Genomic DNA, 232,163 nt, shown 5'->3' with positions numbered 1-232,163 from the left:
ATAGAGGAGTTTGAAAGAGAATGTGGACAGTGCTGCTAGCCACCTATAGCTAGTTGCGTCAAGTTTTGCGGAAGTCAGAATGTAAGTCAGCGGATTACTATCCGTTACAACAGTGAAGTGGTTGCCGTAGAGATAGTCGCTGAACTTTTCTGTAACTGACCACTTGAGCGCCAGAAACTCCAACTTGTGCGCTGGATAGCGATTTTCGCTCCGTGACAGCCCTCTACTTGCATAGCCTATGACTCTAAGTTGTCCCTCTTGCTCCTGATACAATACAGCACCAAGCCCGGTGGTACTGGCGTCGGTGTGCAGTATATAGGGTTTCTGGGGGTCAGCGAAGGCAAGTACAGGGGCAGTGGTGAGACTTTGGATGACTGACTCGAAGGCTTCCTGGCAAGCTGGCGTCCAGCGACCTCCGAAAGGGTCTTTTGGGTCATGGTACTGATGTGCACTTTGTCTTGCGTTTACTTTTGATTTCTTGTGGCTAGGTGGGTACCCTGAAGTTAAGTTGTGGAGAGGTTTCACAATGCTGGAATACCCCTTAACGAACCTTCTATAATACCCAGCAAAACCAAGGAACGACTTTAACTCTCGCAGGGTCTGTGGGACAGGCCATGTTTTAAGGGCCGAAATCTTCTCAGGGTCAGTCCGAACTCCATTTCTGGAGACCACATGTCCCAGATAACGGACTGAAGTCTGGAAGAAGACACATTTCTCTGGTGACAGCTTTAACCCAAACTCTTTTAGACGAGTGAGCACTTTCATGAGTCTTTCTTCGTGTTCCTCAAGGGTTCGGGAGAATACTATCACGTCATCAAGAAAGACCAATGCATCCTTCAAATGCATATCCCCCATGCACCGCTCCATTAACCGCTGGAACGTGCTGGGGGCGTTCGTTACACCCTGAGGCATTCTGTTGAACTCCCAGAAGCCGAGAGGGCACACAAAGGCCGTCTTCGGTTTGTCTGCTTCTTCGACCTCGATCTGGTAGTACCCTGATTTTAGATCAAGAACAGAGAACCACTGTGAACCATTGAGGGCCGAGAATGTGTCCTCTAGCTTCGGAAGGCTGTACGCATCTTTTATAGTCTGAAGGTTTAGACGCCTATAATCGATGCACAACCGGACTTGGCCGTTCTTTTTCCGGACTACCACTATGGGTGACGCAAATGGGGACTCTGACTCTCTAATAACTCCTGCATCAAGGAGTTCCTGAATGTGCTTCCGGACAGCCTCAATGTCCCGTGGGTGGATTGGCCGGGCACGTAGTTTGAAAGGCGTGCCATCCGAAAGTTTTATATGATGTCGCACCTGGTCCGTCCGGCCAAAATCCAGGTCATGCTGTGCAAACACCTCAGGCATGCCGCTGAGCTGCTGAGTGATGCGCTGTTTCCATTCCAATGGAACTGGGGAGTCACCAAAATTGAAGGTTATGGTGGGCTCTTGGAAAGACGGAGTCTCTGGAGTTCTCTGGGATAGTTCTGACCGTTTGGTCTTGTTGTGTTCCTTTAATAGGATGGTCTGATAAGCACTAACCTCTGCAATAGTACACTTGGCAGGGATGACAATGTCGTGGTCAGACTCGTTGCTTATAACAACTGGCAACTTGTGGGGCCGCCGCTGGGGAAAGTCCACCAGACCGGCTTTAAGTAGCAGGCCACCGGGCAAGGGGGACGATGATGGGTACTCAATTACAACTGATTTTTCATCCTGAAGGCCCTCGCCAAGGGCGACTCCCTCCACCACTACAGTTGAACCAGCTGGAATGACTTGAGGCATCTTGCCAAGTAGCTTCACTACCCCCTGATGGGTGTCACTTGTCTGCTTCCGTCTCAACGCAATGATTTTGAAGACTACTTTGTAGCCATGTGAGAGGGGTTGACGATTGGCTAAGTCAGTCTCTGAGTAGATGTCGAACAGTACATCTAGGGTGTTTGTGCCTATGAGCATGAGGGATTGTGAAGTGTCAGGGACGATTAAAGCAAGTGTGTTTACATCTACTGGAACACCTATAAAGTCCTTTGGAAAAGTTATGGTCATTTCTATATAGCCAAAGTAAGGCACTAGCTGGCCATTAGCACCTTCCACTTCTAAGAGGTCATGTAGTGGCTTGATCTTTTGCTCTGAAAGGTGCTGCTGGTAAAATGACTCAGGAACAGTGGTAACTTGGGAGCCTGAGTCAAGAAGACAGTTGACTTCTTCACCTCTCACAGTCACTTGAGCTGTACTTCTGGTACCAATCAACTGTTTAGGGAGTTGGAAAGATTGGTTCTGCTCTGAATGGTTTAAGCCAGAACATGTTTGTGCTTTGACAGTCTTTGCTGGGGTACTTACTTTGTTAACCTCAGCTGTGATTTTGTCACCATTGTTTACGTCTGAGGGACGTTGTTGACTCTCCTCAGCTCCTGTTTGTCCCACAACAGGAACTGTTAGATGTTTAAAGGTGAATCTGTACAATCTCGCGCTTCCCACTGGCGTTGTTTCTCCTCCAACTGCTTCTTTTTTTCTGCTACTAGGTTGGGGTTAGCGGGGTCAACACAGCATGGAGCGATATGTCCATCTTCACCGCAGTTGAAACAATACCAGGGCTTGGGTCTGCCCCTTTGCCTCTTTGAAGTCTGTCTTTGCATACGTCCATCTACACCATGTGGCTTTGACATCTTACTCTGCGGCTTCCCTGCAGGGTCCTTGCTGTTTGCAAACTTTGTTTTTTTCTGTGACATGAATGTAGTTAGTTGACTTTGCAGACTCGCCACCTGCTTTCGCAGATCCTCAATAGCAGCAATGCTACTCCCATGTTTCTCCTCTGGTTCACAAACATGTGCACCCTGGAACTGTAACTGAGTTCTCTGCTTTGTGGTGCCAATGTGTTTTCTCATACGGTTAGTTTTTGCTTGCTGTCGATCTTCCTCAGAGCGAATCATTAACAACAGGTCTGAGAATTGGGGTGGGCTGCTCTTCTTTTGCTCAAGTTGCAGGGCGCTGAGTAGGTCGTTGTCCCAACATCCCCTGCAGAACTGTTTAAGTAGATGTTTGTCCACTTCTTCACATGCGACTCCCCCCCTCCTCGTGGCTCTGTTTAATGCTAGCTGTAGCCGGTGAAGGTAAGTGGATGACTTCTCACCTGGATCTTGAAGGGTGTTCAGGAATTGAGCGAAAAGTTCCTCACCATCTTCTACAGTGCCAAAGGCTGAATCTAGAAGCTGCAAATAAGTCACAGGTGGTGACTCAGGCCGCAAACTCTTAACTATATCAGCTGCTGGTGGGAGCAGGCTCTCATGGATCTTTCTGGATATTTGCAGGGGGGACATGCTGGGATCATTTTGGAGCAGTTCAATTTGTGTGCGCCATGTGTCATAATCAGTTTCATTGTTAGGTCTGGGAACCTTACCGGAGAAGGAACGGAGTCTCACCTGGGACTGGATGTGTGGGACAACATCTTGCCTTCGTACGATATGCTCTACCACAACCTTCTGAATGTCAGGTGGGTTCAAGTCACTTACTGAGAGGGACGCTGCTCTCCTTCCATTAGTGAGGGGAACATCATCAGTGGCACCAGTATCACTTGGTGTAACATCTGAATGTGAGGTGTGACACTGTCGCTCTTTAGAAGCGGGCGGAGATACAACAGTGGTCTCGACATACGTGGGAGAAGGTTCTTCAGTGGTAGGTCGCATGGCTTCAACATCCTCCCCAATCTGACACATCATCTCCTTCAGCACCTCGCCGTAGTCTTTGCCACTCAGCTTGGCTAGTTCCTTGAGTTCCGCCAAGTAGGTTTTTGTAACATTACTCCCAACCGTGGTAGTGTACATGCTACTGAGTGTTTTAATTTCATAGACAACGCTGGGATCAGCTTGTGCTGTGTATGTGTATGGTAAACGAGGTTCTAAACCTTCTAAGGCTGAACTGCTAGAGTATTCTACGATCAGGTTTTGGTAGAAGTTGGACAGTGAATCATCAACAAAAAGGACTCTTGTGATTTTACCATACTGTTTCAGAAAGTCAATGACCTGTTCATCTTTCTCAGATACCTGTGTTATCCCAGCGACAACAACCGCATTAGGTATTTTGACACCAGACTTTTGTATGAAATCCATGCTGGTCATTGCCTCAATATTGATGCTCAAATCAATTGGCTCCTGGCTGGCTCGCCACTTCTGTAACCAACTTTAAGGTATAAAGGTGAATTACAGCGCAATAATTACTTGGGCTCGTAATAAGACCCTGGCCAGAATCAGAAGACACCAAATTCGTATGGAGCCAAAGTATTGAGCAGCAATAATGACCTGGACACAATGTTAACTTTTGAGTAGCCACTCTTGTATTGTTACAAAGTATAACAGGTATTTGTCCAATTTGTACAGATAAAGTATAAAATAAAATAAATAGTGTGCACACTCAACAAAATAAAAGTACTCGTTGGGGCCCTTTAAGAATTTAGAGTTAAGCTGGCGATAGCCAACTTCAAAGGTCCTTGTGAATGTAACTGGAATGTATGAGTGTGTGGTGTGTATCTTCTTTGGGGTAGATCGTCCTCAAAGTGGTTGGCTCGCCATCTATCACAACCAGAATATCGTCCTGGTCCTTGGACTTTTCCGTCCTCTCCAAAAAACCTGACCTATAATCCAGGTCATAAAATGTACATTCTAATCAGTCTGTTTCAGATGCATTGTTTAAGGTTAAAATACAAAATCAAAATATTGCATCACCTCATATTCATTGCATCAACATCTTAAATCTTATCAAATCTCACAGTTCTGTTGTACAACATTCAATTTTCAAGCATATCAAATATGAGAACTAAACATCTAAGTTGCTCAAATATTTCTCTATTCATGTAAACATTAATTAAACAATACTTATGGTAAGTAACCATCGACACTCAAAATACAATACACCATAACAAATTCAGAACTATGTGCAAATAAGCAACAAAATATACATATGAGTTCAGTTCAGAGGCATTAAAGCAGTGTGCTTAATTTCTCCACGCTATAGGCCTATTCGTGAGAGAGAAATGCACTAAAAATTACCCTCTAGATTACTTTAAACTCACAGTGAACTGACAAAAATTAGCTTTAGAGCAGCTAAGAACATGTTGCTCACCGTTGCTCTGTTTCACAAAAGCCCAACACACACTGGCGTTGGAATTGCAGCAGCTCTCCGGATGAAAGGTGAGTGGTTAGCCTGTGAGACACCGAGCTAGCATTAGCATGATCGCGACGGTAAGTCTCTACAAGGTTTTTCCATCAGAACAACACTCGTCTTACCGACGTTGCCTCTCTCCTTCATCCAGCCACTCGACTCCGGACTTCCAGCAGGTAAGTAGGCTGGCTTCCCTTCCTCTCAATCCTGAGTTTTCCTCTCTTTTGTCCGTGGATTTCTCGGTTTGAGTAGCAGATGCCTCCACTCCTCTTGCTGAGATGAGAAAAACCCGGGAGCACCATGCACCTCCACTTCACTTCCTGGCTGACAGGGTCAATGCGGCCTGGGTAGGCTCTGATTGGTTGCTGAGCTAGGTGCCCTCACGTGGGGTGAACTGAGAGGTGCATTCAATGGTCATAGGAAATACGACGCTTGTTGATGTGGACAGTTAATATAAAGAGAATAAGTATGATATTTTTCATCTGGGCTACATACACGCTTGTGAAGGATGCGGTTTAACTGTACTGTAAGGAATCCCATCTTAAACTGGAAACTTTTAATTTTTTAATCTATCATTAAACCTCCCAAAGTCAGCAATGATATGGAGTTTGGGATTGTTTGGAATGATTCTATGGTTGTGTTTGAAACGGATCACCAGTCAATTCAGTTTTTTATATAGTGCCACTTCACAACAACAATCAACTCAAGAATCTCCATATTGTAAAGTAAAGACCCCACAATATTTGAAAGAAATCCCACCAATCACACAACCCCAAGCATTTGGCGACAGTGGGAAGGAAAAACTCGCCTTTAAAAAGAAGAAGCCTTTGGCAGAACCAGGATACAGACATCCAAACACTCTCAGCCAATGTGGAATCACCAGTTAACTGAACACGCATGTCTTTGGATTCTCACTGATCAGCTTTGCCTAAAATAATAGATATCAACATGCATATTTGTGAGAACCACATGTTTCACCCAGCAAGGATTCTCAAATATAAAATAAAAAGGACTTATTTGGCTGTTTTCAGGTTGTTTTACAAAATAAAATTAGTGGTTTAAAAGTAGTGTTTGCAGAGATTATTCAGCTTTTTAAAAACATGTAAACAAGTATCAAAAACGTTTATTATCAAAATTAAGAATCTAAATTTTGTATGTTGTCTGTGAAACAATCTAACTTTTTGTTAGAGGACTAAGGTCCGGCTAACTTCAGAGCTGCCTTACAACAACAGCATCAACCACAGCTACAGAAAGTCGCCCCTGCAGCACTCTGCTTTTGTCACTGGCCTAAAGATCCCTGAGCAAACTCTTCTATGCAAAAGTAGGTGAGGTAGTGGAGTTATAACCTACTGTAGTTTGATCCACAAGTCTGCAGGATGAGTTTTCCACTTAGTTTCGTATGAGTAAAACTACTCAGGCACGCTTAGAAAAAGATCAAGGTTGTGTTCAAAATATACTCTTTTGCACCAATAACCACAATAAAGGGTTCTTCTAAAAAAGCAGGCTACCTGGCAAGAAGCAAAACTAGGAAAGCATGAAATGTCAAAACTTAGGTTAGTCACCCATGTATGTATCACAAATCTGGGAGAAAATCTATTTCTCTTGAAATATAAATGCAAAAAAATTTTTTAGAGGATGGGGCAAGAGTGTGCCCGCCATTCATAGGATATAAGATATGAGTTTGTTAAAGAAGAGCTGCTGCGAGTGTTTCCCACAGCAGTAGACTCGCTTGTTCTCTTCAGGTAGAAGATCAGGCATAGAAGTTCAGATCAGCTCTCTCATCCCCGATACCCTCCACCTCTCCCCCAGGCACGACTCAGGCTCTGAGGCTGGGTGGGTCAGAGGTCTGGCATGCTGGGTAAGGGGAAGCAGGTGTGTGCAGGGCAGTGCAGCCTCAGGCCGTCCCCAGGTATCAGCCTTCATCTCAGCTGCCACTCATGCTTCCTGACAGAGAATATGAAACAACTACTAAAATGAGGCAGTGATGGGAACAGTAAAGTGGACATAGTGAGCTGTTGAGTTACTTGTTGAATTTAATTCAAAAAGGTAAATTTTGTGTATTCTGTATTCATGTGAAATGAAAAAACTCAAGCCAAAGTCCTCTTTTCAAAGAAAGAAAATGTTGCATTTCATTTAGAAATCAGCATCCAAGAAGCAAAAAGGACGGAGGAAGTTTCCACAGTCTGATTTAGGATGCCATGTCATCAGCTGCTTCTGCTGCTTTTGGTCCAAAGTCACCAGGATCTGACGACAAGCTTCATGGAGATGTCCATTTCTTGGTCCAGCAGGATTTAGCACCTGCCCACAGCGCCTGAACTACTACTAAATGGTTTGCTAACCATGGTATTACTGTGCTTGATTGGCCAGCAAATTCACCTGGCCTGAACTCCACAAAGGTTCTGTGGGGTAATGTCATGAGGAAGATGAGAAACACCAGACCCAAAAACACAGATGAGCTGCAGGTCGCTATCAACACAACCTAAGCCTGAGTAACGCCTCAGCAGTGACACAAGCTCATCACCTTCATGGAGCCAATGCAGTAATTCTGAGTGCATAAAAGAATATACTTTTCATAAGCTGGGTATATCTAAATCCTTTTTTTAATCACTCTTTAGAAATATTCTAATAATATGAGATACTGGATTTATGACTTTTATGAGCCATGGTTATCAAAAATTAGTTTAAAAGGGAGCTTTAAATATTTGCCTTTATGTGTAATCACCTTAGTCTTTTGACTATATTAAATTTTTTAAAGATACTCCAGCACATAAAATATATATGTCAGTGATTACATGTATAGATGAATGTATTTATTTATATTTCCAGGCCTGGCAGATATATTATATCTTCACACTGTTATCTGTAGCTTCTCACCTATCAAACCCAATTCAGTCAGCACTGATCACTAATCGCAGTCACATGCTCGTTTTTATTGCAGTCTGGTTATTGCACAAAGATGCACTGTTGCAGGCAGATGATTCATCACCAGTGTTTTTATGGGAGTTTTTAGCTGAAGGAAAGCTGATTCTGGACAAGTTCAACACTTTTAGAACCTTCATCAGCTTTTGGCTCTCGGAGCTCTTTCCTTTTCCCCAGTTGTGGCCAAAGCAGCTGAAGGCCAACATTTTCCTGGGGTTTCCATGATCTTCTGTCTTCCCATTAAAGTTGAAATTTCTTCTGGTAAAGGCTGCTCCAGTTACTATTATTTCATTCCTTCATTAGCGTAAACTTCTCTTGGGAAGCAAACTTTATGCATTTAACTAAAGAGCTTTGACATGTTCATGCAGGCATCCCCAGCAGTTTCAGGTGGTTTCTCATTTGCAGATCTCTTGCCTCAGAAGCTGTTCAATCTCAAACAAAGTGTAACCTCAGCCTCCAGGACTGAAAATTAGGGAAGCTTTGATTTGCCCCCCAGAAAAACTTGCAGTAGCACAAACAGCTACTTGAGGCTGGCTCAAAAAGGGATTATTCCCACAGAGTCCAAACCTAAAATGGCCGAATACAAATAAAAGGAAGTAGTTACTTTTTTTACACAGGCTCACATGGGTTTGGTTTTTTCTCTTAATAAATGAAATCCTAAATTTAAAACTGTTTTACCTACTCAAGTTATATTAAAAACATGTAACACATATGAAGAAAGGGGGTGAATACTATACTAATATATAGATACAGTGGCTTGTCTATGGAATATAATGGTGAGTGCCACTGTAGTTACCTGTCAGTGCATATCTCCTTTACTCATGTCAACAACAAAGCTAATGGGTTACAGAAACAATGAATACATTCAAACTAAATTTTCCCGTGATCATTTTGAGCACAGATAGCAGCACTGGAAGCTCGAGTTCCCTTCAGTAGCTGGTGTGGTCATTTCATTTAACTGAAGTTAACAATTAACTCAGAGTTAGCTAACTTCACATGCAGCTGTTTTACTGGGCTGAAATGACACAGCATGAATGGATGTGACATGAATAAAGTGAGTCTGAGTCACACTATGCAAAATATGGGTGAAGACAACAACTCCCCAAATTTCACACTATTTTACAGGCCTCAACAACTACACACACATCAGGTAACACTCATACAACTTAATGCTATAATTATATTTAGAGGTTCTTTGATTGTATTAGTTTGGATAATAGCCGGTCTACTAACACAGAGGGAAGGAGGTGATGACCTGTGCTGCGTTCAGCCTCCAGGGGGTGATTAATATATTTAGGATATATCGTGTCATCCAACAGCACTCAAAGCTCTTTATACAACATGCCTCATTCATTCATACAAACACTATTTCTATGCAGAAGTGCTTCCTATGCTGCTCTACCTTCTCACCTGCGGCCACCCAATGTCTCCTAAAACACTGTGAGTTGCATCATGCTGTCAGTTAGTAACTATTCTTTTTATCATTTGCAAATGTTAGTGGTGAATTCTCATTAGGCATTAACTGTATCAGTCGTCTATTGAGTAGTATGTCCTGCTTGAATGGACACTGTCACTTATTCTCTCTGTTTGTTTTATCTTAATACACCCAAACGAACATTCTGTAGATTGGAGGAACATTCGCTCCCTCCATGTTTGCTTTCCATCTATTCAATCAGAACAAAAATAGGATGATTTAAATATTTACTGTTGTTAACATAAATAATAAGTCTGGGTCTATAAATTAAAATCAGGATCAGCATGTGACTTGCACAAATTTTCCTTCCTGAATTATCACATATTTTAGAAACGCAGACACTAACATGGGAACACAGTGTATTCAATATTCATCACCACAAGCTGGGCTCCAGCTGAAATAGTTACACAGCTGACAGAGCAGTGCTGTAGTTAATGCACACACAGAAACAAACAACACATGGATGCACTGGATTTCTCTGCAATGTGCTATAATAAAATGAGAGGACAGAAGTGAAGAGAAGTGCATATAGCAATAAAGCATTACATGGATCCACTGCCATACTGGCAGCTGGTAGCACGCTAATCTTCACTGATTAACAGAAATGGCGAAGCACAGCTGGGGTTGATGGATTTGCAGATATTATTTTTGTGGGATGTTAATTTGTGGAAAATTTTCACACTTTGACTGTGAAGGTGCTGGGTTAAAAAGTCAGTGGATCAACGAATTATAGAACGAAATGTGTCTATCCCTCCATCTTGGTCGAGGAGCAGCAATCGAAGCACACATGCCCACATCTCCCACTTCCCGCCACCACCTCATGTTCTTCATGAAGGTAGATGTGTGAAATGTAAGTGCTGCTGAAAGAATTCAACCAACAACTGCTGATACGTCGTACTCAGAATCTCAAGGCTTGACCTTGAATACCAAACAAAAATCAATTAGACTGTACACCATACAGTATTAGTTTCAGTGACTAAGAGCAAATCTAGCACTCCTTCAGTATACTCCAAACCAGAGAAAAGTATACAACTAAGTAAATTAAATACATAATATATAAATAGCGTGGATAATGAACCAAACTTATTGAATTTTGGTTCAGACAGAACCAAACAACTGCAGGAAACAACTTGAGGAAAACAAACAAACAATACTTGATGAGAGATATTGACTGTCCAAACTCGGATGGATAAAAACATGGTATACCTCATAGAGACTCTCCCCCGTCTATTTGCTCTTTCATTGACCCACTTGCTATAAAAATAAGGAAAAGCAATAAAATCAAAGGAATTTGTGTCACAGACATTGAACATAAAGTCAGTTTGTATGCAGATGATATTTTGTCATCCTTAAAAGATCCACATAATTCCCTTCAGGAAACTGTCAATATCAATAACAACTTTTCCAAAATCTCAGACTACACCATGAACTGGAAAAATGGACTATCCCTGCACTCTCTGACAGGGATTCGGATTCTGCATCTCAAAATACTCCACACTCTCTTACAACTGGAAATATAATATATTTAGGAATAAATATTTCACCCAAGCTGTCAGAATGATTTATTCTTAACTACACCCCACTACTTTAAAAGGTTAAAGATGACCTTAAGCCCTGTACAAACCTTCCACTTTCCTTATCAGCCGTATATCCACAGTTAAAATGAAGATACTTCCATAACGTAATTACCTGTTTTCAGTGTTTCCAATTGCCCGCACAGACAACTGGTTTAAATCTATTGACACATGCATTTCCCACTTCTGTTGGAAAAATAAAAAACCTAAAATATCCCCATCAACCCTGCAAGAGAAAAAATCTTTTGCCTGCCTGGGCGAAAGTGATCAGAATCATCAAAACATCACTAGAACCTTGTTAACAAACTCTAATCTGGCACAAAACTGATTTTAAGGCACTTAATAACAAGGTCCACTATTCATCCTGGGAATCAAAGGGAATCACTCATCTCCAACACCTATTTCAAATTTATATATATTTATATACATATTCAATTTATATCATTCTGTGCACTGACCCAGAGGTATAGAGTTGGGAGAGATGAGTTCCTCTGCTACTAACAACTGAAATCCATCATTGAATCTAAAACTAACTCAGCTAATAACTCATGGGAACAACTTAAATTAAAAACTCCTTGGAAATGACAACAGCAACTTCACAGTGGGAAAAAGATCTGGCCTTCTCTCCCAGCTCTTACTTCTGGGTTAAAACCTGCAATATGTATTTTCCCCTACAAGTAACACAAACCTACAATTTATACAGTAAAGTCATTCACAGATTACCCATTACTCAAAGTAAAAAATGTAATCAGTACCTGATTTTCATATTTATTTATCTTCTATTGGTCTTTTAATTTTATTCATTATTAATTAAATAATCATATTTAATGAATTTAATTATTTTATATGTCCTTCTAAATCAGTGTCTGGATACTAACTACAAATAATAGACAACTGCCTAACTAAGCATACAAACAAGAAGGTACACACACACACACACACACACACACACACACACACACACACACACACACACACACAGACAAACTTCTAGCAGTTGCACTTACATGGTATTTATCATTGTTGTTGTTGTTATTATTGAGGATAATAACAACATTGTCTTTTAATGCACACATTAGGAAACAAAGAATAAAACAAAGGATTAAAGAAGAAAAAAATAATAATATAAAAAACTGTAATACACATAAAAGGATAGTATGAGCATGATTTATGAAGTCCTTTTAATGCATCACTAAGGTTAGGGCCACCAGAAGTATAACAAGCTTTTAATATAACAACAAGGCAGACATGTCAGTGTTGGCTGGTATGGGTTGAATAGGTGCCTCTGGACTGGGGGGTGAATGGGGCGTGCCCTGGGGTATCCTCACCCTCCGCACCTGTGGTGGCTTGCTCTAAGGGCGACACTTACAAGTGGTTAAAAGAGAAATTATAATTTTAAAAAATCGCCCATCCCCTTTCCTAACCATTTACTTATTTGTTTACTTAATCGATTGATTTATTCTTTCATCTATTTTTGCTACTTATACATTGTAATGACACTACTATAACTGTTATTTTATATCATCATTATTATTGCTATTATTAATATTATAGGGCATTATTGCATTTCAGAGCATTTTATTTTGTATTATTTTCTTACATAGTTTATTCATGACTATCAAATTATTTTATTTGCCATTTCAATCAACACACATACTGCACTGTGCATAGCTGATGGACTACACTGGACTAATATTTTTGAACAACCAAACTCAGAATGTTGGGTATGAGAATGCTGAGATTCAAGATTTTAAAAAGCGAAGAACCATAAATACATTGAAGAAGAGATTTTACAGGCTACAGAGTTTTCCTGCATCTTCAGACGGGGAAATGCTCAATTATAAGGTCTGAACTGCAAAGGCTCAGTCACCTTTAGTGTCATGATGCATGCTTTGGAAATCCCCAAAAGTTTATTCTGTTCATCTGGATGTAGCGTTTTCAGTTGGAGAAGCATTTCATCACTCGTTTAAAGTGACTCTTTCAGTCTTAGCTACAAGTTTCCCCAACCTTATAAACAGTACCTTTGCACAATGACTAAAGCACCACTGAATGAACAATTGGCTGTGAGGTCAGTTTCTTGATCATTAGTATCCAAATTCTCATGACCATTGATCAAAGCCCACCGATCAATGGTTCCATTCACAGAGAGTTGGGGAATGGCTGCAATCACAGCATTGTAAGATGCATTGGCTCCGCTTTGAGAGTCACCACCAGCTCTAAGCAGCATATTAAAAACATTACATTCATGCAAATGAATTACATGCACATTGGTTTTTCCCCTGTTTGTTGTGGTCACTGTTGGGGTCATTACTCAAAAAAATAATTATTGCTCCTATTACACAGAACACCTTTCTTACTGCCTAACGGAAGAACGTATAATGTAAACAGAATTTGTCCTGTGGAACTTCAAAACATTTGAGGAACACAAAAAGCAAAAATATTCATTGAGACTAACAAGTTGACGTTTCAGTCAGTAATGAGTGAAAAGTTAAAGGCAATCGAAATCCTGATTAAAAAAAGCCACTGAACTTTTTAAATGGAAAGCGTTACACTTAACTATACGTAATAACTATGTTTGCACCCTAAAACGGTAACTGCTACATCTGTTGACACGATGCTCTATCCAAATCCAGAACCAATCAGTCGGTACTAAAAATACAACCTGAGACTTTCTGACCTGCAACTTATGTCTAGTCCAGTTTGTATCCTGCCAGCTCTTTCCATTTTCTCTACCATAAGAAATTTGGCTTTGTGTACGTGTTGCATCTCAGGTCTCAAATCTGCGTAACAGAGGTGTATTAGCTCACCTGCTCGGGAACAATACCAGCCATCTCTGCTGACACGCTAAATTAGGCTTCACTGGACACGTGTACACATAAACGTGCATCCACACACTGGCGATATCAGTGATTGGGTGATGGCAGTGGCGATATGACTGCACCCCTGTCTGCTATAGGTAACGATGCCTGTCTGTTGATGCCAGCATAGATAACATTCACAGCTCTGCTCAGAAGTCTTTCATCCACTCCCATCTGGAGCAGGACACATACAAACACACACATGCAATCCACAGATTTCCTCTCACGTTGTTTATGTGTTTGACACTGTTAACATGTAGCTCATTTTACTGGAATGGCTGTCCCAGAAATAAAACCAGAAGAAACATACCAGTGCAGTTTCACAGAGAGGATCGAGAATCTTCCAAAGGCCACATGCGTTTACCAAAGTGTGAATGAGAATGAGCCATTATGTCACACATCAGACTTGCTCTAGAGTGCAGCTCTACTTGTCTGGATCTGGAAAAGACTGCAGACTGGAAGGCCAGATGATATCATGGGCTGGAGTGATGTGTTATGACTGCTGGAACTTGGCCATATGTGACATTTAGTATAAGCTAAAAGGTGAGGATGGAAGGCAAAGAAAGGGAAAACATTTTATTATTTTCATGGTTCATTGTATGGTGATGATGCAGTTTTACTGTACAAATACACAGTTTATTATCCTGCTGATAATTTATTTATTAATCTGTCCAATTTCCTGAACAGTGCGCAGTCTTGGATGTATTAGGAGAATTGCATATCACCACATCTCATTATTGTTTCCTTGCTGGTCCCACCTGCAGGTTCCAGCATGGCCCTTAGATTTCACATTGTGCTGCTATCATAATAATTTGAATTCAGGGTACGTTTTACAAATATTAAACCTCTGTTTAAACCTCAACACTTTTATAGATGCCTCTGTTTCCATGAGGAAAATCTGTTTTGGCTAGGAAAAGGTTTGCATTGTGCCACATCAATGGTCTTAATACTCCTTGAAGCATTCAAGGCTGAGTAAACCAACCAAGCATGTCCCAGCTACACATCCACTCTTATTTCTGTTTTCCTTTTTTTTTTTCTCTCGGGGTACACCCACTATGTTTTATCTTATCTTCCTCCTCACCCGTTCGCTCTTTTACTCTCCTCCCTTAGTCTTCCTGCATTTCTCCTTCTCTTACTCCTCCCTCCCACTCTTTCCTTTAACTGGGCTGTGCCAGTCAGTGGGATCAGGCCCGGGCCTCCTAGCCTTACCTCCCAGACAACTGCAAACAATTAGGGAAATTAGTGGCTCCAGCATCACCATCAGGAGGCCTGCTTGTTTATAATTTAATCGGGGCGCATGTCAAAACAGTCAGGGTTTGAGAGAAACAAGATGCGTCGGCAAGATGAAATTCAAACTGCCAGCCAGCTCAAAATATTAGGACTGTTTGTTTAATAGCGTGCAACCAACTGGGTAAGAGCAAAAAGTAGAGGGAACCCAGGGGAGGAAGGAGAGAGGGAGAGGCAGAGCACTAATGAAGAAATGTGGAAAGAAAACAGCATGGGAAAAAATTTAAAATTGTTTTAATTCCACTGAACATTTTCAGTTAATGCACACAATGTTTTTGGCCTCCCTCGTTCGCTCTCTGCCCCCACTGCAGCCACCCTCCGTATTTCACTTAGCAGTGCTCTGGGAATTTCAAATGCTTGGATCTGTGCCGCCTTTCAAATTCATTATAAAAGCTTTTTGCTAACTAAATAGAGAGCAAGGGGGAGAGCAAAAAAAAAAAACCTGCCACATTCATCTCTTAGCCCCCATGCTCCCTCCCCCCTGCCCCTTGACAATATATAAATAAACTAGAGTGACCTGATTGAGATGTAAAAGGCAGGGAGTTAGCACTGGGACCCATATATTACTTCCCAACATTAACAGTAGTCTACTCAGCTGACACATGGTGGTGGGACTGCAGCCCCTGGGCAAATGCTGAGGTTAGAACTGATGCCCCCCTCTTTTAACCACTCTTCTGTTCACACACCCTTGGAAAGCGTGGTTGGCAGCATGATGATACCACTACAGGGCTCACATTTTTCATATCCATGCTCCCGGATTGTGGTATCCGTTAATGTAAAGAGTTATCATACTCAGACCGCTTGCCCATTTTTCCTGCTGCCTTTACCCCCAAAAAGCACTCAAGTAGCAGTTTGGCACATGAGGGAAATCCAAAAATTAGAAATTTAAAGACCTCTAGAATCAGAAACCATCCCCTGTGCTCTGTGCTGTATTGTGTAGTGAAGTAAACATACACCAAAGGGAAACCGGAGCCTTCATATTTTAATGGCAATGGAAAACTAAAAAGCTCCACCACCCAAACAATAAAGAGTGTTTAAAATTGCCAGGCCACATTTATGATAAGCAAAAGAAGAGCAGTAAGAACTATATATGCTATTAGGCCCTTCTCTGCTATAATTTAAATTTATAGCTTTGGCCATTGCATCTTTTTATATGCAGATGACACTCAGCTTTTTAAGACTTCTTTAGTTTTTTTTAATCTGTTTTAATTTTTTAAAATTTATTTTAGATGAAGACATAACATTTTACTCAATTACTGTCACGGAGTGTGATGAGGAGAGGACCCAAACACATGATCCTAAAAAAGAATGAGCAAAGACAAGATCACCAGCACAGGGAACACAAAGGGCATTAACACAGAAACAGGATGGACAGAGGCAAACAGACGACTCACTCCAGGTGGGTGCAGCCGAGTGCATGGCTGCCAGAGCTGATCGCACACAGTCAGAACACTGAAAGAACTAACTCTTTTACTTCATATCACTTGAAACAGTGTTGGGTTCACTTTTGATGGGAGCTTCACCAAGCTGCACAAAGCAGATGAGGATAGCAAGAAGACACAAACCAGAAACACGAATGGTCAATTTCCAGTCTGTGTTGACTAATTGCTCTGCATCTGAAGTCATCCCAAGAACATAACAAGACTACATTAAAGAATAATTTAAAAAAAAGATCACAAAATCTCAAATTCATCACTAGAATAATAAAGACAAGACAGAACTAAAAATTCGAAATGACAACAAAAGCAGAAATCAAAACAAGAACATCAAAAACCAGAACCATGATAACGGCTTTACTGAAACACTTTAATTTTTTATTAAATTTTAATTTATTGCTTATTTTCACTTACTTATTATTAACTTATGAATCATCTATTACATTGTGGATTGTGTTAGAAACAGCTCCCCAGTGGCATATAGGAAATTCAAACCATCTTTAGCTTCAACATTAAACTCCACTATATAAGATTCTCAGAAATATGAATTTCAAAGCATCTAAATATTTGTTTTGCGACTTTGTAAAGCAGCTATTTGACACAAAACCATTACCAAAAATATTTTCAGGCTCATGTACAGTGTAACCGCTGTAAACTGTAAAAGCACTTTTACATTTTTACATTGTATTTATTTCTGTTTGAATATTACAGTTTCCTGTAAGGGCCCTGATTCGCTTTAAACACCCCCACCACCCCACCCCCCCTTAAAAATCCCGGAAAAGCCCTTTCTTTAAGAGAATCCTGAGCTGACAGTCGAATATAGTTGTAGAGCGAGGGGTGAGGCCGATAGAGCCCCGCTGATGATGGTCTCTGTGGAGCATCATTAAGCTGATGAGAATCACAACAAGACAGTAATTGGTGATAAGCTGATGCATGGTGAAAGTGATCCAGAGCCAGAGATGGTGATAGCAGAAATACAGACCAACACACACACACAGAGCACACCTCAGTGACAGACAGCGCAGCGAGCAGACTGCAAGGCTGGCAGACATGCAGGGTCCTGGTCAAAGAGCATTATTTAGAGTACATGACTGCATACAGCACGGCACCAAACAGCTTTCATTACGCTAGTCAGCTAGCTCGCTAATGCACGCTCCCCCAGCTACCTTGGTCGGCCAGTCAGACAGGCACACAGGCCCTGACCATCAGCCGCCAGTCCGCGCAATCAGCCGCCTACTATCAGCTCTCTAATTGGATCAGTGGCACGAATGTGATTACAGCAGGCGTATTTATTTACATAATAATTATTACTGCCCTCCCCAGAGGAGCCAGGGGAGAACGCCAGGGTCTGGGGAGAGATGAAGGTTGGGATAGAAGGGGGTAGGAAGTGAGGGAGGAGGTGGACAGTGAAAACAGCAGGAAGGGTGAAGAGTTTTCCTGTTGAGGGAGAGAGCGAGAAAGACAGATGGGCCAAAAGACAAACATTTAAAGAATGAAAGCGATTCAGAAGAGATACAAAACCATGAAAGGTAAGACAGTGCGCTTTTTTGGTAAGACCATGTTCAAAAGATAATGTACGTCATAATGGTGCAGCGTTTAAGGAACCGACGCAAGGAGATAAAATGACTGTCATTTCCTTATGACATGAATGGGCATTATGATGCAAGGTTTTTGTACTTTTACTTCAAAGTAAAACTGTTAGAAATAAAGACCTCACAATAATTACTTACCACCATGTAGTCATACAAAATCACCTGTAAATTTGCCTCTGGAAGGCACTACATCAGGGTGCAAGGTCACATTAGCAGCTCAGTTTTTTTTAATTGGATTTTGAGACTCCCACAACCTGAGCCAAGCCTGCCTCATCATCATATCTGTTTATCAGTAAAAGTCAAGTGTTATGGTTAAATAGTCATGTCACTCTTGATAGTTAGCTTTACAGCATCATATCATAGATTTTGATGTGTTTTATCGTTGTTCCCTTTGACTCTGATGAAAGTACAGTAGTGTGAAAACTGTAGTTTATTTGCACAGTTAAAAGTTGTTATTTTATCAGCCATCCATCGTCTTAATTGTTTGAAACCTCGAAACCTAATTACTGAAACCTGGCTCATATTCAGCCACCCAGGGTCGTGGAAGTCCAGAAACGAGAAACTTGTTTTGTTTTTTTCTGTCTAAAAACATAAAGAACAAATTATTTCCAACATTACTCGGGATTTGGGAAGCTAATCTCTCCCTGTTACTGTTTTGCAGTTCAGTTAGTATTAATACAGTATTACTAGTATGTTATTGTTATTATTCTTGTTGGTGTTACTATCATAATGATTTTTTGTTATTATTATTTTTGGCACTTTCAATAAAATTTCAACACTTTCTGTAGGCAGCTGATTCACTGTCAACATCAACATCCTAGTCTAAATAAATATATTCAATTCCTCAACCTTGATGTGTTTTTGCACATTTTTAATCTTTTTAAGGTTGTTTTCTAAGTTAGTCATTTCCAAAAAATAAATTCTAGTATATTTTTCAGTTAACTTAAATATATTTTTGGTAGTTTTTAGTTTAATTTAGCTCATTTTTACATATTACCTATACATATTAGAATAACTCTCAGGGCGCTTTATATTACCAAGTAACAAAGTAATAATACTCTATGAGCAAGCACTTGGTGACAGCGGGGAGAAAGAACTTCCTTTTAAAAGGAGCCATAATTGGTCAAGAAAGCTGATTCTGATTATGAAATGGTAGCATATGAGGATGGAAAAGTGGGGAGAGAAGAGAAGAAGTGTTAAGTACACCATTAAAATTCCACCAGGAGCCTAGTGTAATCTTAAAAGAAGAGAAGGTGTTGATCTTGTCAACTGAGAGGAAAGTATTTTATTGCATGAATTTGGTGTGCCAGGGTGGGGTTGGTGGCGTTCTAGTAGATGAGTGGAGCAGTGGGTTCAGGGCGTGGTGGTAGGGAAGGCAAAGCTTCGCAGCTGGTGAGCATCTTCTAATCATGCCTTCATTATTTCAGAAGCGGCTGGGCCGAAGAGGAGGAGAGCTGCTGGAGCAGAGGGGCTGCCTGAGCAGTGAGCACGGTAAAATGGAAGATGGACCCTTTGCGTACACCAGCAGGTTGCACATCGCCACGGACAGGTGGCTACAGCCTGCACCTATGCCACGGGAGACGCAACTGTTCAACACAGTGGTGCTGGAGCAATTCGTGGAGGGGCTCCCGGTCGGGATGGTGGAGTAGGTCCACTGCCTCGAGGCTGCGGTGACGGTGGCTGACGATTACCTGGCGATGCGAATGGAACGCCTGTGGGAACACCTGAGGCCAGAAATGATGGGCTGACTGGTCCCGGTCCTGTGAAAGAGCCCTGGGGCCACCTCCAACAGCCTGCCCCATATGCCGTGGAGCAGAGGCCATTTCCACCAACTAACCCCTTCTCATCTGTGTTTTCTCCGCAGGTCCTGGAAGTTACGGACGCCACGTCCAGCTCGCTTCGGGGCAGGAGTGCTGGAGGTGTGGGCAACCGGGATATCTCCACCGGGACTGGCTATTAATAATAATAATAATAATAATAATAATAATAATAATGGATTGGATTTATATAGCGCTTTTCTAGGCACCCAAAGCGCTTTACAATGCCACTATTCATTCACTCTCACATTCATACACTGGTGGAGGCAAGCTACAGTTGTAGCCACAGCTGCCCTGGGGCAGACTGACAGAAGCGAGGCTGCCATATCGCGCCATCGGCCCCTCTGGCCAACACCAGTAGGCAAGTAGGGTAAAGTGTCTTGCCCAAGGACACAACGACCAGGACAGAGAGCCCAGGGATTGAACCGGCGACCTTCCGGTTACAGATACGCTTCCCAACCCCCTGAGCCACGGTCGCCTGGAGCTGTGGCTCCAGTTTAAGAGAGACATACTGGTGAGGTGCCAAGGGGGTACACACCAGGCTCTGGTGGATTTGGGATGTTCGCAGACCCTGGTCCACTAAACCCTGGTTGGACCTGGGGCATTGCTGGAGGCAGAGTGGGTGGAGGTGAAGTGTGTGCATGGGGACATTCATAAATATCTCTTTGTGCCGGTGGAAATCAGATATCGGCAAAAACCGCATAGACTGCGGCTGCGGTTAGTTCGTACCAGGGAACAAATTGGCCCTGATTCAGTAGATTAATGGGGCAATGTGTCGTGGCCTGTAGGGACAAGCGGGGCCAGTTCTGCGCACAGCGGGGATGCAGGGTCATCTGATACCGGCTCTGGGGAGGAGGAGGAGCTGGCGGAGCCTTCCCAGGCGGTCCACCGCTCCAGTAATTCACTCTATGGAAGATTTTTCACTGGAGCAGTTTCGTGATGACACCCTATGCTCAGCCTTTGACCAGGTGATAAGAATTGATGGTCAGACAGTGCGCCCTGAAGCAGCACTGTTATTTCTGCATTTTGTATTGATAAGGGACAGATTGTATCGAGTGAGTCATGACATTCACACACTGGAGGAGCACACCCAGTAGTTGGTGCCAAGAAGCCACCGGGAAATGATTTTCCAGGCGGCTCATTACAACCCAATGGCCAATCACATGGTGTATGACAAAACTCTGGATTGAATAATGGCTCAATTTTATTGGCCAGGCATCCAGGCAGGTGTGTGCCAGTGGTGCATGTACTGCCCAGAGTGTCAGCTGGTTAACCAGCCGGCCATCCCAAAAGCACCTTTGCGCCCTTTACCATTAATGGAGGTCCTGTTTGAGCGCATTGGCATGGACCTCATCAGGGGTGTTGTACGTGATTAAAGAAAACTGGGAGAAAGGTCCGAGCCCGGCGAAAAATTAGATTCAATAAGTCCTGGACCTGAGAGCAAAGCTGCACATGCTGGGGAGGATAGAATTTGCTCCAGGCCCAGGAACGTCAGCAGCACGTGTGCAACAGAGGGAGTAGACTCAGGCACGAGGAGATAAAGTACTTTAAAGCACTTCTTCTAGCTCAAAGTTACTCGCCAAGTGGCAAGGACCCACACGGTGAGTGGGGGACGTAGACTGTAAGGTGGTACGGTCAGACAGGAGCCACACAGATATATCACCTTAACCTCCTAAAAGCATGGATAAACCACTTCTCTGGTGAGGATGCTTAAGGAGAGAGATGAGTTGGGGCCGGAGGTGCCAAATTCCACCATTCCCACCTCCTTCCTTTGTAATGACCATCTCACACAGGCCCAGAGAGCGGATGTTGCTGCATTGCAACGGCATTTTGCTGATGTGTTGTCCCCCCTGCTCGGCCGTATGAATCGCATGGAGCATGACAGTGGTACCACTTGGGAGGCTGGCAGCTGCGTCCACAGATAGATAAAACAGCAGCTATTGCATCCTGCCCACATGCCAAGATGAAAATAGAGGTGAGGCGGTTCTTGGGTTGGCCGGTTACTACCATTGGTTCCTGCCCGGCTTCACAGATCTGACCCGCCCCTGGACCGACCTCACCCGAAAGTGTGTCCCAGCATCTGGTCCAGTGGACGGTGGTATCTGGCTTTACAGCCTTTTAAGTTTATAGTGGTCCATAGCCGGGGGCGCAGATGGTTGTGGCCGATTTCATCTTCCCACGAGCAGGAGAGGAAAATGTAGCAAACGGGCCAGAGAGGAGAGCTGCTGGAGCAGTGAGCATGGCAAAGTGAGTATGGCAAAGTGCTGAAGTGACATTGTGAATAAAATAAAATGCCAAACACTAGTTGCTGAGTTGTGTTGGGTCCTTTGGGGTTACCATTGTTACTATAAGATCTTTAAAAAACGATGAGTCTGATATTCATGACTTTAGAAGCCAGAATTTTAAATTCAGTTCAAAATTTGACAGGTTGTCAATGAAGATAGTTAATATGGGAGGAATATGGCCTGTCTTGGGCCAACTAATAATATCAGTTAATAATTATAATATAATAACATAATATAATTCCAGTAATAATGGATTGTAGTAGTCCAACCTTGAAGTAACAAATGCATAAGGTAGTTTTTCAGCATCTGAGTTACTGGTTGTTAGGATGTTACTGGTTTTGACTGACCAAATGAAAGGTGACAGACTTAAATATTTATTGACAGAACTGAATATCCTGGTCAAAAATAGCTCTATAGTAGTGTTGAAAGCCAAGACAACGTCTCCCAGGTAAAGCATCTATGTTTTTCAGACCAAATACAAGTCGACTATAATAACTCTGGTGTTGTGCAATAACAGAAGGCTAACTAACTTAACAAACATTAAACTGAACTTTTATTAAGAAAGAGGCTTTCTGTTGGAGTTTACTGTATTCGTGGCTGACTGTGTGGTCTTTGGCTAAACAGCTCAGCATGTAGATTCAGACAACACAGCAGCAGGTAAGGATTTAGTGTGCTGATTGCACGGACTTTAGTTATTGCAGTCTCTGTCTGGGGATACTGTTTTGCCCAGCAGCAAATTATTAACTCATTCTAAACCTTCATGCTAACATATAGCATACATAATAGCATACAGTAAACGTCACAAACTCACAAATGCATGAACAGATTTATTCAGCCTCAATAAATTTACAGAGTGGGAACCGAGTTCCTCTACAACATGGGCTTCTCATTTTACCAGTGGCCAGCGACATAATATGTCTTTACTGTTTGGACAAATTTTAGATAAATTTTGGCCCCTTGAGGATCCTTCTCTAAACTAAATATAAATGCAGCTCTCTATTTCAATAACAGACGGAGAAAGACAGACAGACAGACGGGGTGAGACAGGCAGAGAGGGTTGGAGGGGCTCTGGGGACACAGTTGCGTTTACGTTTGCTGCCATTGAAGTTGTCCAAAGCCAGGCTTTGCTTACCGCTTAATGGTGCTTAATCACGGAGCTCCTAAAATAGGCCATTATATCAGCACTGAGTTCTAGAATTACACAGAGCCCTCAGGGCCTGAACAACAGAGCTTTTGTTAATAAGCTGCCATTAATCAGATCCATTACGGAAGCCATTGGTCCAACGGGCAGCACCGCGGTTGATAAATACCTCAAGAATAAAAAACAATTTACTCACCTAGTCTAAACCGCACTTGATATATGTAAACGTGTGTGCGGTGCTGTCTGTGTGTGTTAACATAGAGGCTGGGTGGGACAGGAAGCACGCAGACTGACTAAAGACACCCAGAGGACTGGTAGCAGAGCTGTTCATTGGCGAGCTGAAGATAGAGATTAATACTGTTCTCATTATTACAGAGCTGGAGCAGCAAATATCTGCTAACCTCTTGAAGCAACTGTGCAGGGCTGAAGCCTGTACTATGTAAGTGATGGACACCCATCAGGCGATCACTGTCATCACAAGAGCTCCTCTGGGGGCAAACACAAGTTCACGCTAATGGGGGTTAATCAAATATCTGGCAACCCTGCACATACTAACAGCCAAAATCGCTTTTGCACTGTAAGTGGTTCATCTGTTCTTTTCAATAATTAACTCACTGCTCAGAAAAACCACACAAAACCATAAAGCAGTATTTTGTGTTTTAACATTGATGGACACGCAAACTTTCCTCCAACCCTTCTCTCCATGCTTCAGTTGTCACATTGCGCACTCTTTTAGCTCACAGCTCTCTCTACTCATTACTGCCACTCCTGTTAATCACTTGTGTCTTTCTCATCAATCTCTCCCTCCTTGCCCTCCGCTTTGTGCCCTCCTCCCTAGACATCTCCCTACCCTATCTGTCTCCCTCCAGTTATCCAGAGACAGACGTGGGGCTCTTCATAGTAGTTAAAGCCACTAATTTCATTAATTATGAACCGATGTGTGTGTGTGTGTGTGTGTGTGTGTGTGTGTGTGTGTGTGTGTGTGTGTGTGTGTGTGTGTGTGTGTGTGTGTGTGTGGAGCTATGGTGGGGGGATATGCGGGTCCCTTGAATTGGCATCTGGTCCATTCTGGCATCCTGGGAACAAGAAAATAGAAAAGAAATAGGGAGAAAAGAGAGCAGAAGGGTGGTGAGGAAGACAAGTGAGTATAAACTCACATCCAAGTGGATGATTTCTCTCACCATTAGAAAACACACTGGTGCTTATAGGCCTGTCTTGGAAGAAAACCTTTGAGATCTTTATTTAGGTTAGAGGTTAGATAAAAGGCAAATAAATTTAGCTAAGAAAAGCAGGAAAGTAAGAAGCATATATCGAACAGCAAATAATCTGTTAAACTTACGTAGACTATGAAAATTTCCTCTACATACTCATGTTATTTTACGTAGTTCTATCTAATGTTTAATCTCTTTAATTCAATTGACTAAAATGTATTTTCTCAAAGATCTTAATACTATTATATATAGATTATGAATATACTCCAACGATCATATAATCCCCTGTGAGCAGTAGCCTGAAGAGTGATGTCCAGAACAAAGCTCAGGAATAGACGCCTTCTAGGTTAATGTTGAAGGACACCAGATCCTTAGTCATACCTCAGTGGGATAACCCTTTTCCACATACAGATATGTGAAAAGAAAGATTTCACAAATGCATCTGATTAACAGATCATCAGCAAGTGTGAGCACTCCTGAAACAAGTTTTGTCACTTTGTTAACATGGAATATTTAGCTGTGACAAATTCATCTCAGACTCTGTCCGGTCTTTAAGTCTGATGCCATTAGCTGTGCCTGGGCCCAAACACTGCAGGTCCCTAAGTCACCCGATCAGTGCGGCATCACTGAGAGTTAAAAAATGTCTAAATTCTTTCATCTTTAATAAAATGATCAGCGTTGCTGCTCTACCAGGTGTAACCATTAAGTTTAACATCCAGACATCCATGTCTGTGAAGGTTCTCAGTCATCCAGGTCATCGTAGTCAAAGGAGCTTGCAAAGAAAAGCGTCTGGACTTCTTTAAGTTGCTTGAAGACGTTTCACCTCTCATCCGAGAAGCTTCTTCGAAGCTGAAGAAGCTTCTCGGATGAGAGGTGAAACGTCTTCAAGCAACTTAAAGAAGTCCAGACGCTTTTCTTTGCAAGCTCCTTTGATCCAGACATCCATGAAAACAGAATTTATTAAGTTAGCAGGAAGTCTAGACATGATATACCATGCTCTGAGTGAGAGATTTCAGAAACCAATTAAGACGTACAGCTCTGCTATCACTTCCAACATAAATGAAGACAGGAAACTAAACAGCAGTGACGTTTGCAGGGTTACTGAAGTTGGGCTAGCTGGTATATAATGATGTGCTATGTGATCGCTAGCTACACAGCTATGTTAGCATAACATAAAAGCAGTGAAGTTGGAGGATGAACGCTAACTTTTTTCCACTTGATAACAGTTAACGCGAGGGTTCCCGATGATTAGGGACAAATGCAATTGCATGGCAGGATGCTGTAAATGGACCAAATTTCAGTCAGGAGAACAACTGAGATAATCCATCCAAAATACGAGGTTAGTCATTAATATACTGCTGCATGGACTGGGCTGTAGTTACATCTAAGGTTTTGAAAACTGAGCTTTAAAAATGATTAGTGGTAATAAAAACCAAGAGCAGCCGACAGTGATCACTGACTGTTTTTAAGGGCTTGTTGAGATTAAATAGAACAAGATATAAAACATTAAAACATGTTAAAAACACAACAGCCTTATTAAACGCAGAGTAGTTTGGGCCCGGAAGCAGGATTCAGACTGGTCAACTCTCAGTTACTATATTAAGTGTTAAAGTTCAATTACAATTAGAAAATAACTGAACAAATATGGCTTATTTAGAAGAAATATGTATCCATTTTCATCCGTGTTCTTTAACTTGATGATAGTGCATCCCACCAAACTGCACCTTTTACATATTTTTCCGTTTTCAGCTAAGAGACAGCGTTAACAAGAGGCACCTTCACGCAGTTGAAAACAACCAGAGAGCTGTGAATTGTTTTCCCCTCCAGTGTGAGCAGGACTTAATATTGCTATGCCTCTATAGAACATTGACATTTATTTATTTTGTTTCCACACAGAGACTAAACCAAAGCAAGACCGAACCTTTACTTCTCCCTGTCATTACCTCACGCTCATCTTGGAGGGTCACTAAATGCTTGCTAGTGAGACTGTTGGTGCTAGCGCTTGTTCATGTCTATGCTTACTCCTGTGTGTCCCTAACAGGTGTGCCCCTCACGCTACACTGCCTCCTGCCTCTTAGCGCCGTCTTTCGCTCTCCAATGTACTTGCACACATACTCACACGCACACAAACACTCATGCATACACAGAGCGGCCTAATCAGTCACGCTTCAGATCCAAAAGATGGCACAATGCAAGCAGAGGCGCATGTGTCTTTGGTATTAATAGTAATTGTGTGTGTAAACTGTTTCACATCAACCCGCTCTATTACAACAGCTGCCCCGCAAATCAGCACAGGCTGTGGCAGCTGATCACTTTGTGTGTGTGTGTGTGTGTGTGTGTGTGTGTGTGTGTGTGTGTGTGTGTGTGTGTGTGTGTGTGTGTGTGTATCAGGGAAAAGAAGCCTCCATATGCATGTTCCTGATTTTACTAAGGTTCAAGGATTCATGTGAGACATGAGTTTTATTTGACAAGGGTGACCAAGTACACTTATATCTGAGGATTATTACCATTTCATTGGTTGATAAATAGTGGTTTAACAGTCCGGATATTGGAGGGAAGCAACGGTAGTGGATGGGTGTGTTGTGTGACTTACACCCAAGAGGACAGCCCAGGTCGTTAAATTGTACTCATAAGCCAGCAGTTAAATGTTGGTTAATGATGCTCCCAGAAACCGGGAGAGACAGACAGCAAAGCAACCTTTGGACTCAACCTAGTGTCCTCAGGATAATGCCTGGTCATAAATATCACCCTATTCATTCTGCACGTACACACATTCATGCTCTAGCACACTATAAAGTAACTGAACACACTCACACACCCACAAAGCCTTTGGGTTTTTTTGCCCTATCGTGAAAGGTCCTTTGGTCCATAAGGGTCAGTAGTGGTTGTTACAGTTGTTGCAGCACACAAACACACACGCACACCATCTCCGCTGCCATGGCCGCAGACGCCTAGCCATGCCTCATGATTAACATTGCCTTCTCCATGCTTTTGTTTTTCCCTTTGTTTGTTTGCCACTGTGCAGAAATATTTCAGTGGAATCTAGCGTGATTGCACCATAGGTTAGCGACACCCATCTATTACAGCAAATAAGAGCCTTGTATTTAGACTGCCTCAGCGGCAACTATATTTATCAGCGCATGCATAGTCGGGGCCAGACGCAGGCCTGGTGGACTGGTTTTACTGCTGAGCTTTCCCCGCACATTCCAACGGCCATCACGATACACATCTAAAACTGGCTCGAAGATGAACACTGAATCAACAAATCAGTGTGAGTCATAGTTTTATTCTAATAATTTTATCTTGAAACAAACTAGTAAAGCATTTACATTTTGTGCAAATCCTTTCTACTACCTTCCAACAGCAGCATTTACTGGTAGCTTTGCAGATTTTATGAGTTTATAGGTTACTTTTGTGTGGATTTAAATTTGTATTGATATTGACGCTGTACTTTCGCAATGCTTGACCCCAATACAATACATCTATATACATCAAAAACTGAACTAGGGTTGCCACGGTATCCCATTTTCACCTCACAATTATCTTGGCATCTTGTATAATATTGCCCATATCGCTTTATCAAGAGTATTTTTAATGCTATTAGTAAAAGTTTTTATTTCCACGTTTGGTAAATCAAGATTTCTTTCATATAAGGGGAATTTTTACCAGTTGGATGCAGGGTTGTGGTTTAAAGCACAATAATACTTTCAATAGGTTTCAACAAGCATTCAACAAACAATATAAACAACCTTTATTTTAGGTGGAGTATTGAAATCCATCAAAATCCAGAATAAAAGAGGAAATTCAAAAGTCTGCATGAAAGAACCCAGGTGGATGACAACAAAAAGAATTACACTAACCAAACGCAGGGAGCAGGAGAGTCCAGAGAAAATTTTGCAGAAGTTCTGCAGATTTTAGGCAGAGGAGTAGTTATGAAGATCAGCCCATTTGCAGGGCAGGGCAGAGTACAGAGGAGAAGCTAGTCTGAGAGACCCTTCACAGGCTGTCTTGGAGGCTTAGCAGACCTCGCCAGAGGTAATGCAGACAGTGAAAATCCTCCAAAAAGCAGCCAGGAGACCAGCAGAAAGTAAGGAGCCTCTCTGGAGGCCAGCGAGCATGGAGGTGGCTCTGGATCCACAGGCTCAGGCTCAGGCAGCACAGGGCACACGGCTTCTGGATCTGGCAGGATCAGCTTAAGATGCACAGGATATGCAGGATGCACAATGTTAGCAGGTCACCCAACACAGTATTTGGGTTCACCTGATTAGGTTGCTCAGGCCTGGGGTACAATCCCTAAGACAGCTTCCACTAGCTCAAACTGCACTGCCGAAGTCTCTGGGGAGGCTCCAGGCTGACCAGTCTTTGGCTGAGGCCCAGCATTGACAGGCATGGCTGAGATACAGGAGGGAACCTGCCAATCTTCATCCTTGGCACAGGAACTGGCCTGGACCTAACCAACCTCATCCTGGGACCAGATGGGAGCTGAGGGAGAACCATGCGTCTTCCTGTACGAAGGTGGCTGCAGCATTGGCAAGATTGCTGCCAAATGCATTGAGAATGTGGACAAAACAAAGTCTCCTAGAAAATCAGGCAAGTAGTCAACAAAACATGGATTGGAGCAAATTACCCACTTAATCTGACAGACTCTGAAAGAAATCTTAAACTTCATACTGTGTGAGGAATACAGGAACTACACAGGAACAAGCAGGACACAAACGAAGACACTACACAGAACAACACAACAAACTGAGGATTTAAATACACAAGAGGGAAGAGGACAGAAGAGTGAAACTGAACACAGTTGAAGATGACAAGAAAAGGGAAGTAAAACCAGGAACAAGACACAGAAGACAACAGCATTCAAAATAAAACAGGAACTAATTCAATTCAATTTTATTTATGCAGTACTAAATCACAACAACAGTCACCTCAAGGCTCTTTATATTGTAAGGTAGACCCTACAATAATACATATAGAGAAAAACCCAACAATTATACGACCCTCTGAGCAAGAACTTTGGTGACAGTGGGAAGGAAAAACTGTCATGGTCCTGCGACCATGACTCAGTGACTTTGTGTTTATGTTCTTTATTGTTATTACTTTCATTATTATTCGTGGCTGTTTTGGGATGGTTTGTGTCTGGGATTTTAGACACTGGGTTCTGGGTTTGTGCTCCCTCTATTGGTCCCTGTGTTAGTGTTCCCCTGTCTCGTCAGGTTAATCAGGTCCAGCTGTTTCCCCCACCTGTGTGTGATTTCCCAGTGTCTCTTTGTGTACTTATAGTGTGTGTTTTCCTCTGCTCCTCGTCGCGTCGTCTGTGTTCTCACCTTGTGAAATCCCCTGCGTGCTCTCCCTGCTGTTCTCTCTTCATGTTCAGGTTTGCCACTCCTTTGTGTAGTTTCTTCCAGTTTAGTTCGTCCTTAGTTCAGTTTTGCCATCTCCACTTTATGTTGGTATTATCAATAAATCACCCTCACATCTGAATAAGTGCTGCATTTTGAGTCCTCCTTCCACTCTTCACACGGCCGCTGCCCCGAACCGTGACAGTACGACGCGACCACAACATGGACCCAGCAGCACTTAATCCGTCCAGGGAGCTACGAGAGACTCTCATCGATGCCACACAGGAGCTCATCGACCTGTGGCTGGAAAACCCGGGTGGCACGTCTCAGCACACTATAGAGAGGCGGCTACAGCGTCTGGTGACCGGTCTCCCATGGCTTCTGGGCTCGCTTTGTTCATGGGAGCGGGAGTTTCTTCTTTTGGACCTCGGGCTTCACCCCCCGTCTGCTTTTACTTTCGAGCAGCCCGAGGCGGTGAGCGAGCGAGATGCTCCGGCTTCCCCAGTTTCCGGGACTGTGTTTTCTGGGGCTATTCAGAGCGGGATGGGAGACTGTACGGGTCGCTTACCCACCTTCGTGGTAACAGATCCTTCGCAAGTGGGCGTGTACAAACCCTCTGTAAAACCGAGAGACTGTTTCTCTGCCGCCCCTTCTGAGCCAGGACTTTATCGCCATTCTCCGACTCAGTTCTGTGTCCAGCCACAAGCCTCCCAGTCAGTAGCTCAGCCGTTAGCCTCCCTACGGACACAATTACCTGTTCCACCGCCGCTCCAGTTAGCCACTCAGTCACCACCACCGCTAGCATCGCCGCAACCCATAGTTCAGTTAATGGCTGAGTCACAATTTTCACACTGCTTTTCTACCGCTGTTTCTGAGCAGGGAGACAAACTGTTTCACTACGGACCTGTTCCTCAAAAGCTGGCAACATTAGAGACTATTGCTCACTCCGGGGCTTCCCCAGAGGCTGGGTTACTGCCCTCAGCTTACTCTGGACCCCTGGAGGCCAAGATGCCAGCTGTGAACTGCACCGGGCTGTCACTGCCTGAGCAGGGTCAGTGCTCTGCGCAGCTGCAGCCCTCCTTATGTGTGCCAGAGGCCCATGTGCCTACTGGTTTTGTTTCATGTGTGCCAGAGGCCCACGTGCCTACTGGTTTTGTTTCATGTGTGCCGGGGGCCCCAGTGCCCACTGGTTCTGCGGCTGTTTTCGCTGGGGGGCCCGAGGAGCCCGTCCAGCCTCCTGTTTCGCCTGCTGGGGGGCCCGAGGAGCCCGTCCAGCCTCCTGCTTCGCCCGCTGGGGGGCCCGAGGAGCCCGTCCAGCCTCCTGTTTCGCCTGCTGGGGGGCCCGAGGAGCCCGTCCAGCCTCCTGTTTCGCCTGCTGGGGGGCCCGAGGAGCCCGTCCAGCCTCATGCCACACTGGCTGCCACGTCGGCTGGGGGGCCCGAGGAGCCCGTCCAGCCTCCTGTTTCGCTAGCTGGGGGGCCCAAGGAGCCCGTCCAGCCTCCTGTTTCTTCAGCTGGGGGGCCCGAGGAGCCCGTCCAGCCTCATGCCACACCGGCTGCCACGTCAGCTGGGGAGCCCGAGGATCCCGTCCGGCCACCTGTGGCTGCTTCTCCACCTGTGGCTGCTTCTCCACCTGTGGCTGCTTCACCACCTGTGGCTGCAGCGCCGCCTCCTGCAGTACCATCACCTGCAGCGCTACCACCTGCTACTGCCATGCCTCAGCCTGAAGCTTCATCCTCGCCTGGCCCGGCTTCATCCTCGCCAGGCCCGGCTTCAGCCTCGCCTGGCCCAGTTCCATCCACGCCTGGCCCGGCTTCATCCACGCCTGGCCCGGTTCCATCCACGCCTGGCCCGGCTTCATCCACGCCTGGCCCGGTTTCATCCACGCCTGGCCCGGCTTCATCCTCAGCTTCAACCTCGCCTGGTCCAGCTTCAGCTTCAGCTTCGCCTGGTCCAGCCTTCGTGTCTGCATTCTCGTCTGGTCCAGCCTTCGTGTCTGCATCCTCGTCTGGTCCAGCCTTCGTGTCAGCACCCGCATCTTCGTCTGGTCCAGCCTTTGTGTCAGCACCCGCATCTTCATCTGGTCCAGCCTTCGTGTCAGCACCCGCATCTTCGTCTGGTCCAGCCTTCGTGTCAGCATCCGCATCATCGCCTGCAGCGGCGTCTTCAGCATCTTCGCCCGCTGCGGCCCCGGCTTCCGTGCCTTCCGCCTCGCCTGGCCCAGCCTCGTTTGGGTCTGGAGCTAAACGGCCGTTTTCTGGACCGCTGGCTAGGCTACTGGCCGGGCGCCGTCGCCTGACTGGCCGCCGTTGCCTTCCGCACGGCCGGCCCCCGGACCGCCATTGCCTGAGCGGCCGCCGTTGCCTTCCGCACGGCCGGCCCCCGGACCCTCTTCGCCTGTGTGGCCGCCGTTGCCTTCCGCACGGCCGGCCTCCTGAACTGTTCCGTCCGGGCCTCCTGTGTTATCGGGCCCCAGGCCGGCCACCTGAACTGTGTTTCGGACTCTGCTCCCCTGTGAGTTTTTTGTGAACGTTTGTTTGGGACTCTGGGGCCTCCATCTTTGGTCATGGCCCGGTCCCTCCGTCCTGGGCCCCCTGCCGCCCACCCGAATCTGGTGGTGTGTTTCTGTGGCTGTCCGGGGCCAGCCCTTGAGGGGGGGGTACTGTCATGGTCCTGCGACCATGACTCAGTGACTTTGTGTTTATGTTCTTTATTGTTATTACTTTCATTATTATTCATGGCTGTTTTGGGATGGTTTGTGTTTGGGATTTTAGACACTGGGTTCTGGGTTTGTGCTCCCTCTATTGGTCCCTGGTGTTAGTGTTCCCCTGTCTCGTCAGGTTAATCAGGTCCAGCTGTTTCCCCCACCTGTGTGTGATTTCCCAGTGTCTCTTTGTGTACTTATAGTGTGTGTTTTCCTCTGCTCCTCGTCGCGTCGTCTGTGTTCTCACCTTGTGAAATCCCCTGCGTGCTCTCCCTGCTGTTCTCTCTTCATGTTCAGGTTTGCCACTCCTTTGTGTAGTTTCTTCCAGTTTAGTTCGTCCTTAGTTCAGTTTTGCCATCTCCCCTTTATGTTGGTATTATCAATAAATCACCCTCACATCTGAATAAGTGCTGCATTTTGAGTCCTCCTTCCACTCTTCACACGGCCGCTGCCCCAAACCGTGACAAAAACTCCCTTTTAACAGGAAGAAACCTCCAGCAGAACCAGGCTCAGGGAGGGGCGGGGCCATCTGCTGCAACCATGCCAAGGCAACACCTAGCATCGAGACAGAGACAACAAGATACAAAGGGATACAGTGGAGGCACACGAACTTAGGGAGTTGAATATATACTAGAATTATAACAAAAAAACAGAAACGAGATTGCAAGAGGTAGCTAAACTAAAACTGACAAACCTAAAGAAAACCTAAACTGAGAAACTAATCATAAAAAACAACCAGGAAATATCTGCAATGAAGAGAATACAAACTTCAAGGATGTCAAAACACCATAAAAACAGTAATCCAAATATTTATATGAAAACTCAGGCAAAAACCCAGGCACATGACATAAACAGACTGCATCTAATTATCATCGCAAATGAGGTTAATAGTTTAAAAAAAAAATCACTTACATTGTTTAAAGTACTCCAAGCTACCCAGTCGTACCAGTCACAAACTATAGGCCCAAAGGGTTCAGTTTTAATGAAGCAGCTAGTGTTAGCTTAGCGAGAAAAGGCAAAGCTGCAGGAAGAGCATGCAATTCTGTTACTTAATCAAGAATTAACTTTTCACCCATCTGCACTGATTCATTCAGCACAGTGACAAAGACTAACTGCATCTGTGTAATTTTATCTAATTTGCAGGTTTGTTGTGGGAAGTGAGTCTCTGCTGGCGCATGACAGAGTTTGCTGCAGCAATAGAAAAGTGTATGCCATTAGCGATAGTTAATTTGGTCAGCTATAATGACAGGCTGAGGCTGCACTACAGTAGAGAGTCAGTTACAGAAACAGAACACAGAAACAGAGTTTAACCTTGACTATACTGGCACTGTATTTTTTATTGCATTACCATATGTGCGTTTTTGATGTGATATCATCAGTCTTAGTAGTTTGATGTTAATTGCAAATGCATTCCAATCAAATAAAGTTTCCATCAGCCCAATAAAGGTTTATCTTAAATATTCACCTGTGAGTCCACGTATGCCTCAAATAATTACAGTGCTGTGAAAAAGTGTTGTTCCTGATTTCCTCATATTTGTTACATATAACTGCTTCAAATCATCATGTTTAACTGTTGTTTTTATGTAATGCAGTGTTAGTTTTATTTATACACCATATAGTATTGTGAAAAAGAAGGTTTTCACAGGATTCTGTGCAGTCCTGTATATAAATTACACACTGATTCAATAGTTTGTAGAACCTGTAGCAGCAATGACTCAAAGTAACGGTTTTCTGTATTTATCAGTCTCTCACATCATTATGGAGAAATTGTTTCATTTAATTTCATTGAGATTTGTTTATGCATGACTGTCTTAATGTCCTGGCCCAACATTTCAGGGACTGGACCATTTCAGTTAGATTTTTTTTCCTCTGTCAGCCTTTCTGTTGTAGATTGATTGGTGTGTTTGTGCTCACTGTCCTGTTGCATGACCCCATTTTGGCCAAGCTTTAGCCGTCAGATAGATGGCCTCACATTTGACTCTAGTATGCTCTTGTATACAGAGGAACTCTATATCAACTCAGTGACTTCACGGTGACCAGGTTCTGTGACTACAAGGCAGGTCCAAGTCAGTACACCACCACATGTTTGGTTCTTGTCAAATGTGGTGGCCAACCATCTCTACTTTGGTCTCATGTTAGCAAAGGACATTGTTCCAGAGGTCTTGTTTCTTCAGATGCAATTTTGCAAACCTACACAGTGGTGACATCTTCTTTTTAGAAAGGAGGAGCTTTTTCATGCCAAACCTTCCAAACAAGCCTTACATGTTCATGTTTTTCTGATTGTACTGTCATGAACATTTAGGATGCTAACTGATACCCTTTGAGTCTCTGGGATTTTTAGTTTCTCTGAACATTGGAAAGTCTGACCCTGGGTACTCGGACTACTCTTGGAGCACTGTGGCACACCTGAATGCTTAAAACTAAAAAACTTTCTGTTTTCATTTCATTAAGATTTGTTGTCTGGCTGTCTTAATGTCCAATTAAGCACAGTTCCTGAGAGTCCCACCCATCCTCTAACCTATCAAGCGGTATATTACGATCAACCGTATCAAATGCAACACTGAGATCAAGCAATACTAAGACTGTAACTTCTGATGCATCATTATTAAGCTAAATATTAATTAAGACTTTGATAAGAGCGGTCTCAGTACTATGATATGGAGGAAATCCAGATTGAAAGGCACTGAATGAGAAACAAATTAAGTTTCTGATACACAAATCAAAAATGTTAAATTAGATATGAGTCGATAATTACTGAAGTATCAGAGTTGGAGTTTTTAAAAAGAGGTTTAATAACTGCAGTTTTCAGGGCCCTAGGAAAATGCCCTGATTGAAGAGATGTAACTATCTGCAGTATTTCTGAAGCTACACAATTAAAAATGTTTTTTCTTTTAAAGAAATAGTGGGAAACATATTTTGTTGTAGGATTCATCTGTTGAACTATTTCTGTCAAAGGTCTAAAGGTTTAAAATTTCTTAAATTCTTAATAGAATAAAAAGGCACAGGTTGTTGGTATTGTTATTGATGACCTTTGACTGTCTTACCCATTTTGACTTTTGATTAAAGACTTATTATATAAATATTGTAAGGACCCTTATGTTCAGCCTGTCTACACTCCGTTTCTGAGTTCTAACCATCAAATTATTCCTCCAAGGTCATTTTTTGGTCTTAATTGGAGCAATAGAATTCATAACAGTCAATACACTGAGATTAAAACCATTTACAAGATCATCAACAGAATCCGAAAGTAGAGATGATTGTGGTTTATAAGCCTGAATAAACTGTTGACAGGTCTAATCAATGATTTTTTGATCATTTTAACTTTACCTGTACTAATGGAGATGGTGATTTTAATTATATACAAAGGCTGCATCGTTGACCACAACATCAATTACTTTTAAACCGTTACAGATAGATACATCCATCCAGACCTTTATTATGTGTTTCATCTGTCAAATATTGAGAACATTATCAAATTATCAAAATATCTTCATTAGCATATCTATCTTTTGCATTATTTACATGAATATTAAAATCTGCAACTAAAACAACACAATCAAAATTAATACAGATAATATACAGAAGTTTATAGAACTCATCAAAAAACTTTTTTATTATATTTAGGCTTCTATAAATACTTAATATTATCACTTGACAGGAGAAACTGAACTGTAGACCAAGATTTTTGAAGGAAAAATCTATATTATCTTCATATTCTGAAAAGCTTCATTAAATAAAACAGCTATTCCACCTCCTTTCTCATGCATGCTTGTTTCACTTATAAAACTATAATCAGGAGGAGCCGCTCTACTGGGTCCTGGCTGCCGAACATGCAGTCACATGGTCAGATATGGCATCGAAGCCAGGACCGAGAACACATCAGTTATTGATCAAAGCAGCACAAGTTACTGTCCTTTTATGAGTTTGGACAAGATGATGATTACTCTGATTTCTATACAAAGGAGATAGGTTCAGGAATTTCCTAGATTCCAAATGCAATGGTGAGGATCGCTCTTTAGGTCGCAATGGGATAATAGGAGAGAGAGCTGAAGTAGGACGAGGGGTAAATGAGACCCAAGTTGTCAACTTCAGATGAGAAGGAATTCATTAGGAAGTCCAGGAACAAACCTGGAACCATCAAGGCTCAAGCAACAGTTTCCAGTATCACTATCAACCATGAAGTGAGTTTCACATAGCCACGGGCAGAGAAGGAACTTAACAAGAACAAAGCTACTGCTTTAAAATTGAAACTTTCAGGCTTGACTGAAATTTGCAGCTGCCCACATGGACAAGCTAAATGAGACAAAGACTGAACTGTTTGGCCACAATGACGAGAAATTATATATATATATATATATATGTATATATGTATATATGTATATGTATAGATAGATAGATAGATAGATAGATAGATAGATAGATAGATAGATAGATAGATAGATAGATAGATAGATAGATAGATAGATAGATAGATAGATAGATAGATAGATAGATAGATAGATAGATAGATAGATAGATAGATAGATAGATAGATGGAAAAGTAAAGATGAAGTTTTCAACTGTAAGAACACTGTACTAACTCAGGCATGATGGTGGTAGCATCATGCTCTACCTCGGTACTGCACAAAGTGGAGTAATGAAGGAGGAGGACTGCAGGTCAAACTGGATGTTCAGGGTAGTGGAACAAAGCAACAGGGCAATCATCCCAAACACACATCACTACAGGTTTTGGAATGGATAAAGCAGAGTAACATTAGGTCCATGAAAGGGCTTCCCAAAGCCCCGACTCTAACCCTACTGAAGTTTTGTGAATTATGGTTAAAAGTTGGGTCCGTGGGTCAATCCATTTAAATGAACAAAGAAAACATCAGTAAAGATGTTCATGCTGCAAAAAAGAGATAAATGTCACTGAAAATGTCAGTTTTAGAATCTTTTAGCACCATATCAGTCCTTCGATCTGCCACCAAGTGAAACCACACCTGGTTTTGAAATCCATTCATAGCAACACAGACAGCCCGCTGCGGTGTTAGGTACTATAATTCTGCTTTCACTTTTGTTGTGTCTTTGCTGTGTATTCAAATTCTTCCTTTTTGTGTGTTTATTACCAGCATGTAAATGTTGAACCTACAGTAGCAGTAACATGTGTGTAAATTGGATAAGTTGTCAAGGTAATGAATAAAAAAGAACATCGACTCCAGAGCAGTTTGTAACACCGTTCCTGTGTTCCAGCGTGAATCAAGTGGCCTGCCCTTTATCGCCTCACACACCCCACCACATTTCTTGTTTTCCAGGTTTGCAGGCGCTGATTCCCTGAATAATGCAGGGTAAGAGGGGGGTTAGGGAATGACTGTGTGGGTTTGTTTATGAATGCATTTTTCTGCATTTGTGTTAAGGTGCAGGTGTTCCATGTGCATGTGTGTGTGTTTCTAAAGCCAGGTTTTCCTGTGTGAGCACATGGCAACATGTCCATAAAAAAGAAGTACAGAAAGAGGATGGGTAGAAAAAGAGAGAGGGAGCAGAAGACGCAGAGGTGAATCAAGCAAATCATCACTTTGACTTAAAACGGACTCATTATGTGCAGTCATGAATAATTTTGCACAAAAACACTAATTTTGCATTAGACGTACAGTATGATGATTCTGCAGCTCAGGAATATTCATACACTCGTGGGGATTTTTAATCCACCAGACTGGGTTTTTTCCTACCATTTAATGGCGCTTCTTTGGCACAGAGAGAACCACGGTAAATATAGGTCATATTCACACTGGGCTCACTGGTGGCACTAAGGATGGTGCTGCAGGTCTCTAAGCGACAGCACCAGTGTCGAGGGAGTTCCCTCCCTGCCACAGCTTGGCTGGTGTTTACACACATACACACACATGCATGCACTGTGGCTAGCACGCCGTGTTGCTATTAATACAGCCACAGTCATTTTAATATTTAATTGCGTTGATGGACTGCATCTGTGCTGCTCTGTGATGCAAACATTATTATACATACTAAGTGGCTTAATTGTAATTAGAGCTGAAAATTTAATTAAACTCAACAATAAAGGAGATCACAGGATTTTTTTTTTTTCCAGAGCAGACCTTTTCTTTCCCCTCACTGAGTTTTAACTCCTTCTGTGCTGCATGCCTCAGCTCAGTCTGCTACTGTCGTCACAGTCAAACAGAGAGATTCAGTGTTTCTCCTGTAATATTCTGAATGAATTTTAAAAGTATAGCCTAATTGGAGCTGGATGGTTTGTCCTCAAAAAGATAAGGAACACTTCATATGTCTCGGTTCCTTATCTACATCAGAGTGCCTTTACTTTTCAGACTGATGATTTTGAAAAATTTTTACAAAAATAACATTTAGATAGTCATATATCAGTCACTGGTTTATTATATGTTCCCATATAAACTTTTTTAAAGATAAGCAAGGTGTGTGTCCATCACAGAGACACAGATACCTGTTATTTAGTAGGCTACAGTATCTATTAGAGAAACTGAAGTTTTCTGCATTGGATTTTTTCATCCCCTAAAGAGCTGCCACTTGGATATCATGAGAACTGAATGTGAAACCATCACGTGTGAATATACTGAATGTCTGAGTCAACGATGAGGGAGAAGTTATTATTCAAATGCCAGCATATGCATCTCAAAGTGAGGAAACAAAGAGGAAACATCTGAAAGTGTTCAAAAAGAATACTGAAAATAAATTGCAGCCATGGAAACAAAAATGTATCAAATACATTCATAAATATTAGGGTGGCTCATATTTCTCATCAAAACGGCCATTATGAGCAAACACACATGCACACAGAGATGCATGCAGCAGTGCCCGTCTGGTGGTGCGTGTATTATTCATCAGGCGGGAGGTGAGTCGGTGCGGAGTGTTTGCGGCCTGGTGTGTAAACATCTGTGTGTTCCTTGACATGCTTTTGCACTCTCGGCTCAGCACTAAACGGGTCTGTTTGGTGCTGATCAGACCAGAGCCGAGGCGACAGGACCGCTGCCAAACACCAAGTACTGGGCCGGCCTGTCCTGCCCCACCTCCTTCTAAACACACACGCACACACAAGGCTACAGGCACTTAAATTGTCACATAAATTGACAGACTCTCATATGGACACACACACACACAAGCTAAGCCCCAGTAACAAATCAACACAGCTTTGCACTAATACATGAATAAATGAACAGACCTGCAATGTGTCTTGGTTTTTCTTTCAAGTTACACTGCCTTCTTCAGCTGCTGGCTCCATGTCTGCAGATAATAGTTGGGTGGAGACCAGAGGATACTTTCTTCAATAAACCAAGAACAAAGACATGGCAAGGAGCAAATAATGTGTAGTGTATAAACAAGGTGTGAATGAATGAATTAGAAGGCACAGTGCTGTTGTGTCCTTTTGGTGAAAACTTCTTCTCTTCTTTTTACATGTATTTTCCCTTTTTTGTCATATGAAGAAGACAGAGTCAACAGATTGTCATTAGACCTTTAAATGCTGTATTGGCACTTCCATTTTGGTGAATGTGTGTGTGCTTATGTGAATATTCAGCCCATTTGCACTGCTGCTACAAAGATTACTGCAATTAGGCCAAGCAGGCAATCAGCATGGACACCGCCAAACAACTAGGACCCCCAAGTAGGAGTGCCTTCTTACATGAAGGTCAGCTCATCACACCCACCTTCTTTTAGATTATATTTACAGGAATCTGCCTCCAATGAACTGTACTTAAAATCATGCGGTGAGCACTGTTGCATCATCATCTGAAGTATTTCAGAGCAAGGAAAAAAAGAATAAGGGATGATCGACACTGAGAGACAAAGAAGAGAAGATTAAAGAGTGAAAGGGAAGTTAAATTGAGAAACAGAGTAAAGGCGGGAGGCGGCGTTTGGAGGGAAAGGTTCAAATCAATGTAGGGCCTAATGTATTCAGTGCCCGCTCTGTTTACGGAGCATGTGGCTGGCCTGATGATATCCAGACTTTTGGCCACAATCGAATGAAAACCTTCCACCAACTGCTGTTTGTGTCTCAGCCCCACATGAACAAGCTGCTATACTAACCCTGCCACACTAAAGTGGATCCGTCTTTACTGTTAATAAACAGGTAGGTAGTCTAATTAACTCTCAAAGATCCAAGTCATTTGTGATAATTCTACTCTAACCCGACATTTTTAGAGAAAGGCAAAATAGACTTTTGTGAAAACATAATGAAGATGATTTTCTTTGTTACTTGATTGCCAACACTTAGGAGAACAAGTTAGAGTTGGGGTTACCACAGATAATGACTTCAGACTTCAGAGAGTTAAAGAGGGGAAAACATGCAGTAGCTCTGACACTGTTTTAAAACCAGTTATTGAGAATTCTAATCATCTAGAAGGTGTGGATGAACTTTGACAATGATGCAGGTATTTAACACTCTGAGGTCAAAGTAAAAAACTCTACTGTAACCCTATATTTTAAACACAAGTGTAATCAACTTTTTTGTGGGGAAAATGACTAAAAAAATCATCTTCTTGTTGCCTAGTAGTTGGGGTTGGGGTCATCACTGATGATGACTTTATTTAAATTCCAGGTAAGGACAGCAGCAGAATGTCAAAGATGGTAAATGGACTGGTTCTTCCATAGTGTTTTTGTACTTGAGCTCTCAAGTTGCTTTATAAAAACATGTCTAACTCACCCAGTCACACTTTTATTCTAAATATAAGTGCTTTCTCTTAAACATTCACACTCGGGAGCAGCCAGGACTCAAACCACCAAACTTCCCATTAGTAGACAACCTGAGTCATAGCCAACCGAAAACTGTGGACGTTATAATCCAGTCATAAATTTTTACGGGTTATTTGTGAGAGTGAATGGTTCTTTGTCACTTTGTATTAGGTCTTAGGACAGGAGTTCCTGTCCAGGATGTGGGTAAACTTCACCTTTGCCAGCATTTAAATATTTCTGAGAGCTTGAGGAAAAATATTTGTCCGTCTGTACTACAAGTCTTCTATCTGGTAACATGGACCAGCTCAAATACAGAGAGGTCCTTGAAGACAATCTGCTGGAGGCTGCAGGGACCAGAGACTGGTCCCAGGGTGGTTTCAGGACAAGTTCCTGACTGCCCTCCGGTGACCCAACCAAGGTCCAGACTCAAACCCAAACATCTGTGGAGAGACATGAAGACGGCGCTAAACCAACCAGTCGTAAACTTCAGACTGCCACACATTTCAAAATCTGAAAATCATTTGCTGCCCACCCAAATCTTTAATCACATGAGCAAAAGATTAGGTATTTCCTTTTTTGTGTTTTCTCTGACTCTGTTTGATCTTCTGACGATTTGCTTGTTGAGGCTGATTCCCAGCTTTACATGTGGTTCCTGACAGCCACTGCTCCATTTGCGGCTCTTTCCTGCTAATGACTAAAGAGGACAAATGACAAGAGGAGTTCATGATTAAAAATAGTTCCAACAATGTAGAATAAAGTTTCATTTATAAATCCCATGACGGTTTAATTACTCCCGCTTCTTTTTCCATCTAGACATTAAACTTTAAAATAGAAAACATTAGCAAAATAGAACATTTTGTTTATTGTAAATCACTTCTCACAGCCCACCTGCAGACAACAGGCATATACAGTAGGATATCAAATACGTGGTGATTTTAGTTTTAATTTTCTTTACAGGTAGACAAGAGAAAAATGCTGTCTGGACAGTAGTTTTGTGCAGTAGCATGAGTAAAACAAATAACAAGAGAAAAAAGTAAATGACATTCAAAAGGAAAATACTCAAAACAACATTCAATCAAAGGTGAGTCCACGAACAAAGCCCCATAATCCGAATGGATCCAGGAAGTACCTTTCAGCATCATTAGCTAATTGAATCCGGTATTGATTCCATATCAGTAATAAGTGATATATGGAGCTCATATTAGTTATATTAGGTTAAATAGGCAGACATAAGGTCATGTGCACAAGACATTTCGGATTCAGTCATAAATTGATCTGCCATGTTTTATTAGATTGGTGTGTTGCAGTGGCCATGTGGGGTACTTATTAAAAGTATAGTGCGGTTGATGCGGTTCTGCACGAATAAATGCATTTGGAGATATGTTCTCACTCTGTCACACTTTGGCATTTTTAAAAACGCAGGAGATTTTTAGAGGTACAGTGAAACTGAAATCCAGGCATTCAATTACTGGCCAATTAGAGCTGCTGGAAATAACTGACATGTCAATAAACAGAAAATTAATCGATAACTAAACAAATTAGCCATGACATTAAAACCGCTGGCCTAATATTGTGTGTGGCAACCTCATGCCAAAAACAAACAAAACACTGGCCTGTCAGTGTCATGTTCCTGGGTCTGTTGACCCAGCGTTTTAAGTTTTAGTTTATTTGGATGTTGTTTATGTTTAAGTTCATTAGATTAGCAAAGTTCGTTTGGTTATTAGACTCCTTGTGTTTTCTTCCCCTGTATATAGTTTCCCTCACCCTTTGTGTTTCATGCTGCGTGTCTTATGTTATCAAGTTTGTATTATTATGTCTGTCTCATGTTTCCTGTTTTATTTTGAAGGAGTCGTGTGTTCTTTGTTCATTGTGTTTAGTTTCACTTCCCTTGTCCTGTCATCAGGCTCATGTCAGTCAGCTGTTCCTCCATGTGTTCCCACTTCCCCTAATCACCTCCTGTGTATTTAAGGCCTCTGTTTTCAGTGTGTTGTTGTCAGGTCGTCTGTTGTCCTTTGTGTCATGTTTCCAGGTTCTGTGTGCTATGTTTTTTTGTGTCCATGTTAGGGTTCATGTTTTGGGTTTCTATGTTATCTTAGCTCTCCCAGTTTAGGTTATTGTTTAGCTTCTCCTCTGCCTTTTGTTTTGTAATGTTTTCACCAGCCTTAATAAAAGGCTCGCTTTCTGTTAACATTTAAGCTTTGTTTCATGGTGTCTGCATTTTGGGTCCTTTTCATAATACATACAGTCTGCCTCTGCCAGACTGTGACAGTCAGAGCACTGGAAACAACCTAGAGCCACCTAGACCCAGACAGCCGGACACCTCAGGATGCCCACAGATGATAAATTAAGAGACACCATAATGAAAGAATCCTGGATAGAAATCTACAGATAAGATGTTGTTTGAAATTCAGTTGCTCCCCCCACCTCACCCCTAAAGATCATACCTAATGGTGTTATTTTGTTGACACAATTGATGAGGCATCTTAAGCCCTGACAGCTGAAATTATAGTGCTCTCAACATTTATTTACAGTAAATGGGAACTTCAGAATAAGGACCTGGATGAGAGATGGCTGACTAATCACAGCTTCTTTTCCTTGTAGGACTTTGGTTGTGGGGTCAGTGGATTGTACTTTTTTCATTGCATGCTACAAGTGCTTGATACTCCTGGGATCTGGGAACCCTGGAGGTCAGGTCGGGTGTACTGCTGGGGGAGACTGCAGCCAAAAGGGAGTGCCACTGTCAAGAGACGTGCTTGGCGTATGGCCCTGTGAGTTGTACCGTATGCATCAGTAATGGATGCCATGTTCCAAGGTTGCTCAACAGAGCATTGCATTATAACAAGAAGAAGAATATTATTAACTTCATCTGTCAGTGGACTGAAAGCTGTGACTGGTGTGTGCTGCGTTAGGAGAGTGAAAAATAATATGTAACCACATACAATTTCCAGTGTATTCCTTTCTTATTTTGATAATGTGCCGAGGATTTTTTTTTTTTAATACTATGAGTCAAATTAAATCCAAGATCAACCCAAGATCTTTAGTTGCTTATCTACTATCTATTTGTTAAATCTTTACAGTGAATCAGCAAGATCTGCAGCTTTGATCGAGTTGTTTTGAAGGCTCCCTGGTCAGGAGAGAATAAGTTGCCCATTTTAATAGTTAAGGCTAGCAAAAAATCTCATAAAAAATTACTGGGCTGATACTCTTCTTGTAATTTCATCCAATTTTTATAGGCTGGTCAAGGTTTAAAGTGCATAACAACCACTGCGGCAATGTGTTTTCCATGTTTTTATGATGGTCGAGTGTGATGTATTGGCAAACGATGCTGCAGTTAATGACAGTGCTGTTTTATGAGTGGTGTCACTTGTCAATGCAGTGTGTAACCAAACCTACACTTTGACCCTTGATGTTGTGACACAAATGGTGGGCGAAAGTGTGTGTGTGTGTGTGTGTGTGTGTATGTGAGTATGTGAGTATGCATGAATAAGCATGCATCGCTGTGCACATGTGCCTGTAATGTTCAACACTGCACCTTAATCAGCCTTGCTCAATGTAATTTGACCATTTGTAAGCATTACCGGATTAGTGCGTCCAATTATCTGCCATCCTCAACGCTGATATGAACAAATGCCATATCCATAACCTGGACTTAATAGACGTATGTTAGGTTGATGTATCGCATAGCTAATTTCGTGATTACATTTTCAGTGACCAGACCTTTTCCTGTCTGCTAATTGCTGCAGGTTAAGTAGCAAGCAAGGCAATACGAAATCTATTGGGTCATGTTCCCAACACAGGTCTGTTCTCTGTGTCTACTGGCTGCCATCAATCAGGGATGTGTACGTATATCTTGTGTGTGTGTGTCTGGGAGTGGGTGTGTATTTGTACATCCATTCCCTGTGAACTCTCGCCTCGTCCTATTGATGGCTCTCATATGATCACCCTCAATAAAGCAGCATCTCCATTAAAATGAAATACATGTTCAGCAGGTACTTTTTTACAACTCCAGTAAAAATAGAAGTGTTTTACAGCGTTATTGTTTTCAGGCAGTGGGTAATGATAGTGATGAGGAGGTATTTTATGGAGATTTTATGGGGGTCTTCTTTATGGAGAATCTGGTGATTATAGATATAATAAAGGGACCGATTCTCACGCTATGTAACAACGTGACCCAGGGCACCGCAAACTTTGTTCGAAACTTGATCGAATTCAGGTAGAAACATTTTCCCTATGCAATCTTTCTTTCAGCATCCACCAGGTTGCCACAGATTAGGTGTATGCCTAGGTGGTGCCACGGTAAAGCCATGTCACAGCCTGCCCTAAGCATGAGGTTCCTGCCTCCTGGGTTAGGGTGAAGTTAACGGCCATTAATCTCCTGTTTTCAGCTAAGTGAATTTATATATATGAATATATCATAGCAGAAGAAGTATAATAGCAAAAGAAGAAACGTAACTTGAAAGGTAACATCATCTAGTTTCCACAACCCTAAGCTTCAGGGATTGGCTGGTTGATGTTGATCCACTCTGGCTTTGACAGAAATTCATTTACTTCGCCTTGTTCAAACTTTATTTTCACAAGTTGAGGTTTTGAAGAGACTCTGTGATCTCCTTTTTCCAAACATTCTTTCACTAGATTTCCAGGTAGCTATCTGATGTTTTCTATTGTTCCAGGGGGAGATGAAATATCAATAAGTCCAATGCCTGAGCAAGTGATTTTCAAAAGGAATGAATGAACCCCCTGCTTCTATTAATGCCTTTATGTATATTTTAGAAGAACATACAGTATTTAAATAACTGTGGTAAATAAGTGGCTCGGCATCTGCATAAATTAAAGACAAGCATCAGTGATCAAAAACCAAATTCAAAGAGAATGCATTAATCGCTATTATTTAATTTATATTCATTTAAAATGTAGAACACCAATAGCATATTATGAATGTCTTTCATTAGCTGATTTTTCTTAAATGTGATCGACAGTTATTCATTAGAAATGAGAGATGGATGAAAATCAGTTTAAAATTCTGAAAAGATTCCAAACATCACTCACTGGCTTCAACTTTAAAGATAAAGCATTTTTATGCATTCAGGTTCTTATGTCAGTGAAAGTCAATTTAACACCTAAAGTTATCTGTAAAACAATCTTACTTGAGCAAGCTGAACAATATTATTAAGATGAATATCAGACAAAGTCTAAGATTCAGTGTTTGATGCAACCTTTTAATATCCACCTATTTAGTGTTAGCAATAGGTAAGCTTTAGTTCACACGTGCATCCTTATATATATCCAAAATTTGTCAGATGAGAATTGCAAGTACAAAACAACAACAAGCTCAATCCAATTATCGATAGTATCGATACCTGGTATCACTGGTATCGGTGTCGATCGATAATAGCGCGATGGGATCGATACTTTGTCTCTATCCTCTAAGTTCAGCATGTAGCCTACTGGACTGTGTTAAATAAATGATTCTTTGAAAATGGAAAAAAAAAAAACCTGAAAAGTGTTTTTTGTGTTGATTGTCACGTCTATTTAATTTATAGTCTATAGCACATTTAAACAACAGGAGCCGAACCAAAGTGCTTTACAGACGGGCATGTTTACGTTCCAGGTCAGGTGACTGGTCAGTCATGGGGTTTAAAATAACATCCATGTATGTCCTGATAGCAAGAAGGTTCCAGATTCAAATCTGCTGGCCGTCTCAGGAGACTGCTAATTAAAAAACTGCTCAAACAGTTTTACACATCAACTGACTTTTTTTTGCTACACAGCTACACAAGTGCTCAACTCCACCTTGTTTAATTATTAGAATGTAGAAGATGTCAGAATAAAAAGTTTTAGCTTTAGCTTCTTCTAAGTCTTGGAAATCAGGGAAATAAAAGAAGATTATTTTTTTTCCTAAAATAAATAAATAAAATAAAAAAGTCTGATTTGTCTTTCTCCAAAATATATGGTTGGGTTATAAGCTACTGTAACTTTTCAATAAGTTTTTGCTGGTTGGGTTGATTCAGTTGCCTCAAAGGTGCTTAAAGGTTAAGACGACAGATCTTTCAGAGGATTATTCCAGACATTTAAAGTTTTTATCCCATGTGGGTTTTTTAACACTGAAGAAGTCTGGAAGGTTAATAACACTAAACCAAACCAGAGAATCGTCATTTTAAACTCATTCAGTGACATAGCAGCGGCCAGCAGTGATCTCAGAACTGGAACAATGTGCTCCACTTACTTGCATAAATCATTTTGATTCTCATAACATTTTAATACAGCTGTAGTCCACATGAAAAATATGTGTTGGATTATTTGGAGTCATCTGACAAGTAATTATGTTATAGTAATAGATATTGTGTGAATTTGACATTCCAATGAAAATCTGTGTATTGTTCAAGCATGAAGTCTGTAGGAAGTAAAAATAAAACAGTTTTCAGGGTGACCACTCTGTGTTTTTCCAGCTGAAATCCGAGTGGTTGGGGATTTTTTTCCCCCTCTGCTTACAGACAAGTATATAATGCTAAAGCTGAAAATGATCACGGCTGGTGTTGGTGTGAGGTTTTCACAGGGCATCGGTGATTTGTGTGTTCTTGTGAAGTGGTGGACTCTCCGCTCGCAGCTCATTTCTCTCTGGGTGTGAGCAGATGCCAAGCAGCTCTGTGGTCAGCCCTGCTCACTCTCTCTGTGTTGTTGTCCAGTGTGTTTACAGTCCATGGGCTGCTGCTGGCCAGAAAAGGCCTTCCTTTGGCCCGGACTAAAGGCGCCTTTGTGGGTCAATAATAGTTCCTGCCCCCCCTTCATCATCTTGACCACAGCTTCAAGCCCTGCCCAGGCCAGCCTCAGCCACAGGACAAAGTGACCAGAGCCTGAGAAAAAAACCTTTGCTGGTCACTCCCTTGACAGAAAGCTGACACAAGTCAATATAGCAGGTAAAGGTATAGGTCTCTGGATGTGCCAGCTCAGAACTACTTTGTTAAATTTAATTTTTATCCTATTACATCCTAACTTGTATGTACGTTTTTACGTATGTATGTATGTATGTATGTATGTATGGATGGATGGATGGATGGATGGATGGATGGATGGATGGATGGATGGATGGATGGATGGATGGATGGATGGATGGATGGATGGATGGATGGATAGATAGATAGATAGATAGATAGATAGATAGATAGATAGATAGATAGATAGATAGATAGATAGATAGATAGATAGATAGATAGATAGATAGAGAGTGATTACTGGGGTAATCGCTACTATCATTACCCTGGACATCTCAACCTTGTCTCTCAGCCCAGATGTCTCCAGATGTTGCTATCATTCAGCAGTCCTCGGCTTCTTTTTGCTTAGTATACAGTCTCGGGGTGGTGGATTTGGCTCTCAGTGGCTTCTATCTCCTCCTTTGGCCGGCTCATTATCCCAGCAGGGTACCCGATCACGGGCAGGGTGTAGATGTTGATAGCCCGGATCTTGTGCTTCCCATTCAACTGACTCCTCAGGACTTGCCTTACTCTCTGCAGCTGTTTGGTGGTTGCAGCTTTCCTAGCTGTCTCCTCATGATTCCCACTTGCCTCTGGGATTCCCAAATACTTACAGCTATCCTCTATGTCTGCAGTGTTGCCAGAACTGAGTGCAATTCCCTCAGTTCTGACTAATGTCTTTGTCCTCGTTACCATCTGACTACACTTGTCTAGTCCATTTCAATATGGTTGCTGCAGATCCTAGTAGTGTGGATCAATGAATCGGTGTCTCGTTCACTCTTGGCACACAGCTTGATCCCATCCGTGTACATGATTGCTCCACTTGGTGTCCATAGTCAGTCTTGTCAATGACCCCCCTGAGGGGGCCTCTGCTATTCTGCAGAGGCCTAATCCCGCATTCGATGGTAACTTTTGCTACTGGCTTGAAGTTGTCCTCTAGTGTTGTTCACCACACCACCATTGAGTTCTTGATGAGTCCATGTGTGAGGCCATGAAGGGGGGTGGCAGGTAGATATTTGGAGAAATATGGATTATTTTAATCTTTGAATCATAAAAAACTACACTAGTTGAGTCCAAGAGTTAAAATATCAGGCTGAAATGAGTAAGATAAATATAGACAATGGGTTAAAATGAGTATTGTGGCTTGTGAATATTTTCATTTATTATTTTAATTTTATGATTTAAATGTGATATTTTTTTGTTTTCTCTTCAGTAGAAAAAACATACATAACAGTGACATTTCATGTAATATCACACCCTCGAATCTACTACTACATTCCACTACATCAGGCAAAACTTTTTCATTTTTAACATGTTTACTTGGGCATATCAATGACAATAATTGATTTTTGTAAAGCGAAAATTAAACATGAGGTCCTGAAACAATAAGTCTTTCCATATTGGCATTTATTGGAATAATCAATTTGGAATTTACTCTGTAAGTTTTCTAAATATGGTCTGATCCTACGAACATGTACAAGCAGCAAAGTCATTGACTGAAAACCTTGAAGGAGAAAATGTTTGACATTGAATGTTCTGCCAGGTCGATTAATGACTAACTATCTGAAAAAATGGCAATGAATTATCAGCCTACCTGGGCCCATAATACATAATATATCACGATTCATCACGTAGAAAGGAGCCATTCTGAGTGACGACTGCAAACTTTAAAAACTTTAATTCCTTCTGTTGTGCTAGGAGCCAAAATGACCCCTTTGGCCTGTTTGCGAAATGGGTCATTGTGCCATAGAACAACTTATGAAGTGAAACCAGCCACTTTCACAAGAAAATAGTGTCCCATAAATGTGAACATTCTGATCAGGGCACCGTGACATCTCCTGGCACTCAGCCCCGACAGATAAATTCCCTCAGGACACAAATTATAACACACAGCGGTTATCATAGAACATATGGCCAAGCAAAGCAGCAATCCTATACTTAGTGGAGCAACGACTGGTGCCTTTTTACACGGACGTGTATTCTGATTAGGCTGTCATTTGGAGGGATGTCTGCGGCAGCCTCAAGGCCACTGGTTACAGTTCACATGGAAAAAACAACAGAAAAACAACGAGCCTGCCCCCATGCAGTCATGCTCACTGTCACTCACTTTCTCCTGCGTCCACAGACACATGCACACACCCCTACGTCCATCAGTCACATTTGTTTCAGACGGACTGTATATGCAGTGTTGCTGAGAGACATTTTACAGTCCCGTTTTCTCCCTCTTGACACACACACATACACAAACACACACTAGGGAGGCAGAGTGAGACTCAGAGGTGAGGAGAGCGATTCATGTAGAGTGCAGGGTCAGTAATAAAAGAGAACTGCTGGTAGATTTTTAGTCTTTACCAGGCCTCTACTGCTCCCTTTTGGCCACAGGGGAAACTTCCACCTTCTCACACACTTTTCACTCATGTCACCACTACATACACTCCATACACTCTTTTTTTAAAGAATGAACACTACACATGGGGTGCAACTGTGCACAAAGAGCCACAGTTCCTCGATTCTAGGGTTCGCTTGGTTTTGGCACAAAATAAAAAATAAGAGAAATGCACTTTTTATTTATTGTGGCAAAATGTAGGCTTTCAAAAGTGTCTCATTCTTAGCTTAATTCTTCAGCATTCAATCTCACACCAAGCTGAACGCACCAAACGTGACAGTGTGGGGTGAATGAACATGCCGTAAGAGCTGTACTGTCTAAAGCACTCTCGTGTTCATTTATATCCCCACTAAAGTACCTTCAAATTCAAAACCTGCGGCTCTTTGGCATCAAAGGCCCCCCCAAGAACCCGAGACAGAGTTTATTTGATTGCTGGTCAAAATATGTGGTGTCGCTATGGGACAACAAAGCTGTGCATTGCAAAAAGCTGCATAACACTCCATATGCATCCACACAAGCAGCTAGAGTTACAGCCGCTGACCGCCACAACCTGTTATTCAAGCTCCTCTCCTGTAAACACGCCATGTCTCTATGGCTTTGCTTGCTTTCATCTCATCTTCGTTCTGATTGTTGTGGAGAGGTGCTCTTGAGAGAATATACCCCCCTGCCCCATCATCCCCCAAACACACTCGCAGCAAGTCACTTATTCCTCTCTGTGTAAAGCAGTACAGAAATATATACAGTACACTTGCAGGCATGCAAACTTAGTCCAGTTTAAATATAAGCAGCAGACAAAAAACTGCACCGTGCAGAAGTTTTAAGCACTTTAGATGTTTAGATTGTTATCTATCAAGCAATCAGAGGTGTTTGATTGCAACTGGACAACAAGCCTAAACATAAACTCCAGCCAGAGTCGTAAAAAGCTACGTTCAGCCACAAGGAGATCAAGCAGTCCTGCAGCAGACCGTTTATGGCCCCCCTGATCTCCTCGAGTCAGTGTGGGATTACACGATCTCAGAAGAACTGTGGCGAATTCTCTGCGCTGTTTGGAGTGTTTACATAAACTGCGTCCTGAGACGGAGTTTATGGATTTAGGGTTTAGTATTTTTCATTTTTGGTTGTTTTTTAGCATCATGTTTTAAAAACAATGTATGCCTAAAACCTTCCACAGCACTGCAGAGGTGCATGAACTATATCCCAACAATGATTAGTTGCAGACCTTTAACAAGTAATTGATAATGACAGCCAATTTTCAAGCAATACACATGAAATATTTCATTATACATTAATGTGTAATTATAATTTTGAAAGCTTTGGTACAGTTATTGTAACACTGATTATCAAATAAGACAAAAAACACAAAGAAAGTTATCAATGAATTTGACTGATTCATGATCAACATGCTTGAGCTATCATAGTAACTATTCTTTCAGTAAACTAGATCAGGAAAGGCGCATAAATTGATAATAATTACAAAAATGTGTAAATAAAACCCTTTAAAATCAGTTTGCTGCCCACAAAAGGTGAATAACTTTTGTTAAATTTAGATTTTTATTTTTAGATTTCAGGTTCGTTTCTCAGTCTTCAACTTGAAATTACTCTCATCGCAGATTTTCACATTTTGACTCATGAAACTGAAATTATTAGTCACACTTTCATCATCATTTTTTTTTCTTTCATGTCTGATTTTTGAATGCTGAGTTGTATTTCCAAATCCATTATCAGGCTTTGAATGTGTTTTTCACAGCTGGCGAGTGTCAGCGTCTCATTGGACCCGACTCCTCGTAAGAAGTCCCAATCTTATCTGAGGAGGCTCCCCGAGCACCGCGTGCCCACGAGAAGAGGCGCAGAGGTGGTGGGAGGGGGCGATCATGGACAGTATGACAAACTGCCTGGTCTGCCCAAGCACAATAGAGGTGGCAGGAGGGAGCGTGGGAGTACGAGCTGTGTGTAAACTTTTTTGTAGATTTGTGGATGCGTTCAAGACTGATTACCTCCTGCACAGTTAACAGCCATCTCTCTTTCGCTTGGCTTTCTCTTTCACTCCTTTGGAGAGTTAGCCTGTTTTTCTTTTTGGTTTGCGGCTGACACTGAAGGCGGCTGTTTGCATGCATCGTATGTGGATATACATACATACATAGCGTGTAATGTGTGTCGCTAGATCTTGCTGTCATGATTGACATACTACAGCCTCTGGGTGTCCAAGAAGGCATGCCCCTCATTTGTATGTCACTTGCTTTCTATGTCTCCTCTTACAAATTGCTCCAACTGCGCTAAAAATCTGCATTTGAACTCAAAGCCACTTTAAGTTGTAAGAAAACCATCAAAGGGCGGCGAAGCAGTTGGAAAGCAGTGACAGTTAAAAGAAAGAGAAGAGAGGGGAGGGAGAGAACAAGGGAGCAAGACGCTGAGAAAGAAGGCTGAGCTGGAGGAGAAAGAAGATGTTGAATCAGAGCTGCTCGGCGACATGTGTTATTTATTTCCCTCATGTAAACAGAGAGAGAAGGCAGACATAATCAATAGGAAACTCCAGATTGTAAATAGACGGCTCTAATAGCCTAAACACTGGCCGCTATAGTTACACTCACACACATATCAGCAGCACTTAGACTCCACACACAGACGGGGAGGGGGGATGAGTATACGGAGTAAAGAGGAGATGTAAGGACGTAAGGAGCGAGAGAAAAAGGAGAAAAAGAAAGGGCCCAGCTCGGCTGGGCAGGCCACCCTTATTTACCAATAAAGAGCCCTGATGAGAAGATAAACACACAGGAGACAGTCTGGGCAGGAGGAGGGGGCAGCGAGAGAGGGAGGTGGGAAGGAGAGGGGGGATCTGAGCCTTTATCCTCCACTTTGGTTCAACAATAAATAAGCAGCAGTGACGAGCTGAGAGAGACGAGGTGTGAAGGTATAGACGGCTAAACGTAGTTTTCGGCTTCCATTTCCCAAAAGTGTGCACTGCCAAACCAAGTTGCACTAATCAATGTTCTTAGAATAATCAAAACGTGTGTGTGTGTGTGTGTGTGTGTGTGTGTGTGTGTGTGTGTGTGTGTGTGTGTGTGTGTGTGTGTGTGTGTCTGAAAACGCAAAAGTAGCTGACACGTAGTTGCGTCCTTAAAATGCTGCAGCAGTGAGCATCTCCCATTTGTGTTTGTGTGATAGCAAGCGTGGCGTGCTCCACCACCTCAACCACCCAAATATAATCACACACACCTGATGTACTCTACACAACCACGAAAACGCACAAACCTCCTGCCTCCTACAGGTTTTCTCTGCAGAGAGTCTGTCACATGAAAACTATAATATCCCTTGAAAGCCATAAGAATTATCAGCAGCCCCTCACTGCTCTACGTTTGTGAATAATGACAATTTTTTCATGTCAGTGAGACAAACTTGTACGTAATACATTTTATTAGGAAATACAAACAGAATGCAGTGATTTGCACTTCTCATAAACCCATATTTTATTTACAATAGAACACAAAAATATTAGCCGAGTTTGAATTTGATGGCAGCGACACATCTGAAAAAAGTTGAGACGGGGTCAATAAAAGCCTGGAAAAGTAAGTGGTACTAAAAAGAAACAGCTGGAGAAGCATTTTGTAACTAATTAGATCAACTGGGAACTGGTCAGGGATGGGACTAGTTACAAAAAAGAGTTTCAAAATAACATTTCACACAAAACTGCAACAATTCTAGGATAATGTTCCTCACAGTGAAACTGTGATGAATATCTGTTCATCCAAAGTACATCATATGAAAGATTCTGACACTCTGTAGTTTGTGTGTTAGGGACACAATCAGTATTGTGCATACCAAATATCTCCTGACCCCCAGGCAGATCTGTATTACAAACAAAAAACAACTGTGTGAATTTTGTGTTGAGGATCATAAAATAAATAGATGAAAGGTTGTGACTTTATTGCAAACTGCCATTCGATGAGGTTGTCTTTAAAGCAGCAGGCAGGTGATTTCAGGCTCTAATAAAGCGCCAGCTGTACACCACAAGCCCAGAACCAAAGTTGCTTTGCAGCTAGCTTCTGAACATTGAGGATCCTTCAGTGGCCAATGAGGTTGTTGCTGGGTTTTACGCATTTTGCTTTGTTTTTTTAATGAGTTTTGGTTATCATCAAGTAACCAGAAGTCATGAAGCTGATTACTTAAAGTTTAAATCAACATAAAGCCAGGCTCCAGCCCACTCACGACCGTGAACTGGATAAGCAGAAAAGGAGGGATGGATGGTCCCACTATTGTCAAAAAGATGGTCAAATATCTACCATGTAAATGTGCAGTGTCAGCCAAAATGCTCAAGTTTTCCTAAAAGGAATTTACTTTCATCAGATGATTTAAACATGGCTCTGTCCATCTTTGTGATGTCACTAAAGTGGGGTTCAGTGTTCCTGTCCTTCTGTTCAAGTCATTCAGCTAGCAAACTCCCCTCAGCAAGTCCAGGTACTTTGGAAGCTGCTATAAAAATAAAAGTTTGCGCTCCTCAGAAGGGCCATGGTTGACTCATTAGAACTGATTCTGTCCTATTGGGTAAAATGTTCATGGACATCTGGAATGCTCTGTTCTAATAAGTGAAAGAAACCAGACAGATTGAAGATTATGACAGAACTGAATACATTTAATTAAAGGCAGTCTTTCACAACTAAAGCAAATGTAACGCCGACATTTGTGAAGATATTTAGGATATGGTGCATGAGACACTCAGATTTTAACTTGATGGACCACTGAAGACATACAATCTGAGAGTTGTATATGTTCCTAAAGGCAAATTTCATGTCTAGTTGTATGAACAACATGGAATATACAAAATACCACAAGTGAGGATCAACTTTCCAAAGCCTGAAGTTATGAAGAGAAAAATAAAAAGGGGAGACCTGGATTTTAAGTTGAGTAGTCACATTTTCCCACAAATGCAGCATTGTGTGGATCAGCATTGTATTTGAGTAGCTAATCGTTCTAATGTTTCCTCCTTTCAGTTATCAGTTGACAGGTACGTGCAGCAAATGTTGCCCAGTCATTTTAATATCTCCTGAGGATGGAAAGCAACTTTAAGCACTCCCCCTTATTTTGTTTGTGGCTCTGTTTTTCCACCAAGAATCAGACAGTGGAAAAGTCTGGAGTACTGTTAAAAACATGTATTATATGTGATTACATTTCATTTTTAATTACAACATGTCTGAGACTGGTACGTTTAGACATAACTAGTGAGTAAAATGAGACGAGTCTCACTCAGAACCCCAAATTACAGCTAATTTGGTGATGTGATTAAAGGCGAAACTTCCCGTAAACATCGGCCACAAGTCTGATGTGGACCCATTAATTGTTTGCAACAGCTGCTTAAAAATAGCTTATCAGTCCATATTTTCTAAAAACATGTGTAGGAATAAACTGTAGTGGGTTTGAGTGTTTTGTTTTGAGGTTGCCGTTTTAATGTGAATAAATTCTGGAAGGATATTTAGTATACTTGATTTAATTGTATCAGTGCTTCACCAATCCCTAAGGATGTGGCTTTGTGTGTTCATGAAATTGTGTGTGTGTGTGGTTTTGGTTGCTCATGCAGTGTCAGAAGTCATCAGGGTGAGGCTGAGCGGCGACCCCATGACCCCCATCAGAGATCTGAAGTGAGGCACTTAGCGGGCGTCCCCCCCACCCCACCCCGTGCCTTCCTCCATGATCCACACAGACAGGCTTCTCTGATTCCACCGCTGCTGCTAATAAAGGCAGCAGAAGGCTAATTCAACTGAGCAGTTGAAGGGAAGTCCTTGAGAGGGGAAGAAAAGTTAAGGGCTTGGCTGTCACTCAGCTAGTGGCTCTGCCTTCTTTAAACGACTGATATTATACTCAAACTGAAACAGGAAATTCACTCCAACTGCGCAAATGTGAAATAGAAGCCACAGAATAGTGTTGGGCATGATTTTTATATTTCTGCCATGGTGTTAGTTTCTGAATTCTGAAAGCCAGAGTTAAAGATTTTGATGCGGTTTTTCTTCTTTTTATTCTTCTTTTTTGGAGTTTGCTTATTGTTATCTTTTAGCTTTAGCATGTTAGCAGGGTAGGCTTACAGGCAATGTTCCCTCTAACCTGAACTGAAATTAAAATTAAAACTTTAACAATTCTGTTTTGCAGTGTTAGTCAGTAAGTGACTGGCGGCTCCGGCATAGGATTAGAACGATGCCACCTTATCCCATAGTCCAGCCAATGATGGATTCACATTCGTATACGCAGCTAATCAAGGTCGTTGACAGGCTATGACAGCGTCCTTATGTGTCGACACCGATTTTTTAGCTAGCAAAGCGGCGTGGCTGATGCAGTGTTGCCAACTTAGCGACTTTGTTGCTATATTTAGCGAGTTTTCAGACCCCCTTAGCGACTTTTTTTCTAAAAAGCGACTAGCGACAAATCTGGCGACTTTTTCTGGTGTTATTGGAGACTTATTTATGACAACTTTTTGACGTGAAAGCAGGTATCACTTTTACTCTCAACAAGCAGCGGGTGCTACCGGGGGCACCTCACCCATGCTAAAGCGCTCATGGGCAGAGGATAGTCCTCCCCCAGCTACTATCAGGGCAGAAGATGTTCACACCTGTGCGTCCGAACTGCAAATGAATCGCGCATGAGCTGCGCACTGACAGTAACGCAGTCAGTTCTTCTTTTACTGTTATGCTGTTTTGTGGATCAGGTTTAAAACTACTTATAAACACACACACACACACAAAGTAACTCCACCAGAGTGCCTATTTCGGGTCACTTTTGCCGGTCCAAGCCCGGGTAAAGGAGCAGGGTTGGAACTGTGACATTAAAAAACAATAATTGCTAAAATAAATTTAATTTGTAGTTCTAAATAAATTCTAAATGCATTTAGGACGTTTTTTACTCACTTTATGTCTCTTCCACGATGTTATTTCTCTCTCCAACAACGTAGGTTACAATTATATTAGCATGACCAATTATGCAAATTAGGCGGTGACGTCATTTAGAAACTTCTTTTTTTTTTCTTTTTTCTTTTTTTCCTTTTTCTTTCTTCTCTATAATGATGCACAGAGGAGAGAATAGCTGCGCTTCTTGTTAGCAGAAAGACACCCTCCACTTATTCAAGATATTGGTTGGATTAAGGCCTTTAGCCCAGTCTGGTATTATCAACACTGGAATGTGCTAGAACAATACCATATTGTAAGCTTCTCGCTGCTGCTGGGAAACCCCGTTTTTGTTTGCTTGTCATCACACTGATATTACCAACATTTTAACTGGATACCTCCTGAATGAATTTTGTTGTTAGTGCTAGCATGTCTTAATCAAACCCACACAATCACGCTGTTCTTCTTTTTTATAGGTGTGGAATGGCGGCACAGAGTACTGTATTTATTGGTTTGTGTGAGTATAAAAGCTGGGATCTATGGGAAGTGTCACGCCGGGGTGCGCCGATGTGAATGGAAACAGGACCCAAAGGCAGATGAAGACGAGGAGTTGTAAGTTTAAACAGAAAGCGATCCTTTATTTGGATGATTGCAGGGCTAAAACCAGGAACCTAAAGCAAACTGACAAAAAAAACCCACTAAGAAACAAAGACTATGACATACTATGACAAAGACTGTAACTATGACTATGGTGGAAAAACAGGCGAAGACTGTAACTGTAACTCTGGTAAGATAAACAGACGACCCGACAATGACATGCAGAAAACAGAAGGCTTAAATACACACATGAGGTGATCAGGGGAAGTGGAGACACATGAGGAAACAGCTGACTGACATGAATCTAATGACAGGACCAGGAGGAGTGAAACTAAATACAATGACCAAAGAACACATGACACTGTCAGAATAAAACAGGAAACACTAAAACTAGACATGACAACACAAACTTAACATACAAAATACGTGATGAATAATGCAAGAACTCAAACATAGAAAACCCAGGAACAATAACTGCCTAAACTAAAGGCAAATAGGAAATAACACAAAACTAACAACATATCAAAAAATAAGAACAATACAAAGAAAACTCAAAGTGCTGGGTCAGAGACCCAGCCTGTGACAGAGCCCCCCCCGTAAGGGCGGATTCCAGACGCCCGAAAACACCCAGAAAACAAACACAAAACCACAACAACCCACCCAGGGCGGGCGGAGGGGGACCAGGAAAGGAGGGCCAGAAACAAAACCACAAAAAACAAAGCATCAGAAGCACACAGGCCAAAAACAACAAGGGTACAAAAGTCCGAGACCCAGCTTCAGGAGGGCGACCACGAACCCGGCAGAGCAGGAGCGAATGGCGAAGCGAGTCAGGTGGCAAAACAAAAGGAAGTTCAAACGTTCAGGAGGCCGACCAGGAGGCCAACGGTCCAGCAGTCCAAATTCCATGAGCTCAGGAGGCCGACCCGGAGGTCGAGAGCACAGCAGGTCACAGTTCATCAGTTCAGGGGGCCGACCCCGATGGCAACGAAGTCCAGCTGACGGCCCGGAAAACGGCCGGCGATTCCGAGGGGCAAAACGTGGCTTGGGCTGCGGCAACACAGCCGCGGGACCAAGCGAGGCCGACACAGAAACAGAGGCCGAAGCCGGACCAGGCGAAGATGAAGACACGGAAGCCGGACCAGGCGAAGATGAAGACACGAAAGCCGGACCAGGCGAAGCACAGGCTGGAGCTGCAGCAGGCGAAGCACAGGCTGAGGCTGGACCAGGCGAGGCTGAAGACTCAGAGGCTGGACCAGGCGAGGCTGAAGACTCAGAGGCTGGACCAGGCGAGGATGATGATGGAGCTGCGGCAGGCGAGGATGATGATGGAGCTGCGGCAGGCGAGGATGATGATGGAGCTGCGGCAGGCGGCTGAACGGGCCCCTCGGACCCTCCAGCGGAGACGGGAGGCTGAACGGGCCCCTCGGACCCTCCAGCTGACGAGGCATGAGGCTGGTGTGGTTCTCCGGAACCACCAGCCAACGAGGAAGGCTGCTGGACGGGCTCCTCGGGCCCTCCAGCTGACGTGGCATGAGGCTGTGTAAGTTGCCGCAACACACAGTCTATATTGGGTGAAATGAGTTTATATGTGTTCTCAGACTGAGGTGTGGCAGAACCAGGCGAGGCGTCGTCCTCAGGCTGAGGCGTAGAAGCAGCAAGCAGTTGTGCAGCAGGTGGTGGTCCTGCAGGTGGCGGCACGGGAGCCGCAGGAGGTGGCGCTGCAGCCACAGGTGGTGAAGCAGAAGGTGGCTGAACGGGCTCCTCGGGCCCTCCAGCTGACGTGGCGTGTGGCTGAACGGGCTCCTCGGGCCCTCCAGCTGACGTGGCGTGTGGCTGAACGGGCTCCTCGGGCCCTCCAGCTGACGTGGCGTGTGGCTGAACGGGTTCTCCCGAACCTCCAGCAGACGAAGCATGAAGCTGGCTGGGTTCTCCCGAACCTCCAGCAGACGAGACATGAAGCTGACTGGGTTCTCCCGAACCTCCAGCAGACGAAGCATGAAGCTGGCTGGGTTCTCCTGAACCTCCAGCAGACGAAGCATGAAGCTGGCTGGGTTCTCCTGAACCTCCAGCAGACGAAGCATGAGGCTGGACGGGCTCCCCGGGCCCTCCGGCTGACACTGAAAAAGGCTGCACAAGCTGCTCCTCCGTCCCCGGCTCCAAAACGACCTGGATAGCAGTCCCACAACAGCTTAGCTGAGCCTGATGGCTAGCATTTCCTGTGCAAACAGTCTCTTTACAGCCTGGCTCATGAACCGGAAAAGCAGTGTCAGCTTCTCTAACCTCCGGAGAAAAAACATGAGGAGCCAAAACATAGTCACTCCCTTGCGTTTGTGGTGCAGAGCGTCGGTGGCGCGCACGCCGCTTTTTCTTGAGAGTGGGAGACGGCGGAGCAACGGGTGGAAGTCCCTGGTAACTCCGGGGACCCCCGAGAGCCAGTCGAGTTCCCCGGAAAGGGTGCTCATGCTCTGGAATGAGCCATGGCTTCCACCGGAGCTCCTCCTCCAATAGAGCGCTGAATATTGCCTGACGTTCGTCGTAGTCCAAATCTATGGCGTCCAGCGTTTCCTCGCACTTCCTCGTCTCAGCGAACCGACACGAACCGTCTCAGGCTCGCAAGGCAGCGGCAGTGATTCCTGTTCGTGGTTTTGATGCTGCTGCGGTGGCAAAACTGTGCGAATGAAATCCTGCACATCCTCCGACAACTCCGCCGTGTAAACAGGGTAAGCAAACAAGATCTGTCGTAGCTGAACTTTAACTGACTCCTTCTCACTCTCCTGTCTGCATACTGAATAGATTCTCCACTGTCCCTGGAGGATGGTCACACGAGTGCTGAACTCAAAAAAATCCTCGCAGACATCCGCTGGGTCCATACTGGTCGGGTCGTTCTGTCACGGCGGGGTGCGCCGATGTGAATGGAAACAGGACCCAAAGGCAGATGAAGACGAGGAGTTGTAAGTTTAAACAGAAAGCGATCCTTTATTTGGATGATTGCAGGGCTAAAACCAGGAACCTAAAGCAAACTGACAAAAAAACCCCACTAAGAAACAAAGACTATGACATACTATGACAAAGACTGTAACTATGACTATGGTGGAAAAACAGGCGAAGGCGAAGGCGAAGACTATGACTATGACTATGACTATGACTGTGACTGTAACTCTGGTAAGATAAACAGACGACCCGACAATGACATGCAGAAAACAGAAGGCTTAAATACACACATGAGGTGATCAGGGGAAGTGGAGACACATGAGGAAACAGCTGACTGACATGAATCTAATGACAGGACCAGGAGGAGTGAAACTAAATACAATGACCAAAGAACACATGACACTGTCAGAATAAAACAGGAAACACTAAAACTAGACATGACAACACAAACTTAACATACAAAATACGTGATGAATAATGCAAGAACTCAAACATAGAAAACCCAGGAACAATAACTGCCTAAACTAAAGGCAAATAGGAAATAACACAAAACTAACAACATATCAAAAAATAAGAACAATACAAAGAAAACTCAAAGTGCTGGGTCGGAGACCCAGCCTGTGACAGGAAGGTCATAAAAATGACACTTTTTGTGAAACACTTGGCATTGAAGGGTTATCCATCTGTACATATGTATGAGGCTACAGCCTGTTAGCTTAGCCTGTTTCAGTCCAAAGGTCACTAAATCCTTGACTGGGTTCAACAGCTCCTGGAGAGCTTCACTGTTTGCCTGCCAACTGGCTGAACCAGTGAAGGAGGCAGGCAGATAAACCATAGTGTATTGTTTTTGTGATTCATTCTGTTATTGATTAAACAAAGATGCAGAATTGTGTCTTCATGCTAAACTAAGCTGACTGGCTAGAACCCTACTTCATAAAGACAAAGGAATAGTGTCAATCTTCGGGGGTTAGGGGGGTTATGACCCCCCCAATAATCAGACCCTACCAATATAACCCCCATAATAAAATTATGAATTATTTTGCATAAATAGGCTGTTAATGTCTTTACTCGTTTCAAGTATTACCAGCAAAATAGTTGCACTTTTAGCATTTAGCAACTTCTAGCGACTTTTAGGACAGCCAATAGCGATTTTCCTTACTGAGGAGTTGGCAACACTGGGCTGATGTGGAGTGAAGCCACGTTAATGACAACGAGTACAACCATTGGAGATGTGAGCAGGACAGACGGAACAATTGACGGAAAAAGTGTGGACTTTATACCAGTTTTTAAATTGTGTTGATAGGCCACGTAAAACCAGAGTTATGATAAAAATATATGCAATGTTTGGTTTTCTTGCTGAATGCTATCATTGTTTATATTTACTGCAGGAGGAAACGGTAAAAACTGTGTTTTATAAGGAAAACCTCTCAAAACCAATAAAAAAAAAAAAACACCCTTTCCTATTGGTCGAAAAAAAAGTACCATGTGGACCAATCAAAAAATAATATGGCAACATGGCATTTAGTTGTTTAGGAAGGGAGGAGGTTTTAGGAGTGACGGCAGTGTTTTGAGATGTGAGAAATTTGCCACGTTTAGCACAAATCCTGTGTAGTTAGTGTGTAGTGTAGTCAATAGTTTTGTTGTGTGTGTCAGAACAATGAGGCGACTGCTGAATGTTACAGGTGTTACAGGAGTGATACATCTCCTGTTGTCAGCCCAGATAGCAAGGAGACATTGAAATAATGTTTAGTCAATATCAGGTGATTCTATTGAATCAGCGTTTAAATCTGACGTTGACCTAACATCACTCTTGCACCCTTTTTTAATATTGAAACAACGTCAGGTTTTGATACTGAATCAATGTTGAATGCTGACATTGATTGGACGTCAAATTTTCAAACACTGTTAATGTTGAAACAATGTCAGATTCTGATATTGAATCACTGTGTATCATTGTGAATCATTGTGTATGATCCACAAATAGGAAACCCATTATATGCTGGACATAGTCTTACAATTTGTCATGTTCATAATAATATCCCAATAATATGAAGCATCTGGCATTAAATAATAAAAAAAAAAGACAAGACATCTCTGTATCACTAACAAAGTAATTTATTATATTAAAAAACGTTTCTTTGTTACATGTATTGGTTACAGGTCACTTGTTTTTTTTTTATTTACTCGGGGATCGAGCTGGATATCGGGCATCCTGCACCAACCATGTGATCTGGAGTGTAGCGGAGACATTTCTGCACTGCTTGGGCGAAAACTCAGAAACAGCGTTTACCCCCACCTGCTGAGTCAGGCCATCTAGGACACAAACAAACAAAAAAAGAAGAAAGGAGAAAAAAAAGGCCAAATTAGAGCTTAAATATGAATAACCTCTTGTCAATTGTCTTCAGCAGGGAGAAATTATGGGATTAATATGAAAGTCACAAGGCAGAAATCAGCAAACTGCTGCCTCACTTTGATTCTCAAAGAGACTAATTTTCTAGAGATAAAATGAATAAACCAGGTATCAGGCTGTTGTTCTCCTTTATCTCATAGTGGACAGAAATTATTTTTTGGAGTGGCACAAATAATTTGTGTGGCATCAAATTTGAAGCAGAACAGCTGATTGTTCTGTAAATAGTTTGAAATGTTTATTTAAAAAAACGCCTTAGCTGCATTTTCAGGTAAATAGCTGCAAAAAACTTTGTTTTTTGCATAACTCAGTTACTTTTTTTGAAGAAGTAACTATATAATTAATTGCCCAACATTGGGCATTATATACTGTATTTTGCAGACAAAGAGTTACAGGACTCTCTCCCAGACCACAGACTCATACTCATAATACAAGTCAGAGCTTTACTAAAAAAAAAAGAAGAAGAAGAAGAAGAAAGTTTTGTTTTCAAAATTGGAGTTAAAGTTATTTTTTACTTCCAATAGTGTTAACACACTACACAGGTCATGAACAAGATTTTTTTAAATTTTCATTGTAAGTGGGCTAAAACAGTTAATTAAAAGTAGTCTAACATAAATGCTGTAATTTGATTATTTTAATAAACCATGTAACTTGGATGGATTCGATGCTGGCGTGACCACCGTGCACACGTCTGCTGTTGCTCACAGTGGTCCAAGGGAGTTTGTGCGTTCACTCAGACACATGAAAAATAAGAGGGAACATTGCTTATGTATAACTTGCATATTATAAGCTGTACATGTTAACCTCCTATCATGTGGCCAATCTGAAAGTAAGCATCAGCTCCTCACCTATTCAATTTTGAAAGGAGAGGTCCACAAGTGTTAGAGGGAAAGTATTAGTCATTAATGAAACACAAACGATGGATGTATCCTTTGGGTCAGTTCAGCTGTATTGTATTTATATAACACCAAATCACAGCAGTCACCTCAAGGCACAATATATAGAGAAAAAATAGAGAAAACCCCAACAATCAGACAGTCCCAATGAGGAAGCACTTGGCAACAGCTGGAAAAAAACTCCCTTTAAACAGGAAGAGACCTCTGGGCAGGCTCAGGGAGGTGGCTGATGGCCATTTGTTTTGCAAGTTCTGGTTACAAAACAAAGTTAGAATGTATAGAAGTCTATAAAAGGACTTCAATGCTCTTTATTTATTACCTTGTAAACATTTTCCTGGTAAAGTCTCTCTGTAAAGTTTCAATGGTTTCTCTTGGGTGGAGGCATGGGCAGATTATCTGTGCTGCCGACCAAAGGCGGGGCTGCCCTTTCCTGGGCTTGCTTTCACACATTTGCGAATCACTGCCTTCATCAGTGCTGTGTATTTGAAGACCGTTAATGGTAGTGCAACTCTGCAAGATCACTGCGTTCACTATGGAAATCAGTCGGCCTAATTTAAACTCTGACTTTTGCAAGTTCCAATCTTCCTGGTTACGTTGATGATATTCTGATTTTTTGTCCCATGTGACCATATCAGGCAAGTATTGCAGAGTCTCCTGCAGAAAAAGTTGATTGTGAAACCTGAAATATGTGAAGTCCAAGCTGAGTGACCTTTGTTCCTTAGCCGTATCTTAGAAAGTGGACAAGTGAACACAGGCCAGAGAAAGTGAAATCCATAACAGACTGGCCCATCCCAGAAACAACAATAGTTTCTTGGTTTGGCATATTTCTATCATCGAATCTTTAGAAATTACAGTTAGATTGCTTTGCTTCTAATCCAACTCACCTCGTCTTCCAGGCCCGTTATACAGTCATCAGAAGCAAACAATTGTAAATGAGCTAGGTTTGCTATTTTTCAGTCACTTCAGCATCATCATTACTTACTGCCCAGGCTCCCACAAACCAGCTCTGTTGAACGTGTCTATGTCATCTTTTTTTAGCAGACTCCGACCCGGATGAACCGGAACCCATCCTGCCGCATTCCTACGTCATCAAGCCATTACCTGGGAGACTGAAAATCAGATCCACCAAGCTCTACAATGGATCCTGGCTCCCCTAACTGATTGTATGTCTCATTTTCCATGTTTCCATGTTCCATGCTAGAAATAAGAGCACCTGATCACCGGCTAGTCAATTGTAAGCATCCTCAAGAGCTAGAAGTAGCTCTTTGTGGTGGCTTCCCTTCCTAGGACCCATTTAATATGAGTGGAATATACTTGTAACACACACACACACACACACACACACACACACACACACACACACTAACCTCCTCCTCAGCAAAAAGGAGAACCCCAGCCCAACAATATTCTCCAGGTCAGAAAGTCTGTCTGAGATATTCGCTTAAAATTCTTGTCTAAGAAGCTAGCTCCCAAGTGCTTTGGACCCTTTGAGGTGGAGAGAAGTATCAATCCATCTGCTGTATGTCTGAAGATACCTGCTTCTATGAAGAGCCATCCCACCTTTCATGTTTCTCAGTTGAAGCCAAAGTTGTCCAGTCCTCTTGGAGCCCAAGGCCCACAGCTGAGTTGGTACAGGAACAGCATTCGGGTTCTGTGATTCTCTGCAATTCAATGGCAATATTAACAGTCACTTTGTAACTTTGCATTTGTACCCTCCTAGGACCTGGCGTCCACATATGTGGACATCACATTTGGGTTATTTAGACCAAAATACTAAATTTTGCTCTATAAGGGCCTGATATCCACTTACGAGGACATTATACTGCTACTGTTCTATCAACATTTTAAACGAATATCCTCATATGTGGCTTTTATTTTTCTTAAAAACACAAATAAGGTAAAAAATAATAATAATCAGGTAATTCCTTGTATTTACATTCATCGGGCCGCAATCAGCCCAAATATCAAAGAGAAATTAAAAATGCATGCTGTGGAAGAGTTCGGGTCTTAGGAGGTTATAGTATTATAACCAGAATACACTCAAAGGGCAGCCAAGTTAAGCCCGATGTTGCAAAGAGAGGATGATACATTTATAAATTAGACACCAGTTACATGCAAACCTTTGCCAATCTATCTGAGAGTGATTGCAGTCAGTCCGAGTTGGATCTTGATGTTAAAACCCAGCAGTCACTTCAACTACTTGCAAATGGATGCCATCCCAGTTTTACTCTAGTGTGAATGAGCTATTATGTAGCTTGTGATGTCAGGTTAAAAAGTCCAAGATGACAATGTTCAAAATACTGAAACACCACTGGGTAATGTTGTGACTTCAGAGCTATTGTTACTTTGTAGTAGAATTAAATACTTCTCGACATTAATACAAATATTTGTCAGAAATTGCACAATAAGCTTACCTGTTATATTACTTTTTTCTTTAAAATAAGGACAAACCTATTTGCTGGAAGAAAAGCCCTCTCTCTGTCCCAGAGGTTGTTGTCTTGAACCATTAATTGCTGGTGCAGCATGGGACTGTGGGAGCTGTTGCTCATTTCCCTTTGTTGGAATGCCTGGTTCATTAAATTGACTGAGCAGGATGGTTTTGAGGAGAAAAAGATGATAGTTTCTCAGGGTAATAACAGGCCTCAGGATAAGCTATGTTTAAAAGGCTACCGCAATGGCTACCCAGCGCTCCCATGACCCTAGCTGCTGGGGACGGCACTGGCCAGACACAATTAGTGGTCACAGATACCTAGGTGCTTGTGTGTTTGTATGTGTGGGTGGGTGGATGCTTGCATGCTTGGATGGATGGGCGTGTATGAAAATGTGTGTGCACATATACTGTGTGTGTGTGTGTTTATTTGTAAGCCCATAAAACCCACATTCCAGATTCAGTGTCAGTGGGTGTGTTCACCCTGTCTGTCTGTTGATGATGGCTGTGCTTACTGTCAACGTGTCCCTGAAAAACAACTGGCTAGTCTGTGGGTCAGTGGGAATCCATCTGCCACCTAAAGCTAAAACACAAGGAGATGTGTGAACAATTTAATGCATTACATTTTCTTTGCTACGCGCCTTACTTCAAGGAATATACAGTCCAGAGGAAAACAGGGCTCTTTCCTTATGATTGTACACCAGTACCCCAAAGAATATTTGTCCACTGGACTAGTTTTCGGACACTGTCTGACTGTGTGTGGGTCTTTAAGAGCTTATTCTCTGGTTCATTTCTCTCAGATTAACAAAAGAAGAACATTTCACTTTATCGCAGTGGAACAAAAGCAGATATGGAGCCAAGTGTGCGCAGTGAATGCGGGGTTGATCTAACCAATTTGGCCTCATGGGAGATGGGAAAACTGTGTTTGTGCATAGATGAGTTAGTCTATTTATTTATTTTTTACAAGTTAACTTAAACTAAAGAATCAGGATTTAAAAAACAGAAACATATGGAAGTTTGTCTCGTAGTTTGTCCACTCTGCTCGCCGAGGGTTATTTAAGAAGTTATACTTACTACATGTTGAGTTCAAGTTAAACATGAACAGAGAAAGCATGAGTTCTTACATTTTTGATTATTGAGTGTCAATGTAATCATAATCATCATTTGTCCTTTTCTTTCACAGGAACAGAGAGGTGGAGGGACAAACATATTTATACGATTATGATTAAGCAGTCAGAAAGCTGCATTGCATTCCTAACTGACACACATTAGGCAGAACCATTGCTGCAGGAATCACAGGCTGTAGTGACGGCCCTTGTTTCAAACCAAATTAAATAGTAACATTTTTAGTGTGTTTAGCTTGTTTTGTTTAAACTGTAGTTTCTTTTGTAAATGCTTTCTATGCTTAACAATTTACCCTCCCAGCTGCAAATCATTTTTAGTTTAACTGATAGATGTCCTAAAATATCCACAGACTTCAGGACTTGACTGGATTTGCATTTGTGTGGGTTTTTTTCTTGTTTTTACAAAATGTGATGTTCACTTCAGTTGCTCAGCGAACCGTGTCGAGGCTCACGAAAGCCTCTGGTTAGCTTCACTGTACCTGCTCGGGACCGACAGGCTTTCCGAGACTTCGTACACACAAACAGCCCAGCCCGACCGCTCGCTCCCTCTCACACACACAAACAGTTCTGTATGGCAGTTCTATTGGGGCTCTTCACATTGTCCAGACGGCCCAGTGTCAGGCAGTGAAATGAATGGCTGTTTATATTAGAAGGCTGGTTTAATGAATTAGACCCACAGCTCCTCTGTGTCAGCACCAGGAACACAGAGACCAGACCCTCTCCCTTCCTTACCCCTTATACACGGCAGGGGGCGGGGACACCCTGATTGCATCCTGTGGGACGGGTGACTCAGGGCGCCCGACGGCGCCCCTCTAAGGGCTCCCTGCTTATTTACAAAAGGCATCTGGCAGAAGCTGTGCATGGACCCTTCTCTTGTTCCACATCCCCCTTTTTGTTAAGCTCACCTATCACATCTCCCCCATAGTAGCTGAGATGGGCAGAGGCTTGCATGTTTATATACACGTGTGGGAGGGTGAACCAAGTGGAGAGGATTACTGAGCAGCTCGCACATGTTTGAACAAATATGTATACAACATGAGGTTTGCCACCCAGCCGTACATATATACAGGCCTCCAATGAGACCCACCTCTGTTTCTACTCACTCTGCCGAAAAAAGAGAGAAAGGTGGATGTCACCCCACATCCTCATCAGCCCACTGAGGAGAGGAGTTCCTGACTCTGTGCCTCGGGATAGACAAAGACTAACAGATGGAGAGGAGAGGAAGAAAAGAACACAGGAGAGGAGGCAGGAGGCAAGTGAAAAGAAGAGGAGGAAGAGACTATAAGAAGGGAGCTGGATGGGAAATGGGGAGATGAGGAAAGGGGGAAAAGGGAAATGACCAGAGAATACAAGGGCCAAGGGTGTGAGGGAAGGAAACTAGGAACAAATGTGAAAGGAAAGCAAATCAGGAAAAGAAAAGAAAGGGCTATGAATGAAAAATGGAAAAAGACAACTGAGGAGAGGAGGAAAAAAGTAAAGGAAGCAAAAAAAAGGAACAGCAGAAAATAAAAGAGTTGACAATAAAAGAAAAAATAATAACAAAAGACAACAAAGGGAAACAAGTAAAAGAGGAGTATGAACAAGGACACCCGAGGAGATAAGAAAGCAAGAGGGGGGAAAAAACTTTTAGAAAACAAATGATGGGCAAAGAAAAGAGGAGAAACTCAGAGACAGGAAGGTAGGATGAGAAAGAACAAAAACAGAGAGCAGGATAGATGCAGACAGAGGGAACAAATGAAGGAAAGGAAAAATGCAGTGCAAATTTGTAGAAAAAACACACAAGGATCAAACACAATCACAACATGGAGTCAGAGACACACATTTTATAATCAGCAAAGCTTTTTCTCCCCACACACTCCAGCCTGCACAGTAGTAACATGCTTACTGGTCATACACGTGAGCTCTGAAATGATTCCACCTCTTCTTGGCTTAAAAAAAACAGTAATTATTTTTTTGGGAGGGGGGGTCTCATCTCCTCTCATTTTCTTTTGTGTTCACCCTCGTCTGGTCCCTCTCTCCTTCTCATCCCCGTCTTTAAATTGCCCAGCATCCTGCAGAGCTGAGGAGCCTCTCAAATTGCCTTTGTCCATTTGCTTACGACAAGACCCAGGGACCGTGTGTGTGTGTGTGTGTGTGTGTGTGTGTGTAGGTTTGCATGTATGTATGTGTGAAGGGAGTCTGTAGCAGCGGGGTGGTGGGTTGAGATTACTGTAATCATGGGGTGCTACCTGTTCATTAAACACACAGTGGGAACTCTGCTTACAGCGTTTAGGAACCAATTAAAGCAGAACAAGCTATTAACATTAGCAGCATTAGCCAGAGGAGTGTATGCATGTGTGTGAGTGAGAAAGAGGAAGAAAAAAAGAGTCACTACAATTCAGTATGCAAGTGTTTCAATCACTTGTAAAGGACTATGTGACTAACAGTGACTGATGAGCCCGAAAACGTGCAATCAAGAGAGAAAATAAATGAAAAGAGTAGAGGAGGAGGGATGATTCAGGAGGATAATGGGAAGTGGTAAATTCAAACTTTAGCAAGTTGTGAATGGCCGTGATTATAATACAATATCTGTGAAGATGGTGTGTGATTGCTCAGGTAGGGGAGGAGGAACTTGTCCTCCTTGAGAAAGGGAGGGTATAGAGAGGTGCGACATGGACTCTGGTGAGCGTAATTATCCGTATCTCCAAGCTCCTCTCCAGCTGGCACAATGGAGAGTGATTTGATAGAGACGAAATGCCTTGATGGGGCCTCGATCTTCATCTCCTCAGTTCATGAAACTCATTTCTGGGATTCATCCAATTAGAGACAGTTTCTGTCTGTGACTTTGGAACTTGGGCAAAAGCAAAGGATTCATTTGTAATGCTTATCAGGCTGCAGTCAAGAGCATCGGGGATGATATTAAAAGTAAGTATTTGGCTGACAAAGTTGTAACAGTGTTTACTTCTGTTGTGCGCTTTGTTTGGCTTTTAGGTCGTAATGATGCTTATGACTTCTTACAGGGTTATTTTGTATTTGGTATGTCTCTTCCTCATTCAGTTTACTTCCTGTTTTATTTTAGAAGTTAGTTCCTCGTGTGGCTTTCTGTGTTTTTACTTTCTTTCTTTGTTCTTTTTCTGAACTCTTTAGTGTCCCCTGAGTACAGGGGCCTGTACTCAGGAGTGACACTGAGGCTATTTTCACCTTGATAAGTCAAACCAGGGGTTCCCAGCCTGGCTGTACGTGAGCTCACATGATAAGGGAGGGGCTGTCAGCATCTGACCAATCACAAACATGAACAGGTTAATGAGAGCAAGAGAACATAAAACTGTTATGTTTAAATAATATAAAGAGGTAAAAAAAAAAAAATAGTAGTCTGAAAGCAACAACTGTGTTAGGTACACCTGTTCAACTGCTTGTTGATGCATATATCTAATCAGCCACATGGCAGGAACTTAATGGTCCAAACAGCTCGCTGAACTTCAAACCGATCAGATCAGAACAGTGAATAAACCTTATGTGATTTGAATATGTCACTGTTGTTGGTGCCAAAGGGGTTTGTGTGAGTATTTCCTGGAATTTTCCCACACAGCCACCTCTGAAGTTTACAGAGAAAGTTCAGAAAAAGAGAAAATATTCAGTGAGCAGCAGGTCTCTGGGCAAAAATACCTTACGGATGCTAGAGGGCTGAGAAGAGTGGTTCGACGATGATAGGAAGAAAACAGTAACTCAAATAACCATTTATTACAACCAAAGTATGCGGACGAGCATCCCTGAACTCAAAACATATCAAATCTTGAAGCAGATGAGCTACATCAGCAGAAGACCACATCGACTCCTGTTAGATAACGAGTTGAACTTGAGGCTACATTAGTGCGGAGAATATCTTTTTGACACATTTTGATCCCTTAGTACCATCTGAGTGTTGTTGCCGTTTGTCCATTTATGAATCTTCTTCCTGCTTCCTGATGCTTTATCAATAAAATTGACTCAGTAGCTCCTAAAAATAAAGTAAGCATTCTCTGTGGATTGACCTCTCCCAATCCTTTTCCTCATTGTTTAGCTTCTCTTTGTATTGTGTTGTGTCACGGGTCATTTGGATGCTTTTTTCATGCATTCATTATTCTGTTTTCCTCCCTATCACCTGCTAGGGTCTGACTTTGTTTTGGTTCTGGTTTTGTATGAAAAACAACACAGCGGTGACAACCCAGAATGCATAGCAATTCCTGAGCTGACATATGTTTATGTACATACAAGTCGGCCAGTTTGACTGGTGCAACTTTGTTTGTTTTTTTAAATGAAAAGGAGCAGTTGGTAGCATTGAGTTTAGTTAGCAAGAAAAATTCAGAGAATACCGTGATCCCCAGATGGCTGCCCCTCCCTGAGCCTGACTTTGCTGAAGATTTCTTCCTGTTAAAAGGGAGTTCTTTCTTCTCACTGTCACCAAGTGCTGCTTAAATGGGGATGTTTGATTGTTGGGGTTTCTCTGTATTATTGCTGGATCTTTACCTTAGAATGATAAAGTGCCTTGAAGTGACTGCTGTTGTGATCTATCACAGTATAAATAAAATACAATTGAACTGAGCTGACAGAAATGTCATTTTTAGTTAGCAAAAATAATAGCCTAAATTATATTATAACCTATTCTGTCAGTGCGCTGCTATTTGCACTTTCATAACTCTGACAGTCCATCCATAGACTCAAAGTGGGTCCAGAAGTCTCGTCGTCCTACATTTCAGTAAAAGCTGCAGTTGTTAAAGATTTATTAGTTCCAAGTCCAACAGGAACAGATCAGTCAGATTCCAGAGCAATGCACACCTGCACTCAAGTATCAATGCAAACAATGACAGTGCCCACTGTAACATTTTTGTACTACTAAACAAATTGCACCCAAGCAGTCACTTAAAATGGCCAGGCCATTGATTATGCATGACATTAAGCCATAAAACATTTTAAAGGTCTACCTAAAAATCATGCATACAGTTGCCACATACCAGGACCAAAGGTTTTACAATTTTTTACATTTTGGCAAGGGGACTGAGTTGGTTTTGGAGCCAGCAATTTGAATAGCTTACCAGTATTTAGGCCAAAGCTATGTGTTGAGTCATGCTACGTCACATGGGCTAAAAATAAATGAATAAATGATAAACCTGACACGGGATAAAGGTTACACAAAAAATAAACAATTAAAAAATACACTACACTAAAAATTGAAACCAGAGCTCGTGTTTAGATCAGGCAGATTGAATTTGATCTGAGGAAAGAAAGAAAAAACACTCAAAACTAATAAATTCAAGTTGTTGTTTTTTCATCTAATTTCTCTCATCTTAACTTTTCCATCAAAGCTTTACTCTGTCATATCTCCTGGGTGCCATATTTAATACCCATCTAACAATGGACCAGATAATGTCTCAAGTATAATTGTTCACCAGGAGAGGTAGAAACATGCAGTGCCATTGTCTGTCTTCCTTTTGTAGTTAGTTAAAAGGTGGATAAATAAGATGCAATTTAGAGACTTTTAAGACATAATTTTTTTTCCTCTTGCCTTAATCACTGTGAAATTACCTCTGGGTGAGGGCTGTCATTAAAATAGAAGAGGCACTTGCTTCTTGGATGCTCGAGGCAAGCATGAAGCGCTAATAGCATAGTGCCTCGATGGCACTGACGATTTTAACGGGCTCTGTATTATCCTGCTGTGCCTATAGCCGTGGCTACACCACCCGCTCGCCGAGGATGTCTTATGATGGTCTATTTGTAGATTGTGCCAGCTGTTTCCTGTGATAAATACACTGTAAAAGCTGCTTCATGATATATGCAGAGCCATGTAGTTTCATACTAAATGTATTTTTCTGAGAACCTTTACTTTGATGGCCCACTTATACTAACTGAGCTCCAGTACAGTGTGACGGAGCAGTAACTAGTTTTACCCCCTAGTACAATCTAAATATTAATCTCTCACTTTCCTTATGAAGTCAAAGGCAAGCTGACTCCCATCGTCGACAGTTCCTTGTCAAAAGAGCCCAGCTCTGGCCCTGGGTTTATGTCCCACAGGGTGGCTTCTCGCCCTGGGCTAGAGGACCCCGAAGTGACATGGACAACAACCTCCAGATGTTAGCCTGCATTAGGACCTGACAGCTTGCCATGTCACTGCCTACAGTACCACGCAGTTCCATCACTTCCCATCTGCTGCCCAACACCTCTCGAGGGAGAGAAAGTGGGTGGGGATGGGAAAAGACTGAGACTTTGCTGCCCTTCATTCTAGATTAGGAGACTAAACATCACAACACTGACAGATCGTGCTGGGAGGGAGGCAGGCATCTGATTTGTCCCAGCATCCAGCCAGAGTTATGAAGAACCATCTTCGGCCCAGAAGACCAAGTCCCTGCAACACGTACGGGCTCAGCACCATGGAGCTGAATCAGGCTGAGGCAGGCTGACTCCAAGTTATTTAAGAAACTTCCATTTACATGGGTCAATATGAATCTGACCCCAATATTACATGAGTCACTAGAGTCCTGTTGGATATTTGGAGACCAAGAAGATGGAAGCATGGACATTTCTAATTACTTTTATTTTATGTTTGTTTTTACAATTTTTAAAAATATTTATCACTTTTGACTAATGATAGAACTAATCAGCAGATTAAATAAACAAATGTAATAACTGTTTGTTGTGTCCCTAATATGAACCTTTGATATATAAGTCATAATAAATGGTAAATGGCCTGTATTTATATAGCGCTTTACTAGTCCCTAAGGACCCCAAAGCGCTTTACATATCCAGTCATCCACCCATTCACGCACACATTCACACACTGGTGATGGCAGCTACATTGTAGCCACAGCCACCCTGGGGCACACTGACAGAGGCGAGGCTGCCGGACACTGGCGCCACCGGGCCCTCTGACCACCACCAGTAGGCAATGGGTGAAGTGTCTTGCCCAAGGACACAACAACCGAGACTGTCCAAGCCGGGGCTCGAACCGGCAACCTTCCGATTACAAGGTGAACTCCCAACTCTTGAGCCACGATCGCCCGTAATAATAATAAACAGAACATCTGTGTGTGTTTGGATTCTATGCAGTGTTGCACCATGAAATTAGAAAGGCTCAACAACATATATGCACAAAAATCAAAGATGTGAAAAAAAAAAACCCTAAAGTCATAAAGTGGACATTAAAATAAACCATTGAATGGTGGGATAAGTTTTGCCCAATGAGAAAATAGCCTGATGTTTGGCTCCCCCTCCTGGAAACATGGACTAACATCATGCACAGGACATGAACCTCTCAGTATCTCAGGCCTGCTACTGAAAAGCAGTTACTGAGGACTCACCACAGCCATGCTGGCACAGCTACACCTGCTACTGTACTAACATCTGATTTGGAAAACAAACGGTGCATTCATGTGTTCAACATGTATTTTAAAATGGCATCATACGTTGTATAAGTTATACATTTACTGTTTTTCCTGTGTTTCTTTATCTGTGTCTCTATTTGTCCTTAAGTTAATGTCTCCTTTGGTCATTTCCTGTTGTACTTTGTTAGTCACTTTTATGTGTCTCCCCCCCCTTCCTCCAAACACACACACACACCAATCACCTGCCACATCCTCACTGATTTTACTAATTCAATAAGACTTTGCTGTCAGTAAGCTCTAGTGTTTTTGCTGCTAACTTGTCTTTAAATCTGTCAGAAACTACACTTCCATCTTACAGCCATGGTGTTTGTCTGTGTGCATACCAGCAAGCAAGTATAATCCAAGGAGAAACCTCTGGAGCCGTCCTGACTTTACAGCATTAGAAAAGACTTGCATGACACCATGCCAAGCCCTATGACAGTTATATGTTAGAGGTGCATATATTGTAAACATACCTGCAGCAGGACGAGATCAAGTATGCACGACCAGAAGATTTGGTCAGGAAGAGAAGTCTTTATTTAGCTGGGATACATACTGTTATATTTGATTATTAGTCAGATAGAAAACACAGTAGCTTTTCAAAATAAAAGCAAGGTCCATTTAATTAATTATATATATTTATAGCTTTAAAACACACTTCAATAAATATTTTTCTTCTTTTGGTCTTTATTTCTCCTGTCAGCTTTACAAAAACACACAATGGACTATGAGAACAGTTGAGGGAACTGCACTGGTTTAAAAGGTCAGTGGTGCAGATACAGGCCAATACACACATTGTAGATGCCACAGATATTAGCCTACGAAACCTAAAACACCTTTACACATTTCCAAGTGTTTCACATGTTTGTCCACGTCACTACGGCAGGTATAAACAACTCTCCGATTATTCACATGAACGTTAAGCACTATTTGACCACTGGTAGCATCACACACGCTGAAGAGTACAGGGAGGGTTAGCTCTAAGTTAAGACACATGGATTAACAGGTACATTGCAGTACAATTGTAGCACCCATCTTTTACATGGCTAGTCTACCACTCCCACACCTCAAACTCACACCTTATGGGTGAATGGTGGCTTATTTTAACCTTGCATATTTCCCATTATTGTGTTTCAATCAGACAGACTCAAGTAAGAACACTTTTTGTTGATATTGTTTTGTACTGAATCATTACAGTGGAGGGGAGGGCAGAGTAAGCACGATTCATGGAGCAGCAATTGGCACAATAATGGGAAATATCTGAAACAAACCAGAATTCTGCTTAAATATTGAATCACAGTGAGAGAGAAATCTTTCCGTGGATGTGTTCCCACTTTTGAAGTCATAAAGGGAAATAGCTTCAAGGATCCGGGAGCAGCAGTGGGTTACCAATGGGATGCAATGCACTGAATGTAAAGCATTGTACTGAATGGTGACTGCAGTACCTTTGGCAGAGGTAAACACTGAAGGTTTAATACTGCAAAACATCTGACATTGGCCATCATCACACGAGGTGACGTGAAGACAAAACGTACGAGTGCTGGATTAGCTGAACCCTGCTTTTCTTCCCAGGATAATGCCACTCTTTCTGCGAGCTGAATTCAGTGACTACAGATCTTCATGACTGACCTCACCCTTGCTTGAAACAAACTACAGTGAACGACATGCTCAGCTTTATTAACTTGTGCGCAACAAAAGCACAATTTAGTTTTTTTTAATTAGCCCCTTCTAAATGTACTTCAAGCTTTCACCAGCAGGTGGGAGCATTTTACCAGCGGGTAAACACAACAGTAATAGATGGTTAAAGACTGAAAGGTTGTTTCTTTAAAATCTGCTCAAACCTTTGGTTATTTTTTGAAAAAAAAAATGTAAATAACAAAGTACTTGTTAAGTACCTTTAACAAAAAAGAAAATGTTTTTGTGAGAAAACCGTGTGCTACTGAGAAGTCCCAAGATGGTTTTGATTGTTGCACAGTGTTGCACTGATCACATTAATCACAATGCACGTAGTGATGTCGGTTTGGTAGCTTCTTGAACAAAAAGGGTTTTGAGAAAGGGAACTTTCTCTGTTGTGTTGATGAAAATATTGCTTGTTTTCTGTCTGCTTGCATCTGTAGAATAATATCACTGATAAAATAAACCTGAGCAGGATGTTCACTGAACTGGTTTAACCTGGAAGCTGACTTTCATACCATACAGATACCAAATGAAAGCAATAGCTGCCTGGAAGGTATAAAAGGACACTCATTGGAAAATTTCTCATATGTTTTGCTATTATAGAAGTAAATGGGTTCGATCAAGCGACAAAAAGAAACAAAGATGTGGTTCATTTGATTCATCCAGCTACACATTTGGGTTCAGGTGCAGATTCCTGACACGCCACAGAGGTCGAATTCCAAAAAAGAGATCAAGCAGCCATTTTTCTTGGCTTACATACTGCCTTTGTTCAATGCATCAGCTCAGTGATCACGAGCTTTATAAATAGAGCATAAAACTCATTACGTCAAAGAGAAGTTTATGATCTTCATAAAAGTTTCTTGATATATTTGGACAAGCAAACATTTGAAGGTGAAACAGTAAAAATAATAATACAGGGCCTATTTTAAAAGAAGTAAAACTTAAAATTATTATTTTCTTTTTGGTTTTTGTCAGTTCCATCATAGAAAACGTAATGTCCATAACATTAGGGGCTCCCATTTTTATCGTTCTGCTGTTCTCTGTGCTCCTGAAGACTTTGCCATCATACTCACAGCTGTGAATGTCTACAAATCTGGTAATTGATTTCATATGTTTTCCAACTTATATGATATGATATTATGATATTATATACACCATTTGATGCAAAGACAAACCAGGATTTTAAGTCTTGCAACTAACGGTGCCACAAAAAGGGTTTACTGTTTGAAAAAGAAGCTCAGAACAAAACTGGCTGAGTTGCTCAGTCATTATATCAGGAATGACCAAAGGCAGCTTCGGAAGAAGACCCTCATGAGAACTATGGAGGTGGAAATAATCGGTTTGGGGTTGCTTCACTACCTTAGGGACTGTCGATTCCAGACACTGATTCAGCTATTAATTATGTGTGAGATCAGAGACTGATTGGAATGTATGCAAGGCCCTTTTGATGAGGTGATGATGTAAAGACTAGAAAATCAACAGGGGGTGGTTAAAAAAGAAGGAATGGAGGATTATGGAATGAGCTAGCAGACAAGAGTGTTTTGTGCACAGAGTAGCGAAGTACCACCCCATTTATCATTTATCAATACTAACTTCAGATGTCAAAGTTTACATACTTTATGTTGAATAAAAAGCGTTAATTTTCACCGTGGAGTCCTCTAAGACAGAAACATCATCCGTGCACAAACTCATCAGCAAACAGCCTAATAAGTTTTTAAACCCTGTGTTTTTCTCACACCCTGCCTTTAGGCACTGTTTCAAAGCTCATCTAGTGTTTACTTGTCCAAATATATTTTTTAAAAAAATTTCCGTGGGATGCTAATACTTTTTCACATGATGAGTTATTCCAAGGATAAGCTTAACTTAACACAGAAAAGCTAGTACTGTGGTTTGTTTACCTGCAGCTCACAGACCATTAATGCAGAGAGATCCTCCCTGCAGTCCTGGAGAGCTAGGCAGTCAACACCTCCTATGACCCGATGAAAGCATTCACAAACTTGCCTCTTGGGGGCAGTAATCCTCCACAGAGGACCCGAAACACCAGCGACCGAAAGCCAGCATCATCGGGTGAGGAATTAGGGCACCGTTGTATGGTGACAAACATAAGCGCTCCAGCACAAACTCACATCTTGAAGCCTCCAGTGAGTCAGAGTGTTATTAATAGACCCAAACAGCAGGCGCTGTCACCACGTCTACTGCTCCCGGCCAATTACGAAGCTCTGCAGGTGTGCCCACCGACCCACACATGCAGCCAATATCAGACACTTCTTCTATTCTGCAACCTTTGCTCTCTCGCCATTATTTGTTTTCTACTTTGTGAAGCCCTTTCACAGACACGCACACACTCACACACACCCAAAGAAACCATGGAAATGTTATTAGGTCAGCTTCCTCCTGTGGCTATGACTCAGTACACCAGCTCTGTCACTGCCCACCTGGAGTCTCGGGAAGAGCAGCAGGAACAAGAGGATGGAGAGAAGTAGGGGGTAAGAAGGAGGTTATTACAAAACACGGCAGACTCATTCAGAAGATACAGTAGCTTTGCACATACACGTCTGCACAGGACTAAGTCAGTTAGTAAACCCTGTGCTTCTCATTATATCTTGTCTACTCTAAAAATGCCACTGGCTGTTAAGCTCCAATATTTAGCCGTGGCCCACGTACCTGCTCTCCTGAAACGGCAAAAGAAACATTCAAAATGTCTTTTAGTCTTAAGTTAGGTTAAGATGCCTCCTCCTTCAAACACGGAGGTGGAACTTAAGTTGGTCGGCACTGGATTACAATCACAAGTCAATCCAGCAGAACTAAGATGCGATTTTTATTGTATCTCAAACAAAATTAAGAAAACAGTGTTGTTTGCAAAGGTACCTATTTTCTGTCATTATGGTCCCAGCGGTGGCTGCTCTTATTAAACGTGGCCAAATATTCAAATGAGTGAGTAAGCGTTTGCTTCTAACTGCTCTGTTTCACACAGTTTTTCTACTCTTGGCTCTGTATGACAGGCTATCAGACAGGCCAGGATTTACCTAATATGGTCATTTGAGGCACACAGCTCTTTGAGCAGAGAAGCCCCAAATCTGCAAAGGGCAGCTGGTCAGAAGAAGTAAAACAACTTTATAAGACAAATAAGGAATATTTTTATTTACCATAAATCACGAAAGCCACTCTACTAGAGTTCTGGAGTGGAACAGGCCCACTTTAAGACATGTCACCCTTAAAAAGCTTGAGCTGAGAGTTTCTGGAGTCATGCTAGATTGGCCCCAATCAGCAGAGTTTAAGAACAGGTTTCCCCGTGTTAAAAAGAAGCACACGTTAATGCTCAGACACAGAAGAACACCATCACTGACACAACCATGAACAGCCCCTGCCACACATCATATCACATGTGTTTTAGTTGATTTCTTTTATAACTGAGTTGCACAGTTCATTCTATTGTTGAGTTATACAGTCTTTGTGTATTACTTTAGTTGAAATTATTGCTACACCAGTGTAGTCAACTTCATCCAAACTGCAGGAAGCCGCTCTTCCTCCACAGACTCTGAGCTTTCATTACACCGCATGTCAGCATAGTGAGGTGGTAACAAGATCCACACAGCAGACATGCAGTACTACATACACATCCTCTCCAATTACCACACTAACAAACAACAAATGCCAACAGCCCCACAGGCCATTGCGTGGAGATAATAAGAACCTGCGTGTGTGTGTGTGTGTGTGTGTGTGTGTGTGTGTGTGTGTGTGTGTGTGTGTGTGTGTGTGTGTGTGTGTGTGTGTGTGCAAGCTTCTGGTGCTTTCTTTGCACAAACACACAAACCAGAAGGAGAAATGTGTGAGTGTACTCGGAGATACAAGGGCATCTAGTAAGTGCATTAATCCTCAAACAGGGCAGATAAGGCCTACAGAGGTTAAGAGATTGCAGTCTGGAAAGAAGCGATACATTACACAAACGGCTGGATTGATTTGACCTGCAACCTTTCCAAACTCTCAAACCTCATTAATAAGCCTTCATATTTGAGATACAATCCTTTTTCTCCATCTGAAGCTCATTTTGTTTGAAAGCTGTGAAGAAATTAGGCAGACACTGCTATGCTTTAAGGAGAACGAGTCAGAAAAAGGATACTTCCACTATTCAGGTGAAAGGACAGAGGTTAGTGATCATAACACTAACTGTCAGTCATGTTAGTATATACTCTACTTGATCGGTGGTCATCCTAACTGGATTAAACCTCAGTTTTCCTTTTAAATATTAAGCAACTGCAAACGTTTCTGCAGCTACGTCTAAAATACTAAAATTCTAGGCTAACGTAATCAGCAACTCTCCACCTGTGAGGTTTTCTCAATCTGTTATTGCACCTTTCCACCATTTCCAACACACACAGGCAATTTTGCTGCCTTCCCAAGGGACAGGCCAAACTAACAGCTCTACATTCGCTCCTTTCCAAAACTTCACCTCTGAAACGAAACACCAGTAATATGACGGTCATCATCTGGGGCTCCAGTGTCACAAACTACTAAGTTGTCTCTGATTTCCTCATTAATGAGGAAGAAACTATTGACTTTTAAATGCTGATTTAAGCTCTCAGAAAATTAAGTTCCTGTGTTTAACGTCTTTCTTCCACCGGCAGACATTCATGAGGAGCCTCTCTGCAGGCTGGACTCACCGTAAGGCTTTAGTCTACACATTTACTGCACTGTATACAGGAATACACTCTAGCATAGAGAAATCTATGTCTAATCTGTTGCTTTACACACCCAGGTCCAGGTTTTTCTTTTCTTTTTCTGTCTGCTATCCTCTGTAATTACTCTTTTCAATCCCTTTTCATCTTTGGCAGTGTGTTGGACCCGGGGGGTGGGGGGGGTGGGCAGGTGGGTCTCAGATGCGTCCGTTGCCGTGTGTGCTGCTTCGGCGGCCGGACAGGGGGTGGGAGGAGTAGTGCAGCTCAACTGTGGAGAAATTGGAGGATGAGGAATTGGAGGAAGAAGAGGAGGAGGTGAGTCCACAGGCTTCACAGGCCAGAGCCAGCTGCCTCAGGGCATCCAGAGAATCCATCTTAGCCCCACGTAACAGATCGCTCTGTCCCTGCAGCACAAAGGAAGACGCGTGAGTCTGACTCATACCTGCAAAGTCATGAACTTCAATGAAAGCAAAAGGTAACATTTAAATAGTTTTATAGTCTTTTGTTATTAGGGACGGGTGTATGCAGGAGGTGTTGGGGGGAATTCTCCTCGTATGTAAAAAGCTGAAATTCTGCTCATTTCAGGCTCCATATGTTTATTCTTGTTCTCCCCTGTAGCAGCTCTGCACGATCCCAGCTCCAAACAAGATTAGAGCTGCCACGATTAGTCAACTAGTCACGATTACGTCGACTATCAAAATCGTCGACGACATCGTTTGAAGCTTTGTTAGAGCACAAAAGACGCAAGAATAAGTAGTAGGATTTAAGAGTGTAATAACGGACTGAAACAGAAGATGGCAGCACTGCATGTACAAGGATGCCAGCTGCCGTTAAACCCCGAAGAAGAAGAAGCAGCTCTGTCCCAGAATTCATAGCGCGGCCCAGCTCAGTTTCCAACAATGGCGGCAGCTAGTTAGTTTTAATATTACTCTTATTATTCTTTCTGGGTCACAAAATAAACGTTTAACATATTTTCAGAGGAGAATGTAGCTGTGTAAACCTCAAATATCTGCTCAGTTTATCAAGACACCACATATTTTCAAAAGCGCTCCGACGTTTTCGGAGACGTCTGTTACCCACTAGCTCGATAGCGAGCCGGGGGCAAGGCTCATTAGAGCCGTGAGAACACCGGACTCCCGGCAAATCGTTTTCAAACCCACCGCTGTCTTTCGCTACTCAGGTTAAACATACATAAGTCACTTAGATAACTTAAAAATGTTATTGTATTGTTTTTACACAGCTGAATAAACGTCAAGCAGACAACTGATTATCAGAAGTGTGAGATCCTCGAGAATATACTGCAGTGTCCCGTTATATTTTAGATAGCAAGGAGCAGACGGCTGAGTTTATTAAACTCCAACAAAACAATCTGCAAATTTCATTAAAATTTAAGAAACTATCATCTTGTCTTTATTTTTAGTTAGCACATACCTTAAACACTTCTAGCTGTAAGCTAATGATAGTTATATAAGAGCAGACACATGCTGGTGCAATAAGCTGTACGTTTTACATCCAATGGATGCATGATCTGATTAGTCGACTAATCGCAAAAATAATCGGTGACTAGTCGACTATCAAAATAATCGTTTGTGGCAGCCCTAAACAAGATGAATCCTTATTTATCTCGTTCTTGGCGTTGGTTCGGCTCTGTCTAAAACAAGCTGCCTTATGGCTCAGCAAGAGTGAAAATAGGACAGAAGCCTCCTTGCAACAAGGAAAATGTGGAGTTTGCCCAATGATTGCATTACTTTTTTTAATTCAATGATTGATTGCTCATAGTCATGCTAAGACATGCCCTCAACCGCATGCTCAACCTCTTGGACTGCTTCAGATTGCAAGGCGATTGCACACAGGTCTCAAAGTGGGAGCCAACCTGTCTACAGTTACAGTCCGACTCAAACCGACTGCAGCCAATTCTTAAACGCAGAGAGATTGTCGACACATTTGTAATCGAGGACTCGACTCAGTTTGTTCTATTCTGGTTCTATTGCTTTATGAAAAGTGTCATGAAACTGATGTCCTGCAGCAACTACATCAGGGGTGGGCAACTCCAGGCCTTGAGGGCCGGTGTCCTGCAGGTTTTAGATCTCACCCTGGGTCAAAACACCTCAATCAAATGATTAGTTCATTACCAGGCCTCTGGAGAACTTAAAGGCATGCTGAGGAGGTCATTTAACCATTTGAATCAGCTGTGTTGGATCAAGGACACATCTGAAACCTGCAGGACACCAGCAATCGAGGCCTGGAGTTCCCCACCCCTGAATTACATCATTAATTGTGGAGGAATTGGTGTTTCGAATCTATGAGGTTGTGGCTCAACTTTGAATGTAAATAATGAAAGAGAATTTCTGCTTAACCCTTTATAGACCAACCACTGCCTGACCGAGTGTGACTGTAAAATTAACTCCCTTCCTCTTTCTTTACGTCAACTTTCTTCTGATTGGCTGCCTCTGATTGACATCATGCAGAAACAAACTGAGCCAAGAGTCTTTGAGGATCTAAGGCCGAGACCGAGCGCGCTGTGAAAAAGCAACAGCAAATTATGAATTTTTGGTAACATATATACATACGTGTTCAGTGTATATACGCACACTGAACTAATTGCATTGTTACAGGAAATATGTCCTTAAAAAATTTAAAAAAAGAAGTCGACATCTAGCCACGATGACCTGGCCCTGATGTTTTTAAACAAGAAAAGTACGGCACAGATATTCTGCATTTATCCAATCCTCATGAGAAGAAGCTGATCCAGGAGCTGAAGCTGCATCTATCTGTGTGCCTGAGCTAAAATAGTATAATTATAGTATAAATAAATAATAATAATAATAATAATAATAATAATAATACTATAAAACAGTATTATTTCCACATCATTGTACATGTTATGTTATTGTTATTTAGTACCAATGTTTGTTCTGAGCTACAAGCGTACTTTCACCAAATGCCGAGGTCTGATCGGTCAGATCCGTTTATTCGTATCCAAAAAAATCGTCAAAAATTATGTTAAAAGTTTAAAAGTTTATTATGATTGGTCTTTTGTTTGCTTCGGGTTGACGATTTTTGTCCAATGACTGACAACTTTTACAATGAGTAACATTAAAATTATAACTCTCAATGTCAAGGGAATTAATCACTTTTTTAAGAGACACAAAATACTTTCCTCACTCAAAAAAGATAGAGTGCAGATTGCATTACTGCAAGAGACTCACCTCACAGATTCTGAACACTTAAAACTCAAGCGTGATTGGGTGGGACAAATTTACTATTCCTCTTTTAACTCTAAAAGTAGGCGTTGCAATATTGATCCATAAAAATCTACCATTCACTCTAAATACTATTGTAAGGGATACGGACAGACGATTTATTCTGATTACTGGGCTTTTATATGGGGAGCAAATTCTATTAGGAAGTGTTTATGCACCAAATACTTTTGATAGATTGTTTTATTCAAACCTTCTGGCAAAAACCTCCTCTGTGTGTCCGAATCACGTAATAATTGGTGGGGATTTTAACTGTGGTTTGAGTCCTGAAACTGATTATAATCCACCAAAATCTCAACCACCTTCAAAAATGGCAAATGCTGCAATGGACTTCTGCTCAGATCTTGGTCTTTTTGATGCCTGGAGAGTTTGTAATCCACATGTGAAAGACTTTACATTTTTCTCACGCCCCCATTTTTCTTTTTCCAGAATTGATTACATGTTTGTTTCTAGATCTGTCCTTGACAGAACTCGGGGTTGTTTGATCAACACATGCGCTCTCTCAGACCACTCATCAGTCTCAATGGAGTTATTACCACCTTATTATGATCCCTTGTCTAGACACTGGCCCGGCTAAACCCAGCTCTCCTTAGTGACCCTGAATTTGTAAAATATTTAGAAGATCAGTGGGAACTTTTTCTTTCTACAAATGACTTACCGGGGGTTAGTGCTTCTACTCTATGGGAGGCGGGTAAGGCATTTCTCAGGGGCTCTATTATCTCTTTCACCTCAGCGAAAAAGAAGAGCACCTTAGCCAAACAATTAGTACTTGAACGCAACATTACTAACTTGGAGAGGGAGTTTAAGAAATCCTCGTCTGTTTCTGTGCTTAAAAAACTGGATGCAGCCAGATCAGCCCTGGACCAACTACTAACTCAGAAAGCGGAAACTGCAATATTCTATGCAAAGCATAGATTATTTGAATCGGGCAACAAACCTGGACGCTTACTTGCCCGACTTGCCCAGGGGAAAAAGGGCTCTTATGCAATATCCTCTCTAAAAGATAAGAAAGGTGTTTTACAATTCGAGGCTAAACTTATCAGCAAAATAATGAAAGAGTTCTATCAGGACTTATATTCCCCTGAGTGTATGGGGCCCCAGCTGCAAGGGTGTTGGTTAACGGCTCGGTCTCAGATGTTTTTCCACTGGGTAGAGGAACGCGTCAGGGATGCCCCCTTTCTCCCATACTGTTTGCACTTGCATTGGAGCCACTGGCAGAGGCTGTAAGAACTGACCCTGAGATCTGTGGGGTAACCTTGTTGAATACTGAATACAGAATTTCCCTTTACGCAGATGACGTGTTGCTCTTTCTCACTAAGCCAGAAACTAAGAAACTAAGCCACTAAGAATCTATTCCTGCACTGACACATATCATTAATCAATTTGGCCTTTTTTCAGGGTATAAAATAAATTATGATAAATCTGAAGCTTTGCCACTGGGTGATGGGGGGAGGTGGGACACTCCTCCTAATTTTCCTTTCAGGTGGTCAACCACTGGTTTTACATATTTAGGTATTAGGCTGTCCGCAGACACAACAGAGTTGTACAAGTTGAACTTTAAACCAATTGTGGGCTCAATCAAGAATGACCTCAATAGATGGTTTGACCTCCTCCTGTCTTGGATGGGTAGAATAAGTTTAATCAAAATGAATGTTTTACCCAGAATATTATATCCCATACAAATGTTGCCTGTCAGGATCAACAGAAAAACATTCTCAGAGATTGAGGGATATCTTTCTAAATTTATATGGCATGGGAAGAAATCTAGACTAAAGATACAGATTTTACAACTGCCTACAGATGAGGGGGGGCAGGCACTTCCTAACCTTTTATATTATTACTGGGATTGCCATGCACAAATAATCTCAGGGTGGTTACATTCCTTTCTGTACCAAGGCGAGCCACCGGTAGATACTTGGTGCTGTGACCCTCTTTCGCTTCTTAGTCTTTTATCTATTGATCTGGCTGACCTTCCTCTTGGTGTCAGAAATAATTTCATTTTGATGCCTACACTTAAGGTTTGGCATAATATTGTTGTCCACGTCGGAAGAAGAGGTTTTTCTAGTGCACTACAACCTCTAATTAGGAATAAAGCTTTCCTCCCAGGTATTGACCTGGGAGGAAAGTATAGTATATTTGATGATTGGTGTTCTAAAAATATAAGATTTATTTGCGATCTGCTTGAAAGGGGTGGTTTTATGGCCTTTAATCAAGTTCAAATTAAATATAATTTACCACAGAAACACTTCTTTGGGTTCCTACAAGTAAGGCACTTTGTAAATTCCCTTAAATTTCCAGCCAATTAACCAGTTTTGAATCCTGTTGAAAGCTTTCTTCTTAAATTTAATGAGGAAATAATCACAAAAAAGAAATTTATCTCTCTTTGTTATGGGAAGTTATTGTCTTTGAATTTTGTAACCACTGATAAGGCCAGGGTTCGGTGGGAAACCGACCTGGAAGTTCAGCTTAGTGCAGAAGCATGGTCCAAAACTTTTAGATCTGCCAAGAAATTGTTTTCCTGTAACAGACTCCAGGAAAGCCATTACAGAATCTTACATAGACTGCAGCGTACGCCAGAGTTTCTAAATAAAATTCATCCTCAGATTTCTCCTCTTTGTGTAAAGTGCAATACGGATGTGGGGACATACTACCATTGCATATGGCAATGTCCTTTAATTACTAGATTTTGGAAAAATATTGCTATAGAGCTTCGCTCAATCCTTCTCCAGTCGATCCCACTGAACCCTGGGCTGTTTGTTCTGGGTCTATCTATAGAAGGGCTCTCTCTGTCTTCTGTACAGATGCTTTTGTTAGGTAAACTTTTACATTTAGCGAGGCGATGTGTACTGTTTCAATGGATTCAGAGACAGCCCCCCACTGTTACACAATGGTACAGAGAAATGTTCAAGGTGTGACAATGGAGCGCCTTAGTGCCATCATAAAGGGCAATTGTAATGCATTCTGTAGGACATGTAGCCTTTGCCTGATCACCTACCTCGTGACCTTGCTGTGCTATTACATAAAGGGGGATCACATTTTGTTTTTAAACACAATAATTAATGTCTGTATTCCCTTTTTTTTCTCTCCCCTTTTTTTCTTTTCTTTTTTCTTTCCCTTGACTTCAAATGTGAAACGCTGTACATATTTTGACCCAGACATGTATATCTGTAACTCATGTACCTGTATTTGTTTTTTCTTCTCTTTTTCTTATTTGTATTTGGCTGTGCTGATTTGTTGCTGTTTGTGTTGTTCCAAAAATCAATAAATCATTGTTTTTAAAAAAAATCAAGCTGAAATAATGCTGAAAATTCTTCCTGTGAAATTACATGCTCGGTGTCAATGGCTGCATTAGGAAGTGAGCCCAGAAATATTTTCAACAAACAAAATATCTGCACGAATTTGACGCGTCCGGTCTGTAAAGGCCTCGTCCAGCCTGAAGCTATTGTCTCTGTTTGTCTTCTGAAATTACAGATACATTTTTCAAAGTTCGTCCTACAAAATGTTTATATTTATTTATGTTCTGCCTTCCTTTACCTTAAGTACAGTAATGTTCCAGGTGAAACTCTCCACGGCTTTGTTAAGCTTGCGACCCTTTAGTCCTTCCTTCTCTCCAAGCCGAGAGAGATCCTCGTGGAAGTCCATTCCTGTGAAGCACGAAAGCAGGAGCATTATTGAGGCAGAGCAGCTTGGGAATCGGCAAATCAAATTCAGGTGAAATATAGCTGTCAAGCGTATGGATGATTTCCCTCAGCTATCCCAGTTGCAGTTACATGTGTGTTGTCGTATAAAGCAGACTGACATGTTTACGTAAAAGCAAAAGCACTGACACATAAAGGTCAATCATCCAAAGGCAAAAACACGCTGGAAAATAAGCTGTTCAGAAAATCCAGTACAAATGTGACAGAGAACAGCTGACTTATTGTAAACAACATTTCAAACAGAGATACTTTTGTAAATATGTGCCTCATGGGAACCCAATTTAGAGAGTGCTACAGCCACCACATGCAAAGCTGTTTACTCGCAGAGCCATTCTCTGAGGAGTCACCCTAATTAAGCTCTACTGTTAGATGTTTCAGTCAGACTTGCTTATTTGATGATTTGTTAGAATTTGGGAATATCCCATGCTGCAGATCTTTTATTCATGAGACATGATCAAAACGACACTCACACCAGCCACGCAGCCTTTCATCCATCTCTGCATACTTTACCTTCCCTCTGCACCTGAGCGATCCTCTCCTGTACTGCATCAGCATTCTCGATCAGCTGTTTCTGGGCAGCAATCATCTGAACAAACAGGAAGACAATTTCTATGTTCACTTTTTGGTCCTTTTATATGTTCAAGGTTTATGAAAAATACTATGTCAAGTATTCAGAAGGCAGTACAATATATGGACAAAAGTAATGAATGTTATTGCTACTGCATCTACTGCAGTGATATGCAGAGGCACCACTGTGTTGAGACTCAAGTACAGACTTTCAGCTTAAATGCAAGAGGTTTTACAAACTGTGCCCCGTCTTCCATTTTCAGAGGTTCAAATTAATTGGACAATTGACTGACAAGTAGTTTTGCGGCCATGTGGCCATGTGAGGCCCTTTGCCTCGTATTTCATGTCAAATGAAGTGGACATAATATCTGAAGTTGATTCACAATGTTCAATTTGTATTTTAAAGATTGTCACAGTAACATTAATGTCATTTTAAAGGTGATGCCCAAAGAGATGTGAGGGCAGGTGAAGGAGGCCATCATTAGAGACAAAACAAATCTTTCAGAGAGAGAGATTAGGCTAAATCATCAGTGTGGTGCACCAAAAGGTCTGAAGCTGCTTGTAGACAGAATTATTTCCATGGTTGAGAAAAAGAACTTCACAACATCGAAGCATTTCACGGGAGGAAACAGAATATTTGACTTCAGGTGGACATCGGCTTTTTCTCCAAGTATTAAAACCTTTTTATATTGAAATTCATGTTAGATTCTCTCATTAATTTTGAACATCTGAAACTGGGGGACTGGGGATAAAATTGGCTGTAATCTTGAAACTGTGCATGTAAAACCCCTTAAATTAACACCCAAAGTCTGAACTTATCACATACTGATTGTTTGATTTACAATCCAATGTGATGATGTACAGAGAAAAAACAAAAATGATCTTTGTCCCAAACTTTATGGATGGCACAAGTTATTTAAGATGAGACACTGATTGTACCAACCGAATGGTAAAAGGACGTTTGTGCAACAGCGTTGGGGATAAAAGACTAAATGCATGCTGCCGGGTGTAGCAAAATACACTGTTCCAAAAAATAGTAATGTCAAAGTATCTTACTGTATATTTTACAGTTTTGTACTGTCTTTCTAGAATATCATTAAATTTACATAAGTAGACTGTGATCTTACATGTCAAAAGTAAAATAACATAACATCACTGTACATATAGTAAAACACAATTTACTTGTTTTTTAAATATATTTTTTTGTACATATGCATATTTAGATTGTAAAAATATATTCAGAAATGTATCATGATTTCACAAATATCTGTCCGTTATTGGAAAGATCGAACTGTTGAATTCAAATGTAATGCTATGGATGTTATTTTACGGTAGTATTTTGGCGCCCCAGCTGCCGGAATATTACCATTTTTTTAAGATGTTTTTTTAACAGTGTAGCAGTACGATTACCCTGTCTGCACTCAACAAAGTGTCATGAATAACTCTAAGTAACACTTTTTCTCAAATGTGTTTGGATTTTTCTAAAGCCAGACTGAAATTTAGTTCCCGTCCATTACCTCTAGGAGTCTGTGGAAGTCTTTAAGCGAACCCTTTGCAAGTACATTGGAAGTAAATGAGGGAAAAGTATCATGCTGGATATCTGGACTCATATGGACTGAATAATATGTTAGGCCACATCGCTTCATGGAAATGAAAATTATCAACTTGCAGAGGGCTGAATTCAAAGACACCCCGAAAAGTGAAAAAAATTATGCAGCAGACTAGTTGATTTTGTCAAAATCTCACTATTTTCACCATTTTCGCTTAAAATGGTAATTTGTATGGCCAACATGTGGTTGTATGCATGCCTGAAAATATCAGGGCATGCTCCAAACGAGACAACAGATGGTGTCCAGGGGTCTCCTCCCAGATCTGCACCAGGCTGGCCAGTCAATGGAGGAACTGCCTGTATACTCTCACCACATGAGGCCGAGCATTGTTGGAGGAACCCATGCGTCAGCACGGGTTCTGACAATGAGTCCAAGGATTATATCTGGATATCAAAACTCAGTCAAGGTGCTGTTGCCTAGTGTGTAGAGAACTAAGCAATCCCTCCATGGATATGCCTGCCAAGACCATCACTGACGCACCACCAAACCAGTCATGCTGAACGACATCACAGGCAGGATAATGTTCGAAGCTCCCCCAGACCCTTCCACGTTTGTCACATGTGCTCAGGATGAACCTGCTGTCTGTGAAAGACACAGGGACCCAGTGGTGGACCTGCCAATTCTTGCATTCTATGGCAAATACCAACTGGGCTCCACGGTGCCAGGCGTCGAGTTCAGCGCTCACTTAAGAGTGCCTGGGCCCCAGGCCAACCTCTTCAAGTCTGTTTCTGATTGTCATAGCAGGTTTGGCAAACATTGTTCTGCCTGTGACCAAACACTCATACCTGTGGCCAGCTCAAGGTCATTTTGTAGCTCTGGGAGTGCTCTTACTTGTACAAACTAGCAGAATGCTCCAGTTGATGCAATAATACCACTGATCATGGACTATTTACGGAAGAAATTTCACAAACTGACTTTTTGCAACGGTAGCATCCCAGACTCTTTACAACAATCCATTTATTCATAAATGTTTATAAAGGAAGATTGCATTGCTCAGTGTTTGACTTTGTGCAGATATAAGGATATAAGGGCCTAAAAACACCTGAATTCAAAGATTAAGAGGTGTGGCCCAATATTTTAGTGTAGTGTATTTGAAAATGTGACATATCACATAGTCTGGGCCATACAAGATCTAACCTTTACCTGATTTAAATGTGACCATTTTCTTCTTCCAGATACTCTCCTGGGAATCTCAGGGCTACAGATTAAGGTTTTGAATCTCAAGGTTTCCTGGAAGTCCCATTATGACTATTAGGAAACGATGTAAAATAGCACTGTGCACTCTGAACCAGACAGAGAGCAAAAATCATCGTGAAGGATCATCGTTGGCGTTGAGAGGCGTGCCTCCAGCTGTTTTCCCCCAAAGGTGGCACGTAAAGTCAAGAGCGTGTCCACGGCCATGCTAATATTATTTGAGACATTCACGAGGTTGTTCTTCCCTCAGAGTCACAATGTCCAGGCATCAGTTCTACTGTAATGTCATGAGGGTTCTGAGGGATAGCTTTCAATGTAAATGACCAGAACCTTTCTGGTACTTTGTTCTTGTTCCTTAAGTTTAAAATCAAGTCAAAGTGCAGCTGTTTTTACACACTGGAGGAGATTAAAAATGTAACGGAAAAGAATGGGACTTCCAGAGAGCAATCTAAATATAGTAGAACAAGTCCAGAGATGGAGAGATCAGCTAAATGGGCAACTTATTATCAAGTATTAAAAGCCCCGGTCATCTGGGCCTTTCTGTGTGGAATTTGGATATTCGTGCTACACCTCTCTGAGTGGGCATACTCCAGATTCCTCCCACACTCTAAAGACATGCATATAAAATTAACGATAGGTAATAAGTTAATAGGCTCTCTTTATACATGGCTAAATCACCTGGTCGGGTACAGATTATGCCCAGAGATTTTGTTTACAAAATGTCTTTCTTTGTTTACAAAATGTAGTATGGATACTCTTTAGGGGGTATATCGTTTATATGTGCAGGGTGTTACGCAGTACGTTAAAAAAAACACTGAATGAAGCAAAAAAGTGTGTTGATGTAACTGCTGATGTAACATTGGTTGCCTGTCACTTCCAAGTCAACTCTCTCACCATTACACTGATACTCAGGCGTACAGTACATACTCTAATCTCTCAGTTACTTATATACATGATACAAAACTGAGAGCAAAATGACATACAGGCATGTACTGTAGCTTAAATACAAGCAAAATAACTTTTTAACAGTGTACTTAATCTCTTGATATTAAGAATCTCTTTTGTCAGTGTGTCCTGGGCTGAGACAATATACAACTTTCTGATCACAGCTTGTGCAGATATGAAATACAACAGAGCTGAAAATATTAGACTATGGTAATGAACTGATCACTCTTAAGTAGGTTTTGAGCAGGTTCCATCTTCCTTGATGTAAACAGGTACTGTTTTTCTTTGTTTTAAAATAACCTAACCTAAATCATTGGGTGAAACAAATGATGACATTTTACATTAAACTTATATAAAATCAAGTAACTGATCCTCGATTTTCTTCTAATTACATCAGTGTTCTGCTGGAACACTCTGGGTCCTGGTATCCCTGTGGATGACACGTACCACCCACTTAAACAGCACTGCAGACCAAGCAGCTTGGGTTAGTACGGCAAAGTTCTGCAACATGGGAACATACTGATGTCATTGCTATCTCTAAATAATGAAGAATTTGCTAAACTAACTATAGCAAGAGTTGTAACTATATTTTCTCATTTAAATCAGTCAGGTTGCCTCAAATCACTGAAAGAAATAAAAAGGGAAAAAAGGGCTGAATACAGGAAGAGAGAGGGAGCTTTTTGTGTGGTGACTGAGCGCTGTGTGTTTGTGCTCAGAAAGGCTGAAGAGGTGTGATGTTTGATTGGAGATCACACCAACTATGGCATCATGACACTGACCTGCTGGGCTGCATTTGCTGGGTTTTGCCGCAAACATCATCAGCTGCACTCACATACGTAAATAACCACATTGTTCTGAGGTATGTGTAGGAGTAAATAGCTGAGCACTAAAAGAGGTGGGAGAGTCTCGTCCTGATCTAATGCAAGAGGAGATTGAGTAGGAGGTGTGTGTGTGTGTGTGTGTGTGTGTGTGTGTGTGTGTGTGTGTGTGTGTGTGTGTGTGTGTGTGTGCGTGCTCGTGGGTGACGGTTTCATGCATGTCACCACAGAGCTGCTGTATAATTAATTCCTATAGACGATGCAAATGTACGTAAGCAAAGGTCTGCACACTCAGTGATGCAGTGTTAGATGCCAAAAAAAAACTTCACAAACTGTGGAAAAGTTTCTGATGCTAAAGGTTTCAGCCAAAGGAGCAAAATTAGCAAGAGCAGCATAATGAGGAGCTCGTAAGTGACACAGAGCTCAGGAAGATACATATCATGGTCTAACTACATATACGTAGGTCTCACAAAGCACAGTTAAAATTAGCACTGCAAACACCTAGCATGTCAAGTCTCATAATCATTATATTTATGATTTCATTGGCTAAATTCACTCTTTCTGATTGGTGCAGATGGTTGTTTTGAAAAAAAAAAACAACTACTGAAAATTAGGTTGACATTTGACCTCAAAGAAAGCTATGTCTGAGACTGGGTGTGGTTTAACTGACATTCTAGGTCCTGGTGACTGAGAAACCACCAGGTGGAAGCTAACCAGGAGCATTATTCAAACCTAAACTTCAGTCCCCAGCTTATGGTTTGATCCAGACCTGGAGATTACTAATGATTATTAGTCTAACCCCCTCCGTGAATCGCTACCTTATCGTGGTGGTGGGGTTTGTGTGTCCCAGGGATCCCAGGGGCTATGTTGTCCGGGGGCTTCTGTCCCCTGGTAGGGTCTTCCATGTCAAGACCCTACGGAAGACCCTACTATCCTGAAGGTTCGGGATGTTGTAGGGCTTTCCTGGTTGACAAGCCTTTACAATGTTTTGTGGAGATCAGGGGGGCACCTCTGGATTGGCAAACCGGGGTGGTGGTTCCCATCTTTAAGAAGGCGGACCGGAGGGTGTGTTCCAACTACAGTGGCATCACACTCCTCAGCCTCCCTGGGAAAGTCTATGCCAGGGTGCTAGAGAGGAGAGTCCGTCTGTTAGTCGAACCTCGGATACAGGAGGAACAATGTGGTTTTCATCCTGGTCGTGGAACACTGGACCAGCTCTTGATCCTCTCAAGGATACTTGAGGGAGCATGGGAGTTTGCCCAACCAGACTACATGTGTTTTGTGGACTTGGAGAAGGCATTCGTGGCAAGAGCTTGGTCCGCATAGCCGGCAACAAGTCAGACTCACACCCGGTGGGTGATGGGCTCTGCCAGGGCTGCCCTTTGTCACCGATTCTGTTCATACTTTTTATGGAAAGAATTTCTAGGCGTAGCCAAGTGGCAGAAGGCTTTCACTTGGGTGGTCTCAGGAGCTCATCTCTGCTTTTTGCAGATGATGTGGCTCTGTTGGCTTCATCGGGTGATGGCCTCCAGCTCGCACTGCAACGTTTCACAGCCAAGTGTGAAGCAGCGAAAATGAGAATCAGCACCTCCAAATCTGAGGCCATGGTCCTCAGCCGGAAAAGGGTGGAGTGCCCACTCCGGGTCAGGGACGAGTTCTTGCCCCAAGTGGAGGAGTTTAAGTATCTCAGGGTCTTGTTCACGAGTGACGGGAGAAGGGAGATGGATTGGTGCTGCGGCTGCAGTGATGTGGACGCTGCACCGGTCCGTCATAGTGAAGAGAGAGTAAAGCCCTATAAGCCCCCAACTGAGTTCATATTTTTTGGCATATTTATCACACTTCCATGCTTCAGCTCATTAAACTAATTTTAATATTGGACCACGATAATCCAAGAAAATGCAAAATCCAAGTTTTAAATAATGATTGCCTTTGTTAAAAGACCACGTGAAAAAGTAATGTCCCCTAAACCTAATAACTAGTTGTGGTGGAATTTTGGCCCACTCTTTTGCAGAGGATTGTCTTAATTCGTCTGTTTAAGCGCCTTAAGATCAGAATAAACGGTGAGTCTGGACTTGTTTTGTTTTGGGGGGGTTTAGAGCCATCGAGAGGTGGACTTGCTGGTTTGTTTCAGACCTTTCTCCTGCTGCATAACATAAACATGCATGAGCGTCAGGGCATGAAATGACTGGGAATTATCCTTGCAGATTTTCTAGCAGAGAGCAGAATGGTTCATGGTTGGGCAAAGTGTGACAAATATGCAAAAATCTAAGAAATCAGGAAAAAGGGCAAATACTTTTTGACTCATGACCTCCAGCTTGCAGCAAAAACGTAGGTTACACCACTATGACGAGTGCAAGCTGATGGTCTAAAAAGTGTTGCATCATAAACAGGATTGGCCAGTTACAATCATTTTCCTAGAGCAACTACGATGCAGTTCACAGCGATATTTGTCTGTGCAGTTCGTCAGAAATTTTTCTTCATGTTTGCACAAGACAGGAATTAATGCAACTTTCTTTTTTAAGGAAGCAGTTAGCTCAATAAATGTGTCTTACTGACCGTTTCATAAGCAGCGAGCAGTTTGCGAGTTGGTTCCGAGAGGCCGACCAGGGGCTCCAGACATGGATAGCCATCCTTCAGAACCATGGTGGCCCCCATAGTGCCCTCAGGACTCTGTAGCCTCGTGCCCAAGGTCTGGATGCACTGCTTCAGTTTGGCCACAGTGGGGAGCCCACACTGCTCTTTGAAACTGGCTGTGGTGCTCTGGAAATGGTGTGAAGGTAAACAGACAGAGAAGAGAGGGAAAATAGTGTTAGATCTGATGTACAGTTCCGGCTGTAAGATTAAGCTGGGAAAAGCCAAAAATCATGACACGGCCCGCTCACTTCCCCTCCGTTCCCCTGTCATCTGCTGTCTCCCTTGTGAATTAAATCAATATGGCACTCACTGCTGCCTTTAATCCAGTGAAATCAGTCTAAGCTTAAGCGCATTTAGCAAAAAAAGGAGACAATATGGCATAAATCTGGAACAGGAAATCAAAGCAATTAGAGTGTGTGTTGGATGGGGGGATGCAAGATCGGGATGGTTCACAGATTTGAGTGTGACAGATTAAAGGACTCATTTGCTGAACTGCCATTCAGGGTCACTTCATAACAAAGGTAAAAGGTTTATTTCTGCATGTATGAGCACTAGAATATAAAGCCTCTGCTGTTGCACTGAATGCCATTTGCCACTTGCCACATCCCCAACTGGACTAGCAATTATCATGCTCCACCTGTGTGTAAGTGCATCTGTGTCTGTGAATGTGACAGACACAGAGAAGCATGATGAATAATATCTGTGGCAGATGAGCCCACAGCTGGACTCATGGCAGAGAGACAGAGAGAAGCAGGGTGTACAATGAGACTGAAGCAGGAGGATTAAAAGCAGTTTCTGAGTGAGTAGAAAGTGTTTCTGCGTAGCACTCGGTGTGTGTGCGTGGGTTTGTGTGGGAGTGTGTCTGACAGACTGACTGGGTGGGATTGGATGATCAATGAGATGGCAGGAAATTTGCTCTCTGCTTTCCACTGAAAAGGATTGACATTTTTCAACCAGAGATTCATTCCAGTTTTTAAATTCACAGACCTACACTACATGGATGAAACCGTGCAGTCACCCAAACATTACACACAAGCAGACATTTCTGTCGCATCATAGCAGGAAAATCATGTGTGTGTTCATAATAGCCGCATTTATCGTGGGCACTCTGATTCCTCCATCACTAATGTGGCTGATTGTCCTCCTGGACATTTTTTAAAAACTGTGGTTGTTCTATTAGGAAGCTGAAGATATTAGAGGATAGTTTGAACCAACAGAAACACGTTGGGACTCTGACATCTGAGAAGATTTTAAATTGATATTGTGAACTTAACAGCAGTTACAAACAGACTGTATATAAAGGATACAGCTGCCATGAAGTCACCAACTGGTTAGTGAAGTGGTTTTGCCATCTCCATCTTGGTATTTTGAAACCAGGTCTAAGCCAATAAACATATCATAGACTGGGCCCCATCTTAAGAAGCTCATAGTATCATATCACCCCAACAGGGCACTTCATTATCAGCCTGCTGGTTTACTTGTGGTTCCTATGATATTTAAAAGTGGAATGGGAGGCAGAGCCTTCAGCTTTCAGACTCCTCTTGTGTGAAACCAGCCTTCAGTTTGGATTCAGGAAACAGACATGCTCTCTAGTTTTAAATCTCTCTAAGTCTTTGGCAACTGGAGGCTTTCAATGATGCACTGAGTGTTTTTTAACTCTGCTTTTAATCATTAGTTGTTACTAATCTCTGGCTGTCTTCCACAGTGTATCTTTTGTCTCGTCGTCCACAGCTCACCAAAAACCGGTCATGGCTGATGGCTGCCCCTCCCTGAGCCTGATTCTGACAGAGGTTTCTTCACGTTCAAAGGGATTTTTTCGTTCCCACTGTCGCCATTTCCATGCTCACAGGGGGTTGTCTAATTTTGTGGGTTTTCTCTGTATTATTGTAGGGTCTTTCCCTTACACTATAAAGCTCACTGAGGCAGCTATTGTTGTGATTTGATGCAATGTAAATAAAATTGAACTGAATTGCTGTAACTAGTGATTAAGACTATAACATCACCTGCTAAGTTTATACTGTAGGTCACACAGCAAAGTAGGCGAGGGCTGTTTGTCCTTAAACTTCTACACAATTGGAAGTCTTTTTGTTTGGCTTCAGACCAAGAAGTTACATCGTTTAGGTCTTTTAAGTCCAATACTGACTCTTTTAACTGCATGGGTGGTCTCCACGAACTCCTGGCTGTATCTTATCTTATACAGTAATGCCTAAATACTGACTTATCTGTCTTATCCTGCTTTGTGCTTTTAAACATTCCCAGTTAATTTCTTTCTATTTTACATTGTAAAATTATATTTAGCAAGTATTTCATATCAAAACTTTTTAGTGAATGAAAGAAGAAAAGCACAAGTATTTCTGTCCCCTGCCTTCTGCTATACTTTAAAGTTGCTATTCCAGGTCATCTGAATCACGTAGTCAGGTGAATTGATTAAGGCCTGGTGTGGCCACACTTCACTGTGGCTCACTAACAGTGTTCAGAGGGACTGTGTATTATGTGTGTGAGTATCAGTTTGGACACTACATACGCCTCATTCGTTTTCAGCACCTGGGCTTTGGCCAGTGTAACTGGGCTGATTCTGGATTATCGTTCACATAAGGTCACGTCATGCCTTCTGGGATTTAGCCTATCATTGGGTCAAACCAGTTTTGGTAAATGGTATAGAGGCATTGGATTGTATTGGAGTACCTAAACAACTGGTTTTATGCACAGAGCCGCTACCTCCAGGAACAAGAAAGTCCTAGTTTCAACACATATATGGGTATAAGGTATATATTAACATCACAATATACCTCTCTAAAAACAGATCCAGTGCAAAAAAGGATTCTTTTCACATTGCCCACCCATACATGTTGGTGTTCAGTGATAAGATGGTGGGAGCTGAGCGACCAGGTTCTATTTTCGCTGGTATTTATAATCCTCCTCCACTCTTCTCACTGACTCCTTTGTCGCTGCCTCGTCCTCCTCCTCCTCCTCCCCCACTCTCTTATTCACTCTACAGACAAGTCTAATTCTACCTGAGAGCTGAGCTCCAAAAAACTGGACTTCTTACTGCTCACTGAAACCTGGCAGCACGACTCAGATTATGCATCCCTCATTGAGCTGTGCCCGGAGGGTTATTCTTTAATCAGCCAGCCACGGACGTCGGGCTGAGGAGAAGGCCTTGCTGCGGTGTTTCCCAGCCATTCATCCAAAGTCAGTCACTTCTCTTCGTTTGAGCTGCTGCTCTTTAAAGTTCGAGAATTTTATTTCATGCGCTATAGTGTACCAACGACGCGGTCAAATCAAAGTATTTTCAAATTACTTTTTGTCTTTCACCCTGAATCTGTCCAGACTAGTTATTTCTGGTGATTTTAATATTCATATCGATGACGACTCTTTCTGCGAGGAGTTTCATCAACCTTATGAACTCTTTTCATTTTACCCAGCATGTATCTGGCCTCTTTTACACAAAAGGACACCCTCTTGTTTTAACCTTGGGCTTTAACATGGATCTTATCTGCCCCTGTTGTTATTTCTAATCATTACTGTGTTGCTTTTAATTTACTGTTATCTCCTGTTAGTGATGTAAATGTCTTGACTAACCACTATTGCCTTTCTATTTTAGACAGTGTCTGTCCTTTTTACAAAGAGATCAGCATCTGTTTTAAAATCCTCACCGTGGATTAATGGCCTTATCCACTCTTTAAAGCGTTCTTGCCGGAAACCTGAACACTTGTGGAGGAAAAGTCGTTTGCAAGTTCATTTAATTTATGTCAAAGATATTTTGGTGTCTTTTACTAATTCTGTTAGAGAAACGAGGGCTGCCTGTTCTCCAGTCTGGTTTCTAAAAGCACAGGCAATCCTAAGGTTCTGTTTAACACTATTAATAACATTGTTACCCCTGCTTCACCTGCTGTTCCCATGTCATCTGACATCGACTGTGAAAATTAAAAAAAAAATCACTCATATTAGAAATAACCTTTCTCTGTCAGCTGTCCATTTCTGCCCCAGCTCAGCTTGTAAATTTAGATCATTTTATACTTGTTTCTCTTCCTGAACCAACCCAGTTGGCTCTGTGAAAGTCTGTTGTTGTTTAGACATTTTACCTGCTTCCCTGTTTAAAGATGTTTTTCGCTCCATCAGCCCTCATATTGTTAATTCCTCTCTGGCCTCGAGTCAAGTCCCGATTTACTTTAAGAATGCGGTTAGTCACCCTATCCTAAAAAAGCCACACTAGACCCTTCTCTCTTGGGCAGCTATAGACCAATTATTATTGAGAAAAATGTTGCTAAGCAGCTAACTGCTGTTTTAAAGAACATTAACAGAGATAGCTCTTCTCTTATCTTTAATGGTGTTTTGGTGCAAAGTGACACAGGAAACTGTCCTGTCCTCCTTATGTTGGACCTAACCTCAGTCTTTGATACAGTTGATCCCCAGGTCTTGCTTGACAGGTTGAGGTATTGGGCCAGTATAATGGGATCTGCCTTACAGTGGTTTACTTCATATCTTTCTGATCATTCTTTTTGTGTAGCTACTTCAAATTATAGGTCTTCTTTAAGCCATCTTCGTTTTGGTGTACCTCAGGGTTCGGTTTTGGGGCCCTTATTATTTCTGTTTTTTAGCACACTTTGAGCACTTTTAAAGATATCTCATATCACTGCTGATGATATTCAGTTATACATCCTTTTAAGCTGCACAAGGTATCAAAACTGCATCTCTTACACAAGGATAAAAATTTTCTCCAACTTAATGAGGAAAAAAAATGAAATTCTAGTTTTTGCTCCAGAAAAGCATACAACTCTAATAATGGAAACTCTTGATCTATTAGCCTCTTATGCCAAGCCTTTTATCGGGAACCTTGGGGTAAATTATGACTCTGGTTTTACTTTAGATGGTCACATTCAGACTCTGGTTTGTTCATGTTTTTATCACTTAAAAAGTATTGCCTAGCTAAATAGTATTATCTCAAAAACAGAATTGGAAACTGTTATTCATGCTTTTGTTTTTCAAGACTAGATTACTGTAACTCATTATTCAGCTGCCTAAACAAAGCATCACTGGACCATCTGCAGACTGTACAAACGCTGCTGCCAAAACACCAACGTTTTCTCACCTCACACCGCTACTCGCCCGACTCTGTTGGCATTCAATCCAGAATACATTTCAAGATCTTGGTTCTCACTTACAGGACTCTGAATGGTCAAGCACCAGCTTACGTCAAAGAACTTTTACATCTCTATGTTCCTAGCAGGTCCCTAAGGTGACCAAAGCCTGCTATTTGTGCCATGTACGAAGCTGAAAACCAAAGGTGACTAAAGGTGACTGAGCCCTCTCAGTAGTAGCACCAGGACTCTGGAACTCTTTCCTCTTTAGTTTGTGTCTGCAGACATCACAAACCTCTTGAGCTTTTTAAAAATCAATTAAAAACACACCTTTTTACAACTGACTGATTTGATGTACTGATGTCTAATGTTTTTGTTTTCCTTTGCACAGCACTTTGTGATCAATAGCTTGAAAGGCGCTAAATAAATAAAGTTTTACTATTTACTAATTTCAGAACATTCATAAAATCCTACACCATTCACCCTTTTTAAGCATCCTATCAACATTGGGTCAGTTCACAAGCCTATTTCACCTCTGAGGCCATCCAGTGAACATAATTTTACCAAAGTTTGGATGTCATTTATATATATTTATATAAAAATAAATATTTATATTATTTACATTATATATTTATATATTCATAAATAAATATTTATATTTGCTTATTTTTCATTTATGAAATGTAAATGAACCTTGGGTCTGTCACAAGCCTGTCGCACATATTATCAAAAGTCAGTCCACATCCAGTCTCACCTGAGCATCCTCCCGCAGGTCCGTCGCTTCTTTGAGAGGGCCACTGGCTGACTTAAAAGTCTCATCCACTACCTTGATACCAGTGTGCCTCACTGTGACGTACTCTCTCCCCCGTCTCCCCACCCTTCGCACCGAAAGACCTCGCCGCTGGGCCTTCCCGCCTCCTCGTCGGTTGGTGATTGCCACGTGGACAAACAGGCTGGTGTGAGGTAAGGGGTCTCCTGCCAGGCCCAGCAGGGGCACATTACGGTAGCCAGGCTGAAGGCACTCGAAGGCCACGCTGTACTGGCCGATGAAATCATCTCCGATGTAGTCATCGTCTAATACCACAAAACGCAGCAAGGCCAGCTCGGGCATATTTACCTGGGGACAGGAAATGAACAAAAGAGATGAAATCCATTCTGCTGTGCACCAGAGCAAAAATAAAACCACGGCCAGTGAACACTTTGCAGAGTACTGACCTACATTAATGCAACACACCTCGTCTGCCTCAAAAGACTTTCTGGGGGAAAATCTCGGATAATTTAAATGTTATTATTCCAAGTCTAATTCTGGTTATTGATCCATGCTCTTACTGAAACACAGTTTTATTCATACTTGAGGGAGAGAAGAAGAAAAAAATTTACCCTGGTTTTCAGAGCAGATATCTGCTATGAATCTTTGGTTGAAATGAGATCTGAGATCTGTTTAGGGTCAGGGGTATAGGGTTAATGTTAGATTTAAACCCTTTACATGGAATTTCTACCTATATTGGCATTCTGAATTGGAAACCTTATGACAGAAGATTTCCAAGGCCAAAATGCATGTAACAGATTTTCATTTTCTTGTAATATCTGAAAAACGGCTTGTTTAGCATGTGGCTTCAATGTAACATATGCTAACATTATCCCCTGTGAGGTCTAAGGTCAAAATTGAACTTTGGGAAATAATGGGAAGTTTTTCATGTGTGCCATCTTCTTTGTTTCCTGGTTGCCAGGACTTGAGAGAACCATTTAATATAAACAAAAACCCTTTTTGAATAGTTTTAGTGGTAGGGCTTGGGTTGGGATTAGAGTCATCATAACTAAGAAGCTACTCTCAGAATATTAAAATGTTAATAATGAACGGAGACAGGACTCACATATTCCCATATCATGCCTGATCCTTCTCACATCATAGCAGCAAATGTCACTTTAACACCCCACTCACACAATATTCATTCCCAAATTTTGACCTGTAAATTTCCAGATTGTTTTATTCTATTTAACTTAATGTATATAATTCACTCATTTATTGCACATAATGTCCTCTTTGTATATATGTACTTACTTACTGTATATAATGTTTTTCCCTCACTATTTTGCACAGTCGAGGAGCGTATCAGGTCACATTTCACTGCGTGTTATACTTGTATAACTGTGTATGTGACAAATAAAAAGATCTTGAATCTTGAATCTAATGTGTTTATTCAATAATGGCATTCCACCAAGACAAGCAAGGCAAGCAGTGTTTGCCTAGTTAAATCTAAAAACATGATCTGTATCCTTTTATCTCAAACACTAGAAAGTATTTCACCTATACGCATACATCCTTTACATTACTGCGATCTTATTGCTGTAATAGTAATAAGCTCCACTTTGGCGAGTAGAACAGATGCAGCCATCAATTTCACATTAGAAATCAGTAATTATGTGAGTGACCAAATGTGCAATGATCAAACAGCCGTTTTGCAAATACACACCCTCATTTTTAAATAATATTTTTAACTCACTGTAGATATTGACAGTTAGGCATGTCCCACAGTGCTCAAGCCTTTGAATAATAACAGTGGCAAAGTGATTTCTTTGTTAATAATATACTATTACAGTATACATGTTCTGAAAGTCAAGATTTAGAACATGATGTATTGCTGTAGATTAAGCAAAGTATGAGCCCTTTGAAATAATTACATTCCATATGTCTGTGAAGGTTCTCAGTCATCCAGGTCATCGTAGTCAAAGGAGCTCAGACCTCTACATTGGAGAGACCAAACAGCCACTTCACAAGCGCATGGCACAACACAGAAGAGCCACCTCCACAGGACAAGACTCAGCAGTCCATCTGCATCTTAAGGATAAAGGACACTCTTTCGAGGATGCCAATGTTCACATTTTGGACAGAGAGGACAGATGGTTTGAAAGAGGAGTGAAAGAAGCATCTATGTCCACTGTGAGCGACCATCTTTGAACAGAGGCGGGGGTTTACGACACCAACTCTCTGCCATCTATAATCCAGTTTTGAGATCCCTTCCCAGACGCCTTAATGCCCACTCACATCCTGGGCCATCTGACCTCAGGAATTCGCATGATAAGGTGGGGCCAGGTTTCACAATGAACACACCCGAAACTCTGGCTGATTGGGACCCACGCCCAGTTTCCCACCTTGGCTCAGGCGATTAGAGGATCATCAGGGGGTCCTTTTGTCCCTCTGTGGGGGGTCACTCCCACTAGGTTTATATCTGGGACTCTCCACCATTTGACCTTAGAACTGAAGAAGCTTCTCGGATGAGAGGTGAAACGTCTTCAAGCAACTTAAAGAAGTCCAGACGCTTTTCTTTGCAAGCTCCTTTGACTACAGTCCATATTTTTCAGACCATAAGGCTCACAGCATTTTAAGGCGCACTGTCGATGAACGGGTCAGTTTTCATACATAAGGCACATTAAGCGAAACAAAACAGTCAGATAAGTCAAACTTTACCCAACTCATTCTTCTTGCTTCCTCCACTTCCTTAACATTGATTCATTAATGTTGAATTCTCTCCAGCTGCTCGATTCCCATGTTGTTGCAGTATATTAATGACTAACCTCGTATTGTAGATGGATTATCTCAGTTGTTGTCCTGACTGAAGTTTGGTCCGTTTACAGCTGCCTGCCATGTGATTGCATTTGTCCCTAACCATCGGGAACCCTCACAGCAGGCACGTGCAGAGGGGGGGGCTAGAGGGGCTTGAGCACCCGCCCCTTTCCTGATGGGTGCCCAAAGTGCCCCTTTGTTGAGGCAACTTTTAAAAAAAAATTATTATTATCATTTTTTTTTATGTGTGTGTGCGTGCGGAGTCCTGTCTGTGCCCCTCAACAATAATATTTAACTATTAATCACAGTTTTGCTAAATAAAAGGATCTGGCTTGCATCAGTCACATGATCACATTTAACCAATGGTCGCCCTTGACGGCAGAACGCGCTGGTTACGAGCCGGGAACGAGCTCACAAAGAGCACGCGCATTTTTTGCGGTCCGGAGCTGTAGGAGAAACACAAGTTAACTCAGAGACACAGACTGATGCGACAAACCAGTAAGTAGGTGTACAGCGTACACTGTAGTGTGTAGCACACAGGAGTATTAGCTTATTACGTACACGTTGGTAAGCTGTCTTGTTGCAACTGACGAACTGAAACAAACGAGCGTGCTGTGTGTGCAACAGCGTGACAAACATCACCTGTCCTTTTATTAACTGCACAAGTAGTGCTGGTCATAGCTGCTGGCTTCCTGTGTAAGGCTGTCATGGGTCTGTAGCTCTGTCACCGTTTTAGGGAACATATTTAGTTTTAAAGTATTTAGAACATATTTAGTTTTAAAGTAAGTTTCCGGGCTTTTCCTGCCTTTCTGGAGGGATTATATTTCACTAAAAAACGATCTAATATGCATGTCCACATAATAATGATTATAATTATAATATTTAAAAAAACACGCTGTATTTTAAAGAACATACATTAAGAAGCAGATTATATTAGATTTATATTTTAAATAAGACAAAATTTGGATTTTACAGCAGTAAAATTATTGTATCTCTACAGTTTAAAAATGTAATAAGCTTTGCCCCTGCACAGAGTGGATAGTGAAACAAATGGAATCATCATAATGACATTATCCATCCATCCTCATCCGCTTTGTCCGGGGCCGGGTCGCGGGGGCAGCAGCCTAAGCAAAGAGGCCCAGACCTCCCTCTCCCCAGCCACCTCCTCCAGCTTATCCGGGGGAATACCAAGCCGTTCCCAGGCCAGCCGAGAGATATAATCTCTCCAGCGTGTCCTGGGTCTGCCCCGGGGCCTCCTCCCGGTGGGACATGCCTGGAACACCTCACCCAGGAGGCGCCCAGGGGGCATCCTTGTCAGATGCCTGAACCACCTCAGCTGGCTCCTTTCGATGTGGAGCAGCAGCTGCTCTACTCTGAGCCCCTCCCGGATGGCCGAACTTCTCACCCTATCTCTAAGGGAGAGGCCAGCCACCCTTCGGAGGAAGCTCATTTCTGCCGTTTGTATCCGCGATCTCGTTCTTTCGGTCACTACCCACAGCTCGTGGCCATAGGTGAGGGTAGGGACGTAGACCGACCGGTAAATTGAGAGCTTCGCTTTTACACTCAGCTCCCTCTTCACCACGACGGACCGGTGCAGCGTCCGCATTACTGCAGCTGCAGCCCCAATCCGTCTGTCGATCTCCGGCTCCCTTCTCCCATCACTCGCGAACAAGACCCCGAGATACTTGAACTCCTCCACTTGGGGCAGGAACTCATCCCCGACCCGGAGTGGGCACTCCACCCTTTTCCGGCTGAGAACCATGGCCTCAGATTTGGAGGTGCTGATCCTCATTCCCGCTGCTTCACACTCGGCTGCGAACCGTTCCAGTGCGAGCTGGAGGCCCTCACCCGATGAAGCCAACAGAACCACATCATCTGCAAAAATCAGAGATGAGATTCTGAGGCCACCAAAGTGAAAGCCCTCCGCCACTTGGCTGCGCCTAGAAATCCTGTCCATAAAAATTATGAACAGAACCGGTGACAAAGGGCAGCCCTGGCGGAGCCCATCACCCACCGGGAATGAGTCCGACTTATTGCCGGCAATGCGAACCAAGCTCTTGCAACGGTTGTATAGGGATCGAATGGCCCGTAGCAATGGGCCAGACACCCCATATTCCCGCAACACCTCCCACAGGACACCCCGAGGGACACGGTCGAATGCCTTCTCCAAGTCCACAAAACACATGTAGACTGGTTGGGCAAACTCCCATGCACCCTCAAGTATCCTGGAGAGGATAAAGAGCTGGTCCAGTGTTCCGCGACCAGGACGGAAACCGCATTGTTCCTCCTGTATCCGAGGTTCGACTAACAGACGAACTCTCCTTTCCAGCACCCTGGCATAGACTTTCCCAGGGAGGCATAATGACATTATTTCATATTTATTACTTCCCCCTTCTCATTGCTTTATTATTGTAGCTGTAGTAATAAATAATAATGTAAGGATTCTGGATCAGCACCATGATGCCCATAGTATATACAGTATTCTGAAGAAGGTCTAAAATGTCCCTGTGTGTGCGTGCATGTGTGTGTTTTATTTAGATGGATTTTTAAAAAAAATATTACTCATGATATAACATTGTCCAGACATGCCTGGTAAGGACATGAGGAGGAAACAGCAGGAGCTGTGTGAGGCTACTAAAGGCAGTGCTATAACATTTTTCTGTCATCATTTTATTATAGATTAAGTGCAAGAGTTGTTAGGTGTGGATAATTAGATTATAGTTTATTGCAATAGCAAGTTGTGCCTTGTTCTCAGATGGACAGCAAGTGGAGAGTGATATATGAAAAGATGGGATGGAAGGAAGAAGAGAAGCAAAGAGTGATTCACAGGCAGAGCCTAGAGCTGGGCGATATAAGATTTTTTCATATCACGATATGTTTTTTTCATTTCAGGCGATAACGATATCTATCACGATATAAGCCAAATAACTATATTTGTAAGATTTAAATGTGCCGTTGCTCACAAGTAAAATGTGAAATAATCAGCAGCTTGTTTTTATTTAAATATTTATTTCCCATAATAAGTTCAACAGGGTAGATGTACTTAAGGAACATGAGACTTTTTCAGATAAATAAAGGCAAATATTGCAAACTACACAAAAGGCAGCCGCTAAAGCGTTTAAGTTTCAAAATAGAACAAACGAAACAGACTAAATTGTCAATTCCACTTAGAAACAAAATATTAATTCTAAAAATAAATCTTAGTTTGTTTTACAGAAGAACAGACAAAATTGACTAACTTTTGTCAATATCAAATAAACTGAGAACTAAAAGGAAATTCTCAATCTCTCCTTGTTGTATAGCTGAGCTTTTCAAACAGTTTTAACAGTTACTTTAGTCTGACAAAAGCCGAATGACGAATTAGCGCTTCCAGTCAGAGACTGAGGCTACGTCCACACGTACACGGGTGTTTTTGAAAACGGAGATTTTCCGTTTCCGTTTTAAAAAATAATCCCGTCCACTAATAAAGGAAAACGCTGCCATGAACATGCCAAAGCAGCAGGTGGAGCTAGATTCCTAATCGTGCAGAAATGTTGGCCAATCAGAAGTCTAGAAGCCTCGGTGGGAAAAACTAAACAAAGCTGGGGCATAGAAGCAGAACCGAGTCGTATGTGTGGAGGGACAGTAACTGTGTATATGTAAGCATTTAAACACTGCAGAGTAGAATTAACAGTAACAGTATTGTAGAAATTCATTTCACCGAAACAATAACGTGGCGCACAGTGTGACGTCAAAAAATGCGCACATCTTTGACGATGCGTTTTCTCCTGTTTTCTAGTCCACACGTAAATGCAAAAACTGAGTTTTTAAAAATCTTCGTTTTCAGTGACCAAAAACGCAGTTTACATGTGGACGAAAGGTGCAAACGCATAGAAAAATCTGCGTTTTCAAAAATACCCGGGTACGTGTGGACGTAGCGCATGCACCAGTTTATTGTATTTCCAGACTTGCTTTCGGCACAATTTACAGTGCACGCTACTCTGTTTTTTGTCAGACTTGAAATAGCCGAAATACCTTCACACTACGGAACTTCTATGGCTCTTCCGTTCGACAATCTCTCCGGCATTGGAACCATCATCTGTTTTCTCTTCGGTCACGCTCGGTTGATTTTTCTAGTCGGCACACTCATTTCCTCCATTACCCGGGCGGTACGGTGGCTGGCTGCTTCCCAAACAAATACACATGTGCGGCTTGGCACTTGTGCTGTACGTAACAAGTCACGTGATGTGACGCTGCGGCTGTGATTGGTTCGGCTCTGCGCTACTTAATTTGGATTGGCTGTTCTTTTTTTTTCTTTTTCTTTTTTTAAAAGAGGACAAGAGCGGCGAGGTCTATCGCGATAGTTGAATTTTTCTATCGCGATACATATCGTTATCGTTCTATCGCCCAGCTCTAGCAGAGCCTAAATTATTTCTCACAGTTTTTTGTTGCCTTATGGTTCCAAGTGCTGTCACCAATCTTTGCATTTTGTTATTATCTCATGACACTTGTTTAATCAGCTACCATCTCTCCTATGGACTTTTTAATGTTTACAGTCTCAGATCAACACAGCCCCGCCCTCCAGCACTATCAGCAGCAGGAGCAGCAGCAACCCCTCAACAGCAACATTGTACCCATCAGGTAAAACATCGGCTACGTTTGCTTTGCCTTGTTGCCCATATTAGATTCTTGATGAATGTGTGTTGTTGTTATTCAGCCTGGTTCAATGTGCCCCTTTTTAACTTTGAGCACCCGCCCCTTTAAACCTCTCTGCACGGCCCTGCCTCACAGTGGGAAAAAGTTAGCGTTCATCCTCCAGCTTCACTGTGTTTATGTTATTCTAACATAGCTGTGTCAAAAAAAAACAAACAAACAAAAAAACATAGCTGTGTCGCTACCATGTAGCACATCATTATATACCAGCTAGCCCAACTTCAGTAACCCTACCAACGTCACTGCTGTTTAGTTTTCTGTCTTCATTTATGTTGGAAGTGATAGCAGAGCTGTACGTTTTAATTTTTTCAGAAATCTCTCAGTGAGAACATGCTATATCATGTTTAGGTGGAAACTAGCGAGCTAACTTCCTGCTAACTTCTAACTCTGTTAAAGTTAATAAATCCTGTTTTCATGGACGTCTGGATGTTAAACTTAATTGTTGCACCTGGTAAAGCAGCAACGCTGATCATTTTATTAAAGATGAAAGAATTTAGACAGTTTTTAACTCTCAGTGGTGCCACAGTGTTCGTTTGACTTTGGGACCTGAAGCAGATGGAGTTTTGGACCCAGATTACTCCGAGAGGCTCCTGACGACAATCCATCAAGCAGTGCGGCTTCATAGCTTATCAAAGTCTGACTAAAACATTTTTGACAGATTTTTGAGCGCCGTGTACCACATAAAATCGGTTCGAGGTCAGTAAGAACAACCAGAATTCATACATAAGGCGCACTCTCGATTTTTGAGAAATTTAAAGGATTTTAAGTGTGTCTTATAGTGCCTCCAATCCCAAATCACTTGACAAAATATTTTTGCAATGAAAATGAGACAAAACGTAAATAAAAAATAAAAATAAAAAAAAGTTTGGTCACTCTTGAATCACACATTTTTGGTTTACACATTTAGTAAGATTTCTAAAATTATATTATGAATTTAGTGTGAACTAAATACACTTTCAATAATGTTTACTGGTTTTTATATCAATAATTCAGCACACCTTTACATTTTCTCACCTCAGTTATTTGTACAGAAATACAGCATCATCTGTACAATATGTATTTGCTCCCAATTTAGAATCCTTAATTCATCTCTTATTAGGTGTAAAAGATGGGCATCATAAAATGTTTACAACAGATAAAAACAATCACTTAGTCAAAGTATTCATCCAATATCATTTCCCATTATAAAGCATCACTCAAAAAGCTACGGAAGCACTACATCAGCATTAATTACACAACACAATAGCAGAAGCATCACAGCAATGCTGCAGAGGGGAACTGTTTGAAATATTGCACTTCAGATCACACCTTCAGGGGACTTTCGTTCCCCCTCAGTTAATAAGGATATAAGCACACACACACAAACACAAATGAACAAATGAAGCTGGAAGCGAGTCTCTGAATATTCATTCAATGTGCAGGGTAAACACGCTTCACAATAAAACATTATCAGCTTTATCTTGACAAGGCCGGGTACACTGAAACACAAACGAATGCATGCCCCTCTATCTTTGATTGAGAAGGAAACAGAATAAATACCTGCAAGTGCTTTTCCACCAAAGCTTTTTTTTTCATATCTGCCTTCCATTTTCATGTTTTACACTTGCCTTGTTACCATTTTACTACTTTTCTACCTCCACTTGGAGAAAAAAAGGAAATCGGTTGACTTCTAGAGAACGAAAACTGTTCTATGGTAGCTGCAATTTTGACTATCCTGGTGTATATCATCATTATATGACTGTTTAAAAAAAGAAATTGAAAAACATTGTAAGACTAGTGTGAATAACCCCAGACCAGTTTCCATTGCATTTATAAAACATAGTTAAAGAAGCCGTGCCTAAATGAAGGACGCAAACTGTGCCTGACTATAGTCATGTGCCTCAAACTGAAAAAGATTCACTTATTATCAAATTTCCCTCTAAGATGCGTGCGTGCGCAGAAAAAAATCTGCGTTGCGCACAAAAAAAATTCTAACCTGTATTGAAATTAAAGTAAATACGTTAACAATTCTGTTTTGCAGTGTTAGTCAGTGAGTGACTGGCTGCTCCAGTATGGGATTAGAACGATGCCACCTTATCCCATAGTCCAGCCAATCACGCGATTCACATTCGTATACGCAGCTAATCAACATCGTTGACAGGCTATGACAGCGTCCTTATGTGCCGACACCGATGTTTTAGCTAGCAAAGCTGCGTGGCTGATGTGGAGTGAAGCCACATTAATGACAACGTGTACAGCCATTGGAGATGTGAGCAGGACAGACGGAACAATTGAAAAAGTGTGGACTTTATACCAGTTTTTAAATTGTGTTGATAGGCCACGTAAAACCAGAGTTATGATAAAAATATCTGCAATGTTTAGTTTTCTTCCTGAATACTATCGTTGTTTACATTTACTGCGGGAAGAAACGGTAAAAACGGCGTTTTATAAGGAAAACGCTCGAAAGCACTCTCCGCCTGTGAGCAAAGATGAAACCAAAACACCCCCCACCCTTTCCCATTGGTCGAAAAATGTACCATGTGGACCAATCAAAACATGGCATTTAGTTGTTAAGAAACGGGAAGAAATTTTAGGAGTGACTGCGGTTTTGAGATGAGAGATTTGCAACACAACAAAACTATTCACTATTCATGCTAGTGAATAGTTTTGTTGTGTGTGTCAGAACAATGAGGCGACTGCTGAATGTTACAGGTGTTACAGGAGTGACACATCTCCTGTTGTCAGGCCTGCAGGTATCAGGCTGTTGTTCTCCTTTATCTCATAGTGGACAGAAATAATTTTTTGGAGTGGCACAAATAATTTGTGTGGCATCAAATTTGATGCAGAACAGCTGATTGTTCTGTAAATAGTTTGAAATGTTTATTTAAAAAAACGCCTTGGCTGCATTTTTAGTTAAACAGCTGCAAAAAACTTTGTTGTTTGCATTACTTAGTTACTTTTTTAAAATAAGTAACTATATAAATAATTGTCCAACATTGGTCATTATATACTGTATTTTGCAGACAGAGAGTTACAGGACTCTCTCCCAGACCACAGACTCAAACTCATAATACAAGTCAGAGCTTTACTAAAAAAAATAAAAGATAAAGTTGTGTTTTCAAAATCGTCGGAGTTCAAGTTATTTTTACTTCCAATAGTGTTAACACACTACACAGGTCATGAACAAGATTTTTTTTTCATCTTCATTGTAAGTGGGCTAAAGCAGTTAATTAAAAGTAGTCTAACATAAATGCTGTAATTTGATTATTTTAATAAACCATGTAAGTTGGATGGATTCGATGCGGGCGTGACCGCAGTGCACACGTCTGCTGTTGCTCACAGTGGTCCAAGGGACCGCTCAGGGAGTTTGTGCGTTCACTCAGACACATGAAAAATTAGAGGGAACATTGCTTATTATGTAGTTAAAGGTGCTAATAGGGGCTCATCGCTGATGATGTGGTACTTGTATTTTTATCGTATTGTAGTTCTGGTATGTGTGTCATATTTATTATTCAGTGGAGTGTGTTATGTCAGAATGAAGTCGCAGCTATGGCAAAGCAAAACAGAGTTGACCTCTATCAATACATTCCCAGGCCCTTGAGCCTTTCTAATATTAACCCCAAGTTTCAAACATCAAACAGGCCTTTAAAAGTTCAATGACTGTCCAAAATGCAGTTTCCAAAATTGTCTCTGTTAGGCTGGTTTTAAAGCCAACATTTCACAAAAAGATAGACATATGCAGTATGTGTGTAGCTTAACACCATCATTAGAGGCTAGTAAACATTGTTCAGAAAGAAAATTAGTTTGCATCAATAAGAAGCAGGCACTTTATCTAAAGACATAACTGAGACAAACATCACAGTGCAGGAAAAAGTCTCTAAGGAAGAAACGAGCAAAGAGCCTCTTTAGGATGTGACGCTGCAACCGAGGTAGCAAGAGACAGCTCGAGTTATTTGTCACCCGGCTCATGGTAAAAGTAATGAATAAATGTCACGCTATCCAGATTCGTAGCCAGGAAGAAGGGGTTGTTCACATGGCTGGTCACCCACATGATGGAAAGACTTGCTGTCCCTGGAAACTTGTGCCCAGACATAATAGACACCAAAAAGTTTTGCAAAGCTATACTGAAGTTCAGGAGTTGACGATTTTATAACAAGAACTACTTGCAGGACACAGTCATCATCCACTCTTGGAAAGGTCACTTCTAAGAGGGTTTCCACCTCATCTTATGGAAGAAATGTCCTAAATATCTTACATTTCTGTACCTTTCTTTTATGTCATAAGTTTATTTCAAATGAATCCTTTTTGATTTCTGTATGTTTTCAATATGCTTTTTTTGTTGACCGAGAGTCCCTAAATGCTGATTTACCAGATTGTTAGGTTCTATGATTCTCAAATATCATAGGGTTTCCAGTACAGTCTGTGTTTTACAGTTCTGAAATTTGTGTACTGTGTTTAAAAAACAGGTCTATGCCATTTAAATAAACTCTACCAATTCTGCCAAGAGGAGCGGTCACATAGCTGCCAGAATTGTCCCAGAAACGTGTTGATGGCTAGCTAAAGTGTGTGATCGATATGCACCTTGGTCAGGGCCATTTAACCAAATCTTAATGGGGGTGTATGTATTCTTTTTCCCAGTAGGTATACTTTTGTCCCTGTGTGTATTAGAGAAAAACCTAAAAAAAACATCTAATTTGTTCATTCAAGTCTTGTTTTTGAAAGTCATTAAAGCATGCATGCATCATGTACAGTCATTCAACCTTGGAACTTTTGACCACAGCATCAAGACTAATTGGTTCCCAATTCATTCTTCTGCCCAACAGCAACCCTGAACAAAACATTTTGAGTCATCCTTATCTGCCTACGTCTCTAAAAGTATCTACTTAATTGGGTCACAGACAGGAGGGCTGGATGGGTATGATGATGCTGAGGTAGAAAAGTTGCATTTCATGAAAACAACAGAACTGGTCGGCAACACAATGTGGGAGCAATAATGTGATATTTGCTCTTAAATGTATATGTGTATATGTATATAAAGGAGCAGTGAAAAAGTCACTAGGTCTTGGCTGCTCTTAAGCTTTGACTGCACTGTTATAAAGAATATACAGTTTTGCTTGTGTGCGTACTTGCAGATCTATCTTTGTGGGGACAAATATAGTTTGTACTCTTTAAGATGATTCTGATTTTAAGAAAAGTTTCTTTGGGAGCTTGCAAAGAAAAGCGTCTGGACTTCTTTAAGTTACTTGAAGATGTTTCACCTCTCATCCGAGAAGCTTCTTCAGTTCTACGGTCAAATGGTGGAGAGTAGGGCTGGGCGATATGACCCAAAATTCATATCTCGATATTTTTTAGCTGGATGGCGATATAAGATATATATCTCGATTTTTTTTTTTTAAAGCCATAAGTTAAGAACAAAAAGAGAGTTCTTAGTCACACTGTGTCCCAGATGTCACACGGGCACTTTTATTTACATACAGCATAGATGTACATGAAGAAATTACTCAAAAATAAATTATCAGCATTTATTAAATAATCATGGTCCATAAATAAAAGAAAATGTTGTTTTTGTGCATAACAAAAAGCTCACAATTGTGCAGTCAAAATGTAAACTAATAGACGCTGAGCATAATAACAAAGAGACAGATTTCACAGCTGCACCACGTCTCTGAACAGGTGCCATTTGTGGTCCTTATACACACACAGTACGTATCACTCCGCGAGGCTCCTCCCCGGTAGCCGTAATCCTCCGACATCAAGCCGTGCAGCTCCGTAGCTTAGCAAAGTCATATTAAAACATTTTTTGACAGATTGCTGAGCGCTGTGTACCACATAAAATCGGTTCGTGGTCAGTAAGCACAACCAGAATTCATACATAAGGCGCACTGTCGAGTTTTGAGAAAATGAAAGGATTTTAGGCCGTGCAGCCCCTCCGGGCTGCATGTCGTTAGCACGGTTAGCACGGTTAGCTCGTTAGCGCGGTTAGCTCGCTAACACGTTGACGCCGTCCAGCCCCACGCACGGGGCCATCCGCGGTAACTCGCTAACGGAGATTTTCCGCTTTCATCTTGTCATTGCCTTGTCATTGTCAGGTGAAGCTATGGGGGAGGCGGAGTTGTGTTCAGTGAAGGAGAGGCGAGGCAGAGTAACGTTGCGTGGAGACAAAAGTGGACGAAAGAGAGGCAAATCTGCGGCTCCACAAGTATAATTATAACGTAACATAGACTATATCGATATAAACGATATTGTCACATCTTATATCTCGTATGAAAATATATCGATATTTTTAAAAAACTCGATATATCGCCCAGCCCTAGTGGAGAGTCCCAGATATAAACCTAGTGGGAGAAACCCCCCACAGAGGGACAAAAGGACCCCCTGATGATCCTCTAATCGCCTGAGCCAAGGTGTGAAACTGGGCGTGGGTCCCAATCAGCCAGAGTTTCGGGTGTGTTCATTGTGAAACCTGGCCCCACCTTATCATGCGAATTCCTGAGGTCAGATGGCCCAGGATGTGAGTGGGCGTTAAGGCGTCTGGGAAGGGATCTCAAAACTGGATTATAGATGGCAGAGAGTTGGTGTCGTAAACCCCCGCCTCTGTTCAAAGATGGTCGCTCACAGTGGACATAGATGCTTCTTTCACTCCTCTTTCAAACCATCTGTCCTCTCTGTCCCAAATGTGAACATTGGCATCCTCGAAAGAGTGTCCTTTATCCTTAAGATGCAGATGGACTGCTGAGTCTTGTCCTGTGGAGGTGGCTCTTCTATGTAGCATAGCATAGAAGAGCCACCTCCACAGGACAAGACTCAGCATCAGGGGGTCCTTTTGTCCCTCTGTGGGGGGATACTCCCACTAGGTTTAAATCTGGGACTCCCCACCATTTGACCGTAGAACTGAAGAAGCTTCTCGGATGAGAGGTGAAACGTCTTCAAGCAACTTAAAGAAGTCCAGACGCTTTTCTTTAGCGTCTTTAGAAAAAGCTAAAACTAAGAGGCTTTAGGATCACCTATGTCAGAATGGAAACTGTGTGTTAAGAACTCTTTAATAAGATACCAAATAGCAACTATTAGATAATGAAATAACTTGTCTACTGACATCAAGACAACATTCTGAATTAAATCACTAAAGACAACGAAAAACCATAAAACAGTATAGAGCACTTTTAATGCATTCACTCTCCTTGCTGTGAATAGAACTGCCTAAAAATGTTTTCTTTGCAACATTTAGAATAATTTAGAATCATTTAGGATGAAGGAACTCAACTACACAATGACCAAACTGTTTATGAATGTGTCTCTTTTGCTTTGATCTGGGAGTTACTATGTCTCAGTGGTGTAAATAAAAGCACTAGTTTTATGCATAGACAAGCAGCACAGTGTTTGCATGTCTGTGTGCACGTGTGTGCACGTGTGTGCGCATGCACGTGTGCATGAAACGATGACTCTAATCCCGTTCGCTCTGATTTCAACTTTCTCAATTTTTCAGCAGCATGCCTGTGGCTGAGCAGAGCTTTGACAGTTAATTCAATCAGTTTCAAACCAAATGCTCTTCTTCAAAGCCAGACAATAAGACACAGGACAGTATCTCAACGCAAGACTCAGTGTCCATGCTTACATTATGCTCGCAATAATGCATTCATATTTCTTTTAGTTAGATTTTTTTATACCATATAAGTCATATTTCAGGCCTGGAAATAGTTTTTAAATGAAATGAACAAATCTTTTCTAATTTTCTGCTGAAATAATGTTACAATGTTTTCATAACAATCATGGGAAAAAATTAGGCATTGAGTTGAGGTGAGGGTAAGGTGTGTGCTTTGCAGTGTTGGTTTGTAAGGTATGCCCCTCAGCAAGCTTCTGGAAGCTGGCCAATCAGAAAAAAGTTTAAGTTTAAGAGTGCAGGGTCTTAAAGGGCAGGAGCATAGATCAGTGTTTCCCAACCTTTTTCAGCCACAGCACATATTTCACATTAGAAAAATCACACGGCACAACACCAAACAAAAATGTCACAAAAGCATATTGATTATTTTCCCCCAAACACCAGGTAAAGTAGAATTGGCTCGGTTTGTCCCCAGTATACCTTTTTTGCTTTCTTCTGATCACCACTCATGCTAGGGCCTTCATCTGGGTCGGAGTTTTCTCCAGGATCCAGGTCAGACTGACTACTTTTTCTTTTAAAATATTTATCTATTGCTATTATGCGCTGCGTTGTCTCACTCGCAGCATGACTATTATGTAATTTCTTCTTCGTCTTCTTCTATTTTACTGGCAGTTGGCAACCAATTTAATTAGAGCAGGTAGTTGTACTGCCCTCTAGTGGAAGAGAATGTAATTGTTCTGCCCGTTACTCACCCCGATCGCTTAGATTACTAGTCAGGAGGAACCAGAGCACACCTATGTGCCGCTGCACAGTGGTTGGGAAACACCACCCGGCTCCCTCCCACAGTCCAAAGACATGCACCTAGTGAGTATAGGTTAACTGGAGACTCTAAATTGCCCATAGGTGAATGTGAGTGCAAATAGTTGTCTGTGTCTATATGTTAGCCTGCGACAGACTGGCGACCTGACCAGGGTGTACCCCGGGATAGGCTCCAGCGCCCCCACGACCATGAAAAGCATAAGTGGAAGAAAATGGGTGGATGAAGTATGGGTAACTGATGACCTAAGCCTCACAGGGTTAACAGAAAGCTACTGATACAACAGCCCCCACAGGAGGTTCTTCCAGCCCTGCAGATGACGTCTACAGCTTTGTTAGAGCCTCTTCACATGGAGTTACTCACTTTGCCTGCATTGGCCATCCTATGAGAATAAATTTCAGTGGGTTGATTTTATAGAAATTGTCTAGTTTCTCAAATAATGCATGCTTATCTTGTGGCTAAAATGCAGACACCAAGGACAAATGGTTACTTATGTTATACTTCTTTGAATTCCACTTTACTGAAGGGTGCGCGTGTAGCTGGTGCATTATAGAGTAGTAACACAAAAACAGGGCACGCTGAGAGCCTTGTGCTCATCATCTGATAATTAAATTTACATCACTTATACACAGTTAGGCACTAGCTAGCTATAAACAGCTACAACAATGTACTGTACATTACTACTTTTTAAAATGAGAGGGTTCAAGTTTTGAATTTTTTTTTTTAAAAAGCTTCTACCAACATGTTTTCACTTGTTGGATTTCTGACAAATGAAACGCACCCCAGTACTCACGACTGGTGAATGTCAGCCTGAAATTTTCTATTAAGACATACGAGAGCAAAGGGCTGACACCACACTTAACCACACACCATGAAATCAACTGTGTCTGATTGTGAGCAGCTGCTCTTGAAGGCCAGCTTGCATGTTAGTAGGGTCCTGAATTTCTTATGTGTGTTACATGGCGCACTGCCCTTCAGTTCCTTGCTTAGTTTTGGGTTACAGTCTCTAATGCTAATGAGACTAAAGACTCTGGCAGTGTACACTGTAAGCATAGAGCCCCTGGTCAGTTTTGTCCAGTGACAAATCCAATAAAGTCTTTAGCAGTGATGACAAAAAGGGAAAAGCCACTACTGCTGTGAGTAATTTCATCGTGGACAGAAAGCAAGAAAAATCAAGAAAGAATGTAATCTCAAGAACAGCTTTATTTCATTGCCCAGCTCTGGTTTTACAGACAGCTACGGTGTAACATGTCAAATGCTATTCCAACATTATTCAAACCAGCTGACCTCAGTTTTTAGCAAACCTTTTGACAGTTGCTACATGGACAAATCAGACAAATAAAAGAACTGCTCAAAACAGAGTCAAACAACTATGTGGACATTTCAGAATCCAGCACCAGATCAACATTCCCCAACACATTTTGCAAACATACAGCTTGTTTCTATGGTCAGGCGTGATCCATGTGGGCATCAGATAAGATGATTTTCGACACTGTTTGCCTTGCGTGACTCTCTAACAGGCTCCTTTTCCTAGTTTTGTTCCCCTTAGGTGGTTTAAACCACCTTATCTGTCATTCACTGTCAAAATCAGCTGGCAACAATAGGCTTATCATGGCAATACTGGCCCAGATAAGTATGGCATCTCCTCTATTTATTTCAGTTTGTTCATGTTTTTGTGAACACTGTCATTTCATGAAGAAAACCGTGAGAAAAGGAATATATAAGAAATCAATCCAAACAAGCCGACTCACATGATTTCAGCCAAGATCAGGTTAGTGTGTGGTAAGACACTGATACTGGCGTTGTAGGTATGTCGTAGTACACATGCAGCACTTACTAAAATGTAGTAACAAAACTGAGTTAAGACTGGAGTCAGACTTTTGTCTCACCTGGCCATGAAATGCAGATATGAGTATGCAGAAGATCCAAAAATAGCTCAATTCAGGCTTAAGAACACTAAGGCTTCATAATGCTGCATTTTCTATTATAGATATGACATATAACAATTTTAGATGGCAAAATTAAAGGCAAATTGCAGTTGAGCTAAGAGTAGTCGCTGCTTTATTGTTCTTGGCAGCACATGGGGACATGGGGAAGTGGTTTTCTCTAACAATTCTGGTTAACCTTTTGCTTCATTTAGCAACCATAGCAACATATTTTGTTTGCAAAAGCAAAGCAACACTTACACTCTCACCAATGTCGGTGCAGGAGGGGGCTTCATTTGATTCCTGAAGACCTGAATCTAAGCTCATTTTAACTTGACACCGATGTGTAGCCATGTCGGCATGGTGATTTCCCTTAATTAAAGACTTGTTACTGAATCATAAATCGTCTGTCGATATTTATGATAAATAAAGTCCAGCTGAAGACCTGATATATAGATATATAGATGTTGATATACTCACCATTTATCTGTCAGCTCACTGTGAGCAGCAAAGAAAGAAACTGAAGCTGTTCGTAGCCTCGTTGTGAAGAATGATCTCTTGTCGATCACCAGAATGAACTTTGGTCTAAGCGTTAAACTAACAGGATAATAACATTGTGTACGGCTGGCCCACCACCAAAGTTGCCTAATGTAGCACTCAGATGAAGGTATCATTTTAAATGGGACACAGCTACATCTCATGCATATGCGTTCTCAAATCTCATTTTATGTCATCTCCTGCCAAAGAGAGTGCAATTGCTGTCTCTTGATTACAGGTATTATGGCCTTCTTTTTCAGTCCTTAAGGACGTACATTATGTCTGCAGGGAGCTACATACACATGTGAATATCGTGTGATTGCAGAGCACATATCCGTGGCGACAGCTTATGATTATAGCTCAGACACAGTAATGCAAGCCGCTGTCAGCAAAAGGTACCAAAAAAGCGCCATCAGCCAGTCATCAAGTACCATCTCCCATGATAAATTCACTGCATGCATAAGTGCATAATACATAATATTATCTCATTTATATCTTGATCTTGACTCTCCTCCAATTAAGCACTCTGGACTTTAGTTTTAAGCAGGTGCAGTCCAAATAAGAACAGACATAAACCTCTCTGAAATCATATGAGACTCCTTTATGTGTTGACATTTTCCTCTTCATATCAATGCATAATCTAGGACACACCACATCGCACATTAAAATGCAACTTTATGCAATAAAATCGGAGTCTGGACAGGACCAGATTAGTGGATGATTCTTGATCATGTCATGCTTCAAACTCCTTTTCTTTCTCACTGTAATCTCACTGAATTGAAACCTCTGAAGCATCCTGCGCTCCATTAAACGTCTCCAGGCTTACTTTCTTTTTTTAGGAAAAACCAACCCAAACAATCTTCTCTACAAAATCAAAATAATATTATGCAGTCTATAAGCAGGATTATTATAAGGCGCTGAAGCGGTTATGTAAATGGCTTAAACTATGGCTTTCTCAGTGTTTGCTGTATAGTCAATGGTGTGCAACTCTCAATATACTCAAATAATGTGACCTGGGAGAAGGTCTGTTATCCTAATGGTGCACCAAAATCTTTTTAAAATATCAGTGAAAAGGTCACTCCAACTGTATGATTTTGATTCCACCCAGCAAAAACTAACTGAAAAGACAACTTTACCAACATCATTAGAGGGATATCAGGATTTTGTCGCTGTTTTGCATCGGCTTCATTTTTTTAGGCACAGAGGTCACAGAGGTCATGCTGCTTCATCATGGTGAAAAAAAATTGCCTGGTTGAAAGTGTAAGCCATATGACGAAGTGAATAACATCCATTTCCAAACAGCAGGTAATCGTTTTAAGCACTAAACTGCCAGTCATGGATGCAATGCCAGCCTGGAAATGCTGACTTTTTGCTTTAAGTATGGCTCTGTAGATGTGTTTAGATGTCAATTAAATTAAAGAATCCCAATTTTAGCCTACATACCTGCTATCGAGACATTGTTTGGACAACAGAAAGTTACCCAGAGGAAACATGAAGTTTAGGTTAAAATGCAGCTGATTCACATCAAGAGGTAAATGCAGTTCAATAAAAATGGGAACTATCTATTAATGATCTTAATTACATGAATTATATATAATATTGTTGACTGTTATTAATGAAGCCGCTCACTCCTATTATATTCCCAAAAAATGTAATAAATAGAGAGCAGCAGCAAACATTTCAGCCAGTTTCATAATGTAGTAACATAACTTACTTGAAACTCGAACGTCTCATCAAACAGTGGGTCATCCTGGTTCTGAGCAGCAGTGCGAGTCCGCTGCTCAGCACAGTCAGCTGGTACTCCATGCAGCTCCAGAACCACATATGGGTCAATAACCTCTCCTTTAGCCCCTGAACCCTGGGGCTTGGGTAGGTTATGGGCACTGATAATCTGCAGAGTAAAACACAAGCAGCTTATGTTAAATTTGTTTTACACTTTTGCGTTTTAGTGTATTTAGAGCAGGGGTCTCAAACTCACGGCCCAGGGGCCACGTCACCCCTGCTTGTATATTGACCTGAAGAAATATAATGCAATTTGGCCCTTGAAGTGACTTTTTCTGTGAGGGAGGATTTGTTTGTTGTTGAGTCCAATGTTAAAATAAGTTCTTTAAAAAGCAAAAAATGATTTAATGTGAAGGCAACATGAGGACAAACTTGTTGTTAGTTATTTGTAGAGAAAACAGTTTTCACTGGCAGTCACAAACTAATGTGTACACTTATGTCTGCATTTTTATTTTGTTAAATACAAACAAAATTATAATTATATAATTATAGTGCTGCCACGTGTCCGGCCAGAAAGAGGGTACCAATTTGTTTATCTGGTAGTTCAATGAAAGGCTTCAGTTGAGAGTGAGAAGAAAAAATGCTTTCACGTTTGCAGTTTTGTCTTGTTATAGAATATCTGAAACTTACAAAAAAACAAACAAAACACTGCATTTTCAGAAATATTTGTGGATGTCTTCTTTGTTTGCTTGTTTTTTTGTACTACTTGAACACTAAAGTGGCTCTCACATGAGGATGACAGTGCCAGCAGTGTCCCACAGCTCTTTGACGTTTGAGACCCCTGATTTAGAGGGTTGAACAATGTAATGTAATCTAGTTTATTTTAATTTAATCTCTGTTACAATGCTCATAAAAAAGGGTTTTGCTTGTGGCAAACATTGCTCCTATGGGCAATTTAGGATCATCAACAAACTTAACCCCACTAACTGCCTGCATTCCAGCTACCATAGGGCGAGAGGCAGGGTACACACTAATGCAGGGCTAACACAGGATACTGAATCGAATAGAGAGCAAAAGTACATATCCCGATTGCCACAGGTTAGAGTCATCTCAGAGGGTTAGTGCGACAGAATGAAAAATGTAATGTTGGGGAAAAACAGAGTAACATCTAGACCTTAATACGAAGGGTCTGAGGTGGGACACCTGGCACGCAGCCCTGCGTGTGGGCACTGAAATACGACACTTCATCCCGCATCACGGCAGGTCGGAGAACATAACCACAGCCTCCGTTCTGTGTGAAGCGGCCTCGGTGAAGGTCCAACATTGCGCCAGGGGTCTGTTGATTTAAGGCCACAAGTTGGACTCCTCCTTTCCAGTACCCTTGTGGGTTAGGGTTGCTGGAGTCCAGACGCACGGAGCTGGGTCGTACTCTGGTTAGGGTGCGCTTGGTAAACATAACAAGGTCCTCTGGGCTTTCACTGGTCAGCCGTCCAGCTTCTCCTTCGCCTAGAGAGCACAGTGTCCAGTAAGGCAGCTCGGGAGCCACCGGTGTGCTGGGAGAGGATGGACTACTGGGGGGAGTCTGCTGCTGAGCCTGCTTGTGACTGGCTCGCTGGGCATAGAAGCTACGACTTCCAGTTCGAGCAATAGCCACCAGGTCTGACAGCTCTTTGTGGAGACGGAGCTTCCTAGGTTGAGAGGGTGGAGGCACCACCAAGACCACACCCAGTTCCTCCTCACCGGGTATTGTCATTCTTCTTCCTGCCAGAGGTCCACCTCCGCCTATCTCCTCATCTTCCTCAGACACTTCCCCATCACAGCCTTCATGGTCTGGAGGGAGTTTCTTCCCCACTATAACAATGCGTCCCTTAAGTTGTTCAGGCGAGGGTAAGGTTGTAGCTCGTCCTCCCAGGCTGACCGGCAGGGCTTCTGGAGTGTAAAGGCGTGATCCAAACACCTTCCTCAAGCTCTGTGCCATGGTGTGCTGCTGGTCTGGGGAGCAACGGTGACACAGGTACAACAAAAGAGGGTACTGAGAGGTCAGGAAGGCGTATTTATTGACCACCTCCAGAGCAGAGCGGATAGTGACTGGTGCATGGTGGTGGTGATGATGATGGTGATGATGATGGTGTCGTGGGATATCAGGCCCACAGTCAACCCCGAGCAAAGGCTCCCCCTCTGGGCCATCAGTTACTCCCAACTCCAGGCATCTGCAACCAGACTGCAAGGCTTTGATCAGTCCTCCAAGATCTGCTCTTCCATGGACCTGGTCATCCAACAGGTAGGAGCGGTATGAGGTGCTGAGGGTGAAAAACAAATCAACAATAAATCATTCAGCAACACAAATCATGTGTCATTTTAATATTACTAACATTTAATTCAATGTTCAATGATCTTTTTCTTGAAAAATATAGGCAAGAGGGAAAAATATACAGAAATCAATAAACTTTCTAAAGGCTTAACAGGCAGTCATGATTTCGGAGCGTTAACGCTACTCCATTACTGGGACGCTTAGCAAGTGCAGTGTTTCCACCAGCACCAGGTCCTTGCCAATAGAGCCATAGACCAGGGATTTAAAACCTGTCAGACCAACCTGAGCACCACCTAGGAAAGTCTATAATTTAATGTCCCACACACGGATGCTGGAGTGCTCATCAGGAACTCAAAAGGAGACAACGCTGGAGGCCAACTCCAAGGCAGTCTCACAAGTTACCATCAAGTGTTAAATATACCAAGGTGATGGACTGTCCCACTGCTGTTGTGCATTTGCCTCTGTGGCAGGGTGTGTGGCTCATCTGCATGGGAGGGGTGGAGCAGTCGAGGCTGAACCACACAGCTGTTCTTCATCACCTGGTCATGCCTTTCCTATTATTTGCCAAGACCTGTGGTGTGGAGGGAAGAAGGCAACTGGAAAGCTGCTCTGATAAAAGCATGAAGGACACTGAAAATAAAGACTTGCAACGCAGTGTGCTTCGGGTCCTTATGTTGTAATCCCCTCAATCAGCTCTTTTCAAAAAGTTGATAGGGATATAAATTAAGAAGTTTAGTGTCCATTAGACACTTCTGGGACATGGATGGCATCAAGCTGCATGCCAGGAGTGACTGATCCACCTCACCAGGATCTACAGTGAGGACATTTGGATGTCATTTGGACTGGATAAGTGTAGCTGAATGGCTGCAAATAGAGGGAAGGTAAAGGGTTGGAGCTGTCCATAAGAAGACTTATGGAGCTACAAGTACCTGGGTGTCTCACAGACCCACGGGAAGCATGATGAAGGTGCAAGGTCAGCACAGCCAAATACCTCCAGAAGGAAAGACAGGTACTGGAAAGCTAGCTGAATGGTAGAAATAAGAGCCAAGGAGGCAGAGGAGGAGATGGATGCCATCAGTGGCATCTATTTCCTCAAAAGAACTCCTTACAATGCGTGGAGCTCCACACGAAGTCCAAGACCTCAAGAGCAAGGATTAGAGCCAAAACATGAAACATCCACAAATACATCACCCCCAAGGTGAGCCATTCCAAGAGTGCCTCAGGCAACTGAAAACAGCGGGTGATGAGAAAGAGGAAGAGGAATGACCAATCCCCTGCATGGGATGTACCATCGACAGACAAAGGAAGTGCCTGACATTCTACCAGTGGCTAGAAAAGGCAGAGCACCTGATCCACAGAAGCAGGAGTCTACCACAGCCAACAGGACCCAAGTTGCAGGTTGTGCAAAGGTGCCCAGAGAATATCCAGCACATGGTAGCAGGATGTAGGATGCAAGCTGGGATAGTGTCTCCACTCAACAGCAGCAACCGGGCCTTGCTGAAGAGTGTGTTTATTGAAGGACAAGCACTGTGGAATTCCCAGTACCAGTGTCATTGTGAGTTTTTGACTGTCCTGCTGAGTTTTCTGCCTCCTCCTCTCAGCCACTGAATACAACCCACATTACAGCAGCCAGCCTTGAAAAAGCAACCAGTCCCTGAATTAATTCAGAGTGGCATACAGACATGATGTAATAGTGTAACAATGTGGCTTTAACTGGTTTTAAATGAAAATTTAAAGTAGTATACATGATAATGTGTTAAAATATGCAGTCTACAACATTTTTACAACGCACATTTTGCTCTATGGTGTTATTAAAGGCCATTTCTAGATCTTCAAACTGGCTGCTCATTTTATACACTCTGACTAGTTCTGACTAGCTTCACCTCAGAGGTGGGGACACTTGTTTCATTCGTCTAAAAACATAACAAATATGTAATTCCACAAAAACATATAGCATGTAAGCCCCTTGGCCTTAAAGTAATGTTTACTTGCTTTCTCACCAGGTGTTTTGACCTGTAATGGCAATGTACATTTCCAGTAGAAAATCACCTGCAATCCCACTGAAATTGTGACAACATGCTAATTTGCGTCAAATCGCCTTTGCTAACCTTTTAGCAAAATACGAGTCTTCATCGCCTGTGACATCCAGAACACAAAAACTAATTACAATCAAGAAAGCACTGGAACACACTAGGAGCATGACACAACTGACCTTAAAGCTGAACACAATTCAAACTGAGCACACTGCAAGTAAGACTTTGTAAAACAGGAAACAGACAGAATTACATCACCTCTAATAAAAACAGAAGCTGGAACTAAGCACTAAAGACTCACAATACTAAAGAAGCACATGAAGTAAAAGTAAATCAAACAGAATACTTCGATGTAAAAGACCCAGAACCATGACAGCTGCGAGTTTTACACTGGACAGAGTAATGTTGAAATGTTTTGCGCACCTGTAACTAAAACGTGTTCCTTGTGGTATTTGTTTGGTGTTGAGATGTACTCTTAAGCCCATCAGATTTGCAGGGGGTTTGCATAACTATACTTATATATACAGTACATTTAACAGCTCACCTCATTTTCTGGTGTAGAAATCATTTCTGGTTTGTTTGTTTGTTTGTTTGTTTGTTTGTTTGTTTGTTTGTTTGTTTGTTTGTTTGTTTGTTTGTTTGTTTGTTTGTTTGTTTGTTTGTTTGTGCACTCCTAGTTTTTTCTTTAACTGGTTCAGAAAAAGAACCCTTTTAATTTTGTTTGTTTTTTTAAAAGATGTCATGTTGATCTGTTTGACTCACCTGATGTAGTAGTGGGACAGAGGCATGTTCATATCCTGGCAAACCCCTAGTTGCTCTGGGTCAAGCAGCTGGCATTCTGGAGACTGCAGGTAGCGGGCAAATCCATCCAGACCCAGCAGCCCTCTCTCCTTGCCTTGAGCAGAGGGCTCATAACGCCTCAATAGTTCCCAGCAGCCCTCAGTGGTAGCCAGAGACAAACCCTGCTCTGTCTCCAAGAAGAGCCGGAGGTCCTGAGGGTCCAGACACTCGCGGTCTTTGGACAGTTGCACCATTAGGAAGTAGACATCTGGCCGTGTGCAAAGCTCGCAGAAGGCTTCCTCAAATTCCTCACGTGTCACGTGGGAGGTCAGCTTTTCCTTGCTGCGCTGGATCTCCTTGAAACGGAGACGCACCTGAGGAAAAACAAAGCGGAAGTGGATGAAAATAGGAAAGTGTGGACAGTTAATTAAGCAAGAACTTCAGTTATTATGTCTCATTCATTCAGTGAAGTTGGCAAAGAGGATTACATTTTACTTGTCTTTTTTCATTAAGGATATTAAAGCGAGCCACATTCAATTAAATAACACAATGTAGCCATCGTTTCTGTCTACTCTGAATTCTCCTTTCTGTATCTTCTGTGTTCTCGCCCATGTGTGCCAGTGCAGACATTTATATTCTCTAAGTTTCCTAGCTTAGTCTGTGTGTAAGCAAATAAGGCACGAGGCAGGGAAAGGGAGAAGGAGCGGTCCTGCGTGAGGCAACAGCAATCCAAAAGAGAAAAGCAGAACAGCCACAAATCCGTCATCAAGAGGGATTAAATGTCCTATTGCTCCAATCAATGTTATTTGGAAACACATCACTTAGCTGTGATTGTAGCTGAACATGTCGTTCTGAAATGCAGTCCTGATTGCAAAGAGCTTAAATGATGATGCTGTTTTTTACAATGTGTAAGTTCTGTTAATGCACAATATCTCAGCAGCTCTGGGGGTTAGCATTATGGGTATAAAACCTAGAGCAAATCGTTATGACAGAACTCAAATGTTCCAGTTATTTCTGAGTCAGTAAGCTTTGTATGACAGCCTCCTTCTCAACTTTCTCTGTTCAAAGATTTAAAGATCATCAGGCTCCATATTTTCTGTTTAATTCTGCAGATTTAATGTGCAACACAAACACACTAGAGTTTCAGTTTTAGTGAACAGCAGCTGTGGTTTTTCTACAGTTTTGACCCTCACTTTCCTAATAGTATAGCCAACAGTTATGGAGCAATATTAGCAGTCATCTGATATCATATCCTTGATTATAGAACCAAAATAATTCTCTTTTTGCTAGGTTTTTGGTCTCCACCAACTTCCAAAGGAAATCTGGCTTGTGCTGCTCTGATAATGTCTGAAGGCAGTCTCTAACTCTGTCTGTGTAGCTGGAGCTTACTGTTACTCTTAAGTCAAAGAAAATACAGCTTCAGATAAGAATACATTTATGCACTGGTGGTGCTTCATAGCTAATACTGCAAGTCAAGTTTCTGTGGTATTACATATTTGTCACCTTGGCCTCCTTGATACCAGGGCACAGTTTGCAGATGGTGGCGACTGCTACGTCCTCTGACACGATCCCGTAGCCATCTTCATCGACCTGGGCAAACTCTGCTGTCAGCCACTCGCTCCTCATCTTGCTTCCCAGGCTTCCTTCAACGGCCACCCCCCCTCCTTCACCTGGTCCTCCTCCTGCTACACCTCCCCCAGCCCCTCCTACGATGGAAGGATGAGCCAGCAGGTAACGAAGGCCTGTTACCCAGATGTTGGCCACATCAGCTGACAATGCCACCAAGTCTAGAGACTGTAGGGAAACATGGATAACTGGTTTAATGGCTGGGTGTACACTAGTGATTTTCTTCGTTTATATGTTTATACACAGATGTTTTGACACTATTCTTCTGCTGACACACATTTCTTTTTCCATTCTTACCTGGTAGTCATCTCCATGTATGATAGAGAAGGCTGCTTCTTCAGCCAGATGTTCGGAGAGAGGGCCATTGTGGAGGAAGGTCTCGGTGCTCTTCCCAGTGCGGACCTCACGAATGCTGGAAACGTCAAGCCGAGCCCGGTCTCCATCTTTCTTGGATGGCTCCCAGCGTAAGCAGCTCAAGTCTGGATCCAGTGTGTAAAAACGACAGTAAACCCTAGAATTGGGCCGGATCTTCTTCAGTTCACACCCTCCCTGCATGAACGCCAAACAGTCAGCTGCACTGCTGACCTGGAAATTAAAATCACCAAAAACACGTTACTGTCCACACGTGAATTTTCTTTATTCCAGACAAAATATACTTTCAATTTATTGGAATATGTCCTATTAATGTCTCTGTGTCGGATATTAATCTGGTAAGGAAAAGGAAGAAATTGTTAAACAGGAATGGTTTTACAGGTGGAGACAGCTGACATTTATTCCCCCTCGACTTTTATGTTTCTTCACTGGTTTTGCATTTAGCTGGGTTAGTTTCGCTATTGGTAGAATGAGGCCATACCTCGACCCTACAGAGGTTGCAGCTCCTTTCTCCTTTGGCAGGTTTGCTGTGTCTCCTAGCACAGTCAAAAGAGCATGGAGGCTATAGTAGGAGGCAGCCAGTTACTCTAGGAGAGCTGGACAGATAGGAGACTGGTCCTGCTCAAGGGTTATGGACGTATCAGCAGCACCAGTATCAGCTGCTTTGTGCAAGGAGGAACAGGAAGAGCACCGCCTGAGCTAAGTTCAATAAGGTCTCACATCTGTCCGCTCCCAGGTGCTGCCAGCTAAATCTAAGCCTTATCACTCCCACTTTCCCACGCTGTAAAGTTGTTTGTGTCCAATCACCTTCTCCCGGCCTTGCTCTCCCTGCTCTAATCCCTTTCACAGCTGGGATTCTGTTCCCCTGAGATGGGCCAAACACCTATCTATACTCTGTCTCTTAATAAATCATGTTCATTCTTTGTAATGATCTCTCCTTACTGAAATGACCTCCAGCAGGGCACTGGTGTGAAAGTCTGTGACCAGACAATCAAAAAAAGACTTCATGATGTCCTCTACTGGGCCGTGTGTCTCATCTATGAACTTTGTCTGTTGTCTTCCTTTTTCATCCTGCCTCCCAGCTCCATCGAGGGAGCCTCGACCCTCACATACATCCCTGCCTCCTGGATTTATTCAGCAGTACTACAGTTGGTACCGTATCATATGCTTTCTGCAAAAAGACAGTGCAACACCTTCTGAACTTCTTTCCTTCTTGATCAAAAGTTGGATATGTAATGCTCTTTCTTGGCATAACCTTCATGATTTAACATGAAATCATTTCTAAATGTAATACTAATACAGTACAGTAGCCTAACACATTTTTCTGCTTCCCTACAGAGCAGCAGCATACCCCCCCCCCCTTTTTTTTTTTTCAAATGGTACCCACATCTGTAAGTCTCTTTACAGGGAGGGACACATCTTTTTTCATTTTCATTCATCTACAGTAACATCTTCTAACTGTGGGTGATGCAGTTGATGACAGCCAGGTTAGTTTTGATGTTTTCACAGAGGAGTGTCGCTGCTTCCTTCTATCGGCTCATCATAACAGCTACAACATCAGTTGCAACACCAGCAAATTTATGGCCCAGTGTGTGGCTGAGAGTCACTAGTGGCAACACGCCCTTGGTTCTGGTACAGCACCATGTGTCTCATGTAGACGGCAATAGATTTGATATTTATCACCATTATTGCAAACAGGTGGCATATAAGTGCCTACTTGAGCCAGTTCAAGGGAAAACTAATAGCCATCTGACTGTCTGATTGCTGTATAATCCCTGTTTTATCGTGGTCTTGGCACACCAAAGTAAATGTGAAGACAGTGACTGGACTGAGTGGTCAGGCAAGGAGATCACAAGTTGACTGCAGTCTACAGGCATTGTTTTCCCTAATGTAACTGTAATGTAACTTCCCTTGAGATAATCAGAATTCCCTTTAAGATTCTGCTTAATCTATGTGAAACTGATTTTGATCATTTATTTCCAGTTTACCTTCTTTTCAGAGGGCATACTACTGAAGGACACCGTCTTCTTCCTGCCTCCGCCCACCTTTTGCACTGAGGGGTCCTGAAGAAAGACAAAGACAGATGGGCTGAAGGTCAAAATGAGAAGCATCAACATGCAGGATGTACACAGTCATAACAGTCATAAGTCAACCTGGAAAATTAGGATTGGGAGAGAAGTCCCTCCTGGTACTCCTGATATTCCAGGGAAAGGTGGAAAATCTGTTTTCCTTTCAACAAATCTGAGGCATGGCTTAAGAAAGACCTGGGACATGAAAAATATTCACTGGTAGGAAAATATTCAACGTTTTGAGCATTTTGAGCAGTGGAGAGGCCGAGGGCAGCAGAACTAACATAGAAATACTGTTATTTCCCTTTTGTTACAACACACACACACACACACACACACACACACACACACACTTTCTGGACATTGTTTTTGCACAACACTGGTCACTATATTCTTCATTTCCAGTTAATACTTGTACAGCTGCTGTTATTGTGTATATATTTATTTATATTTAGATTTCTTCATACATTCTTATATAGTTCTATATTGTGTATTGTGTATTTTGTTGTACAGTTATTTTATTTTCAACTTTAATTTATATATTTTATCTTATTCTTCCCAGTTAAATTTACCCTTCATTCTAATTTGTGTTGTACAGTTATTTCATTTTTAACCTTAATTTATATTTTATTCCTTCCTAGTTAAATTTACCCGTTTTAATTTTTCATATTTATTTCCTATCTTATTCATAGCCTTTCCTTTTTTTGTTTTCTTTAGGTCACGAGCAGTTGTCCAAGCATTTCACTACATATCGTACTGTGTATGACTGTGTATGTCATGGTCCTGGGCCATGTGGGCCCAGTATTCTTAGTTTTCATGTATTTTTGTATTTTGTTCTTTATTTAGGCCATGCTTCCTGGGTTGATCTGTTACGTTGTTCCTTATGTGTTTTCCCTTCGTGACTCTTACCCCCTGTGTGCCCCTCTGTGTATTTATGAGCCCTCGTCTCTCTTTGTGTTTTATTCTATGTTTTCCCCAGCCTGTTATGTCTGCGTTCTCCCCGTGCTCTCTCTCCTCCTGTTTGAACCTCTGTGTACTTCCTGTTTTACTTTGCCCATCTCCCATCAGTGTTACGTTCACTCCTGCCGTGTCTTGTTATGATTATCAGTGTCACCTGTGTTCCCCGTGTGCATCCACTTCCCCTGATCATCCCTCATGTGTATTTAGTCTCTGTGTTTCATACAGTCTGTGTCGCGTCGTCTGTGTTCCCACCCTCCATGTTTCCATGCCCGGTCTGTTGTATTCATAGCCTTACCTTAGTTCATTCCCAGTTTATGTTTCTGTTTAGTTATTGCTTTTGAGCTGCCCTTATTCTTGTTTGTTTCTCTTGCGTTACCAGCCACAATAAAAGGCTCGCTTTTGTTTAAAGTTTACTCCCGTGTCACTCGTGTCCGCACCTGAGTCCTCCACGCACTCTCCACACGGTCTGTCACAGCGGACCGTGACAGTACGACGCGACCATGTCGGACTCAGCGGACATTTCAGAGGAGGTAGGGGAGGAGCTGAACCGGCTCTGCCGCATTATGGATCGCATCATCGGATGCGCGGATCCAAGTGTGGTTTCCACGGGATTGGCGGCCGTGGACGCCGTTTTGTTGCGGGAGCCACGGTTGCGACAGCTCCCCCACCTTGTCGAGGCGTTTGACTCCCTGGGCCCCCTTAAGGAGGAGCTTCGTGCCCGTGCGCTGGCCCAGAGGGTCCTGAATGCCGCCTCAGCACCCACACCTCCGTCCCGTGGACGGGTGTCATCGCCGCTGCCTCATGAGCCAGAGGCTGTGAGAGGTGGAACGCTGAGGTCCACTTCCACTCAGCCATCGCCTCACCGTGGATCGGCTTCCTCGTTTCCGCCACAGTCAAGCTGCACTGACCAGCACACGGAGGCGATGGAGGCCATAGATTTTGGTGACGATGAGCGTCAGCAGGTGTTGCGGGCTTATCGGGAGGAGGAGCTCCGTTGGAAGCCTTGGCTCATTCCCGAGGAGGAGCTCCCACCTATCGCCCTGCTTCAGACCGGCCGCTCACCGTCACCCCCTCGCGAGGACTTCACGTCTCCGGCCGCTTGTCTGGCGAGGATGTGGGCAGAGGAGGAAGACTCGATCCCAACAGTTAACGCTGCCGCGCTCGCGGCCGCTCCGAGGAGGAAGCGGCGTCGGCGTCGCTCTACACGGCACTCAGAGGTTAGTGATAACGTTCTGTTGCCACTGAAACGCCCTGGATGTAGTGAGGGCGAGGGCCTTGGAAAGACAATTAAGGTCTCGGAGATGGAGACACAATTTACCTGTACTGTTAACTCTGTCACCCCCCCATGCACCTCGTCACGGTCTGTTTTCTCGGGGGCCAGTGAAGAAGCTGCCTTTTCCATGCCTCTGACTGCTAATGTTGAAGGTGTTACTCCTGTGCCCACGTTGTGGTTTGACAACAAAGCTAAACTTTCTGGTGTTGGGCACGCTATTCTTGGGGAAGACACACTGCCATCACCGAACTGTGAAACTGACACTGCCAAACCGACCATAGACTCTTCAGTCCTGAGAATTAAACCAAGTGATGTACTGTTAAACCCTGGTATTACGTATGAGCAGGATGAGGGGGACATTAGCGAAAAAGGATGTACTAATGATTCTGCACACCCAGAACCTCCATCTTCCACTGAGAGGGCTTCTTTTAAGACCGCTAGGGCATTTGGGGCCTTATTTAAGACCGTGTCTCAGCCCCTGCTGTCTGTTAACCGCAAATCAAGTGAGAAAGCTTCTGATCTGACCAGTAGTAAGACTGTATTGCCCTTGGCTAGCACCCCCATTTCCGAGTCAGTTTACTTTGTTCCCGAGTCAAATAACAAATGTTCTGTTTATATAACTAGACCAGCGAAAGAAGAAATGTCCAGTGTTGATCATGAAAATGTCTGTTATGATCCTGTGCTGATCGGTCCCCATGTTCCTCACTCTGCTGATGGTTTGACCAGAGTGAGTGCTTTGGAGCCCGACATCAGCGACTGCTTTTCTACACCAGTCCATCGGGCCGGGACGATTATTATGGGTCTGCCAGGTTTCCCTATGTCTGTGAATGACATTGCAATTTCCGTTAATACAACACTGAAGGACTGTTTAAGTTATGCTCCCGCATTATCCAATGACAAGGCTGAATTTCATGTTTCAAAGGCTGTCGGGGGGGAGCGCCATGCTAGCCATTACAACCCAGCTAGCCCTTTAACTGCACCCCTGGGCCAGGACCTTTTGACAGCAGTTAATGAACTGGCCGATCTAAAGACAATTCAGCCGGATGGCTCAGAGCCAGCCCACTATGTTTTCTGTGCAAAGCCAGGTCCATGTGCATTCCACTCACTAGCCTTCCACAGCCGATTAGTGTGTGTGGCTGAACCCCCCCTTAACTCAGTCTCGCCTACGGGGGGCTTAGACTCCAATAAGCGTAGTTATTTCCTATGTGACTGCCAAATTATTATGTTAAAATCATCTGCACATAGTCCTGGTTGTTTTATGTGGGTTCATGAATCATGTCTTGGCCTTAAGAATCATGCTTCCTGGGACAGTATAACTATCACTTGTGTCACTGAGCCAACTTATTTCAGGTCTGAAATGTTGTTTGAATCATGCTCCAAGACAGAAGATGTGTTTAGCTCCCCAAGAAGGGCAACTAAGGACAATTTGGACTATGTTAAGGGCTTAGAGACTTTAAGGTCCTTGTCTGTTGTTGCTCCTCTGCTTGCACCTGACAAAGTCAATATCTGGAACTTTGTGCTCACTCCCAGGGTGGCTGTGGCGTTGCCTGACCTCTCACCTGCGTCTGATCTCCAGGTAGAGGCAGGGGTCACCCAGCCAGCACCTGAGCTAGTTCTCACCACTGGGGTCAGGGCAGCCGTAGGTCAGCCATATCCTGCACCTGCATCTGCACCTCAGGGGGGAATGGCTGCCGTCCGGTTTGTTCCTACACCCAGGTTGGTTCCCAAGGTTATGCCAGTCAGTGCACAGCTGAGCTCCGCACCCAGCCTAGGCACTCGGGTGGGAGCGGTTGACGCTCTGCAGGCGCCTGCACCAACTGATGCTTCCATTATAGGCCCCAGGGTCTCATCACCGCCACAATGGCCTCATGCCTCGTCCGCTGGAGGGCCCGAGGAGCCCGTTCAGCCTCATGCCACGTCAGCTGGAGGGCCCGAGGAGCCCGTTCAGCCTCATGCCACGTCAGCTGGAGGGTCCGAGGGGCCCGTTCAGCCTCCTGTCTCCGCTGGAGGGTCCGAGGGGCCCGTTCAGCCTCCTGTCTCCGCTGGAGGGTCCGAGGGGCCCGTTCAGCCTCCTGTCTCCGCTGGAGGGTCCGAGGGGCCCGTTCAGCCTCCTGTCTCCGCTGGAGGGTCCGAGGGGCCCGTTCAGCCTCCTGTCTCAACTGGAGGGTCCGAGGGGCCCGTCCAGCACCATGCCACATCAGCCGGAGGGCCCGAGGAGCCCATCCAGCCACCTTCTGCTACGCCTGGTCCAGCCTGTGCTTCGCCAGCTGCAGCCTCAGAGCCTTCGCCAGCTGCAGCCTCAGAGCCTTCGCCAGCTGCAGCCTCAGAGCCTTCGCCAGCTGCAGCCTCAGAGCCTTCGCCAGCTGCAGCCTCAGAGCCTTCGCCAGCTGCAGCCTCAGAGCCTTCGCCAGCTGCAGCCTCAGAGCCTTCGCCAGCTGCAGCCTCCGAGTCTTCAGCCTCGTCTGCCGCGGCTTCGGCCTGTGCTTCGTCTGGTCCTGTGCCCACCGGGCCGTGGCCAGCACGCCTGACACTGGAGAGCCGCCGCTGCCTTCCGCGCGGCCGGCCCCCTGAACTGCTCCGTCGTCTCCTCCGCCGCCGCCGCTGCCTTCCGCGCGGCCGGCCTCCTGAACTGCTCCGTCGTCTCCTTCGCCGCCGCCGCTGCCTTCCGCGCGGCCGGCCTCCGGACCAGCTCTGCCACCTGTGCCACCCGCCTGGTCGGCCCCCCGACCGTGTGACCCGTGAACTCTGGTGCCTGTGGGCTCTGGGTCGGCCCCCTGAACTTTGTTTTGACTGTGGTCATGTGCTCCCGTGTTTTCTGTTGTTTATTTTGTTTCCCGTTCTGGTCCCTCCGTCCTGGTCCCCCGCCTCCCGCCCTGGGTGGGTTGTTTTCTGTTTTTGTTTCTCGGGTTTGGGCTGTCGGGAGCCAGCCCTTTAGGGGGGGGTGGTGTCATGGTCCTGGGCCATGTGGGCCCAGTATTCTTAGTTTTCATGTATTTTTGTATTTTGTTCTTTATTTAGGCCATGCTTCCTGGGTTGATCTGTTACGTTGTTCCTTATGTGTTTTCCCTTCGTGACTCTTACCCCCTGTGTGCCCCTCTGTGTATTTATGAGCCCTCGTCTCTTTGTGTTTTATTCTATGTTTTCCCCAGCCCGTTATGTCTGCGTTCTCCCCGTGCTCTCTCTCCTCCTGTTTGAACCTCTGTGTACTTCCTGTTTTACTTTGCCCATCTCCCATCAGTGTTACGTTCACTCCTGCCGTGTCTTGTTATGATTATCAGTGTCACCTGTGTTCCCCGTGTGCATCCACTTCCCCTGATCATCCCTCATGTGTATTTAGTCTCTGTGTTTCATACAGTCTGTGTCGCGTCGTCTGTGTTCCCACCCTCCATGTTTCCATGCCCGGTCTGTTGTATTCATAGCCTTACCTTAGTTCATTCCCAGTTTATGTTTCTGTTTAGTTATTGCTTTTGAGCTGCCCTTATTCTTGTTTGTTTCTCTTGCGTTACCAGCCACAATAAAAGGCTCGCTTTTGTTTAAAGTTTACTCCCGTGTCACTCGTGTCCGCACCTGAGTCCTCCACGCACTCTCCACACGGTCTGTCACAGCGGACCGTGACAGTGTACGTGACAAATAAAATTTGAATTTGAATTTGAAAAACACACACACCTGTTTTGAGCCCTGCTGGGATTTTGAATTCCTGCCTCTGTCTTTGTGTCAGACTGATTGGCAAGTTCATGTGCAAATGTCATTGTTTACTTTCATTAGCGCTACTGCAAGGAATTTTTAACGAAGGTCCCGACAATGGCTTGTCTCTGATTTCTAATGAGCTCTAACCACTGGAGCTAAAATGATAGCAGTAATTGCAACTGGCATGGAGTGCAGAGTTGGCCACCTCTCTGCTGTACACTCCTTTACTTTGGTGCTCAACCGGCAAGTAGTGCTTCATTTGTACACATATAATATACTGTAACAGAAGTCTGCTAATAGTAACTGTTCTCCTCCTTAAATATTGGAAATACACTCGCTTCATTGGGTAAGCCTATTCTACTGCTCGTTGCCTGCTCATCAACATCGCATGGCAGCAATTCTCTGACTTTAATAATAATAATACAATTTATTTGAGAGCGCCTTTCAAAAATCCAAGGTCACCTTACAAAAGAACAACATTAATAAGATAAGATACCTTTATTAGTCCCACAAGGGGAAATTTCATAAAAGAAGCAATAGTCATAAAATACATAAAATAAGTTAAAATTGCAAAGCAGAACTTGACAACAGGTAAAATCAGCACTAAAGCGAATAAGGCAGTGTGAACAGATGTGTTCAAACAGGTTGTGTTGACTTCAGTGTTGACTTTAGTCAACACGACCGCTAAATTTCAAACCCAGCATCAGAATGGGAAAGAAAGGTGATTTAAGCCAGCGGTCCCCAACCTTTTCTGTTCCACAGACCGGTTTAATGTCAGAGAATATTTTCACGGACAGGCCTTTAAGGTGTCACTGATAAATACAACAAAATAAATGATACGACCAAGACAAACTGTGGTATATTGTAAATATAACAATAAACGCAAATTCACTGTGTGGTTGTGTAACTTTATTAGCAGCGCCCTCCTGAGATGCACCAACAACATTGAGAGTAACATCCTCCTCTCTGCCCCTTAATGCTCTCTGGTCGCTATGGTAACACGTAAATGTTTCTTTCAAAGTAAGACACAAAACTACAACACGGGAAAAGACCCAGGGAAACCGAGTTAACGATAAAAACCCTGAAAACCATAAATTTCACATCTGAGCCTCATCTCTCGCGGCCCGGTACCAAACGACTCAGACGCTTATTTAAGCGACTTTCATATGAAAGTAAAACTGAATTGAACTCAACTGTCACGGTCCTGGGTCGGTGACCCAGTGCTTTGAGTTTCTTGTGTCTCTGAGTTTTTGTATTATGATCTTAGTTCTCTTTGTTGCCCCAGTTTATTCTATAGTCTAGCGCTTTGGCTTTCTTGTATTCTGTTTAGTTTTCTGAGTATTTAGTAGCTGTCTGTCTCTTTTTGTTGTTGTTCTGTGTTTCTTAGTTGCTCTGTCTCCCCTAGTCAAGTCTGCACGCCGGAGGCCCAGCTGTTTTCGCCCACTTCCCCTTCCCGTAGGAAGCGGCGCAGATGCCGCCATAAAATGGACGATGTTAAGCAACTCCCGGTGGTGAGTTACAATGATTATTTTTCTCCCGCTTCTATGGACATTAAAAACAATAGACTCACTCCTGATCCTGTCGATGTGTCAGTTCACATCAAAAGTTCAATCCTGTTTCTAGTGATTTTGCGTTTGGGTCCGTTTCCTCCCTGCCGGATCATGACATCAACATCACAAAGAAATAGCAGATCCTAGACTTTACTCAGTAGCAACTGATTTAGAAACCCTGATCCTAACAGTGTGTAGCTGAAGAATGGAAAATATCACAGTGTAGCTACAGTCAGCTTTATGTAATATTTCACTATGTCATCTTTACCTGTAAGCACCCTTTAAAAATGTTTATTATTATTATTATTATTATTATTGTTAATACTGAAATATAAAAGTCATCAACTATCATATGAAGCACCTTTTCAAATAATTGTAGCAGTCAAGAAATCCTTTGCATGCTCTTGTCTCAAAAAGAAACTGTACTTTTACTTGAGTGTTTCTTTTGAAATATTGCTCTGATTTTTACAAATGATTTTTTTCTTTGCAGGGAAAAAAAACAGGAGGCCTACACAACAGAGACAAGGACAGGACAAACAGAGCAGTGATTGCCTCTGAACAAAAGAAAGGGAACAAGGCAAAAAAAGAGGAAGAGTTGAAATCGTTGCCTCGTCCTATTCGGTACATTGATTTCCAATTCCCATATCCGTACACCTCCCAGTACACAGAGACACGGATGAGCAGCAAGGTCAGAGTTTTAAATGAGAGCTTGTTTGTCTTTATTCACTTTACTGTGCCACAGAATGTCTTTTTCATTACATTGGTCAGCAGAGGCCGGCCAGAAGAGCTTACAGAAAACAGGTCAGTGGGTATTTAGGTGGACAGATCAGAGTGGGGAGTGGCCATAAACTGCGTCTCTTTGACTGTGCTAGTGATGCTCTGGGGCAGTATGGACAGTTGAGAACATTGATGTTGGTAGCTGTCGTTACTAATCCGGCATGTGCACGTTGCGAGACTACATGTTTCCACTGTCACTGCATGACACAGGCCGTCCAGGAAAGTAAGGCCACATCCTTAAAAAAGCCTTTAGTGCAAAGTCCTGTTTCCAGCTATAATCCACCGTCTGCATTAAGCTCTCCCCTTTGTTTGACTTCACCACACTTTTTAACTCTGATATGATCACGCTCACACTCATTGTTGAGTAACTGCCAGGGGAAAGAAAAAATCAGCACGGATGGAGAAACAGTCCAGAGAAATGGAACCAAAAGCTGGAGGCAAGAGGAGATGTAATAAAGGTCAGGCTGGACAAATTAAGAGAATGGATTGGACTTAAGTGGATATGCAAGAAACAAGTAAAATGGAAGGATTGGTTTGCAAACAAGCACAAATAAAATATTCAGCACAAAGAAGCAAAGACGGGAGATGAAAGAAGGACTGTGATGCAACAAGTGCAGACACAAAATGCAGACTAGTAGGAGACGGGACAAAAGTAGAATACATGGTTAGAGAACAATAGCTCATTGTGTTGGAAAGCCTTGGACAGCAGATAAAGTGGTTACAGCAGCTGGCTCTTCACTAAGGACTGCCACACTATTTCTATACCTGGTTATATCAAATGGGCACAGAAGACAAGCCTCAGGCTCGTATGAGCACCTGCACACAGCGAGGAGACTGGTGCAAAATTGTAGCTAATATCAGTCTTGTCACAGTAACTGAGAGCTACCAATGAACAAGAAATCTCTTTCCAGACTGTTTTCTATATCCAAACAATGAACAAATAAAGAAAATATCTCCGTATACTTCAATCTAGTGTGACTCCATCAACAGTTTTGTTTTAATGTTCTAAAATCCAAAAATGTCATGATTCTTTTTTGACGTAAAACAAGAAACATCTATGCATTCTCTAAATCAGAGGTCCCCAACCCCCGGGTCACGGACCGGTACCGGGCCGCGAGAGTTGAGCCTCGGGTGTGAAATTTATGTTTTTCAGGGGTTTATTTATATTTGTTTTGTAGTTTTGTCTTATTTTGAAAGAAATATTTACGCGTTACCATAGTGACCAGAGAGCATTAAGGGCAGAGAGGAGGACGTTACTCTCAATGTTGTCGGCGCACTTCAGGCGGTCGCTGCTAATAATGAATTTGTGTTTATTATTATATTTACAAAATACCACAGTTGTCTTGCTCGTATCATTTTATTTTGTTGTATTTATCCGGCACACCTTAAAGGCCGGTCCGTGACATGGAAAAATGGTCCGTGGAGCAAAAAAGGTTGGGGACCACAGGTCTAAATAGAAAACCTACTTTATTCACTCTTCTTTTTTTTGTAACAAATGTAAAACTGCATTCACAGGAGGAAAAAAACTGCTCTGAGTAACATCTGAAATGGACCTTTAGCACAGAATGATGACAGAATGATATCCAATTCATTTTTATTTTATTTAGCGCCAAATTACAACAACAGTCACCTCAAGGCACTTTATATTGTAAGGTGCAGTGCCAGCAACAATAGAGAAGACAACAATCAGATGAACCCCTTTGAGCAACACTTTGTGACACCGGGGAAGAAAAACTCAATTTTCACAGGAAGAACCTCTGTGCTGAAGGAGGGGCAGCCATCTGCCACAGGAAGCAAACCAGAGGCAAATATGAAGCCTCTTCATCTTAAAACTATGTCAACTCCATGAGCCAAAAAAACATTTGATAATCAACAGTTAAAGAAGTGCCATGCATGCAATATTTTCAAACATAAATGTTAGCACGGTATGAACAGCAAAATTGCCTGACATTAGAGCTGCATCAGCATAAAGGCATAACACAGGAATCCTTCCCAGGAGGAGGCTAACAGCTGAGGGCTAATCTGCGTAGCCGCTGGTCGTGTTGTATTATGTCTTACTTTGTTATATTTCCTTAAAATATTAATGCAGCCTCTGGGGAAGAGTACATTCTGCTAATGCCTGATGAGTATAATTAATGGGTTTATTTTTTTAATAAAAATACTAAACTTTAATTGTGTCATTCTGGAGTTATTGCTCTGTAACCATAATTCTTTTGTGTTCACTGTATATGTAAAAGTGCTGTGTGGATTGTTTGTATAATGGCGGGTTAAATGTCACTTTTCGTCTGTTCTACAAAGCTGCTCAAAACTGTTACTTAACTGTTACTTCTATTTTTATAACACACAAATTTGGATCGCTGTAGCCAAACTAGATATGGTATGATTCAACGACCTCATCTTTTTCATTAATCTTGCCACCGGTCTGAAACCAGCTAAAAGCATTTACTCTATGGCAGACAACAAGGTCTTTCTAGCAGTGTTACAGTTTATCCCAGAGGGAATGCAGGCATGTCACGTTTATTCCCACACCAAATTGGGAAAACAATTTTGCATTAAGCTGGTTTGATGACCAGAGGGCACTGTTATGTTGAGTCAGTAAAAGGAAAACAACAAGAGCGCTGTAGCATGTGAAAGGAGAACTACAAAGCACAAGCTGGTATTAATAACAAAACTAACTTATGATTTTAATTGTAATCTTCTTGAGCAAAATCACAGAACTACTAAACGAAATGTTTAAAAAAAAAAACATGAACTGTCTTCTCCTACTCGACAGGCAAACGTACAGGAAGCTCTATACGATGTAAATAAACCTAAAGTGCATTCCATAAGTTAAGTTAAACGCAATAGGTATGGAATATATTAAACATATTTTGGTCTGACAAGTACACAGACTAGTGGCACTGATGGTATATTTAGACTTTTATTCTTGTGGGTCTGTAATGTGGTTTCCAGTGTAAAGATTTGGCTGGCAAAAGGTCAGTATGAAACCTGTGTAAGAATTAATGACTCCATGTTTGGCTTTTCCAATCTGGATAAAAACTAATGTTCCCGCAACTGTACATTGTATGGGGCACAGGCAAGTCATTCAAGTGGGGCTCACTGCTCCTCCACATCTAAAGCCTCCAGCTGAGGTGGTTTTGGCATCTGAGCAAGATGTCTCCAGAACAAACCCTAGGCGAGGTGTTTGGGCATGTCCAACTGGGAGGAGGCCAGGTGTGACCAGTGGAGAGATTATGTCTCCAGCTGGTCTGGCGATGTCTTGGTGTCGTCCCAGAAGAGCTGGAGAACCAATATGATGTTAGGCTTAGTGCATGTTTAATCAATAAACTCAAGGGGGTTTTTGTGATAGAAAATATTTGAACCCCCCACAATAACTCATGTCACTCATGTTACCGTCTTATATGTAACATTTAATGATTTGTGAACCAAACAAAGGTGGAGGCAGTAATCAATCCCTGCAACTTTACAAACCACTAAAAGAAACAACAGCCTTCATTCAAGTTCTCTCTCCTGCACAGCGACCTTCTGTGTTGAATGACCTTGGACATTAACATGAATTTCCTTTTAAAACACTCAAACGCATACAAAGTGCCATTCATCAATGCCTATGCTGTGCCTGCAGACTGCTTCAGTGTTTCCATATATTGACTAAATTGTTAGCCTCATTTATAAAGCTCTGTGTCTTGCACACACAGAGACACAAACACTGACCAGACAACACCTGGCACTTGCATAAATCCAGCCCCAATCTGATGGCACGATCTGGCTAATTATCCCTCAGCACACTGGCAGGAGATTATCAAAATAGATTACTGTGCTGCCAGTGCATCCACAGTCTTACATCCACTGCAACCCGCAATTTGCTGTGTGTCACAATGACCCGCAACTGTTCCACTGTGTTGCACTTAAAGTCAAGCTGTAACACTTTCCAATATGTATCCAAATTAAGATCAATGAGCTCCATGAATGCAAAGTAAAACTGCTGACCTCTTAGATTTGTATAAATACATTTGCCAATGTTCTAGTTGACTGAGTTTAAATAGTTGCAGACAACCGAGGCTTGTTTTTAGTAAGTTATTCCCTTTTAAAAATGTAGTTTTAAAAGGCAAAGCTAAAACAGCCACTACCAAAGCATTAACAACCTGATTTCAACAGCTGCGTAAAATGTGAATAAAAACAGAACGCAATTATTTGTAAATCACATAAGCCCAAATCTTATTCACGATAGAAAATGCAGTCACATTCCAGCACCGCAAGCCCAGCAGAGCTCATCGAGTAAAATGTAAAAAATATACGTCAGTGAAGAATACCAAAAGAAAGCAATCTCTCTCCCTTTATTTAAGTTAACACAGTTAACCATGTCACACGCTGGCCAAGCTTTTTAATTCAGCCATTTACTTTGTTATTAGAATATTTTAATGTCATGTTTCAAATCAAGAGGCTTCTGTTCCTGAGCTCATGAGCAACTGTTTCTGTTTTTCTCAGGACAGCAACTACAGACACAACTGTCTTTCCGTGCCTTTCAGTGAGTCCCTGCAGGCCACTGGTTTGAATATAATGTAAGTCTTTTTTGTTTAATGATGTGAGAAAATGCAGCCTGTACATGTGTTTATTACAAAAGTGCGTGTTGGCCATGGTTAGGCCAGTGCTGATCTGTCATATTATAATTGTGTGTCATAAATAGCAACATTGAGAAAAAGATCAGAATAGTTTCCAGAAGACTTTGTTTCTTCATTGTTTTTTATTTTGCTGATAAATGTACTCCTTACTTCTGTACATATCACTCCTTGTACAGGAAGTAGGGATTGTCCAAAAACAACCTCAGCACTGTCTAACACATCCGTCCAAAGCTCCAGTCATTATCCTCAATAAGTGAGGACAGAAACAGCATAAAGGTCAACAGTCGGAATATTCTCATGTCTATTCTCATTCTTTTCCAACTATTTATTTATAAGTGACTTATGTATGTATGTATATATATGTATATATTGTACTATTCTTAGTTAGCGTATTGTCTGTCTTGTCTTAATGTTGGTTTAAAATGGAGCACTGTAACAAAAAATAATTTCCCCCAGGGATCAATAAAGTATTCTGATTCTGATTCTCATGTCTATATGCAATGACCTTTATCTTTGAAGCAGTGGTTTCAAATTTCAGAGTTATGTTTGTAATGTGTCATTTTGGACATAATGGTGTATGATAGCAATTAGTGATGTGCCATTTCACATCAATCACAATAATATCAGCATCAATTTTTACATGCTGTAAAAATGTCCAAACACGATGTCACAATGCTAAACTTTTACATTTTGTAGCGCACAATAACTGCTGCTTTAAAAACCACAAATAACAGCGTCAAGTACAACCAGGTGTTGATGGAACGCGAGGAGGCGATACTACTGGTTGGTGATGAGCGACTCAACTAAGCACTGCTGGAGAACTCGCCAGTTGCGCTCCGTGTGACAGGAAAAGCAGACGGGGGATGGAAATTACTGATGTGGTTACATGGCTTTAAGCAGCTGATTAAGAAGCTGCTTAAAGCCAGGTAGAAAATATTTGTCCACTTACATTTTATCATGTGACAGGTTACTGAAGAGTTACAAGGTGACATTATTTAGCTATTGGTATACTAAAGTGCTAAGCAGCCATGTTATACTTTACTTAAATTACGTTTCCTTTGCAACTGCCTTCTTAACTATTTTTCTGCTTGTGTTTGACCTATGCTGTGTCGTTACTACTGCATTATTATGCATGGCATCAGATTCACATTTTGAATTAGGTAGTTTGTCTTCAGTGGCAGATCACTAGAAAAGAAGGACGGAAAAGCAGATAAGATGTTCAGTGTTCTTTGTTCACTATTCTAACAACATTATCACATTATTCCTTTAAATATTGTGATATAATTCTGAGGCCACATCACACACCTCCACTAATAACTGCCATTCCTAATGTGTATTTAGTTAACCATTCATGTATTTTTCAGTGATAGGAAAATTAGGTCTGCTATGATAACTAGAACAGAAGAGATGAAATGCTTCCTTGATCTCTGAGCTGCTACATCATAGTAAGACATGAGCTTGATGAGGGAAATCTTTTGTAAAGAATCTGCCTAAGGCCACATTTACCAGCAGCAGAACGCTCCAACAGAAAACGACAGCTTAAGGATTCAGGTATTACTTGTCATCTGTCTGTGTGTGTCCGACATTAAGCTTAAAGTCTTAACACTTCTGTCATACTATCATATTTTCAACAATATGTGCAACTGTAACCATGGGTCCAATAAGACTGGTGGAGAAGGAATATCGAGTGGTGTATGAAGAGAGCTCTGTAGGCCACAAACTGCTCTACAGAGCATTTGAAACAAAAGGAGAAGACACCTTAAACTTATCTAAGCAGCTCAATGTCAGGCAGATGTGTTGACAAGATGAAAGAGCCTCAACTGTCACTTTTTCTTGACAATATTCATGCAGAAATATTACAGTTTGTAAACAGTATCAGGCTTTATAGTTTACAAAGGCTTTGGCACCTTCTCCCACATCTCTGCAGGTCTTTTTTCCCTGAGCTCATGAGTCTTGTTCACTGTGATTTTTTTTTTTGCTAAATTGTATTTGGAGCGCTGGCGAAACTTATTGAAAGATGATACGGACAGAGAGTGCAGAGAAAGAGATGGAGTGTGAAGGTGGTGAAAGAGTCGAAGATGATAAAAATCTGATTAGCACTCTGAGGGAGTTGTAAAAAACCAGAATGATTAATTGATGTCCGTGACCAGAAGTGCCTGTGTTTGAGTCTGTGGGTGGGAGTGTGTGCAGATATTTCAGTACATACCCACGACTGTGTTTGGGTGAGTCACAAAATCAAAGGTGTTAGAATTCTGATTCCTACCAGTGTTAAGCTAATATTTGTTGTTTCCTGCACAGTAAGGATTCTGTGCTGCACACTTTGGCAAACAACACAGTCAGCTCCATTTTAATCATTATAAATGCCTTACAAACATCTCTGACTGGTAAAAATGACATTGAGTCTGACAGAGCATACGTTTCAGGCTTTTGACAATGCAAGTACAAAGAGGCTCCAACAACACCTGGGTAAGTGACCTGGGTATTGTGACCATGTGGATAATAATTATGGTTTAGCTAGTGTGTGTGTGTGTGTGTGTGTGTGTGTGTGTGTGTGTGTGTGTGTGTGTGTGTGTGTGTGTGTGTGTGTGTGTGTGTGTGTGTGTGTGTGTGATGCGCACATGTGTAAAATGTAGCATTTGGTATTTTGGGGGGATTCAAATTTAGAATTTTGCAAATTTTGCATGCACAGAAAGCATGTGCATGCAAATGTGGCCAAATAAGCAGGAATTATTCTTTAATAAAGCTGCAATTTGAAATAATAATTTAATTGAATAATTTGAAAAATATATTTTTAAACTTTTTAATTTGTCTGTAATTTTTTCCTACCAAAAAAAACCAAGGGGACATCTTAAAATATCAAAACTTAAATCCAGGACGCAGACCAAATATTCCCATTAAGCTCTGGAATTATATTTACATGAATGGCAGCAAAAAACTGATGTATGACATGTTTTTTTGAAGAATTTCGGATTCTATTTCGATGTCTTTTCAGAATGGTAAACTTCAGCGTCTGTTTCATTGTATTATTTAAGTACAGGTGTCTGTTTTTATGGACTGTTGGGTGTCTTTTGAGGTGTTTTGGTAAGTAAGCATTCTTTGTCTTTAAAAAAGCAATCAAAAGAATAAACATCTAAAAAAAATTCTTCATAGAAGTATCAATGTCAAATAGCGCAATTTGCACAACCTGTAAATACCAACTTGTTTTAAATTCTCTAAATATTTAATACTTTTTTCTCTTTTATCATCATCATTATTATTATTATCATTATTATTATTATTACTGCTATTTTCTGTTATTTTCTTCTTAATATAACTGCACACTTTTATATGCTCGTGTAAAGCTGAGGAGCACGAGCCAAAGAATTTCATTATGGGTAAATGTGGCTACACTGTTTATCTGTACGTGACAATAAAACTTGAAACCTGAAACTTGGACACACTCAAATCGAGCAAAACAACACATAATTCAAGCACCGCCTGAATGCCTGTGTAAATAGATGAGTTTTAAGTTGAGGCCACAGAGACAAGGACATGACGAGAGAGCGGTTTGGAACAGTTTCCTTCTCAGTTTTCAGACAGGTACATGGAATCACAAGGAAACCTTTTCTGAGAACCGAAGAGCCCATCTTGTCGGGTAGGGATGGAGCAAAATGTTCTAGTGTTAATTTTCAATTCTTGTTGTTCATTAAACTTCAGAGTTTGGAGTGGAGTCGTAGTCTCGTGTATTTAGTTCTCTCAGTGTTTCCTGTCTGTTCCTCTTGCTGTGTTTATGTCTTTGTCCTGCAGTGTTCTCTGCCTTTATGTTCAGTGCAGGTCTTACTCACTCCACGTTTAGTTGTTTCTTGTTTTACTTTGATATGTCTTCTTTGGACTTGTTTTATTTCCTGTATAACTGGCTTGCTCAGTATATCAATAGTTCTGTCCTCTTCCTTTGTCTTTGATGTGTCAGCCGTGAGTGTAGCTGTGTGTGTTCAAGTCTGGCTCGTTGTATGCAACTCTCTGTGACTGAACTTCATTAAACTGTTAAAATGTGTTTCTGCTACTCAGTCATGAACTGCAAGGCTTCTCACTGTTGCGTAAATAAATGACTAGGATTAGGGTGAGATCTAATTACCGAGGACCTGCATGTAATTGCAGACTGTAGTTAATCACAGCATTTTATTGCAATGCAACGCATTCTCTGACTTCCTGCATTAACCTGGTTACTCACAGCAACCTCGACCCCTGTCCAGCTCGGCTGTTGTTGAAGCATCTTACTGTTTGGATGATTGTGAAGGGCAGGAGAGTTGATGGAGACATTTCAATCAAAGCCCTTTGCACCACAGGTCTGCACACACAGAGACCATTAAGAGGGTCTGGCTACTCTCTGGCTGTCTGCGCTTGTTTAACGAAGGGAATCTCTGATGGATTTCAACAACACTTTCGTCCTCACCTTGACTGATTACTTCTATAGATACAAAAAGGCTCACACACACACACACACAAACACACAATAAATAAAAGCCACTGGTTAAACTGTGATACTTGAATATGTCAACTGCTTGAGCATGGAAACATGACCATTTCAGTCGTGGATTCAGCTTTATGTTGACTTTTACAGTAATGTTTCTATTTGTCATTTTAAGTTCAAATAAGTGAATAATTTCAGACATTTTCTTCTTCATATATATATAAAAACTTTCCACCTTCTGTCTCTTTAGCATCTCTTTAGCATTATTCGGGATGTGCCTGTCTCGTTAAAACAAACTCTGCTCTAAGTTGGCAAAACACATTATTACAGGACAATTCCAGTTGATTTCTTCTGGGCACATTGTTCATTGATGTATCTACTGTGTCACAAACCTTGGACTCTCAACCTGAGCTGGAAAGTGTCAGGAAAACAAGAAATCCAGAAACCAAGCCAGAATAAACAAAGCCTGCTGCTCTGAAAGAACTGCTCATCTGCTGCTCACCCACTGTTACAATTAACTGATTACTAGTCAACAGGAACAACTATTTTTTATTCCCTTGCAGTGTTACAGTGTGATAGTTTTGGCATCATGTAAAATATTCTCAGTGCACCAAAGGAGCATAATCTTGCCCAGTACAGTAAAAAGCAGACAACCGATTGGAGTGTCTGTTGTTTCTCCTGTGCCGACACACCTCCTGTCTCTGCATTCTGCAACACAGCACATAAATTAAAGCACTGTGGCACGAGAGGACATACCAAACCCACTCAGACAGGCAGAAAGGCAACCTCTCCTTTGAGTCTAGGCGATTTCCCAGTTTCACCTCTAAACCTGCCTCTCTGCCTTTTTGCTGCTTCATCTCCATTCCTTCAATTTCTCTTAACTCCCACCAGCGTTTGACCTTCTAAGTGATGCACCTCCTCGCTCTCTCTTGCTTGTTGTCGATCACCTCAGGTTGTTTTATTCTCTCTCTCTTTTCCCTTGTTTCTTGACTTGTTCCATCACTCCCATCCTTTTCTGTTGCTTGCCCTTAATCCCTACCCTTCTTTTGTCTTCCATCGTCCCTTCATCCAGACATTAGTACTATCAAGGGAGGTCTGGAAGGGTCTTAAGGCAGTGGCCGCACAAGGCCCTTATCCAAAGCAATGACACACTTCCAAGTCAAGAAGAATTTGTTATGTAACAGCTTAAAGCTTCCTGGCTTCTCTGGTGGGCCTCACAACCAGCTGATATCTACGAATGTGCACACGCATGCACAGATAAACACACACACATACACACACACACACTCAGAATGCAAGAGACAGAGAGACACAGAGAGAGATGAGGGACAAAAGATTAAGCTGGAGCTGAGATCAAGAGGATGGAGACGCAACAGAAGGAAAAGGAGGAGGGAGAGAAGAACAAAAAGAAGAGCAGATGGGAAGCTGAAAAATTCGAGCTCAACCATTTAGCGAAATAAAACAAATGAAAGAATTACAGAAGTAAAAGGGAAAATTAGAAGATTTTACCTCAAAGAAAGAAGAAGTGGTCATGCTAATAAACACAAAGCACATTCATATTTAAAAACAGAAGCATTCACCCATCTCAATGCTCCCCAGAGACATAAACAAGAAGATGGGGTCAAAGCAAGGGACACAGTCGGATGGCATCCTCTGAAAAGATGATGTTTGGTAAATGGCTTGATGAATCTTTCAGAGAAACAACGAGGGGAGTAGGAGGATGGAAGAAGAAAAAGAAGATGAGGGAAAACTTATTTTAAATAATTGACTATAAAAGCTACCGCACCAAGTCAGAACATCTCAGGTGGTTTATCCTGATGCATAATAAATCTGAACAATATATATGCACTTATCATGAGGCCTTTCTGATTTTGCATGGACCATTCTTGGAAAACCATCACAGAGAGGACATTTGACCATTTGACATAATTCTGTCATGAAAATCACTGGATGAGCTCAGGAACACGCCAAGAAATCAGTGTCAGAGAACACAGTTCACCATGTCATCCACAAATGCAGGTTCAAGCTCTAACATGCCATGCAAAGAAGAATGGTAAATGGCCTGTATTTGTATAGGGCCTTACTAGTCCCTAAGGACCCCAAATCACTTTACACATCCAGTCATCCACCCATTCACACACACATTCACACACTGGTGATGGCAAGCTACATTGTAGCCACAGCCACCCTGGGGTGCACTGACAGAGGCGAGGCTGCCGGACACTGGCGCCACCGGGCCCTCTGACCACCACCAGTAGGCAACGGGTGAAGTGTCTTGCCCAAGGACACAACGACCGAGACTGTCCAACCGGCAACCTTCCAATTACAAGGCGAACTCCCAACTCTTGAGCCACGATCGCCCCTATGTGAACAGGATCCAATAATGCCACTGTCTTCTTTGTGTCAATGTTCATCAAAACTGGTTCTGCGATCATTTAAAAGTTTGAAATTCTTTTTGGGAAACATGAACACTGTGTCCTTCAAACTGAGTCACCATCATCGTTAGAGATCAGCGTTTAGTGAACGCGTTTTAGAAACACCATCAGTAAAGGAAACTACATACAGAGTTTTAAAAAATGGCAATTTATATGTCTGTTGTCTCTCAGTATGTCTGTTTGTCTGTCTGTGGACTGATTTTGTCAACATTAAAGCTCCTGGGAAGCATAAAGTCTTGGAATTTTACAGGTCTGGAGTTATAATTATAATGAAGGTGAGGTCAGAGAAGGCAAAGACGCATGTAGGACAGTAGAGGTACCTCGGGAACAGCACTTTAGTCTTTTGTTAAAAAAAACTGATTCCAAGTAGAGTTGCCTAGCAACAAAAGGGACATGTTGGGTCATTGATGTCAATGACTTTTTCAGGAGGAAAATAAGTCTTTTAAATATCACACAAAATATGACTTTTGTCAGCAGACTAGATTAGATTTCGCCAATTTGTATTTACCAAATCATATTAAATCCATCAAATATGTGTGTCCCTACCTTAAGGGGCCCTTTGGAAATAACGCTTATCCTGGACTTGACAAATGCAAATATGCTTGCCAGAAGAAGAAAAGGCTTAATTTAGATGGGAGATAAGTGTCAAAAAGGCAGTTTTCCCATATATATATATATAGTTAAAATAATAGGATATAATACTTCTTTAGATCTGTGAACCACAAAATATGACACTACATATCAGTATGTGGTATCGTCATCGACCACCTTTCCCTTTATGCAGTTTAACAGATTATGTTTTTCACAAAATTAGGCTAAGAAAGTCATTTTTAAATATACAACTATAGATTTAACTACTTCACGATTCAGAATTACATATCATTACCTGTCTACCCATAAACTCTATGTCAGCTACGTCTGGAAAAGTGAAAAAGCCAAGGACCTGGCGCCCACATATTTTGGGTTGTCTAGACCAAAATACTAATTTTTGCTCTACAAGGGCCTGATATCCAATCACGAGGACATTATACTGCCACTCTTCTATCAAAATTTTAAACAAATGTCCTCATATGTGGCTCTCATTTTTCTTAAAAACAAAAATCAGGTTAAAAAAAATAAAAAAATCTGGTAATTCTTTGTTTTTACATTCATCCATCCATCCATTCGCTTCCGCTTGTCCTTTTCAGGGTCGCGGGGGGCGCTGGAGCCTATCCCAGCTGTCATAGGGCGAGAGGCGGGGTACACCCTGGACAGGTCGCCAGTCTGTCGCAGGGCCAACACACAGGGACAGACAACCATTTGCACTCACATTCATTCGAACATTCACACCTAGTGACAATTTGGATTAATCAATTAACCTATCCCCACAAGCTGCATGTCTTTGGATGGTGGGAGGAAGCCGGAGTACCCGGAGAGAACCCACGCAAACACGGGGAGAACATGCAAACTCCACACAGAAAGACCCCGGCCTGATGGTGGAATTGAACTCAGGACCTTCTTGCTGTGCGGCAACAGTGCTAACCACCGTGCCACCGTGCTGCCTTTTTTTACATTCATTGGGTCCCAATATGGCCAAATATCAAAGATAAATTAAAAATATATGCCATGGAAGAGCTCGGGTCTTAGGAGGTTAAACTTGCATTCTGTCTCACTTCCAGTAGGGGGATCTATGGTTGCAAAAAGAAGCCTGGTTTTGTAGAAATTTGTAGGGAAACAACGCTTCATCTTCCTTTTCTATAAATTAAAATTAAAATTAAAATTTTCAAATTCAAATTCAAATTTTATTTGTCACGTACACAGTCATACGCAGTACGATATGCAGTGAAATGCTTAGACAACTGCTCGTGACCTAAAAAATAAAAGGCTATGAATAAGATAGGAAATAAATATGAAAAATTAAAAAGGGTAAATTTAACTAGGAAGGAATAAAATATAAATTAAGGTTAAAAATGAAATAACTGTACAACACAAATTAGAATGAAGGGTAAATTTAACTGGGAAAGAATAAGATAAAATATATAAATTAAAGTTGAAAATAAAATAACTGTACAACAAAATACACAATACACAGTATAGAACTATATAAGAATGTATGAAGAAATATAAATAAATAAATATATATATACACACAATAACAGCAGCTGTACAAGTATTAACTGGAAATGAAGAATATAGTGGCCAGTGTTGTGCAATCCACATTATGTCTTGTGCAGTGCATATATGCTTAAAGTGATTAAGTGATGAAGTGAAAACAATGTCCAGAATGTCCAGTGTGTGTGTAAGAACTATATGTGTGGGTCAGTACTGTGTGGTGGTGTGATTGAGAGACCGTATCGCCTGCGGGAAGAAGCTCCTCCTCAGTCTCTCTGTGTTGGTCTTCAGGGAGCGGAATCGCTTTCCTGACCTCAACAGAGAGAACAGTCTGTTGTTGGGATGGCTGAGGTCCTTCACGATCTTCCTGGCCTTGGTCCAGCACCGCCTGCTGTAGATTGAGTGCAGGTCAGGGAGCTCGGAGCGGATGGTGCAACCAGTGAGCTCACTGTATTATTCAGCTATTCAAATATTAATTAACAAGTTATCACCTAGTTACTGAACAAAGGGGATTTCATAGAATAGTAAATAGACTGCTTTTTATGCAGCACTTTTCTAAGTAAAGCGCTATACAAATACAGGACATTTACCATTTTCTACTCTACCTGAGCACTCAGAGCATTTTATGCAACTTGCCACATTTACCCATTCATACCAGACAGAGCTTTGGATTGAGTGCTTTTCTGTAGCCTTTCTTTTTTAGCTCCTACTGAACTAGACAGCAAGCATAAAGCATATAGTTTAAGCATATAGTTAGGGCTGGAAACAGGTGATCCTCCCTTAGTTGTGCTGCATTAGCTCAAGGCTGCTAGGGGATTCCCATGATGCATTGATTGTTTCTTCTTCAGTCACCTTTTTCTCTCACTATGTGTTTATACAACTCTTTGGATTTTATTATTTGTTATTATTGACTCTGTCTCTCTTCCACAGCATGTCTTTTGTCCTGTCTTCATCCACTCACCCCCCACTGGTTGCAGCAGATAGCCGCCCCTCCCTGAGCCTGGTTCTGCCATAGTGTCATTTCTTCCTGTTAAAAGGGAGTTTTTCCTTCCCACTGTCGCCAAGGTGCTTGCTCATAGTGGGTCATATGATTGTTGGGGTGTTCTTTGTATTATTGTAGGGTCTTTACCTTGCAATATCAAGTCCCTTGAGGCAACTGTTGTTGTGATTTGGTGCTCTATAAATAAAACTAAATTGGATCAAGTGAGTTTGAGCTGTTAAGGAGAAGCTTGCTTTATAACACAAAGTGGACAAAATGATGCCTTGTAGCAAAACTGAATCAGAACAATCATTTTATCCCTATTATTCTGTCTTCATAATCATCGAAAGCCAAAATTGTATTTGAAATTGACTTTTGATTAACTAATCAGGCTCAACGTCTAAAAGGGGTCTGCTCTGTTTTAATGTGAGAGGATCTAAATTTGTGCCGTCACAACTATAGAGAATAGTATGTGTGTGTGTGTAGCAAATGTCTGTGTGAGCTGGAGGAAACTCCTAAAGCAGCACTGATGTCTGCAGAAGGCTCCACAGCAGACAGTCAAACAGTGCGTCTGACAGACAAGTCCAGCACTGCCCCAGACAGCAGTTATGCAACGCCCTCCAAAACCAGTGTACACACAGCGACATGTCAGAGCAGTGACTGGATTGCACGCACACACACACACGCACACTTATAGAAAACAATTGCTGTTGCCCCTTTTAATTTAAATATGATGTCAGCTGCTGCCTAGCAACCTCAGGTGAAGGACACTGGATGGGATAGTGAAATTGAAATGCTCCCAGTCTTTCTTTTGTGTGTCTGTGTGTGTGTGTGAACAATCAGGAGGAGGAAAGTAATTTGTGTGTGCACTACTGTTAAGTGTACAACACCCCAGTGTCACACCCATTTCCTGTGTGAGTGGCTGAGCCCGAGAGGATTTCCGCAACTAAACTTGTGTATTTAGGCTGCACTGATGTGTACTACAGAAAACAGCACTTTCAAGTCAAAAGTCTTTCTTCCCCACTGCCACCGAGCGTTTTCTCCAGAGGCCACAGCTATGTTTCTATTTTGTGTTTTTTATGTGGTCTTTAGACTTTGAAAAGACTAACAGCACAATACTGTTTGATGCTATGAAAATCAAATAGAAATAGAATTGATTTGAATTGATCTGTTTTATGACCAGCCCTGTTCTCACGTCATACTTGCGTGGGTTCCCAGAGTCAGAGTCGTGATGGCTTTGTTTCTTTACACAGCAGATAAATAATTCCCTCGAGCTTTAAAACCAGCCCTCTCTACGTGTGAACCCACTCAATTCACGTCTGAGCATAAGAGTGCATTTCTGTCTGCCAAAGAATTATGTTTTGTGGAACTGCATAGGCACAAATTGTACTGTATATATGAGCTACACTGATAAAGGTTTGGGACACCAACCCCCAAAAGATCATAAGCCAGATGTGCTTTGGATGACCTTCTCTTCAAGGTTGTCTTCTTGTGCACCTCGCGATTGCTTCCACTGTGGATTCTATTTTTAGACTGTTCTGCAAATCTTGTTGTTGTTATTACTCACAGCTGTGCGTCTGTGGTTTCATCACAGACATCCAACCTTTATGTCAAACTGACCCGACATTCAAATCAAGCCTCGCCACTCAGCTTATAGCTGTAGAAGCCAGAAAGAGCTGCATCAGATCAAGATTTCTTTTAACAGAAACAGGGTTGTGTGTGAATGTGAGCATGAACACACTGTTTTGTGTTGAGCGGTAATGACCTGAAATGTAGTACATGCCATTATATTCACAATCACAGAAGTGTTTTGGCAACGCCACACACCGCCACCACTCACCACCTGCCCCACTCTTCAGATTTGTCTCCCTGCACTGTCGTCCTTTTTCCACAAAAGCAAGTTGAAGACTTGCTATTTTGACAGACTGGAGGAGATCCTGCTTTACTGAAGCACACGAACAAGTCGTAGCAAACTAAAAATAGCAACAGCAATGAATAAAGTTTTTGCCTTTTTTAGTACAAAACTGTATGCCTTGCATTTGGTGCAATGAATTTAGGTCAAAATTATAACTAAAAGGTCACGCTGCACAGTGGTGCTGTGGTTAGATATGCTGCCTCACAGTGAGAAGGTCCTGGGTTTGAACTGACGGGCTGGAGTATTGCTCATAACTGTGAACGTGGACGAGAATGGTCTCTCTGTGTTAGCCCTGCAAGCAGATTATCTCCTAAGAATAGCTACGTTACATATACATTGTTGACATTATGTGTATGTTTACATGTGTGTGTGTTCTTGCTAAACAGGAACAAAGCAAACAGGCACCAAAAAACACTTCTGTTGTTTTGGGGGGGTTTTCTACTTCTGTTGTGTTTTGAACTCTCAGGGCCACCATAGTTGTTTTCTTGTGTTTCTGAAGGGGAGATGGTTAGAAATTCTTTTTATATCAAAGTTAAACAAGTGAAGCCTGCGATCATTTAAAAAGAAAGAGTGAAATACATGAAATCCAAGTGAGGCAGATGGATAGAAATTATGTAGAATGCAATAAACCCTCCATGAAACAACAGGATTTCCTCACAGCTGAGCTGCTGCTGGATACACAGCAACATATTAACCAAATTGTACAGAACACAGAAAGAGATTTTCAGAATTAGAACTGAATCACATCTAAATCCCTATTTATAGGGGACAAATCTGCTTGACAAGAAAATTACACTCAATACACCAACTACACCGTGAAGACAAAAAACATGAGTAAGGCGAGGCCTTGGAGGATGAGCAGGAGAGTAATGAGAGGACAGCCTTTCTGTTATTTAGTAAAAGTAAAAGGGAAAAAAAGAAAATGGCCTTAAGAGAGTTGAAGAGAAACAGGAAGCAGCTGGACTCAGAAACAAGCAAAACAAGAGAAAGACTGGGATGAAGGTCTCAGGAGGAAACAAAATGGCAAGACTAATATTTTATTTTTAAAAGCATAAATTTGTTAGTTTCAGAAGAAACATAATAAAGGACGAGGTGTCATTTTTTCAGATCTCATCCTGGACTGATGATGGAGGAGACTTCCTGTATCAGTGTTTTCTGACAAACCTCTTCTTTTGAGACATTGGGGAAAGACAGCTGCATTACTTGGCCTAATCAGTGGAGGTGCAATGTAGATGCAGACTATAGAGATATGATGTTAATTTTGGCAATAAAAACAATTATATATTTTGATTGCCTGAGGTTCGGGTTGGGTTATCACCAATGATGTCTTAGCAATCAGACGGGTTAAACATTTTTTGTCACTGATAATATTCTAGATCAGCGGCCCCCAACCCCTGGGCTGGTCCGTGAGTTGTGCAGCGAATGTTGAGGCTCAGGTGTGAAATTGATGGTTTTCAGGGGTTTTATCGTTTTTTTATCATTATTTTTTATCATTTTTATCGTTAACTCGGTTTCGCTGGGTCTTTTCCCGTGTGTTATGAATAAATCTTCATTTTTTTGTACTGGTACTGGTTTTATTTTGTTGTATTTATCCACGACACCTTAAAGGCCGGTCCGTGAAGATATTGTGGGACATAAACTGGTTAATCTTCTATTGTTGGTGGGGGGGTTTTCTTGTCAGCAAAAATGTCAAAAATCCAACAATTAAAATCTGACTCCATTTAAATGAATACAGTCAGGATATCCCTCTTTCAGCTCAGAGCTTGTCTTTACCATCCTGCAAAGAACTGAACTTTGCATCCAGTTGTCTCAAACAGTCTCAAGGTTCAGTTTTGTTTTACTCAGCAGTGACACACAGGCTCAGGTCTGAAAGCCGCAGGTATGACCTAGGCCAAGGATCATACCTGCGGCTTTTTAGCATTTGTTCAGAATTATCATTTAACGAGTATCCACCAGAAACAAAAGACAAAAGATGAAAGAAGCTTAAAGCCGTGTGCACCGTGTCAGCTATCAGGCAATGACAGCTGATGAATTGTTAGGTGAACATAATGTACTGTATGTTCATATTGAGCTGTAAGCTGTCAAGAAAAGCTTGAATATGAAATCTCGCACTCCTACCATCATTCACACTCCTACACTTATAATATGGTGTCCTAAATGACCTCATAAAAGCATCAATTTATCTAACACCTCTGCTACAATACATAATAAAGAAAGTACTTGTATTAAATATTTCCATGTTTTGTATTTTTAAATCTTGTACCTAAGCAGGGGTGTCGAACTCCAGGCCTCAAGGGCCGCTGTCCTGCAGGTTTTAGATGTGTCCTTGATCCAACACAGCTGATTTAAATGCCAAATGACTGCTCAACATGTCTTGAAGTTCTCCAGAGGCCTGGTAATGATTCATTTGATTCAGGTGTGTTGACCCAGGACACCGGCCCTCGAGGCCTGGAGTTCAACATCTCTGATCTAAAAGGAGCTTCTTAATTTATATTTCAAGTTTTGTGTCACAAATTTCTTCATTGTATTTCAGGGACATTAAACCCTAAATTGGCTTTGACATCTGTTGTTTTTCAAATGTATTAAGCACAGAAAGTATTTTTTTCTTCTGACGTTGCCATGATTAATTAGAAGAGAGTTCCAAATCTGAACTATAATCTGGACTAGGCAGTATTTCTTTATTTTTTTCCCTTTATTTTTTTGCCTGCCCCATTTGGTTCTTTAGCCGTCAGAATTGTTGTCTGAAGACCAACAAGGATACCCAATGGATTTACTACGGCCAACACCTCCTCCCAGCCCCCCCCGCCCCGATGGCCAGCAGAGAACGGGGGTGTGTGAAGACCCCAAACCTCCCTCCTCTCGCTCATGTGTAGTGTTGCTGTGTGTTGTTCTAAGGTTCATTTAAAACACGGGCGAGCATGGTGCTGCTGCCAGAGAGCAGCAGGTGTTAGCATGAGAACCCTCAATGTCTACATGGATTTAAAATTGAGAGGTGGGCACCAGCGCCAGAGGTGGGGTTGAATACACAGACCGTCCACTGGACGCCGTTAACATGCCCACCCTCAAGGCCCTATATCAGAATCAGAATCAGAATCAGAATCAGAATCAGAATGGGTCTATTGCCAGATGTTGAGGTTTACAACATTAGGAAATTGCTGCGGTGCTTCAGTGCAAACAATAAGAATTAAAGTGCTATGTAGAAAGAAAGATATGTGCATGAGATATACATGAGATATATACATGAGAATAAGAATTATGAGTGCTACGTAGAAAGATATATACATGAGTGCAGGTGGTGATCAGTGCCAGACATGAAATGATGCAGTGACACAGCGTAGGGTCATGAGTTAGTGGCGGGGACAGTCATATGGTTATTGTTCATGTGTCCAACAGCAGAGGGGAAGAAACTGTTCTTGTGGCGAGAGGTTCTGGTGCGAATGGACCGGAGCCTCCTGCCTGAGGGGAGCAGGTCAAACAGACTGTGTCCAGGGTGAGAAGGGTCAGCTGAGATCCGGGCTGCACGCCGCAGTGTCCTGGAGGTGTACAGGTCCTGCATATGTATATGTTATGAGAGTGTGAGTAATGTTGATGTCTAAGTTGTGGAATAAAATTGAGGCACAGGCAGCCAGAAGGGGACAGAGGGGGGGGAATGCCTCCCTTGCATCCTGGGGACACACCCACACCCTAGGCCCTACTTGTGTGGGTGGGTGTGTTGGAGCGGGAAGAGGGAGGCAGCCGGCGATGGGGAGGAAAAGAAGACAGGGGCAAGATGCCTCCCTGGGGCCAGCTCCCCCGCTGACCCCAGTAGGCACCCCCATCCTCCGGCACCCACCAAGGCAAGGGAGCCCAGGCCCATCCAGACCGGGGCTAGAGCAGGGCGATATGGCCAAAAATATTTATCACGATATATATTTGAAAATTTGCGATAACGATATAACCGACGATATAATTGATGCGAGACAAAATACAACTCCACAACATTACTAGCGCAAAAAGACAACCTTCCATTTATTTTCACTTAAACAAGAAGCTGGTTTTTATGTACATTAAAGCTTTATAAAAATGTAACAGTGCAAATGCAAATTCCTTGCTGAAAGTTTAACCAAAAGGCATTTCCAGTAGAAATGGGCTGACATATCCTGAGCATAACCATGTATAATATCCACTGAAGTTAAAAAGAGGTGCTTTGCAACATTAAACTGCAGTGTGCAGTATGTATTTTTCGGACCATAAGGTGCACGGGATTATAAGGCACATTAAGCGAAACAAAGCAGTCAGATAAATCAAACTTTATTAAACTCATTCTTCTTGCTTCCTCCACTTCTGTACCATTGATTCATTAATGTTGAATTCTCTGGCAGCTGCTCTATTCCCATGTTGTTGCAGTCTATTAATGACTAACCTCATATTGTGGATGGATTATCTCAGTTGTTCTCCTGACTGAAGTTTGGTCCGTTTACAACATCCTGCCATGCGATTGCATTTGTCTCTAACCATGAAGAACCTTCACATTAACTTTTATAAGTGGAAAAGTGTTAGTGTTCGTCCTCCAGCTTCACTGTTTATGTTATGCTAACATAGCTGTGTCGCTAGCGATCACGTAGCACATCATTATATACCAGCTAGCCCAACTTCAGTAACCCTACAAACGTCACTGCTGTTTAGTTTCCTGTCTTCATTTATGTTGGAAGTGATAGCAGAACTGTACGTTTGATTTTTTTCAGAAATCTCTCAGTCAGAACATGCTATATCATGCTTAGGTAACTAGCGAAACTAGCGAGCTAACTTCCGCTAGCTTCCTGCTAACGTCTAACTCCGTTAAATGTAATAACTTTAGTTTTCATGGATGCCTGGAAGTTAAACTTCATAGTTACACCTGGTAAAGCAGCAATGCTGATCGTTTTATTAAAGATGAAAGAATTTAGACAGTTTTTAACTCTAAGTGATGCTGCAGTGTTGTTTGACCTGAAGCATACGGAGTTTAGGACCCAGATTACTCCCAGATTTAAGAGCATCTTAGTCCGACAAATATGACAATAACAACGGCCGCTTGCATGTTCTGCAAAAAAATGTGCTTTGTCGTGTATCTGACGGACAAACACCAAACCAGTTCCACATCACTGAAGTTGCACCATTTTTACAAACCAATTCTGGTTCATCTGTTTCACTCAACAATCGGCCATGTGCGTATGAAAACAAAGGCACTGCGCATGCGCGTTTTACTCCCATTCTATCGCGATATTTCATTTTCCTATCGTTGCCTAACATTATACCGGTATTACCGTGAACGGTATAATATGGCCCAGCCCTAACCGGGGCCTATGGCAGCAGGACCGCCCAGCCCCACAGGACCCAGGGCAGCCCACCCGACCCCACCGCAGAGGAAACTGTACCCACCCTAACATTCAATCATCTCCCAGACTGCACAAGACAATAGACACACAGGTTAAGTTTATTCTCCACCTCTCCTATGACGCTCCCCCACCTGCAGAGTGGACTCCTGCAAGGATGGAACAACCTCCCTGCCAGTTGAAGAGCCCCCAGTTAGGCCGATGCACCAGGGCTGAGCCCCCGTGCACCCACCCGCCCACAACCTCGGCGACACACCAACGAGGACCGAAGCCCCCAAGGCCCAGCCAGAGCCCTAGCACGGAGGCGAAGCACCCCCGAACCCCAAGCCCCCACGCCTGCCCCGGATCCACTCAGGGGCAGCCAGGCTACCAGGCCAGTAACCTACGTCCGCCAGCGCAGACCCTCCCCCAGCCCTACTGCACACAGCCACGAGGAGAACAACCTCTAAGAGCAACCAGAGCCACTAACCAGGTTATGTCCAAAACCCCTGGGTTAAGCCCTCCAGGGATAACGTCCCTAGGGATTCTCCAGACGCCCTAAGCCCGTCCCAACCTTCACATCAACCACAATGGCGAAGGCGGGACCAAACCACAACCCCCCACCCCCGCTAGGTGATGGAGCCGATCAAAGGAGCCCAGAGGGAGTGATCTAATGTGGTGGCAGAGGCTGTCTCGAGACTAATGTGATCTATTAGATGGTTTCTATATTGGCTAGAATTAAGATTATTTTTATTTTTCCAGTTCATGAGGACCGTTTTCTTGGCGATGCATAGGGCAGTAAAAATCATGTGGACTGCATTAGTTTCTGTAGTGACATCATCCAATTTTGCCCAACAAGCACACTAAAGGGGAGGTTGGAATTTTACATTTCAGACACTTTGATAAGTCTTCACATATCCCGCGCCAAAACATCTGCACTGGTGGACAGAACCAAAGAGCATGGATGTAATTGCCTGGGCCCTATTTCAGGAAGCCGGTTTAGAGCAAAATCTGAGTAAGTATACCCTGAGTTAACGAAAACTCTGGGTTTTCGGTTTCACAAAGCGAGTTTAGATTAATTCTGAGCGAGTTACTATGACAACACACTCCGTGAAGCTAACCTGCCCCCTAGCAGGTTTACTTCAACTAACCCTGACTTTCTCCACCTCTTTGTCGGAAACCTGACTGTAGGAAGTGTCAGACATGGCGTGTCCCTTCCTTGAAGAGCCAGTAGATGTTGAAGCCCAAATTCTCCGCAGAGCTCTCCGCCGGGAGAGAGTGATTAGAGCGCGTTTGGACATTTTATCATTTCCTGATGATTTCCTGTGTGAACGTTACCGTTTTTCAGCACAATCTATAATTTATTTGAATAACATCCTCAGGCCTAATATTGCTCATGTGACACATCGCGGACATTCTCTCAGTTCTGTACATATTATTTGTATTGCACTTCGGTTTTTTGCAAACGGGAGCTTTCTGTATAATATTGGTGACGCTGAGCACGTTTCCAAGGCTACCGTCTGTCGGGCAGTCAGGAATGTTACAGTTGCACTGAAACGTCTCCTGTACTCGTTTGTGGTGTTCCCCGGTCATAGACCCACAAGATTTATCAAAGAGGGATGCCACAAAATTGCAGGTATCAGGGTGAACAAAACTTAATTCATGATGTGGTGATACTTGAACTACTACTTAAATTTTACATTTATTCCCACGGTTCCCAGGCGTGATTGGCTGTATAGATGGCACTCACATTCCAATCATTGCTCCTTCAGTAAATGAAGGAGACTATGTGAACAGGAAGTCTTTCCACAGCATTAATGTACAGATACATAGCTCCCTGTAGCATTTCAAACTAACAAATTATTTCATTATAGTAATGGATGCTAATTTGTGTTCTCTGCACTGTGAAGATCATATGTGATGCTGCCAACATTATCACAAATGTGGAAGCCAACTGCTCAGCCTCTGTGAGTGGTGGTGGTGGAGGACCCCCACCTGTTTTTCAGGCCTCCGCTTTTTTTCTGTTGGCTATAACGGGTCACATTTGAGCATACAGAGTAAGCAAATATGTACTTGTAATGTGCTCAGATAATTTCAATAAGTGCTTACAGAGGGGAAATTAATGTAGCCTCTAACTGCAATTGATTTACATCGGACAAACAGACCAAGCACTATGGCTCATAATACAATTACACCTTACCTGTTTGGACTATATTTTTATATTTCATTTTTACTTGCTGCCAGGAACGTTTGGGGCCTGTTGGGTTGCACCTGCGCTCACATCACATCACAAAATAAAATGTATGAAATAAAAAATAAAATAAAATATAATAAAATAACGTGTTAAATGGGTGGAAATCCCTAGATCAATGTTTAAATTAACACTCATGCATTGACTCTGTCGGCAATGTTTTGCCATGCATGCTCCCTTTCTTTTGCAGCTGAGGCTGTGTTACTTTTTTTCCGCAAAATTTGCATGTTATCGCCCACCCCCGTGACATCACGCTCCAAAGCCCTATACTGCCATCAGAATTTCGGCCTCAAGCGCTGTAAAATACATTGACCGCGCCTTCTTTCCCTCCGTCTCCATGGTGACTCGCTTAATCTGTGCTCCACTAATCAGGGCTTTATGTATCCTCGTGCGCGCGCTTAACTTGGGGTTAAAGCAACTCCGCGTTGATTGAACTAATTGTTATCAGCCTATCTCCCCCTACCACCACTTCCCCTGCCAGTGGCGGACTCCCTCAGACATCGGTGCATTGGTGGTTCTTTGTGTCTGGGGATGGGCGTCCAGGTACACACCGGCTCACTCCTTGCCAGCCGCTTATCGGGGCCTGGAGCCTGGGGCTCGCTCGGGCCACTTCGGAGGTGGGGTGCCCCCGGCCTCTCGGCCTGGGGCTCGGTCACTCAGGCGCAGCTGGCTGCCGGCGGAGCTCACGGGCGTGTCACTGCAACTCCCCCTGGCTTCTGCTCCGCGGCTGCTGAGTGACCCCTCATCTGGGACTCTCCTCAGCTCTTTCTGGGACAGTCTTTTTTTCTGCCCGTTCTGTTGGTTTTTGTCTTTTGCCCTTCTCCCCCGTCCCTCTTCTCAGCTGTTTCTCTTTCCCTCTTTCTTTCTCCCCTTCTTTCCCCCAGTCAAGTCTGTCCCATATTCAGTAAGTGAAAATAAAATAAACAATAAAAGGTGAATCAAATGGACCATTACGGCAAGGCCGGGATGGTCAATTTGGTAAAGTAAATCCGTTGGGCATCTTTCTTTGCCTTTAGACAACAATTCTGATGGCAAAAGAGCCAAACGGGACAGGCAAAAGGAAAAATAAATAAATAAAAATTAGGCAGATCTAATCCTCCTTTATCCTTGGTTTGTAGCGTTTTAAGCTGATACGCGGGGGTTTATCTTTCCAAAGGAATTTAGAAATATACGAATCCAGAGATCTGAACCAATCTTGTGATGGTTTGTTTGGGATCATTAAAAATAAGTAATTTACTTTTGGCAAGATCATCATTTTTATAGTGGCGACCCTTCCCATGAGTGATATGGGTAGAGATTTCCATCTAGTCAGATCGCCTTCTACTTTCTTTAGAAGTGGGGTGTGGTTTAATTTAGTTAAGTCTGAAAGCTTAGGAGAGACATTAATACCTAAATATTTAATATTTCCAGATTGTAGTGGGGCAGAAGAAGAATTATGGAAGGAGCAGTTAATTGGAAGAACTGTAGATTTTGACCAGTTAATTGAATAATCTGAAACTCTTGAAAACCAGTTTATTAGAGTAATTACCTCAGAAAGGTTGATTTGTAAGTTTTGGAGAAAAAGCAACACATCATCCGCATAGAGACTGGTTTTATGTTCTACGTTCTTACATTTTATGCCCTTGATTGTTGTAGCTTGTCTAAGTGCTGCTGCTAGTGGTTCGATAAATAAATTGTAAACAGTGAAGGGGAGAGTGGGCATCCCTGCTTGGTGCCCCTCAGGAGACAGAAGCTGGAGGATGTTTGGTCATTTGTTCTGACACAAGCTGTTGGAGAATTATATAATATTCTTAGCCAGTTTATGAAAGAGTTTCCAAAACCAAATTTGTGTAAAGTTGCAAATAAAATTTTCCAGTTAACTCTGTCAAACGCTTTTTCTGCATCTGGAGATAATATTGTGGTTTCAATGTTTTTCCTGTGTGAGTAGTCTATTAAATTAAGTAATCTACGTGTGTTTGTTGATGAGTGCCTACCTTTTATGAAACCAGTTTGGTCAGGATGAATTAAAAGTATTTCCTTATGCTTGGAGAGTGTAAACATGACCCACCAGCAAACTGGACCAGTTTTCAAAGGGACAAACAGTTAATACAGTACAATGTAGATATGAATCTTTGTGGATTATAGAATCAGAAGTGCCAAAAACTGCAGTTAATACCACGACATCCTGATGTTAAAATGTCCCGCCTTACAGTGGAAATCAAACTATTTACAGTCTCAAACAAAAAACATCTTTTATTCTCTGTAGTTATTGTTTTGCCCATTTGTAGTAACTATGTTACCCATTCATTTACCCATTTGGGTCTAGCTGTCACTGTCCAAAGTATCTTTGGATAAGACTCTACCCTCTTTATTTTTAAGATTAGGATTAAGATTTTCTTTTTTAAGGGTTAGGCTTATAGTTAGGACTGGATCAAGAGACCTCCTCCCTTAGATTGCTGCAAAGACGGGGGTTTCCCATGATGCACTGAGCACTTCTCCTTTTCTCACCGCTTTTCACTCACCATGTGTTTATACACCACTCTGAATTTAATTATGAGTTATTATTAATCTCTGTCTTTTGTCTTGTCTTCCTCCCGTCATCTCCAGCCCGTCACAGATATGGCTGCCACTCCCTGAGCCTGGTTCTGCCAGAAGTTTCTTCCTATTAAAAGGGAGTTTTTCCTTCCCACTATCGCCAAAGTGCTTGCTCATGGTGGGTTGTCTTTGGGCGTAGTATTGTAGGGTCTTTATCTTAAAATATAAAGCTCCTTGTAATGGCTACTGTTGTGATCTGACTACTATATAAAAAATTGAATTTAATTGAATCAAGGTTTAATTAAGTGCATTTTATATTCACGTTGTTATGAAAACATAAAGTCTACTGGCCAAGCAGAAACCGGTGGCAGTAACATTTGGGATAACACTAATGAGCATGCGCAGCTGTTCCCATTTGTGCCAAGAGAACAGTTTTCATTCAACTGACCTATTGTTAAGCTCTGGTATCCAGTTCTCATTAATGTATTTATAGCAGTGACTCATCCACCACACCCTACATAGTAAATGCAGTAGAGTGAGTAACACGTTTCATTTTTATTTCACCTGACATTAGCAGAGTCGCACATCGGTTTCGTAAATAGAAAGTACCTTACGTCACATCGTCATCACAGCTGTGTTTCACTTTAGCAGCACAACGTTGCATGCATTTAGTCTAGTGCTCTGCAGCACCTTACATAGGATTATTCAGGCACAGTCAGACAAACCAAGATTTAACATTTTTAAATATGTTTGGCCTTTGCAACAGAAAAGCTTCAAGGATTACTGGTGATTCACTTTAACCCCTTCACTGAGCTATTTAGAGGTAGGCAACCAGGCTTATGTCCACACAGAGGAAGACGCATGTCCAGGCAAGCAGATATAATTGTGAATGATGTATAACGTCCTCTTGAACAGAAACCTTGCAAAGAGCGCACAGGCAAAATCAAGAGTCATGCTCATTGACATGAATTTGCTCCCATAGTCTGTGTGTGTGGGAATCAGACTAACCAGACAGTATTCCCATGTTGCTTTCAACAGCAACACAAACACACAAAGATATCCGGTGGGCTGCTGGGGTCACAATGTGTGTGTGCGCAGGCCTGTTGCTTACTATGAAAATGACATAAATGCATAAGTGCTGCACGTAATAGAGCTCCTGTTTATTTTAAATGTGTTTATGTCTCAGTGTGAACGCGTGTGTTTACCTCTTCTTCATATGACCATGCGACCTGCATTTGTTTCTCATGTGCATTTGTCTAAGTAAATGTGTGTGTCTGTGTGTGTGTGTGTGTGTGTGTGTGTGTGTGTGTGTGTGTGTGTGTGTGTGTGTGTGTGTGTGGGCATACTTATTTCTATGTGTAGCGACTTCACTTTGTTACATAAGCCAATTACGTTACATAATGTTTATTTTTTCTTAAGAATAAAAACAACTGTAGTGTTCCATAGAGCATGCTAGTTAGTATATATATATATATGTAAGTGTTAGCTTAGCTTGACTCTTTAGCTGGAAAACCTGTCCTGTGCCTCCTGTCCTGTGCCTCCTCCAACACACATACACAATCGTCTTGCAGTTAGCCCATGCTGGCAGCATGGTGAGGGCCTCACAGCTGGGCAAGTCTTCTGTGTCTTACTTTCACTGTTTTCTATTTTTAATCAAGCACACAGAACCTCAAGTCAGTACCAGTTAACACACATCTCAGCTCACCTAATGTCAACTACCAACATAACTTTGTTTCCTTTAGACATATTTAGCTTGTTGGCCGAGTTTCACTTTCTTCAGATAGACCAAAAACGCCTGCATAGCGAGCATGCAAGTTCAGCAACAAGCAAGTCTTGCAAACGCCTATTCTCTTTATGTTTTTCATCATTCTTCTTATTTATACTAGCAAACCCTCCCACTGGTGGGAGACAGGGTACATAAATAAAATCCTTGGAGTATGATGCCATACTGCATTGCTTTGACATTTCATTCTATACTAAAGCATTCATTTTGTATTATGACATTACCTTCTGTACTGTTACATTAAATTCTATACTCACATTCTATTCCATAAAAAATAAGATGAGAGACGAGTTGAATACATTCATATAGTTTAAAAAGCATAAAAATATAAATAATTTAATATTTATGTCTTGATGCATGCTCAATCATCCAGGAAAGTAAAGCTCCAAAAGTTGATTCTGGATTATATTTATACAGGATTTATACATCGGGGAAACCAATCAACCTCTGGCGAAGTGGATGGCACAACACAGAAAAGCTACCTCGTCAGGCCAGGTTACACCTACAGGCCAGTGGACACTCTTTCATTATTATTATTATTATTAACCTTTATTTAACCAGGAAAAGTCCCATTGAGATTAAAAACCTCTTTTTCAAGGGAGTCCTGGCCAAGAGGCGACAACACGTTGAAATTACAAAGTTACATACATATTATAAATAACAATTACATTTTAAAAACATTTTTCTCTGGCTCTCTCAATCTGGACTTAAAAGCATTTAATGAAATAAGATCTGCTATCTTCCAGTCTTTTTGCATCATTCAAGGATGAGGATGTACACATCCTGGACAGGGAAGAACGCTGGTTTGAGCGCGGAGTCAAGGAGGCCATTTACGTGAAAAGGGAAAGACCATCTCTGAATCGAGGAGGGGGCCTAAGGGTACATCTTTCACCATCTTACAATGATGTGATTGCAGCCATTCCCCAACTCTCTGTGAATGGTACTCATGGCCATTGATCAGTGGTCTTTGATCAGTGGGTTTTGGTCAGTGGTTGTTGATCAATGGTCATGAGAATTTGCATAATTATAATGAAGGAACTGACCTCCCAGCCCATTGTTCCCTCAGTGGGCTGGTTTCAGTCATTATGCAAATGTACTGTTTATAAGCTGCAGTCAGCTGAGACTGAAGAAGTCACTTGGATGAGTGACGAAACGTTTCTCCCACAAAACGGTACGTCCAGATGAACAGAATCAACTTTTGGAGTATTAATATTTATGTTATGGCGTTCCAATTTCCATCCATCCATCCATTTGCTTCCGCTTATCCTTTTCAGGGTCGCGGGGGGCGCTGGAGCCTATCCCAGCTGTCATAGGGCGAGAGGCGGGGTACACCCTGGACAGGTCGCCAGTCTGTCGCAGGGCCAACACACAGGGACAGACAACCATTCGCACTCACATTCACACCTAATGGCAATTTGGATTTTCCAATTAACCTATCCCCACAAGCTGCATGTCTTTGGACGGTGGGAGGAAGCCGGAGTACCCGGAGGGAACCCACGCAAACACGGGGAGAACATGCAAACTCCACATAGAAAGACCCCGGCCTGATGTTGGAATTGAACTCAGGACCTTCTTGCTGTGCGGCAACAGTGCTAACCACCGTGCCACCGTGCTGCCTCGTTGGCGTTCCAATTTGTATTACAAAATTTGATTCTACGTCATGACATTCCATTCTATACTATGACATTCCAGGTGGTATTATGAGAGTCCATTCTATACTGATATTCCATTTAGTGTTATCAAATTTGAATTTGTATTTTAGCTCTCCATTCTATGCTACGACATTACAGTCGATTCTGCTGTGTCATGACAATCCATTCTGTACTAAGAGTTTCCATCCTGGGCCCCCTTTCCCTGGCGGGTTGCGGAGTATGGGGGTGCCTACTGGGGTCAGTGGGGGAGCTGGCCCCAGGGAGGGGTCACTTGCCCCTCCCTTCCTTCCCTCCCCATCTCCAGCTGCCTCCCTCTTCCCGTTCCACCACAATCACCCACACATGCAGGGCCTTGGGGTGCAGGCCCTGCATGTGCTGTCCCCTTCTGGCTGCCTGTGCCTCAATTTTATCCCACAACTTAGACATTCACATTACTCACACTCTCATAACACATACATATAGGATCTTGGGGGTGGGCACTCTACACGGGCTCCAAAAGACCATCAGGGTGTACACCTCACCCCTGGCATCATTGCCCACCTCTCAATTTTAAATACACATAGACACTGAGGGCTATCAGGAGGGGCTATGCGCTTACCTACTGCTCTCTGGCAGGTAGCTCCATGCCCTCCTGGTTTTTAAATGCACCTTAGAACACACATGCATCAACACTACATATGAGCGGGCGGAGGGAGGTTTGGAGTCTTCTCACACTCCCGTTCTCTGCAACCTGCTGGAGCGGGGGGCCAGGAGGAGGAGTTGGTCGTCCGACTGGGGTCTGGAGCCTCCCTGCTGCTGCAGAGTCGAGGCAGTCTGCTTCTCCCCACCGCAGGGAAAAGGGTAACACCACCTGGGTCTGGGTGCAGTTTCCCCCTCCAGGGGCAAGGGTACCTAGACCCAGTTCTTAGAGTACGCTTGGGGAGTGTGATTGTGTGTACAGTGTCTCTCTATGTCTGTCTCCACGTTGGTTGAGTGTGGAGTAAGTGCATATGAGAGCATGACGGTGGGAATGGATGTTTGTATCTGTGTGTGCCTGTATGTCTGTGTCTATATGTCAGGTTGGGTATCAGACGCCACCTCTCTGGGGACATCTCAGGACCTCTGAGGTATGGAGGCCTATCTCACCCCACCACTTCCCCTGCCGGTGGCAGACGCCCTCAGACATTGGTGCGTTGGTGGTTCTTTGTGTCTGGGGGTGGGCGCCCAGGTACACACCGGCTCACTCCTGCTGAGTGACCTCTCATCTGGGACTCTCCTCAGCTCTTTCTGGGATAGTGGTGCAGCTGCCCCTCTGTTGGTCTTCCTTGGTCTCTTGTGCTCTGAGGGCCTCTAGATGTCTGGAGTCTTGATCTCCTCCATACCTGCTTCATGCCCTGGAGGACGGGGCTGTGGCTCCCCACACCCTCTAGCAGATCATTACATGAAGGAACCTTTTAAAAACAAGCGCGTTCATGCTCACAGGTGTACACGACACCCTTTTTGGCTCCTACCTCAAAGCACACTGTGCGCTGTCGATATTACGTGCTGCACAATAATGTTTAATATTTTGTATTTGTTGTTTATTGTATTGCTCTCGAGTTTCCATCCTTTACTATGAAATTCTATTATTCATTATTAGATTCTACTCTCATGACATTCCAATTAGGGCTAGGCGATATGAAGAAATCTAATATCGCGATATTTTTGGGCTATATCATGATACACAATGTATATCACGATATGTTTAAATAACATCCAAAAATAAATGTTATTTTCAATCACATAGTGCCTAAATTTCTTTGAATACAAAATATCTGAATGAATTGAAACTTTTATTTAACCCACTTTTTTAAACCATCGGTTGCACACAGAGGCTTTTCAGAAATGACATCTGTCTCTGTGGTCAACACCAGATCTTTACCAAACAAAAGATCACAGCAATAAAAAAGTACATCGAGCAAGAGTTCACGGGACAAAATAAAACAACTGAAATTAAAAAGGTGCTCTTTTGTGCTTATAACATATACAAGTTGTAAAATAAAAATTGTCATGACCTCAAATTACAGAAACAAGAGTCTAGATAGTGACTATAAAAACCACTGACCAAGAACAGTCACAGGTATCATAGCTGGTTAATTTAAGTTTTCGTTGGCGTGCAGGGAGACGCTGACCTGTGCAGTTTAAAGTATTCCTAATTTTGCAGTGGTTGGCTGACTGGTGGAATAAATCCATGGCATTGCTACCTTTTACGGCATGTTTTGCAAACAAGTCTTTATATTAAGGGTAGAGCTGGGCGATAGAACGATAACGATATGTATCGCGATATAACTTTTACTCGATAGAGAAATTAAGCTATCGCGATAGACCTCGCCGCTCTTGTCCTCAAAGAAAAAAAAAAAAAAGGTCAGCCAATCCAAATTAAGTAGCGCAGAGCCGAACCAATCACAGCCGCAGCGTCACGTCGCGTGGCTTGTTACGTACAGCACAAGTGCCAAGCCGCACGTGTGTTTGTTTGGGAAGCAGCCAGCGGGTAATGGAGGAAATGAGTGTGCCGACTAGAAAAATCAACCGAGCGTGACCGAAGAGAAAACAGATGATGGTTCCAATGCCGGAGAGATTGTCAAACGGAAGAGCCATAGAAGTTCCGTAGTGTGAAGGTATTTCGGCTATTTCAAGTCTGACAAAAAACAGAGTAGCGTGCACTGTAAATTGTGCCGAAAGCAAGTCTGGAAATACAATAAACTGGTGCATGCGTCACACTGTGCGCCACGTTATTGTTTCGGTGAAATGAATTTCTACAATACTGTTAATTCTACTCTCTGCAGTGTTTAAATGCTTACATATACACACAGTTACTGTCCGTCCACACATACGACTCGGTTCTGCTTCTATGCCCCAGCTTTGTTTACTTTTTCCCACCGAGGCTTCTAGACTTCTGATTGGCCAACATTTCTGCACGGTTAGGAATCTAGCGCCACCTGCTGCTTTGGCATGTTCATAGCAGCGTTTTCCTTCATTTCTGCCTTTATGTGTGGACGGGATTATTTTTTAAAACGAAAACGGAAAATCTCCGTTTTCAAAAATACCCGTGTACGTGTGGACGTAGCCTCAGTCTCTGACTGGAAGCGCTAATTCGTCATTCGGCTTTTGTCAGACTAAAGTAACTGTTAAAACTGTTTGAAAAGCTCAGCTATACAACAAGGAGAGATTGAGAATTTCCTTTTAGTTCTCAGTTTATTTGATATTGACAAAAGTTAGTCAGTTTTGTCTGTTCTTCTGTAAAACAAACTAAGATTTATTTTTAGAATTAATATTTTGTTTCTAAGTGGAATTGACAATTTAGTCTGTTTTGTTTGTTCTATTTTGAAACTTAAACGCTTTAGCGGCTGCCTTTTGTGTAGTTTGCAATATTTGCCTTTATTTATCTGAAAAAGTCTCATGTTCCTTAAGTACATCTACCCTGTTGAACTTATTATGGGAAATAAATATTTAAATAAAAACAAGCTGCTGATTATTTCACATTTTACTTGTGAGCAACGGCACATTTAAATCTTACAAATATAGTTATTTGGCTTATATCGTGATAGATATCGTTATCGCCTGAAATGAAAAAAACATATCGTGATATGAAAAAATCTCATATCGCCCAGCTCTAATTAAGGGCCATCAGTCAAACAATACTGTTTGGTCTGGATCTAAACAGAGCACGTTGTGTGTGACGTCTTCTTTTGCACATGTGGGCTGCTTTGAGGGTTCACACTAGAGCGCGTTTGCTGTCACATTTTATTTGTAGACAGACAAAAAAATTGGATTTGATCAAAAAATTGGAATTGAGCATTAAGACCTTCAGTGTGAACGTAGCCTAACCGCATGGATGGATTGTTGGAGCATTACGGCTACCGTAGTCTGGAGCCTCGCAGAGTGATACATACTGTGCTTCAATGTAATATTACCGTATTGTGTCCGTATAAGGACGACAAATGGCACCTGTAAGAGACATGGTTACGAAGTGGATTTCACACTCAAGGTCACGCAGTAGAACTTGGGAACAGAGCAGCTGCGAAATCTGTCTTTGTTATTATGCTCAACGTCTTTTAGTTTACAGTTTGACTGCACAATTGTGAGCTTTTTGTTATGCACAAAAACAACATTGTTTTATTGTATTTATGGAGAATTATCATTGAATAAATGCTGATAATTCTGAGTAATTTTTTCTTGTTATTGTTAATAAAAGGGTCTGTGTGAGATCTGGGACACAGCTCTGACTAAGAACTCTCTTTTTGTTCTTACTTTATGGCTTTAAAAAATATCGAGATATATATCGTATATCGCCATCCAGCTAAAGAATATCAAGATATGAATTTTAGGCCATTTCGCCCAGCCCTAATCTCTCTCATAGCTCATATAACATATCAATATACAACTCTTGTTACTATGCAGTGAAGTACAAACAAAATACAACATTTAATGTGAAATGTATTGTAGCTGATAAAATAAGAGAATAACAGACGGCACAATGAAAGATTACCACAGCTTTGTGGTTCACAGGACTTTCATTTCAATATGAGCGTCTTCCATTTATAGGAACTACTGTAACCTTTATATAACACATAAAACAAGGACAAGAAGGAGACTACCTCATTAATACTACAACAAGTCTTATGTCATTAGCCATTTCCCGGTCCAAACATATTTGGTTCCCAAACTCAAACACTAGCATTGCTGAGAGATAAAATTCTTTCATCTCCAATATGTTCAGTGTAGCTGCTCACTCAGGTGTTACAATAAAATTCTAGGCATCAAAAGAAGAGGATTTACTCAGTTTAACAGAGAAAAGTTAGAGAAGTTAGAATGCCTGATTGAGAGATTTAATAAACATATATCAACAGAGCTATTGTTAAGATAACGTAAACACATTAGCACAGCAAAGATCCACAACATGAGATTAGTAATTAATCTGCTGCTGCGTGGTTTGGATGACTTGCTATGAAGAAATTTCTAGTCCTATGTACCCCTTGGAATCTTAATTAGCCTCAGAGTAATTCTTATCTGAAGCCTTTAAATATACTGGTGTCCAACTGTTTGCCCATTGGCTATAGTTACACTGAAAGGTTATAAAATGATCACAGGCTTTGGATTGAGATGTATATATTAAACTTGTCTCAAATACTTTTTCACAGCAAACATTTTTTGCTTCTTACAGTAGGAGAAACACTCTAAGCAGTGTGTCACGGTGTGTGTACAGGTGTTGCAAAATGTCCTGACACACTTCTGGACTTACCGTTCTACTAACCGCCAACACACTTCTTCTCGCTTCAGCTGCTCGATTTCTCTCAGTCTTCCTCTGTCTCGCCGTCCCTCCCTCTGCTGTCCTAAATTCTATTCAGGCAATAATAGAATGACATTTATCATAATCTGTTTCTGGCTAGCTGTATCTTTCCCACCAGCTCTCTTGTCTCAGTGTTGCCACCCATCTTTTCTTAGTCAATCATCAACTCCTTCGTTCTCCGCTTTTTCTCGTCCATCCATCCACATCTCTGTTCCTCAGTATGACCCCATCCTTGTTACATGTTGTGGTTTAAGGTGCAGAGTATTTGTGTGATTCGTGCTTCTTATTAATGAAATCCCTTATAGCACAAAACAGCTTTTGTGGTTCAAGTACTATACAGAAAAGCACACAGGGTGTTGGTATAAACCAAAATCCCCTGTAACTCTGAAAAATACTTTTAGTCACTACCCAAAGATATTTATTCTGTATTTTTTAAAATACAAAGGATATGTTATTATGTCAAGGTTGAATTATAGAGTATATACTTCCTCTAAAAACTTCACTTTTTGCTCATATAATACTGTAGTACACATAATTTACACACCTCAGATCATTCATTGATCATGCAGCATATTGGAAAGACATCTGATCAGTCCAGCATCATTATTGGGGTTAACTTCAGAAAGAATAAAATGACACCTAAAGATGAACTATGACAAGTTTTCCAAGAGTCAGATCAAAAACCAGTCTTAAAGTACTAAATTATTTAAGTCCAAAACCAGTCCAACCAGTAAAACTAAAACCAGCGTAAAATAGAGTTTTAGCCTCTTAACAGTATAAACTGTCCGACATTCATATTTTCAAGTTTAAGTTTGAAATCATGATTCCAGTTCAAAACCAAGTCAAAAGACTAGCTGATACCCAAGTTCAAAGCACATCCAAAAGCATTCTAAGAACCTGAGACAGTCTGAATGCAGGGCTGTGATTTCTTGGCCTACCTGCCAATTACTTGAAGAAACAGTGCTAATCAAAAACAGAACTAACCTAATAACTGCTGACACTCCAGAAAAAGTATTCAAACAAAACAAAATCCATCTCTGATGAGTTCAGTCCTGCCTTGTATTGCTAAAGGTGCTGAGACTATTTTTTTTCCTCAAATGGATTCAAGAGGTGTAAAATCTTTTGTATCGTTGGATTCCTCACTGTGGTTTCAGTTATGAATCATTTTCTCTGCCTTGTTTTCCATTCTCTGATTTTATTCATGTGACAGTTTACTTCCTGTTTTATTTTGATGGTTAGCTCCTCGTGTGGCTTTCTGTGTGTTTACTTCCTTCGTTCTCCTTGCCTGTCTTGTTAGCGTTTGTATTTAGAATGGTTAAAAAGCTTACTTGCAAGTGGTAGTGGCTACAATCTCTTTTAACTGGGTTGGTCGATACTCAGAACAATAGAAAAGTCCAAAAAACTCAGTGAAGATCTAAGTAAGAGTACAGTAGAAATCTTCTGGAGCTATTTCCAAACAACTGCAGATTCCAAGATCATTAGTTTCTGTCATGGTCCTGGGTCGGTGACCCAGTGTTTTTGGTTATGTACCTTTACTTTTGATAGTTTTGTATTTTCTAGCATTTAGTGGTGTTCCCTCTGGTTGATGTCTTCCCTGCTTGTGCATTTCCTTAGTGTAGTAAGTCTCTGTGTTTAGTCCGCGTCTCTGAGTCTGTGTCATTACGTGTATGTGTTTCCTGTTTTACTTTGAAGGGCTCTGTCTTATGTCAGTGTGTTCTGTTTACGTTTCCCCTGCCTTGTCAGTTATCATGTATTCCAGGTGTGTTCCCCTCCTGTTTCCCATCCCCTGATTCCTGGCATGTGTATTTATAGTGTGTGTTACCGTGTCCTCGTTGCTGGTTCGTCTGTGTTGTTTCCCCTCGGTCTCCCTGCATGTATTTCCCCGGACCTCCCTGCACCGTCATTCCTGGTTTGTGTGTTAGTTTACCCAGTTTAGGTTTCAGTTTCATGTTCCTAGCGCCTTTGTTGTTTGCATTTTTGTTGTTAATAAACACTCACCTGCACCAGAGCTGCCGCCTTTTGGTCCTATATATATTCCACACGGCTTGCCCCCGCAAACCGTGACAGAACGAACCAGCCACCATGGACCCAGCGGCAGTCAATCCGTCCGAGGAGCTCCAGGATGACATCGGCTACAATGTGGAGATCCTCCTCGGGCTGTGGCTGGAGAATCCTCCGCACGAGCTTCGCCTCGCCGTGGAAGGTCGGCTACAACGGCTCTTTTCCGGCCTGCCATGGCTACTGAATTCACTTCCTCCGACCATACAGGCTTTTCTCCGGCACACACCCCACCTTCTCTCAGCCACTCCTGCCTCGCTGCCCGACTCGCCGGATGTGATCTTGCCCGGCCCGTCGGAGCCGTCTGCGGGGAGGAGACGCCGATCGCGCCGCAAGCGCGCCACCCCACAGCTGGACGTTCGGACATCTAATTCGCCGGCTGTGGTGAATGAGGACTGTTTTCCATTTGCGGACTGTATGACTGTTCATTCAGGGGCGGTGTTCTGTGCGGCAGATGACTTTGTGAACAGCATATCAGCTCCCCCGCAGCCAATCTTAGCCCAGTTAGCTCCCCCGCAGCCAGTGCCACCCTCAGCTCAGTCTCCAGTGCCACCCTCAGCTCAGTCTCCAGTGCCACCCTCAGCTCAGTCTCCAGTGCCACCCTCAGCTCAGTCTCCAGTGCCACCCTCAGCTCAGTCTCCAGTGCCACCCTCAGCTCAGTCTCCCGTGCCGCCTGTAGCGCAGGCCCCAGTAGCTCCAGTGCCGCCTGTAGCGCAGGCCCCAGTAGCTCCAGTGCCGCCTGTAGCGCAGGCCCCAGTAGCTCCAGTGCCGCCTGTAGCGCAGGCCCCAGTAGCTCCAGTGCCGCCTGTCGCGCAGGCCCCAGTAGCTCCAGTGCCGCCTGTCGCGCAGGCCCCAGTAGCTCCAGTGCCGCCTGTCGCGCAGGCCCCAGTAGCTCCAGTGCCGCCTGTCGCGCAGGCCCCAGTAGCTCCAGTGCCGCCTGTCGCGCAGGCCCCAGTAGCTCCAGTGCCGCCTGTCGCGCAGGCCCCAGTAGCTCTGGCTCCAGCATTACCGGTTCCACCCATTCACTCCGTGCAGGGAGAAGGCCTAAGTCCTACTCAAGGTGCTTTTCATGATTCAGCCGCCATTGGCACTGTTTGCCGCTCCAGGGCTTCCCCAGAGGCTAGGTCCCAGTCCTCAGCTGATTCTGGACCCCTGGAGTTTAAGCAGCCACCTGGGAAGTGCCCCGTGTCAGTGCTGTCTGAGCAGGGCCAGTGCTCAGCACAGCACCCATTTCCTTCATGTCTGCCAGTGGACTCCATGCCTGCTGGCTTTGTGATGGCTTCTGCTGGAGGGTCCAAGGGGCCCGTCCAGCCTTCGTCTCGTATCTCCGCTGGAGGGTCCGAGGGACTGCTCCGGCCTTCGTCTCGTATCTCCGCTGGAGGGTCCGAGGGACTGCTCCGGCCTTCGTCTCGTGTCTCCGCTGGAGGGTCCGACGGACCGCTCCGGTCTTTGTTTCCTGTTTCCGCTGGGGGGCCCGAGGAGCCCGTCCAGCAGCCTTCCTCGTCAGCTGGTGGTTCCGGAGAACCACACCAGCCTCATGCCTCGTCGGCTGGAGGGTCCGAGGGGCCCGTTCAGCCTCCTGTCTCCGCTGGAGGGTCCGAGGGGCCCGTTCAGCAACCTTCCTCGTCAGCTGGGGGTTCAGGAGAACCGCACCAGCACCATGCCACATCAGCTGGAGGGCCCGAGGAGCCCATCCAGCCACCATCTGCTACGCCAGCTCCAGCCTGTGCTTCGTCAGCTGCAGCTCCAGAGCCTTCGTCAGCTGCAGCCTCAGAGCCTTCGTCAGCTGCAGCCTCAGAGCCTTCGTCAGCTGCAGCCTCAGAGCCTTCGTCAGCTGCAGCCTCAGAGCCTTCGTCAGCTGCAGCCTCAGAGCCTTCGTCCTCGTCTGGTCCGGCCTCATCAGAGTCTTCGTCCTCGTCTGGTCCGGCCTCATCAGAGTCTTCGTCCTCGTCTGGTCCGGCCTCATCAGAGTCTTCGTCCTCGTCTGGTCCGGCCTCATCAGAGTCTTCGTCCACGCCTGGTCCAGCTGCCTCTGCCTGTGCTTCTGTGTCGCCTGGTCCTGTGCCCTCCAAGCCTCGGCCGGTGCGCCTGACACTTGGGCGCCGCCGCTGCCTTCCGCGCGGCCGGCCCCCTGATCGCCATCGCCTGAGTGGCCGCCGCTGCCTTCCGCACGGCCGGCCCCCGGACCGCCATCGCCTGAGTGGCCGCCGCTGCCTTCCGCACGGCCGGCCCCCGGACCGCCATCGCCTGAGTGGCCGCCGCTGCCTTCCGCACGGCCGGCCCCCGGACCGCCATCGCCTGAGTGGCCGCCGCTGCCTTCCGCACGGCCGGCCCCCGGACCGCCATCGCCTGAGTGGCCGCCGTTGCCGTCCGCACGGCCGGCCTCCCGAACTGTATCCACGTCGCCGCCGTTGCCGTCCGCACGGTCGGCCCCCCGAACTGTTTTGGACTCCTGTGCTGTCGGCCCCCTGGCCGGCCCCCCCGAACCGTTTTGGACTCCTGTGCTGTCGGCCCCCTGGCCGGCCCCCTGAACTGTTTTGGACTCCTGTGCTGTCGGCCCCCTGGACTCTTCTGTTTTGGACTGTTTTTTTTTTTTTTTCCTGTGTTTTGGTGTGCTTCGTTTCTTTTGGTTTTGGGCTCGTTTTTTGTTTTTGTCTTTTGGCCTTCTGGTGCTCCGGTTTTGTTTTGCTTCGAGCCCTCCTTCCTGGGCCCCCGCCGCCCGCCCTGGTCGGGTTGTTTTCTGTTTTTTCTGGCTGTTTTTTTTTTTTTTTTTTTTTTCTTGTTGGGCTGTCTGGAGCCAGCCTTTGAGGGGGGGGTACTGTCATGGTCCTGGGTCGGTGACCCAGTGTTTTTGGTTATGTACCTTTACTTTTGATAGTTTTGTATTTTCTAGCATTTAGTGGTGTTCCCTCTGGTTGATGTCTTCCCTGCTTGTGCATTTCCTTAGTGTAGTAAGTCTCTGTGTTTAGTCCGCGTCTCTGAGTCTGTGTCATTACGTGTATGTGTTTCCTGTTTTACTTTGAAGGGCTCTGTCTTATGTCAGTGTGTTCTGTTTACGTTTCCCCTGCCTTGTCAGTTATCATGTATTCCAGGTGTGTTCCCCTCCTGTTTCCCATCCCCTGATTCCTGGCATGTGTATTTATAGTGTGTGTTACCGTGTCCTCGTTGCTGGTTCGTCTGTGTTGTTTCCCCTCGGTCTCCCTGCATGTATTTCCCCGGACCTCCCTGCACCGTCATTCCTGGTTTGTGTGTTAGTTTACCCAGTTTAGGTTTCAGTTTCATGTTCCTAGCGCCTTTGTTGTTTGCATTTTTGTTGTTAATAAACACTCACCTGCACCAGAGCTGCCGCCTTTTGGTCCTATATATATTCCACACGGCTTGCCCCCGCAAACCGTGACAGTTTCAGCATTTTATGTAAGTAAAAGTTATTCAGATGTGTCACCACTTTGTCAGGATCTGAAAGAAGAAGAGGTTTTTAAATCTAAGAACACTGCACCATCTCGCAAATATGGTAATAGCATCATTGTTACGACCCGGCTCAAAAGCCGCAACATAAAAAAAAGGAGATGAATAACAGAGTGTGGGTGAGAAGAGGTTTCATCCTAAAATGGAAAACCAGGTTGGCTAAAATGGCTGGTGCCACCAAGGCAAAGACTAGTGCACTCCCGGAAAGCTTGCCTCAGGTATGCTTTTATCCACACCTGACTAGGTGTGGCCAATTAGCACCAGCTGAAAACACTGAGACGATTAAAAGCTGCAGAGGGACGTAACACCTCCTCCCTTAAAAGGGTTCCTCTAGGACCCTTAAATTTATTAAAAGCCCCTCTGAAGCCTTCAGTTCCTTGACCCACAAACCTGGAATAAAAGTTAAAGCTAACAGAAGCAGTGTTCACGTTATAGTTGGCATCTCTAAGCATGGATGGGCATGAGGATTTGAAGTTGCCACACTGAACAGACAAAAAGTAACATGTGACCAACACAAAGGAGCACAACAGTCAAACCCAAAATGATTACCTGATCTGCTACAACACAAAACCAAAAGTAGCAACAAATAATCACAACTAAGTGATCTGTTGTCTCCACCACACAAACAGTCACATACAAGTGGCCCTATACCACAACAAGTTACTTTAATCCAAGAAGTTCAGTAAATCAAGCACACTAGTGACCAACCACAAACTGGAGAGCTATGGCCACACAATGATCACATCAAGGGTGGCTCAGCACCCCACAGTGTTATTGCCATCACCTGGCCAACAACACTCACAAGTGATCCAACAAAATAGCCATATTCCCCACAACACTAAAGGTCACAGCACAAAACACTCACCTCACAAGGATCTCATTAGCATCCATCCACACTGACATATGCACACACAGGGTGTGCACTCAATGCCAACTTAAAAACAGCCTACCTGCCTCAGCTACAGACCATAATCAAAAACCTCCTACCAAGTTTGGTGCCACTGATTTACTATGTGCAACTCCCATCCTAAAATGCTAAAAAACAATAAAACTTTACCTGTCTAGTCTTCAGTGGTGTACCGGGCTCGAGGCACCTTTAAACGCAAACTCAAGGATAGGCAGCAGACCGGGGTACAGTCTCCCACCAAACCCTGAAGCGTACCCCCACCCAGGATAGCCACCAAACACAATAAACTAAAACAATAAAGCAAAACAACAAACAAGTGCTTCGATGGAAGGGCAGCACAGCCACCCAGCTGAAACACACTAACTAAAGGGAGTTTGCTCAATTACAGTGAACACCATCACTCACCCACTTAAAAGCAAAACAAACTGACATTCAGTCTCCACTAAAATGTCCAAATATCCCAGACGAGCCCCCACTTATGTTACGACCCGGCTCAAAAGCCGCAACATAAAAAAAAGGAGATGAATAACAGAGTGTGGGTGAGAAGAGGTTTCATCCTAAAATGGAAAACCAGGTTGGCTAAAATGGCTGGTGCCACCAAGGCAAAGACTAGTGCACTCCCGGAAAGCTTGCCTCAGGTATGCTTTTATCCACACCTGACTAGGTGTGGCCAATTAGCACCAGCTGAAAACACTGAGACGATTAAAAGCTGCAGAGGGACGTAACAATCATGCATCATGCTCTGGGGCTACTGGTACATTACACAAAGTGGATGGAATAATGAAGGAGGGCTATCCCCCAGTTTTTGAACTTCAAATCAAGCACTAGATGGTCCAAATTTGGACACTGTTTCGACCAGTGACTGTAGACTGATTTCTACAGTCACTGATGTAAACACACATCAAAACTTGTTTTGACATGAATGAAGTCATCTAGGCTTAAGTTTCTGGAATGGCCTTCCCAAACCAATTTAAATGAACACATATCCATCCAGCAGAAGCTTGTTCATGGCTATCAACAGTGTCGCCTTTCGCTAATACCTACTAAGGGACAATTAACCAAATATTATTGGGGGAAAGTGTATTTGAGACTTTATGTATACTTTTATTATTGTATATTACAGAAAATCCCAAGTAGCTTGTGTTTTTTTTTTAACTTATTAAGATATGTGCTGTAAAATCATTCCAGACTAACATTTTCTGAGATTACAGATTTATCACCTAAAGTCATCTGCAAATTACAAAAGACAAACAAAGTAGTGCCTTCCACGCATTTGTCAGGAAAAAGTTAAAATTATAAAGTTAGTCAGCACCTTTAAGTTTATCCTAATAGTTAGCTGTTTAGTACTAGCATTATTTTAGTTGGGCTAAACTGGGGCTTGTCTTACTGAGTCAAATGTCTGGATAAGACTATGCAGCAGATTAAGCTTGTTTGTTAAAGATAACATATGAGCTAACACTGGCCTGTGTAGGCTAAATTATCAGCTAAAGATCATTTGTTTAGACTAACATAGGCCTTATAACCTATTATTAATATTATATAAGGGCCATAGTGGACAGTCTTATCCTGTTTAGCGTAATGGACCAGTAAGTCATAAAATAACCTATGTGTGGTAATAGTAGCCACCACCAGTATATCTCAGTCTGTTGAAACAACCTGTAACAGCTTTTTTGGGGGTGTTTTTTGGATGCAGCATGTTCATTGACCTATAGTGTTCACAGATTTCTCTGCTCTTATATTAATATGGTCAGAAACATTACAAGAATAATAACAAATACTTGTCAAGTTGGCAGGCATACTTGTGGAAGGACTTTAATCATATGGAGACTTGTGGAACTCCAAGGGTCCTGGTACCGACCTGCGGTGGTGTGCAAAAAAAATTTACTTTTAGAAGGAAAAGTTCTACTGAAAAAATATTGGAAAATATTGCGACATTTACTGTGCAGCTGTGCATCACACCACACCAGATATACAACAGAGGAAATGCTTTTGGGTGCATTATTAATAATCTCATGGGAACATGACATGATTCACATAGTATGCAGCTTTTAATGCTGTTAGGTTTAAACCCTTAATTCATTGTGATTAGCACTAATAACTGGAAGGATCCCCAGTGACAGTCCCCATCACGACTATCACAGCTTTAGTTGCTGTTTCATTTTCTTCATCTCTCAGCATCAATCTGTGTTCTCCATTGTTGTGTCGAGAGTCTCTCTTGAGAAGTTTTTATTGTTTTATTACTCCCATACTACTAGGACCTTTTTCTCCCACAAGCTTTGCTTTTGCCCTCCGTCACTCTTTTCCTTACCCATCTCTCAGCTGGAAAGGACACACACTGGGCTGTAATGAGAGCACACACCAATGTCTGCAGGAGGCAAGCTTTCATAGGCCATCCTGGATCACTGTAACCATGGAAATAAGTGCCACTACGGTGACAGGCACGCTCGTACAGATGTGAAGCTCTAGACTCCTCAACAAATGGATTCATTCTGAAAAATCTTTACTGTAAGCAATGTGGCACCACAGGGGCAGCTAGGACCCCCAACAACACCGTAATGCCATCAGGGACACAAATGCCAACAATAAATAACACAGAAATATAGTGAGAACGTCATGTACACACTAACATGTCACATATATCCAAATAGAACATGGGGTATGTAATTTAAAGAACTAATGAGCTACAAGACAAACACTCAATCCTATGTACTCTATGTACTCTTTTACTGAGTGTAAGGAGAGGCCTGATTTTTCATTGCCACGACATGATTAATGTTTACAACGACTGAAAGTGTGTTGTCATTTTGATGCCTGTAGCCACACACTAGCAGGCATTTACAGAGAACAGAGGCTTTGCTGGACTAAAGAGGTGTGCGACTACACTTCTTTGGTTCAAATTTCAAAGTGATGAAGTTTTGTACAAGTCTCTCAAAAGGCTATGAGAGGCTTGTACAAATATATGCAAGAGCAAAATTAAAGAGTCATTATTTTGTTTTCACATCAGGATGTAATTTGGTTAGTCAAATACCTCCCGGTACCAGTAGCTCGTGAATCAGGTTTTCTTTGGCTTTGGATGTCGAAACACCCTTTTTGTTAACTTCTGGCAGGCTGCCTCGGGAGAACATGTGGGCCAAAGTGTGTGTCAGAAAGTTATGTGGAACATGCAAACTGACCCTGGATCTGATTCTTACTTATATCTTATTTGCAGTAGTGAGGCTGAGTTTTACACCATTACAATAACTTCCACAAAAGATCCCACACAAACAAAGTTTGTTTGAATGATGCAGCTGTGAAGATAACAAGTTTCCAGAGTTCTCAAGTGAACAATGAATAATAAAGTTTGCAGTGATGTCCAGAACCATCTGTTTTAAATGGCAATGAATAGACAAATGGCAACAGTAGCTGCTGTTCGGAGTACTTTGTAAAAGTTTAGAACTACCAAGGCAGTTTTTAAAAGTTCACCCACGCTGCAATTTACCTGAAAGAGCTATGCAAATGTGCTTAACCTCATCATTTACCTTGCAATGAACAGATTTCACAGAGATAAGCATGCCTTACATGGTTGTAATATCACTTTGTAGCTCAGACTGGCAATAGTGAGAGTGTCTCACTATTGCCAGCCTGAAGATCAACTGGTTATAGCATATTGCTAACTATATAATGTTATAGACGGTGTTAATGCGTTTGCTGTTTGCTGATCAGTGTTGGCTGTAACGTGTTAAAGAGTTAGAAAAGGCTCTTCAGTTATCTGCACAAGTGGATAGAAATAGAAAAAAACATCAAACAGTGGTTTACAGCCTTTCAGTTGTGGACATGGATTTTTATCTTGATTACACAAAAGGAAAAGAGCGTGGTGGTGAGTAGTGCAAACCACTCCCAGGACAGAAACAACTGTATTATACTGATGACACAGTTTTGTCTTTTTGCAAGCTTCCTGGGCAGACAGCATGCTAACACAACATTAGCCGGGACCCAGAGTGATGATAGAGCCAAGTGAAAGCCCAGCCCAGCAGCCAGAGGCTGAACTTCAGCTGGTTATGAGCAGTCAGGCTGCTCATCACTGTCTGAAGCCATTTTGGACCAACTTTGCTTTGTGTTGTTGGCTTTGTCTTCATACCGAAACGCTAAAAGAAAAACGTGTCCTCATCAGGACAGGGATTGATGTTGGTGTGTGGAACTGTTGCCTATGGTTTTTATTTTAAATGATAATTATGAGATAAAAAAATAAAATAAATGTCACTGTAAGTCTGCTCGATTATGGAAAAAATGATAATCACGATTATTTCACTGAAAATTGTTATCTCCTTGTGTCTCTGGGAGCTGATGGGATATTTAGTGGCGTTGTACAGGGTAGCGTGCGTGAATGGAGGTCTGTGAGGATGAAGCAGGTGTTGTTGAGAGTTTTTCTCTATGCTCCTTCATTGTTTGATCGTATGTCACTTTGTGTCTGTGCCTTGTGTCTTCAAATGATTGAATAAATTTGTAGTGTTGCTCTGTGGTGCAGCTATGACACCGTAGCAAAGTTTACACATTATGTCTACTTGATCCACGTCTGACTCCGCGAACCCATAATGTTTCCACACCACTGAAGCTCTTTTACCTCTCTCTTCAACCAACGGCATTCTTTCTTCAGCAGCCATTATCCTCTCCTCCCCAAATAACTTCTGCTTAGCTTTCCCGAAGCTCGGGTCCTCTTAATTGTTGTGAGGCATGTTCGAAACGCAGAGAGGTGCGCTCGATTTGCCACACGGAGCAGCGCGAGAGTAAAGCTCGAGGGAGGTGCTAATAATCGGCTCAGTCATTTTTAATGATCGTTGAAAGCCCAGATCGTAATTTAGATTAAAATTTGATTAATTGAGCAGCGCTATGTCACTGTTTTATTTATAGCCTATAGCACATTTAAACAGCAAAACTTGACCCAATGTGTTTCATGTATAGTACATGAAAAGCTGACGTGTGTTTTTGCGTTGACTAATTATTGTGGACAGTAAAAATCAGTGATTTAGTGATCATTAAAATCTGTTCAGAATTTACAAATTGATGATGATTCATCTCATAAGTCATAAAATACTATTGCCTTCATAGGTAACAGTATTGAACTAGTGTTGCCCACTAGTGTTGTGTGCAGTCCTATTTTTTCTCTAGTGTGATGGAGCGATTGAACAGGCAGGTTGTTATCAAGAATAATTAAAGAGTAAGATAAGACATCTGTGAATTTACATAGTATACTATTTCACATTATATCATCAAACTTACTTTACGTAGAATCCACATTATAAAAAACAACTACTGGTCATATTTCTGTCCACTGTCTATGAAGTGCCTGGTGGGCTATAGCAGAGCTGGTTGCACAGTTTGACAGCAGCAGGATTGCATAATAAGATGCTAAAAGCTTGCAAATACGAGGTCGGCCAACTACCTTAGTTTCTCTGACCTACATTTGCTGCTGCCGCCGCTGTTGCTGCAGGAAAAGAGAAAAGTATAACATCTATCTTTATGATGCTGCTGCAGTCGTGGCATAAATTAGTGAAAGTGAGGGTTGGTTTCTGACATGTTTCTAATTCTGTGGTTCCACAATCAGAACTTTGTTCTGGAAAAGCTCCATCAGTAGCTGATTTTTCATGTGGATCTCCAAAAACCTCCTTAAGGCAGTATTTTGAGGGGAGAGCTCTCCACACAATGACAGTCGTATACAGGTGATCAAATCAGAAAACTGGTCATTGATGAGCCCATTTAAGCAACAAGCCTTGCAACTAAAGGCTTGTTGTGCCAGAATTATCGATAAACTACATTTTTTTTAAAAAACGATGCAGTTTTGATGATTATTGGGAGCTGTCCCAGAAGAAAAGGAAAAATGGGATCTGCCCTTCCAGTTTATTGAAGATTGAGTTTCTTTTTCTATTGCAGGTACACTGCAGTCAGTGGATATGAGGCTGACACGCGCTGCTGCACAACTAATGGTTTAGTTTGTGGATATAGTGGGTCATGCCTTTCCGAATTTCAATTACATCAGGTGAAAGCACACAAGAGCACACAAATACACACACTATCAGCCTCATGCTGCTCTCAGGTGTGCAATAAGAGTATCTGCATTTGGTCCAGTTTCATGCTTCACTGGTAGCTCAGATAAGACCTGCCTTCTCTCAGCAGGTAATTTTACAAAACAGATAACTAAAAACAAAAGTTATACGTGCATGTAGGGCTACCTGCACATTTCTTGGCACAAAGGCTTAAAGGAGAAAAGTTGCCCGAAGGCATCTCTGTTATACACTCTCTCCCACCAGGTCCACGTTATTGACTTTAATAAGACGTCTAGAAAAGACATTTGCAAGACCCCAAAAATACGCCATATACTGATATAAATAGATAAACATACTCTAAAGAAAAGTAGAGGAAATACAGACAGTGACAGACCAAATAATGTTTTATTAGAGACTCAAATTGTATAAATTGTAGATAAAATATTATTTAGTTGTAGCTAGAGCCGATATTGTTATCAGTATTTGAATATTATCTATTGCGCATTGGGTCAGTAGTGGGTGTCAAAATAACTTTGATTTAAAAATGAAGTATTAATATTGTGTCAATGATGCACGTTTGATAATCTCACAAGAAACTTTCTCATTGTTCTTTTTGTATATTTGTACAGTTGTAGTTACATACTCTCCTGCTAACCCTGTGCACTTGCACAGAGTTAGCAAGTTGAAATCACAAGCCAAAAAGACAAAAAAGTTATATAAGAATTTGAATGACGCCTCCAGTTTTCCCCTCTGTGAATCGCTACCTTATCGTTGTGGTGGAGGGGTTTGTGTGTCCCAGGAATGTTGACTGGGGGACTTTTGCCCCCTTGTAGTCTCCCATGGCAAACTGATTTTAGGTGATGTACCAGACAAAGAACGATTCAAAAGACCCCTATGAGCGCACGGTCAAGCCTATTCCTTCCTGGGACAGGGTTACCGGGGCCCCGCCCTGGAGCCAGGCCCGGGGAGGGTGCCCGAGGGCGAGCGCCTGGTGGCCTGGCCTTACTCCTGGGGGCCTGGCCAGGCACAGCCTGAAAAAGGGACATGGGCCCATCTTCTGATTTATCCATCCATCCATCCATTCATTTCCGCTTATCCTTTTTCAGGGTCGCGGGGGTCGCTGGAGCCTATCCCAGCCGTCATGGGGCGAGAGGCGGGGTACACCCTGGACAGGTCGCCAGTCTGTCGCAGGGCTAACACACAGAGACAGACAACCATTCGCACTCACATTCACACCTAGTGGCAATTTGGATTATCCAATTAACCTATCCCCACAAGCTGCATGTCTTTGGACGGTGGGAGGAGTACCCGGAGAGAACCCACGCAAACACGGGGAGAACATGCAAACTCCACACAGAAAGACCCCGGCCTGATGGTGGAATTGAACTCAGGACCTTCTTGCTGTGCGGCAACAGTGCTAACCACCGTGCCACCGTGTCTCTTCTGATTTAGTGATCATTAAAATCTGTTCAGAATTTGCAAATTGATGATGATTCATCTCGTCAGTCATAAAATACTACTGCCTTCATAGGTAACAGTATTGAACTGGCAATACTGTCCCAAAATTTGCAATATCGCACAACACTAGTGAGCAACCAAGGCTGCAGTCCTATTTTTTCTCTAGTGTGATGGAGCGATTGAATAGGTAGGTTGTTATCAAGCATAATTAAAGAATAAGATAAGACATCTGTGAATTTACATACCGTACTATTTCACATTACTGCATATGCCCATCACCTACAGGAGCCACTGTAGGGGTTGGGTGCTATGTGTGTTGGGTGGCAGCCAGGAGCAGAGGTCCTGGCAGACCGATCACCGGCTACCAAGACTAGCAATTGGGATATGGAATGTCACCTCTCTCAGATGGGGAAGGAGCTTGAGGTAGTGTTTGAGGTTATCGGCTAGATATAGTCAGGCTCACCTGAACACAGGGCTTGGGCTCTGGAACCAGCCTCCTAGAGAGGAGCTGGACTCTGTCTTCGTCTAGAGTTGCCCCTGGTGAGAGGCAGCGGGCTGGGGTGGGTATCCTAGTATCCCCTCGGCTTGCTGCCTGTACATTGAGGTCTCTCCCAGTGGACGAGAGGGTTTGTTCCCTGTGCCTTTAGGTCGGAGAACCAGTCCTGACTGTCATCTGCACTTAGGCGCCAAGCACCCCAGGCTTTGCAAATACCGCCCGTGTCACATTCAGAAATAAAACTAATGAAACTAATAAAAACTAATGTCTACATTCGTTTTGAAAATATTGGTGCATTAGGTGGCATTTTACTTTACACAGTGATTTATTTTCAATTTTGGCAGTTTCGGTCCCCCAAATTGTTTCCTACATGATAAATTTTCTACCCATTTGCCAAGTTGATTCCTTCTTGGCTTGGCTGCAAATGATCTTTGGGGAAAACAGATGCCATACTTGAGGGCTTACATGACCTATAATCTTTTTTCAAAATTGTGCTACTAAGTAGAAGTGCTTTTAAAATGCTTTAAAGAGTCAAAGTTCTGTTCCTGCTTCATCACAAGCTTAAGAACCCTGAGTATATGAAGTATCTGTTCTCCATTTGCCACAGGCAAGAGAAAGAATGCAACATGTGTGGCGAGAAAACCCACTGTGAAGAGGGTGCCATTCATCAGTGTGAGTCCAAACAGCTGAGAGGAAAGTATGATGGACAGGGGCTCCTGATAGGGCGCTGAGACTGAAAGAGCAATGTGGGACATAATGGGAGCAGGACAGAAGAGCAATGAATTGAAGACAGAAGAAGAGTGAGTGTACGTTTCTACATTCATGCTAGAAGGCAGTTGAAGCGAGCTGTGCTGACAGGTGGGGATAGAGAGGACAGCTTTGTGCACAGGCTGATACAGAGAAGTGCTAAATAAATCAGCCAGCGCTGCAACTAAGTGTGACTGAAATGTTTACGATATGCCAGCAGCAGAGACAGACAGGCCACGGGAGGAGGGAGAGCGAGGGGAATCCTAAATGCCCATCATCCCGCAATCGAAACTTTAAATGCTGCTTCTATAAATAGCTATGTCACCAGGTGAAGATGTGTGTCAGCGCTGTACAAACACTTATTCAGCTCATTATTAAGACTGTAGGAATTCACATTTTAATGACTAATGATTGTTAATAACTTAACTAATTAACCCTAACAGAGAAGATGTGGGATGCATAGATACACCACTATACAGACTCTTGTTCTTTAATGCGGTATCAGCTGTACAGTGAAGATTTTGTTTTTTATTGTACTGGTATTAGTCTTAAAAATCCAATATTGCTCGGGTTCTAGTCACTGCAGCTTCAACACGGGTAGCTCTAAAAACCACGTATATTTCAGCAAGCACTAGAAATGGTATCTGCATTTCAGCCATCACAAATTTTGGCGCCTTATAAAAACTGATATGTGGGGAGAAGTTGTCAAAGTGAGAAAGTAAGATGCAGCGTGAGAGTACTGTTGTTAACAGTGAAGGTGAAGTCACACACGAGCCGGCTAATTACTGCTAATTGTTGACATTCAATCACCAAGACTTGTGTTTAATCTCTGAATAGTGACCTTAACACCGCATGTCATCAATGTTTAAATTTATCCCAATTAGTGTCTCGTATCTCTGTGGAGTCAAACCACAACAGGCTCAAAACACAAGCATGTACATGCACGATCTGCTCACATCCACAGCTGGCAGTTCATCAGGATTTAATGATCTTATTAAACACTAGCTGACGGTTCTCACACTCACATATATACATATACATATACACACATATTTATAATTTTAATCACGTGGGAACTAAGAACAGGGCATATCAAAGGATTTCTAGTTGTTACAGTTGCTCCCTGGAGCAACTGTAACCCACATAATTTCCTCAGGGATTAATAAAGTATGCGGATTCTGATTCTGATAGTCAAACAGTGGATATTAGTTTAACTAGCTCTTGATTAGCTAACTTCTCCTTGAACATCTCTTTAGTGGTTTCTTTATCAAAATATATAATTTTGGAGGGCACAGGGGCAGAGATAGTTCAGTAGGTGGAGTGTTCATCCACCAAACGGAAGGTCGGGGGTTCAAATCTGCTAAACGGCTGCTCAGAGGTACTGTCTCTACACACTGCTCCCTGGGTGCTGGATTGGTAGCTGCCCACTGCTTCACTGACTGAATGGGTTAAATGCAGAGGACTAAGGAATTTCCTATGGGAATATTAAAGTATACATTATTATCAAATATGGTTTGAATTTCAGGGCTACTATGAAAGTACCTGTAATTCCTTTAGTGGCAATTCAGGCTGCCTCTAAAGTCACTCCCCACTGACTGCATTCTTAAAACTTAACAGTTAATGGCATGCTACAAATAAAAGCTTTTTGTTACCATTCAGATTTTGTAATCAAATGCCGAGCAACCAGCTGACATTTACTTGTCTGTCATTTTGGACTTGTGACAATGTAGGACCCCTACATTGTCACAAGTACTACATGACCATCTGGCACCAACAGGCAAATCTGGTTATACTGTATATACTGTTTGGTTAGCAAGTGGTTGCAGGAATTTGGCTGTAGTTTACAAACCACCACACTACCACTAACTACTAGTTAATGAGTGTTAGCAGACAAGTCAGTGTTTTACATGCAAACTGTGACAGCTGCAATTTGCTAGGGACTGAAGAAAACACAAGGAGGCTTTTAGTGCAGCATCCCTTTACCTAGGAGGACCCACTCACCTACCAGTTAAGGATACACATTTTTCCTTCATCACAGTGGTTGTGTCACACCCTAAATGATGAACAAAGTGGCTCACTTAGCTACTTCCTGCAGATTTTCTTGTTTTTTTGACAACAAAGAGCTAAAAAAAAATCACAAAACTTGGATTAACATTTATTCCGCTACTGGTGCACCCTCGTTGGGCGCATACATTCCTACAGTATCCACTGTGAAAGCATTGGGCATAATTTGGAAGCAGTCTAGAAACAGTGTTAATAAGCAGTTATATGTTAGCTGCTTGTAAAATGCCGACCTCCCACCCCGCATTTGCATTCCCTGAATAGGAATAAGAACGAAACTGAACGGAGGTATGGGATAGCTCGGCTTCGTAGTAATCCTGTCAGACTTTGCAGCAGCAGATTATCTCTACAAAACCATGACAAATCATCAGTAAATACTCCTGAGGTCAAAGTGTCACAGGAGAAAGGAGACTAATAGGATTGGAAAGTCACAGTCTGTTGTCGTACTTAGCCCACTAATATAGAGTCTCTAATAACAGAGCCTATTACAGTGAAGTGATGTGCAGCGAGTCCTGTTTGCATCTGAAATCATTCCAAGCCTCCAGATACTCTGAGCAATATGTCTGCCTGACTTGGTGTCAGATGAATTTCACTGATGGATTAATCCTCATGTCTGTCAATCTGTCACACAGGAAAACAAACAAACACACACATTTAGATATACATCTACAGCACAGGAAGCCCCAGCTCTGTTGGCCCCACCTGAACGCCACAACAGACTGATACAGAGACTGAAACAAAAATAAATTCTGTCCGACATACTGGATGTGGTGCCTGCTATGAAGCCTGGGAGCTGTGTACAAATGTGTGACAGACTGTATATAAAGATGGACGACACATCACAGAGTCCACCTCCTGTAGAAAACCGAAAACACTGTGGAAATGGATGCTATTATATCACACTGATGATTTACAACCAGAGAGATGGTCCTACCTCCTGAGAAAAATGAGGCACTTTGTGGAGCCAGAAAAAAATTAAAGAGAAAAAAAAAAGTAAAAATTATTTATTGATTTATAATACACTCATGGTAAAAATAATATTTAGTCCTTACTAGTTTTTAAAATGAGGTAACATCAGGCGACAACAAAACGTTACATTTGTAACCATTTCATTGTTTGTTAAGAAAAACTAAACAGGAAAAATGCAAGTAATCACTTTCTTATGACTGCTGAGTTCACTGAGATTTGTGAGCATTCATTTAGTAGATAAACGTTATTAAATAAACATTAGTTACATCCAGTAACTAATATTGTTTTGTCAGCAAACCAGTAGGATGAACTGGTTGTGTTTCGTTGGAGGGAGGTACTGAATGTGACTGCGCAAACTTTGCAAGAACACTAATGCATCTCTGCAAGGATTTAGTGAATTCAGTGTACTTTCTTCCTTCAAAACACAAATGATATTCAGATAAACTTTACCTGGGATGAGCTCAGCTGGACAGGAAATGAGAAAAATCGCTCGACCTGCCACATGTGAGAAGTGAACGTATATAACCAACTATTGAATGAATGACGTTTTCTTGCTTCACTGACAATGACAGGGGAAAAAAAGTGCAACTTGAAAATACAACTCGTACAGAAATCCCCTCAAAGCTAATGTTGGCAATTATGACTTAATAAGAGGAAAAGAAAACGCTGACAGATGAACGAGAAAGACAAAAAATGAGGGATGTTCGTACGGCGAGGCGAAGACTATTTCAGGAGTGAATAGACTCCTAATGACGCCTCCATCCCTGCAGCAGCAACAAAAACTGCAGGGGGGGGCGGTGTTGGGGAGAACATCTCTTCATGCTTCAAGAGCGGTAATTATTTTAATTAGCCCCTGTTTAAATGTGAATAGAGGCCCAAAATGGGCTTTGCAGCATAGATGTGTGTGCAGTATAAGTGTCCCACATGTCTTTCTGTCCTCAAGTGGAATGCCTGCTTTGCAAAAATCTGTTTATGTCTGGCTGTCTGTGCACCAGCTCGTCTTCTCACGGATGCTCATTAACGAGGTCTGATCAGCATCTGCACAAATGTCAAAACTAAATCAGAGACATCACAGAATCATGTCTAGAAGTTAAGTTATGGATCATCAGTTTGAGAATGCTGATGCATGAGTGGAGTCTAAATCCAAATGCAGTTTATTACTTCAAGTCAAAACATCAGGCACACCTGCTCATTAAAGGCTTTTCTTTACTGTTATTGCACAACTAGACTGAAGACATGAAAGCTATGAAACACCATATAAAACTATGCAGAGAACAAAAAAAGTGGTAAACAAACCAAAATTATTAAAGTTGTTTGTCAGGATGACAGCGCTGCAGACTGCTTGACTAGAATCATTTCTACTTTATAGGTTTCACTATTTCATGAAAATATGAGCTCATTTTGAGTTTGATGGAAGCAACAACTGTCCAGAAAGTTGAGACGGGGCAACAAAAGGTGACAAAAGGAAAAGCAAGTGTTGCTAAAAAGAAACAGCTGGAGGAACATTTTGCAGCTAACTGGGTTCACTGGCAACAGGTCAGTAACGTGATTGGGTATAAAACGAGAGATCAGTATTGAATGACCACGATCTCCAAGCCCTCAGGCAGCACTGCATTACAAAAAGGCCACGATTCTGTCATGTAAACCATTGTATGGGTTAAGGAACACTTCCAGAAAATCACTCTGTGAACACAGTTCACTGTGCCATCAACAGATAGGGATTAAAGCTCCATCATGCAAAGAAGAAGCCATATGTGAACATGATGCAGAAACGCTGTTTCTCTTCTCTGGGCCAAAGCTCATTTAAAACGGGCCGAGGCAAAGTGGAAACTGTTCTGTGAACAGACAAATTGAAATCTGAAATTAATAATAGAAAACGCCACATGCTCCTGACTAAAGAGGAGAGGGCGCATCCTGCTTGTTATCGGCACTCAGTCTGCATCTCCAATGGTATGGGGGGTGCATCGGTGGAATCAGCAGGTTCCATATCTGAAAAGGCAACATCAATTCTGAAATGTAATACAACATTTAGAGCACATATGGTGTCATGCTTCAGGGAAGGCCTTCCAAACTTCAGCAAGACAATGCTAAACTGTGCACAGGAGCTATTACAAAAACATGGCTCTGTAGTAGAAGCTACACTGGTCTACCTGTGCTCCAGACCTCTCAGCAACTGAAAACATGAAAGTGAAAAATACAACAAAGAAGTCAGTCAGGAAGTCAAGAATGAGAACATTCTTCTCACAAAGTCCAGAAACTGGTCTCCACAGTTCCCACACATGGTCCTGTCCCAACTTTCCTTAGATGTGTTGCACCAGACGACTCTACAAAAACTCTTTTCTGGCCATTATTTCTTAGTGCCACTCAGGAGGATTTAAGTGACACTGTGACCATATGTGACAAAAGGCCAAACACTGGTGTGGTGAACATGTGAACGCTGCATCTGTATTTGTAGCTCTGTCTATTGCCAAGCCTCAGGCTTCTTCTTTTATTAAAATCTCCTGCTTTAGAACGTGAACAGCTCAACATGCTCTCGACAGTTGTTTGCCAATTACACAATCATATCTGTTGTTGTGCAATGTTGCAAAAACTCAAACTCAAAGGCATGGTGTTCAGGGCTCATATGCCAAAGCATCAGCAGAACTGAGATGCCATTACAACAACAGAGTCTTAAGGTCAACAATGGCTATGCTGACATTTCCCTGTTGACTAGGTAACGTCAGGTAATGGAAAGGTGGTTAACCACAGAGTACCTCTGTATCTCCTCCTCATGTGCCTTAGTTGTACTTGACAATGTGTTTTTTTCTCGAGTGGTAAAACCAGTTTTCTGTTTCCACCTTTACCAAGAACAGCTCTCTCGCATATTTTGCAAAAAAAATGTTCCTGTGCATCACTGATATTGTGATGTGACAGTTTTATGCCATGTTCTATGGACAATATAATATGACACAGCCAGATTAGGATCTGCTTCATTAGGCACACATGTGAACAACTCAACAAGCAATTTGATTATGTTCTCGATACTTCTTTGCTAATTAAAGGACCATAGGCGTCAAACAACCCCTTAATGTAACGGCATAGTGTGGAGGGCTAGCAGTGTAGTGAACAGGGCATAGAAAAAAGTACTAATGTTAACATTCAGAGCTCATGTGCCACAGCATTAGCAGGGCTGAGATGCCATCACAACAGCAGGGTTTCAAGGTCAATGAGTAGCTGTGATCATATAGTGGTTAGGACTCCACTCTGCATTGTGGTTACAGCAAACCTGTTCAAATCTGGGTCACAGCAGCTGCAGTTAGTGTTCCTAACTACTGATGCATGACTTGTTCCAGGATCTGCTGCGTTTTACATGGACTGAAGTTAGGTATATTTTCCAGTATGCGCTCTCTCATAGCATCACATTCACAAGTGAGTTTTGAAGATATGTTTTTATAAATCAATCCTGATAGATCTTAAAAATCTGATTCAGTTGTGATTTTGAACCTGAAAAGGGACACATGAACTAATAGATGTAGGTTTTGTGTCAGGAAAATGTCTGGTGGCTGATGTCTCACTACTGTCTCACCAGTTTATTGAGTATTTATTATTGGGGTGCTGACTTTTCTACGTTGACTAATCATGAGATTAGTGAAAGATGGTTAATCACCACAGAATCCATTGTACATGCTTTTACAGCTTACTGAGCTCCATTAGTGTGGTACGCAGCGTGAGCAAGGTCATGAGCTTGACCCTCATACAGGGCATTTGTTTTGTTAATAAACCTGTTAAGGAGAACTGCTACAGAAACAAAGGAGTTACAAAAGGCCAGGCCACAAAGGGATAGTGGTGCAATAGATAACACATCCAACTATGGATGAGAAGATTCAAGGTTTGCCTCCCGAGTAGCTCAAGGAGACTTGACCTTTACCTGCTACATGCATCGCTTCTTCACTTTCTTTGGCATTAAAAATGAAACGTTACTGTCCTTTCAGCATGCTCGGTGCACCTGTCAACTTATGTCTGTCCCAGTCCTGTGAATGCAATGTGTCAGGAATGCTTTAAAATGCCCATTCGAGGGCAGTACAATGGAACTGGAATTTTAACTTATGTATACCAAGCATAAAACTTAGTCTGTAAAAAGAAACAGCCACCCAGCTGCTAAAGTTTTCTAAGTCAAGTAAAAACCCAATTCTGAAAAAGCTGAGACTTTAATATTTACTATAAATATTTCAAATAATTCATCCATCCATTTGCTTATCCTTTTCAGGGTCGCAGGAGCCTATCCCAGCTGTCATAGGACGAGAGGCGGGGTACACCCTGGACAGGTCGCCGGTCTGTCGCAGGGCTAACACACATAGAGACAGACAACCATTCGTGCTCACATTCACACCTATGGGATTAATCAATTAAAGTCTAAAGACTGTAATTGGGAGGAAGCCGGAGTACACCGAGGGAACCCACGCAAAGACAGGTAGAACATGCGAACTCCACACCTGGCCTGATGGTGGAATTGAACTCAAAACCGTCTTGCTGTGCGGCAACAGTGCTAACCACCGTGCCACCGTGCTGCCCTTAAATAAATCAATTCAATAAATAATAAATAAACACTTATAAATGAAGGCAGAATCCAATGACTTCCAAATCTCATGCACCCATATTTTATTTATAATAGAACATAAAAACTAAGGAACTGTACCATTTTTTTAAATTATTGGCTCATTTTTCATTTCGTTAGAGTAACACATGTCAAAAACGTTGGGATGGGGCCCTCTTCTTCCCCTCTTCTTTTGCAAACATCTGGGAACTGAACTGAGACCAGTTGTTGGGCAATTGGGAGAAGAATGTTATCTGGTTCTTGTCTGATAGAGGTCGGGCATCTTCTCTGGTGTATTTTTTTGACTGATGATGTGTCAAATCAGAGGTCTGGAGCACAGACAGGACAGTTCAGACTCTACTACTACAACGCCATGCTTTTCTAAAAGGCAACGTATGTAGTTTAACATTATCTTGTTGAAATGTGCATGGGTGTCCCTGAAAAAGACAGAACCTGGATGACAGCATATGTTGCTGCAGGCCTCAGAACTGAGTGCTGATAACAAGCTGGATGGTGCCTCCCTTATTTACTCTGGAGGACATGGTGTCCAGGTTTTTCAAAAAGAATTTGAATTTTGATTGAATCTGAATGACAGAATTATGCCCATTTTTAATGTAGTGATGCCTGGAGACCAGAAGCTCACGCAAATCCAATATTCATTTTGGCTTTGTACAATGGGCACTGACATTTTTCCAGATTCCCAGAATATTTTAATGATATTTTGAGGAGCATTATTTTAAACCAGTTCCACAATTTGTTTGTTTTTTGCAGACTGGAACCTCTGCCCATCTTTACTTCTGACAAACTCTGCGTCTCTAAGATGCTCCTTTTAAACCCAGGTATGTTACTGATTTTTGACCCACTTTGTTGCTCCAGCTGTTTTGTACCATTTGCTTTTCCAGCCTTTTGTTATCCTGTCCCAACTTTCTCGAGAGGTGTTGATGCCATCAAATTAAAAATGATCTTTCTTTTCTTAAAACTGTTAATTTTCCTGGTCCAAAACTTTTATATATTTTGTCTTCTTTTGTTAGTAAAATTTGGGTTTATGGATATTTATTTTTGTATTTGGGTGTGTAGAACAGACGAGAACCCAAAAGCAGACTCTCAGACAGATGGGATGAAACATAAACGTGCCGTCTACTGAGGTGGCTGTCCAGAGTACAAAAACACAAAGAACCAAAACGTAAAAGGAAGACAGAAACTTACTGAACCTAAAGTAGAAATAAATGAGGACTGGGACACACAGCACTGTGAGCAGACATTCTCTCCAAGGGACAAAGGGAGTCTGAGACAAGATATACACAGGAGGGTGATTAACGGTGTGCAGACAGCTGGAGAACACAGCAGGAACAAATTAGACATAACAGGACAGGGGAAGGAAAAGTCAACATAATGCAAAAGAGATGAGAGACTATCAAAATAAAACAGGAAGCAGCTTATACAACACAGACTAAAAGGTAAACAATAATGGAGACATGACTCACTAGCACAGGAGATGCTGATGACAAGACACAAAAGCAAGACTAGGAACACTGGACATAAAAGGGTACTAACACAATCCAACAGAACCAAGAGCTAGAAATATACATAACGAAACTCACAGGACTGAACAGCAATATTTCTTAAATCCAAAAGAACGAATCATTAGTCCACAGCAGAGATGTCCATTAAAGACTCAGGACCATGTCATTGGGTTTGTAGTTGTTTAAGAAAATATTTAACATTAAACAGTTTTTAACTGGCTCTCAAGAGTTCAAGGAAACATTTAGCCACATGGGTACTATAAAGTCACATGACACACTGAGCTAAAATCTTCATCATTATTTATGAAGGGACAAAATGCTCCTCTAGGATCTTTAAGGACTGTTAGGTAATGTGATGGATGATAGTGATGGAAAAGCAGCCAACTAGTATATCAACTCCAAATCACTTGTTGTTATTTCAGAAAACGCTTCAGGTGGAGATCAATCCTGGAATGATGAGGTGTGTCCAACCTTTCGGGTGGTACTGCATCACCCGGCTTTTACTAAATTCTTACATCATTGCTTTTGAATTAAAGGTGAGCCAACTGTCATCAGTAATGGCAATCGTGCTTTCTTATATAGTTGCAAAATTAGCTTTGCTGTGTCACGGTCTCATGCTAGCTGTCATGTGCTGCACTATCATTCAAACGGATCAATTTCCAAAAGGTCACAAGACAAAGGCCCAAGTGGGAGAGAATCCAAGCTGATCATAACGACTGGAGCCACAATAGGTTTCAGGCTGAAATCCAGCAGAATTCTCCTGGTGTACAATGCGGTCACATTTTCATGAACATCTTGGTTATTGCTAAGCTAAGCCATGGAAATGTTTTGTGGTATTTCTCTTTTTCTCTCCACACTGACTTAAAGCTCCACTGAAAACATGAGCCTGATCCACCCTACAGTTTCATCTCAGAGGATTGTATTCACAGCTGAGACCCTCCAAAAATCTGTTGGCATAAAGAAATGGGTGTGTGCATTAGAAAAGAGCCAAAGAGTCCAGGAAGTCAGTGTTTTTAGTCTCCTTTTGGTAGCCAAGGAAACAAACCAAAGATGACTTCATTCAAGGTTACAAGTCATGGATGGCGTCTATGAAACAGAGAGATCTGACTTACATTTAAACTCAGGTTAGTGTGCCAGAGACAAAGAGGAGTGCCTGGTTTTTCCACGTATGTGAGATTGTCCACCAGCCAGCACACAGAGCAGTCACCTCAGCAGCTAAGTCACTGTACATGTATGTGTGAGTGTGAAATGAGGAAGCCTTAGTCTTCAGATGTCTTTACGTCTTTTATTATATAGTTTCCACTTAAACCTTGTATAAACCTGCAACAAATGTTACAGCTTTGTAGACATTTTATTTGCAGCTATCACAATAAAACTTGTTTTTCGGTGAGAATTGCCTAATTTTCAAATATGTGTTAGATTTATCAAGCTATTTCCTATTTGCCAACATTTTCAGAGATGTCCATTCCCTCTAGTATGACAGCCAGTATCCCTCGCCAGCCATCCGCTAACTGGGCAGTCAGGATTTGTGATACCCGCTTAGAACAGCCTGCTCCCAGCACACTGCCTTCAAAACCCTCGGTGGCATTTGCCTGTCAGTGGAGCGATAACTCACTTAGGTTATATCTGTTTCATGTTCTGGAGCAAATCCATCATGCTGAAATTAAAGTTAAACCTCCATAACTGGATCCTTTTATTCAACTTTATCTATTTTGAACTGAATCTTTCACTCATCTTTGATTTAACATTTTATTTTGAATTAAAACCTGTTTTGATTTAATCCAGAAAGGAAGGCAAGAGCATTTTCAGAAGAAGAAGACTGATGTGAAGTCAGTTCCAGAAATCATCAAATTATGTGTTTTGAACTCGATTCTGAACACCATCTGGCTGTTGTTAGTTGTGAGAGAGACTAGAATAAAATAAAATAATTGTAACGTCTGACCTTTGTTATTTGTTCAATAAGCAATGTGAGTTCTGTTTATATGTCAAATGTTGAAAAGAGATAAAGTGTGTGTTTCAGTCATTGATTGTTGAGTTCTGTATGAGGCTGAACTGTCGTAATGTAACATTACAATAATGGTCATGAATAAGATTAAGGACTATACATAAGATTAATATAATACTGGTTGTTACCTGTAGGTTTATATATTCTAGTCTATTCAGTATGTTATTGAAATGTTACAAATCTGTCAGTTATTCAGTATTTACTTCAGTATAATGGTACACTCTTCTTTCCAACATTCAAAGATCATTCCAGTATGCAAATAATGAACAAATCAATCCAGCGTCTTCCACAATTTTTCCAAATTGTTTCACATTGATATAGCCGACCTGAGCTGTGATGTCAGGTCAGCCTGACACAGAGGGAGTGTTCGCCCAGGGCGCCAAACAAGCTAGGACCACCACTGCTCGGAAGTCTGGACTCCCGAGTGAACCAGCCTACGAGCTTCTACTAGCTAATGCAAAAACTAACAATATCTATTTTTGGCTAATTTAGTAGCAAACGTTAATGCTAACCTACAAAGTAAAAGTAAAAACTACTTAAATACACATTATTCAACCTTATCTATGAAATTGTGCTGATTCCTGGGTTTTTGGGGGTTTTTTGTTTGGGGGGGTTTTGGACAGGGACGGGGGGGGGTGTTGGTTTTTTAAACAGCCCTTCGTAGTCCTACCATTCAATCAGTACATTCTTCCCCTCATCAACCAGGAAGTGGATCACTAGGAACATCCAGTAAATTTCACCAATGTAATTATAATTTACACAGCAGCAAAAACATAATAGTATAAAACCCACTGAAACGTGAGGAGAGTACTTGAGAGTGCAAAATTTGTATAACTGCACACAGAACAACAAGACAATCAACCTTAGGCAATATCAACACCTGGAGAAAAAGAGAAGAGATGAAATGTTACCGTCTGGGGCAAAAACAACCTAACAGAGGCAGCAGAATGTTATTTTGTGAGGGACAGAAGCAATATTGTGACAATATATTGCTGCGGGCTGACAAACACCTGCACTGTTTGCTTGTTTGTTTGTTTGCACATTTCTGCACGTTCCACCCTTGGATCTATTTCTTCTGCTCTAGCCTTTTCTGCTTAATAACTCCATATGACGTGTCCCAACAAATTGTGCCTTCAAAACACCTGACTGTCCTTCTGTACCTGTGCCTGGCTCACTGTGAAGCTGCCACCCTTTGTGTCGTTTACCATTTTTCCTCTGTTGCTATCCAAGGCTGAATAAAGCTGATATAGGAGAGAGTGCACCAGTGTAACAACAGAATCATCTGAAGGAAGGAAACCTTGACAAATGTGAGAATTTGAAGGCAAAATCAAAAATAATACAAATTCTAATATCAGTAAAGGTTGAAAAACACTAGAACAGCTTTGTCATGATCCTGGGTCTTTTGACCCAGCGTTTTGTGTTTTCTATTATTGTGATGTATTTTGGTTCTGTTTTTCTATTTCTTTGGGTTTTAGTTCTGTTCTTCCGCAGTTCAGTGTTTAGTCTTTTCTGCCTGTGTATTCCTGTGTCAAGTCTGCATTTCTTAGTCTGTGTCTTTGCATGTGTGAGTTCCTGTTTTATTTTGTAGGTCCGTGTCTCTCGTCAGTGTTTCTAGTTTCTCTCCCCTTGTCTCGTTATGTCCAATTATTCCCAGCCGTGCCTCCCTCCTGTTTCCCATTCCCTGATTACTCCCCTGTGTATATAAGCCCTGTGTTTGCCCTTGCTCTCTGTTGTGTTGTACTGTCATGCTGTGCGGATTGCCCTGTGGGTTCCCTGTGAGTTTCAGTTGTTTCCAGTTGTTTCCAGTTTAGTTTGCTTTGTATGTTCATTTTTCCCATGCCAGCAAACAAAGCTGTGGTTTTGAGTTCATCCCTCGTGTCTAAGGGCCTGCATTTTGGGTCCAATTCCTGCCTGCCACACAGCGATTCATGACAAGCTTTAAAATTGGAATTTCACATGAGAGTAGAAAATTTTAAAAGTTACATTGAAACTAAGCACACCATTGATTTTCTTGTGACATTATCTATAAGTTTGTGTCACATGGCCCTCTTCCTATTGAAAAAACAAAAGTTGTATCCAAGATGACCGACTTCTAAATGGTCACCACCCATCTTGAGCAGTTTGCCCCCTCACATATACTAATGTGCCACAAACAGGACTTTATCACCAACCATTCCCATTTTATTACGGTGTATCCATATAAATGGCCCACCCTGTATATGAGTGCTTGTGTATAAATACACAAGCACTCATATATGCTTTCAGTCGTATAATTTAAGTGATCTAGGCAGCTCTGTTTTGGAAGTTCAGTTAACGCTAGAGATGTGTTTTGGAGTTTGTACATGCTTTGTCTCTAGGGGCCACTGCATATATTTCTGTATAAACATATATAAATAAAACCACTTTTTTTTACATTAGTAATTCCTTTTGTACATAATTTTATATTGTTGTTAATAATAAATTAATTAAAGCAACAAAACAACCTAAAGAGCCGGTTCGGAGCCGAAAGAGCCAGAAATCCCATCACTAATAGACATCTTAATCTTTGAATTCAGGTGTTTTCAATCCAATCTTAACAACATACACATACATCAAAAAAAAATAATATATATATATATATATATATATATATATATATAAACAAAGCACCTAGCCATCAAGCCTGCCTTGACAAACATTTCTGAAAGAATGGTTTGTTCTAAAGAGCTTACTGAATTTCATATTTTAACAGAATGGCGCTGTTACAACAAGCAGATTTGTGTATTTTCTTCCCTCTTGAATATCCTACAGCCAACTGCAAGTAACTGAGCCACAAAGTGGCAGAATGCATAAAGTTACAGAGTGTACAGAGTGAGGTTGCCAAGTGCTGAGGCACATAGTGAACAAAAGTTGCCAAAGCTCTTCTGATTCAATCACTCAGACTTCAAAACCTCTTTTGGGATTAACATCAGCACCAACACTGTGCACCGGGAGATTTACGGCATGGCCCAGCTGCTCCTGTAGGTGGCCCAGTACTTTGTCCATATATTGTATGTTTCCCACTATCAAAATGCTACCAGTGCTCTGTTATTGAGAAATTATGGTTCAGTGGTGGTGGCACATTGGCAGACCAGTCTGTGGGTCTGTGTCAGATGGGTACAGTATCAATAATATGTGGTTCAACTAGTCTGCAGGTAAACTCTGCTGTAGCTTCCTTCCCTTTTCAAGTTCACTTATCAACCAGTAAGCATTTGACCATCATCCACATCAAGCAGCATGCCATTCGGACTCCACAGGAGCAATGTTTGAAAACCCATCTTAGTACACTCGCAGTACACTCTTCAAATGGACATAACCATGGTACCATAAGATTCAGAAACTTGAGGTTGACACAGGAGAATAATAGCTGCCACTTGACAGTTTAAATACAAAATAGTTAAAACAGTCGATGACATTAACCTGCCTCAGTTTGATTGCTGACTTCTGCCTTGATTATACTCTGGTCCTGACATGGACATGGACAGCTGGGGACACCATGGCCGAGTACTCATTGGTATTATATCACTACTGCCGGAGGTGCATGTGTAGTTAGTGTGTTGTAATGTAAATTTCCACAGATGCACAGGCGCAGGCACATAGATGTTTGTTGCATGACAAAATGTATGTGATTCTGGCAGCAAAAGTCAAATCAAGGCACTAAAATATTTTACATGAAAGAATTTCTTGTTCATAAACATTTGTAGGTACTTAAAATGTAATATTTTTAGCTTTACGGGAAAGCTTTACATGGGCGCCTCCTAGGTGAGATGTTCCAGGCATATATTCTAGAGCAGCGGCCCCAACCCCCGGGCCTCGGACTGGTACCGGTCCGTGAGTCGTTTGGTACCGGGCCGCGAGAGTTGAGGCTCAGGTGTGAAATGTATGGTTTTCAGGGTTTTTATCGGTTTTCAGCGTTATTTTGTTGTTGTTTTTATCGTTAACTCGGTTTTCCCGGGTCTTTTCACGTGTGTTATGAATAAATCTTCTTTTTTTCGGTACCGGTACTAGTTTTATTTTGTTGTATTTATCCGCGACACCTTAAAGGCCGGTCCGTGAAAATATTGTCGGGCATAAACCGGTCCGTGGCGCAAAAAAGGTTGGAGACCGCTCTTCTAGAGCAGACCCAGTACACGCTGGAGAGATTATATCTGTCAGCTGGCAGGAAGCACATCAGTATTCCCCCAAATGAGCTGGAGGAATTGGCCACCGAGAGGGAGGTCTGCTTAGATTGCTGCCCCTGTGACCTGGACCCAGATAAGCAGCAGAGAATATGACACATTTTCAGGGCTAACAGACTAGCATGTACATGACGTTACAGGCAGTAGCAGATCAGCTTGTCATATAGCAGCAATGGTAGCTGTTTATTCGGGATTCTTTTGTCATGCTAAGCTAATCTACAGCCAACCACAGAGCTTATCGCAAAACAGCAAAGTTAGCTGTCTGATTACTGTCGTAATGCCAAGCTAATCTACAAGCATCAGCAAAAAAGCACCAAATATGTTTTTGTTAGCTTAACATAAAGACTGGAAATGGGAAAGGATCTATCTAACATCTACAAATGGACCCACCACAGCACTGGGCATGGGTAGACTTATCAAGAACATTCCTAGACTGTTTGATTTGATGTGCTGCAGTGACAAAGAAACGTGTTCATTCTAAGACCTGCTTGGTCTCGATGAGCAACACAGGACTGCCAACACATTTCTTCAGCACAGTTGTGTTTCCATCCTTTAAAAGGACTCTAGTGAGAACAGTAACCCAAACACTTCAACCAGATCTTCACTTTAAAATCAATTATTTAGCTTATGGGGATTTGCCTTGTGTCAGAAAAACTAATTGATAACCCACAATGAACCTGTGTAAACAGAAACCACAAACTGAGTACTACAGGTCAACACCACAGAGAGCGGAAGGGGTAGGTTAGAATGTGGAGGGAGTTTGTCATATGTGGTTACCATGGCAGCAGGTGTATGTGCTGCCAGGGATCTGTGCTAGTCCAAGTGAAGTCACAGAGGCCAACCCTGGCAGCCGCGCACATTCCTCCTCTCTGAAAAAAATGAAACATGTCCTGCAAACACAAACTCACTGACAGACACTCACTCATACATGCTTACAGAGAAAAGCTCACAATCACGTGACAGCTGTTTATTCTTCAGACAGCAACAAACATTTGTAAATGACACACACACACGACCAGATACAAGTTTCTGGTAAGTCAGGACACACCCACTGTCTTTGTCAAGCAACATGTCAGCTGGACCGAACACACTGTAATGATGCAGCACTGCTGCAGAAAACATGCTACAGAGCAACAGGCCAGACAAAAGACCAGAGCTACAATCCAGAGACGGTTACACTGAAATGTGCACATTTTCACCCCCAAACCAAGTCCATGACGATTAGCTGGTCTAGGTCAGTGGAATCACAGTTCATACAAATAAAGTTCATGACTGCATCACGATAACATCACAAACGACATTCCTGCACTGCCAGCAAAAAGAAAACAACAGACAAAAATGTTTTACGTTGTCTTGTTCTGACATTATTAAAGAAACATTCGTCGTCGTTCTCAGTCTACTGTGATTGGGTTGTGATTCATAGACAGTACCTGGTGTCACTACAAAGATGATAAATATTTTCTTATACAACTTTGATGTTTGTGCAACTCAATTAAGATAAGCTTAACTTAGCATAATGACAGGAAACTGAAATCAACAGCTACATTTGCTGTCTTTATGTTTGGTAATCGGCTGTACATTGGCTTAATTTCAGAGCATTGGTCAGACAAAACTTGAAATTTATAAAAGTATTTTTGAGGTTTTGGAAAGTTTTAATTTTTACAACATAAAAAGAGGAATTTGTGTTTGTGGGCCTTAAGCAAATCTTTTGTGCATCTTGTTAAGGTCTTATATAAAAAGGGAACATTGATAGGCTGATAAATGCAGCCAGTACCGATAGATCAGCAAATAGCTAATAACCGGTCATTAATATTGGCTCGCTGATAAATTGTTTAGGCTCTAATGGATATAGCCATCATAACATCACATTCACCTGGAACCTACACCTGTCTCTTACATACACTTTATGCTTTGGATTAATTTAGTATGTTATCTCCCAATGCTAACAGCAGCAGCTCGAAATATAAATAGAGTCATACCATGTGCATATGCTTTAGTGCAGTATGTTTGTAGTGCATTATTAATGTGGTGGAAATTCAGTGGTATTGGGATCAAATTCCATGTCATCCCAAAGAAGCAGTGTTTTTGAGCAAGGGATTCAAACTAGCAAGCACAGTGAGAAAATGGTCTTTGTTGTAACATTTAGGATCTGAATGTCTGTTGGTGTGTCTGTGCACTGCTCTCCAGGCTGAAGCCCAACACAGCAAAACAAGCTGACATGCAGTCTCTAGAGTTTTCAGATACATCCACCCTGAGGTTAACGCCACACACTACTGCGCTGACACTCAGACAAACACACACACACTGCAAACTACATCTGCCTGGATGACACTAATTTTCCTTCGCTCCTTTTTCAGTACCCTCCCTCACATTTATTTCTTGGCGCTTCGCTTTCTACAACGCGTCAAAACACACTGAGCAGTTTTCCGTGTGTGTATCTCAACATCCCTCTGCTCTCTTTGCTTCCTGACATTTCTTTTTCCTCTTTGTCCCTCTCTTTTTCACAGGGAAAAACCCAAAGACTGACAGTGACAGAAAGACAGCTGTGCATGTGTTTATGCGGATGGATGCATCAGAGAGCTTTAAACAGGAAGTGATTTGTAGATATAAACAACTCTCCTCTATCCTTGCCCACAGTCACCCTGCATGGCACCCACTCAACTTTAAACTACTCTGTGTTTTCACTTATTCAAATCCAAAATCCTCTCCACGCTCTAGCGTCTGCAGTTCCAGCACCAAAGACCTTGTCGACTTTGCAGTGAAGTTCACCGTTAAAATCCCATATTGGTCGCATTAACTCTGACAACAAATACGAGCACACTCTCACGTGCTTTAAGCAAATGCGTCTTTTTTCCAAGGTCATCATTTACTACCTTTAACTGATACAGACCCTTTATTCATATCCTATCTTATTCATAGCCTTTTCCTTTTTTGTTTTCTTTAGGTCACGAGCAGTTGTCCAAGCATTTCACTACATATCGTACTGTGTATGACTGTGTACGTGACAAATAAAATTTGAATTTGAATTTGAATTTGAATTTGAATTTGAAAATTTGAGCTGCTCACTTCTACGCCTCTTTCTCTGATGTTTTAGCTCCTGTCTCTTTAAGACCTTTTGTAAAATTCTACTTTCCTCAGATTGGCCTGGAAGCCTTCTGATGTGCATCATGTGCACATCAGTGATGTGCACTCCTCGCTTGTGAGCTGTATTTCCCGTACTTACAACAAACTTGATTATAGCTCCTTATAAAATACATCCTCAAGTATCAGTCAAGTGATTGCTTCCTTTAAAAAGTTAAACTTCTGATTATAGTCAGATTATTCAAGTTAAACACGATCCATTAAATGTACATACACTAACCTACAAAGCCATGTGACCTTAATACTTTACCGTGACACACGTGGGACCTTTACTTTGTATAACCTTGTGAAATACAAAGAGAACTACACACCACATTGTTACAAGCAGCGTCGCAATAGCATAGCCAAAAATACCTTTTTTCCTTTCTTGTACAAAAAGCTCATTCTGATGCATGTTTGCAATTGACAGAAATCAATGTAGGCGCTCCATTTAATAATAAAAAATCCTTGTGCTGCTCAATGCCTACTAGCCTAGTTTAGCAAAATAGCTAAATGCATTCTCTATTACCTGTGACACTAGTAACATTTTATTTGATTGAGATGCCTTTAGATTATATATGTAAACTAACAGTTGTCAAAAGCTTCTTGCATCCACATTACCAACAATTATTCAACCAAAGAACTTCTATATAAAGAAAAGAAAAGCATGTCTTTTCCCCGGTTCAGGGGTTTTTGCACACTGCTCCTTGCCACAGCCTTCTGATCACATACTCTGACATGGCTAATGCAGACTGTCAATTAGTCTTTTTCCGCCTTGATTATTTTGCTGGAATGCTTTGGGCCATTTTCTTGATGAATGACCCATTTTCAGTCAGGCTTCAAACCCATATCCAACAACATGACATTCTACTGAAGAATGTCTCGATAAGCCTGATTCGTTGGTTCCTTTCATTATGCAAAGTCCTCAATGTTCTAATAGTTAATATCGGTCAATAATGTTAGTGTTAGAAAAAAGTTTCTTTTAGTTGGATGCAGTGTTGCCTTTTCACCAAATATGGTTATTTTAGTGGTAACAAAACAGCTCCACTGTTGGCTCATCTGTTTGGAGAATAGATTTCCAGAACGCTGAAACTGTCCAGAGGTAAAGTTGACACAGTAAGTGGACATTCCCAATAATGTTAACTCTATTAAATTTGCCTTTCATGTGTGAAGTATCCACGTGTATCAGATCAGGAAGGCAGATGAGCAGATGTTGTGATGTTATGGTACCTAGCTTTTACCTGATCTATTTGTTTCACTGTGTTCAGAAGATACTCTATTTCTTGCCTCATAGTAGATAGATGGGCTTTCAGATAGATTTCAGAGATTGCTTTATAGCTTTCTCCAATAATGTGCTGAGACCAAAGTGCTCTCACTTTCCTTTTCCCGACACTCTCTGAGATCTTATATGGTTCATTTTTATAGGTACACCTTCATAAGACTAAATTAGCCTTCTTCTTCTGGCTATTGCAGGTGGCTCCCGAGCTCTTTTCTAACTGTTTTTGCATCAAGTGAAACCCCAGCTGTGTTGAGCAGGTAGCCATATAAGGCTAATGCAGGCTTTGGACCCTTGAATGTCTTCCCCTTGCTCGTTCTCCCATCTCTTCTTTACCATTTTAATTTTCGTTTATTGGTAAATGGACTAGTTCCTTAATAGTACTTCTCTTCTCTACTTGAGCACTCAATGTGTGTTATAGAACTTGCCTAATTCAACCATTTATACAAGCACATACAAACTTTCTTTCACATGCATTCATACCCTGATCAACATATTGGAGAGCAACTTGGGCTTTAGTATCTTGTCTGGAAACTGGAGCAGCCAAAGACTGAACCATTAACCTTTTGATGAGTGGATGACCTCCTCTGCCTCCTGAGCTACAGCCACCACTATTGATCATTCAAATACCAATATATCGGCAAATGTATAGTATTGGCCTACTGATCAATCAGTCAGGCTCTAACAGTTACTTTTTGTACCTATGCTAATTCTCTTTGCATTCAGCTTTTTACTACTTCCTACAATTACATGGATCAGATTTTTTTAAATATTATAGAAATGGATCTGTTATTTTCACACAACACTGCGCTGTAAAGGCAGGCACCATAATACATTCTTCCTGTATTAGCTGTTTTTTTATTACTACAAAATTTCACGTTATACTCTGAGGTGAAGAGACATAACTTTTGCCGTCTCTCTATTTTTGAACCCTCCAAGGCCAAAAGACGCACAAGTGTGGAGAAATGATAACAATAACAAGTGTGTGTACAGAGCCACATGTGCTTTGTCTCTTTCGCTCTCACTCACACAAACTCCTGACCAGCAGCTGTGATGAGGTCTGTACTCGGAGAGATGTGGCACCAGTGGCTGAATGATACTGGAAGACAGAGGGCCCTTAGTGGTTAGCAACTGATCACACACAAAATCCACATAACCACAAGGGATGCTTTGTTATTACTCTTGACGGGTTTCCAGGAGTACAGTGCAAGCAAATCATTGTTCACATCTCGGCACAGCAGGGGGTGGCCGAAAATTAGAGTGAAGTCAGAACAATGATGCCTTGGAAAACAACAAAAATCAAAGTGGTGGCAAATGGAAGAAAGTTGCCGGGACTGGCAAGGTTAAGATGCAGAACAAGGAGAGCGGATTGCAGGAGGGCAAGAGGCAGACTGGGATAATGGATGAGAGCCACATTCCTGTGCACTTCTAAACCTTTATGTTTTCACCTCATTATGATTTTAAAAGGCTTTTAAAAGGAGACCTATTATTATAACCAGCTCTATGTTTTTATTATGATACTCCAGCTACTCAAGTAGCTTTGCATAATTCAGCTTAAAAGAATCCTACTGACGCTTTATACAGTCCCTCGTTTTAACCTGACACAAGCCATTTTAGGCTCGTTTCACTGCTAATCATTTAGCATCAGACCTTTCCAGACAGCTATTATGTAGCAATTGTTGTTGTATATGGTTCAACTAATATCCCGGGTGTTCTCTTATCCAAGTTTGGGCCAGATAGAAACGTTAGTTTTCCTCTCTGCAGGACTGTCTAATCCCTGCAATGCTGGCCAGTAACAACGTTGGCTACTTCACATCTCAGTCAATTCACCATGGCTGAACTCAGGCCATCCACAGGACAGCACACTCACTGGGGATGTTACATTTCATGATGTTCCCCAAATATTTGTCACAAAGTATAAAGTATTACTTACACGGGCGGAATCTATGATAAACACTTCTTGATGAATATCTTCAGATGTAGAAAATCAGAAAGCCAGCCAAAGGGTCTTTACAAACATTGACATAACTGGGTGTCATTACTGCCGACGTGAATTATAATTTTACTGAATGTACGTTTACCCTTAGCCAGCAGTTTTAAATTTCCCTCAGTGTCGCCTGCTCTGGCCCCTGGAAGACAATTGACTATGGTTGCTGGAGTCTCCAGCTTCGCATGTCTCAGAACAGAATCGCCAATTACCAGAGTTTGATTCCCGACGGGTGTGTCGCAGAGTGGGGAAAAGCGGTTAGACACATGAACAGGTTGGGGGTGTACCTGGGGCTTCTGTTTAAGACTATGCTTCCTCCTCACCATCACCCAGCCATCCTGTTTCCCCGGCTGCTCAGGGTCCTTCCGGAGCCTACGCTACCTTTGGATGCACCGGCTACAGAGGCCTGGGTAGCTACAGGTTCTTCAAGGGTACGAAGCCGAGTCTCCAATGCAGTAATCCTGGCCTCCAGAGCTCGAATAGCATAGTGGTTACATTATTTGTTTCAGACAGAGCCAGATGAATATATCTCCATCAAGTTGCTTGTGAAAAAGAATTAGATAATGCATTAATTCCTGTCTCACTTCTTAAACATCTGTGATGTTTAGGAAACTCGATGGCTCCTGGAAACGCTGCTGCAATTTTAATTTTAGTCAACTTGTGAGGCATCAAGGCTCTACGCTCAAAACACTACAGCAACAGAGATGGAGAGAGATGGTGTCCTTCAGCACTCCAGCAGTGAGCAGTCAGCCAACACGCAGGCCTGTCAGGGAGACATCCAACCAAGCCTTCCCCTGAGCTCGATCCTGAAAACCTGTGTGTCTGCGTGTGTGTGAGTCTGCGTGTGTTTGTTTTCATTCACTGCTAATCCTACACCCCACTCCCCAGCCTGACTAGCATGTCTACCACAGAGTGCATGTTTTGCCTTCTGGTCTGTTACACAGTAATGTCGTAAGCTAATTTCTGATGGTTTGCTAGGGAAAATTGATATTACAGCCTGAGCCTAATGTGTTTAACTTGATTGAGATTAACGTCCCCTTTGCTCACTCTTTATACGTGATGAAGCAGCGTCTGGCAGCTGCCTCAGCAACTACAACCTGAATTATAACTCATGAATGAGCCTGAATGATGAGGTGGGAACAGTTTAAGACTTTCAAGTTTTGCTGTGTATTCAGGCGTCTTTCTGCTGATTCTTTTCTTGAAAGATACTCTGGTCTTCAACCAATTTTGTTACTTAATTTGTATTAGCGAGAAAAAAATTAAAGCGAATGAACTAACAAGCAAGTTTGTGCATTTTAAACCAGCTCACATTGCTCTTACTACACTCTTCTCTGTGCCCCTCCACCCTTAAAAAGCAACAGAGGGCTTTTCTCTGAGGCCCTACACATACAATTATTTGCTTATTAAACTGGAAAAGGAGGACAAGCTATTTCTGGCAAGAGGGGTCAAGAGGTGACTGGCTGCTGGAAGGTTTTCAGGGTTTGGATGGGCGTGAAACTCTCCCAGATAGATTGTGAGGGGAAAAGATGAACAACAGCGGTTCAGAGGTAACAGACATACACTTGTGTAATCCTGTCAGCCATGACTCCAAAACATTTGATCACCAGAGATCCCAACACTTGTTGTAGTTGCTTAATAAAAATGTTGTTGCAAATGTGCATGAGTTCTCGAGGTCTGCTAATAAGGTTGCTGTTCTTTGAGAACAGGTTCAGTACTGACAGATTACCAGGAACTGCGACACAGACTAGAACAACACGATTTTTTTGACTGGATAAAAATTGGACCAAAAAACTCAAGAATACCCAGGTCCAAAACAAACATTTGTCCAGTGACTTGTTTTGCAGGTCATACCTGTCACCATCTCCCCTCACTCCCTGTCTGTACTCAGTGTTCTCACACATATCTAGAGTGACGCCACAAACTCCTCCTGTGCAGCCGAATATTGTTTGGAACCCATGGGCATTACTTTATATTCTAGTGGACACAGCAAATTTTTCAAACATATTAAATATGTAAGGTACGGAGAAAGGTGACAGATTTAATGAAAGTGTTACGATACTAATGTTTCCGTGTACATATATACATATAATTTCATATAAGAGCCATTTGATGAATTCAACGCCCTTTAAAGCTTCTTAGAGGAGAACAAACTGATATAATGATCTCTGCTGTTAGCTACATTTAAGGTCCTGAGCTAAAAGCTAAAAGGTGCAACTGCTGCATCAGTGCAAAAGTTTGGACAAGGAGTGACTTAGGTGTGTGTGTGTGTGTGTGTGTGTGTGTGTGTGTGTGTGTGTGTGTGTGTGTGTGTGTGTGTGTGTGTGTGTGTGTGTGTTTTGATGTGGTGTTCTGCAATAACAGGGGTGTGTGTACCCACAGACATGTAACTTGTGTGGGTGTTGCAGGCACGTGAGCATTTGTTGTCATAGTAATGTGAGATGTGAAGGAAGCAGCCGCGTCCTTTCACTTCACGTTCACTGAAGGTAAAGGGTAACATATTTCAAGTAAAAAGCTCTGTTGGTTTCATCTCAAGAGATCCCAGTTTGTGTGTGTAGACGGAGGAAAAATGTGTGACTCCTTCACTTTGAACACTATGTCACTCCTGCTTTGTATTTATAAATTAAAAGTGCAATCCTACTAGAAAATGATGCATAAATCAGACTTTATCAGTTTTTACATCTCTTTGTATGTTTGAGTCTCTCTGTGGTGGTTTTGAGCTTTGAGGTCAGCTTTAGTGTCTCTGTGGTTGTTTTGTTCATCTTCTTTTAAACTTTGACGAACTTGTAACTTAAAAAACATCAGAGCAGTCATTTCAAATTTCTTAAGACGCTTTAGTTCTTAATGAATCTGGTTGCTGGTGGGGATGATTTCCTAAGAAGTAACACAACAACCCCCACATTCAATTAATTCACAATAACTGTCATTGTCCATATAGTTATAGCCACATATTTCTATATGGTTTCACTACACCAAAAGGTAAGACTATAGCTTTGATATTAACAAACTTTCTTATTATCAGAGGATGTGAAAGGTCTTTTCCTCCTAAACACAGGTCAACAATGAGCAGTGCATCACAGTCACTTTATGAATCAGGGAAAGTTGGGGTTTTCGGTGGATCATAATCCAATTTGTTTTTGATTGTTAGCAGTAATTGACATCCTGACACATTTCCATTAATTACAGTGGCTGTCACCGACATCACGCTTCTCATCCGTCCATCTTTTTATCTACTTCCTCTGCCGGCAGCTGTCAAAGGACTCTGTGTTCAGCTGGGTCACCCAGATGGGGCTGACTCTCTCTGCCTGTGTACACCCCTGATGAGGGCCAGAAACGTCACCATCCCATGTGACTTGACTGCTGACATGAAATATAGGAATGACCTGATAGCATCAGATGGGAAGCGGACTCAGAAGGTCATAAACCTCAGTGTTTGCCTCTAATGTGAAGGAAGGACTACAGCACAAACATCACAATATAGAAACTGGGAGCAAAATTTTGTCTTCACAAACTGAAAGCACTCACAGTTACAGAAAAAACTAATAATAACTAATATATTACACTGTCTGAGACGCGCATAAAGATGTTGATTTAGGGGCGTCGATGTAATGTGCATATATATCTCCACATTTAGTCCACAGTTAGAGAAGCCCTAGCACTGAAAAAGGGTAACTGACCTGCTGCAAGCACATGCTGCAAGAAACAGTGAAATTATAGGATTTATTTTGGGGGGGGGGGGGGGGCTTTCTTGAGACACAACACTGGAGAGTAAGACAGGAACAGACAGAGGTAAATGACCCCAAGGCAGATTTGAACCCAGACCTCACAACAGCAATAGCCTAAAAGTATATGAGTCACCTGCCCACCCAGGTGGGCTACACCAGTGATACACAAACTACGAAATTTTAGTGACGTTTGATCTCATTTATTCATTTCTTGCATTGTGAATTTTTCATACAGGCAGGAGAAGAAGCTTAAACTTTGTAATGTCCTCCTGATTGCCACACTCCTTTTGTCCTCTGGGGTAAAAAATGACCCCAGGACAACAGGAGGGTTAAAATTGTACTTAAGTAGCTCGGTACCTGGAGTTTTATTAACATACACTGCTGCTACAAGTCAAGTGACATGTGAGCCGAGGTGGAGAGGATCCTGCTGAGCAGATATGTTAGACATCCCTCAAACACGATCCTCCTCACTCAGCTCCTTGTGAAAGTTTAGTGACCTGCAACCCGAGCACAGGTGAGGCTGGAGCAGCATGTCAGAGGTCAGGGGGCCAGCAGGTGAGGGGTCGTTCCAGCGTAAGCCGAGGTGAGTTTGAGTTTAGAGACGAGGGTGAACCAGGTAACATTTATTTACAGTGTGAGCCAGGATGGAAGTACGCATAGTGCAGGGAAGCACAGTGAAGAAGATCTTATCAGAGCATTTCATCCATAAACAACTCGCATTTTTTCACCCTTGCTGTGCACGATCCTCTCCCTGCAGCTGGCTCAGAACTGTGCACATTTTGCTCAGCTCATTTGTTTGTTCAAATGATAAAGACACAAACTGTGGACTTATCTTTTAGGTACATGTTACCTAAAAGATAAAATACACTACAGGCATTATAAGCTAGAAGTGTGCTATGACATGCGTGGGTGCTGGCATGCATCCGCGCCATGAAAATTCTTGGATGGCACTGGGAAGGTGCAGTGGTCCGTGAACCCTGGCGTCACAGGGACTGGAAAGTCAAAACATTTAAAAGCAAGCTGTGACATTTTATTCCCAAAATTTTCGTCCCTGCAGCTTCACTGGCTTCCTCCTGAGGAGGCGTGTCACTTGTTGAGCCATTTCCCAACCGTGAATGAATCAAAGTGGATCCAACGGATCCAGTGTTTGGCGTTCGGGCTCATGTTCTCATGACTTAACGGGAAAACTGAGCCAGAACAACAAGTAATAAATGAATAAATAAACAGTGTGGCAGGCTGGGTTGGCGTTACACTACCTTAATGATGCTGCTCCGGCGAGGTGCCGCCTTCACCGACTCCAGCAGGATGGTATCAGTGTCCTGGCCGCCGCCGCCGCCGCCGGGGAGGATGACACCGCTGCGCCGACCGCGGGGCGCTCTCTGTGGAATATAGTCGGGCGCTTCGTCGCTGCACAGCCCATCTCCACATCCATCACGCTCAGACATGTCGACGAGGATACGGAGGAGTTGATTTAAAAGTAATTTGAGAGGGAAAATTAATCAACTCGTCGGATCTGACCCGAATAAAGTTTGCCTCTGCTGTGCCTGGATGCCATTTAAAGATGAAACGAGTCCTGTCTTCAGCACCGACAGCAGCAGCAGCTCTGTCCGCCTGGAGGAAACTAAGCACCCCGGTTTCCTTGATTGTGAGCAGACTCTCTCAGTCGCTGAGCACAAATCCGCGCTGACTTCAGGCTGTTAGTCGGAGCTGATCTCCACAGTCCATGTCCGCTCCAATCAGAGCATCACATGCGCGCGCAGACACACTTGGATGAAAGCTGAACTGATGCGTCCCCCGGAGACGCGCAACAAGTCCTCTCCGTCTCCCGTCCGCCTCCTCTGCTGCTCGAACAGCGGGACTACATGGGAGCGCGCGTAAAGCTTCGGGGAGCGCCTTTTCTTTCTTCCTTTCTTTTTTTTCTGCTGCTGAAGAGAAAATGTTGGAGGACACTTCAGAGTAGAGCCTGCGTGGCTGCGCAGCTCCCCTGCCTTCTTCCCACAGCGCGAGGACGTCAAAGTGCGGAGAGGAGCAAACCTAAGCCTCCTGGCAGCGCGTCGCTCTCACTGAAACAGCCGCTCCGGCTGTGCTGGCTGCACTCAGACCAACAAGAGCCCACTTTTGACGAGGACGCGGAACACAACTGACAGTCGCGCCGCCTCTCGCCCGCGAACCCCTCCCTTCACCGCTTCCACCCAGCTCCTCCCACACGCCGGCCAAAAAGCACGAATGACGCGCGGAGCAGCCAGTGCGCGCGGCGGCTGGGGAGATCCGAGCCACTCAGAGCCTCCGATAGGTGGACGACCGAGTTCACGGGACCGAGAGAGACTCCTAACACTTCGTGGGGAGGAGCTGACAGGACATTATGTGGGCTAATGTATTGGTTGTATTTCCCAGCTGAGCCTAAATTTAAACCATTTTATCCGCACAGAGTTAGCAAATCATGTCCGATGTGCTGAAATGGATCATATATTTGATTCTAATTAAGCTCAGCTCCTGGATTAGAGGAGGAACAGATTTTACGCATTCAGTTTAGGCAGGTTTTCAGTGTAAATGAATGCTTTTATCAAAATGTTGTTTCTGGTGTTTTTCTTCGCTTACCTCAAAACTAGATGCAAGCAGAGCAAAAGAAAAGTGATGTGTTGACTCTGACTATAGTCTGATGTTTTATTGGCAAAGAATTCATAAATAAACTGGCCAAACAATAACAATGAATAATAAAAGCAACATTTAGGTTCAGGTCTGATATGACGGGAAAAAAAGCCTTTATACCTAATGCTGTTAGACATCCCAGGTTACACATATAAGTCCCAAATATTGTAGAACATAGCCTGAAAACCAGATAATGAAACTAAAAAAAATCCACTGAGCCTCTCACATCGAATCTGAACTTCTTTTTTTAGTGTAAAACATATTTTTGACCCACTGAGAGGAATGCAGGGAAATGGGAATTTCCCATCAAAACAAGCCATTTCATCAAACTACCCAGGAGGACCAACCCGTCTTCTGGGTTTCATGGTCAGGCAACTGAGAACTGAGACAGATGTGCTTCAAGCCTGACCTATGACCTCTGACCTTTTCAGTGGATGCTGATTTAGAGTGACAGGCAACCAGTAATGACTAGTGCAGAGGTGCAATAAAGGTGTGTTACATTATTCATTCATTACAGCAGCAGCCTCTTCCAGGGAGGTCAGAGATCAGGGTCAAGAGGCAGCAACAGGGATTTACTGCTCTCTCAGTGACGTATAAACAGGGTGAACTGATGCAGACAGATGCCACAAAGTATTGGGAAAGACGGATGCAAAACACCCATCCATTTATTGTCTCGGGCGAGGTAAACCCCGGACAGCTGACAGCCTAACACACACGTCCTTGGACTGTGGAAGGAAGCCGGAACCCCAGCCAACCACATTATTCAAAGCAGGTGACAGGTGCTGACCATCTGATTTAGATACTACAGACAGAAATCATCAAGTTGGAAGCTTAAAGAAAGAGTAGAATTTATCTGGGAGAAAAATTAACAAGTCTTCATTTCATTTAAAACAAAAGGTATGATCAGTGTCTACATAATTCATCCTCTGGGGAACAAGAATATCTGAGACATCTCAGGGCTCTCACTGCCTCGACATTTTATTAATAACCTAACATAAACCACCATGAGGTGCTGAAGAAAAGTCAGGAGATCCTCATAATCCATAGGATTCATCCTCTGGGGAACGTGGCTATCATGTCATTAAAAGCAGCACTGCTAAGCAAAGGGATTATCATCATACATCGAAAGTGTTTCCTTTTTTACCTACCACGTGGAAAATCCCTGGTTCAATCCTGGTAGGAGACACAAATCTCTCTGGAGTTGTGGCAGGAAGGCTATCTGGTGTAAAAAAAAAAAAAAAGAAAAAAAGAAAGAAAATCTGTTGGTTCAAACATGTGAAGCTACCTGCTGTGAGTAAGGGAGCAGCTGAAAGTCACTTTATCGGATTCATCCTCTGGGAGTCATGAATATATGTGTTAAGTGTCATGGCAGTCAACTCCAAATACTTTCAAAAATTATTTTTAATTCGAACTCATCATGAAATCCAAACAGTCTTATTCGAGGAGCCTAAAAATCCCAGTTTAAATAATAAATAATGTGAAATTTGACTGCGTTTAAACAGGTGTGACTGTGAGCCTCTGCCATTATATATCAACAATATTCCTGTTTAAGCAGATCCTGCAGAGAGAGTATACTTACAATGCTCATGTGAAATAATATACCTTTATGCCACAAAGCCAACATGAAAGAGTCCTAAATCCCAGCTGAACTTCAGCACCTTTCTCATGTAGTGGAAACACTTTGAAGCTGGTCGAGATTTGGCTTAAACTCACTGAATCCCCTGAATTATTATTTGAAGGTGTTCCCAACTGAGTAGATATGAATGTGTGTGTGTGTGTGTATGGCTGGACCTTTAGCCACACAGCTGTGGAATTTGGTCAGTGGGTGAGGCCTATTAGTGCATAAAGCTGGCCAGTGGCACCTCGCTGCTAGTAAGTATGCAAGCTGGTTTGTTCGGAGAAAGAAGGAATTCATTTGTTTATATTTTCCCATAAAAGGAGAGGAGGCACAGATTGTTGCCTTGTAGTTTCCAGGTTTCATGAAAACTAAGCCCATCCCAAGGAAGCTGATGACTTTTAAAGAAAACATTATTATATATCAACAAATTTTATTTGTTATATATTCAAATGCCACATAAAACTGCCACTTTGTATTCATTTTCATCATGAACAGCAACGTAAAGGTATATCACATGAAAAGAGTACAACCAGACATTTACCACACCTCCATCCATCCATTTGCTTCCGCTTATCCTTTTTTCAGGGTCGCGGGGGGCGCTGAAGCTTATCCCAGCTGTCATAGGGCGAGAGGCGGGGTACACCCTGGACAGGTGTCCAGTCTGTCGCAGGGCTAACACACAGAGAATAGAATAGAATAGAATAGAATAGAATAGAATTCAACTTTATTGTCATTGCACATGCACAGGTACAGGGCAATGAAATGCAGTTTGCATCCATCCAGAAGTGCTTTAGTGATATAGATATATTACAATATATATTAGCAATAATATAGATATGTGAGTATATTACAGAAATGGGTCTATTATGGTATGTTATAATGTACACGGTGTGAAGTATGTTGTGAATATTCTATAACTATAAGTATGTACAGGCTGTAGTGAGTACAAGCTATGTACAGGATATGAATATAAATATGAAAAACTATACAGAATATGAAATAAATAACTTTACAGAATCTGGGATATACAGCTATACAGAAATGGGAACTATGCAAGTTGTAAACAGTTGTAGGATTAAAAATTATCGAATGTACAGAATGATTATTTACACAGAGCTATACAGTAGTGCAGTTAAGATAAGTGAGGGTGTAGATAGTTTCTACAGAGGCTATATAAAGTGCTAGTGGTTGTGAGTGGTGGTTCAGTCCATGTTATTATTGTGTTTGAGGGTACAGTTGTCCATTGTGGGTGTGTGTATGTTCAGTCCATGAGTTTAACGTGGGTCAGATGTCAGGAGGCAGAGTTCAGGAGTCTGACAGCTGTGGGGAAGAAGCTGTTCCGGTACCTGGTGGTCTTAGTCCGGAGGCTCCTGTGGCGCCTCCCAGAGGGCAGGAGGGTGAAGAGTCCATGTGATGGGTGACTGGGGTCTTTGATGATTTCCCCAGCCCTTTTCAGACACTGCTTCCTGTAGATGTCTTTTATGGCAGGAAGTGGTGCTCCGGCGATGCGCTGGGCAGTTTTCACGACCCTCTGCAACGCCTTCCGGTCCGAGGCAGAGCAGTTCCCGTACCAGACTGTTATACAGTTGGTCAGGATGCTCTCGATGGTGCAGCGATAGAAGTTCACCAGGATGTCTGAGGACAGGTGGTTCTTCCTCAGAGTCCTCAAGAAGAAGAGGCGCTGGTGAGCCTTCTTGACCAGCTTGGAGCAGTTGGTCGTCCAGGTGAGATCCTCGGAGATGTGGACTCCCAGGAACTTGAAGCTGCTCACACGCTCCACAGCCGTCCCCTTAATGTGGATGGGTGGATGTGGGTCAGCATTCCTCCTGTAGTCCACGATGAGCTCCTTGGTCTTCTCGGTGTTAAGCAGCAGGTTGTTTGTGTCGCACCACTCAGCCAGACGATCCACCTCCTCCCTGTAGGCGGCCTCATCGTTGTCACTGATGAGGCCAATCACCGTGGTGTCATCTGCAAACTTAATGATGGTGTTGGAACCATCAGCAGGTCTGCAGTCGTGGGTGAAGAGGGAGTAGAGGAAAGGGCTCATCACACAGCCTTGTGGTACACCGGTGTTCATTGTGATGGTAGATGAGCAGCGGTTATCCAGCCGGACATGTTGGGGGCGGTTGGTCAGGAAGTCTAGTAACCATTTGCAGATGAGGGAACTGATACCCAGGTCTGTCAGTTTCCTGATGAGTTGTGAGGGGTGGATTGTATTGAATGCTGAACTGAAGTCTATAAACAGCATTCTGGCGTAGGTGTTGTTGTTATCCAGGTGTGAGAGGACAGAGTGCAGTGCGATGGAGACTGCATCCTCTGTGCTCCTGTTCCGGCGGTATGCAAATTGGTGGGGGTCCAGGGTGGGGGGGAGACAGGATTTGAAGTGTGCTAGGACCAGTCGCTCTAAGCACTTAGTGATGATGGGGGTGAGTGCTACTGGGCGGTAATCATTGAGGCAAGATGGGTTGGAGTTTTTGGGTATCGGGACGATGGAGGTGGATTTGAAGCAGGCCGGTACCACAGCGTGGGCCAAGGACAGATTGAATATGTCTGTGAGCACTCCTGCAAGCTCCCCAGAACACGCTCTGAGAACACGCCCGGGGATGCCATCAGGGCCTGCAGCCTTGTGGACATTGATCCTGCTCAGCACCGCTCCTACATCGGTGGGGGAGAGAGTCATAGGTTGGTGGACAGACAATCACACTCACATTCACTCCCGCATTCACATCTATGGGCAATTTAGATTTTCAATTAACCTATCCCCACAAAGTGCATGTCTTTGGACTGTGGGAGGAAGCTGGAGTACCCGGGGAGAACCCACGCAAACACGGGGAGAACATGCAAACTCCACACAGAAAGATGGTGTGGAGATGGTGGAATTGAACTCACATTTACCACACCTTCAAATCTATTTATAGTAGTATAAGGTGTATGAGATTAGGCCTATTAGGCCTATTTAAACTATGAATTCTCCAACATATCAGATGCTGCCTGAACATATTGTGACACCAGCTGTCTGAAAATTGCAGATTCCAAAGTACACGTTTGATCTGGATAATGATCTTAAGCTGACCAGCAAATCCACCAAGGAATGGCTCAGAAAGAATAAGTGGAGGCTTAATGAATGGCCTCGATTTTAATACTGTTGAAATGTCACGGGTGACTTTAAATAGCCGTGATTTTGACAGGAGCCTATCATATGTGTTGCAGCTGAAGGAATTTTACAAGGACAGCAGTGGTGCTATGGGTGAGCTCTGAGGGTCAGGGCCATCGAAAAAGTTAGCTGAATTCATACAATCATATTTTTACAAACATAAATATAATTATGTCATGCAGGTTGGTAATGAAAGTGTTAACGATCCACATTTGCAAGAAGTTATTGTTGGAATAACCCAGCTCGGGTTAATGCAGGTAACTGGTCTGTCTGAAGACACTAAGACCGCGGTGGTTAAGCAGATGATGAAGAGTGACATTTGTGATTTGGAGGCCAAGTCACACATTGGGAAGTACATGTGATGAGACTTGACTTTGAGCTACCTGCAGTTTAAATGAGTTTAAGTAACACAGACACCTGTTCACAGTGCACTTCAAGGAGCACAGATGATTATTTTCATGCCATGTGGGTTCGTCACCCCCGTCCACTCCTTTTGGATGGCAGTAACTGACCATGGAAACACTACAACTGGAACGCATTCCTACCTCTTCTTGGTTTGGTTCAGATGGCTGGGGTGACAGCCACACATAGCACTGGGACATACTGTGGTATGCACTAGATCAGCATCCTCCTCAGCCTTTGGGGGCAACCAGAGCAGCTACTCTTGTCTAGATAAGAGGAATGTTACACCATATACCCATTAATTTATTTAAAAGAACAATTTACTGACCACCGAACGACAGAAAAACTCCTGATCTGGCCAATATTGACCCCCTCTGAACCACCATGGGTTGCATCTGAGGCCTTGACACCACAGCACCTCCCTTTATTATCATTTCAAACTCTAGTTTCTGTTTAATAATTACGATTACGTCGTGTTTTGGTAGCGTTTGCTTGTGTTTCTTCATTCTGTCTATGAGCACGATACCTTGAGAAACTTTGAATGCATGCTGATAAAATGTGTTAGAGTTGCAGAGCGAGCCCATGTTAACATTAAAATCTGGCTTACAACCACCAAGGCCTTCAAGGTCATCTTAATGACTTATTGGTCCAAAACTGACAAAAAACCTTGAAACTTAGAAACTATAATTCTATGACACTAAGTGCGCCGTGTATTGTCTATATAATGTCTGTAAAATACTGTACAAGGGGGCGTCGGTTTAGCTCAGCAGGGTGAGTGGGCAACCACATGCCTTAAGGACCGCGAGCAGTATGCCCGGGTTCAAGTCCAACCCCCGACCTTTTGCTGCATGTCTTCCCCTCTCTCTCCCTGCTTTACTGTCTCTATCAAAACCAATATGGGTAGTGCTGTCATGTTTGACCTTTGACCCCTCCTTAAAGGGTAATAGATTGATCAGAAGGCCTTATTCCAAAATGTATTCAATTCATTTTTCACCTCAAAATTCTGCACACAATAACCCATAAATGACAAAAGTTTACTTGAAACTCTTGCAAATATATTAAATATTATATTTAAAAAATAGAATATACATCATTGCTTATATTTAAAACTTATAGGCAAACAGGAAATGCTGCATGGGGATTTTATTGTGACTTTGTACATTACTGTAACATAACTGTTAATTTATCATTTAAATAGATGTACAATAATCCTGAAGATTAAAAACTTTGTTCTCTCAATATTTATTGTTTCCCTTTTATTTTAAACGGTTCTCAATATTTGTTGCTGCTGCTGGCCGTTTATTTAGTTATTTATTATATCTTTTGTCAATAATATCTCTTTAAACTGAAAAGACCTTCAGGTATCTGCACAATGCACATAGACCACACAGCATTTTCATACACAGATACAAATTTTAATGAAATATATGCAAATACTTTTTCTCTTTTCTTTCTTTTTCAGTTGAATGTGTTGAAAATGTGTTGCACTCACTCTCAGTGCCTCCAGGTGTGCCAGTGCTGCTGATTTCATGAATCCACCTGTGCACCGTGAGAAAATCTCTTTCCTGCTTTGTGCACGTTTCTATCAAAGAGATGAATCCTACATTTTATAATCGTGGCTACGTTTGTCTGCGAGCACAACACATACATATGGTTGTTATTATGCATTGTGATTCAAGTTGAGGTCAGCTGTCTTCCCTTGAATTTGTTGTGTAGCAGGTGGCAGTTATGCAAACCACATCATTCTGTTTCTGCTGAATAAAGGTTGCTACACCAGTTCGAAAGCTCTTCCCATAAAGCAATGTTATAGAGATTATGGTATCTGTTCCTCCAGATACAGTTTTAAAGATTGTGTATGTTTTTTTTAAGTTACCACATTCCTTTGGTTGTACATTTCTGTTTACACGGTGTGTGTTTTTAATATGCACAGTAGCACGTACAATGTCAGGGTTTTTCAGGTGGGCGGAGGTGTAATCACCGTTGCTTGTTTTTAGACATGTAATAGATAGCGTGGTACTTATTGTTCTGGTTATGAAGCTTGTCTCCATGATAACCAGGAACATGGAGAAGCTTGTTTTACTGTTACTGGAGTTTAAATCTATTTTAGTACAAAATCATTCAAAGGAAAATCTCTACTGTAGATTTTAACTTTTCCATCCTATTTCATCTGTTCAAGGCTGTGTTTATATTAACAAAAATAAATAAAAGGAACAGCTTGACATTTTTGTATCATATTCTGCTGTATAAACAGTATATTGTGGAGCCAAAATGCAGGACGCTGGAGACTGGAGGTCAAGGAGGCAGCAGGCAGCGATGAAGGAGATGGGGCACGTCACGATTCTCCTCTGGAGGCTGGCAACCAGCGAGGAAGACCGTCAAGTGGTTCGGTTGAGGACTGACTTTGACCAAGCCAGCAGCAGAGGTGGAGACCCCCTAAGGCTCATGTGACGTGTACATATACAAGTTTTACAGGAGCTCTGTGGGTCCTGGAAAAGTTGGCACAGGATACTCAGAGGCTAAAGTACTCACAAAACACAGAGCAATGAGAGACAACACAACAAAGGACAGACACAAACTGAGGGTTTAAATACACAAAGGCTGATTCAGTAAATGTGGAACAGGTGAGTTAAAAAACAGGTGTAACCAATCATGGGAAACAAGATAAAGGAAGTAAAAGTCAAAGCAAGACACGAGCGACAAAAGATTATCAATATCCAACAGGAACAAGAACAGAAACGGAGACTTAACGAGAAATAAAGTATGAATAAAGTATGATCAATCAATCAATCAAATAAAAGGAAAGCAATATAAAGAAAACTGTACTCAGGAACTAAGAGCTTCAGACTAAATGCACTTAGGAAATACATGAAGAAAATATAGTAACAGAAAGCAAACAGAAGATATTCAAATAGACACAAACTATAAAGTTTATCTATGAACTCCTGGGTCAAAGAGACGGGAACATGAAAGAGCATGAAGAACTTTATGATAGTGGGAAAAGAATAAGAGAAAGCAGAGAGGAATCTTTTCTTATTAGTTATTTACATTACTGTAATTATCTCACTATTTATTCCTCAGTATTCAGAGCAAGCACTGGCACGCAAAGGACGTAGAAACACAAAAAGGAAAATACACAAATCCGCGTTTTTCTTACCGCTAAGTTGGATTTTTCTGCTTCCTTGCAGAATATTTTAATAGTCTCTGTCTTTTTAAAGGGAACAGGAAGAAAACAGAATCAGCTCTGAAAATGTTAATCTGACGTCTTTAGATGGTGGTGAGGCTCAGCCACCTCGTCAGAGCCTCAGGCAGGATGCAGTGATTCATTCATCAGCTGTTTGGGAGCAGTGGCAGGAATCCAGGAAGTTTTTAATATGGATGTTGCATCTGTGACTTATTCTTTCTGCTTTCTAAAAGTTACGAGTGAAAGTCTCTAAGTTACTCTGTATTCTAAACTTGAAATGCACTTTTTTTTCCCTTTGTCTTATCAATCCACTGTTCTCATCCGTCAGATCGTCTGATTTATGCTGAATTCACCTTCTCCCACATAGATGTGACTCCACAGCTAAGCCCTTTTTTTGCTAACAATGTCTCCCACCCCTCTTTTAGGCAATAAAAGTAATTTGAATTGATTGACGCTGGCCTATTGGTAAATCAAATTATGTATTGTTTGAAAGCACAAAGCCTGACTATTCAAGCTGTGTAAGTTATTTTACCACAGGGGCAATAGCTTCCTTGTAACAAGTAGGAGTGCAGAGCAAAATGGTAGCTAATAGGGGGAAACTGGATTTAGCATATGGGTAAAACAAGAGAAATGTTCCCAAGGTTCCAAGATTATAATCTTTTTTCTAAAGATTTATTAGTCACCCTCTTTAAACAAAAACAGACAGAGAAAAGGTGAATAATAAGGCAAAGGTAGCATGACCCATGAAACCACAACAGAGACAGACAGGTGTCAGGTCACGTGCAGGTAAACTGGAATTGTGCTTTTCTTTATTTTCTCTCTAGTGTTCTATTTATGCATGCTTAAATTAAATATGGCTAAGTTTCACATGATACAGGTCTGCGTGTGAACAAGTAATCTCAATCTTCCACTCTTGGCTCTGTCTGATGTCACAGTGACGTCCTTAATACGGTCGCATCAGGGTTAAAGTGAAGGGAAGGCATCTAAAATATTTCAAGGTGTGACGTGGCATCATTTATCATTTAGAATAATAGGTTTACTGTTGTTTTTAATAATGTGATCTTTTAATGTGAGGCTTTTAATTCATGCAAAAAGAGCTAGAAGATGATACGAGGCCACTTCTCTCCAAAGTGGAGATTCATTCAGCTTCCTGTTTGCTGAAACTTGGAATTCCAGGCTTATGACTGACATTCAAATGTGAGCACGCTCACTGCTGCTGCGACTTGACAAACCAGTTTTGAGAAGAGGTGCCAGCTAAGTTTGTGCTTTGACTCCTGGGTGACACTTTGCAAAGGATAAAAACGGGAACATGACTTTGCTCCAGAGTGTCCCTCTGCTGAAACTCGTGCCTTCATGCTATGCTGCCACCGCAGTGTGAGAAAGTCAGAGTAAAGGCTTCTTGCAGGTGTGTAAAATGTTGGTCAGCATAAGGGTGCGTGCTGTTCTCGTCAGGACCTTGAAAAACAAACTCCCGATGCTGAGAAACAGCTCATGTGATCCTACAAGCTCCTTCTCTGTGTCATGGAAACTCTGTCTTTAGATACATTCGCTCTCTGCAGTGTCTCACGTTCCTTTTGTGCTTTATCAGATCTTATTTAACATGCTATGAGTCGCTACTCTCCCTTTGTTTGCCACGCAGCTGATCAGCCTCGTCGGGGGAGCTATCTAAGAGTGTGATTGAGCTCCCACTGACGTGGGATCGTTGTGTGAGACTCCATGTCAGTGTCTTAGTGTAACAAGTTCAGTGTGTGTATGCCCGCAGTTTTATAGTGTCCTGGCGGCTGCTTCTATTGTTTCCCCCAGAGGAGCGTGGAACAGCAGAGAGCAGCGAGCACGGGGAGTGTGGTGACACGGGAGCGGAGAGCACTAAACACGGAGTTTTGGGAAAAGTCACAGGAGTCAGGGGAGCGCACTGGGATTTGTTGTGTTATATTTACTTCACTGTAAATAAACGCACTGTTCATCATAAAGAGTCCAGCACTTGGGTCCTCCTTCCCCACATCCCCACGGTCTGCCATCACACACCGTGACACTGGGTAAAAAATGGTGTGAATTAAAGGACTCTGAAATATCTTTAAAATTGCACTAAAGCACGATGGAGGTGGCATCAGGCTTTGCCTCCTCAGAGCCTGGATGCAATCATTGATGGTGGAAAACATGAAGCTTTTTGACAAGAGAATTTGAGGGCAGCAATACACCTGAAGAGTAGGAGGCATTAGGTGATGCACAGGCCACAGCCTCTGGAGCTAGAAAATCAAGCTGATGCTAAACTGCCAAACAGCTGGAGTTCCTCTAATGGCACCTGTGTACTAGGCCTCCCATTAAAACTGGACTCGAACTCTCAACCATGCCTTTGCTATTAGTGCCTGATTAAGGAACACAGCTTGCTGTGAGGTGCAGCCTGCCCATTAAGTTTTGTGTGGTGAAAATTCTGGTTTATTAATGCGTTACTGGTCTCTTATTTGCATCCACGTCTGTGTGTCAGTGCACCCATACAGTTTACAGGAACAGATAGCTAACCGTGCTTGTTAGCATTAGCTGATAAAGAAAGCTACTCTGGGGTCTAAATATGGTCAATTCTGGCTTCAGAAAACCAGCACGGCAGCAGCTGAAATGCTAACATTGAGGATTCAATAAGCAGAAAGCAGTGAGCTACATCACAGATGGAGGATCTTTGAAATAGAAAAAACAATCATGATTTCAAATTAGTCCTTTAAAATCTAAACCCAACTAAGATGCTGAAAGTTGGGCATTTTACCAAAACATATGGTGACTGACTCATTTTGGAGATACACTTATGTGTACAATAGCTATTCATATCTTGGTTTGGCTTTTGGAGAGCTGTATGGCTGACTATCTTTATACAGTCTATGGTGTGAGCTGGTGCATAGCAGTGACAGTGAGTACATAACAAGGACTGTTTGTGTGCAAAATCCTGCTGCTGTCATCACCTGCACCATCATCCATGAAGATGACTAAGCCAGGTCCAGAGGTAGCACCCAGGCCATCACATATAACACCCTGCATGCTTGGTCTGATGAGCTACTACAGTTTGGAACACACTTCCTTTCCCTTTTTGTCATTTTTCAAACTGGTCTCATCTCCACTACCTCTCTGCACTGCTGTTGATGAGAGATTTAAATCCTACAGTACACCCTCTACATGTCTGATGTTTACCCTTCTCTTCTGTCTGCATTGGCCTTGTTCAAAATATTTTTCTGCTATCACATCCAGCAGGTTTCCATGCGTGACCTGTCCCGTGGTTCCTTCTTTTTTTTCCCTGCTGCTGTACTTGGCACATCTATTTTCTGCTCTGTTCTCGTCTTCTTTCAGGCAAATTCTTCTCCTGCTAGTTCCTTGCTCTTCATGTTGCCTTCTGGCTCCAGTTATAATCTCAGTAGATGAAAAGAAATCTGCCTGAAACACTACTCCACCTATCAGTCAGCAGATAACCCACTTTTATACAGCTTAAGGTGGAAGCATTGACACAGAACAGCTATTTCTGTACGTGTTAAGACCATCAAATCAAGCCTGGTAAATAATATACTTTTTTTTGTTGCTAAACTGGGCTTTGGTGCTTTACTTCTGAAAAAAAACAAAACAATTTTCTAAGTTTTCTCGAATATTCCCTTGTGCTGTGTATGCTGCCAGGTGTGTGGGGGAGGATCTGTATGTCAAAGTGTTCCGAATGCTCCACAGGGAGTACTCACCTGTGAAGAAGAGAAAGAAGAACAGGTGTTGAGAACTGAACTTCTACATATCCCAGGGTGTTTTGCAAATCTGTCTCTCTCTGTCTCCTGGGTCAGAGTGACAAAAGCTTCCTACACCTGCACTACAGAGCAACTGTTGTTCACCAAATTGCTGTACACAGAATGAAGGAGTTTTCTTTCTTCATAACACGAATCTCCCTTTTCAAATGTCTTCATGTTGTGTTCTGGTTCCTTTGCTCAGAAGAAGTACATTTCTGTGGCAGCTTTTCAGTTCAATTCAATTTTATGTATACGGCGCCAAATCACAGCTGTTGTTGTGATTTGGCGCCTCAAGGTGCTTTATATGGTAAGGTAGGCCCTACAGTAATACATACTGAGAAAATCCCAACAATCATATGACCCCCTATGAGCAAGCACTTTGGCGACATTGGGAAGGAAAAACTCCCTTTTAACAGGAAGAAACCTCCGACAGAACCAGGCTCAGGGAGGGGCGGGGCCATCTGCTGTGACTGGTTGGTTGTGAGAGAAGGAAGACGGGATAAAGACATGCTGTGGAAGACAGACAGAGATTAACAACAAGTACTTTGAAATCCTTTTCTTACCTCTTAAGTCAAACATCTCTCAAAATTAATTACACCTGTGTAACTGTTACAGAATTAAGGAACAAGTTAGCTTAGAATTCATGGAATTCATCCAGTCATCAAGGAGAAAACCCTGTGAACAACACTTGGCAACAGCGGGGAGAAAGAACTCCCTCGTTAAAGGAAAAAACCAAGCACAATCCAATATCACAGCAAAGTGTGTAATAGATAGACCAATTCAGCGTGTCTGTTTCACTCTTCACCTCTCCACAGCAGGAAAAAACCAGAGTGGAGAGAATTTGCATTACCAGCAGAGCAGAGGAAGGCATGACGTACATTCCAGGGTCCTTAATCACCAAAAAGGATTAAGCTAGGTGGCTGATATGTATGTATATGTAAACCAATGACTGTAGAAAACATGGACGACGCGACATTGTGCAAAAATGAAGCCAAAATATCCCGCTTGTGGAGGCTGCCATCTTGCATTTTTGGAGTCTGCGCAGTAGTGTCTTGAGGTGGAGCGACTGTGTCACGCTCCCACAGAGTAACAGAGTAACATAGTGTACGCTGTTAAGTGCCAGGAGGATTGCCAGGATTTATACATTGGGGAAACCTAACAACCTCTGGCAAAGCGGATGGCACAACACAGAAGAGCCACCAGGTCAGGCCAGGACTCTGCAGTCTATTTACACCTGCAGGCCAGTGGACACTCTTTCAAGGATGAGGATGTACACATCCTGGACAGGGAGGAACGCTGGTTTGAGCGCGGAGTCAAGGAGGCCATTTACGTGAAAAGGAAAAGACCATCTCTGAATCGAGGAGGGGGCCTATCTGTCACCATCTTACAATGCTGTGATTGCAGCCATTCCCCAACTCTCTGTGAATGGGACTAATGGACATTGATCAGTGGCCATTGATCAGCGGGCCTTGATCAATGGTTATGAGAATTTGCATAATTATGATGAAGGAACTGACCTCCCAGCCCATTGTTCCTTCACTGGGCTGGTTTCAGTCATTATGCAAATGTACTGTTTATAAGATCAGGGAAACCTGCTGTCAGCTGAGACTGAA

At 42.4% G+C, this 232,163-nt stretch overlaps 1 protein-coding gene and 1 long non-coding RNA gene across 2 annotated transcripts; both read right to left on the bottom strand.

Annotated features, from left to right (window-relative positions):
* Positions 1 to 63,324: 63,324 nt before the first annotated feature.
* LOC143413006 (uncharacterized) lies at positions 63,325 to 68,570 on the bottom strand. The gene is made up of 2 exons (XR_013093562.1): positions 66,091 to 68,570; positions 63,325 to 63,540 (listed from the first exon to the last, which is right to left on the bottom strand). It is a non-coding gene; the product is annotated as an uncharacterized LOC143413006 (long non-coding RNA).
* A 7,399-nt stretch (positions 68,571 to 75,969) lies between these two features.
* plcl1 (phospholipase C like 1) lies at positions 75,970 to 218,025 on the bottom strand. Its single transcript, XM_004569839.5, has 12 exons — positions 217,054 to 218,025; positions 131,560 to 131,634; positions 129,497 to 129,784; positions 129,077 to 129,367; positions 127,556 to 127,947; positions 123,624 to 124,749; positions 122,442 to 122,618; positions 102,370 to 102,732; positions 96,457 to 96,660; positions 89,277 to 89,352; positions 88,603 to 88,712; positions 75,970 to 82,212 (listed from the first exon to the last, which is right to left on the bottom strand). The coding sequence occupies exons 1-12, from the start codon at positions 217,240 to 217,242 to the stop codon at positions 82,006 to 82,008; spliced, it is 3,498 nt and encodes a 1,165-aa protein (XP_004569896.3). The 5' UTR covers positions 217,243 to 218,025; the 3' UTR covers positions 75,970 to 82,005.
* Between the last annotated feature and the right edge of the window lie 14,138 nt (positions 218,026 to 232,163).

This window comes from Maylandia zebra, linkage group LG16 (genome assembly GCF_041146795.1).
Source record: "Maylandia zebra isolate NMK-2024a linkage group LG16, Mzebra_GT3a, whole genome shotgun sequence".
NCBI lineage: Eukaryota > Metazoa > Chordata > Actinopteri > Cichliformes > Cichlidae > Maylandia > Maylandia zebra.
The sequence above is the reverse complement of the archived record's forward strand: the minus strand, read 5'-3'. Positions and strand labels throughout refer to the sequence as shown.

Coding starts and splice junctions, on each gene's coding strand:
- plcl1 (XM_004569839.5), bottom strand. CDS start 217,242: ATGTCTGAGCGTGATGGATGTGGAGATGGGCTGTGCAGCGACGAAGCG. Junction 129,785..131,559: donor GTATGCCCTCTGAAAAGAAG/GTAAACTGGAAA, acceptor TTTAATTTCCAG/GTCAGCAGTGCAGCTGACTG. Junction 129,368..129,496: donor TACATGGAGATGACTACCAG/GTAAGAATGGAA, acceptor GTTTCCCTACAG/TCTCTAGACTTGGTGGCATT.